The following is a 247,756-nucleotide window of genomic DNA, read 5'->3' as shown; positions in this document are numbered from 1 at the left end:
TCCTTTCGTTTTCATTTTCACACTAATCGGAAATTGAGAAAAACTAATTTGAATCGTCGAAATTTAAAAAGGATCGAGCAACAAAAATTACATTTTCACAGGCTCGATTTGCGTACTGTAACTGAATGAAAAAGTGCCTGAAACGAATCAGCAAATTGTACCTCAAATACCTATATACCAGGTTGTTCAATAAGTTTTGTCGTTCGATGAAACTTATTGAACGGTATTGTACTAGGTTGCTCGATAAGTTTTATCAAACGACAAAACTTATTGAACCAACTACTACGTTGGGGAATTACGGCTGCGAAACTTTAATCGCGGTAGGTAGGTAGATTCATTTCTCTCGTACGAGTTTCGGATAATTTGCAATGCTAACGGCATCCTTTACTTCAATGACTTTGGAGTACGTATGTTAAAGTTTCGCGAGTGTCTTCAGTTTGAAAAATAATGGTCGCCCGGTCCTACTTTTCGAGATACAATTGTTAGAAACTCGGGTTTTGTATTTCTTTTGTATATGTTTCCAATTACTTTGTCAAATAATCGTAAACCTGGTTCAACGATAATGATAATTATTTACAGTTTGGGGACGATTTCCTCGATTTTAATGGCTTAAAGTATGTTAAAGGGGAGAGGTTCACGAATGTTGCCGAACGAAAATTAATACAGTCAGGATTAAGTTTGGATTAAGTCTGACTTTCGTTTAGATTTTGTCTGTATCGGAAAATCATCCGAAGACAACGAATATTCGTTGCAAATGGTTCTAACTTTTGAATAAACGATCTATTATTTTCCTCTCATCTTCTGATGCCTCTAACCTCAAAATAAGAAGCAAACTAGCTATAATTGTGGGTAGAGGTGACCTCAATGACCTTTTATCTTCGTCATATACTTCAAGGTTATTTAAACCGATCAGATTGTTGGTATTGCAAATAATTACAAATTTTTGTACTTCTTTCTCAATTTTCTAAAGATTTACACTTTCTAGTTGCCAAACAAACGTACATACATATGTGTATGTCATACGTTAAAGTGGACGTTGCTTACTTTTATTTTATATAAAAGATAGACAAATAAACAAACGTATTGAGTAAAATCTTTAAAAATGAAAACAAAAAATATATTATTTACCGATTACATATTTTATACACATGAATGTGTATCGACGTCCTCAACGATTTTAACGAATACAAATTTGTGAAAACACTCAATGGTAGAAAAGCAGTTGAGTTTCAATATAATGGGAGAACGAATAGACATTATTTAAGTGGTTACATTTAATAGTAAAAGTTTATTGCGCTATAATATATTTCGTTGAAATGAATGGAAAGTTGTAATTGAATCGTATAGAAATAACAATTGTTATTGAAAGAGCTGAAGATTATCACGTTCGATAAATACAAGATACTAAATATTCTTTTCATTATACTCTTGTTATAAAAATTCACATAGTACTTGACTTAATTCGTACACATCATTTCAAAATTGAAAAGGCCAACAGTCTCGATGGTTGCTACTTTGCAAGGTTTTCTTTTGAGATTAGATAAAAGAAATACTTACTTTTGAATCATTATGCTTCTGTATGTAACCATTAACTGAATATTCTAAAATTTCTCAGAGAACACGAAGAACCAAACTCTGCGATAAATAATAAATCTAAAAGAAAAAGATCCTTATAATTCATAGTCAAACGTAATACGCAATTATTAAAAAAGATGTTAATGATACATATATGAACATTATTCTGTATTTTATGCCTCCATTAATTTATTCTTTTCATTAATAATTCAAGAGCTTTAATGATGTACCAAGACAAGCGTTGCAATTCTTTTGTAAATCATTGATCGTAAGACCTTTACCTTTAATATTTTAAGTTTGTTGAGCTGTCCATTGCAGTGTATCTGCTTTTTCATGAAAAACATTTTTCTATAATAGCTGAAATTATTTTTAATCGTATCGATTTTGCACGGAGCTTTCGGTGTACGTATTTACAGATAATAATGGTAACGAAGTGGAAATGTGAAATTTCAATTACAGAAATAAAATGTGACATAATTTAAAATTTGTAAAGCGATAAGAGTATCGTAAAATCGTTATGATCCGATACATGGTATCGGAACAACTACAATTGCAAACGTTTCTTTATTAAAATTCGTTAAAAATACACTCCCGGATAAAACAATACGACACCCATACTACGTTTCGATCTTTGATATTATGTTTAACATATCTACTTCTAATGAATGAAATGTAAATATTATTGAAGTGAAGGTGAAACTACAGCTACCTCCTGCCGAGAAATTCGTTTATTTAACAAGTTATCGACATTCCCAGTTGTAGACCGTGATCCGATAGAAAACCGTTACGGTCGTGTATTTTCACCGCTCTGTCAAAAACTGACGTCGAAGCGGAAATTTCTCCAAACCAGTAGGATTCGAGTTAGCTCCCTCTACGACATCTCCGAGTATAGGAGCTGGTGACGAAAATTGGTACAAAAGACTGGACAATTTCCAAATTACTGTCACAAGCAACGAACAAAACCTCCTGTTTCGAGCGACAGTAATCGTTGCGTTGCAATTGGCGACCTCGATGCGAGCGTAAGTGTAAGAAGAAGAAGAGCAGCCAACGGAGAGCAGCAAATTCCACCTTATCGACCACGAAGATTGAAACCAGTGTTGTGGTTCTGCCAGTTGGAAGAACACAGTTCGCGTTGAATAGCATCACGGTGAAACAACGCAACACTTCTCTACACCGGTCGACAAGCACGCGTAGAAGGTCGACGATACACTCGCCAATCCCTCGGAGATTGGAGAACACAAGAGGCTGGAAAGCGAGTTGATAAGACGACTATAAACGTCGCGAGAGTAGCGGATTCAGCAGCTGCTGGAACACGATGAAATTGGAGACGGGGCACCGTTTCAATTCCTACGGCATATTCGTAATCCAACAGGTCTTCGATGCGAGCTGTTCTGGTAACGCAAGTCGATACATTGTTGGACGAAATAATTCTCGTACAAGTTGCCACGAAACAATGAGTTTTTATCGAAACCAGAGATTACGTGCAAGTAGATTGTCTAACTTGATCTTGGAATTGATCTTAAACAACACGGCTTGAGAATAATATAAACGAAGGTAATTTTCATGAACAATTCGATGTAGTGGTTCACCCACGAGTAGAAGCATTAGAAAAGCTTTGAGCTGAAATTTGTTAAAATGTTACGGTTCGTTCGAACCGCCACCGCGTGACCCATGATGAACCACTCTAATCTAGTTTACATCAAATTCAGAAGACTTACCCCTGAGAGACTGAGAGCAGCACAGAAGGTATCTCAAAGACCATTGAAGAGTCCCTAATCGTCGTATCTTCGTTTGATGGCCAAAAAAGACTGGTAATATTTATCACGTTTTGAATCTATAGACAACATCGAACTGACCTTGCAGACGCGAGAGAAAAAAAAATGGCCCTAACAACTCCATTTGGACTTAGAAACACCCCTTAAACTGTCCAATGATTCGTCAACGAGACTTTGCGCCGATTGAATTCTTCGCTATCTCGAGGATGTTAAATTGCATTCAAAAACAAGAAAGAATATTGTGAACGCAATTAAACAAGTTTTTGAACGACTGTGATATATCGGTGTCGTAAGAAAACCGAGACAAGCGTGTTTCTCGAACTACGTCAAACGTAGACAAGATGGCCGTCGTTAGAAAATTTAAAAAATCATCGAACGTTGAAGAATTTCGTGAATGTTTAGGTATGGTCACTTTTTACTTCGTTTCCTTTCGAAAGCAAATTTACAAATCTCGTTGATAAATCCTGATTTGTTAAAATGGCTAACCCCACCTGAAAATTCGACTATAACTTGGACATTAGAGATCGATACTTTGTTTATGCGTGTAAAGCCACTAGCCAATGTTGCCAACGCTTCGGTCTCGATCGTGTAAAGGGGATTTTTATATCTTTCAGCTTCAATCGATCGTTTTAGCAGTGATTTGTACCATTCACGATAAATTGCTCTATTTTGCCGTGATGCACCGTTTCAGCCGGTGAAAATGCTCAAATTGTCTTCTATTTAAATACTTTGCTCGTAAAAGTTCTCTCCAACGATTTTGCTAGTGCATTTAAATTCGGAGAGTATTCAGATCACAGCACAAGGGGAACTTTTTGCCACGGGGAACACGATACGCCATGTGAATAGCAACGTTCTCTTAGAAAATAAATTTTGATCCAATAATACGATCTAAACACGATATACCATGTGAATAGTAACGTTGTCTTAGAAAATAAATTTTGATCCAATAATACGATCTAATTCCATAGAAAACCATTTCAGGAATCGGTTTGAAACGCTACATTTTCTTACTTAATCTATTAAATACTTAAAGGACAATTACAAAAAAAATTTAAAAATGTTTGCTCTAAAATTTCTTTTACTCCTTATCATCTCAATGTATTTGAAAATGTTTACTTTAAAATTTATTTCGCTCGTCATGTTAGTTCGAAAACATGATTTTATTTCATTATCCGGTTACTATGTTGCTCGAGCGATCAATACTTTCTTGCATCGAAATCAAGTAACATGTACTGTTCTTTCTACCTTGAATAACATTAATACTACTTTGTCATTGTAGTCGATTTCGATCCACAGAATCGTCCGTTCCGTGTAATCGTTACATTATTATCCCGCACTCCCTCATCACTTGTAGACATTCAATCAACGAAGTCATTGTGGCTAATCGGGCCATAAATTTACATAATACATAAATGGTTGCCTTTCCATATGTATCAGTTTCTCTCGAGTGCAATCACTGTTTTATAAATCAAACATGGATATTTTCGTCTTTAGAAGAAGGATGTTTCATGTTTCGAGGCATGAGAATTGTATTTTTAACATTTCATTTTCATTCCAAGTTAACGGAATCTGTAAAGTATCGTACTTATCAAATACACCAGTTGTACTTCTTACGAGTTGATGTTTATTCGGATTTTATTATACAATTTCTTTAAAGCATAGAATTAAATGGTTCATGTACGTATGTATTTTCAATTCTAGAAGCAATAAATATTACTCCTTCGAAACGAATAATTTTGTTCGAACTGAACAAGTATTCAAATTCGTTATTATTAGCCTTGCGATGATGTTGCGTTGTATCGCTGTGAAATTTAAATACGAATATCGATTCACCGTCTCTTTGGATAGTTCCAGCTTAGTGTATTTAAAATAACTTACATTTGCGTTAACCTTCTCGAAGATGTCGCGTGTAAACTTTTCTGTACGTAACAGTTCTTAGACTTCGTTGTTCGAAAAAAACTCGAAGACGAATTGTCGAAAATCTCGTGACTTAGAAGTGCCGCCGATTTCCGATAGAAGTACAACGGAAGTGATGAAATAATACGAAGGAAGGGGCGAAGGTCGCGTGACAAACCACCGACCAGTGTAAACGAATGCAACGACGATAACCGTGCGACAGGGCAGCGACTGGACAACGAGTGGTCCGAATCCGCACTAATTTGGTTTCACGTTACAGAGTGATTATACGTGCCTCCACGGCGTAACGCAATATGGATTTGGGCGGTTCCTTAATCCGAAACAAAGCGCCGGTTTCGATGGGCACACGTGGTGGGTGTGGGAGAGACCTCACACACCGTTTCGTTCCTATCCTCGTGTCGGGAGCGCGAAACGAAACCTCCTAGACGGAGGCCCCTTTCGAGAAACTGGATGGTACGGTATAATTACGTGCAGCCGCTTACGCGACCTCCTCTTCTCCACCTTGAATCAGAAATCGATTACTCTTCGAGGCCAAGTTTTTCCCCGAATTGCTTCGCCTCCCTGGAATTGACTTCGTAACAGGAACATCGCGATGCAACGCGTCATTTGCCTTACTTCTCGATCACTCGACCAATAGATGGACACGAGTCGATTAATTATTTTACCAGGTTGCTCCAGATTCGCGCAAGTATCTTTTCCCTCGTCCGTACGATCGCGAAAATTCAATCGTTTCATGCGCGTCGAAAGATTTTCTTCCCGTTAAATGATTCTTGGAGACTGCAACGTAGATGGTCTTTCCGCGATCGGTTAAACTCTTTGATTCGGTGGAGTGTTGCTTGGCCAATGTGGTCGTTTAACATTCTATTTTCATTCCAAGTTAATGGAATCTGTAGTTAAAGTATCGTACTTATCAAATACACCAGTTGTACTTCTTACGAGTTGATATTTATTTGGATTTTATTGTATAATTTCTTTAAAGCATAGAATCAGATGGTTCGTGTGTATTTAGATTTCAGAAGCAATAAATATTTCTCCTTCGAAAAGCTCGTGACAAAGAAAGATCAAATGCGATCAAATCTTAAACGTGCATTATCAAGGTGACACAAGTTTGGTTTCCTTGTGCCTGATGATGATCATACACATCAGGAGGCACGATGTACAATGAAACCATGAGCCTGAACTTCTGTTCGCTAACGTTGACGGTATTCTTCTATTAATTCTGCATACGACGTTACACGCTGGTCACGATATACTTCTGTATATGCGATTTGATTACGTTCCAGTAGGGAAAAATAAATAATAATACACTTCCCACGCCCCACTAAACGGATAAGAGTATCTTTTGCGCAAGCAAATCCTCTTTTACCGCTGGTTTCTTATCTGTATCTGCCCGCTTTCTTTTTCTTACAGTATCTAAGTTGCGTAAACTCTTGCGCATACGAGGATCATAGAGAGGCGAGGGTGTTTTTTCATTGTTGTCGATTGCCTTTCGATAATTCACGAGCCTGGGGTATCCACGTTTGTAACTCTGATTTCTTGATTACCGTAGGTGACGATGTACAGTGCCACGTGAAGAATTTAGCTTTCCGCTAATTTGCGATCTGTTCAACTGGATTCGGCTTCACCTTTCCATAACTATTTAGCCAAAGCGTTATCGTTAAGTACAACCGAACCTTCCAAATCATTTCCAACTAATTCTTACCAATGGTAGTGCGACTGAATGTCACTAATTGACATATGAATGTCATTAATTGTTTTTGTCACAATTATTGCATTTCTATGTATCATTTTATTTTCTGTTGGTTTTGGTTTATATTCGATACAAATAAACATCTAAAAGTTGAAAAACAAATAAGACAAACTCAAAATAAACATCTAATTCGTATTAGATAAAAATATCCGCAAATATATGGATCAACTTAACATCTTAAGGTATTTGCTTTTAAATATTAATTATTTTTGTTATTTCTTTCTGTACAGCAGTAATATTTAAGTTTTTTTTTTTTTATCAAAACTGGTTTCTTTATGGATAATTTTTACTTATATATACATGTATATACATAAATAAAAATGTATTCCTAATGGAGATTTTTAGAACGTACCAACTATATCGATTAATTTTTATTTGTCTATATCATAAGCAATTACGTTAGTGTTTTTAAAGATAAATTTAATATTTTGAAGTTGATCTTACTTAGAAATAGTCTCTTTAGCGTTACTTAATGTCATCGTAGTTGAAAGCTTTTTAAACAAGTTTGTTTCTATAAGAAAAATCTTACATTTTGTTTTTACCTATTCTTAAATTTCGAAAAAAAAATTGAATAAATACTCAAACGTTTACAAACTATTCAATTGCTTCTTGGATGTTATGAAAGCGATACGGATAAATAAAAAGAGAAAAGTAACGTTTCATACCAGTATGATCATCATTCTTCGTACGTATGTCTTGTTAAGAATATTTATGGATTCGTAAATAGTGCTTGAACCTGTCTTTTTGTAGTTGTCCACTTATTTACAACAGATTTCGACACGTGGTTTCTGTAAGTAGCTACGTTATTAATGACATTGCACATTCAAAGTATTTCATTTGATGCGAACCTACAGGAATGCTTGTTTTACAAGACATGTCTCATTGCTCATACCGCGTGGTTATTGATAAGGATTTTGTAGCCAGTTTTCATTCCTTAGTATTGCTTGCAACTTCACAACAGAGAGGTGCACCATACAGAAGCGCCGATATTAACAGCGAAAGGAAAAGAAAATTGCTATCAGACTAACGATTAAAAATACAAATGCAAGAAATAAATTTATAAAAACAGAGTAAGATTGAATCGGGAGGTAACAGGAAATAAAATAGCTAACTCAAGTGCAAAAGAAGTTACAATCAAACCATCGAACAGAAATTCTATCCTGATTCCACATGACAACATTATAAAATATAATACAAATTTTAACGATAAAGAATTTTACTAGGAAACAGAGAGTTTATTTACTCCCGGAACTAATCGAATAGAAGTACTATAAAGATACTTCTCTACATGCAACTTTAAACAGAATATTTTTCACGCAAGATTTGTAGAGATACTAGCAATATCTTCCAAGTAGTATCTTCGAACGTAATTAAGACATTGATTCGAATAAACCAAGGATGCTCTTCAATGGTATATAGGATAACAAATTCCTAGTTATTTTTTAATTATAGTATTTATTCGTTGAGTGCTCGGTTCGGCGTGCACGTTTGTCCTGCGAAGGCGAGAGCGAGTCAGATAGACCGAAAGCATCGAACTTGGTTTCTTCTTTCGGATGCTCGATACTTCTTTGCGTGCATTGTGTTTCATTTGTCTCGTGTCGTTCCTCGTTCGTTTTCAGTTCCTCTGACATACTTTCCTTCCGTCTCGCTCTTGCCTTCGGCTAGAAAGAAGCGAGAAACGACTGTTCGGTAAACGTGTCTCCTCTGCGCTAAGGAGCCTTCGAATCAACGTGAAATATTTACGGGGGCAGCGACAACGAAATATTCACAGTGACAGTGAAATTCGGGCGTGTCTTCGCACCATAGTGCGAATTTTTCGCTGCCGTTGCGAGTATTTTTTGTTGATCCGTGGAAACTAATTTCTTTCGCAAGGGTGGTAACAATATTACACATGATCGGACGAGAAACAGACATTTTCGTTGTTTACTTTAAAATAATAGCATTTCGCGTTGGTTTGGGGGCCTCTTAACACGAAACACGATAAATGTACTACACGACGTAGTTTCGATAAAAAATATTTGTAAATTGTTACATAGTAGGAACTACTATCGTACGAAAAAACAGTAAGTACATCTTTGAATTGCTTCGAAATACAAAACTAAATAAGCACTAATAAATGTGATCAAAGTTGCTTATAACTAGTTGACGCGACTATAAATATATGTATATGTATGTATATGTATAATACAAACAAAAGATTACTTAGTTTCACACAAATGTTACTTCGTTTTGTGGACACATCATTGCTTGAAGAACCGTAAAATAACCTAAAACATTGTCTCTTACATAATTTACCAGAAAGAACGGATCATCTGTCATAATTATTATTCAACATTTGTATTAAGAAAGTAATTGTATTTTTGAAATTTAATAATAATAGGTACGATTTTTCGTAACTACAAGCGATATTCGTGCATTTCTTACTGGAACTGCTAGTCATAGTCGTTTGTAAGACTTTCAGGTAGATCTTTTGAATTAATTTTTATCGGCGATTAATCGTTTGAATTGTTTTTAATGTTAAAATTCAGATCAAACTCGACGTTGAGAAAATGTTCTTAATCGTTCATCTAGCGAGAAAAATTTAAAACAAGGGAAAGAATGTTAGGATTTGCTTAAAGTTCAGTTAACGAAACAATCTGTAGAAAGAGAATATTTTGTAATCGATGCTGAAATGAATATAATTAAAAAATTTGTCTGCCCTTACAATCGGCTCATCGTTTAATAATAATAATAACGAATAAAATTGATGCCAGCAACGAGTAATATTACTTTAGTAATAGAGAAATTTGTTGAAAATCTGAGCATTCGGAATTATGGCACACAAAAAACAAGTAATCTTTGGGATTATTAAATTGCTGATAACTAAATCGTTGTTATTTTGATCACTGCGAGACTCTTTAACGCAGAAGAATGAAATAATATGTTCATTTGCCGTGCTTCGTCTCTTGCGATTAAATACCTTGACGATAAACATCACAATGTACACTTGATTTTACTCTTATCGTATACGATGTTTTTTAAACTAATCCTTTTGTTTACTTCTATTTATTAAGCGCTTAGATACATCGTTCGTAACAGATGCGAGATTTCTATATGCTTTCTATGTTCTATGCTTAAAAACATGGATCCTTTGAAATTCAATTGATCGAAAAATATTATTCTTAGTTTCTGCGTGACAATGAGTATACGAATATTGTCAACCTTCTATGTGGCTCAATAAATGCTAACGTTTTATGTAAGCGTTTTCTTATGCAATGATCTAACAAAATTGTACGCTTCGTATATATAATTTCGAGATATTTTGTTTTCAAATTTTAAATTAATCTCATATTCAAAACATAGAAATTCGAAACATAAGATCAATTTTTTCACTTCTGTATTGAATATAACATTACGAGGTATAGGTGCAAATTGCTCCATCTAAAACGGTTCACCTGGATAATTTTTTTCTTGGTTTTGAGAATATGAAAAAATATCAACATAAGTTGTATAATTTTCAAGGACAAATACAATGCAAAAAGGGTTCTTTCGACGGTACATTTAGACCTTTGAAGATCGACTTGCTTTTTTCATATTCGACACGTTTTCATTTCTTTCGTCGTGTAGCATTCACCCAGACAAATTTATTGGTGTAGTTCAATATAACCTTAAGATAATTGTGGATTTAAAGAACTGAATAAAACGGAAAATTAAAGTACCTTATTTAGACTTGAAAATCAAATGGTATTCGCGAATTGCAAGACATTATGAGAAACACACTACGGTAAATTGCAGTGATCTTTTATTATGTAGATTTACTTAAGCACTTCAGAAACTATAAGACAATGAATAAATAGAGCTTCTGCTGCGTTTGCAGCCGGAACGACCGAAACATTACAATCTATGGCTGTGCATTCGATAGAACGCATTGCTGTTAAAGAAACCCCATTTTGAACATTTACAAAATAAAATAGGGTAATTTAAAATTTCGTTCTGTTTTTTAAATCTACTCCTTTCGGTGCCGTATTGAACTATATCGAAAATTCATCTCGGTATCAATTACAGATAAAAAGATGCAAATATATTGTTTTGCATAGAACACGGAACTTGTCCTTTAAACCTTTGAATGTACAGAACTTGAAACAAAATTTCTTTCTGCCTTGTGTGTGCCGTTGAAAATTATGTAATTTCTTCATGATATTTCTCGTTTCTACAAAACGAAGAAAGTTATTTCGGTGGATGAACAAAGAAAGATATTCCATTTTAAGTAGACCGCCAACTTGTCTAATTTCATATTGCAGAGAACAGTATGTAAAAACGAAGTTTTCGAAATTTACACGATTTTATGCACAAGTCGTCAAAAAATGATAATTCTTCGTACGACTTGGAACAAAGCCAATTTTGACGTTCGGTGTACGTAAAGTGTAAATTAATGCATGTTCAACTTGTCTCCGAAGACAAAACTTTTCTGAATTTCTCTGGGAATAGTCAGCAGATCCCCGTGTAAACATGCTACAAAACACTTGTCGTCAGAGTAACAAATCGTAATTAGAAGCGTGACCAGTGTCGCCCATTCTTTTTCACTGTATATATACGCTGTAGTAGAATTTACAGTTCTAAGTTCAAGTGGCCAAGCAATGTTTTACGCGTGCCATCCAGCCGTGAATCTGCTCGTGAATATTACACGCAGCACGCGCATGTCTAATAGTATGTTCAAATACAACGGTAAATTAGCGCCGCCTTGAATTAGCTTCGACTTGAAACGCAGGTTTTCGTCGTAATTAGTACCGCAAACACTATATTGTACTCGGAATTGCTTAATTCTGATAAAAAATGGCATTGCAAAGCATATCTAATGAATCCTGTCACGTACGATATATCGTGGCGCTAAAATTGTACTGTTATAAAAAACGAATTATCGGAAAAGTGAATTATACGTACGTGATGTTTAACAAATTGTAGCGCGCTCGAGAAATCGGAACTCGTCGATTAAAACGTGTTACTATTACCGTGAGGTTTTATTTTCCAGTTATTAATGTTGATTTCCGTTTTTAATATTGCGATGTTGTTTCAGTAGCTACACTTGGAATTTGTCTCTTCGGCTCGACAAGATACCGTGTTACAATTTACATTTGTTTTCTAGAAACTTCAAAATATGTGTTGAGCACTTTGTGTGCGTTATAGAACATTCGTTGCTTGTAAACTTTAATTTTGTACTGTACTGAGAGATCCGTTTGACGATTCGAAATAACTCGTGAACCGTTCGTTTGATGAAATAATTATTCAGGATAATTTTTCACCGAATCGAAAAGTACGTATAATTCGATTAGTTTTCTTACTATCTTTCTTTTTTACTGTTATATAGAGGTCACCTTCGATATTTTGAACGGAACAAGCAACGTTTTACCGTGTGATATTTACAAAAGTACCGCTGAGAAGACGAATATTAACACGTTGTCCACCACGCCAGTTTTCCATATCTAAGGATGTCTTCGACATTTGTTTAAACTGTAGCGAGAAAATTAGGTGTATTCAATAATTTGTCGGTGTACTTGTTATTTTATAGCATTACCAACAACAGTAACTTTATTTAAAAGCTCGAAAGCATTGTTCATTGTAGGCGCTCTAGAGGAATGTTGTAAATTTGGAGCGCTAGTCACTCGTGACCACCATGCCCTTCAAAGTGTTAAGTATACGGAATCCATAGTTAACACATATCGTGGTATTTTCAAAGTAATCTCTACTTGAAACAATGCTCGAAGTATTGGCCCATAGAATCGATGCAAATTCAAGATCGTTGAGCAAGTACTTCTCACATCTTTTGTCGTGATTCATCATGATCGTCATCTTCTAGTTTCTCGTTATATAGTACAATGTACAAAGTGAACCTTCGTGATAGCACTGCATCGTTAAAAGTGTTTGGTAAGGTAGAATATGTAATTAAAGCGTTAGTATTTCAGATAAAAGATGCCATATGGTACTGTTGTCTTTTCAGTTTGTTTGCACTGTAACTATTGGAAACAAGAATCGAGAATAGTGTGAGCCAATGGGACAGAGTTAAGACGACGTGAGCAGAAAGTGGTCGAGGATAATTTTGTAATAATTTCTTACAAAAATATTGGTGACAACTTCCCAGAAAACACTACTGATAGGTGAATGAACCATTGCTAAAGCAATGGCTGAAGTCTACTGTTGCTAAGGGTGTTCAGGTTGCTAGATCAGGACGTATTCCGAAAATATTTTTGTTTCATACGACTATTCGATATCCCAAAAGGTTCGTGTATAGTAATGCGATTGAGAGTAATACTCAAGACTGTTCAAGATATTTACCAAAGGGACACTGTTCTACTTGTACCTGGACGACAACTTGGTCCAGGGATCTATCTATCTGTGTGTATCTAATTTGGTAGTTCTGTTTCCGAAACGACCCAAAGTAGACGCGTGTCTGTGAGACAAAAAGGTCATCGGCCAATAAGTGATACTGTCTATGATTATCATTCACTCACAGGTATAAGAAAGGCAATGTCAAATAGTCTGGTGGATAGACTCAACATAAAAGATCCGCCTAATAGAGACTACCCAGAAAACTTCTTTCTTCTACCGTGGTATACTAAAGATGTTGGATACAGTTTTGTTTAGATAACGAATAATATTTTATGTAGATAAACTTATATTCACGGACCAAGAACAAGGTTTTCACTGTAATGAATAAATTTGTAAGTTCGTAAATGTTTTATTAAATAGTTATAATAAAGATATGAATTGCGAAGAAAACAGTAACGGTTTTACTGTATTGGCGCGATACAGACATAGAATAGACGAACGATGTTTACGTTATCTCTTGATACTATGTTTATTGTTTTGGAACGATTCCGTTCGACCGCAAACTGTCATCATTTCCATCACGAAGCTTTAGTAATAATTTACCTTCGGTTGCGATTTTACTCGCGAAGTTACAGTTTATTATCTTTAAAATGTCAAGAGTGTTTTCGAATTTCGAATATGCAAACGTACACGACGCTTATGGATTTTTGCGCGCAAACTGCTCGAGCTGTCGTTAGAGAACGTTAACAAAGATTTTCTAGCATCTATTGTATCATATATTACCAGTGTTCAATTTTGTGTAGTTCTTCACTTTCGCCAAAGGATATACATTTTTGTTCGAAGGACACGAACTTATGTACAATGTTATACGTGTGTATTATATTTGCCGACAGTCTGAAAGAATCGTAAATTATTTCAACAGTGCAGTAAATTATTTCAACCTACAGGAAGTACTCGTCGTTCTTCGAATTCAGCTGCAAAGATACCGAAGTGTTTGGAAAACATTGGAAATCATTAATAAGCATCCGTGTTATTGCACTTTTGTATACAAACTATTATCAGATGACTTCACGAAGAGATTAGAATTTTGCGAATAATACACAAATGCAGTAGAAAGGGACGATCTTTTTTCATAAAAATTCTTGTGGATTGATCAGGATAAATTTACGCAAGGAGGCATATTTAATGTATCATATATGTATTACACGTATGATAATTATCTAAGGACCGAACAAAATTCACATTCCATGGCGCATTGGAGCATTTTAGTTTTGCTTCAAATGTAATATTTGAATAGTCCTCATGTTCTACCTAAACAATAGACCGATAACTCTTTTTAATGTTTTTAACCAGCGCGTTATCGACAATGCTAGAAGACCTACTCTTAAGGGTTAGTTGTAATGGTTGATTACAATTAGATGATTGCCCAGTATATTATGCACGAGAAGTAAATAAACGATTGGTTAAATAAACATTTTTCCAAAAGATGGATTGGTCGTGGAGGACCAGTTCTTTAGCCGTCTAGGTCACCTTACACCTTCAGATTTTATCTGTGGTGGACTGTAAAAGAGAAAGTTCATAGTGTCGAAATGAACACACGTGGCAAATTAAAAGAAAAAATTAATATTGCTTTTGCTAAGATTACACAAAATTCGTTCTGCGACCAATTCAATAGACTTGTTTCAAGAATGTCGGACGACATTTCGAAATAGCATAATAGCTAGAGCATTTCTTTCACACTTTATATTTTCAACGAAACTTACTAGTTTCCAATCTTTAAGGAAGGAAAATATTGTATTGGAGATTAATTTTAAAATCTTTTCATTATCGAAAGACATGTTTTAAAATCCTTTGAGTACGTTTTGTCCATTAAAAGTAAATGATTTTAAATCGTCGATTTTAAATTCGAAGACGAAATGTTTTTATTTATTTTGCTCTTTTGTTTTAAAGACACCATTTTGTAAAATATCGATTTCTCTTATTTATTTTTTGTCTTTACTCAATAAAATTTGTTTGTATTTTTGTTTCAATTTATAGCATTCAGTAGCAATTACTTCCGTAAAGGAGAGAAGTTGTTTTTACCCACTTTTTTGTACAATTATTTTCTAAAGAACTATTCATTTTATTAATGTTTAAAAATGTATACATATTCTTGGATAATTGGTAAATATCTATAACAAATCTGAAAATATTCCGTTAAATACTTTTCTCTTTACAAATTCCCAAAGATAGCATTTATTTTAAGATGTCCGAACGTAAAATCCCCCTTAAGGTCGTCAAGTTTGGCGAATTACTCGGTATTGATTTAAGTATTGTTATGAAAACGTATAATTTTACCTGATATATGTGCGAGGCGGAGTGCTCTGTGAACTTCGACGTAAACGTCACGAAACTGCCATGGTTTGATGACAGTTCTTCAATTGTCTAGCTTTGGGAAACTCCCAATGCATCGATTCTAGAATCTGTAGCTTTCACATCTTCGTAAAGACACAAAACATCTCCACCAATTCACTCTATACCTCAATGCCAAAATATCAATCAGGTAACCATATTTACATACGCGAATCGTAATGACCAATCACCGAGTGAGTTTATTTCGTCAATGCAAAATACAAAAGTTTTACGATTTTCGGTTTGTTACGGACGGAGAAATCCATTTCATTGTATATATCGGGTTGTTCGGAAAGTCGTTTCGTTTTTTTTTTTTTTGGTGAAAATGAAACAGGATTTTTTTAGAATGTATAAACATTTTATTAAATTATATATTCTCCATTTTGGAAAACGAAATGACTTTCCGAACGACCTAATATGTACCTTCGATTCACTGTTCGTCAGTTTTCGGTAGACCACATCGTAGTGCAAAGTTTCTCTTTTTGCGAGCATATTCCATATCTTCGCGTGGGTCCGCTACAATGTCAGGTGAGTTTACACCTGGCTCTCCGGTGTAAACAACGCTCGACATTTCTGTCTCGCGTGTTTTTTATTATCGTTAAATTAAGTAAATGTTTTCGAGTATTGGTAACTGAGAGAGACTCACTTGGATAATACTCAGAGTCATCTCAGAGAATAACCCAACAGCCGTACCACGGGCCCGATATCGAGTTGTTCCTCAACGGAACGTTTAACGGAGAAACTCACGAGGGTGGAAAACAAGGCATATCTCACGATCGGTAAGATCGTCACTAATGCAAAACAATATACCGGATGCCATTTGCCGTAAAATGACCCAATGCGATAAAGCACACGAGGAGAAGAGGGCTGTGTACGTATATATAGGTTCAAGATACAGCGCGGCCGCGTGGGAAGGTGGCGTCGCAGGTAGGACGATTCGGATTGGTACGTATCGATAGGACGAGATTCGAGACAAGATCGTGGCATCGATACGCCCGGATGTACCGTACGCAGAGCCCATTAATACGGTGCGATACCGTCTCATAAATACGGTAGTCGATACGAAAAATCACCGCCGACTAACGCAGAAATGCGAGCCGGTAAATCAATCCTCTTTTCAGCCTCCGGTCATTCGATACAAATAGACCGCATTTGTCAGGCTTGACAGAGAAAGAAATGCTCCGTTTTTATTGCCTGCCGCGGAAAACTGATTGCGGGCCTCAATGTTTTCAATTCCGTCGTCGAGTCACTTTCTCCGAGTTCTTGCGTACCAGGGACCGTTTGTGAACCATGAAAGCTTTGTTACTCCCGAGGAAAGCTAGACGACGATATTAATAACGAGACCGGATAGCAATTTCTTTTTTTTTACTGGTATTTCGACAAAGCTTCGGGGACCGATGAAGAACAAACAAATATTTGACCCCACGTTTGGCCGTTGGTGTGGACATTTAATAGGGTTCGAGATATTTAGTAGCAAAGATTGTACTCGTTCGTTGGCACGATAAGTATAATTAGTGATGGCGAGGTAGGTATTCGAGGAATTAAGCGATGATATCGATACACGGCTTGCTCATCTCCGAGTACGTTAGGAACAAAAGTGAGAAACAACAAGGACAAGCAAGGTACAATTAAGTAACGGGGTTAACTGTGGAACAGCTGACGAGGCAGACGTCACGACAGTTAGCGAGGTATTGCTGTATAGGTATATAAGTTTGATAAGATCTCGATGCTAGTGACTTTTGGAGAGTGGAGGAAAGAGTGGTGTCGTTGGAACCTGGTTGATGTGACTATCATCGAAGCCAGATTCCTCCTTCACGTACCATTGCCGAGAAACGAAGAAATCAACGAAATCCCATGGCCGATTCTGCGCTCAAAAGAACACTTTGCTCGTAAAACAAAAGGCAATATATACTACATTATTTTGCTTGGGAGACGTTCATGTTGGCCACGCATCGTGTAACGCAGTTGTGTTGTCACGGTAACGGTACAAACCTGGGAAAATTCTTAAGCCATGAAGTTTGGGCATGCTTGACTTAGGCCTATAACCTAGCTGTCCGGTGTCACCCGATACTCCTTGAAAAAAGTTAAATTATGGACAAATGTGTAATCCATGTATTCACCCGGTCGAAGAAGGAGCTGGGCCAGCATTTTCAATCCCAAAAGTTTCATTTAACTTGTATATCCGTACTTTGGGTTCTACTATTTTTAGAAATGGTAGTCTGTAGTTGGCGTCACATCTTTTGGCCAGTTGGAAACACTACCTGACCAGTGATGACGTTAAATGCAGAGAATTTTTTCCGTTACACGAGTGGGCGCATTAGACTCTTAGCAGTGTGATTCAATCTTCATTAGTCCCTTCACATCCAATCAAACCTACTTGTCCATTTCTCTCTCACTTTTATGTATAGTTTTCCATTCTTATTCAACCCGATTTACCTGATGACACGTGCACGTGGCCAGGTGAAACTGATCCTCCTGGTTGCTCTTGGGACCGTTCATGGGAATTTTTGGTACTTTTATGAGAGTATTACCAACGGATGGTGAAGTTCCTTTTTTTTAATGAAAATATACATTCGAATATGACTTCGCTTGGACTTTTATTAATTATGCTTATTACTTGAAGAATCGGCAAATACATTCTTCTTTTGAACGCAACCATATTTGAACGTATTGTTCAACGTCATTTGTAACGTCAATACTCTTATATGTTTTGAAAAATATAATAATTTCGATTTTGGATTAGTGGTCGACACATTGAAACGCGAGCGTATCGCTTTGATGTTTCACTCACAAGCATAGACAATGTGAAATTCGCCAGATGTAGTTCGGTTTCGCTCACTCTCGGTGTAACCCAATGCTTACGCTAGTTTCAAGTGAACTAGAACTGGGTATTACTGTAACCTGTAACTCGTGCTTCATACTTTTTCTTTACCTTCTTCAGAAATAATGTTCTTGGTACCTATTGCTATTAAAAACAGTTCTTGGTACTATCGATATTAGAATATAAGAAAACTTTTATAATAGATCTAGGGTGGTACGTTGTTGGTGATACAACTGGGAAGTGAATGATTCTTCGTGGAAAAATGAATGGTAAATGTGCCTTCGTTTTCAAGATCAACGACTTCAAAAGTCCCTAAAGTTCACGTGCATATGACTGACAATGAGAATTAGTGTATTAAATCACGTTACAGACTGTATCTCGCTTGTTTATGTCTACAAATAGCACCAGTATCGACGAACCTGTTTAGAATAGGTTTATCTACGAAGATAAGATATTTACTTTTGACGAAGATTCGTTAATGTAGAAATTGTTAAAAACATTAACAACGTTTCCCCGCATATATCGGTTCTTTACGAAGTTAATTATTCTGGACGTTTTGTACTGCATTTTGCATTTTTCAATTGAAAGTAAGAATGATTTTCGCCTTTAATTCTTCAGCACTTCAGTTACAGGTTCATAGTACTCTGATAGTGATACGGTTTGTAAATACAAATAAGCGAGATATGGTGTGTAACGAGATTCGCTACATTAACTCTCACAAGAGATAGTCTCGAAGTGACGATCGTCGATTTTGATGAATTTTTTATACGAAGTAAGTTTAACTAAAGTATTCAACGTGCACTTTTTTTAATCCGTAAACTTTTATATCGAAAGAATGAAAATAATCTTCAACTTTGACGTTGAAAAACCAATTTACTTGAATATCTCGAAAAGAATTACGTGCAAGAAAACAATTTTATCCGTTGAAAATGTTTACTTTTGAATGTCATATTCAGCTACGTAATTAACTTTCAGAAAAACCTATTTATTTATATAATAAATAGGAAATTAATACAATCACACTAATTCTTTGACTTACGTGGTTAAATCGTTCAAAAGTTTTCTGCATAAGTTCGAAATCATTTAATGGAATTGCACAAATACGATGTACTTCTAGGAGAAAGAAAGATCAACCAGTCCCGCGTTAAAAATAATGTCGAATAATTTTGAACAACTTTTACTTACAAAAATTGTTGGCTTTCAGTTCTTTGTAATCTCTTTTAGAATTGATTGTGTATTTGATATAAAATCTTAGTTTCGAAAGTTAATTAACGATGAACAGATTGATATAAACCTACTCTTTTATGACAAGAAAAAATAAAGAAAAGAAATTATTTAAATTATTTACATACACACAAAAAATGTTTAAGAGCCTGAGTAGGAGATACACAACTCTGTATTTACGAATCCGTGTAACTCGAAGACTTCTGCCGATTCATTTTTGAATTTTTGCAAGTATCTGCCTGTCATCGTTTTTAATTTGAACGCAAATCTGAAAATACACATTTTTAAACATATTTTATAAATTGAGTAATGAACAATGCCTTGAAAAGGTAATGCTATTATTAGAAATTTATTGATAATATTTCTGTATTCGTTGATAAAATGTATGAATGTTTCCAACGAGTGCGATTCAACGAATACTGGAAATTACATGTATTGAAGTATAATTTATTTACTTCCGAGAAAGAAATGCTACGAGGTCAAAACTCCTGCATTGCGAAAACATGGTGACTCTGATCATTGAGTATGAACGCATTTTTCTTTTACAGTTTTACAAAATCCAACATAACGTAAAAACGAAAAGCTCACATTTTCTAGCATGCATACGACAAAATACAAATAGATTTCTTTATTGAGATCGTTATCAAGATAATGTTTTAACAGATTATAAAAATACTCTACAATCGATTATGTGCGAGTCACTGATACTAATTTGTTACTTTCGAAAATGTCACTTTTACTCTGGATTTGAAAATAATTGTCTGCAATTTGCAAACATTTCGAATATTAATTACACAACAGATATCACTCGGAAAATGTAGATCTTTACAGACAGATCTTTTCTACGCATGATTAGATCAACTTGTGACAACTTTTTAAATCGTTTGAAAAGAATTGCCAGTTTGGAAATGTATGATTGCATCGTCAGAACATAACATTTTGATGTAATACTTTATAATATTGCAACTCTATATTTCAGAATAAGACATAAAATTATCATTCGAATGCAGACTTCTAAAGGTCTTATCGTAGACCTTATTCGTTAAAAAATATCAGGTATTGTTCGAATTCGCTAGCAACTCTCTTGAATACGCAGTCGAAGTACTTCAACGTTATCTACTGGTATGTTGTATACTTTCCACACGTATGTGTGGAAACATGGTGTTCTCACCAAGAGAATGCACTGAACTGATTCTTCAAGCATATTATAAAATAGTTTTTACATAATAGACAGCAAGGTCGTACACGAGATAAAAACGATACTTATAAACAGTCGAATAAAGAGCTCGGTTTATCATAATAATTATTGGAAAATAAAAACGGCTGTAAATGGGAAACAAGGTCATATTAGACATATATTTATACAAACCTTTTTCCTTATTTTAGCGAGATGAACTCGTCTCAGAAGTTATGCTCACATGTTTCAGAACACTCTATATAGCACGGAACGTAAAGGTCAAATAAAACTATAATTTCATTGCAATTCTTAAAAGTTTGCACGTGAATTTTGCGGATATATTTCAGATGATATTTATAAAAATTATATAGTTTTCTGGTGGAACAACTGTACAATATAAAAATAGATTTTATAAATTTTACATTCTAGTTCAGCGATGTTGGTGCAGTTGCTAAAGAGCATCTTTTGCAATGAGATACGATAAGGATTATGTAATGTTAATTGAAGTCGAAGATTCTTATACTCGAAGATTTATTTGAACGAGTATAAAGACAGACTGCGAATTTCATGAAAATAATATAAATTCTGTGCAAATAGTATGGTTAACTGGGCACGTGTTAATAACGAATTAGATAATTCTTATCTGGATAAAAATTTCGAATATTTCAATTTGATAAAAATCGCAGTTGTAATTTGATACGCAATTGTAAATGGGGCTGCTTTTTCCTATAATATGTAAAAAGAAAGTACACGTATGTAAAATTAGTGATTTTAAATAAATGGATTTTCCTAAAAATTGCGCTCTTCAGTTGTACCAGCACTAATGGATCACCGTGTACATAAATTTATAAATATGTACGCATACATACATATAATTCGCTTAAATTTATAATCAATAAATTGGTGAAACTTCCTTAATATTATTCTGACAAATTTTGTCAATAGAATGCAGTGTCTCTAGTTTTGAAAATCGATAAATCTCAACTTATAATAACAGATCATTACCGATTGTTAGATACACTTAATAATGTATATTTGGGACAATATGTACATGTAACTAATTTTCGTGTTCGATTCGAGTGTGTTTTCGCTCCTAATAAAGGCACTTGTGACACTGCGCACAAATTAACAGTTTTACAATACGGAATATGAAATACGACGCATCCTTATAAGGTGAGATTTGACGTATACGTAATTTATGACTTGGGACAAAGTGTGCCTCACCGAATCTCTATGGAACTTGGTGTCCAACGACTGGTAAACTTCCATCGTGTACAAATACGGTCGAATTGAAAGGTTAATAAAAAGTACAGTAGAACTTTCTTCGTTCGGATCTCCGTTACTTCTGCCATCGAAACAGTATTATTTGAATATAATATGTTCTTGTAAAATATCTCTCCTCTTATTGAACCGTTCTCTTATAACGATTGAAATTAATTCTGATCGTCACAATTTAACATGAAACTGAGCGTGTCTACGTTCATACGCAATGATACTACCGAGGCTGGATCGTGTTGAGCAAACTACAGAAGCAAGATACGAAATAATTCATAAATTGGCAAGCAGAAACGTTCTTACGAAAAATCTTTGAAACATTCATGTTCCAAAAATAAAAGAAGTTTAATTTCTGATGTAAAAAATCTAAAAAAGTCGTTCATTTCATCTGTATTATAGAATGGTCAGTCTCGAGAGAGTGCGTATTTTATTACACGAAAACTCTTATCTCCCTTTAATGAGGGTTTTACTGCACGGTAGAAAAATAACGTCAATTATTCGAATTAACATATAAAGAGGTAAATTCGTTCGGTTAATTAATTTTTCGAATAATCGGTCTAGGAAAATTGCATCTATGTAGACTAGACCTAGTGATGCATCTATTGCATCACTAGACATTAAACTGGAACACTTGAATCGTGGATATAGCGTGTAAAAGATAGAAGAAGCTAGTGAAATCATTTACGTACGGTGTTTTATAGGCCTCGTGATACTATAGACACGATTATACTGTGTTTCGCGATGTGTCCCACTAATCCAAGTTCCACAGTATCTGGAAAAGCATTGCACACGTTTCCTGCTTGTACAGAGACGCGTTATTGGTGAATGGTTGGAATCTTATGAAATATACTAATAACGAAACGTCGATACTAAAAATTTGAAGAGCGGTTCACAATTAACGCGATATAAACAGTCTTGTTATTAAAATTGCGGTAAGGATGTATTTAAGAAAACAGAATCGCGTTTTGTAATTCATTAAATAAATTTAATTTCCCTTTTTCTCGATTTCATAGGTAATGTTGGTCAGTGATTGGATCACGGGACAATTATCTTTCACGAGTAGAAGTTACTTAATTCCAGAATCTGGTGATAATTGTACAATAAACGCGATAGTTTCACATTTATCGTTTCTTTGCGATTGTCGCCACTTTTAGACGATGCAACTTACTAGCTTTCAGACGCGTTTATCCATTTTTTCCAGCGACGACCCTTCCTGCATAACATACATATCTTACCACTCTGAGGTTTATTACCCTGCGACCCATTACCGCCGACATTGCGTGCTCACGCCACGTGCAACGAAACAGCGTCTTTATTAAGCACATCGTGGCGCAAATTTACCATACTTATGCTGATAGTTTCGTTAAATGCTTTCGGATCGAATACGGTACATTACTGAAACGAATATCATTTTTCCGATTACTCAAAGTGAACGCGTTTAATTGGTTCAATTGTTCGTTTGTTGTCCGACGTTTCTTTTTATTTCTTTACAGAACGATATCTCGTGCGAAAAAATTCAAGGTACTAGGACTGGCGTTACTGAGATTATAAGAGACATCTTTGTGTTTCGTATTGACAATTCGAACGAAACCTGTCGTTAACACGCGTTTTCCAGAACGTTATATGGAATTTACGATCGCTTTTATTTTCGTGTTTTCGACGTGTCCGTTAAAATTTCGGATCAGACTGGCTAGCGTTTACAATCGGAAAATATTATTTATATTTAAAAATGTTTCAAAAGATATATGTTCGAAGAACGAGCGCTAAATATGTACCTGTGTAATTTTATTCCCGGTGTTTGTAAATTTATTTGCAAGTTTATTCGCGCGTGTTCGTTTACCGGTCTTTTAGCAGAGGAAACAAGCAATTCAAGACAGAAATAGTTGCCCATCAAAATTATAAAGTCAAATCTATTCGATGGCTGTATGGTTACGCTTTCCATGCTTGCGTAGCATGGAAAATATTGTTCTTACACGTGGTATGCACGACAAGATTATGGTCTTATTAGTTGTATTATTCTTAGGAAGCGAACCATGTAGTAGCTGGAATCTTTAAAATTTTGAAAATTAGAATCAAACGAATAGAAATATGTATTTTCTATGAATGTATACGAACATAGTACGGGAGTTAATTAATCGATTAATTGGCGTTACTGGTATTGTTTATTATCCGTCCAATGGAACATACAGGCCGATAAAAAATTGTTGCACAGGAAAACTTCTAATTTATTACTAATTTTCATTTCCCCTGGTCGTTAATTATTTTCAGTTAGCTGAAACATGAAATTATTTTACAGTTTATAATATAGAAGGAGGAACGAAGTCTGAATGTCTACTAAAAGTCCGAGTTGACGCCTCTTAGTCTTTAGAAATGTACATTGTAAATTATAAAAAACATAAATGACGCACACTTGAAATCAATGGCAAAAAATCGATCGTAACGTCGGTAAGTATTATAAATGCATATATGAAAAATAGAAACGAGACTTGTGACTAATCAAAGAAACTGGTACGATAAAAATTTATTTATACGAATTTAGCGTTTGATGGTATTCGTGTAGTTGAACCCAGAAGAATCATTGTAACGATCGAAATAAATGTCTCTCTAAAAAGTTACGCTCCTTATTAAATTGAACCGTAACGGTAGATATGTTTATCTATACATTTTGCAATTTACCAAAACACGCATAAATGGCAAGAATATAAATTCGCCGATCCCGTGACAAACATTTAGATACATCGAAACAAAGGAAATGTACTATATCCGAGTCGGTCGTGTTTCTAAATTGTAATTTTCTTCGATAATTTGTTATAAATCGTTAATGTCGGCGCATGTAATTTTGTCATTACGAAATATGATTCACAAGCTCGAGCGAAGAAATATGGAGCGAAACGAAAGTACGAGTAGAAATCGCCTTGACCGGACCGATGGACCGAAAAGATTGACTGGCCAGTTTCAGTTCCTTCGGTGATTTGTAATTATTTGTAATTACTACCGCTAATATGATACACTTGGCCGCAGTGACTGCCAGGCGAAAAAGTCGGTCTATTACACCCGAGACAAAGGCCGTAACCACTGTCGAACAACGCGGAGAGTCCTGTCCCATGGGAATAGGCCCATCACGAAACCCTCGAGCTTTACGATCTTCCACGGCGCCGTAGGTTAATCATTCGAGTCTTCCATTTTGGTCCTGGTGGACTCGGTATCCTCCCTCGCTTACTTTCTCCCTGCTTCCATTCGAAGAAAGATGCTTCTGTTTCGTACTGGATTCTGGCTCCTGCTGATAGCTACTGTCTCCGATGATTCAAGAGCTGAAACCCCGAGATCGATGGACGCGAGCGGCCTATGCCTTTCGCTCCGCAGACACCGTCCGAAATTCCAGGAGCCCCAGGACCAGCTGCATCCTCTTGAATCACCACCTACGGTCCCGACGTCGTTTTCTTAAATCACGTCCCTTGAAAGAAGCAATTATCACTCGTCATGGAATGGGTTCACCATTCACCGCACGGAACACAGTGGTATCGATGACTCGAACGACGACGTTAAGGCGCGTAATTTTATCGGTTTTCTTCAATATTTATAGCAGCGTCGTCTCGGTGTCGATGATCAACATCCTATCCAGCGAAACGAGAAAGAATCCCACGATACCGCTGGAAAAAGTAATACGGGGGAAAAGAGAAATTCTCAAACGGTTGCGTAATAACTTACCGAATTTGTAAATTGTTGTTTCAAAGACACTGAGTAACACATACGTATCGAAGCCTCTAATTTCCGATTCACTTTTTCATCTACCGTAGTGGATTTTTAGCCCGAAGAGAACCGATAAGATACGTCCGACGTATTGCAACGAGGAGTAACGTCGATGGGGTTCGAAATTACAACGAAATTGTACTCGAACGTGTGAATTTCGATTCGAATTTAAAATATCTTTCGTTGGAACACATTTGAAACGTCAAATTCGAAACAACGTTTTTCGATTTTAAAAATACGAAAATCGTAGGAGAAACATTCGATTCGTTACGGTATCGAAAATTTTATTCGTTTCGGAATCCTCATTTTTGCTCGAGGAATTTTCGAATTTGCGTGTTAATTTACGCTACGACGAGAACTTATTGTACACGTTTCCCTGTTCCGCGAGAGACAAGGCGCGTGCCACATTCGTCTTCGAATATCACTCTCTTCGATGACAACACTGCCAGCGTGGTTTCGTCTCGTAGTCGTCGATTTCAATCTTGCGAGGAAACGACGTGACGAGGCTTGGTGCGGTTGGAGGGGACGTGCAAATTGATTTGCGGTTCGTCGTGTGCCGATATACGGTTCTGGCGCCACAACGGCATTCCGGCATTTCCGGAATGGCATAGCTGCCTTCTCCTTCCCATTCGACTCGACATTAACGTGGGCCTGTTAACGAGAGAGGAGAATCGGGGGTACAGAGGCGCCGCGTTCAGTTTCGTGTCCATTTCTTTTTTCTTTTCTTTTCCTCTTTTCTTTTTTTTTTGTATTCTTTGGGACGATAAAACAGCGACATCGTAAAAGTGTACGTCGATTGAATTAAAATAGACCTAAACGGAGAATCGAAACGTAGTTTGTAGATTTTCGTTGTAGATTCGATCAATATCTACGTACACGTGTGTACGTACAGAACAAAATTATGGAACAGATGAAAATGGAGTTTTAAGAAAAGTTTTTCAAGTAGCAACCAATAAAATAATACGGTTGTGCTAAAAGACTGAAGATAATGTTAAGCTTGTATTATTCTTCTTCTTCTTCTTCTTATTATTATTATTCGATGGTACTTGAGTCAATTTTGTTTGTTTTTCTTCCTTATATTTTAGTCGCATTCTTCATTGTTTGGTTTACATCGCAACATGGGCGAAAGTGTTGTTACACACGGAGTTATGGACAATTTGAACGATTCAAAATTCGAATACATTTTTTATTTCCAACTACGTATAATTTTCGGGCACTTGGTTCGCACAGGGGTCGAGTTGATCCCTGTTGAAAGGAATTGATTTTTTCGAATCGCTGGAGATCCAAAGTTAGAGGATTTGCTAAAAAGTCGACTCCACCTGCGCGAAAGGATCGAGTTTTTGAAAAACCGATTCAAGATCGGCGTCCCTGGTAGGTACTGTTGCATCTCTGTTGCATACTACGAACAATACCACGAGTTATCGTCTTCCATTACATTTGCATAAACTTGTATAATTTCACGTCCAATTAGAGAATCGAAGAAGGTTATTTAAAACTAGGAAGAGTCGCTATTCCTCTACCAATATTTTGGTTACGAAACCGTGGTTCGGTTCCAAATATTCCGATGGAATTTCGTTTCCCAATCGGAAAATCCCAGCAGGGTATTCGGCCGGTTCGATTCAATCTACGATAAAGCGTACGATACCGTCGTAAAGCAACCTTTTCACAAATTGTCCACCGCGTGCGTATTAATTTCCTTCGTCTTTAAGCAACGCCCGTAACCGCACGGAAAACCAATGACGAGACATTTTTCACTCGTCGTAAAATTCCGCGACAATCTAACCAACTTCTGCGGGCACGTAAAACCGCGGGTGGTTGCGTTTCACCGTGAAGTTCCGTTTACACCCGAAACGCGAGTGGTCTTAAGCCGGGCTGAAATAATCTGTGGGAACCGGGATCGCGCGGCACAATGGCGGGCTTATTAAAATTCCTGACTGTATTTTATGCTCGCGAGATGGTGGGCAACGTCGCGAGAAGGTATGGAACACTGTGCGGTAGTAGGAATGAAACGGTGCAAGGGAAAGGGAAGAAAGGAGAGGGAGGAACGGTAGAGGAGGACCGCAACCGGTGAAACCGTGAAGACCACGAAAGAAAACGAAAACGAAGACGGAAGAAGAGACAGGGAAATGGAAGGAAGGAGAGAAATTGAGAGAAACCGTGCGGGTACCGAGAAATGAAAACCGTTACGAGAAAGGAGGAAAGGGATACTTGTCGGATTAAAAGGGAGGAGAAGGGAGAAGGCCACGCGACTCAGAGACCGGGCATAATCTCGCCACATCTACACCCACGCTTACTAACCGACTACTATACCGCTGGACTCCACCGGAGTATTTCGCCTTGACCACTTCGGGTTCCATCCTTTCTTCGACCTCATTCCTTTATCTTCGTCATTGTTTTTTTCTTGCTTTCTCTTATTTTTCTCGGTACGGGGAATTAGCGAGCGGCTTACAGTTCGTAGGAAACGTTCAAATTCTTCTTGCGTATTTGGTTAACGATATTTCCCATCTCTGCGTACAAAGGGGTAGTACGGTTCGTTGCTTGCAATCTGTGTTGTCCGTATCGTCTTGGTCGGCAGCAATTGTTCGCAGCTCGGAGGCGACGAATATGGAACTTTTCGTTTGAACCTTGATCGGTGTTGTTATTTTGTCGCGTATACGGGACTCCGTGTATTTGTTTAAATATTTCTAGTCATTTCTAAGAAAAGGATGTTGCGAATTACGCTGATTAATTTTTCGAGAAATCGAACGAATTCAATTTTTGGCAGTAAGAAAATTCGTTGTAGCCTATCAGACACCATCTTGTCAGGTACGTGTTAATTCGTTTCAACTCGAGGAGAGTCGAGAAAGACGAGTCACTGGTAACGAAAACGAACAAGTATTAGAAATTCTGATCGAACTAACGGAGATGTACAATAATCATTCTTCGGTCTCGAACAATAACAAATCGTGGTAGTGCTCTGGCGTCTCGTGTCTTAATAATGAAATTTCTTAAATATGAAAAAGTAATTCTCATCGGTGTCTTCGTTTCTCTACTCGAAGTGCATACATGCGTACGTATCGTACGTGGATGCATGTTAAAATTGATTCGCGATTACTCGTACTCGATTATCGATCATAGAGTTTTTGCTTTTCTTTGCTTTTCTTCAGCAAACCATTTTTTCCCGAGGATTACGGATCAGGTGACCCTCCAGCGATTTAAATTGAACAGGTTTCAAACGATGGAAAATTTTGCATAATCGTTGCTCGGTAACACCGATGGTAAACGAACGCACAAGACAATGTAGAAGACGATTCACCTTTGCGAGCGGATATCGAACGGATCGTGGAAATTCCCTCTCTACTTATCGCAGGTATATCCGGCGAGTGAAACATTATTGGACATTATATTCGCGAGAAAGTTTTCTATATGAAACGGCCTATAGCAAATATGCGAACCGAGTGCGTTACCCTCGTGTATCGTTCTCTCTTATCGCCCGACAACCGCTTATCAAGCGCCAGTCTGGCAGACTCCCTCCTCAGGTGAATACAGGTATACATCTACCTATAGTCGCACCTATCTCCAGTAGGGCTTAGAGAGAGAACGTTCTTTTTGTATCCTCTCTGTTATCGCGAATTCCGGAGCGTCGAGCTTCCATCCGCCACGTTAAGTCAACGGTAATTGAATTCTCGATGCCCCCTGATACGTTTGCACGTACTCGTGCCCACCTATCGCAGAAAAATAACACCCGGCTCCCTTAGATCGCCGTATTAGATCCAGAAAATTCTGCTTTCCGTATCGTGGCGTGGGTGCTAGAAAGAGACCCGAGTTTCTATCCCCGGTCGCGAGTATTCGTATCTCTGTTCGTATTTTCGAAAACAGCGCGAGACAAAATAGGAGGATACATGTCCCAATTGCTACCACTTTAAGCTTATATAATTATTGTACAGGTTACTTGAGCTGAAAATCGCTCCGTATTGGAGTATAACGTCGCTTAACGGCTCTTTTGTTTGTGAAATAATTTGTTATACGTAGAACACGGAGAATCGATTACTAATTAATTGAAAATGCACAACCGAGTCCAATTCTTCCTACCGCTGTCGCTTGAAAAAGTTGTCGCTCGAATGAAAATGATCCTTGCGATACTAACAATTCAGTTCGCGTAACACGTACAAGATGAAATTATTGTCTTTCCCACGTTACCACAATTTCTATATTTTCTACTTACATTGGTTGTGTTTTTTTTTATTTTTAAGCATCAAGCGTAAAGAAATATGCAATGTCTGTGCATTGTTACGTAGAAACGATGTCCAAAGTTAGTCATTGTTCCGTTATTAATAGAAAATAAATTAAGTTGCGGTGTGTAGGAGCACTGATAGTTATTGGGATCTAAGCTTACATCTAATCTACGGTTCGAAGTAAATTATTTTAAAATGGCTGTACAACGTTACCGTGAGCGTTATCGAAAACATAAAATCGTGATCAATAGATGGAAAGTGGTATAAAATTATAGTGTAGAATTCTGAGAAATAATGGGAAAAATTTGCCCACGCGTAATGTTCAGAGTCGCGTTACGTTTCGAACGGAGTATTTTTCATCTCGTTAGAATTCGACACACTTTTCATCTTGTTATAAATCATACTGCGTCGAGCAGCGCGTATTGGTAACATTGATAGATTTTATCAACAAGTAGAGGAATATTATCAATGTATCTTCTAATAATAGATACTCTCTCGCTTCGAGACATCGGGCAATTTATTAAATACACTCTGAATTACATTCAGAATTTCCGTAATTTCAGTAATTGATTCAATTATACAAATAACATTATTAATATACACGTGTAATAATAGGTTCTCGCTCGCACTGTGTAATTTTTATTTTTCATCGATACAATATTCTTGCGAAGTGTAATCTTTCTAATATCTAAGATAACACGACTTCCAACTCGATGTTCCATTGTTTAATAACGAGCAGGAAATCCACACTTATGACGTTAATTCCGATCACTAGTATCGAAATATTTTTAAATCGATATACACGTGTATATCTAATTATTGTTCTTGTTCTTTATTCTCCACTTTGAAAAATCGATCGCGCAAATTACACGCGACGTTAAAAAATGCGTAACTTTTAAACGAACGAATTTCTGTCGAGAGATGAACTTGATTTTGGATGCGATTTAAAATGAATAATAATCGTAAGAATATTTAAGAAGGAGAACACTACGACGATTCGGTTAAGAAGATTTACAGCGTAAAATATTTGCGTCGTTTTCGAGTTTGTCAATGATACGTCCTAGCAATTATTTTACACGATCGCGATACGTTCGAAAAATGTTACAAGTGTAATAAAAAATATTCGCGATACGATTTCGTCCTTTAATTGAATTACAACGCGAAAGGTTGATGCAATGCCGCGAGTAGAGGCGGAGAAAGCTTGCTGTCTTTAAAAAGAATAAGAGGTCAAGAACGCGGAATTGAATTCGTTTACTCGAAGGCAAGTTCTTAATTCAAGGACCTCCGAGGAATTTGTCGACAAGTTCCTGGAGGAGGATTCTCGTTCGGTTGGTCGCGTGCCAAAAGCAAATTACCTTAACGAGGAAAAGAGGGGCAGGTTTCATTGGAAATCACGCAGCAGAGAAACGAGAAGGGATAGGACATCGGCGAAAGAATTCGCTGCCAGAGGTGCACCTTCGAAGACCTCCCACCCACGAATAACACGGACAAGCTGGACCGTGGAAACCGACGGAGGATCGAATTCAATGGGACACCATTGTTATTTATTCTCCTAGGCGTGACTGGTTCCGGTCCAACGGCCCACGTGGCTGCGATTATTTATAAAATCGGTACCGAATAGGACGCCGTGCCGCGCGTTAACGAGGACCGTGTCACGTCGTTGGGCAATCCGGTATGGAGCATCGCTCTTCCATAAATAAAACAACAAATTAACATGGCGCCTCGCTAATGACACCGATACTCAATGCCCGTTTTTTAACGCGACAGCGGTTTTTCACGACGATCGGGTGTAGATTTCTACTGCTGTGTTACGCTTCGCGTAATTGGATGGTTCTTTGAGCTAACGCATTGGAAGACGTGCAGGGCTTAACGAGTACGTCATCGAAATAAATTTTAGATAGATTTACTACCGCTGCTCTTAAATTTTGATTTAGAGGCGTCGTTAAATTTAATAATCCCACGATAAACGTTCAATACGAAAGGTATGCGAGTCAAGCACGGGACAGTAAAGAAGGAAATGTAGTTAATTAAATACATAGCTTCATTTACCGCTTAGAGTTTGTCTACTCTTATCGAACAACGAGTCATCGTCGTGTAATGTCGCGCAGTGCAAATAAATTCGGGCACGTAAAATGAACCGAAAAAGCGAAACCTTCGATAGGTGCGGTTACTTGCTTCACTTTTCGTATTCATCAAAATAAATGAACATAAACGATGGTTACGTTTTCGTAGATTTATCGTTGTTTTCGAACGTGTAGTCACGCTCAACGTTCGGTACCAAGGAATAGGTTGTACATCAGCCGGCAGGATATTTATTCGACATTCGAAGCACGCATTATTTTTATCCGCGCGCGATCAAATTTATTCCCGAATTCTGCCACATTCCTTCTCATCCCCTTGCGTGTTTGTACCAATAAAAATGTAAACCGAAACCTTCCGTATACGAGAGGCTAGAAACAAAGCGAAAAACACGCTGCCAAGCTAACACGGTACAGTCGAAATGCAAGAGAGGGAACGAGAGGGAGAGGTAAAAGATATTTTCCACCGCGGAACGGAGGAGGTTAGAAAATAATGGAAGAGATGGGAGAAAGAATAAGATGGAACGAGACTGGAGTACTTGGACCGAGTGCTTGAATTATTCATAAAAAAATATACGCTTAAAAGGTAGGCCAGAGATAAGCAGTAGGCCTGGTTCGCGTTGTCCGCAAAAGTGCATTAAAACCACCAATAAACTTCGCGTTCACGTGGAATGCTAATAAATTATCCGGTGGCAATCCCCTTCCTACGGGATATTGCCGAACAAAAACGAATGCATCTGTGGTGACCGTGGACGCGGAACGTGGAAGAAACGACCACTCTCTGTGTGTATGCACGTAGGTACCGACTAACGAGTTTACGTCTTAATCACTTGATCGATCGATCTTAATCGATGTCTCTTCCTTTCCCATAAATCTCTGAGGATCGTCAGCCTCTTCCACGATCACGGAGGTCTCCCGCGGCATATGCCTGCTTCTGTGCATACTGTAGCTCCGTGATATGTTCACCGGCATTCCAGGCATTCCATCTTCTTGGCTCTCCACTTTGTGAGTAATTCTTTACGAATCAATGGTGTTTGGGTATAATAGTTCAGCGGTGTGATTTGAAAAAGATGACTTTGTAGTTTCAGGATATCGGTGAGCCAATACAAGGGCACGTGATCGCAAATGTTCGAATGGGAATTTTCCACTTGGAGAAAAATAAAATTAATTTAGTTAAGAACTGTGCATAATGTGTGTACATAGTTGTACACGGTAGAACTATCTACGGAAGAAAGTAGAAATAGGTCCAGTTTTCGAAAGATCGTATTAATCGTTCAGAAAATACATATACATAACCAAAGTTTAAATTCCTTTACAGTCATAAATGTTTAAATAGACACTAATTGTTTATATTTGAAAGATTGTTATTGATGCGAGCCACTTGTTAAACTTAGAATTTACTTTTCATTTACACTTTCTACTGTTGTTAATTCACATATGTACATTAGTATATTTGTATTTCATCTTTTACCGTGTTCATTTTTAATATTCTACCGTACGAGTATACGTGCATACACGATATTAAATGGCGAAACACGTTGATGGTAAAAATGAATGTACAAGTCTGCGAGAAGACTTCCGCGCTCATTGTGTATAAAGCTTGTATAGGTACGTGAACTGAACGCGAGGGGCTTGAAGTGAATTCCATAGGAATTTCTACGACAAGTACCTTCGCCGTGTATGTCTTTGACAGCGTTACACAACTCTCAAATAAGGTTTCCGTGGAATGTAACAGAGGGAAATCGTTCATTGCGCCTTATCGCTATTGTGTATTACTGTAAAATGACGAAAGGGTAAATATAACGAGGGAGATGAATATTTATGATACGGTTCTCAGTCAACACATAGAGGAAGGGAGTTTTTTATGCGTGCAACATGTCGATGCATCGTGATTCGATTGAAAATGTTTGCAGGGGGTGAATAATCAAAAGAACCCCTGTTCAAGGGTTTACATAGAGCACTTTAGAACCAACGTCAAAGATTTGCGCTTGTTTTGCAATCTCAATGTCCAATTATGAGCGATCACGATCAGTTTACTATTTCACGCCCTAATTCGTGTTCTTGTTGCTTCGTTGATTATCGTTTCTTTTATTCACAATTGACAATAAAATTATTATATTATAAATCGAATACGTAACCATATCGAGAAAGTTAACGTTTTAAACATTCGTCGCTCTTACTGGTTTTTTTTCGAACGCTGTTCTTCGAATTAGCGTCGTTACAATGTTTAAAGCAAGGGAAATTGAAAAGATTATTTTTATTTCGTCGATAAATAAAAGACGAACGAACGTTACGTTTGAAATTTATTAACAATTTCGTATCGTAGTCAAGCTTTGTGACTGTAATGGACTCTTAGAGAACCTTTCCCATCGCAGTCTTTCATCTTGATTTTACGACAAAGGAAATGAGATGATATTTTTCGAAGAACGTTATGGATATTTCTTGAAAGACGAGAACAAAAGAAACCGGCGGTCGAGATAAAAATCATAATATTGTGTCATTATTCGAATCGAAGAAAAATGTCTTCGAATAAGCCTTCTATCCTCGTTTCGGGTGACTGGCAAAAATATCCGAGAAATTGACCGAGGTTAGTAGGAAATTTCAGGGCACTCATTCACTCATAGACTGAATTTCTCAGTCTGTTTCGCCTTTGCGGCCACTAATCAAATTTAAATTCTATTTCTCTAAAATTAGATTTACTATTTAATTAACAGCACTCCGCCAGAGATAATCACAAGTGCTTTCCTCTATTTAAAAATCAAGAAGAACGGAATAAAACATTTGTTACCACAATTTTGGGTAGATATTAATATTCCTCTAATTAGTGTGCAGTAAATTTTGTTTCAGTGATAGTTCGTATCAATTATTATTTTTTCCTTTCTAACCTGTTATTTATCGTCTTCTGAGAAATATTAAGTCTCGTTTAATTTCATCACTATGACGATTATAAAAATCAGAATCAAAAATTAAGATTGTCGTGACAATACGATGAAATATCAAACGAAGGAAACGAATATTACGTTACGGGATGTCTCAATCGTTCGTGCTAGTTTTTAAAACGCTAAACCAATTGACCTGTAACTTGACATATGTCATCTAAACAAATGGGAAATTAATCTTGGGAAAATACACGGTGAAAGAACGCGTGAAAATTATTCACAAGTATTACGAAAATCGCGATCTTGAACGCTAACGATTCGAGAACTTCGTAATCATTTCCATCGAAATCATGTGCCGGCAAAAAACACTGTGCAAAATTTCGTCGCTAGATTTGTTGAAACTGGCTCAGTTGGAGAGCTGAAAATGTCACCGCATCCCTATGTCGCTCGTTCGAGTGTAAATGTTGCTAATATTGTTGACAGTGTCAGAGAAACCCAGGGAACATCGATTCGATATAGTTCTCAGGAACTGAACATTTCGAGGACCGGTTTGCAAAGAATTTTGACAAAAGATCTTCATTTGCACGTTTATAAGATTCAATTATGCCAAGAACTTAAACCATTGGACCATTTCCAACGTCGTACGTTCGTGGATTGGGCGCTGCAGAAGAAAGAAGATGATGATGAGTTTTTCGACAAAATTATCCTCAACGACGAGACGCGTTTTCATCTCAGTGGCTACGTGAATAAACAAAATTGTCGCATATGGGGCTCGGGAAATTCACGACAGGTTGAACAATTGCCAATGCAACCAAAGCGAGTCACTGTTTGGTGGGGTTCTTGGTCAAAAGACGGGATTGGACCATTTTTCTTCGAAAATGACGATGGCGAAGTGGTTACTGTGAATGGGAAACCATATCACTGGTATGATAACTAGTTATTTCTGACATCAATTGGCAGGTCTTGATTTGATTTATATTTGGTTTTATCAAGATGGTGCTACTTGTCACACAGCGAACAAAATAATGGTACTTCTGCAAACAAAATTTCCGCAACGTATAATTTCTCGAAGAGGTGATGTTATTGTGATTTGCCATCCTTGGCCTTTTTTCTTTGGGTTCGCGTCAAAGATAAGGTTTATGACGACAATTCCAGAGCTGAACGTGTCATTGGTGAAATTGATCCGAGTTTGTGCGGAAACGTCATGAAAAATTTTAGAAAAAGATCGTTGGTCTGCAAAAAAAGCCGAGGCGGCCATTCGCGAGATGTCTTGTTCTATTACTAACACCCAAGTTTGTACTTTTAAATTAAAAAAAAATTTAAATTAAATATTTGAATTTAAAATAAAAAAAATACTAATTAATTTAAGTATTTTTTACTTAAAAAGTAAAAAATCAAGATTATTTACGTCGTTTGAGTTTTATTCAAAAAATAAATCGACCGGTGATGATTGGGACAAAATATTTTCCACCTCCTTTAAAGTTCTACTTATAGAGGCACTTAAATCATTTTCGATTGCATGTCTCTTTTTATTAATGCCATTAATCGTTGACCTTTCAGGACTATACATATGTTTGCACTTTTTGTCGCATACCTATCATTATCTAGCTTCTGTAATATCTGTTATTTTAGTTTAACACTTAACAATTAGTACGATAATGTCGTTATACTCGAGTTGTTAATGGGTAGAATATTAACTTTATACTACAGTAATAGAAAAGATACTAGAATGTAGAAGGGATGAATGTATTTATTGTACTATCTCTCTATTCGGATAAAAGAACATTTGCACAGTGGAACGTTTGTATACTAGATTTTCGTATATCGGAAGTTTCACTGTACTTCTAGTATTTTAGGCCAACGTTCCTTAGAGTGTATTCTAAGAAGTCAAAGGTTTCAAAATTTTTTTTTACAAAGATACAGTATCGTTGGATTTTTCAAAGTTTGTGCCCGTAAAATAGTATTCAGGCTTAAATACGATAGTTTGAATGTAATTAAGAACCATTTTCACAATATAAATGTTTCAAATATTATAAAATATTTCGTAGGTTTTTGCAATATTTTCTTCTTCGCCGACGTTCTCTAATAACTAAGTTAAAATAGAAATAAAGTATTGCTGGACCATATTTCATGTTTCCGGTAACGAAGTTAACGCGAATGCAAACCGTGGAACAGAAATAACGTAAATGTTACGGTGCAACGGTAAACTCAGACCAGTAGTGGCAGTTCAAATTTCGAAGAATTGGGAATTTGTTTACGACACGTACCACGCGAAACTATGTATTTCCAATAACCAATAAAGGACACTGATCGTTGAAATTTCTCGATAAACACGAGAAATTTTTCGATCGCGCCAATCCGTGTGTTCTATTCCTGCAACACGCCCATTTCTACCTACACTGTGATGAACTTGATCGTGATGATGCTTACGTGTAAGCTTATCCTAAAATCAATGGTTAGTTGCAAGCAAAACCTCCAAGAATCAATACACAAAACAGTTTTAATTCGCATGTATGTATCAGTGGTTCCTTAAAGCTTCGTTCATTTTACTACTGCAAATAGAATACTTATGCTTATCGCATACTTTGATTACAACTAATACTCTTGTTCCATTTTAATTTGAACTAGTCGTGCAAAATTTATTTCTCATGGGAACTTACATTGTTCGATATGCATTTTGGTTCCTGAACATCTTCATTGTGGAAAGACATCCGTATAAATTGCTACATATCTGGCAATTTGTATATTTAAAAAAGAATTTAATCCGATTTTGAGTATATTCAAAGTTATGGGAGTAACCATGGATCAAGAGATTGGAAAGACAGTCTCGTTACTTTTGGAATGGAACACGTACGTATATATGTACGTACGTGTATTTTCGTAGTAATGGTAATTGAGTTAGATGGAATGAATATCATGACGGTTAAGTTCATTTCATATTATGTTTCCAATTAAATGCAATTAAATCCATACTGCTTATATTCTCCACACAGATGCTTCCATTGTACCATTATGTGGGACATACGATCCCTTACATGTTACCGTATTTATTCTCGTAGCAGTTTGTGAATGTGGATAAAATTGTTTGAGAAGATACACAAAGTTACAGCGCGTGACAGTTATTTACGGTCTGTAAACAAAAATGTGGTACTTCCGTTACCTCTTTTCATTTGGAAAAATAAGCTAAACTGTGCCCGTATTACCTTTGGTTCTTTTATCGATGACTGTTCGGTATCGTACGGTATTATTGCGTCGTTCGGAAAGTCGTTTCGTTTTCCAAAATGGAGAATATATAATTTGATAAAATGTTTATACACTCTAAAAAAAATCGTATTTCATTTCCGTTTCAAAAAAAAAGAAAAAAAACGAAATGACTTTCCGAACAACCCAAAGTACCTACTTGATATTCCGTAGTCGTTGATCCGTTACAAAAGTATCAGTATCGAGAGTTGACATCGAGTACCCGAGGTTACAATGTCTTTCAATATTTCTTAGTCGGTGCTCGGTATCGAATCTCTACGGGATCATTGATAAAGCTAATTACGTCAATCCAATCGCTATGGTACGTTCCGCGAGATGATGCGAATTCAAAGAACACCACGTGGTCGGTGTAGGGCCGCGTTGTTGAGAAAATCTACAGCACGAATGTGTAGTACGAACGGTGAAAGTTATTCGTTTTATTTTTTTCTTTGCGCATCTATGAATTTCCCACCTCCATTATGCACATTAACCGAAGCATACGGTACCGTACACGCACACGCTGCTCGCCTGTGTACAGCCGAGTACGTGGTAGCCAGAGGTGTAAAACGAGCGAATGCATATATCATGTAGCCATAATGCAATATCGGTTGGGCCCTGCTTGGCCCAGGGCCCCGACATCGTACCCATACGCGCGTGTAAGTATAAGTAATGCTTGTTATTTGCCGGGTATTAGTTTTTGCGCGGGGCTAACTTATCGTTCTCGTAAACTGGCGCACAATTACCTGTCTCTACTGTGCGAGCAGCAACGAAGAGGCTCCCAACGATTCCTCGTGTCACTTCCGAGAGTCTACCTCCGTGAAATTACATTTACGTTCTACTGACAATAAAACGACGATAAGACGAATGGCCGAATCGACAAAGGGAATTACATCAAGACGAAAAGAGTAATATGTTATCTAGAATACGAATTTATTCGTGTTGTTTACTCTCCGATGGTAATTCTATTGCACGTTCTATAAAAAGGTTTCGTGCATCTTTGGATGTAACATTGAAATTTTACTTTCACGAGGGAATCATCAATGCTATATTGTTACTAATCTTGTTTTATCGAGTCGTTCGAGAGGAATGCAGCTGACTCGAGAGTACGTGAATATGCCCAGTGGTAGCCTAGAATCAAGATAAAGGTCTATCGTTAAATCCTATGAATTATACTTATCATTTCAGCGAAGTAATTCGAGTAAAATTTTCGATCACTCAACTGGAAGGAAATTTCGAATTGTATTTGAACATTGTTTGAAATTCTTACGGATTAAAATAACACGTGACATTCGATCGACACACGGTATACATACTATTTACGCATGTTGATGTAAATTATTGATATACATTGATAATGTCGACGTGAATAATTGTGTTTAAAGTTGAACTTTCGTTATGTAATTTAACGATGACTTTATTTTTGGTTTGTAATAAACAGAATTCCTAGTTATCTTTCTAATATTTTTGATACAATAGAAATATAATATTATCGAGGGCAATGATACGAGGATTCTTTAAAAAAATGAAAATGTGTTTCGATATTGAAAACTTAGCGATTAAAAACTGACAATAAGGTTTGCTAAGGCGGTATCTTTTAAATGGAAAACAGGAATTTATAAAAGTTGCGATTAATTATGAATATCGTTCTTAGATACGTAGTATTATATTAAGTTCGTTATTGTTCTTCAAATTATTTTATCATATTTTGGATCAATTCTTTATGGATATACGTATATCTATCGCATCGTATGTATGGGTGTACGAAACACTTTCGAAAATCTTAGCAATAATAGTTTTGTCAATAACGACAATGTTTATGGAAAATGATGAAAGGAAGGTACGAATCTTATTTTTTATTAATTTTACAAAATATTAAAATATTTGAACTGTAACGAAGACACATAAGAATATAATGTTTCGATTAAATTACCATTCGTTGTGTCGCATAATAACGTTATCATTATATAGCGTTGAAATCTATATTGGATACGGTGTGCTTTACTCGAACCTATAAAACATCTTTCTTTGTAAGAGTTCGCACGCACGCGTTTTACGAATGCCGGGAATTACGCCACGCTAATACTCCTTGCTTAGATTAATGACGCGCGACTCGATGATTTACTGGTTTTCACATTATTGTCTCCTGTAAACGTCCATCGTGACAAATGTTGCCCTGTTAGATGCATTCCAAACAACTTCTGTGATAATAACGACGTCGTGCAAGGAGTAATGAATAATTTGTGTTATCGGAACTGAAAATATGTGTACTACGCGAAACGATCATAAATCTTTAACAGGATTGGCTATAAATCATTATCACCATTCACTTGAATGACAGATTACATACCAGTCTTTTCAGCTACAACGTTAAATGTTGTTTCGTGCGTTGTAATCAAGCAGATTTGAATTAGCTATTTGAAACGTTTAATCGAACTGAAATCGTAAATTGAAGCATAACAACGATTTTTCGTACGATCGAAAAATTATAATGCCTTGGCAATAATTAAAAGAATGTAAATTAAAATCCATCGCGATAAGCGAATATTTCTTTAGATAAATCTGCTCGCTTCACTCCTTTCTTTTTCGATGTAACAACGAACATCTTTTATGAAGTTTCTCTTCTTGAGAACCAAAGCTTAGCAATTTATCCTATTAGTTGACGTATCGCCATACTATACGAGTTATATTACCAATTTTCAAATTTTAATACCTTTACTTCTATTGCATTTCACGAAAAAAAAAGAAAAATGGAGACACTTAATTTGTCTTCTGTTTTGTAAACTAACGTCGGGCATGTGAAATTTGACGATAAATTCGAACCACTGGTTAAAATGGCTTAAAGTAAGAATTTCGATTGAATCGATTTATTTACGAATCGATAAAGTTAAATCAAGTGAATGCACTCGCCGGCCTCTATTGTGGTAACTTTTAGCCAGTTGTAGACACGATAGTGTTATCGAATTTAACGAATCAACGTTCTTGTCGGCCTGCTTCGTCCGAAATTATCAGATTTTCTCTCTCTCTCTCCTTCTCTTCTTTTATTTCCTTACCTTAATTCTTGTTTTACCTTTCTTTCTCTGCTCCTACGTTTCACCGTGTAACCATTTAGGATCGACGACATTTCCGGTTACGAAGTAGCAGCCGTTACGAATAACGGCCAGATAAGGACGATCGCCGAAAGAGCAGAGTTTATGTACGTGTATGTATACTCACGGTTGGTCCAATTAAGACAACCCGGTAGCACAAGATTCCGACGATTCTGGAAGATTTATCCAGTCCCGTTCGACGACCACACGCAAACCAATATGTGCTCTATAAGCTGTCCTTTTAGTAAGAAAGAACTGTTTCCATTTAAGGAGAATGGACGTATAAGAAACTGAGTGGTGTAATAATGGCATTAAAATATGGAGAATTGCCGTCAGATTATAATAAAATTCAAAGGAATGTAACGTGGATGCATACGATACGGTAAATAGATAATATCGTTCATCGTTTTGTAATTGTGTATCTGTTTATTATTCCGACTACAATGGTTTGGAAAGGATAATACAATATGGAATGTATCGGCATAATTTGATTCTATAAACGGTGGAAGGAATAATTAAAGCCAATTTTACTACTCCCAAAGTGCAAGAATTAAACATTTAAATGTAATAATATAATGTTGCTTAAATGTTTTTCCGTTTAAGTAAATCGCGTAATTTCACGAAAACATTTGCAGGATAATCTGTCGTGTACAACACGATTATTTACTTGTACGATTTTTGTTGTATTTCTAGATCAATTTATTGAATTTATTTATTCATACGCATCGATTGATTTATGTCTAAACATTGATGTAGCATTAATTTCAATACGTTCGAGTCGTTGAACTTTTCACTTTTAAAAAACTTAGTTTATATTTACCGTAGTCTGTTTAATGGATTCTTTTTTATTAACTTTAAAAACTACGAATTTTATTTTAAGTTTTCATTTAACCGTTTGAGACCCGACGGTAACATGTGTGCACAAAATATTTTAAAGTCAATCATTCTGCGTTGTATAATATATATATGTGTTCGTATATGTGAGTTGTACAAAGATCTTTCTTAAAACACTTTGCGCTTCTCCGATTTGAACGAGTAGGATTACGTTTACGTTTACTCGTTTCCTATCAAAAGTTTGCAGAGTTGAATGCACAAAGATATATGGAATAACTTAATACCTGCAACTGCGTCTTACGAAGTTGATCTTAAAAGGACACGTTTAAAAATTCAATTCAGTATTAAATGTCCGCGATGAAATATTCGACCGGGCAATCTCGTTCGGCTCGCAATTCAGGAATATATCTACGATCGTGAAAAATTCGAACGCTCCTTCGTATTAATGCCAATTTACTTCACGACGCGGAAAGCCTCGTTAACCAATTCGTTCGCGTGAAATATTCAACAACACGGAAGATTTATACGTCTTGGTAAAAAAAAAAGATTCAAGATTTCAGGAGCTTACAGTACTTACCGAAAGGAATAAAAAATCTCCGATGAACACAGGTCCTACGATCTATCCTTTCGGTGTAAAATTAATTTTTATTGTTTACGAACACTCGTAAACGATACGAACGATATTACGATGTCGTAAGTGAGTCCGTTCGCAAAGAAATTTAATCTAAACGGAGAAATTGGTTTCGAAGTATCGGTTCTAGATAGTAAACACGAGATCACTAATACCAGCAGTTATGATTACTTACTTTGTAGACGATACGCACGTTTCTTGTCTCTTCCTTCCATTTGAATACACATCTCGCGAATGAACTAAACGCGAACGAAACAAATTCCTATACACATTGATAAATATCGAAGTATCGATTCTTTTAAATAACGTAGAAGACGAAATTCGCTTAATAGGGTAACTTTCTGCGCACAAATAACTAGCTAAGAAACGATAATTGATACGATAAGTTTGCAAGCGATGCACGAAATGCACAATTGCCGGTTCCACGTTAGAATAATAGAGAGATTTGGTTAGATATTATTAATAACTCGAGAATATCACTAACCACAGTCAATACCAAACGGACACTAAAGATTTGTATTGTATTTGCGTCTATAAAGTAATCTTTCTCGATATTAGTGATCTCGTGTTGACAATCTTGAACCGATACTTCTAAACCAATTCAATTTGCCGCGAGGAGACCTACTTACGATATCGATTGTTCGTAAACAAGAAAAGTTAGTTTTACGTCGAAAGAAACGGCCTGCGTTGATTAGACATACTTTATTTCTTTCTTCTTACTCCAAGCTCCTGAAATTTTATATTCTTCTTTTCTTCTTCACCACTCTGTATATCGATGAAATCGGGGAAAAGTCTCACGCGCTTGTTTCTTTCTTCTTACTCCAAGCTCCTGAAATTTTATATCCTTTTTCTTTCTTCACCACCCTGTATATCGATGAAATTGGGAAAAAGTCTTACGCGCTTGTTTCTTTCTTCTTACTCCAAGCTCCTGAAATTTTAGATTCTTTTTTCTTTCTTCACCACCCTCTATATCGATGAAATTGAAGAAAAGTCTTACGCGCTTGTTTCTTTCTTCTTACTCCAAGCTCCTGAAACTTTAGATTCTTTTTTTTTTTCTTCACCACCCTGTATATCGATGAAATCAGGGAAAAGTCTTACACGTTTATTTCTTTCTTCTTACTCCAAGCTCCTGAAATTTTAGATTCTTTTTTCTTTCTTCACCACCCTCTATATCGATGAAATTGAAGAAAAGTCTTACGCGCTTGTTTCTTTCTTCTTACTCCAAGCTCCTGAAATTTTAGATTCTTTTCTTTTTCTTCACCACCCTGTATATCGATGAAATCAGGGAAAAGTCTTACACGTTTATTTTTTTCTTCTTACTCCAAGCTCCTGAAATTTTAGATTCTTTTTTTTTTTCTTCACCACCCTGTATATCGATGAAATCGTGGAAAAGTCTTACGCGCAGGAAACGACCGTTCCTCTGTATCTCGAAGAGAGTCGAAGGGCTGCTCGTTCGTGGAATAACGTTTCCAAGGGTGAAAACGCAGTGAAAGTGCGTACACCTGGCGCGCTTCCGTTATACGCAATACGCAGGGTTGTGTGGGGCGTGGTAACGCGCGAAAAATCTACACGAAATCCTCCACCAATGGGTGTTGCATCGTGTGGCCACCCAGAAAGTCCGCACATAAATTTATCCGTGACGGAATCCGTAACGATTAAAAAAAAGAAGAAGGCGGCACAATGCCGCGGGCTGTCCATTGGACGTTTACCGAGGTCAACTTCTTATTGTTGCGAAGGTACACCACATTGGTCGAACGAACCGTGCCGAGTTCTCGTCGTTACACGGATTTTAGGAAAAGCTGTGTCCAACTTCCTGTCGAATACACAGTCAGGACGTGTTACTGGGAATAACGTAAACGTGACTACATACTCAAACATGAATATGCACCGGTGCAAATGAATTCTATTTTGAAATAGTAAACAATGAAACGGAATGGAACTCGTTACCCACGAATAATGAACGAATAACCGCGGTAATTTAATATTCATCGTTTAATTTAGTAACAAGATGTTTTATGAAATGACATTAACTGTGTAGTACATTTTCTATTTTCTCTTCACGCTTATATATTTATGATTTGTGATTTCGAGCGATGTCTGTGGGCTTTATTTAGAGAGAAATTACGTTCAGTAGAATTTATACGTGTACGATACGTGTATAACTTGTATTTATCATTCTTTTTCTTCTTTTCGCATCTATCGTTCGTACATTCCCTCTCTTTCTTCCTTGTCTATCCGATCTTCTCGCTTGCACTTTTGGGTGCGAATCTTTCTTCAATCCGGTTTCGGGACCACATTGTTGTTGGCCAGAAAATTCCATGAATGGTCGCTAAACCGTATCCAATTCGACGACAAATGGTTTCATTGTGACTGTTTGCATTATGTCATAGAATGGCAATGAAAACTACATTTTAAAGATTTATAAATTGGGGACACTATACCTACCTGTCGAGGATGATTTACGTTGCGAGTCAAAAGACAGATACCTAATTTGAACATGTCTGTACGAACATTCAAATTAATCATTTCGCGGTGTAAGAGCGTGTCGATATTTTATTAGGTTGTTCGGAAAGTCATTTCGTTTTTTTTTTTTTTTTTTTGGTGAAAATGAAACACGATTTTTTTAGAGTGTACAAACATTTTATCAAATTATATATTCTCCATTCTGGAGAACGAAATGACTTTCCGAACAACCCGATATAAATTTCGGGCCTATTGTGCCAGAACTAGCAACATTTACGCGAGTAAATTAGAATGCGGCAATTTCTAATTTTATTCCGGTAAACTTCGTTTTCGATGTAACGTTTCATCGAATCAAATGAAAATCATGTCTGACATGATTTATACAGAGGGATATTCTATGATTATTGCTTTTTTATCTTGCTATTTTAACGTTGTTGCTTAAAATTCGTCATCGTTTGTCGAACTATCGATCAAAGCTTGAAATATTCGAAATTAAAGACGGGTTTCCACTTAGCTGATTCGTAGCATGCCACATATTGTACAATGTTGCTGTTTTTTTATACGATGTGCAATAAAAATAGTGTGCATCGTGTCTCAGTGGTGGCTGCACATTTGATATTAGCTTCGAGTATTGCGAGAAGAAAAAAAAAGCCAAGATGATGGAGAAGAGAACTATTCGTCAAATTAAAGGTTATTGCCTTCTGCTATACATTATCTAAATGTTGCTTAGATGAAAACACGCTTTAAGACACATTATATAATATATATATTCGCGATTAACTCTTTGTATACAAAGAGTTTCGACTTTCTTCACCAAGGGTGTCCTTAAAAGAACCCAAAGCTTGCTCATTGTTACACTAGTTGTTATTATAGTATTTTTACTGCAAAAAACCTACAAAACTACCATGGTGACCCACCTATACCACCATGACCCAAAAACTTGTCGTTCACGGCTTACTCCTATCGCTCAATGATTTGTATTCTTACTCGTCCAGACACACATACGCATTGTGCAGTCTATGCAACTGGTGTACTTCGATGCAATCTCAACGAATTTCTGATGCAACTTAGCCATCGAGAGAAGGAAAGAAAGCGATACTCGAGAACACGAATACAAGAAGATCGTATTTCTGTAGGTTTTCAATTTGATTGGAAAAATCATTTTAGTCGATTTCTTCCTTATTTGCTCTAACCAGTGGAGATCAGTGATAAACCACGCGCGAAAAAATTGCGAGCTATTTCCAACGGTTGTATCGTAGAATGCACGAAAAGAAACGTATATCGGTGTCACCGAGGGAACACCATCTTGGTAGGATAAGGGTTAATTTCGTAGTGTTCTCGCTAATGTTCCTTACGAAATGGTACGGTGTACGGCGAGCGAGGGTCAAGATCAAGACCGAATCTCTTCTAATGATCGTTGACTTAATATTCACTGGCCGTCGGTACTCGATTTAACGAGGGCGGGACCGCTGCGGGCCACAAAACACGGGCGTGCACGCAGGTGAAGCAACGGCCGAGAAATAGACCGGCCATTCTCGATTCGAGTTGGTCCTCGATCGAGAAACGTGCACCGGTGACGCCAGAGTGCCGCGGCCGCCACCAGAGAAACGCGCGGGAACCTGTCCCGGACAGGCCGGTAGATAAGCAACTGCGAGATAAGATACGCTAATTGAGAGATCTTAATTGGAGGCTGCACGGACCCTCTCGGGTCTTTTTCTCTGGCGGACATACCGCCGCCGTCATGGCCATTTCTTTCGGGTCTTCGTGAATCCTTCAAGTTCGTACAAAGACCGCACGAATCTGTTTATAATTCTTCCCGATCGTACCGATACTCGACCAGAATCGATCACAGATTTCTCTGGATAACGAATAACGAACGTTCCTCTTCGGTTAAGTGTTTCTTCGAATGAAAATTCAAATCGTGCGAATCTTATTTTTGTAGAATTTGTAACGATAACGAAATTTGTTAGGTAATAACCACGCGCCGCGTAAAAATAATTTTTTTCATTCTTCGAGCCTTTCGAGATCGAATAATGTGATTACGAACGGTTGAAAAATTGACGAACGTTATGGATAACGATTATGCGGGAAATGTATCGTATTTGGATGTGTATTAGAGATTTCTTTATTTTGTTGATTATCTAGAGAGATACACTGTATTTAAAAGTACCAAAATAACATTTAGTTAATAGAATTTGGTCTCTTCCGAAAATATTAATTCCGTGTAAATCGGAGCTAAGATTTGGATAGAAAGTAGGAAGATGGGCACAACATTTTCCAATGTAAATTTAATAACGATTAACTTTTATATTTATTACATACGATTTGTGTACATAAAATACTGTTTAAAGATTTCTGAAAACATATATTACGATATTAATTGTATTAGAGCGATGTTTAGCTTTCTCGTCAGCCAGTAACGTGAGTCTAATTATAAGAAAAATGGAAAAAGAAACTGAGCAAAAATGATATATCTGAGAATATATCTGTCCAAATTTGAAGTCAATATGTTCGTTGTATTTCCAGAAATTTTGACAACTATTTCAAGAAACGTGATTTCGAGGTAAACTCGTTCAAACTTGTTGGACAGTGAGCTTCAACGATCTGTTAAGCCCTCGAAAATATTATTTAACTTCGTTATTTTTCCAAACTTCAAATTGGATGATTACATTTTCGAAAGATGTGAAAAGAAATCTTCGATATTTGTAATCCTGCACTATAATTGTCTTCCTTAATTTGACGCGACACCTAATTGTGGAACTTACCGATCCATCCGAAGCTTACGTGTATATTTCGGAAGAGCAGCGGTATAATCATTATGGTCTCGACAATTTCGCGAGTCGTGAAATGACAGTCGCTATTAATCATCACTTCGATTCTATCCGTATCTGTGGTGATAGGCGATGTAGAACTTTCTTCTTCGAGTCTAGAGAAACATAGTAGTGTCGGTAAAAAGTAAAAAAAACGTAACGCAATGATAATCTTCTTTATTTTCTGATACCTTAATACTTTAATACCTAAATACTCGTATTCTTCAGTTCGATAAGAGTGCCAAGAAGACACTAGAGCACTGCAATCGCAACAAATCCTTTTTTAATGAAATAAAGCCTTGAACACGTGTGCGTGAAGTCGATAACTAGTCAACAAAGTAACTAACCGTCCTCAAATTCTGGAAATGGAACGAATGTACGTTACAAATATATTATTCGATATGTTCAATGTAAGATAACAGTGCTGTACGCGAGATAAATAATAGGTTGTTCGATAAGTTTTGTCGTTCGATAAAATATTGCTGTGAACATATATTATGATATTTAAACATTGCTCCTGAGAAAGATGCTCTTCTTAAGAAGAAGGGAGGAAGTTGATTCGGAAGGTGAATCGAAATGAAAAAAGTCTTGTAAACATTGCATCGAAAATGTAAAACTAACGAGATAAATGGTATTAAATATGTTACGAATGGTATCAATGTTTAACGTAATCTTGGTCGATATATTGATGAAAGACGATGTTCCGTGGTAGTTTCAAGTAACAATATAACTCTGCATATGTTACAAGAGATGAATAATAAATTGTTCAATTAGCGTCGAACGCTTTTGTGGCGAGTTGACTTTCGCGTACGTGAGAAAGGTCGTTTTGAAAATTTATTACAGCTTATTCGAGTTAGTAACGAAAGATGTCGATATTCTTTTAAATATCTTTGATAGTATTTATCTCGTTAGTTATATGTTCACTACGCATCATTTACAGGATTTTGTTTACTCCACTTCACTGTTCAAATCGTATTCTTTAATACTAGGTTTTACAGACATTTCTTATATAGCCATTTCTACACAAAAGTACAGTTTCTTTCAATAATTGATTTATTTAATGTAGAAACAACTTGGTCGTAATATTAAGAGACATTACATCGATTTAGTATATTCTATGCTAATTTACTTTTGCGTATACATTTCTCGCAAACACTCTGTTCATACTTAATACAAATATTATTGCTTCTATTGTTTTTACAATGACTAATTTGATAAAACTTACGTAATAAAGAGGCCGTCGGCGACACCTTGCTTTAAAATTATACTTTATTTGCACGCCATTCGTTCAACTACATCTATTCCAAATTTGATCTTATTGTAAAATGCAATTGTTTCCGGGACACGTTTGTAATTGTTTCCCAGTTCGATAAAAGTATCATTTGTGTCTAGTAGCAATACTTTTCTAGCTTAGCTATTGTCTGTAAATTTATTTCATGTTTCAGATATTATTAACACATCGTTCAAATTGTTTGTTATCAAATGTATAAATTGAAGAATTTTCATCTATTCTAGGCTCTCTGTTAGAAAAGATAGGAGTTCCCATTACTTCGACCATTAATAGGAAGCTTCTGAAGATTTTGCTTCGTGTGCTCCTCGAGTGTACAGGATTGCTATAAAAGCATGTAATTGCACAATTAAAATTGCACAATTTCTTACTCGATGTGCCTTCGCTTCGGTACAACTTTTACATTTTCTTGAACATAGTTCAGACAAACTATCTACTACTAGATTTACCTACTTGCAATTTATTCTAAATTGCCAACTGCAATTTCTGCTTCGCCTGTTACATATTGAGACATGAAAGGAATGATCGTCTCATTCTTAGGCTCAGAGTCTGATCTGAGGCTCTAATTGTTCCTGTTGTAACATACATTTTGGGAATTTTCTTCTTCATTATTTGAAGATTTCTCAATCTCTTCCTGGCTTTGATGCAATTCGATTTCGTTTTCTTCAATTCGGTCAAAAACTTTGAGAACCATATGTGATTCACTCTGGCAAAAGAAATTACCAACTTTAACAAACATCTTCTCCAACTCAATCAACGTGAAAATAGTCTTGTCACCAATCTGGAACAAGCTAACGACCATACACGCAGACTTGACAGAAAAAGACTCATTCCCTCAAACTGGTCAGAATAGATTTACCCAAGTGTTATGAGAAACTTTCGTATCCCGTACCATTTTTTGTAGAGCTACTATTATTATCATTTTACTTTTATTTACTACTTTTTTCCTTTTATATTTAACCACTCACAATCGCCGTCTAGTTTATTAGCATGTACAGATACTCAAAATATACTTACATTAGTCATGTTACAGATCAACGCCAACATATTTACTGAAAATTTCCTCGTGGAATTGATTGTAAATTTCATGGAACAAAATAAAAAAACGAATTCTATTTTTCGGAGCTTGTGCCAGAACAATTTACATCGGTGCTGATTATTTTTTTTAGTAAATCATCGTTTCTTGTAAATTTGCTAATAATGACGAAACAAGGATGAAAATAAAGTAAAAGTACTGTGATCAAATTTCATAATAAAGTAACTGGAACCTCTTCTAAACATGTGAATAATACACACAAAACCAACTCGGTATTGTTTTCGCCAGAAAGCTACAAGTTGTCCTCGCAAGACCGAGAATTGGACCTTCGAACTTATTTCATTTCTTCTTGCTAGAAAAAGAAAACGAACAAACCGGTGTGCACTAATTATTAATACCGATGTTACAACGTATCGTATCATCGCGTCATGCATGACACACCAACGAGGATGGAACTTGTATCGAACAAACGGACGTATAAAAGAAACCCTTAAGGACGAAGAGTCACGTTCCAACAAAGTAAACATTTTCAAGCGTATCGATTTATTAAATTGTATTCAATAATTTTGCAATTTCCACGAATGTAAATAGTGACCGTGGTTGCTGATGATCTTTCAAGGTTGAAGTAACCTTGAAAAATTCGATAAAAGAGAAAAACAATTGTTTCCATTGTTCCGCGCGTTTTGAATCTTCATTTTTGCGGTATTAGTACCGAATAAACGATTTCTCAATTGGCACGTATAATACGATCATTCGATAGAAATCCAAGGACACGGTGGCAAGTTCCGTGTGAGCAGACTCATCGCACAAATCTTGTATTTTTCTTCGTTGATACCATCTGGCTGAGTATACGTTTCACGCGGATCCGTTCCCTAAGAGACATTAGTTCCTCCAGATGAAAGACGATCGCAAAGCAGGTATTATCCCATAAGATAAAATTTCTGGCGGCGGGGCACGAAAACGGTCGACGAAGATAATCTTGGGATCTCGATGCGGGAACGTAGGGTACAAGGGGGGGACTACTTTCAATCCACTGGCGCGTGAATCCATACGGGGTTAGGGGGCATAGAAGAGAATCGAGATGGCCGACGGGAAGGGAAAAAGGGGTGGAAGAAGGAACGAAAAGAGGGTGAAACTTAACGGCTTCGGCGAGTCCCAGACTCGTGATTTCTAAATCAAACACTCGAGAGCGTTAAGAAGGAAGTTGGAAGGGGTGCTTATTTGAGTCGGTCGTTCCGTGCCAGAGAAAGAGGTGTCAACGAGCTGCTACGAGGGATCGAAATTGGAGGACCCACTATTTTTTTGGCTGCACCGTGTCTCATTCTTCCGCCCCTGGTCCCCGTATACCGATCTTTCTCCCCGGAATCCCCGAGGAACGCAGAAAAAAAAAGGAAGAAAAAGAAAAGGGGAAGAGGTGCAGGCAGGGGATCTTTTGACATTATTTAAGAAGCCCTCTAGGGTACGGGAGTGGGTACTACCGAAGAAATCAACGGTTGGAATTGGAGTACCGGACGGGAGTGAGCCTTCTATCTACACCTTCCGCCCTCTTTCATGCGTAGAAAAACGTAATACCTTCTGAACCGTCGCGGTAAACAGAGAACACACTGCTTCCCTCCAGATCTAATCGCTACTATTTGTTTGATTTTAGCTTTCGGCCTCGGGTAATTTCACCGGATTTGCGCATCGATGGACGCGTAAGTGATCGTAGAATACAGCGAATCCCTTCTCAGGAGAATTACCCGATCGAATCTTGTACTGGTTTAACTCGGAGAACGTTGTTCTTTGTTCGATTGTGACGTTATTTCTTACGGATTACGAAGGATCGAGAACTTCAATCGTCGGTATAATATATAAATGTCCGAATAGAAAATCTCTTTCGAGTACAAATTTTCGTTTCAGATTATCGTTTTTGCTAAGTACTTTTTTGCGAACTTGTGAATTTTTTACAAGTAAATTGTAAGCTTGGGTAATTTAAAATTTTAAGGAACATTGTAGAGTTACCTACTGTACGTTGACGTGTTTGATTGTTAAATGAACGACGACAGCCTGCTCGCAAGTTTGCTCGTATTCGATGATGTACGAGCAGAAAAAGAATATTTTTCGTTCACGGAAAAAATATTTCGTTCTACGGAAAGTAATTTTAAACAAATTTTTATTCGGTACTAGAATAATCATTGCGAGTGGAAAATTGTAAGGGGTGTTCTTTAACTTTCGGAATGCGGATGGTTTTGTGCATAAAATGTTAGGTATATTTTCAATTTTATATAGAATATTTATACATAAACTACATATATATATATATATATATATATATATATGTGTGTGTGTACAACTGTAGAAATAAATAAATAAGTAAATACATACGAGTATATAACTTGTTTTATTTAAATACATTTGACATATACAATAGATAAGACGTTTCTGTATCCCCTGCCTTTTTTGAGTAAACTTTGTATATTTTTGAACAAAGAATACGATGACAACACTGAGTCAAAATAACTCTGAAAAATCGAATTTTAATAAAATAGATGTCTGATTTTTGTTAATCAAAAAAAAGTATAGTATATTTTTTGTTTATGGTAAGTCTGGTTGCGGAGAAACGCGTGATTCTTAAGCTGTTAATGTGTCTGGTTAAAATTTTCATTATTTTGAGAGATATTAATTACACTCGGATATCTTTGTTTCGAGAAAATCGCGTTTAAAGTTTAAACAGTGTATTTTTCGTGCATTGAAAATAATTTTAATTACTTTTATTACAAGTATTGGTTTTCGACATTTTTCCTTATTTTCCAGGAACATTTACAAATAATCGTTGCATTATTAATTGTTCCGTTTGTTGTACAAATCAAATAAATCTTTTTGCAATTACTTCAATATTTATTACGCAAGTCGGAAGTATCATCGATTTCTTTAAACTTTAAGTAGAAAACAAGAATGGAAAATTAGTAAGAAACATACCGAAACCTAAGGCAAATAAAAGTTTCATAAGAGAATATGGTTACCCAGTTTTTATTTTCAATCGCAGATTATTTTTAATTACGACAAGCTTGTACTCTAGTTTTTATTTTAAACGTCGTTAAAATATAGAAGTCATTATAAATCATTTATGCTACCTTCCTCAGAGAGGGACGTTTAAGACCGAAGGGTTGCTTAATTGCCAGTATTAAATTACCAGAGAAATAAATCCCTCGCGAACATTATCTTGTAATAAATTTGTTCGCTTTGCATAACTCGTTGAAATAAATTAAGCGATAACAACTTTATCATTGTGGACTGGTTTTGCAGCGGTTCCATTCTGTTGCCGTTTTATTCGATCGTGTATGGGTGAATAAAACACATGTAATACGGCGTTAGAAATATCGATTCGTGTGAAATTGTTATTACACAGCTACGTTGATCGAAGTGGAAATATTGCGACATTTGCGTTGTGTTAAGAGTATTATGTTATTTCCGGAAGCATTTAAATAAATTTCATCCACTTGAAACAAAGGAGCATAGTTTTGAAATAAAACGGCGATAAATGAAAATGTTTGCAAGCTTTTTGCAAAATATAATAAATAAAAATTCACGTGTTTTATAAACAAAATAGTAATAACGCGTATAAACTTGAATATTAACCAAGTATATACAAATCTATATATTATTTTTCCAGTGTTTTCATCAAATTAACGATTAATTTAATTTATTATGAAAAACAAAATATATTCGAGAGAACTATCGATTATTCGACGACTATCGTAAGGGACAAGGATTAATGGAAATAAATATCACAAGATGTAGCAGTGTATGAGCGTGTATTTGACAGTGTTTTTCCTCTCTCGTACGGCGGCACACATTATTAGAATTCGCAGTACGTATGCGATTTAAGGTGGAATGTTATATTATTGCTAATTGCTGCCGGGTGTGCTGCACTCGATGCAACGGTCCGTTTGATAAGAAAATCAGTATTCTTGGTACGATCAACACAGAGAATCGCAAATAGACGAAAACGATTTTACTTATTTTGGATGCGGGAGGTCGTGAACTGTTCAAGTATAACCGGTTTCTTCGGTCTTTCCGATAGAAAAGTGTGAAATATAACTTATTTGCCGGCGACGAACTTCCGCTGTGCGTGAAAACTGAATTTCCGATTTTACTTGACACGTGTACGAGCGCAGCACGTCCGGGATACATCGACACATCGATTTAATGGGTAACGGGTGGGCCTCTATGTTACAACGCGAATTATAATGTAGAATATCATCCTCTTCATCACCATCATCATCATCATCATCATCCTCATCCTCATCATCCTCATCATCATCATTATAATCATCATCATCATCGTCATCGTCATCATCATCATTATCGTCATCAACATCACCATCATCATCATCATTACCACCACCACCACTACCACCACCATCGTCATCATCATCACCACCATCATCATCATCGTTATCATCTATCATCATCTATCATCATCATCGTTGTCGTCATCATCATCATCATTATCGTCGTCATCGTCATCACCATCGTCATCGTCATTGTCATCGTCATCATCATCATCATTATCATCATTATCATCATCACCACTGCCACCACTACCATCACGGCCACCATCATAATAATTATCATCATCATCTATCATCTATCATCATCGTTATCATTATCATCATCGTAATCATCATCATCGTCATTATTAACATCATCATCATCATCATCGTCGTCATCGTCGTCGTCGTCGTCGTCGTCATCACCACCATCACCACCATCCCCACCACCACCACCACCATCATCATCATCATCATCATCATTATCATCATCATCGTAACCATCATCGTCGCCATCATCGTCGTCGTCGTACCATTATACAACAATCATCGTAATAATTATTATTATCATCGTTTCATCGCGATCGATCATCGTGGTATGCCTAAGACAAGTCGGTATTAAATATCTTACAATACACATCATCTTCCATATATTTATTTATATATATAATATTTATACTTTACCATTTTTCTTTATTCATTATGTATACTATCTATTTATAGGGTAGTCAGATTCATCTCTTGTGTTCCATTCATTTCTTTCGCCGTTCTCATTTGTCGATAATGAGAAAGTAAAAAACAAAGGGGAGAGGTAATGGTCGTTTTGGTGCTCAATGTCAGGTCACGCGTCGATGACAGGAAATTTGTCTAACATTTTGTGCTCTTTTCGCGTTATAAAATACGATTCGCGTTTAAAAAATGTGGTCACTGAACGCTAAACACAACTAGAGATAGGTGCCGCATTGAAATATCGAACGATCGTAGAAAAAACGTGAATTGTCCGTAATATAAAAACTAAACGCAAAGTGACTTGACGTCGAGCAGACTGATGAGAGATATAGCGAGAAATTACGCTCGTCGGTAATCGCTACGCTTTTTCGCAATACTTGACAACACGGTGCTTGTCGCTTATCGACGAGGCTTGTGAACTCAACGAAAGATCCCTCTCGTTCGTTCCATTTCTATTACTACGAACGTCACCGTGGATTCTCGACGCATCATTACACGACGCTATGCTTACACATACAAAAACGAGTAGGTTAATTTTTAAAGATGGCGTTACAACATCATATTACGATACAATACATTACGCATTAGTTTGCGGTTAATTCGGTTACAAGCGTCGGAGTTTAGGTCTTTCTTTCCTCGATGGTCAGCTGCTGAGATTTTTATTTCAGTTTCACGCGCGACATTTATCGTACACTTGGTTTTGCGAACGCCACGTACCGATGGACGAAGCTACGAACGAAACCGTGAACCGTAAAACGGTCTACGAACCGTGTACCGTTCGAGATGAGACTAATGGACGAAATTGCAGCACGAATTTCTTCCAAACGATGGACATTTAAATAAGGAACGGTTGAACGAAAATTAAACGAGAATCATCCAACGGTACAATCCGTAACAGCATCCCCGATTCGTCGAACGGAACGTGGCTTCTCTACGAATAATTTACTGCCTACTTCTTCTTAGCGACACATACAAAACACCGTACAAGGTGGGAATAGGGCCTCTACGCACTGCCACTCGTACGAAAACGAAACTAACTAATCAGGTATTGAGTACTTTCGGATTTAAGGTTTAAGATCGAAAACGTGAGAATCGCGACGGAAAAACAATTGGGGGAACGATGTATGCGAACATGAGTTTCCGTATTCACGTAGATACGTCTGTTACAAAATAAACAATATTTCGTTCGGCCGGAGAATAAAATTTCGAACACGCAAAGGTTCCGGGAGAACGTGGAAACAAACGCGGTGAAGAGAAACGAAGGTGGGAAACGAGTAAAGAGTTTCGAATGAGATGAGTCGGGAATGAGTAAAATAAAAGAGAGCAGCGCACATTTCCATACACGTACGAGGAAAAAGGTATTTTTCTCGGGCGGTTTGGTTTTCGTAGTATCTAAATATGATTTCAATAAATAAGCTACCTAGGGAGCGATTTCTTTTTGGGAGGATAGGGGGTAGGCGCTCCGTATGTGGCGAGTCTGCGACTATGAACGGTTCAGGGGTGGCTCCGTACCGATTCTTCGTATTCGTGATGGAGCGCGCACGGTGTCACCGTAATCGCTAACAAATAATGAGAAATAAAGCTACACGAACGAGTTCTCTCGTACACCCCTGAAATCCATTCGTCGAGTCGCCACCGTGTCCTATATTCGTGTTCCTAACCTAGTAATACAGTCTGCGATAGCGTCCTAAGGATTAAATTCATTAACGATCGATCATGGTAATATATTACACACACTCACACGCGTTCCGAGGTAAATACATACGCACGCGAAGATGCACACAAATACTTAAGCTCGTATACGAACACGCAGTTTATAGCCAGTATTCTCAGAGTACTGTCTCACTCTCATTCCTATCAGAAAATAGACCTTTCGTGTAATTATAACGTTCGACGCAGCGAACCTGTGACAGAATGTAACCGTTGTTTCAAGAATATCTCTTATAAAATGTTCAGAGATCCGGTTATTCCTTCGTTTCTAGATTCTTTTGAACAGGTTTACTAAAAATATATATATATATATGCGCGTATACGACGCTATCGTATCTTGCTTTCCGTGAAAGTATATTACCGATTCTTCGTGAAAAAGATTCGTTCGTGTGTTTGTGTTTGTTTGTGTTTGTGTGTGTTTATGTTTATGTATATGCGTGTGCGTGTGTGTGCACGTTAGAGGTAATCGACAATGCGTTCTTTTACACAACGTTCGCACGCATCTTGTACTCTCTCTCTCTTTCTCTCTCTCTTTCTCGCGCGCGCGCGCACACACACACATACGCGCACATGTACATATATAAATAAGATTCGTTACAGGAGTAAAAAGTTATCCGTGAACAGTCGTTGATAAAATAGCAATTCGGAAACAACCGCGCTCCGAAATTCAACATCGTCGCGGCGGCGGTGAAAACTGCGTGTACGTTGCGAGCACATACGCAAGCACGCATGCACGCACGCACGCACGCACGCACACATTATTCACACACGCAGGCAGACAAGCAGGCATGCAAGCAGGCAGGCAAGCAGGCAGGCAGGCAGGCAGGCAGACAGGCTGGCAGGCAGACAGGCGGGCGGGTAGGCAGGCAGGCAGGCAGGCAGGCAGGCAGGCAGGCAGGCAGGCAGGCAGGCAGGCAAGCACGTATGCATGCACGCACACACGCTACATTAGGCGACGTAATTAGCACAGCGAGCGAGAGAGTTTTGCGCAGCACGAGCTCTACTGCGTTCGCGCACGGGAGAGTCGCGTTCTTTCAGCGGCCGCCTTCTCCAGAAATATTTCCATCTCGGACGAATCTCGTCGACGCGCAACGCTCGGGAACCGAGACGCGACGCTAAACTCGCGAGCTCGAAACGATTCGAGTTTATCGACAATTAATTTCATTGGCGTCCGTTGCGTACGGGATCACCGGATCGTTACGATTCGATCCCCGTTCCGGATAGAAGGTTTCTGTCGGGGCGCGCGCGCCTGCGCCGTACGCGCGTCTCCCCGCGCGTCTATTGCGGTTTGTGACAGCGTTTGAAGCACGACAGCTGTCCGATTGTGCAACGATTTAGGCCGATCGCGTGCAACGTATACTTCGTCCACCGCTAAACGATCAGACTAGTGCTACGTGGTATATCCGACGTATGGTTACATTCTCCCGCAACTCTGTCTGCTTTGTTTCCCGGCTTCGAATTCAACATCGAATCTAAAGAGACTACGAGAAAGATCGATGAACCCGTTAAAGTGAAAGAGAGAAATGATCGATGACAGACGCTGTCAATTAAAATGGCGTAAAAAATTTAGCAATGGAACGAAAGGGAAATTATGATATCGTTCGTACTTGCCTGAAAGGATTCAGTCGGGGCAAGTGTGAAATAGAATCTAACGACGCGTAACGAAAGCTATATCCGGTATGACCGTCTTCCTGCTGGTTCGTACACACTCCCGTACGCGAATGATTTTTCGTTGTTTTTAATTCTAGTGAATGTCGTCAATTTGGAAGAATGTACGCGAGCGAGCAGGAGAGACGCAAGGCGAGCCAGCTTTATTCGTTGCGATCAATCGAGGCGCGTGCTTCGAGCCGCGTTTCAGGTGATGCCGCGTTGTGGGTCCCTGACATCTCGACCGTACGTTCTACCAGCGTATTTGGTAGTCTGATCTCAGGTTCTCACAGGTATGGAGGAGGCAGTCTTCATCGGCGAGCCAATACTCGGCTCAATGATTGCTGGTCCCGACGACGAGACGGCTTTCGTGTCGTCTCTGCGGTACCGAGACCTTCTCGTTCTGGCGCATCTTCCAACGATTCGAGTGCCGATAACGATGCGTCGTATGGATGATCTCCCTTGTACTGTCGACCTGCAACAGGGAGTTCTTTGTGGCCCTCATCACGGGCGACGGCTTCTTGGATCCGAAATACGGACCACGTGGATCCATTCCGCCCATGTCCGCGTTCACCAGGTTGTTGTGGTGTTTAATGTCAGCATGCGGGTTGTACTTAATGAAATTGAAGCACTCTTGCCGACCGCGAAGATTCTTCATCGGCTTGCCGAACTTGTTGAAGCCTAAATACCGCGAACTATCTACTACGCTTCTGTACCTCAAATACGAACCGTTGTAGAGCTCGTAGAACTGGCACATAGGACCCTTTTGCTTCTTAGGCTAGAAACAATCGATGCGTTTTCTTTAGTCTTGGTCAAAGTTCTAGATTCATCATTTTACGTACAGCGATGTGAATAATCGCTCGGTCGAGGCCCGCTGTAGCCGATGCGCAAACAACCGTGTTACGAATCGTACGCAGGGTAGATGTCCCGATAACTGTCAGCATCCTTGTAACTGCCGTTTCAATTATTTTATTCAATAACGGAACAATGTACGATGAATCGCGAAGAAAACTATTTCAATACCAAATTTCGACTTTGTTTCTCGTGGTATTCCATATTCGTTTCTTTACAATGAATGCTTGAAAATAAATATTGAAAGGTGAATGTGTCGTTTAAAACGTGCATCTATTGTGAGAATAAAATATGGGAATTGTTGTAACGTGGCAGATGCAATAATTTTACTATTCGTCTTGTGTCTGTTACGTGATAATAATTGAATTGTTAATACGTGGGAATCGTTTCCATTCGAGCGACAATAATAGGAACAGAATAGTCGATTTCGTAGTACACTTTCGATTAATTGGTAATCGACGCGTCGTGTTCAAAGTATAGTAAGGTAATGTTACGTTACAATCTGGAACGACTTTTAGGTTAAACAATTTATAAAATAATTACCCGATAAGCTTAAAGGGGCAGTAATTGGGACATCTACTCTATCTGCTCGGAAAATTCAGATTTACTATTAATAGAACCAACCGTAGTGGCTACGAATAACTACAGGTACCTGAGTCTAGAAGGACATTGGCGTTGTGCATACTGTGTTACGATACTTGCGTTTTTTCCTCGATTTAATATTTACCCGTATTTATTCGGCTCTGCTACATTCCGTACATTTTAATTACACGATTAACGATACTTCGAAGCTAAAAGATCGTAATTGAACCCCTATTCGGAAGGGTTGCGAACAGAACATTGCGTGCAAGTTTCTGAGAAAGAGAATCGAAATCTGTGGGTAAGCGTGTGTGGATGTTTCGAGTTATTGCACACTAACGCGTGGAAATTATTTAATTTTATTCAAGTTACTCGCGAAATTTATACGCAAATTTCTAGACTTCTGTAGCGATCTCTATTCAAATCTTGTATTTTATTCGATCTATGAAAGAATCATCGATATATTTTACATAAATTGTTACATAGTTTCAAGCCACCTAATGCACGTTGGGTTTGCTTATACACATCGCGCTCGAGACACACGGCCATGAGTTTGAATCTGTTTTTCGTGGAAACGTTACGAAAGATTCTTTGAACCTACAATTACTCGCATCGCTGTACGTTATTGTGAAAAGATTTTTTATTTCGGAGCTCTCTATCTTATTAGCTTTTGTTAATTCTCGTTCTAGAAAACTGTTACACGAGGAATACTGTATTAAAAATTAAGCTAAAACATTGGAGAGTTGAATCACCACGTTTTGATAATCTCGTTTATAAATCATTGTTTTGCAAAGGTGACATTTCTCGACTATTTACTCGCTGGTAAAAGCGATAATGCAAGCGATCGATAGAATTGTCCGAACGGTGCAATTCGGTGCATTTTTCGTCGCGCATAAATCTATTCGCTCCCAACGATGAAACGTGTATACTAATTCGTAAGCCAGTAATTACCAGGCCGACAAGTTTCCACCGCTTGTTGAAGCAAATGTATCGTTGACTCTTTTCCGCGAAGATGTACAATTTTCCACTGAAATCTTCGGACTGCGTCGTCAGTTTTTCTGTAACATAAAGCGAAAAGAAATTCGATTAACTAATTGGACGGACAAAATGTTCGAATTGTACAACGATATCGGTACACAACGGAAGACTTTTTACTAGTTTCTCTTATCGAGGAAAGCGATCCTCGAATCCATAACCTTATTTAGACTAACGCAATAATTTCCCGAATTTACGATACCTGGCCATCGAGTTAGAACTATTCGAGTACTGCCAAAAAATGTTAAAATTCAAAGTAAAATGTCAAAGTTCGAAGAAAATTTTCCGTAACTTAAAAACTGTATCGAACATTAAGAAATTTGTGCAATTGACAACCTTCAAGGGAGAATCTCGTCCCTTGGTTACCGATCAAATTAAAACGGCCACGGATACAAAAAGATAGAAGGTTTAAGCTTCGATTTGCCTCCTGCTGCGATAGGTTTCGACGAATATTAAGAAAGTTATGAAATTTTGAATTTCAACTTATTTTTCAGCGATGCTCGAGTGATTCCAATGGCCAAGGGCTGTATTGTCACATACTGTCGTATCGTATAGTTCTTCGTGATTACTTTGAAGAACGTATAAGCGAACGAAACGTTCGGCTGGCTGAAAATTTTGCGTGAATAACGAATTTTGTGCAGACGTTGTAAGAATCTCTGTACACGTACTCGAGGTGTACACGTTCAATGCGGCGACGAGTTAACGAAAAACAGATAACGCGGTTTACAAAAGCATCCAGGGACATCAGTTGCCGGGGACAAAATGACAGGATGCAGTAGGCAAACCGTTTTGTGGTTCAGTATGCGAGTTGGCACATTTCCGAGAAGAGATCTCGTCGAGGTTTATGGCGCGAGTTGTACCTACATACGTCGATGCTCGGAGTCCCTCTTCCAGGCACTGTTCGGCACTGAGAAAGGAAGAAAAGGTTGACTAAGCCTACCGCCGTAGCTAGTTGGTGCTAATGAAGGCGGCACAGACCGAACGGTGTGTACTTTTCCACTTAGCGGATCCTGTCGTGCCTCGACCCCGAAGTGCACGTTGCGTTGTGTTCAATGCAACGGCGTGTCTCCCTTTTTCTTTCACACCCACTATTACGAAATTCTACCGACCGAGAAGCAGGCATCCTTTGTTCCGGATAACGAAAGAAAAAGAAAGGGCCGCTGGTACAGGTGCACCGCTCAAGTTTCCGTGCTTTCCATCGGAAAGGACGTAATGCTTATGAAACCTGCACGCGGCGAAGTACTTCTAACCGAATTATTACATTCGCGCGGCGATCTCAAATGCGAATCCACGCTGTACAATTTCACGTATCTGGTAAACGAACTCCCGGCTTACTACGTACGCTATAAGGTTAAGTTTTAATTGGTGGTTATTTTGTTGTATACACAGTACGACGAGGTATATTCGACTTTGTAGAATTGTTTAAATATTTGTAGACATTTTTAAGAGAAACGTATGACGATTACTCATTAATTTATTAAGGAACTGAATAAATTGGTAATTGATTTCTGATAGTAACGAAATTCCATGGAGTCCGTCCGACCCTACCTTACCAATTACGGGTTAACGTTTGAAATTGTACAGTACACTTATTTATCGATAAAGAACGATCAAGTATTCCGAGACGATAAGTTTATCGCACCACTTGGACGACAGAAGATTTTCCGTTTTGAAGTTAACCGAATTATGTATCGTGCGTGACGAACAAAATGATATGCGGCATAGCACAGAGGCAAGAAGCGATTCTTCGATCGCTCTACCTATTCCCTACTTTTGAACTCCTGTAATCACTATGTTTTGACTCTTGGCGGTCACTATTGACACAGTAGTAAGATCTCTATATTTATAGAGTTTTCGTTCGATTGCTTATATGATTATTTTCTTTATATTTCTATTTATTTATGTATTTAGTAAAAGTTTTCTTTGGTAACTTTTCCCTAAATCAGTTCGTTTTTCCTGTTTTTTTAAACAAATGCTATATTTTAGCAATAAAAGGAAATATGGATCGCTGGAACTTGAGAAACTGTGTTTTTCCTGGTTTTTGGTAAAAATCATTGAATTTATAAAAATTGCGAAATGAATAATTTTTATCTGAGCAATAATTGCCGCTTGGCCATAATTTTCGAAATAGCTGTAAAAATGTTTCGAGCGCGAAAGACGACAGTCGATGATGAATTCCGAGCAGAAATTAAATCATTATGATCATAAAATTGAATACCTCTTGAAACTTTGCTAAAAAAACACATTAGATTAATTTTAAATTGTTAGTACAATATAAGTAATTTCAATTCAAATTCCAAAGAATTCATATAGTTCCTTTAAACATTTTAAATAAAAGTTTTAATCTTGTATCGTGTTATATGTAATTAAAATTTCAATTTATATATATCTAAAATGTAAAATATTATGTTCATACATATTTATATTCTATTATTCTTTAAGCTCAAACTATTAATTGAAAATAATTTGTTCCCCGTCAAAAGAATTTTATAAAATGAATAAACACTCGTTTGATTTTCTACTATTGTACATGTAATAAAAAGTAAAGAAATTTTATCGTGCCTCGATAATAGTATTCCACTTAGATCCGAATCTACGCCAATGTTTAAAGATCCACCGCTCGTTTTGCACCGTTTCACTTGCCTCGACACATCTTATTTCTTTTCTTTGTCAACCCTCTTATTAGTATACGTGAGCACATTCGCCAATCCTAACGCTACGCCGGGAAATGCGTGCGAGACGATGCATTCCCGCTCTGCACTTCCGAATTCCTTCCGAATATCATCGAGTCAGTCATGCACGGTGACTTTGTACCCAATTCGCGTGAAAAATCTACCGAACGTTTTCCTAATCGTTCGGGGACAAATTCCTCGCGCAATTGAAAAGTTACAATTTCGTTTGCGGACGTCGAAGAGACAGCACGAAATAATTAATTTTCGTCCGCGTTACGAAACACGGTTTCTTAATTGATAGACGTTTAATGGTAGAGAAGGTACGATGTCACGATCGTGAGTTTTTCTTCCTTCGTTTGCGGGCCACATGAGCGTGGGTATAACCACCGTGCGTAGAGAAAAGGAAGGAGGTAAGTCTGCAGGGTGGCCCATTTGCTGGAGCCTCGTTAAATTCAAGTGGTTCTCGTCGGGTGCCTTCCCAACATCGAAATCAAGAATGTCCCCGAACTGCCTCGTAAAGTCTCTCTTTTTCCCTCTTAGTTCACCTCTCTTTTCCTCCTCCGTTTTTCTTTTACATTTCTTTTTCTGTCCCAGCCTCCTACCAGCATTCAGGTACGAGAAAAAGCAAGAGAGGACTTAATCTGAGACTGCTCACTGACAAACCTACCATAGTCTATACTCCGTGCCAATTAATTGCGGCACTTTCGTTAATTAATTGGATTCACCTTTCAGCGGATGTGTATCGTAATGGCATCACCCTACGGTCAGCGGAACAATTTATTCTTTTTTCCGATACTAAATTCATCTTATCCGAGTGGGTGAGAATCAATGGTTATACAATTGGGACCGATGCGTCTTGTTTCCAATGAATTTTTACGATGGACAATCGATCGATCGCTAACTCGACGAGAAAATGAAATTCATATTTTCGAAAATTGCATTCACGCGTCGACCACGAAGCCGATCTCATGGAACTTCTTCCGGATATCGCTGTAGATGTTCCACGATTTGTGCGTCGAACTCGTTAACTTGACTATGACCAATTCGGGTAAAAGTACATTCAATTACTACATAACATTGCTCGTATTCAAATGTCACACCTCAAAGATTACGCTAGAGTAATCGGAATAATTAGAGTTATATATAAAACTCAACAGGTCAATGCGTTAAAGGCAAGATAGTTATATTTGGCATAACTTGTAACGATATGAACGAATAACGCAAAGTTCATTTTTTTAGTCTCCAGATGTTTATCAGATGTGTGTACAATTTTTTTCTTCAAATTGCCGCAGATAATGAATCAGTTCCTCTTTATCTTACTTGTCTTATCAAGCGCATTTATCATGCATCATTTACCATTGTGGACAATTCTACGAAGAAATTTCTAAGAATGTCGGCAATAAATAAGTATAAACAAGTTGAGTTAGCATTCTCAATTTGTGCTACTGTCGCAAACATCTAGGTTAAACGAACAAAGAGGTACAATAACGCGCATAATTGAATCAATAATAATTTCATGGATTTTGCATTTGAAGAACGATTTATTTTAGATTTGACTTGATTTCAACCAAAAGTACGCCGATGAGATATAAACACGATCGTTTAAATCAATTTCATTGGTTCTAGATTGAATTACTAGATTTGAAATACTCTTTCAAAAGTGTATTTCATTCATCTCGTTGAATGTATCTCAGTTTTCAAAAATTCAAGTGACATTCGAGCCTCTGCAATTAATAATTTCGCAAACATGTCAATTCCAATTTAACGATTCAAATAACGAATTAAATAACTTTAATACACCTAATGTCTTCGTATTTCTAATAATGCGAAAAAAGAGAGCGAGCTGGTACAATATTCTTTGATAATTAGGTCCTCGGCGATTCAGTTATCCGCGGAAGGTTAAGTTTTCGTTCTAGGAATCGATCTCTTCGATAGTGGGTCGAGGTCAAGGCACACACTGTTCGATGAAACGAGTGAAATACACCGAGAGTGAGCGAGACAGAGCAACAGAGAACGAGCCTCGGATTATCTGCGTTCGGTGGCTCGCAATTAAATACGATGAGACACGTGCCAAGAATACGTAACGATACATGTAAATGTTACTTGTAGATTGGCAAGATTTCCCCTGTAAAAATGAGTCCAATGATTAAACTAAATTAGAAGTTTTTTTCAGAAGCGATTCGGATTATACATAATTGAATATACTTATATGATATTATTCCTCTCCTGAAGATACAGCTACAAACGACGATGACTAAACATAAATCGTGGAGGGGATAGTTTCGCTTCAGTTATCCAAGGAAGAATACTTTCAGTTATCCGGAGCTAACCGTATTATCGTGTATCGTTTCGCGACAAAATAGAGAAAAGAACGTATTGTATTAATTTACTAATGAAATCTTTTTATAAAAGGAGTAATTAACTGTAGCGTATAATTAATATTCTCGAAGTAGACGATAAGTGAATGATAAAAAAAATAAACAATTCAAAGGAAAATAAAGACAATTTTTTAAAGCTTTAGAGGATCAAGCTTTTATTGTTTCTGAAAGCAATTTTTCGTTCCACGGAGCGTATCCGTTCGTTGACATTTGTCGGCACGTGTCAATTTCTTTGCAAAACGAAACAATCTTTGCAAACGATTCAATCTGTTACTGGTACGGTAAACGTACCGACGTATTTTCATTAACGACTCTTAACGAAATCGAGTCAGTTGTTATTTTCTTCGAACCTGAGAGAATATTACGCCTATTAAGTAAGGTACCATTTTTGTCGTTATCGAGACGGAAATCGTGTTCGACTTAAAAATATCATAATTCGGTGAAAATTGCGCAGCGAATGAATACGAAAATATAATGGGTGTTGTCAACGACAAAGTTCCGTCACAAGTATAGCAAACAAGTTCGAAACTATCGTCAGGAATTTCCTTCTTCCGCTTCGCAACGTCCGCTTTCCAGTATGAAACACGATGTACCTGCGAAGTAGCGACGAAAGAAAGTACGACGATAACAACCCGAAACTAATACCACTGACTCGGAAAATGATACGTACACGCTGTTTGTTCGTTCCAGTTACCCATTACCGAACTCGTATACTTCCGATACCTAGTCGCCGTCGAAGCAATCGCGACGAAACTTCGACGGTTCCGTTTGAAACGATGGTTATCGTTATCAAATAAGGGAAGGGAGATCGTTCGGGCATAGCAGTCGGGACGATGACGAGTATACACGTTTGTTAGAACTTGCCAGACGTACACTGCCACGAGACAACCGACAACGGAGAACCGATAACTATGTTTCGTCTAACGAACGAGTATTACGATTTCGTCATTTGAAAAACCTCGCCGACAAAGTTGCGCGCTCGATTCAAACAGATTGCTACACTTTTAACAGAATCGTACCGATCGAAAGATCTAACGATTCTCTATAATTTCGAAATCAATTTTATTCGCATTTAAAAATTATTTGCGCTCGAATACGTAAGAAATGTTAACGTTCTCCATCTATGCTACTCATGACTCGTCGAATGCAATGAATGACACCAAATTTGGTGAAATAGTGAGATTAATATACATACGTAATGACATGTAAGTGTGTCACACTAAATGTTGTCCATGTATAAAATTTGGCGACTTTTCAAAGAAAAAAAAAATATTATTGAATTTTTCAAATTTCATTTTTGTTATACATCAAGTTACTTGATTTTATTATTTCTTTTCATAGCATATTTTAAACATTTTTTGTCAAACGGAATATGAAAAAAAGGAAACCACAACGGGGGGAAAAAAAATGAAAACTCTTGATTTTTTAGCCTACAAGAAGAAATCATAATTTTGCATAGTAGTCTTGTGAATAAAGAACACTTGAAATGAACGTCATCTACAGAATACGTGCAAATGTCCAACGACTGTACAGAAAATTCAGTGAAATTAAGTTGACTAGGAATAATAGAAAATATTAAGGAAAATTTTATAAAATATTAATTTTTCAGAAGCAAGACGGACGATTTCCATTTCGAGGATGTTTTCACGTAAAAGTGTCGCATCGTTCGAGTAATCGTAATAATACGAATAAAATCTAAATTTATCGGGAACGTGTCCCCTTCGTGCATTATTTAAAGTATTTTACGAAAACGTATCCATCATACGTGTACTGCATACATATTTATATCGTGACAATGTGCCGTAAGAAATAAGTAAATTTTTTTCGCGAGATAAATAAAATTTAAATACAACTTTGATCGGTTGGCTCCGAGTCAATTGATATCCTTCGTTAAAATGTGATGGCATTTATTTATGATATACTCTGGTAAACGGTGAATGCACAAGAGGACGAAGCAACGAGACGAAGAAGAAGCGACTATTTTTCGTTTCGGATCTCTGTTTTCTGTTCCCCGAGCAGCCCTCTTCCTTTGCTCTCGTTCCCTCTGATCGAAGCCGCCACGAGATTAGAGGCTGCCAAATGAATTAAAAGCCAATTTTAATCAAAAGCGGGCACCGGCTTTTAGGCACGATTACCCCCGATAATAACTGGTAGGATGGATCCGCGCGTAAGTAGGAAAGAGCAAGACAGAAGGAAAGAAGAATGGACCCCATATATTACTTCTACGTGCTGCTCGCGATACAGGAACCGATTCTTCCTTCGTTATAGGTTCGCAACTAATAGCTTTTTTCTCTAGCGGGCTAAGTGCTCCCGTGTTTTCTTCTCGCGAGATGTTTCGTTGCCTCGTTGCGAGGAAATCGCAGAAAACATCCACCGGCCAGTGTATCGCGACGAAACGGGATACCGTAGACGAGATCGAAGAGACATAGCGTTCGACGATCGCTTTAAAATAATCTCGATGCCCACGGTGTGCGACCAACGAATGCTTGAGAACCACTGGAGCGCCACAATTTCGCGACGTCGACGTTATGAAAGCTATAATATAACGCGAAAGCGAGCAGGCCGGTACCGACCGCGTAAGCAGAGGAACAAGGGAAAAGAGGGCAAAAGAAGAAGGAAAAGACGCGTATATAACCGCGACTCTTGTTATAAGCCAGGCACGTATAATAGCGATCCTGTCGTTAACACCTAAACGTACGATTGGTCGGTGCACGGGAACGTTCATCCGCCGTGAATGCACACGATTACAACGAAACGCAAATAAAAGAATATGACGGTTGTCCAAGTACGGATCAAAGCTATGACAGGTGCAGCCCTGATTTGCCCGACTGACACGATAATCATGGTTCTCCGAGACTAGAATAATTAAATTCCAGGGTGAACGAATAACCGACGTATGTATATATATATCTCCTCTCTCTTTCCTGGTCTCTTGGGTTTCTCTTCTTCGTATCGGTCGGGAAGGTGTCACATCGTGAAGTATATCGTGACTGCGCGTGATGCTGTTAGTCGTTGAATAAAAAACGGGAGGTTCCCCGTGGACCAATTAAGCCCGTTTAATGCGATAAGAATGCCACGACGATCTATGTAATTACTACCGTTATGAGCCGCAACGATTGGGACTGCGCTTTTTAATCGAATAACGAAACACCGGTAACTGCACACTATTTGTCTTCATCGTGGATGATAGTTATTATCGAGTTACACTCGACATGTACGGATTATCGTTTTCGATACGTTGTTACCTACGCGTTCTATCGGCGATTCACTGTAATCGTTTCAAGATTTAGTCGCGCCCAATTGCAGAGTCGCGCGATGGATTACGAGTTTCATTTGGAGCAATTTTGTTCTCGATTGGAAAACAAAAAATCGAGTTTCGTTCGATGAACTCGATCGACTCGATCCGATGAATCGACGAGATAAAAGGAAACGATATCACGTATAACACTTAAATGGCCCCTCTTGAAGGATCAAAAGTTTCCAACCGACGAGGAACCGGTAACTGGTGCAATATTGAATTTTATATTCAAAACTCGAGAAAACTTGGTGCAATGTACCGGATATTCGGTTACATAAATTACCGATTCTCGGTTTTGGACACGAGTAGGGTACTTTTCGTCAAACGATCAAAGCGATTTCGTTACTAAACGCGTGCAACGGTAGGTTAAATCGCGACAAAATAATTTCCAGACAGACGTTGTTCTTCTGCAACCAGCTCGTGCTCCAAAACGTTCGTCCCCCCGTTACGGGGTGAAACGTCAGCATCGCGAGTAAATAGGATCGATTTCTAACCCGTCTCTTAAATTAGAAAAGAAACACGATAAACGTGTTACCAAAATACTGTGCAACCGCTCCGGTTGTTTACAATTTAGAAAAATAGTGACCAGTTACTGTTCGGGGAAAAGTGTAATAGAATTTGGAAAGCAACGTCGATTCGATAACAAATACGTACCGTAGTACAGATGTCCGTTGGTTAATTAACCGTCCCGATTTTATAGCGTATAAACCAACACGAGTCTGCCGTCGTAAAACGGATTCATAAAGTCGAGGTGACTAATTAACGGTAAGTGTGCAAACAAACAATTTTCTATTCGCGGCTAATTATCTCTCGAGTCGGCCGACTCACGGGGGATCCACGAAGTCGGTTGGCCGCTCGGCAGTCAGAATTCAAAGTTTCAAGGACGCTCTCACGGTGTCTGAAACCCTCGTATAGAGCGAGTGGAGTCAAGACGGTCCGTTTCGCGAATGGGGCTTGAGTAATCGGCGGTCAGGAGAGGCTCGTCGTGCGGAGTAAAGTGCCGAGAGAGGTAGGAGATGCGAGTAACAGAAGGAAAAGGTGGAGGTAGAGCGGCGTGGTGCGGCGTGGTGCTGCGCGGTGCTGCGCGGTGCTGCGCGGTGCTGCGCGGTGCTGCGTGGTGCTGCGTGGCGCTGCGTGGTGCGGCGTGGTGCGGCGTGGTGCGGCTCGGTGCGGCCTGCTGCGGCGCGGCCGGCGTGGCGTGGCGTGGCATGGCGAGGCGAGGCGAGACGAGGCGCGGCGCGGCGCGGCGCGACGCGGCGGCAGTGGCAGCACCAGGAGACGAAGGAGGTGGAAAAGGAGGAAGAGGTGGACGAAAGTGATGGATCTCGGGGAGGTGCAGACGCGGCGCAGCGTGCGGCGCGAAAACTGGCTCCTCTGTTTGCACAAGCCTTCTTCCCTCCCTTCAAACCTTCCTTTTCCCTCCTTCCTCGCGAGCGAGAAATCAGAAGAGGAGCCGCCTTGTATCGCACGCGCGCCGCACATAGGGCGGACAGCTCGTTTGCTGACACCGACTTAGGACACGTTTGAAAATTCAACGTTACCGTGAAATCGTGCTGTTACCGGTGCTAATAATCGTGCCCGCTCCCGGAAGCCAAGGAACCCGCCGTTCAACGAATTCGAGAGTGTTGTTCGAATAGTTGTGAATCGCTTCGACCTTGCTGAAAATATACGTGACGCGGTAACACGCTGGTTAAAAGTATACACCACGATTTCTGTCGGTTAGCGAATTAACCGCACTTCACGCGCACGTGTATCGTTCGTATCGGTTCCTCGGTTTACTCGTTAGTTTCGCATACCCGTCGACGGTATTGCCTACGCGTACTCGTATTTACAGTGATCGAACAAGCGTATTCAAGAACGAACCTTCGACGATACGCCAACGAATATCCCGACCGAAACGGGCTTTCCGAGCTTCGTACGTTTTCGTCCGAGTAGCTTTACCTACCGCTTGTCGAAATTCATAAGACGATTGAACGGATGCTCGGGAGCGCAGTCCTCTTGCATTTTCATATGCAAATATCTATGTTGATTTACATAATGTACGATTATACTTCCGATGCCTGATACTCTTTCGCCAAGGACCGAGCACTGTTTATGCGATTAAATACATTTATTCAATCCTTGCGGCTCCTATCGCAGATATTTCAATGTCTCGCTTTTCAGATGCAACTGATAATATTCATGGGTAATTTGTCGTCGAATTACTCCTTTATACGTCTCGATAAGCGAACCATGATAAATCTTTCCATACAGAGAATCGTTAGACCGTTAAGAGTACGAAGCTTTCTCTGTAACTTCCATTAATATCTTGAACTCGATTTCTAGGAGAACGACCCTGAACTCGCCGCGGTGGAGGCGCGACGACGACGACGGTTCTAATAAATAAGCGCGAAAACGAGTACAAGCTCGTTCCGACACAGTCAAAGACGAGATAAACAGTGTCTAGTCGAAAACAATCGCGACGAAACGAGGCAACGGGACGCTGTAATTCATCCCCGAGTTCTCGATGGCCACTTTTTTCTTTTACTCCTTTCGTTCGTTTCTCTCCGTCCACGTTGATCGACTCCGCGAAAATAGAGCTCGGTTATTAGTTCGAAAAGATAAAACTCGAGCTCCGAAGGGGCTCACGGTGGCGCTTGGTAGCGAAAGCGAACGAGATAAGGCCCTGACCCTACCTCGATCGATAAGGATTGCTATAAATTTAGATCTTTAGTGCCGTAGCTCCGGACGTTTATTTCTCCGAGGAGTTTGCCACTCTTTTGTTCGGAATCCTTATTAGTCTACGAAACTATCGATCGGAGAAGATAACGTCACGGTCGAGTGGTCTGTGTCGGGCAACTGCCCGATTCGATTCAATTAACCGATCGACCTGTCCTGTACAATGACCCCACACGTTGCGCCGATGAATTTATTTGGAAGCTGTTTAAATGGCCGTGTCGCGTGGCTGGCTTTATTTCGAACTCACGGCTATAAATTCTACCCGAACAACCTATTAATAATGCCCCGTTTGACGTATGCACGATACTAATATTATTAGCCTCGTCTGTGATCATTGCTTCTCTTATTGCTGCACCGATTTCTACTAATTTATGAACACATTTTAACCGTTGTAAGAATAGTCACGAATATCGTTCGACGCGCAAATACCGAGCACACGACGCGGCGCTACGAATCCCTTGAAAATCGAAAACGTTCGGACGATATTTAACATCGACAGAACCGTTTATTCGTCTTTGTCTCGTCCGAGTGTTTGCGCCTTTTACCGTAATCGTGACATTTTTATCGTAGACCAGTTCGATCGATTCGAGAGCAACTATATTCTCGAATCTTTTCGGCCATTAGGTTCGTTGTATCACTTCCGAATAGAAAAAATAGTAATCAACGCGAAGAAGTACAACTCAATATCTGATATTACATTTACTCGACCAACACGAATAAATTGCTCTCAACCGATCCGCAATCGTACTCCTGCGGACGAATCATGTTCCACGTTATTTGTAGTCGCACCTTTGCATCGAGATGTTCAATCTTTATTTTAAATATCGCGAAACAATTCGTATTTTTAAGGTTCCATTCGGTTCGTTCGTCGGATCGGTGTAATTAATTGTAATCTTACTTACGGTAGGGTGCATTGTGATCATCGCGTCCTATGGCCTTGATCGTGCGGGCAATTACAGTAACATTGCCGCTGCTGCAAGTCGAGTAGAGACTCACGGAGCGCACCATTGCCGGCACCGCCCCGCACATCACCACCTGCAATCGCAAACATTTTTCCACTCTGTAATGTATTCGTCCAAGCTGAAATGTGTAACGAACATCCTAACGAAATCTCGATACTTTTCGTGAAAAATAATCTACACGAATGTAATTCACGAATGTATATTTCGCGCTCGAAGATTACGTTCAAACTGTATTGTACACAATAACGGATTCACCGATACGATTGTACATTGTGGGTTAAGAACCTACGATAACATCGTGTATTATTAAACCGAAAATTCCGTACAACTCAAAAGAACAGTAGTATTACTTTATGGGACAATTCCTCGGAGAGCTAACTCGAATAACTACGCCTGTAATATCTTAGAGTTCTTGGCGACCATTGAATAGACTATGTCCGATAAAACTTTTGCAACTTTAGCATTTTTACGAATTTTATCGCAATATTTCAAGGGCACGATTTATATTTCGGTAGTTTGATACGAAGCGAATCTACATGAGAAAATAAGTCGAAAATGTGGAGCGAGATTCTTTCGAGTTTTCGAATAAATCGGATGTTAAATATTCGTAAAGTACGTTTGCATGTGATCTCGCTCGTGTCTATGCCCGAAGGATATCACTCTGTTATTTGAAACGCTGTTTCGATTTCTTAATTTCGATACCAATAATTCAAATTTTATTTTAAATGTTACACGATACCCCACTTCCGAGACAAACGTTAAAATAAAATTACTTTTTGTATAAAGACTGCTCATAGAAGACAAAGTTAAAAGGTTCAAAAGAACCAAACTAAACGACTTGGCAAAAGATTCGTAGACATCGATAGAATGTCGAGTACGAAAGAATGTTACTCTATATTTTCAACTTATTTTTTCATACAGATTCGTGTCTCCTTTCAACTTGTGCCACCAGTTTCGTAACACCCTGTAGACAATGGTCGAATCGCAACAATCGACTGTATTGCGTTGTGAATGTTGATTCCATTTTTGTGTACAGTACCCAAGATCCATGAACTTAGAGGCAATCTGTTTTCTACGCATTCCCAAGAACCGATCATCGTTCACCGTTTGATAAACGATAAATGACGGCATCATCGCTAGAGAGAATTGGTAATTCTTGGAATTCTCAAAACGACGAAAAGATAAATAAACGAGCGCGAGACGTGTTTTCGGTTTGACGACCGAACGCGAAATCGTTAAAGACGTCATGACTCTTTCACGACCGCGAAAAAGAACATTTTTACGGCCGGTTCACATATCACGGCATCGAATCATTCGTTGAGTCGTTCGCGAGGTTCCTTTTTGCGGTTCGTTCGCGGGAGTAAAAATGCACGATATTGAACAAAGATGGAGAAACGTTGTTACAGTGAAGACTACGAAAGATGAATACCGACCGCAAGATTTGTTAACGAGCGAACACGAGCTGTCCATTAATGGTCGTAGAATGTAGCACATTTTTTATTTCAAAAGTGAGGCCGTAACAACATTACGACGGCTAGACGACCAGTCCCCTTTATAACATCGAATCGACTATATCACGTGTTTCTATACTGACGGTTAAACTGTCGTAAAACAATTATTTTCACTCGTTTTCCATCATTTCTTCCGACTGAACGCAAATGATGTATACCTAATTTTCAATTATGCTTCTGATTCGACGAGAGATTCTCATAAATGTTCCCGGAAGCGACACAAGATTTATTTAGAAATTTATCGTGCGTTTTCATCCACTATTTTAATTCTAGTATCGAAACACTTGCTGGTGGACTTTAACAAGACGACCAAAAATATTGTAACGTACTCGCGTTTTTTCCACCGATAGAAACAAAGCATCGTGTTTACCAAGTTGTACTAATTATCGATATAAACATTGTAATTATTACTGTCGTACTTTCTTCAATTATTTTTGCATTAACGGTTTTCCTATTGGTTTTTTATAATATATGTTTCGGTTTATTCTTAAATTTCTATTCTGAACGATTCAATATACAGTTTTGGAGTACTATTTCGATCATTCCGATCTTGGAATATATATTGCTACAATTTCTCTTGGAAATCTACCGAATCTGTCCCTTTCTTAACTTCTAAATTAGGGATGGTCAGCTGGTCTTGTGGTGGTTGAGGATGAACCGTAATTTATGTGTGAATGCACATGTATATAATAGGGAAGCAATGTATATTTCACACTAGCGACCGTTGTACACATTTGTGATTTCAATCGCAAGCTGTTATTCGCCATTTTTACACCATATTCGTAGATTCGTGCGATATATTTATATAAGTTTAGATCTTTTACTGTATTTCTATTGAAATTTCGTTACAAATAGTACTAATATTTGTAGATTCGTGCGATATATTTATATAAGTTTAGATATTTTACTGTATTTCTATTGAAATTTCGTTACAAATAGTACTAATATTAGTAGATTCGTGCGATATATTTATATAAGTTTAGATCTTTTACTGTATTTCTATTGAAATTTCGTTACAAATAGTACTAATATTTGTAAATTCGTGCGATATATTTATAAAAGTTTAGATCTTTTACTGTATTTCTATTGAAATTTCGTTACAAATGGTACTCCTAGCAACTTCGTATGCCTTACTTTGGTTTAAATCGTCACGTCAATCGGTCGAGAAGAGTGTCGAGTCCAAATATTAAATAAATATTAATAATAGAAGTATGCAGTAACGATAACAATGGTCATCAAAGTGTCGAAATTTGAGAGTCTTGTGAACCATTTTGTGCAAAATCGATAACTTCTGACTAATTCTTGATACTAAAGTAGAAAACAATATCTCTCGTAGTGAGAGAAATTCATTCGTTCGAATTCAATATATATAAAAATTAAATTCGTATAAAAGATAAGCGGTTACAGTTACTCGTAAGGTAAAATTAAAAGATTCGTACTGTTTATCGTAATACTTTTTGTGTAAATTGTTTATTTGTTTTTAGAATTTCCTCTGTCTTTAATTTCTGCATTACACTTGCGTTAGAAATATCATTGAGACATATTCGTATCTGCTTTGGACAAGACGAACGAACTTTACCGTATAATGGCATCCAGCCAGACTGTCTCTGATCGAAACGTATGCGAGTTAACAGGATAATGTCTCTAATTAATTCTTGTTACCATCGCGATGGTCGTGCTCACTTGCCATGGAAATCTATTTAGTAGAACACGAGGGAGTAAGTTAGATGACCAATGAAACGTTTTCGCTGGTCTACTATATGCGCTGGACGTTCGTTAAATTCTCGCCTCGCCATTGTATCGGATTCCCTTGGGAACAATATCAACGAGAAACATCGAAATTCATCGACAAGTATCATTAATGTGAAAAGTCAACTTCAGCCGTTTAATTATTTATCGATTTGGCAAATCGTTTACCGTTCCGCTTACAAACAGGATCGAGGATGCAATAAACTGCATTTAAATGCAATTCGAATGCAGGCTCGCGATAGCCTTATTGCAGCGATCGTCCTTTATCGTTCAGGATATATCGATCGTACTTAGTAATTAAGTACGTGTTATTAAAACGAAATACACGACGCTCGTGTTCCGCCTGGTGTTAAGTCATATCGAAATTCTAATTCCTTACACGAGTGTCTACTATGTTCTTATTGAATAGCGACATAAGTATCAATTTGAAAAAGACACGTCAGCTTTTGATATATATATAACGATGTTTAGAAAATATTTCAATACATTTTAATTAATTAGAATTCTTCATCTCCATAGTTGATTCGTGTAGGAAAGCTTAGATTTAATAGCTATACAGATACACGTACAAACGTAATAGGATGGAATCGCGAATGAAGGTTTTCAAGATATACAATTGTTTACATAATATTTCGAACGAAAGTGTGCTGCAACGATTTTCAACAGGTATTTTCAACACGTGTATATGAAAAACATTGTTTGAATAAATTTTTGAACAATAATTTTAGTTAATACGAATAATAATCAATGGCGTTTTAATGGCATCGATTGTTTCGATGCATTCGTAATTTCAAATTGTATCGAATTTGTACAAATTTATGAAATCTATCGTTCTAAGCTTGAAATTAAAAGTAATCGTTACGTTTCAAAATCATATTTATTCAAAGTTTGAATTCTCGATTAATTCTGTATTAATTTTAACTGCGTTAAGAAAGGGGACGAAGAATAACATAAGGGGAATGAAGCATAACCGTGTTGAAAAAGATTCGAAATCCGCATAAGAAGAAACATAACTTCTAAACTCCCATAAACGTGTACATAAAGTTTCTAATTACTATAGATCGATTACATCGATGATTGAAAGAGAAAAGAATTTTGTAAACTTGGTTAAACTTGAACTAGACCAAAAATATAAAAAATAAATGTAGCACCAATCGATCTCGATGCGATATTAATTCAAATTGATCACATCGTTACCAGCCATACTTATGTTTATTAACGGTTCTCGTAGTATATTGTTCGATAAAGAACATTGTTTCTAAAGAGGGTCCACGCCATGGGTCTAAATCAGTGGATTACGGGCCAGTGACTCTAAATATATACCCCTATCTATTAACATACATATAACAAACTGGATTCACAAATATACGTAACAAGAGTGTTCATATTACTTGTATACAATCTAAAATCGAAGATAACGTTAACAGTTACTACGTAAGAGTCGATTTTCAAAAGATACATTGGGTTGTTCGGAAAGTTATTTCCCTTTTTTTGGTGAAAATGAAACACGATTTTTTTCAGAGTGTACAAACATTTTATTAAATTACATATTCTCCATTTTGGAAAACGAAACGACTTTCCGAACAACCCAGTGCTACCAGTGTGCAAACTTTAATCTCTTACGAATCCTGGATCGAGTTCTGAAGATTTTCTTTTCTTATTTACCAGATTGGGGTAATCACGATCGAATAGATATCGCTCGATATATCTGTAACCACCAGAAGCTAAATGTAACGTAGAATTTTAAAGGACTTCGTAATATTTCGAGTCACGATGAGAGTATTGTTTAAAAATCGTGGTATTCCTAGTAGCTCTAGATGTTCAAGTCATTTCGCGCAGCCGACGAAAAGCGTGCGGTTGGCAATGTGTTAATTAATAATTGTGTCGAGCAAGGATGTAGCTAGTTCAGTATCGCGCAAAGCGTAGGGGACCTACGTAAACGAACATTTACGCGGCGCCGTTTGAAAAATATATGGACATCAAAGTGTGTAATTCATCGTGTATCGTACAAGGGCGGAGAGTTGAATATACACAACAAGATATCAAAGAGCTCGAAACCACCGAGGAGCATTGTCGGCTGTACAAACTGTTGGTCCTGTGAACGCGTAGGAGTGGAAGTACCGGTCATTAATCTATGGCAGGTAAGGTGCGCGCGACGTAATTGTCGATTTAGTCTTAGATTGACTTTCAGCACGCGATCCAACCGAAGCTCGACCTCTTCGTGCAACGGGTATCTTTGATCTGACCTAGTCACCGTTCGTACACAAAGATCTGGCACGTATCCGCTTACGTACGTATTTACGTATCCATCGAGTGAGTTAAGTATGTAAGTTTACGGATTCCGCACGAACGCGGCCAAAGCCCTCGTTCAAATTTTACACGGCTCGTTAAAGGCAACGTAACTGGGTCACCGGTATTTCCCTTAAACTATGGATACGACGCGAAAACACTCCGGGCGGCTGGAATTATTTTTTGAATGCAATTGTGGGGAAGTAGAACGATCGTATCTCTCCTCGATACACCCGATAACCGAGGGGTATATTTGGAATCCGTTTCCCAACGTGGAAATTTATATCCCGTGAACGTTCTTGGTCATGGCGATAGACGTTGTATCGAAAAATCGTCCGATACGTAACCTAGGAGAGGAAACGACCGTCTAAGATAAACGTGAAAATATCATTTTACAACGATGTAATTTCTGCCTCTTCGATCGAGGAGAATGCAAATAAATAAATCCCCCATGGGAATCTCATGCGGTGGAATCGATAAAACGGAATTGAATTCGAATTGGAAAACACGTGCTATCAACTTTGGCATACAAATCCCATTGCGTTAACATTTCCCCTTTCGAATCTTGTGCAATTGAATTAGGAATGTAACTGTACTCAATTCCACGGAACAGAAATTAAAATAAAGGGTTTTTTTTTTACGGTAATTCAATGCTATTTATTGGATCTTTTTCTTTAGGAATGTACGTATATGTGAAGGTTAGATGTTCCGATCACTGTCGCTTTGAGCTTCTCGCGTAATTTCGTTTAATTATTTTAGAAATAATTTAATCTAAAATCCTTCCTGATTGAGACACAACATTGCTGAACGTCTCTTTTATTTGCGAATTTTGTCCTTAGACATTGAATACGATGAATCGATTGCTAATTAATCGAAAATGTACAAGTTCAATGTCTCCACTCGAATGGAAATGATTCCTACTTATTAACAATCCAGTGTATGTGTTTTTGCAACACATACAAGACGAATAGTAAAATTACTAGCTATGCGACAATACGATAATTCCCATACACTTTCTACTCACATTAGGTGCGTTCTTTTTATTCTCAACTGTACATTTATCTCCCACCATTTATTTTCAAGTATCACGTGTAAACAAATATGCAATGTCTATGCATTGTTACGCAAAAACAAAGTCCAAATTTACTATTAAAATTGTTTTATTCGTGATTCTCCGTAGACTGTTCCGTTATTGAATCGAATATTTTAAACGACAGTTTACCCGTCTAATAAATCGCAAAAACACCATGTCTATTTGAAAAAAAAAATGCAATGCTCGCATCGCCACGAAATAATTCCTTACGCGTCGAGAAACTAATTTTGCCCAGTTGTAAAGTATCCGTGAAACGAACGAGAGCTATGATAATTTCAACGATTGTCCTTTCGAATTCGCAACTAAATATGTTTACGTGTGGTGTCACTTACCATCAGGAGGCACAAAATCTTCGCTAAAACGGCAAGCTGTGGTAACCTGCAACAATGAAGAATACGCGTGTTAAGCGCACATTTCGTAAACTCGGATCTAAATGAGATAAAAGCCGCTCGAACTGCGCGCGTCGCACGCAAGGTTATATGCACGAGGAAATGTGTCTCGGCTGGTATTTGCCATTGCACCTGCAAGATTTCAATTTATACCGTGCGCCCTAATCGTTCGCGATCTCCGCGTGATTAATGATATTCAAATAAATTTCGCACGATTACGGAGTACGGTCGCCGTACAGCGGACGTTACTATTAGCAGCGGTACAGATTGAAAGCACGGGATGCGGTGGATCGCTACTGACAGATAAGGAAAACATATACGAGATAATTAGCGGTGGAAACAAATTACGGCCGACAAATTGCAACGTGTAGCTAGTTCACGATTCTATCTTCATCCCGATGCGTTAATAATATTTCTGTGAGCAACGGAACGTTAAAATATTGCACGGTGAATCTTCATCTTTGAATTTATGCTCGTACGAAAATTATCGCGCGCGTTGCCGTAAGAATATTGGACACGTGGTTGCAACATACATTAACGTTAAAGTTTACGTTCTTCTAGACTTCGCATCGAACTCGAACGACTTTTGTATCGGTGAACGAACACGCTTCCGTTTATTCAAGATTCGTGCAATTAATATAAATTACTACCGACACGTGCCAATGGCGATTAATCGATCGAGACGCGGATTGTAATTGTTTCAATCGAATATTTATTCGACGATAATAAAGAGGGTAATAGTATTGAAAATAAAATAATCGATAAGTAGGATCAGAATAAATTGAGCTCGATTGCAATAAATGTATCGGAAGCATTTTTATGAAAAATATTCACGTAAATATAGAAATGAATCGATAATTCGAAGGGATACAACCAATCTTTAATATTAAAGAGAATATAATGAGAAATATACGGAGCCGACTTGAATAAATTGAAGTATATTTATTAGAAATAATTCGTTTAATAGATAATAAACGTCTACTAATTATAGAGATTAAAAAGTACATCGATCTAGAATTTTGATCGATTATTAAAATTATTGTTATCGTAATTAACTAATAATAATATCTTCGGAGCGATAATAATTAAATACAAAAATGTTAAGGTTCATTAATGGCGTTATAGGTATTATATATCGTTTACCGATCAATTTTTAATAAGCAATGTACGTATTCATCTACGAAAATTGACAAGAATCGTGTCTGTAACTAAAATAAAATTTATCGAATTTGCGAACCGAATTTTGATACAATTGCGAATGCATATACTTTCCGATAATATAACAAGGTTCGTGAATTGAAAAATAAAATAATTCGAATAATCGTTCGTGTAAATAACAAAGATCTGCGTCCAAACTTGGACAAGTGCGATTCGCATGAATTCTGAAATTATTTTGAATTACTCCCCGCGTATTGAATCCACATTCAACACGTTGAATTCTATGTGACTAGCATTCGGAACTTGCAATTTCTCTTTAAAGCGTTCACAAGAAACGAAGCTCGACACACGTAAACTTCTAAACAACGTTACCATTTTTCCCGATACTGTGAAATAAAAATTACACTAATGCATTTACGAGTATTTTTACTTCTCACGGTACAATTTGCAAAAATTTCGAGAACCTCCTCAAATTTGGAAAACTTTCGTGGCAGTGAATGCGTTGTGCGCGAACGAAACGTTAATTCGAAAAAGAATTTGAAAACATACGATCGCTCGAAGGTGGTGTTACTTTCCTCTTGTATGTAATTTTATATCAAAGGCAATGTTATCGGTCTAGCGAAGAATATTTCACTTTCTACGGTCTGTACACTTTCTTGGCGATCGGGGTTCCGAAAACGTTCGCATTTATCGCGAGTCGTTCGTTGATTCGCGTCCGGAATTCAACCATCGAATCGCGGTTGTTATTTCCCGCTATCGATGTCGCGTATTTACGACAACGAAAAGAGGAAATCGGAAAACGTAGAAATTAAGAGTAATGGGAACAGGGAACGCAGCGGGTTGTAAATAATAACCCAGTTGCGTACGAGCTGCGTGCGGTAAGCCGCTGCAACGACTTGCGTAATGTGAATATATCTCGTGTTACAGAACACAGGTGAACAGCAGCACCGATGCGACGGTACCAATGACGTCGTGAAACGTTCGTTACTCGTTCGGTTTAATTCGGCAGAGTTATTGGTTCGTTGGTGGACCAACCTGGTGAACCAAACGTTCCTTTCTTTCGCATCGTCCCGCCTACCTCGTTCGAACACATTTCGATGCGTTTGCAAGGAGTTCCGTTGGCACGTGAACGCTCTTGAAACGTTTACATTATTTTGCTCGCGTCAAGTGAATCTTCGTAGGAAACGATGGTAAACGATAGTAAACGATAGTAAACGATAGTAAACGATAGTAAACGATAGTAAACGATAGTAAACGATAGTAAACGATAGTAAACGATAGTAAACGATAGTAAACGATAGTAAACGATAGTAAACGATAGTAAACGATAGTAAACGATAGTAAACGATAGTAAACGATAGTAAACGATAGTAAACGATAGTAAACGATAGTAAACGATAGTAAACGATAGTAAACGATAGTAAACGATAGTAAACGATAGTAAACGATAGTAAACGATAGTAAACGATAGTAAACGATAGTAAACGATAGTAAACGATAATAAACGATAGTAAACTCCCTCATCGAATTTTCCGGAGCGTGTTACTTTCAGATACAGTGTAATTTCATTTTCTAATATACAATTACTACTATTCCAATGTTCTCGGATCGTAACTGACTCTGTACGTTAATCAGAGTTACAACTTTGCGACATGGAACACCACTGGCAACGGAAAAACCCATAACGTTGGATTTACTTATCGAATTATATGGAATTTAAGTGTTGGATTCGTACTACGTGAACATTTTCTAATTTTTCGTAAAAGATTTATCGAACTTTCCTGCTTCCCAAGAGCTCGTAAAGTAGCAAAATTGATAAAAGATATTTAATCCAAGCATCTCGAGTAATAGACGCGTTGTGATCAATTAAGAAATCGCGTATCGATTCGTTAACGGTCTTGTATTGTTTCCCTTTTTCGAATTCCCTTCGAAGGGAACACACGCTTCGATCGTAATATTAAATTCACGGCGAGGTGTGATTCCGTATATTTATCGTTTGGCATTCGGTACGCTGTACATCAAGCCGTAATGTACAATACGGCGGAGAAAATACAGTCGACTCGTGTCTCGTGGTTTAATTGCAGTGGTACGACCACCGCGGAAACTTCGAACGAGTACTTGACCGAGAACAGAATTCTCGACTTTGCGCGCACAAACATTTCTCGAAAATTAATTCACGTTACGTAAAATCACTACGACGCGTTGCGTCGCGTCGCGTCCCGTCGCGTCCCGTCGCGTCGCGTCGCAAGTGTTTCTGGAACACGATGAAACTGCGCCAACCGCGTAATGCCATTTGTGACGTCGCACGTGGATACTAAATTCCTCTGAAAATTAGATCGGTGAAAATGTTTACAAAGCGGTACGATTGGAACCGATACCGAGTGTTTTTAAGAGGCAGATTGCAAACATTTAACGTCGAATCTACGATACACGAATCGTTGCGAACGGTAATATCGATGAGAAAAATGTTAGCGAGATCTCTTTCGTAAAAGAGATTTTCTTCCCGAAAAATCCCACGTGTCGGCTTTACTCGTGTCCGGATCGTTCGATCGAAATATTCGTAGCGACGCTCGTAGTTTCCATTTTACGCAACGATTAATTTCTTGATTCCGTGGATACACGTAACGCCGGATTTTCTATTCGCCGCGGCGTCGGTTTGCATACTTGCAAAATGAACGGCGGTAACGTTTCGCTGACGACGCTTGCCAGACGTTTCGTTAACGATCGTGTATCAAATTGGCCGGTGAGAAATTGCTCGACCGTACTTCGATATGAAGGTATTCGTGTCATCGAAAGGCGTGGGATACGTTAAAATTGAAATTTCCCAATGGTCGTTGTACAACGAAGAAAATGTCGAAGCTTCGGTGCGGTGTAGCCTCGCCTGAAGGGGATCGGGCAGGGCAACGAGGAAAATTTCTAACGGCGCAGACTATGTGGCACCGGTCGTAATACACAACGGCACGCTCTCCGTGAAAAATCCAGTATTTCCAGTATTTCTAGTATCGACGAGAAGAGTCCTCCTCGAGGCCGAACGCGAAGGTGAGTCTACCGGGGCAACTTTGCCATTCCGAGGATTTCTATGACGTGTATCGCGGAATTCGAACCACGTGGAACGAATCCGTAGTGTTTTTATCGGGGAAAATTACGATAAGGCATTTCGAAGCGTATGCTCGCTCGATGTCAACGAAGATGTTTCTTTGCATTCGCGTGATCGCGATAGTGGGGGATTCCTCGTGTCGATCGACGTGAAATTTTATCCCATTAGATTACACCGTTTCACGAACGATATGCCAAATTGACTCGAACGCGTACAAAAGGCACTATCTTGTGAAAAGTTTTTCATATTTTATAACGAGATACGAGTATCGAAGTTACGAGAGTAAACGATACGAAGTTTGTTGCGAATTCAATAACACGTGTGCACGTGAGCGTAAGTAATGGTATCAGAATCGAGAGCCAAAGTCCTCGAAACTATTCGCGGTAATTATAATTAAAATGCATTTTATCAAACTGTTCTTTGAGTAACATTCGTCCTATGGCTACGGAAAATAAGTAAATGAAATATTCGTTCCGTATTGCGTGTTTCCTATAAAATATTGCAAATTGTAATTTTTCTCGATAAAACTGTTCAATTTATAAATACCTACTCGCTATCCGACTTTGTTCGACGATATTTGCGCTCGTAGGCCATTATTGATACTGTAATAGTGAAAATTATGATATTTACGTACCACGGTGTGTAACTAATTACGGTGTTATACGAGAAAATAAATTACCAACCGCGCGAATACCAACGATCCAATTAGAATAATTATTCGTTCGAAATTCGAGGATCTTTTACGTGCTACGCGAACGTGTCGTTAATTCTGCCATAACTCACCGAATCGCCGTAAACATATCTGCGTGTCACCACTTTGAAGCTTCATCTCAATCCGTGCATCGTAAGTCAAACGAATCGTGACGCTAATCCGGCTTAAAGTTTCAAGTGTTTTCTTCTATTCGTGTATTCGAGAGCTCGGGGATCGACTGATTCTTTTTTCGTTAAAACGACACAATTTACAGCTAATAAACGTCAGACGGTAGAGTGGACACGTTGGATCGATGGCGTTCCGAAACGATACACAATACAAACACTTCCGAACTCCATAAATGTATTTAGCGAAAATCTAAATCACACCGATGACAATGACATCGATCACTCGACAACTCTGTCTGGAATTGATTCCCGTCGTGCAAGTGCGTGTATATACAAATTAAATTCGACCGATGGACATGGAAAAAACTTACTGCCCGATCGATTCGGAAAGTTGGTCCGTATTCGACGGTACTCGAACGAATTCTTCTACGATTGCGCACGTGTATCGAAATCCCGTAAGAATTTGCTCGGATTAGGCCGGATTAGCCGTATCGATGTCAGTCGCTTCGTAATGCTGACGTAACGGACGAATTGAACACATACGGTGGATGAAACGTTTCGAATCTTTGCGTTCTTATGGTGCAACAATCGGGCCGTCGACCGGGTAATTGTTCTGCCTCGAGGATTCAACGATGACCCGACAGCGAAGTGCGTAACCGCGGATCCCGAAATCGCGAGGTAAATTTAGGGTCGCGGTAACGATCACTTGTCCGTTTAGCCGGTCGTCGCGAAAATTGTTGACCGGTTCGCGGATCAGGATCCGTAAAAAGGAACACGAGTCGCAAGCGCGGGTTTGTTGTCACCGGCGTGAGATCGACATGGTGAATGCTGCAGAGGATACAATCCGGCGTGACATCTCCGGCTACGTAGGGACTCATCTAAAGGGGATTTTAGTGGGGATATTTGTCGCCTGCCGCGTGAAAAACTGCCAACACTTGAATAGGCCCCGACACTCCGATGAAAAACGCGGCTACCGACCCGACGCCGATGGCTCTCAGCTGGACACCGCCTGTCGGCTAGATGCCCTGCGTGGATCTCGTGGACAACGATACCTTCCTCCGATCCGACGAGTAAAATCGTTTCGCGCTCGTTTACCGAGATACCGTGCTCCCTTCGTTCCGGTTACGAACGATACCTTACGGGACCACCGTAACCAGAAACGTAAGCCAAAATCTATGAGCGAGGACCGGGCCCGAGTAACGGCTGTTTCTATTCTATTACTTGTACTTGGATAGGTACACCTTTGTACTTTGTACTCGGTGTACCAATGCGGTAGGTACACTCGTTACTGTTCTCCTACTCCCTATACGTTCTTTATACCTGATACAAGCTATAGGTAGCTGATAGATAGGTAGCTGGTTACTTCTTCCATCTCTTTCACGCTGCCTTCCCCCATCCCTTACACACGGGATTTAACTTATTTTTCCGATCACACCTTGGTGGGACTAAATACACCGAACGCGATCGCGTAGGAATCGACCGTTCGAACTGCAACTATAGCTACCTTCTGGAATCGGTTTGTCACGGGTATGTAAAAGTTTCCAGCCCGTTTGGACCAATTTTCTTTATCAATGACGTTTCAACAGTGTCCACTTCTTTTGGGTAAAAAAGGCGAGTACCGCGATTCAAAAAGTTCTTAGTACGAAGTCATCGATGAACTTTCCGTTGTTACGCGAGGTAAATAATTCGAGAGTCTTTCAGTTCCGACGATTATAATTGAACGTTAAAAGAAAGAAGTTAAAAGAAACGGTACCGGTTTTTGGCCGGTCTTGGATCTCGAGGAGAAAGAGAGGGCGTATCGATCTCCATTTCTTCACTGTAAAAGCTTGCGTATTTAATCGGAGATACTTCAATATCTGTCGTTTATTGTATACGTACATAGGTTAAGAGAGAAAAATATCTCGCGATATCGGTCAGAAGTAACGCGCAATGACAGCTATGCGCAAACGATGGAAACTTTTGCATACGTCTAATCGTTTTTATTTCGCCCCCCACGAATACACCGAGTCGGTCTATGGAAAACGTATAAGGACAAGAATCGACCGGGATGATTTTATCGGGTATCGTTTCTGTATCTGTACACCGTTACAGTGCGCGCGCGCGCATAAATTTATCAATATTGTATCGCATAATCGACACGTGCAAGGTATTCAATAAAAATGTTGAAAACGTTTAATCTCGACGATCGAGGAAATATTTCGTTTCGTTTAGGGAATATTTCGTTTATCACGGTGACCGATAATCGGTCGCTTTCTTTATTCGTTAGACATTTATCTCGCATCTATCGAGAAAACATATTTCCCTGGTTGGTAAATCGCTCGGAGAGTCGCAACGCACCGTTATGGAACAGGAATGAAAAACATTGACGTTTCCATCGGCGAGACCACGAAATTTACTACCTTCCTAGTGGCGGGGGCACGAGCCGACTCGGGCGAGCATTCGACCTACGAAAAAGTCACCTGGCATCGCGTCGACAATGGCAAACTCCTAAACAAGCTCAACCAATCGCTACAAATCACCTGCGTCGATGAATCTCAGACGACAGTGGCAAATTGTCGTGTCCAATCGCCTGGCCGATGCATCGCATTGACAGCGCTGCGTTCAAGATTAACGAGCAACGCGCCCGATCAACCTTCTATAAATTCGACCACCAAAAGCCCACGACAAATCATGTTACGGACTCAATTTGCGATTCGATGGATGTCCCCGGTACGTAATAGGTCGATGCGGGTGGAAAACTTGACGACGGTGTGTCGTTACGAAACAACTTTCGGGACAACCGAAATTCGTTTTTTTTAACACGATTCTTTTCATTTCGAACACGTTCGCATCTTACAACGGAAAAATTGTATCTACGCGAAAACGTACCGTTGACCTTGTAACCGGTACATTTGTCGCGTTTCGAAGGAAATTTAATTCCCGTATCTCGATTTTATCGATTCATCTGAAAGATCTGTTACCGAAAAATTTCGCATTCTCATCGAGAGTTCACGATTCCCGTCGTGATTTTTCAAAAACCTTAAACGTGGTTTCACGTCAACAGAAAGACGCGTTATCGCGACATCTTGTCGCGGTAGTCGTAAAACTCTAATCTCTCGGCTTAATGGGGTCTTAATATCATCGAAGTTCGAATCTATCCCTCCCCCCCCTCTCCTTCCTATAAAGCATTCCGTTTCACGATTGATCGTGCATTTTATCGGTTAACGTTCGTGTACCGGAGAATCCGAAAAGATATAATTTCGGGTATCTCGACCTTCCGGTGGTAGGCTAATTGTACGCACGAGAAATATATTTCATTTTCATGGAAGCTGATCTCCGATTAGAGGGGACGATGATGTTTAAAAGCAACGGGCATTCCATCTCGTACAGATAATATCTAAATTTGGATCCACGCTGCTAAGCCACGTTTGATAATCGCTGTTTGAAAAGATAACCGAGTAAACACTCAACTTGGACGAATCCGAGATGCGTGCTGCATTCACGAAGGAGTCATCGTTATTTTTTCCACGAGAGAATCAAGCACCGTCCATGTTCGGTGACTGCTGTTCGGCCAGTGGGACCGTGTGCTCCATTTCCCGAAACGACGGAATCCTTTCCACGTATACGTCCACCGAGTCATCCAGTCGACACGTTTTCGTTCGGCGAAACTGCCAGGAACATCACCCACTTCGTCACCGAGTTCGTCACCGAGTTCGTCACCGAGTTCGTCACCGAGTTCGTCACCGCGCGGTGTATTTCACGGATCCACGATACGTCGGTAACGCGAGATGCCAGGTTGCGACGAACCGAGTCACTAAGCTTTTTCTCCGTTGCGTGTACACGCGGCATGCAAATTATCTCGTTGATTGAGCCGACCATTTTTTTCCGCGCGCGACGAGTACACTCGTGACTGCAGCCTGGTGGCAACGTGAAGTGGCAGATAGTAGTCGCCGCCGACGTCGCCCGCTTACGAGAAACGACTAAGGAGACCTCGCAACGATTGAACGCGTCCTGGAACGTTACATAGAGGACCGTCGTCGTGCGTCAAGTGTTCCACCGCCGAGAAGAGACAACCTGCGCCGGCTGCTAAGAAGAGCAAAAGACGAGGAGCAAGAGCTCGAATAAGAAAAGTAGACACGCGAGAAGAGATCGCGACGCGGTTTTTGCTACGAAGACGCGCGACGTTCCGCCGGCGTCGCATTTATTCCGACACGCTCCTCCTCGTCACCCTCCCGCAACACCAACTTTTTTTTTCCCCCCATTTTCTTGCCCTCTTCCAATGAAAAAAATTACCATCGAATATCTCCGACAGTGGAGAAACAACAACTCCCTTGGATCGAGTAGAACACCGATCAAGGTGTACACAGTCTAGGTGTTCCAATTACTGGCAAGCTTCTCGCCAGTAACTTCGTTTCGCGATTATTTTACGAGTTGTTCGACCTAACAATTCATCCAAATTGTGACGTAACGTTATTTAAGGACACTTTTATTTGCGAACATTTTTTTAGACTCGAATATGGTGAATCGATCGCTAATGGGTCGAAGATGTGCAACGAAGTTCAATGTCCCTACTGTTGTCGCTTGATAAATTCTCACCGAGTGGAAATTCATCGATTCTTGCATATCAGCGATCCAATTTTTGTCTTTTTTTGTTAATTCACGCTGCGAATTCTGTACGAAGTTATTAATGCGCAAAATGTATATTGCTGTTTATAGTGACGATATAAGTACATAGTGTAAACGAAAAGAGCTTAAATTTCTAATCAGAAATACTGTTACAGATACAATTGGGCTTGCAAGCACGGTTAAAGGAACAGATTATTATTCGTTTCAAGCAATTCAGTTTTTGCAACGGATATAAGACGAGTAGCAAAATTATCGCCTCTGTCGCATTATGACAATTTTCATATTTTCTACTTATATCGGTTGAGTTTCTTTATGCTCGAACGGCACATTTATCTCCTAAAATTTATTTTTAAGTATCATGTACAAAGGAATGTGCAATATCTATGCATTGTTAGGTAAGAATATAGTCCAAATTTAGCGTTAAATTTGTTTTATTTACGATTTCATCGTATATAATTCCATTACCGATTAAATTAATTTAAATGGCAGTTATCGGGACAGTAACAGTTATCGGAATATCTACCTTATGGTATTCGGATTCAAACGTAATTAACAATTACGATGTTTCGCTTTTCTTAACGCTTTACAGGGTAAATTCGAGTAAGACGTTAAAATGAAAGTGGTTTTGACAACTTTTTTATAACGTAAAACCTCGATAAAACTTCTCGTCACTTTCCATATGTGTGTGTGTGTTTTAACATTCCGAGATATTAATTTTCTCGGTACAATTTATCGGCTTTTTGCGTAGGAAGAAATATTATTCTCCATGGATCTTCCTATCGACAACGTTTGAGGATTTACGTTATAAAAGAATTGCTCAAGATCACTTTTATTTTAATGTTTAACTCGAGGCTCTTTTCTTAATGTGAGATCAAAGAGCGCATCAAAGAGTAATAGAAACACATGTATCGTCAATTTTTTGTAAATAGCTGCGAAGGAAGGCTTTGAAATATTGTTAAAAACGGTTATTAATTTATAGAATAAAACATTCTTTTTCTTTTTGATAATTATATCATTATTCGTCGATCCAACATTCTTAAAGGTTTTTACATTTTTGTATTCAGTGTGTCCCGTTCTACTTGTATGTGCCAGTTGTCGATATATGAGCGTTTGTCGTTTTGTATATCTTGTAATCAAAGTCCAAGATTGTAACAACGATAGGGGTCGATAGTCCAGTAAGTGTCTTACCATGATTCTTCTAGTTTCGAAAAGTCCTTCGAAGCATTTCAATATAGTAGGATTTAGGTATTATGGAATAAAATTCGTTTCAGTGTACATGGAAGCAAATTGTATATTTGAAAACGGTATTGTCGTTAAGTGTTCCTATGTTATTGACCGATATCGTGTTCGCGCTAGATATAAAACGTTTCGTAACCGAATAAAACGCCGAGACTTTCACCGAGATTGTTTTTAACACCTGCCGCATCGAAAATTGAAATATTTTCCAACCAATCTTCTAAAATTATTCAGAAGATTACCGTACATCGAATACCATAGTATCGAACAATTTTGTTATTTATCTCTATTATATAGAAATATTAAAAGCAAAAATAATACACATGTCCACGAGCCAATTGCAATTTGGAATTACGTCGACGAGAGAAACATTCCTCGAGTTTTGTAATGCAAATACCGAGCAAGGAACAACAATAATACGCGCCAATGTAATACCTTGTTCCATAAAACGATATTTTATTCAAAACAAATTGCACCGAAGTGGAAAAAATCAAAGAATCAAATCCGTATTTTGTAATTCGTACAAAAAGAAAGGTAAAAAGAAAGACTCGAGATACTGCTGTGAAAAGTCCATGAATGTGGAACCGTGTACGAACAACTGCTTCGAGATCAATCGCACGTTGCATTATTTTTGAGGTGAGCTATTTACGCCGTGGCTGGGTAGGACAGTTCTCGTTCCGCAGCTTCGATCGTCGAGGGGTTAAAAGTAAATTTTTTACGGTCCACGTGATTCTCGCGTTGCTTCTTTTAAGCTTCGCCGTATAGATTTTCATGCAACGGTGTCACCACAAATAGTCGACGATGAATCACCGTGAAACGGATCTTTTACCCCGCGTCGATCGAGTACCATTGAGCTGTTCCCTGCATTCCTGGCGTTTTACTTAGATCTACTTAAAAGGGTTGGATCACCCGAAGGCTCTTAAGGCGGATATCAGGTTCGAACGAGAGTCCTCGACGAAACTACTAAACAAGGCGCATCCTGCGGGACCATTCATTACACGACTCGCCTCGTTCGTTAAGCGAGCGTCAGTTAAGAAGGCCACGCTTAATTGAGTTTTAGGAATTCATTTCGTCGCACGATAACCCTTCGGTGGCCTCCATTTGTGTATGGACCGACGTAGGGAAATTTCAAACAAGTCGATAATTTCCCGAAAATACAGCGCGTGGAACTCTCTCACGTATCGTTCAATTCTCAATTTCGTCAAGCTTTTGGCTACCATTTTATTACGGCCGGTTCGTTATTGCCGTATTGCATACAAATCCTCACGAAACGCATACATTTCGGAATGTATGCGTCGATCGGTGTGTATTTGTAGAGTGAAACGACAAAGTGACCAAGTTCGACTCATTGTCGGAGCGAAGTTTACAACTGCAGAATTTTTGCGTTAAATTTTACTTTTCGCAAATTATTTGAACAGAATGAAAGAGGGAGAAGTTAATATATTTTATAGACAATATCTATTTTTATAGGCAATTTCTTATGCGTGTGATATTTTTCGAGAAACAAAGGTGAGCTTTAATTTTTTAAATGGAACGTTGTATATTCTTTTATGTCACACAGATACGTGTGTTGAGACTAATTCAGCTATATGTTATAATGATATTCAAGGTCGTACAAAGTCAGAAACAAAAGAAATATTGTAAATATTTTGTTCATCGAGTAATTATATTAATACAGAATTTTTACAAACCTCGTGCTATAAAATGCTCAAAATATTTCTTTCATTTTTGATCTTGTATGACCTTGAAGGTCACTTTATGGCACATGAAAGAATTCGTTTCAACGTACATATTTATACGGTATAAAAGAATGTAATAAAATTCGTATTCGGCATTGTATTGTGCAAAGAAGACATCAAAATTTTTCTATGTTATATTTTTTTTAAATACCGTTTACAAAAAAAAAATGCTGATCAAATTTAATGCGAACACACTGCATACTGCATCGTTGAAAAGTATTTTCTAGCTCGTTGTATTACTTATTTATTATTATATATTATTTATTACGTTTCTGTATTACTTTTTAAAGAGTTAACGGTACATGTCATTTTATTCTTCTCACGAAAACAAATATTTGTGATAAAAAATGTAAGTTCGAAGACACGATTACGTTCTTTTGGTAAATAAAAATTAATCTTTCTTGTATCAGACTTGTATATGTATATAGTAGATTCTAGATGATTATAGTAGACATTTACGTGACTGGATCTATGACCAAATAAACGATTGATTCAAAAATATAAATGATGACACAGAATCCAACACTTCAAAATTTAGAACGATAAAAAATTTAATTAATTAACTTCAATCGTTAGATCCGCTGTAACTGTGAACGATCAATTTCTATCCGATATTATGGGAGAAAGTTAATTAACTCGTTTAAAATAACGATTGAAAAATACTTAACTTTGATCGAACGTTACAGATAAACCTTGAAAACAATACGATCTACAAATAACGTAAGAAAGGAATAAACCTTTCAAAAGCTTGATAATTCTAATAAATTCGAAAGAGCGTGGTTCTAATTTTGTTTAAATCGAGAACGTTGTTATCTGTACACGAGCAACTCCGCGAAATTTACGCATCGATGATTGTTATTCGAATCGAATGGTTTTCAGTAAAAATAATTCGCAAGATGCACCGAAAGGTAGGTTTATTCGTATCGATGCGAATTAGATTATTCGAAATTCGAAAGGAGAGGATAACTCGTACCAATTCTGACAGTTACTTATATTTTCGAGACTACTTTTCCCTTTCGTTCGTTTCGATTCGACGATCTTTGTATTCACATAGAAAGATTCGAAATTATACGAAAATTTATAAGGGAATAATTGCAAGCGGTTCTTCGATTTATTCACGATGAAACGAAAAAGAGTAATATGTATATACATATGTATGTATATTCAAAGGCAAATGCGAATCGTGTCGTTCACCGACCTCGCTGTTTGTTCGAAAAGTCACGTAGGATGTTTTCAAAGTATTCGGTGGTACACTACTTTTTCTTACCTCAGCGAAGTTAGTCGTGTTCCCAACCGAATCGATTCGAGAAGATTGGGTCAAAAATAAATAGAGCCCGACCAATTACGTAGTTTGTAACCTTAATCCAATTACCGGGGTTGTTTCTCGATTATGAGCGCTTCCGTCTATTGGAAAATGAATAAAGACGATTTAACGCGCAATGCCTCGTTGCAAACGTAACGGTACAATTAAATATCGAAATCTTGTGAATCTAGACGAGTACAATTTTTATCATTTACAATAATTTACAATAATTTAATAACAGACGACCGATCCATGGTAATTCTTCCACTATATGCATCGTAAAAAAAAGATCGGAGCTCGGTTACTTTTTTTCTTAGAACTATTTTCAATAGCACGTGACACACGATTGCGCCCGAAAAGGCAATTCTCTGTTTCGTAGGAATCGTTTAATCGCAGATGAAAGATCGAGGAATAAAAATGGTAATTAACCGTTCTCGTAGGTGTTTGTTAAATTTGGCTACCTCGAAAACTTTCTTTCGTATGCACGATAGAAAATGATCGTTGCGAATATCTCTCGACGCGCGTGTATCTTTTCTTTTGTTACCGGTATGTTTAAACTCGCATGAAGCGTTCACGATCAACGTCTTTTTCGTCGTTTCTCGACGCGGTTGACAATTTCTTCGTTTGGTTCGGTTTGATTCGAAAATGATCCTCCGAGTCGTTCCTCCGTATAATATTTCGAATTCCGTTGTCAAGGAAAGTCACAATAAAATTGTTCACGGATCAAAGTGGAAGCCGTTCACGTTGCTCGAGGTAAGAAGAAACTTTTACTTTGAAAGGTGTCGCCGTTCGTTCGAGCTCATCCACGCGGACATTTGTTGTACGACCTGTAATCTCTAATGGATTCTATAGGCATTTAAATAACCATCTCGCCCACCCACCGTCACTTAACTCTCTCTGTCGTTTCTCCGAACCCTCGCACTATCTGGACGGTGTGTGCTGTGACGACAGGAAGACAACTGCTCTTCTCTCGGCCTTTCCATTTTTTTACCGTTACGTTTGACCGAACAGCACGGTTACCATTATTTGCCTTCGTCCTACGTGTCGTCACGAATCTTTCGCGCGACGTAACTGGGGTAAGAAAACCGTTCCTCCTCGAAAAACCTGCAAGTTAAGGGGATATTCTCCTCCGATGATATTGCTCTCGGTTGGTTTTTTTCGATCAAAAATTATCAGTTTCTAACAGATCGAGTAATTCAATAATAGTAGTGTGTAATCCTTTCGGACTACAATGGTACCTCTTTCCATTTACAAACGAGTAGTATTCTCTTATAAACTATTGTGTAAACTGTGTACAGCTATCTAACAACGATACAATGGAGAATCGTCTAAAAGCGACGTTTCCAAAGCCGAATAGCCTTAAATCGACAACGATGGGGAACTAATGGTTCGCGCCACGGTCGCGCCTAACGATGCGTGACTGTGCGATGCTGCGAAACGCACTTTGATAAAATGGTTGTTTGAAAAAGTCGCGATCCTTCTCATATGTAACGTTAACGATGAGTCAGCGGCGTTAGTCATACGAAACTGGTAGCCAACGAATCCGCACAAGAGCCGGTGCACTTTTAGGGAACTCTGCTGGCAACCCGAGCCAACGAACCGAACTTCGTCCGGCGATCGATTTGACCAATTGATCGCACCGATTATGTATACTTAACGAATCCTTTCAACGAGAGAAAGAACTCGATCGAACGATCGTTGAAAATACGAACATTTTACAATTTACGTTCGTAGAGCACGCGTCTCGATATTATACGATAATTGTTCTCGTATCTTGTCGCGATTAACGTATCGAGGAGTGCGCAACATGAATTTCTAAGGCGTTTATTCCTTTGAAATCGACGAACCTATTCCTATGACATCGCTCGATTACGATAACATTCTCAATACACTTGATTTCTATATTTAATGTAGGACTATGACCGATCTCGTACTTGTATACAAAGTATTATATTTCACTTGTCGACTACCCAGCGATTTTGGGACTCTTTGAATTTTCGATCTCTTTCGCGTCGTGGGAAACAAGTTTGTAATTGTTAATTTACATTCTCGTAAAATTTAATTACATCCTCGGTAAAAGAAGACGTCATTGAGAGTACCTGTTTTGTAAACCCTCCTCGTCTCGTTGAATACTTGTCACTCCTTTAAACTGTATTTCGACGATGAGAAATAATACAACGAATACCTCTACTTTGATACGTACCGGAATAAACACTAATCGAATTAGTAAAATTATCGTAACGCGACACTTAATACCGATATATTTTTGTTGATCCGTTTAATTTCATAACGCACAATTACTTTTCCTTCCCGTTCGTATTTTGATGAGCGAAGTGAAACCCTGTTTCGATGGAAAATGTCACGATACGTAATTATTTACGAGCTTCTGAAATTCGTAGCTTGAAATATTTACGGTTGAAATTCGTACGAAAGAAAAATTGAACGAAATCGTCGAACGAAACGCGTTTAACTACGAAACAACGATATTTCGTTAAAAATGGCCGCGACACGATAAGATGGTCCTTTTATAATAAATCGAGAGGATAAAGTTTAATTCGCGTTGTTAATATACGCGTGATAAATCTCGTGCTCCGGCGAATACTATTTTTGGTTCGCTTGCGTGTTAAGGAAAGTATTCATTCGAGGTAACGAGCATTTAAGAATTGTCGATAACAGAAGCGTGGGAGTATGCGACGATAAGCTCGCAAAGTGGACGGTGGAATTTGTGTAATCGTTCTTAGGAATTTCGTGAAATCAGTCGTGTGGAGCGGACCCAAAAAAGGAACATTACGTCAATGACTTAACGTGCATTGCCGACATACCTGATGCTGACATTGCTCAACGTGACCAGTAACGGCTAATCGAATGTTTACTTAACCCAGAAAAGTTATCGGCCACTTATCGATGGCATTCTCGGTAATTCTCGATCCACAATAACCGTTGTTAACAATTTTGTTCGCCATCGTTCGCGATTGTGACTCGAAACTGGCAGCCTCGATATCGATGATACATTTTCGTGCAAGTGTTACGAGTATTGTTTCAACGTTTTTCATTTAATCGAGATTCAAATGTCGCCGCGTACGGAAACGCCGACGATAATTGCGTTTCGTTTTATTCGTTCGATCGGGATCTCGATTATGGTAAAAATTTCCTGTTAATGGAATTTATCGTAGCTATTTGAACAGAACGTGTGATATTTTTCCTACGTGATTCTATATAATAAAAGTTCGTCCGAACTGCATCGAATAAAATTGCATAATTTCTTCCTTTTCTTCCAATATATGTATACATATATGCATCAGGATTCTCGATTGGAGAAATACTTGTGGAAAATAATCGGGTCAACCGGTCCAAGCGTATTTACCTATGTATTTATTTAAAAAAGAAACGTCCATCGATTTGGAGCAACGTACAAAGAAATACTCGAAACAATAGTAGCAATAAAACGATCGAGCTCGAAAAGAAGATTTACAGAGCGTCGGAACGGCCTGCGCGAACAGAGCTATAAATGAACACCAACGCGAAAGGTTAATTTGAAAGCACCATGAAATGAAAGAAGCCGAAGTTGCTCGCGTTTAATGACTTTTCCATCGCAAGAAGCCGCGCTGATCATTGTGAAATCGGTGGATCATTTATCGCGTCTTTTCCCTTTACTCTTACCTTTGGTTCTCGTTACTAATTAAAACGTTGTCGCGCAAGTTGAAATATACACGTTGCACGTGCCATTGAAGGTGTTCATTCGGTAACTAAACATTACACTTCGGCACAGTTAGCAACGAAATTAATCGTTGCGCCGTACCATGGTCATCAATATGCACTGTCGCGAAGACATTAGCTACGATCGACGCGAGGCATGGTACATAGTTAACGCATTTGCTATCGCGTAGATCATCGGTGAACGGCGTCGCCGATGTAGAATTTTCCAATAAGAGTGACAGAATTCTTAACCGTTATTTTTTCTCATCGAATTGTCGGTCGTGTGACATTTTCAAGATTCGTTATCGAAATTGTTCCACGTTTAAACGAAATTTCGTGCACGTGACTAGAAACGAAATTTTGTGCACGTGATCGAGAAACAGAACATACGATGCATCGTTTAGCGGAGAAGTTCGAAAACATTGGTCCGGTTGTCGATCAACGCGTTTCAACGTTGATCCATTAGGTGAACGAAGCTCAAGAAGAGAATATTTTTACAGTATCGTCGAGAATTGAACAATCCGTGGACTGTTGTGTCGCATTTGCTCCTCTAAATTCTATTAGAAGATTTTTTACACATCGAGCAAAATTTTATCATGTTCGCTTACATCCGCTGATAATAGAGAAATATATGGAAAGTATCGAACGATAATACGTAATTGGTAAGGTGAGGTCTATCTGACGGATCCCAGCGAATTTTGTTATTGTGAAATATTCAATTTATTCGAGTTCTCAATATATTAATAATTCTTTTTTTTTAAATGCCTACAAATATTTAAACAATTATACGGAGTACTACAAGCCCTGCCGTACACTTTACGGGTATATGTGACAAAATAACTGTCGTAACACTCAAGGGTTAATATGTTAAATGTATTGGGAAAGTCGGAAAGTCATTTCGTTTTTTTTTTTTTTTGGTGAAAATGAAACACGATTTTTTCAAAGTGTATAAACATTTGATCAAATTATACAGTCTCGATTTTGGAAAACGAAATGACTTTCCAAACGATCCAATAGTTTCGTTCGATGTAATATTACGATCGCGTTACGTAATCTGTTGCAGCTCGAATAAGAAGAACGAGCCACGACGAAGTAGGACGATCAAGTACAATATCCTTGGAGGTGAACCTGTTCTGTGCGAAGGTTTGTTACCGTCCTTCGGCTTCGACCGTTCCTTCTGCATCTATGCGAGCCGTCTTAGATGTAATTAGCGAGTGATTTGTACCGAGTAACGATGGTAGCGAGAACGGAGTGGGAAAAGGAGCGAGCGAGAGGGAGAAAGGAAAAGAGAGAAGGCGAAACCCTGCTCTTAGAGTAGAACCAGTTCAGAGGCGGATGTATATACGTGCATCGAATAAAACGATCGGTCCTCTCACGAAGCGGGAGGGACTTCGTCATGGTCGAGTGATATCCAATCAGGAATACAGACAACGAGAACGCGGTACCCAATTGGCGGTATGCACTGTTGCTAATTAGCTCCGATAGTCCTGATAGTTCAACGATGATCTAACTGCGTCTAGGTGGTCCGACAAGGTGTTGTTTCGTCGGTACGTGTAACGACTATGACTCCATCGAACAAGACCGTTTTCTTTCACCAGACGGTTGGCGCGAAACACGAAGCTCAAAACGAGACAAACTACTGTATCCGTGCTCGTTACGAAATCATCGTAACATTTAACATTGCGTTAAATCGTTAACTTTGCAAGCGCGTGTACGTAAATACGTCACACAAGTATAAATAGTAGTCGATCGCTAAACATTCTATTATAGGTCTTCCGTTCCGCGATAGAACGATTTACATTGAACGAAACTTATTGCGAGAAAATTATGTTGTTGCGATATTTTATGCTTTTATTTATGTACATGTTATAATCGAGCCAATGGCTATTATTAACGACTGTACAGTTATTACTGTTGGTTTCGTCTTTTCAGAGCTTGTTTATGCATGTGATTTTCGGTGTACTTCAGAACTACATATATTTTTTTTTTTGCGGTGTAGTTAAGAATTTTGTCACGGTTGGGCTCGGTTCGAAAGGTGTTTCTCGTTTTTCATACTTTCGACGTTCGATTACGTTGATCGTAACTTGGGCCCGCCGTTGTATTTCGTTTCCCGCATTTTATATTTTATTTAAACGTTGTACGAGTTAAATACTTTCACGAAGTTTCCCAATAGCGTGAACGAATTAATTAATAATAGAAATTGCTGAATTGAAAAATTATCGATTGCTTTATCGACGTATCTATCGCGCGAGGTGATAATGATTTCGGACGGTAAGCCGAATTTCGAGGAACACTTTAAATTTTAATCAATCGGTGTTTCAGATTTTCGGTATTATCGACACTTTGGGTACGAAATATTCCGAATATTTTCTACGTACGATAACAAAGACAGTGTCAACTACTTCATCGATGAACAATCGTTTAAATAATACTCTTATGTCAATTTGCAGCGTGTCATAAGATATGGACTGTGGATTGTTCGTTTTAATTTTTAATCTCGAAAAGCTACCAGCCTCGGGATACGTGTACCGACCGAACGAGAATACAATCTTTTCGTTTCTGTTCACAGATTCGCAAATATATTTTTATTCTCTAACAGGATTTCAACAAGTCTGCAAGAACAAGCGAGCGAAAAATTCACAGCATCGTATTATTTCCACGTATCCGTGGTTTGACAAGATTTTCTAATTCTGTAAATGGGTCCCACAATTTGAACTTTCATTTACCCTCGTTTCAAAAAGAAATGTGCTAAAAGACGATGCCTTTTATATCATAATATTGATTTTCCTCCAGTGTGCCAAAAATATTCACGAAGATTGCGTCTCTTGGAAGTATTCACAAAGAGACTCAAGTAGTTGCTAATTGAAACACATCGTCGTCATCGACCGTAGAAATTCCGTTTGAATAAAGAAACATTGGAAAGTAAACGATAGACGAAACATAGTTCGTTCCTCCGTCAGAAAGGTTTTGAATAGATTACTCTGTTATATCGAAGAATCTATTACTTTGAACTAAAATTTCTTGAAATTATTCAGATTTTCTGCTCCTCGAAATGTACACTTTACGTAAAATGGACAAATATTTCGTAGGTTACGGTCGAGGTTGCTACGAACACTGTTCGTAAATATTACTATTTGACATGCCTACGATGCATGCTTCAAGAACGAACACAAGTAGATAAGGTCCTCACTAGTCAGACGCGCTAGCCAGACGAGTGCACTTTCTCTCTTCGATCAGCCCTTGCAATTTCACAAAACATTGGTTAATTCGCAATTAGTAAGATTTTTCTCGATGCGTGTTCAATAAAACAGACGATTATCGGGATAATAATTATTCAAGGGAACACTTTCTTTTGTCTCCACAGCCATTTCCGTAATCCATTTTTACATTTGTACCCTCTTTGATATACCTCTTTGCTAAAATTCTTTCCATTTTGTCACAAAGAACACTTCGATCGATCATTTTGTTATTGTATCTTTGTTCTCGTCTCTTTCGTTTACTTTCGTGGATTTTAGAAAATGCGCAAGTTGAACGGGACGACGACAGATAAATATGGTGGGCGATGATCCGTAATCTCCAAGTAAATGTGTAATTTTTGCAGTTCTTCTCGCGCGACTTGTTATCTCGCGTTGTCCTGATGGAATAAAACGCAATGTCACGTGACAGAGCTCGATGTTTGTCTACTAATCGCGATTTTCAACGAACTAATTGCTGATAATACACGTCCTTAGTTACCGTATGGTTGCGAAACAACAGTTCGCGACGAATAAGTTCTTCCGCGTGTCGTTAAACAGACAATAAATTCTCTAGCGGGGATAGCCCTGATAGCGATTCTAATACCGGTACTTCCCCGTGAATAACCTTACAAATTATTTTCAATCTTCAACGTTATTGCACGTGTAGCATTTATTTTTCACCGTGTATAATAATTCGTTTAGAAAATGATTCATTTTTCAGCTTAGGAAAAGGAACCGAGCAAACGACCGTGTTAGCAGTTTATGGGATACAAACTATACGGAAAATTATAGAATAAGTTGCGTATAGTCTTTGAAATCATTTCATCGGTTATTAAGTTTGAATTTTACACAATAGTTGAAAAACTGTCGGAGACTTATAGACAGCATCCCGATTAAAATCTTTTACATTGTCTTTTTTTTTTTTTTGAAAGAAGGAAATTATTTTGGACGGTACGTCGTTAAAGAAAATGAACTACTCGCAATGATATTGACACAGTATGCAAAGTTGCACCGTGTTTTGAAATAAATCGATAATTTCTTTATTGGATAGATCACGTGAATACCACGACCTTACGGAATGATTCAATTTGCAGGAAACTTATTGTCTATTAATTATTACCTATTACCTAAGCCTTTCGAATAATCTATGTATACACTCTTAAGCAGGAAAACGTAATCAAAGAGTATGTTTCAATAGTTTTTGTATTACAAAAACTGACTTTGCTTTTAAAATATTTGTACAACTGTAAGACTCGCGAGTACAATCCGTGATCAGAATAGTATCTACGTGAATGCGATTTATATAAATATTTTGTTAAAATTTCAGGTAAATTTCTAGAAAATTGAAACGTACAAATGTACCGGAAAGAAATTTTAAACGAGTTTCGTAAACAAAACAAAGTAGAATTTATTTTTCGGTCTTTGGAATAAAGTCTGTTGTTAAGTCAGAGTTCAATCAACATAGCACATATGCCATTAAGGGTTCGTATAACAATAGCAAAGAGTAAATAGTACATAGAACATTAGTAGAATCTGATCTACCTTTGTAAAACTTCAAATTTAACGAATTATAGATACGAAGAATTAATAGGCTGAGATAACCACGATAAGTTAAAAAAATAGTTTGTATTCTGAAACAACGATACGGAAATGTCGATTGCACGCAGAAGGAAAGAGGAAAGTATGTTCTGCTAGAAGGAATAAAATTGGTTAAATTATGATACGTAGAAAGGAAACGTGTAAAATGTAAGGTAACGTTAAGCTAAAATGTAAGTGTGAAATGTAAGATAACGCGTAGTGAAATGTTGTTGGAAATAAACGATTCGTAATTATGAAATGCGCAGGTCGTAATAGTATAAGGGATAGCGTAATAGATGTCTGAAACGCGAAACTAACCACTAGATACTTCAAGTGTCGTCTGCTTCGTGCTTTGGACATAAATCGTGCTGTCCCTCGTATTATTACCACGTGTGAATTTCATAATTCTGAATCGTTTGTTCTGAACGACGATTCACTATACAAAGAAATAGTTTCATACTTTTTCTCGTGCATCGCAACTTTTATACGACAGACACTTAACTTTGATATCACAGTCTTTCCGTTCCTAAACTCGCGCTATCGATCTATTTTATACCTTCTCGTTGGTCATATTTTTCTCTTTATTTTTATCGTTTAAAAATATAAACGATTATTATAAATTATTGGGTAGCAGCATCTATTCACCCCGGTTGTACTTTTATAAAAACTCGAAACTCTCCGAAGGTAAATGAAATTGTACAATATTAAATTTACGTGCGTTAAACGTGTCGAAAACTAGCAAGCAACGACTGGAAGACCAACGTCGATGAACCGTCACCAACGTGCACGATTTTCATTCATTTCCAATATCTTGTCCGATCTCGCGAGACTTGTCTGAAAAGCGGTGGATTCGTAACTTCGTCGAGCGTGCAAGAAAGCTTTGCCGAATTATATCGCGAACCCTAATGGCTTAAGTTTTCTCGTGCGCCGTGGGAGCTTCCAAGGAAAAGAAATGAGAATCATAGGAGACGCCGGAGTGAGACTGCGCTCGCGAAGTTTGGGGATGACGATGAACCGCGTTTGGAATCCGGGTGCCGACCGTTGAACCTGAACAAACGGAGCAATCGGTGATACGGCTCGTAAAGTCATAAAAACAAAAGTATCTCGATCAAACAGCTCCCTGTATTTGTGCGGGTATCTACTTCGGACACCGTTGGTACACGTGGTGTACGGTACGAACGCCCTGCACACAGCTATGTCCAGAAAACATGAATAAAAGTCCACGTAAATGTAAGTTCTTCGCGGATTCGAGTGCAAAGAAAAAAAAGAAAAAAAAGAAGGAAGGAAGGAGAACTCGAACGTGGACCGTGCGAGCCAAAATATCTTCTCTATTTTACCCGAGTTTTATGTAACAAATTCACACCGTGAAAACGCGTTGACGGACGTCTCGGGTTACGTTCGTTTTATGGATAGATCTTGAATACTTTTTTTTTCATGGGCGAATCCCCGCTACGTCGCGACGATAATATTTAGTTTGCGTACAGTCAAGGAGAGTAACCGTTCCTTCGAACGAATATTTCTGTTACGCGTCGTAACGTTTGTTCATTCATTCACGGAAGCGTTTGAAGAGTCTAGGTACCTGTCACGTTTCCCTTATCGTTCTTTCTTCTCCTCTTTTCTCGCGAATAACAAAAATTATGCAGAGTCTTCTTCGTTCTTCTATTAGCCTTACGAACTAACTTAACTGTTATTATGTCACGGTTCAGCGAAACAGGTGACGTGATATTTCAACATTTCGATCAATGTACATACGTAGATGATTCTTTTGAGAAAAGGTATACAAGTACCTGTAAAACTAAGGCTCGGTGTAATAGTAACAAAGAATACGAATAAAAGAATTCGTATAAAAAGTTTCGCTGTATTTCGTGCCAACGCGTAATAGTATTCCAAAAATCGAAGAGAGAATGGTACTTACAACGACTTTCGTTTCTTTTCCGACTGTGCAGTTGTGCGAGATAGAGCAAAAATTTTCTCGCAGAGTCTTCAGTTTTTATTGCTTTACGCTCTACTATGAAAAAAATCCTCATGAAAAAAATTTAACGAAGATGCAGCTCACGGTTTCCGATTTTTTGAAAAACATCTCGTCCTCGTGGAAAGCTCACGGTTTCCGATTTTTTGAAAAACATCTCGTCCTCGTGGAAAGCTCACGGTTTCCGATTTTTTGAGAAACATCTCGTCCTCGTGGAAAGCTCACGGTTTCCGATTTTTTGAAAAACATCTCGTCCTCGTGGAAAGCTCACGGTTTCCGATTTTTTGAAAAACATCTCGTCCTCGTGGAAAACTCACGGTTTCCGATTTTTTGAAAAACATCTCGTCCTCGTGGAAAGCTCACGGATATCGGTCCCCGCTAAAGGATACCGTGCGTGCTATACCAGGGGATATTATCGGATCTGTAGACAAAGTTGCGAAAGCGTTCGTCGGAGCGGATTGATCCATACTCTGGTGCCCTAAACGTTCACCGATTTGGCGGATCTAGCTACACCGAATTCCCTGTCGAGTAAATCCGATTCGAAGATTCCCCCGTATCTGCGTTACAAATTTATACGTACACGGTTGAGCTTTGTCCGAGCTTTCTCGTGTTACGTTCCAAATACACGTGCGAGCGGTTGTATAAACGTATCGGTACACACCCGCCGGTAACCGCAAACATTGTGTCATTGTCACGAGAGCACGCGTAGTATCGCGTGTAGGCAGACGCCAGCCAGTCCGCACGATGAATTATACATCGTGAATGTTTTCGGTCTCGAATTTGCATCGCCCAAACGGCTACCGCCTGCTATTCTTAGCCACGCGGGACACCCTTTCTCCCTTCCCCGTGACTCTGTCGCACTCTCCTTCTCTGTTATTGAACGTCAAAAAAGGAAGAGCTTCGTTCCCTGCTCTCTTTCTCCGTTCGACCACGACGAAGAAAGAAGCACGATGCTCAACTTTAGGACCGTCCATCGTTTCTAACTATGTACACGGTATACGCGGCTTGGTGCTACGTAAGGTCCGATGCAATCTCCTCGGAACTAGAAATTAATTATCCTCGGTCGCGTGTCTACCAGCCCGAATTAACGAGCAAAATTTCCAGGGGGCCTAGCTCAAGGACAACCGGAATCCCTCACGTGTACCGACGCTGTAAAATTAGAACCGCTCCTAAACAATGCGACAACGGAAAACGTTCAGGGACGCACGTTTGTTTATTAGCGATACGAATAGGGTAAGGACGATGCAGACGCGTGACAACTTTTTCCGGTGAGATCCTATGTTCCGTGGAATTGATTTTCCTATATTCGGAGAATACGAAGAAGACGTATGAAGCGGTACGAAGCGGTATGAAGCGGTATGAGGGATGTGTGAGCACGTTTGACGGTATCACTGTACGATCGCGCGAGAGTCGATGAATGTAAGTGTTGTCTTTTGTTGAATGTTACACGCGTGCCAATCAGAAGGAAGAACGAGTATATAACAAGCACGAGGAAAACGTTTAGGGATGCACGTTTGTTTATTAGCGATACGAATAGGGTAAGGACGATGCTGATGTGTGACAACTTTTTCCGTTGAGATTGTATATTCCGTGGAATTGATTTTCCTATTTTCAGAGAGTATTTCCAGATTTTGTTCCAATTATCATTTACTTTCTTTTTAAGTCAGTTTGGTTTTTGCTGGTAGACTGTTATCGTAGCGATTGAGCTTAATTGAGTTTGCAGCTCTTCGACCAATCTGTCCATTCGTTCATTTTCTGCGATGTCGATGTTTCTAGTTTACCACGATGTGTTGTTTCGGTACGAGAATTGTTGTAACGCGTTATAGGCAATAATTTTATTATTCATCGTGTATCTGTTGCCCAAACTGAATTATTTCAATTCGAACGACAACCGTTCAAGTGACGGTACTACGAACCGATTGGGCTTTGTCGTACATTCTCGATCGCTTAGCGATCAATTTATCGTTAATAAAATGTGTAAACAAAATTTCACGAATAAAAGAAACAGTTGAGAACTGTTTTTACGCTCCTGTCTGAAACGACTTTCTCTTTTAGTCAAAACAACGTCCAAAGTAATTGAACGAAGTTACGCGATAAGCCGAAAGCGTCAGTAATTGGGACATCTAGCCTACTTGGTAGAATCCGTGTTTCGTCGTGTTGACATTTCGAATAGATCTGCGCGAACGACAACAACGTTTATGATATCGTACCGTGCGAGTTCTCGCGCGAAATCTGAATTATCCGAAGTGGCGAAGTATCTTGTGTATCTGCATAGACGCGAGAGCCCGTGTGTCTCGGGAACGGGTCTCCTCGTTCCGCTGTCCTGGCCAGGGAACAACGGATGGAGAAGAACTAGCATCAAGAGGGAACGCTTATCGCGAGACACGCGCGATAATAAACGTCTACTTTACGAGCGTGGAGAGTAGATACGTCGTATCAACTGTATCGAGTAAACGAAAGGACGAACGAGGAAAGAAAAACGGTGGAAAACAGGCCAGAGAGTGGAGCCAGGGGGAGAAAGAAACGGAACACAAGGGGCGGGTAGGAGCGGGTAGGGGCAGTGGTGAGGGGTTTGTGGATGCCACTCGTGTATAGCGAAACGTCGCCGTTTGTTTTGCACGCACCGCGCCGGCGGAAACGAAAGCTCCTCCGATAAAAGCCGGAGTTACGATCGAGTTTGAAGCAGAGCTGGAAAAGAGATTGCCAACGTAACGGCATCCGAGCTCACTGGCTGTGTAACACGATTCGGATCGGTATCGCATTAATTGCATGCCTTACCGATTGTGCACTCGTGGTTTCAGTGGGAGAGTCATTGATGACGACGCGGACTGCTTACCTGCGTTCTTTCCTTCTCATCGACGATCTTTCATCGCGACTCTACGCGCACTTCTAGAGCTTATCGATTCTCGATCGTCGTTCACTTTTTCAAGCGTGGAACGTGTCCCGATTTTGCGTCTCGATTGTCGAACGTGATTCATCGAATTAACAAACCGGCCATCTACCCGCCCAATGCGTTTCTCGTTGGCAGAAATCGTAGACGTGTAAATCGTTCGAGATTGCAATCGAATACGTAGCTGTATCTTTTATGCGATTATTTACAAATGTTTCAAACATATTGTACCGTGGCGGGACCTTCCATACTCGCCACCAGAGGGAAACCGACCGCTGACCGTTTCTCGCGAGTGCCTGTTATCAAATCCGATCGGTGTATATACGACCTTTACCGATCTCTCAATGTTCCGGCGTATAAGGTAGGGCTTGTTAGGATGAGTCTACTTAGCAGGTTAGGGATGAAACGTGTTCTCCCTTCCTTTTTCCTTGTTTCACACGCTCCTTTTCCTTCCTCCGTGACCTTAGAAGCCGCCATAGTATAATATGAACAATACAGTACGGTTTTGCATTCGTCTCGTCGCAAAACTCTGATTAAAAACAAATCAGATAGCCTTGAAATCTCGAAAACTGTGACTCGAGAACAGTTTTACGATTTTTATCGTGCGATTATTTACTATCACGGGAAACAAGATGCGTTTTAAATTGCAATTTTAAGTAATTCACTATGTACTACAATGGCTTCGAGTATTACATTAGAAATATACAGGAGATTAAACGGGGTTTGCCTTTATAGAGAAAGTGAACGCGATTTTGTAAATTTCTTTTTTTCTTAGCAATGTTAAATACCGATTAGTTTCAAACTTCGTTCATATATTTGTTATCGTATTTATCAATGAAAAAAATATCCATTCCGGGGTGAACCGTTACCAATCGAGCATGATCGGTTTTCAAATTCATAGATCGCTGAAGTTAGGAACGCAAAAACTAAAGAAATTTTTCATCCGTAGCGATTAATTGGATTTAATACAATTCAAGACGGTTTCTTTAATTCTTTGAACATTTCCACATATTTTGGTCGGGCAAAAAATTGTTTTATGATCGATTATCGATAATAGAGGTGTTTAATCCCAATGAATGTTGCGTATACACAGCAAGTAGCTGGTATTATTTTTGTAAGTTTGCGCGGGAAGACGAGAAATCGTAGAAACATTGGTAACCTTCACATTTCTAAACGTTGACCGATAATATCTCGAAAATTGTTCGAGATAGAATACAGATATTTTGCAGAGTTTCAACATCAACGGCAGAGTCTGTAACTTGGAGAATGAATAAAAAAAAGGAAGCGAGATGGTGGAATTCGAACTGGAATAGCACGAAAATGCCGCCATCGAGATACCGAAGGGGAAACTGGTCCACGCGGACATCTGATGGGGGAAGGGGCCGGGCGAACGTTTCCGCCATCAGGGATCTTATTTAAGTTGTCGAGCTATACATGTTGTATGTATTACTACTATCCTCCGCGGAAACATATCGCGTTTCTCTCAAATCGGTGGATCTACACACGGTAAAGCGTAGCGAAAGCGGGAGAATCATTTGGTAGATACAAAGCCATAAATACGTTCGCTAGGGTAGATATCCCTAGAACTGTCGTTTAAATTATTTTCCTCGATAACGGAACGATCTACGAAGAATCGTCGATGAACCAATTTTAATACCAAATTTGAACTTCGTTATTACGTAACGATGCACAGACATCGCACATTTCTGTACACTGAATATTTAAAAATAAATATTAGGAGGCGAACGTGCAGCTCGAGCACAGAAAAACGCAGCTAATTTAAGCAGAGGGAAGTGTATCGGAATTGCCGTAATGTGGCACAGGCAATAATTTCACTGTTCGTCTTATATCTGTTGCGCAAAGTGGATCGTTGATATTGTACATCGTTACCATTCGAGTGACAACTTTTCGAACGACAGTAGTGCGGACGTTGGACCTCGTTGTACGTTTCGTTCAATCGATCGTTGATTCATCGTGTCGAACGTATAAAAGAAATTGTCAAAAAGAAAGGAAACGTGCAATGTTGCGCTCCGATCTGGAACGAGCTACAGATGAAACAATTTGAAAAAATAATTGAGCCAGGTTACGCGAGAAGTTTGAAGTCGCGGTAATCGGGACATCTAGCCCAGGTAACGTAGTTGGTAACGATGAAATAAGTTTGTTATTGGACACGTTTCCGTGGCACCGGATACGCTCTCGAATATTAACGAAAACTACGCGCGAACAGCGCAAGCTTGAAAGAGAGTAAAAGGTTAACTGGCAAGGGTGGGGGATAAAAAGAGGAATGCGCGGCTGACACGCAATAGCGACGTCTCCGTCCTAAATTACCTTGCAGTAGGCGAGCGGGATACAGGTAACTCGTACGGCACGAACCGACCGGAGTAGAAAGGAAAGGGCTACGTGGTAAGAGAAACGAGCTCGAAAAAGGAAAACATCGAGGGAAGGAACCACGATCACCGGAGCTAAATGTAATTGTACGTGCGTCCTCTCGAGCGCTCGAGGGTCCTCCAACCCGGCTAATTAAGAGCTCGGGCTAATTTAATTATAATTTATACCCCGCGCGTTCGGTCCGCGCGATGGACCACCTCGTCTCGTTCGCTCCTAGGTACCAGCCGATCAATTATCCATTGTTAAACGCCACATGTCCACCGAGCAATAATTTACTACGTTTTCGACCTTTCAGCGAATTCTATCGGTGCACGAAGAACAGGTCATCCTTGCGGACGAGTTCCTAACGGCCGGGTGGAGGAGGTTCGGAAGAACGATCGCAACAGAGGGAGGAGACAACGTCTGCTACTCGACAAGATTGAGACGTCCTAGGTTATTTGTTTTGACTGAAACGCGCTCCGCCCAGCTCGTCTCGGAGTCTTCTTTCGCTGCGGCTCGCGTTTTCGTCTCCCGCTCTTCGGCTCCTCGCGTTCTTCTATACTTCCGACAGCACGTTTTTACCCTCGTCCCTATTTCCACGAGATACGACGAAACGGAACGGTGCGCGCTGGCTAGCCTCGTGTGGCCGATGCACTTAGGGTGACGCGTCCTTGGAATTCTCTCGGCTAGACGTTGTCAACGTGCTATCGATTGAAATACCTCGTTCCGAGTAGAACTCGGTGTCATTAGGAATCCGTCAATTTACCGATTCGATTCACTGATTCGCGAAACGAGCACGTCCCCGTCGATTCAAACGACAGAGGAAACTAGGCTACGGAGAAACTTTTTTTCTTTCAGATTCGGCCGACAACGAAACGGAAAATGAAACGAATCAATTTTCCGTGCGAGAGGTTCAACTGACGAATCTTCAACTATCGGAAAACGAGACTCAACGTCGATACGAATATTCAATGTACGGAAGAACTAAAATTTTGTTCAAGGACCGATGTATCGTTCTCGGAGAAATGACGAAGTAAAGTGGAATATATTTGTTTCATATCGTAAATGAATGTAAAATCTTTGTTTCTTTTCAGTGGAAATTCAAATTTATCTGTCATAGTAATATGGAAAATTAAAGAGCGATGAAAATTTGTACGAAATAATAATAACGCGAATAATAGGTGCAAGAAGAAATGTAGTAAGGAAAATAGTAAATTTAAATAAAATTTAGAGATAGATCACCAATCCTTGCAATTAACGCATTATATCCAGTTCTCATTGCGAAATGAGCATCGCTCCAAGAGGTGTTCTCAGATGTGTTTATATTTATATTTATATTTGACGGTGTTTGCTGTCTTTAAGAAAAACGTTTTGATTTTGTTTTACACGCAAGGTGGTTCCACTTTACTTTACGTAAAACGAATGTTTTCGAAATCGTTCTCCACACGAGACATTTTTACAAAATGTTTCACATTTTCATTTTGACTCAAGAGTTGTCGGTTCGGCTCGTAGAGTCCGTTGAAGCGACAAGTTATAGTACGAGAAGTATAAAATTCATTAATTTATTTACTGTAATGGTTTCTTAATAAACAAGTTGACGAAAAGAATTATCACACTACTTTATGTAACTTTATTCTGTTAATAAACGACCCAGGTTTTATTTATCTAACACATTGGTGTTCTACTTGACCCATCGGTTTCACTTTACCTTACATTCCCTTATAGGTGTCTCTAAGACGGTGAAATATGGTAATTTAAAGATCAATTACGAACCAATACCATTTATTTGGAATATTTAACCCTTTGCACTCGAAGCTTCTCTGCTACCAGAAACTAGCACCTCGATGAAATCCTTCAAATCGTGTAATCAATTTAAAATGGAACATTTTCATTTCACGTTTCGTATACGTATGTTTACATCTTACAAGAAAGGAGCAATTGAATTTTAATTTCAATTCCAAACCACGATGGTTTTCCAAATTGGAGAAAGTACACCGAATTAAGTGGCGATCGAGGATCGCCTCTCGAGGGAAAGGGATAAATTTAAAAGAAAAAATCGAGACATATTTGGTAACCGATACGTGTTAATTTTCGTGTTACAGGAGTGTTGTACAATTTCTTGTTTCTCTCTCGCGAACGATAGATTCGACGTGAATGTTTCAAGATCGATTACCTGTTTTCATCAATGTTCGCATCAAGTTCGAAAACAATACGTGCAGCCGTTCGCAGACGGCATCTTCATTGTCGCGTCGAAGAAAAAATTTCGAAACAAAGACCCGTTTAATGTTTCGTAGGTAATCCTTCAATCGATTACTCTTAGAACCATTTGAGCATTATTTTAAAAAACCTAAAATTTCCCAGTCGCGTGAAAGAAGTCGCGTGAAACGTTCTCGCGCGCGTTCGCAAGAAGCGGTGATTCGTGTATCGAAAAATTCGCGCAACGTTTGAAAAATGGAAGTTGTTGAAACAAAATACCGAGATCTTTCGCGTAAAATACCGTTTCGACGGTAAGTTTCGACTAGAATCTTGTAATCGAGAATCGAATACACATATTTGAAATTCGAAAGTTTATCGATTACGTTCGGATATTTTTATGTAAATTTCTACGAGGATGACTGAATTAAACAGACTCGAGTATTAAAAGAGCAATTCGGACAAACTAGCCGGACGAACTACCGTACTCGTCCAATAAACATTTTTCCAGAATTCCTCCGAAGGAGCCCGAGTCTTTCGTAATGATCGATTAAAATTCCACGGTAAAAGTGTCGTTATTTGAAAATTAATTTCGAACGACACCCGCGTACCAGCCCTGCCGCGTCTCGGTCCCTGCTGCTTTTTACGCCTTTACCCGCTAATCTAGCTACCAGCCGCGGCGCAACGACCCAATCAATGTTTTCCTCGAATGGCTCGAATACCTTCGTAAAGAGAAACAAGCAAACGATTGCCCGCGCTCTAATCGTCGGGGCAAATATCGGTGTGACCACCACCGCCAACGTCGCTGTCGCTGTCGCTGCCGCTGCGACCGTTGAAATGCAAATTAAGAGAAAGCTTTGCTCGTGCACGAAACAAGGATTTACCGAAATCCTCGCGTAACTCGCGTGCATCCATTGCCGATTCCGGCTTCCCTCGTTGAAGAGACACAAAATTATGTTTACATTTTGCCTCGAGATCGAAACCCTTTCGCGACGCGTACGATCGATATACGGTTCGAAACGTTACGAATCGGCTACGAGCATCTCCGTTGTTCGAAATAATTCTCCTGTCGGGAATCCGGACGAATCGTAAACGCGCAGCGCGTTGTTGTTAATCACTTGCGAAGACTCTTGATTGCAAATTTTTACTTGTGATTCATCGAATGTAATCCATAAAATTTCCATTAAATTGGCGCGTTAACGAACACGGTTATATGGAATTCGTTTCCAAAGTGGGCAAAAGGGAAGTTGGTATTTCGTTGGTTCGAGATACGTGTAACGTCGAAGCTGAATGTTTCAAACTGTAAAAAGGAAATGTTATTCTTTAAGTTTTAGAAAAGTTATCCGTACCGAATACCGAGGTACCGTTTTTGAATACCGAAAGTCGAATAGCGAACAACGTGGAAGAAACGATCGCTGTTGAAAACTAATCGAGGATAATTCGTGAGATATTCGATGCAAAAGGTAAAAAGTTTCTCCAACTGTATGTGTACGAATTTTTGAATTTACCGGAGCATTGAAAAAGCGTAATATTTCTCGTAGATAAATTGCCTCTGTATAGGAGCCGGAAGCAAAGTTTGCTCGAAAGCTTTGTTCGTACAAGTGAGATTTTCAAGTTTCTCAAAAACAAAAGTACATTACGAGGGAAAATGAACGATTGGTAACGTTACGATACGAACAGTACGATATTTTGCATCGTTTAATAAGAGTAACGCAATACGAAATGACCACACTTGGAAAAAAAAGTTAATTTCTCGGTATCTACACGTAAATGCATATATTTTTATCTAAAATTGTGCCCGTGTTTATGTTACAATTTGAGGACAATTTATCCAACGTAAATTTAACGATCGTTTTATTTTTAATCGTATCGGTAAATAAAACACTCTTTCATTTTTATGTTTTATATACTCTCTGACAATTTTTAATATCGTCCATAATCTTTTCTAGGAAATACTCTATACGGAAGAAATCTTACGAACGATAAATTCGATAAAAGATCGCGGCACTTGAATATCCTTTCTACCATAATTTTCTTTCTCCTTGGAAAAAGTGTTGTCCTTTCGTTATGTTTAACGTTAGATACCTACAATATTATTACAGATATCTGAACTGTTAGTTCAGAACTAGATACATTTCTCCCGAAAGTATACCGCAAGGCTGAAACGCAGCGAATCGTTGTTTCCGAACACAATATACTTCGAGTTTCCGTTAACAACGAGAAAATTATCAATTGGACGAAAATGGTGAAAGGTGGAAAAACAAACGGGCGCTTATTCGTCGTAATGTAAAGTAATCGCTGAAAATAGTCTTAATCGTTTCGTTTAAAAATAACGCGCGCTCGGACTTGTTTCGCGCAAAGGTGTTATATTCATCGTTGCAGTGAAAGTGGAAATGCGACGAAGAGGGTTACGGTCTTTTCGAGACAGTCAGTAAAAATGACAAAGATTCCGAACTTGGTGATCGCGAGTCTAGACGTTGACAAGAGGAGAAGCAAAGAAAACGGAAAAGATGTGCTTCGTGTTCCCTCTATAAATACATTTACCTTGTTTGCGGAGCACTTGTAGTTGGCGGCCTGTATTCGTGGAATGCGACTCTCCTCGTGTTTCGATCGGTTTTCTCTGAGGGACGTGTGGTAAAATTTCGTCGAGAAGAACGTCAGTGAAGGGTCCGGGGACAAGCGACGCTTACGACATATCGTTCACCGACGACCGTTCGAAAGTTATTAACCCAATTGAACGTTCCGTACGGGGAGAAACAAACGTAAACGCTTATTGCACCCCGCCGGCACTGAAAAATTTACGGGTTCTACGTGGATCGCGTAGGCACGTTACTCTTTATCTTTATCCCGCAACGAAGATAGATTAGAACGGCAACGAACATTATTGTTGTTTACGGTGCTTTAACGATAATTTCCGTCTACGATGCGCGAATCGATTATCTGTAAATATAAGATATCGATAATTATCTTTTTAATTATTAATATTATCTTACTCGACGTGCAGACGCTTCGATAACGCCACCTGATAAAGATTTCCCCTCTCGAGCCAAAGACAAGATGGTGCCATCGATTTCTGTTTCGAGTACCGCGATGGAAATTAGTAATACTCGATCGGAAAACAGTCGTGCAACGGTATTAATTATTACCCTCGATCGGCTGCACGGTGTGCAACGAATTTTATCGGTTCGCGTATCAAACTATATTTGTAGTACTTTGAGCCTTCTCCGTTTCTATCGGTATCTTTATGATCCATGACGGGCGTACGGGTCCACGTCCATGGTGAAACTTACGGGATTCTACGCGTTATTGAGTCGCTGAGCACGCATACGATTAAAGTTTCTATCGAGTTAAAGGTTCTTGTTCGGAGAATCGAGCAACGAGCAAACCTTTCTTTCGTTCGAACTCTTCGATGGCCAACGCTTAAATCGCGATAACCGATCATTTACTCCCAATCTGTCACTCTCTTATAAATACGACCTGCGAAGGTGTACAAGGTAAAATAGATAAAAGGTGTCGCGAGAGAAAACAGTCCGAGTATAATCGTGAAATTAAACGCGACAAGTTAAACAATTACACGTAACTGTTTGAAAAAAAAAACGTGTGCGTACCCCTTATAAAATCCCTTTTATTTTCTTTCGATACACTCTGATACATTTACTTAAAAAAAAAACCTCCTTTTGTTTCGAAGAAAGAGAGTTTTACGAACACGGTGTTACATTAGTTTGTTTTCAGCGCCGTCTGAAAAGAGGAAAAGCATAAGAACGCGTGAATCGTTTTGTAAAACTATAAAACGACTGCACAATGCGACGGTTCTGTTTTCTTTTTCTTTTTTTTTTTTCGCTTAACTCGTAAAGTAAGTTATTGCTAATATCGGTGCTGTCAAACCCTCTAAATAAGTATTGATATCCGCGTGGAGATTGTTGCGACGTTTCGTTAACAGCGTGCGATAAACATCGCTTCTACCTGCAGAATTAGAGACAGCTAACGCGACATTTCGCGTTGCAAATTGGAAAGAAACTGTTCGTTTCGGGGAAAATGTTCACGGACGACGGTGGAGGAAATATAACAACATTTTCAAAAATCGATCGATACGTAACCATAAAGGTTTCTTCTGGGATTCCACGACGAGTACGCGCGAAAAGAAACTCGCCTCTAACGTGTCACACTTATTTCTATACTTGAAATAATAACTCACAATTTCTATAGCATAGGGCAGTGACACTACTCAAGTCTTGTGTTTACTTTCACTGATAATGAAAAGAGACATCGAAACGATACGGCCGACGTTGCAATAAACGCCGGGTGGCATACAATATCGAAACATTTCGTCGATATCGAATACTTTCGATTGTACAACCAACACCGCAAACATTCGCGGAACGTCTACCGTTATGGAGTTATCGTTTGGAGGAATTGTTGTTTCGACATTTTTTTTCTTTCTTTTTGGCGCCATCTTTGAATCGTACCACGTTTCTCGTACATATCGTAACAAGGCCACGAAGTAACGCAACCGGTAGTTCTCGAATTTGTTCGATCGACGTCTTTGTATGTGTTTTCTTTCTTTGTGAAAATTCCACATTTTTCAGTCCCGTGTCTTTACTCGAGAGTTGTACATTTTTTTTTTTTGGCGCCATCCGTAAATCGTACCACCGTTTCTCGTCGACACCGTAACGAGGCCATAGAGTAACGTGGTCGGTAGTTTTCGAAATTTGTACGCTTGTCACCATTCCAAATACATATGTCTTTTTCAAAAGTAACACGAATAATTTATATTCGTGCGAGGCGTCCTCGTACTGCAACAACATATTATACGTTCTTCTGCCGATAATGCCTTTGGTCAATAGTCATCGAGCTCGAACGACACGCACGTAGACGCACTCAGGAGGGCATACGAGCTCGCAGCCTTCGCGCAATGCTAACAGGCCTTTGCGGAAAAAGTTGGCGCCAAAAATATTTACCGTCCGACGGCCACTATACACGAAAGTACTCCAACACGAATAGATATGCTAAGAGCCATCGAAATTGCGGTTATAACATACCCACTGAATATTAAAACGATCGTTTGAAATACGTTTTGTGAAATATCGACGCGTTTGTGAAAAGTCTCGACACAATATTCGTGCTTCCCTGTAAGATCGATACAATATTTTTATCGCGATATCTCCGAGCTGTGCATTTCAAAAGTTTAGAAATACCAACGGACGGGCTTTGATCGTAAGATTTCCGATTGTTTCGAGTCCTACGTACGAAACGAGACGACGACAACAACGATAAACGAGCAGAATGATACTATTTGCAATGTAATTGGAAGCGAAGAGATAAACGCGTACCGTGTACTTGAATTGAAATGCAGAAAGTATAGTCGATTCTGTCTTCTCGCTCGATCGTACGAATTTTTTTCATCGGTATTATCGATCCCGAGAACAATCTGGTCGTTGAAACGGTTGAAAGAAGGAACGACGAACAGGTTTTCCGCGAAATGCGAACGAAAAATTAGTTCGAAACAATCCTCCCGCGAAATCCTTAAAGGTCTCCGTTCAAGATAAACTCGATTCGCGCGTTTTCCGAAATTCGGTGTTTTCGCAGAAACGGACGATAAAATGGCTCCTACTTTGTACAGACCGAGATCTGTGTGTTATTTTCATTCTCTCCGACTTATAGACGCCATTGGACTCAGCGTCGATAATCTAATCTCGTGATAATACGTTGCCGTATGTTTCCATGTGGGAGTAAATTACACACGTAGTAGCGAGGAAATAAAGGAACAAAAAGGGTACAACGGCGAACGCTGCGAAGCTGTAAATCCAAAGGAAACGAAAAGATCGGCAAAAATGTATATTTGGTGTGGAACAACGGCGGTCCGTAAGAACGTGGTATAAAATTTGGTCGGACGACATCTTTGTGGAATCACGCGGTCATCGATCGCCGGTTATGTAAGCGCAATAAAATTCTACTTGCTATCCGTAGGAATGCTCGAAAACTCGATCGAGATGGTTATCGTAGCTATTGAAAACAAACGAACTTGTTTTCCGAAACGATCCACCGGGATCGATTATTGTGCTCCGCGTACGAAAAACCATCCTTTCGAAATTAACATCGACCGTTACAAATGTACGTATCGCAATTTTATCACCAATGTACCAGCGACCAGCAGTCGTTGCCGAAAGAACGCGTAAATTGTTAACGGAGAATGATCGGTAACTTCCGAAACGGAAAGGCAGGGGCGGGGGTCGGGGAAAAGACTTGGAACCCCGAAAAGACTTCGAGCCAAGACCTTTTGAACGATACCTGATTTGTCTACTTTAGGGCATGTACTTAGGGCGATATATCGTAGCTGCTGTGGAATTTTCCTCGGTCTCTTAAATACATAGATGTTTTATTCGACGTCACATTTTTATAGGAATTAAAGAAAGGGCTGGAGGAGAAGTAACGTTCTCGAATATCAATTTTTGTAATCCTGTCAACGGTCAAATTCTATTCCGATTAAAACGAATCCAGGCACGACATTCTTCGACGAACAGAGATTGACGAAGAATTATCAATTCGATGGATTAACAAGTCTGGTCTAAAACCTTATAGTATAATACTAAAATAGCTTGAACTGAAACTCTACCGAATTCTATCGATTTTTCGAAGGTACTACACGACTCTAAGAATCTTTCGTCAAGAGGAGTGTAAAATGAAGAAAATTAATCGTAGAGAACGAACAACAGTTGCTACAAGTTTTGCGATCTCGAAGCTCGATAGTACGTGTATATTGAATTCGAGTGACGTTTCGCTAACCGGGTAGTCGCTTTGCCTATCTATCAATCGCAAACTCTCGCCATCTTTGATCTTCCGGACTCCTTTTCTCCGTTGAGAGCAGCCTAGTGAAAATCAACCGAATCCTATATGTAACGAAATTGGTGTACCAATGCAATAGGTAGAATACATTCGTTACTGGTACGTATGTTCTTATTGTAGTCAGGTACACCGTTGTACGTTATACCTGGTGTACCGATACAATAAGCACACAGTATTATTAGTACAGATGTTTCTATTATAGCTAGGAATACCGTTATACCTTATATCTGATGTACAGATATAACAAGTACACCCGTTATTTCTTCCACTCCGTCGATGCCAGTTTCCCTCGCTCTTTACGCATGGAATTCGGCTTATTTTTCTGGCTCGTACTGGTCGAGAGGCCCAATCTCACATACATTACCGTCGTATCTCGAAGAGCAATTATTTTCGGTATCGATCGGTGTTTACCTCCTGATATTTCGATGTATTCGCTCGGGCAATATCGAGTACGAATTACGCGCGTATACGCAAAACTGCATGCACCAACGTATACACATAGTCGGTTATGCTGGCACGAATGTTATATCACCGAGGTTTATCGTAGCCATTAAGGAAACATTAAGTTGCTCTGCCAAGGGGACCAGTTTGATGGAAGGGGTAAAAATGGCTCGGTGGTTTCCACTCGGAGCAACCCTTGGTGCCTGTCCGTTACATCAATGATAGGTTTCGGTACGCGTGACAACCAAGAAGCGAATTTTTACGGTAGGTAGGCAAGATAGGTGTTATCGTTATCGCTATCCTATCGAGAATCGCATTAATGTCGTAAGACGTTCTCGTGTTTCCGCTGGTTTATTAATAACAACAATCGATCTCGAGTTAAGTTCAGAATGGCATCGGTTGCTCCTTTGTTTCACTGTACCCTAAAGTCGTCGTAATTGTGCTTCCTCCGTTCCTACAGATCCATTCGTAAGAGCAACGTAGCACGTGGCTATTCCACCGAATTACACGATTACACGAGCAAGACGCGTTCGATGGAAATCCGTTAAGCGCCGCTTAGCGCGAAATGCAACGACGATGCATACTGGTGACCATTCTATGAAAAAACTGTGCAACGGTACGGCATCGGTATTTTTCGTACGACTGCAGAAAAAGAAGAGAGTTGCGAGCAAAATTTCCATCCAATTGCTTTAAAAAAAGGCTGGAGCGATCCGAACACACCCCGCTTCAAAGAATTGACTGCAAAAATTGAGCGGTGAGAGTGCATCGAAAGAGAAGCCAAGCCAGAGCCGAGGGACGCATTAACATTCCGAGCATAATTCCGACATAAATATCGGCTCGTAAGATATGCAAAGTGTGATCAGCAGAAAATATCCGGCAATTACATTTATTTTGGATGCCGCCTGGCCGTGAAGTAGTTGATGTAGTGTATATCGATCCAAACCCTTCCGTTTAACGGATCGTTACCAACGTGTTACGAACACGTCATTTGCGAAACGCTCACCGTTCTATAGTATCGACATCGTCGTAAAAATAGTTGTGGGATGGATTTTACACGAGAACGCGACAGAAATGGACAATACTCTTTCGAGAAAGCACGACGACCTTTACTCTTGATACAGATACGATTCGCAGTTCCGTCATCGCTAAGTTTCATGCTCTTCGTTTCGTTCGCGTGATAACTCTAAAACCAGAGAGGAGCTTGCGTATCCTGCACGATAATCCGAGCTGGATTGATCCGGTAAACATAATATCGGCAATAGGTTAATTTCGCACGATTCGCAAGATTAAGCGCAAGTTTACGAAATGGCTCCCATCGATACCAATTTCGATCTCGTATCGGGTACAATGTTGAGTTTTCGTTGAATTCAAACGCGTAACACGTTTTAGTGTCAAATTTATTTACCTGCGTTGCTGCAGTCACATTTAGTATCGAATTTATTTACCTTGTTCTTCGAGATTGTCTACAACTGTATCGTCGAAAATGTACGATCGAATAATACGTAAAAATTAAGAAAGTAGGGTATAAATAACGTTTATAAAATTCTTCGTAAGTTTTTAAATATTTCCGAGGTCAGATTGAAAACATTCCCTTGATCGTTTCTAAGACTCATTTTACGCGTTGGATTGAAATTCCAGAAGTATTTATTTGCGAATGAATAATTTTTCACAAAATTTCATTTCAAAAGGTGTACTTTGGTGTAGGATGAATATTGTAATTTTAACGTTTGTCAAAGAAAGATTAATAACCCGAACGAGGTTTGTTTACGTGCAAGTTTATTTGTTCCAAAGAAGGAAAGAAACATTCTATAAAGTAATGCCAATTTAATTTATACGGTAGAAAATAGAATTCACTTGATATTGCATCAGTTCTTTGATACATCTTGCCATTCTAGGATTTGAATATTCATCGATTAATTGTTTTTTACGATCATGATACCGATAATATCGTAGAATTAAGTAGAATAATACGCGCTTTATGAAACATAGACAACTGTTTTGAAAATGTGCTGCTAAGAGACCAATATTCTTACTGCATCGGTACCTAGAATACAAATAAGGGTGTCACGCATAAATGAAAGGGTTATTCAGTAATCAGGAACAAAGTCTTGGTATTTGACCCAGATTTAAGCTATAAACAACCGAGCCATAACATCGTGTAGTACACCCATACTGTATCAAAGGTTTATGCCGTGTACACACTGCTTAAGTTGGACACAAAGTTTTGTAGTTGAACCGATGAAACGAAAATTCTCTGAAGGTAGAAATTATGGTACAACGCACTAAATTCAACCGTAAAACTATAACACGTAATCATTATACGGTGTTATTAATATTATTCAATCATCGTCTAGTTGTAAGAATGTCGTTCCTTTTATTATCTACACCAGGGGCTCCGAAAAATATGTCGTGCGGGATACATAAAAAATTTTCGAAAGAAAACACAAATATAGCGACACCTATTGAAAATTTTCCTTAAATACTTTCACGATTTCTCTTTTTTATTCAACGGTAAATACTTATTGAGTATTCGATCGCTTAGATTTAACTACCGAATAAACGGAACTGTTGGATATTTATTTGAGTTAGAAGCAATACGATCGGAAAAAGTTTGCAAACTTGCGATTTGGACTATCAACGAATAAATTATCCAGTAATAATAATATTACTATATCAGCAACTATTTAAGAAATTATATCACTGCTGGAAGTAATATTTTATACAAATACGTAGATACGTGTGTATCGTATCCGTGCTGCGTATTTGTTCATCTTGGGTGTCTCGAATGTCATTCGACAGTTCGAAACAATTTCAACGGTCGATTTTCGTTGCCACGTTTCAGAAACGAAAAAGAAAGTAGAGCCGGCAACATGGAAGATAAATGAAGAAGCGTGATACAGAAGAAGAAAACCTGCATCGGGTGCATAAATAACGAGCGTGGAACGTCACGTGTGGCAATTCCTGTGGATGTTGCATCGCTGTGGACGGTGGTCGGTGCAACAATTTTCACCGTCGATACAACTCTGTGATTATCAGTTACGGTACTGATATATCGCTGCGGGAGTTATTATTCTCTGATTGAATATGTAATTGCAACCTGGACGGGACGAAATAACAGCCCATTAAGGCTGATCTCGCGCAAGAGACTGCGCGCTCCTGGACGGGATGTGAAATATTCCTTGTCGACTCTTCGATCGATAGGATTATTAGATTAGACAAACATCAAGCTACAGAAATTCTTTCACTTACGATTTTTTTCCAAGATTCGACGTATCTTAAAATAAACTTTCTCCGGTACGTTAAACATATTGGAAATTTAAAGACATTAAAAAGCATGAAATTGAACTGTATCGGTAATTGATCACCATATTTTACATTTTTAAGCGACATTTATTACATTTATATTTATATATATTAAGACAAGTTTGTCGTAACCGCAAAAAGTTATTTAAGAAATTGCATTCCGGTCGTACGGTAAAATAATTTAAAAACGTTTCTTACTGTAGTTATAGGTATCATTTGTTCGACAGCATAGCATAATTCTCTTTTGAATTTTTGCAAATATTTTTGTTCAATCTTTGATGTAGTATTTAAGGACAAGTGTTTGTACATTGTTGTACTTATAAATGTTTATTCAAAATAATGCTTCAAATGGTGTTTCAGAATCTGGATTATTTAAATGGTTAGAGTTTCTTAATTCAATATTACCGAAAAGATAATATTGTTAAGAGGAGTTTTTTAATTATGTTATGTGTATACACTACACTTATTGCAATAGAGGAGTTCTTTCAGTGTTAGATACTTAAGGTTCTTATAAAAAAAAAGATAAGACAATTACATAACTATAAAGCCTGTATTAATATCGATCAACGGTTTGTAAGCACAGCTATGAACATATGTAAAATAAAAGACAGTTATATTAATTGTCAGATAAATAATTTTAGAAAATCTGTAAAATTTAAGATTAATTATTTCTTCGTTATCTTCTTCCAGCAATTTTAATTTATCGAAGAAAATGCTTTCCGATATATCATATCGTAAGGAAGCTCACTCTAACGATCATTTTTATAGCGATTGCTTCGACAAGTACAATTTTCACATTCCTGTTTCTCTAAAGGTTTCTCCTCTGAAGTTGCATTCTGTTTTTGTTATTAAGGTTAGTATACAGTATAATCGATCATTAAACATTACAAAACGGTGTGTCCAGTTATAAGGAAATAAACGTTCGATTGTAACAAATTACCTAGGTAATTTAATTTTGTAAAGTACAGAACAAATGCAAAAATGTTATTATTTTAACATAATATAGAATTCAAAGATTATTCAACGATGAAAGATGTCAATCATATTTAATATATACATGTTATTTATACAGAAAAACAGATTGATTGTTTTTTAAAATGTAGATATTCATATTTTATATGATTTCGAGTATATCAAGATATTATGTAAGATAATTCTTCATTTGTCGTATACATCGTCTTCATTGTTGTATACATTACAACAAGAATAAATTATAACAAAAATTAACAGCGTTTTGCAGGTCTTCGCAACGTTAAAATATTTCGATACAACTTGCAAATTTTATCTATAAAGTTAAAATATTAAAAATCATGTACATTGAAATATATTGAAATATTTTCTTATTAAATATTAAAATAGATACCTTACAAGAAGGTATCTAAGAAAAGACACGAAAGTATCTTACAAGTAGATTATCAAACAAAATATTCTTTACGATATACGAATTAGGATCACGTTACCTCGTGAAACAAACTCGTGAAACAATCAATTTTGAACAACTATTGTATTACAATCATTAGAACTCATAAAATGAATTTATGAAAATGTTTCTCATCGTCTTAAATCTTTTACAATAATTTGTAGCACAAGTTAAAATATTTTGAGACAGTTGCTAAAATGACTTTTGTCCAGATAAACTGCCCTAAAACATTTCCCTGTTAAAATATGTATTATGAACATAAACTATGCACAGGAATAATGCAGAGTAACTTCGAATTAATTCTTGTATTTTTCTTTTAAAGATATGATAAAACATGGTTATATTTCAATATAACGGATGAAAACTAGTTACCTAGGTTATTCTCCGAACTACGCATAGCGACAAGTTTCTTGGCTTAAAGTTACATGTCAAGTATGATATGCGATCGAAAAATATTAGTAAAATTTGCTATTTTTTAAGATATTTACGTTTAAAGTGGCAATCGGCACTTATCTGTCCTTCATGAACGCAATTAAAGATACCGCTCATTTATTATAGATAACTATAGTCAATAGTTTTTAATGAATTTTTTCAAGTCTCTATTATCAAGAATCGAAAGAAACCGATCTATTGAGCGTAAAAAAACACATTTGCGGTCTGGCAAATAACAAAAAGTTATTAAATGAACCAAAAATTGAAAAGAGTGGTTCATTTTCACAACTTTGAGTAATTTGCAAATTAAGTATTAATCGTATTTAAATGATTACTTGATATTGAATATTGAAACCGAGAGATATGCGCGAGGTTGGAGGGAAAAAGTTTATATTAGAGTATATCAATTGAAAGTAAGAAACCATTGGAAAAATATACATAAACATTTTGTGGTAGTGACGCGCTCGTGTATAGGTGTGTGTGTGTAAAATGTGTTATTAAGTGAGAGAAAAAATTGAAAAGAAGAGAGAATGTTATATGTGTATCTATCAATAAAGCAAACACGAGGCAATTGACAGAAAGCCAGTTAACAGAAAGCGTTAAAGAATATTTTCGCGATAACTAATCACAAAACGTTTCGAAACTGAGGTCACATATTAAATTCATCATTTTGAATATTTAATTTTAAACGAACATCAGAAGATTAGTAATTCTCGCAGAAAATAATATCAAGACAATGTTTGTACCGTTGAAAATAGATCCTTCGTTTTAAATTTTTTATTATTGATAGTATATTTGAATTTTGTGCCCTGATATGATATTTCCTTTACGCATCTGTCCGCCATTAAGTTTCTTGCAATTTCGATTTATAACCAATGACACCTTTACATCGAGAACACCTTTACACCAATTGTCATAGAAATCAACAGACGCATTGGCATTTTGGCTAGCGTTTCGATAAAATTCCACTAACGCGTCTAATTCTCCAAAAAGCGTTAACGTACGAAATATTGATTTATGTTTGGAAAGCTTTTGTTTCGTCAAATAGAATATCGATACATCGTCGTAGCGATTATTACTCTCCGATTGAACGTGCAGGTGCCTGGTGGCTAATTCGAAATAATGGACCATTAAGGCTGATCGCGCGCGAAATCTTGTTCTCAGGTTTAATCGATCAGGCTATTAAACCTTCTGAACAACAGGTTCGTGAACATCCTCGAAACGTAACCTCGAATATACGCAGCATCATGGTGTGAAAGTGCGAATTCAAGACATCGTCATAGGTGATCTTCGTAACGATACGTGGATAATTGTAAATAGACATTTTAAGGGCTTCTACGATCAATAACGCCACTAATTACTAATTTTTAGTTCTATTTATCTCTGAGAGCCATTTATACCATTGTTTATTTACTAAATGGTTACTCGATTGAAGGGAACCACTTTTCTACGTTACTGACAACGTGGTCGTTGAGCGATACGATATTAGAGTGAGTGATTAAATTATCACGAACATTTAGAAAAATTACACACTTTACGCTTCCGGTATTTTATCTTCGATAACCACCGTTTCATACGTTCGTAAGAAGCATTTCTTTAGTTAGTATGCAGCAAGGCGCCTGATTTCTTTTCTTTTCTCAGTATCTTGATATTTCATTCGTTAGTTTGTTTGCTTAATTATTATTTATTCTACAATTGTTTAATATAAATAGAAAGCATACCGAGGCTTGTTCAAGCAATTATAGTTGTGAAGTTGACAAAAACAAAACTAAATAAATAAATAAATAAATAAATACATACATATATATATATATATATATATATATATATATATTTGGTTATTTGAAGTTTGATGAAACTTCAAATAATCACTACTGTTCGTAATAATTTGATCACCCACTTTAATATGACACTAAAATACATATATATTTCAATAGACGATCGAATAAATTACAAAACAATAAATTTACGATTCATCCGAATAAAGTATCGCGTCTATAACCTTTTAAATACAAAATTTCACTAATCACGGATATAAATAATTCTTTATCCAACTGATCTCTATAAATTTAATCGAAATAACTTTGATACGTCGAAAACATTTGATAGATTTGCGTAAAAGAAAATATTGATATCGTGCGCGATATCGTTTTGCTAAAAACAATCGAACGTTCTATTAGCCGGGCTTTTCGCGATCGATTGATATCCATTGGTATATATGGATATAACGGATGATATACCGTAAATACTTGAGAAGGCATTCTGTAACTACAAGCCGAGGCCGCCCGCGTCGTGAACTCAAGATGTTTATTTGGTTTTCCCACGAAGAATGTCGTGAAGAACACTCGAAACTCAGACAACCGTGCACGTCAAGCATCCAAGAGTTTCCGAGACCCGATGCTGTGATCGTCGTCGTTGTCATTGTTAGCGTTTGGAGCGAAGGTGCAACGAACAAGGTGTGGAACCAAGTACCGTAAGCAAGTTTTCAATTTCGATAAGGGAAGGTAGGGTATACATCGTTTACGAGCGCGCGACCGACCGACCGACCGAGCGATTTGCTTACGTTTTATTTCATCTATTTCAAGCACACCGCTCGATATTTTGTTGTTCGTAAACACGTGTGTGGCGGTCGCCACGAGTTCGCGTTTCAATTTTTGCGTCGAACTTCAGCTCCGATACTGTAAAAATCTTTTCTCGAGCTGCGTTCGCGCTAAAACAACTCTCGTTGCTACGTGTTTGCAAAATGTTTCCTAGATACGACGTATCACAGAAACATTCCTTCCACACCGAAGTAACACAATTCGAAGAACATTTCGAGTTTCGTTTCGATGTCGCGGCTACATTTATTGCTAACAACCAGTCGCCCACACTCGTGTCGATTTGTTCCGAGCTATGAACTGAAGAAAACCGAAAACGAACGAAGAGGACTCGCGCAAAGACTTACATTTATTTCAATCAATGACGAAAAGAAGGAGAAACGAATAGTATGGGATCGAGTCTCAGGGATTCAGAAACATACACATCACGAACGCATCGAAATATCATAATTTTACTAACGGATGAGAGTTTTCAAAATTTCGTTCTCCCAGTCACGGTTTCTTATTTTTTTACGTACACTTCTATCCAGATTGACGTCGATGGCGATAATGCGTTTCTAAACTGGACAACTGTCCACACTGGACGAGCATTTGTTTCCGTAGCCGCGTGTTTCCTGATTTTTCTCCGATCTTCATCTATTCAAGTGAAAACAGACAGCAGCGACAGAAACACGAGAAAACCCGGATCAACATTCGACAAGAAGCGGCGAGTTTTTCAAGAAACACGGAACATCGACAAAATGTTTTTGCTGTATCGGTGCAGACGCGGCTTTGTGTTCGACGTAAACTTATATTCGTTGAAAAATTAAAGCACTCCCACTGTGCGAGGAAACGCCTCTTTTTTTTAAGAAGAAAGTTTAAAATTGCAAGTATTCAATTTTTCGAAGAATTACGATAGAACTGTTCGGTAATAGGCGTTATTTATTTACCCATTCCGAACGATAACCGATACACTACTCTGTATAAAATAGTAAAACGTTGAACGTACACGAAAAATCGTAAAATATAGAAAAGTAGCAAACGTAACATTGAAACGTACATCGAACGCGGTTAAATTCCAAGTATTGTTGTGGTCGTTTCACAATCGATAAAGGATCGTTGGCAGAAACTAATCCAATAGACGCAAACTCGTGCATTTTTTAAGACCTTGTAGGGGGTCGACGTCACCGTAAGTCGATATCCGTAGCTCAAATATCATGGTTTGGTCTGTGCTTCGAACTAGCTCTACTTCGAGGTGCCTGCCTTCGATTTCTCATTGCGACAGTTTGCAAACGATCTTTTCTCGCGGAATGTATACTTCGTTCGTGTATTAAAATCCTAGGAAACGAAATATTCTCCACCGAGTGTACATTTAACGCGTACTAAAAACAATTACTGTAAATCGTAACAGTTCAATGCATTTATAATATGCACGTTTCTGAACTACTTCCTTTTATAAAAATCTCAAGAATACATAAAATATTCTCCACCGAATATACAATCAACGTCGATTGCATATTAAAATAAATTTTAATCGAATAAAATGTCAAACGTTCTCGACTTTGTATATCGAAAACAACGAGAAGAAACATATGGAATAAATGTAGAACAGTTTAGAAATGATCGAACAGACGACTGTATAATAATTCTCCCGACGAGATAATCGAAGACAGGTCAATCGTCTCTCTGCCAATGAGACGCACGATTCTCGATAATACCGATAGGAACAAATTCCGACATCGATCTCGCTTTAAATATTTAGCTTCTCGATCACTGACCCGTCTCAATAAGAACGTCGTTGTGAACGCAACATTCTGATCACGTGGTGTAGCTACAGCAACAGCAGCACCACCACCAACAGCAGCAGCAGCAGCAGCAGCAGTTCGCTGTAGCTGACTATTGCTATATTCGCCTTTACCACCGAAAGAGTACGATAAGGCGTGAAACGTGTTATCGCATCGGTATCGTGTTTCCAATCGAGACGATTCGTGATACCAGTGTGCGTCTATGTTACGAAATCTTAACACCCTCGCTGCTTTATTTTATCTCTCTATTCGTCGTATAAAGTTGGCACTTCGTGCACATATAGATTTCCATATTCCGGCTGCACATTGTTTCGAAAACGGTGGAAATACCCGATTCACATTTCAATGAGAATTATGTTATCCCGAGAAGCGTTGTATTCCGAATTTTAAAGTCGACGATACCCCGTTAAAATTTCACTACGGAGGGAATCGTAGAAAACGCAATACCGAACGAAACTGCTGGAAATCGTTGGCGTCAAATTGTACGAGAGATTGCCTTGTGGACGAATGTTGGTCGTTAATCGATCGTTTCTCTCTTGGCGAAGTAAACAAGGTGGATAAACGAGTTGAACGACCTTACAGACCTACTGGATCTACTACAGATGTAAAGGAAATGCTTTTTCATTTTTTTCAAGCGGGACTGCTCGCAACGATAAGTCAGTTTTACATAACTGTCCGGATAACGAAGGATAAATAAACACATGACAGAATCGTCACGCTCGGGAAGGATAACGATCGTTGTTTGGCAATCGTGAGCAGGTATTGTAATTCGTTGTATGGACAATCGGGATAAAAATGTATCGTAAGATGTGCAATAGATGAAAATTAATTTTGTTTCACGATAACAAGAGACTCCGTGCATCGAGAATAATAATGGAAAATAGAATTCGAAATTGCAGATTTCAAATCGAGATTTCTTTACAGATTTTTTACTGTTCGAAATTTCGAAGCGAAGAAATAACAAAAACAGCGTTTGAAAAATGTTCAATCTCGAGAATATCTAGGGTAAATATCCCGATAATTGTCGTTTGAATTATTTTATTTAATAACGGAATAATGTACGACGAATCAAACGTTACGGTGGATAAAACAATTTTAATACTAAATTTGGACTTTGTTTCTATGTAACAATGCATAGACATTGTATATTTCTTTGTACTTGATACTAGCAAATAAATATTAGAAGGTAAATTTAATTGCGAACTAGTGTGAGTAGAAAGTATAGGAAGTGTCGCAATGTGAGACAAACTGGATCGCTAATATGTAAGAATAATTTCCATTCGAACGTCAACTTTTCGAGCGACAGTAGTAAGGACATTGAACTCTGCTTTATTGTCCATTCTCGATTAACTGGCGATCGATTGATCGTATTTAACGTCTAGAAAGAATTGATCGAATATTCTGCTCTAATCCGGAAGAATTTTTCGGTGAAACAACATCTACAATAATTGAACAAAGTAAAATGAAACGAAGCAACGCGACGAGCTCAAAGTGGCAATGATTGAGACATCTACCCTCTCGTTCGTATGGGAATTCGAACGAAGGAACACGAGGAGTTTACGCGCCCCGAATTATTTAAATATTCGCGCAATTGAACGCTGAAACAAAGATTGAAAAAGTCGCGCGTATTTGTACCGTTTCCCCGGAAACGCAATTTGTCATTTGCATTCACGTGCATGCGCGACGGATAACATAAGTTTCGATTCCCTCGGTAGTTGGCGAAAGTCGGGGAACACCGACAAACGTAAAACAGAAAGCACGGCGGAGCTTTCCCCGCGAGGGCGATGCTTGGTGAAATGCGCATTTACATGCGCGGTTAAAACCGTTCGAGCGAAAAATTCGTTTCGCCGCATTTTTCGTTTGCATTTTCGTCGCAACCGTGGAAGCGAAAGCAACAGTAACAACAACCACCGACAACTCGAATCCGTACCCAGTAGCACCGTTCTTCGGGCAGTTACGTGACGGAATTCTGGGTTCGACGCCCGGCTTCGAGCTGAGGAGGCAGGAGGCGAAACTGGGGATGGAAACGCGGACAAAACAAGACGCGAGGAACTCGCGACAAGTCAGCGGGATAAAGTTTTCCCGGTAGCGGCGGTGGTGATAGTGGTGGTGGCGATGGTGGTGGTGGTGGAGCTGGTGGTGGTGGAGATGGTGGCGGCGGTGGTGGTGGTGGCGCCCGAAAACTTGCGGAAACTGGAAGTGTCCCCTGGACTCAGGTTGAGGGGGTTACCAGAGACAGACCGAAAGGGGGCAAGGGATGGAACTCGGCGAAGGCAATACTCTAAACTAAAGTCGATGGCCGCTGTTGCAGTGGATGGGGGAATTCGAAGGAGGAGAAATGGTACGGGCCGCGATCGACTCGGTAAGTTCAATTTGTAAACAGGACTCTCAATAATGGAAAATTGTTACACCCGAAAGAGTGACTCCTACTACTTTTGTCAGAAGCGGGACGGGGATAGGTGAAATGAGAACAATGGATGTACGAAGTTTAGTGTCGCGAGATTCTGGTAAGTAGATATGTACCTGACTGGAAACTCTAACGGAAGAACAGTTACTGGAACGCTTACGCGGTATTATTCCGTTCGTAAAGGATGTTTGTTACGTGTATACGCAATTGTAGGAATCGAAGAGAGTTCGAGGTTTACGTACGAGACCACGAGAAATATATCAGCGACGACAACGTTTCTTCCGTTTAATTTTAATTTCAAGGACCTCGTACGTCCGTTCGACGTATCGCAATCGGCATAACGTCGATATAGATTTCAAAGTGCCACGCGTACTTTATGGTGAAACGTCGACGCTGTTATTATTATTATTATTACAATTTCGTGCAAATGTCGGGGATTTTAATCGGCTTGTAACGATTTTAAAATGTGTTTTACGTAATGGAATATTAAAAGGGAAAAAGACGAAAATCAGCGTCGAACGTAGAGAGGTTTACGACGCGATATATTACTAAATTAATCGCTAATCTCGGCTTACTCGACCTTCTTATTTCATCTTCGACGTGCCTGTCATCACTCTCGGCATCCCATTAAACTTCCACAACATAAAAATTAATTGCCACCAGGGCACTTTCTGCGGAAGACACTCGTTAGAGGGTCTTGAGATCCCAGTAACGTCAAGCATAGTAACGAGGACACGGGGACCGACTCTCGTGTCCTGTTCTCTACCCTTATAGAACATTGGCATGCATGGTGGTAGTCGATTCATCGAGTGGATCCATGGCTTCCCCTCCCGTTCGTGTTACTTGGCCGTTCGTTGTGATTTACACGATCATTAACGATTGCGGCCCGAGAAAGAGAGATTTACACCGTTTCGGGGGAAACAGCTGTCTCAACGAGGATTGTACCAGGCCGTCTTGAAGGACAGGCCACATACGAATATTCTCGGACAAAACCTTTTACGAGTGGTCTAGCTCGTTATTCTCCGGACCGAAACTTGGAACTCGAGCTCATCGTCGACGTTTTTCTCTATATTATCATTTTTTTCTTTCTCTCCTATACCTATAAACGATTCATACCTGACCCTACAAATTTTATTTCCAGATATAAATCTACCTTTATAGCGGTCCACGGTGCATCGTTAATTGAGATATTCTTACGAGGTATTGGTATCGGGACAGATTCGTAAACCGTCGATAGTTTCTACGGTTCAATCTATCGAGAAAAACGTTCGCCTCGATCGGACGGATTTAACCCGTTGCTTCGAAAACGTAATTAAGGATGTTCCCGGCTCGCAGGGAAAATATCATTTCCCTAATAGGAGGAATAATAACTGTAAAGCACGAAGATCAGAAATCAAGCCCAAGAGTGCCGACGAAAGGCATAGCGTGTCACCGAGGTGTACTCTCTTCTCTTTTTCCACTCTTCCGGCTCCTCTTTCTACCAGTCTCCCTCTCAGCGGATCGTTTTCTCCGTGGAACGGGCTGATTGACTTTTTAATTGAACTACTGCGCCTGGCAATTACTTGCCGCCCCTCTATCCCTCGTTCACGTGTTTTACATGCACGAATATCGTCCGAGGGCGTCTTCTCTTCTTGGCGTACACAACAGTCCGCCACAATCGACAAACTTCGCGCGCCCATTTTTTTTTTCATCGACCGCACAATTTTCGCAAGATCTGTTACTTCAGTAGACAAACAGTCGAACGGTCGCGCGAGAACGAATAGAATTTTCAAAGTACTACGCTTTTATACGGATGTAGTGATTTTTACCAAAAATTACCGACACTAATCGACCCCGAAACGATCTTTGGATAGGTTCGGTTGATATTCGATCTCGATGTATCGTTAACGAAGTAACTCGCTAGATTCTACACGAGTTAAGATAAATATTGTAAAATAAGATGCTCAGAATATATATTAATTTTCTCTACGAATAGATTATAATTGTGTTAACCTGTGTCCTGGTATTAAAATGATTTCTTGTTAAGAATTTTGTTTCTTTATCGGAATCTGTTCTTTAGATCGATATTTTATGCGATCTTGAAAAATATTTCGCTATCATAATTTTTTACTTTTATTGTAATTTTGCTTTTTACCGGCCACATAAGGAAGTTATATTTTCTCTGAGTTCAATGTTTTGTAAAGAATTTTTCCTAAAATATTATTGCTTCGACGGGTATATATATCGAACTTTTATTATATAAAATAGTAACGAAAATTTAAATGTATTAATTTGGACCTTTATACCGAAACAGTTTTATTACTTTCTTAACAATTTAGTACTAACTTATAGATTTAAAAAAGCAAATGTATCGCGTACACTAAAAGTGCGGGCGAAACATTATGTGTTTTTCTGAAAATGATATTTTTCAAATTGTTCTCCACAATATCCCTGAAATAAACTCGCCCGTCGACTATAAATTTTACACGCGTTTAAAGTACACGTCACAATTTTATTACGGTCTCTAGAAGTCGAACAATTTATCCTTTACAGAATCGTCACTTTGTTCAATTCCGTTATTTATATATTATTTTGAGTCACGCTTTAAAGTAAGAAGCTTTAAAAAACAGTAAATCTTTTTTAAAAAACGGTAGATTTTTCATCTTTTCGATTTTCTCTTTTTATTATCACTTTTTCCTGTAGTTCGTTAATTTCATTTTTTATCACTTTGTTTTACGACTTCAACAGGGCCATTCCACACGATGGTGTAATTTATACATACATATGTGTATATATAACTATTTACATATACACTTCTTCGCACGAGAAAATGTAATCCAAATATGATTACCTTCAACTGAATTATTTTTTCCTCGCATTTATCGTTTTCCTGCAAGATTCGTTCTATTTTAAAGCATGTTGTATACAAAAAAAAAAAAACGACGTGGACGTAAGCCAATTTAAGACCAAAAGTCGAAACAGTATCGCGTTTATCTTTGTACAATATTGTCGACAAAGGAAAAAGTCGCTACTGGAAACTTGATTTTTCTTCTTTTTCTTTGCCGTTAATGACAACCGTAACACTACCACTACTACGCTACTCTTTCGAAGTCTTCTGAGAGAAAACAAAAATTAATTATACAAAAAGTACGGTGAGCACTTTCTTGAAGCAAAAATAAACGTGTGGGAAAAAAAAAGTTTAATTTCCTCGGTCTTACGCTTGTTTTATTATAAATCCTAAATATCTCTCAATGAGAATATATAACCGCTGAACGCGTTGACTCTCGTGTCGTGTACCGTATATATGTAAATACGACGCTAATGTTCGGTTACTGTAGCGTCCTTAAAGCATGCCACTCGAATACGAATAACGGTATCGTAGCTGTGGCCTCTGCGGAAACTTTCGATCAAATTGATCGAAATAAAGGTGCTACGTTAAAACTATTGACTCGCCAAATTCACTCGATGGAAAGATATTCCGAAATCGCAGAGCTTCGTCGTATTGGATAAATCGAAAACGTTACCGCGAGTAAATGCTTCTGCGAAAGAACGCTTTCTCAAGAAGAAATAATTACCCAAGTTTCTCTAACGATGTAAAATTTCGTATCGACATCGTTGGAATACGCTCGTTTTTATAACTCGGTCACGATTCGCATAATTATAAAAAGAATTGGAAACGTGCATTAAAATTCAATACCCGGACAACTTCTCGACCGCTTGATCAATTTATTTCACTCGCCGAGGAATCAATTTATTAGCAGGACGAAAGTGATTCTCGTTATCGATCGAGTACCCGTCTTCCCGGAAACATAGATTTATGAAATATTTTCTCTATTTGGTCGCGTCAAACTTTCCACAGCTTCGATATCCGCGTGTTTGCGACTATTTACATGTGTATCTGCTGTTTGCACGATAATTTTAGCGAGTCGGCACGTTAACCAAGAATGTGTATACGATTACTTCGATTTTAGCGAGACGAATACCCAACCTGAGAACATCGAAATAATATTCGCTGTACGATAATCGAACGATAGAAAGATCCAGTTCCCGTGAATCTTTGATACGAACAACGAATCGCGGCCATGTTGCCGCGTCGAAGATACTTAATCGATAACAAAGTACGAAAAACATCTCGGAACGATCGTTCGTTGTTTATTCGATACCGGAATCGTCCGTAAGTAAAAGATGAAAATATCGACACGATATTCGTTACACTCGATCCCGTGATACGTAGAAAAAGGGGGCGCTGCATAATCGATCGCTGGAAGAGCTTTACGTATTACCCTGTCGTCTATCGGAGAACAATGAGTCCCGCCACGCGAGCGCGTGAGCAAAAAAGGCGAACGAACGATCCCCATTATTTCGCGAGGGTGGGAACCACACATGGGCGTGCGTGCAAACCTAAGCGGCTGTATTCCCGCTACGTAGATCCTTTATACTTTATACGAACGTACGTCGTCTCAGATTCTCCATATGCTTCTTTGCGGCCAAATCTTGGATATTTCCCAGGGAGGCGACATTAAAAGTGCAATAGCCCGATCTCAATGCGGCCTGGTTGTTCGGTTAACGACCGTCAGAAATGGCCACGTCTTGGCTCGCCTCCGCCGACTCGGGCTAATAATAAAAAAAAAAAGGAGAAAAAAAAGGAACGATACGAAATGGACGCGGCAATCGTGCACGTGTCGTTTGTCGATGATTCCTCTGTTCCCGGAGCGTGCCGTTCGAGATCCATCAACATGGATCCCCAACGTCGTCGTTACCGTGAAACCGTGTCCCACCGTATCTCACCGTATTGTGCGATTTGTGTGCCGAGGGTTGGCTACTTTACTCAACGTTTTTTTTTTCTGCCTACTGGCGATCCCGCCGAATGGGTCGATCGTTCTACGACTATGTGGCTTTCGTTCGTTCAAATTTATTCCCTTCGATAACGTACTTTGCTCGATGTTGCAGGACATCGTTCCTCGAACTGTGTTACGTTTCATAATCCATCGTACGACACACGACCTCCCGATTCGGATACGTCGAATCATTCTTGTAACAATTCCGTTGAGATCCCTGATCGATCGCGACACGTTCAATTTGATTTCGTTTAACGTTACGGTGAAAAGCGCGAAACGTTCGAACGAGTTGTTACAAACTCGGTAAAAAAAAAAATGCAGGGACTGGGAGACTAAACAATCCGTATTTTGCGATTCAATAAATTTTTTAAACATTTTCCAGTCGAAAGAAAAAAGACGAAACGAATATTGTTATTTACGCGAAGGCAACTGTATCGATTTACCCGTGAATGGTTGAGTAACGTTGAATAAATTCCAGCCTCTTCCAAGAAGTCTATTATTATTTTACAACGTAGGAAGAAAAACTGCTTACTTTTCAACGTGCGAGTTCCACGCGCTCCTTAAGGAGTCTATAAATAACGAATATAATTAAACACGGTGTGACACAGTGTAAACAATAACTACGGGTATTATATAACAGCGCAAACAACGGAAGGAAAAGTAAATGTCGCATAGCGTTGAACAAAGTCTAGGGGAAGTCCGAGAGTCGACGAGATTCGGTCATTAACTCGCAAATCGATCATTTGACACGGAAGTAAACCGTAAAGCAGCGGTGAATACCTCGTACCGCTTTAAAGTGTGCGACGATTGTTATAAATCGCGCATTGTTGTTCGAAACACATTCAGCGACACAAGACCCGGTACAAGGTTACGAACAAGGTGTACGATATTTGGAGATGGAATCGTAGAAATTTGAACGCAGACCTCGCGGCATGAAAACATACGCCCAGGTGAGAAAGGCTGGACGAGTAATGGCGAGTTTTCACGTAACAGTAACCGTCGCGACGGTATAACGGTTTTTCGACTGTTCCGATGGAAATAATTCATTTTCGTTATTTTTTCTAATGCCTAACGGTAAATTAATTTTAGCATGTTGTTCGTCTCGAAACGATAAAGTTCGTTGCGAGAAAATTAAAATTTTTGTATTATTAATAGCGCGACAGTGACAAAGTCGCAACAAATTTCCAACGTAAAAACAAAAAAGTGTCACGACGTTGGATTCACTGTCACAACACCGACCGCTGTACCGTCGTACGACACCATGATGGTTAAAGTCATGATTTACCGTCACGTGAAAACGTACCTTAACGCCCGAAGAATTCGCGCGGTAAAAAGTCGAGCAACCCGACTCTAACCGCTCGACAAATGGTCCTTCGCTATCTAAATTGTTAGCCGTGCTTCCTCCCGTGGAAAAAGCAGCGTTTCGAGGAGCACCGAGTGCAATTCCAACGGATTAGTCCGCGTCTTGCACCGATTCGACTTATGACTCGTAATGAACACCGGATGTAAATATACCCTGAGCCGGCACATTACTTTATACACCGCTACCTGATAGCACCGGTAGCATTCAGCCGCAAGCACACACGTTTGCCTCGAGGTCAAAACTCAATCTGACTACTCGAGGGAGCCAACTGCCACGCACTAACGCGAATAACTTAACTACCGTGAACGCTCGATTTCTCGCTCACGTATTTCACTTCGAGTATTAACGCTAGAACTGATATCGCTCGCTAAATTCTCAGATAATATTATCAAGGTAACGCGAAGATGTTATCCCTTCAATTGAACGTACGTGAGACGAACGTACGCACGATAATTACATTTTTACACAACAATTACATTCAACGAAACAATCCTCATGTAAAATACGTATCTCGTCTACAAAGTATTTACAAGTATACGCATTGCGTATACACGTGTGTATCCTTTCGCGTAATGTGTAATCAAGACACTCGATACGAAAACAACAACAATCGCATTTTCTCTTACGAATGATACAACTGTAAAAAACTTTTCTCTCTACTAATTTAAATAGCGAAAATATTATTACGATTGCCTGTTTTCACGTAAACGTTAAAATAATCTTTAACAGTGGTGTATTTGTAAGCTACACGGTGACAGTTGCTTCGTAATTACGTAGTTACAAGTTCTTGAAATCTTTGTAATACACGGTGCATGGGCATTTTCATAAGAACAATCTCTTAGATGTATTATTCGAGAGGAATAATGGGCTATTTAAAATTGTCCGAAAGTTGTTAATTTTGATTAATCGTTTCGCGTTAAACACGTACCTGCATAGATTAGCACATTTTTCGTTCAGAGTGTTGTTCACGGTACGATTAATCCATTTTATTCACAGATGGGTGTCGTTTAACCGAACTCTTAATCGACGGTTGCATTGAAATCTATAACCTGAACCTACGCGTTCGGTCGTGTCACTGTTTTAAACGCTCCCCTATGCAGTCTGGAAACGGGTGTTTATGTGCACGAAGGGAGAATGAGTATACGCGATACGCAAGCGTTAAGTTACTTCCATGCCGTGTTTGTTATACGCTCGTATTCTTTCAGGCAGTCCAGGCTTATAGGAAATTTCTACGACGTTAAGTCGTTGTTGGAACTTCTGTTATTGCGGCCTGATTCTCAGAACGGTAAATAAATAACGAAACACGCAAAACATGTAACGATGTTAAACGATTCGAATAATATCGAAGCCGAGAAAAAGAACGCCCTCTTGAACCATAGAAGTTTCAGAGGGAAGACACGAGTGAAACGTTAAGATAAAAGTGATTTTTGGTAATTATTTTATAACTTGAAACCTCGACGAAACCTTTTCCTCACTTTCCATACACAAGGTGCACTAATTAACTTTATCGTTCGAAATATCTCGCTTGTTTCCGACGATATTAAAAAATGTTTCAGACGTACATTAAATTGTTTCGAGAGGAACGTAAGATAGCGAAAACAGCTTTTTTTATTGGTGAACGCCTAGAAGATATTTGAAGGTCGACTTTATTTTTTGAATGAAAATATATATCTTTTGATACACTAGTCGATCCACTTGGTCATTCTCTGTGAAAAAGTATTTATTTATTTATACCGTAAAACTATTACTTTAGAAGGTTTAAAACACTAATTATTATTTTTCATATTCATTATTATTTTCATCATGAAAATTCAACCTATGCGTGATTATTCAATTGCATATAATTATTTTCAATACTAGTAGTTGGCCCTATCGAAAAAAAAACGTACATATTAACCGGTTAATACTATTCTAACCTCAAGAACCTTTCATTTAAATATTACTAATTGCGTATGCAAAATATTAGTATTTAAAACATGCGTTTATTAACGATAGACACTATTTTAGATCCCTACTTCTGTCATTAAATTCATTGAAATTTCGCAACGTAATATCAGTTAGCCAATCACCGTCGGAACAAGAATTTTTGTATTTCACAGTATTGTTATTAGGGACATGCAACTATATATACCGAAGGTGGAGGTATAGATTGACCACTGGTTTCTTTATTCTTTAATTTTTTCTAATATTTCGAAAAGTACAAACGAATAGTTTTATTTCTATTCGGAAGTTTTTCGGAATATAAGCGTTTTGTTTGTACTGCATTTTTATGACATTCTGCATAAATACAAACAATATCAAACTTTTCTTTATCACTGTATTTTATTTTTATTACGATTCTGCGATTCGCATACACGGTTATACTTGAAATTAACGACTTATTCTTGCAACGCATGAAATGACGAGGATATCGCAGCTTGTGCACAATTGTCACGTTCTGAACACTGTTACTAATTCGATGATTAACCGATTTTTTGAATATAGCGAAATTAATGGCGAATATTTTAAACAACCTCTTTAAATCTTTTAAAGTAATGGTTTTTCAGATTAAATAGGTAAATACCTTATATAAAGAATGGCCAACTGAATCGTTTAGTGTATTAAGAAATATATATTTTCATTTAAAATAACAAAATTGACCTTTAGATATCCTTTACGCGTGCAATTATATAAAAGCTGTTTCCATTATTTTATGCTCTTCTCGAGACCATTCAATTTATGTTGAAACATTTTTTTAATATTATAAAAAATAAGCGAGATGTTCCAAAGTATTAATTTGTTTTTGTCACAATTTGTCGGCTTTTTGCGAAGTAAGAAATTTCTCTGGAAATTTAAGAGAGATTCCAGAACCGTTATATTATCGTTAATTATATTTTAAATAGAATTTAGGTTTCTCCGATGCTTAGTTCTATTACGAAAAGATCTTCGTGTAACTTTTTATTTCAGATCGATACAAAAGAATGCTGGCCTACATGACGTTGTCAGGAAGGTCTATGGAGAATAATATTTACTATTTCGGAGAAATATTTCGCCGATAAATTGTAACAAAAAAGAATTTTACATCTTGGAGCGTTAAAGAATGTATGTGGAAAGTGACGAAAAGTTTCATCGAGGTTTTGTGTTATAAAACAATTACCGAAAATCAAGAACGCATAAAACGATTACCCTTAAGTCGCTTCGCATCCGCCCAATAGGAATGCGTAGCTTTAAACGTTTCGGTTAAAACATCGGATATCTGAAATTGTAGGATACCGGAGGAAGAATAGAATCAGGGAAGCTTCTATCGGGCAATAGACCGATCGGATGACCGCTTCTACACGTTTAATGTCCCCAACTAGATAATTCGAGTGAAGGCGGTCGTTCAAACACCTGCCACGGACAGAGAAAGAAACTAACGCTGGCAAACGAGAGCCTTTACTTAGCACGTTATGGACCCAAGTAATTGACCAAATTACTGATAAGAAATTGCCGGTCGATTTCTAGGAAAATCACTCCTGTACTCTGTACCTTACCTAACCGAGAAGGGAGTGACAAAGTGCTCGACTCGAAGTCGAAGCTTGAAACGACGATAAAGGTAATGGATCTTCTATTAGAACACCAAATATGTCGGAGAATCTTCTACTCAACACTTTCGGTTCTAATCGGAAATCAAAGGACAGTACTCTCCAATATTTCGAGTTAAGTGACACCTAAGTGAATTAGGAACTTATTAAATTAAGGAGATACGGATTTCGAAAGAACATTTATGGATATTTTCGTGTCCCGAGTTCGGATAATAAACGACACACCGAAACCAAACGAACGCTATATAAATCTCCATAAAAGTTAAATTATGACGAGCGCCTCGCAATATTTTTAATAGTATATTGCTCGTATCGATGAACGTTTACATTGAAAAAACTTATTATCAAATTTGTAACATCGAACGAAAACATCTTTTCTTAATAACGAAACGCGAACAAACGCTTCGTCCGTGGTATCGAGTACTCGACAGTTTACAAATAATACACGATACGCGAGACAACGCGAACAAGTAGATACAATTGTTCGAAGATGTATCTGGAAATATATCTGGCGACAATCGTTTCGTTAACTGTAGCCAATCGCTGGTGACTTGAAACGTCGATGTGACTTTACATCCAAGGATATAAATAATATACCAATGTTAATATACTTTTTGATATTAATGCTCTTGAGAAAGCAATACTGAGATTCTGCCGATTCAGAAGATTCGAAAAGCACGTTTGGACGCTGTGTGTTCACAATGGTCAAAGCTATTTGACGAAGCCTTACCGTCATAGTATTCGATATCAATCCGTGACACGAGGCGGATAATATTATTACTGCGACCTTGTTTTCCCTGATTGGATTACACTCGTACTTATATCGATACTGCCTACGATTCGATATACCCTATCGAAAAGAGGAAAACGAGTATCACGTATAATACACATTTTGATATTTATCAGTTGCATTTTAGAGTTAACATTCCAACGAAATTATAATTAAAATTTATTCATTCGTTGAAACTATTAACATTGTTCGTTTGAATTATGGAACTTTGTTCGTCAAAAGTTTCTGTATATTTTTTATTAATTTGCAATTTTGTTCAGAGCTTATTCAAATAAGTAGTATAAAACCATATATTCATTTTATTTGCACAAACTTTCATTCACTTGGTGTGGTACAATAAAATTATTATTATAAATTGCGTTTAACTTTTATACTTTTATATATTAATATCGATGTTACATTTTTCGACGATAATGTGTTTACGATCTGAGAACAATTTTTCTTCTAATTTTTAAGAATTCTTTCAATTTTGTTGATATTTGAATTAAACGATTTGGAAAGTAGAAAAATTCACTTACAAAAATGACCGACGAAAATCATATTTCAACTAGTATGATTAATTCGTTTCTATGAAGTAGAATTTATTACGGAATTTCAGTAACTGAAATATTTAGGATTAGGTCAAAACGTATCGATGTCTCTACAAGAGAGTTGCTATCGATTTGATAATAGAAAAAGATTGTCTTTGGACGAACATAATTCTCCTCATACTCCTCACTTCCCTAAAGCAAGAAAATGTTTACAAACGTTTGTTAATTCCAAATCGGAGATACTATTACCATTTTCTGATGAGATGCTACTGTACATTTGAATACTTGTAGCCAGTGAACGTACAAAAATTGATGTGCGTTTATCGAAATTCAGCATCGACAAGTTTCGTATAATATGTAAGTTGGGACCACTAAAAATTTCTTTCCTGAACCGGTCTTCCTCCCGTCTTTGCTTAATAGCAATAATTACACTCGTTTTTTTGAAAATACGAGGTTTACCTTAACGCTATTCTTCCTACGAATATTTATATTATTTTATTAAACACCACTAAAGCAGCTAACATTGCTAAAATTTAAGGTCTTTCCCAGACTTTTCTTCAAATTTGACGAGAAGATATCTCACAGTATATACTGTGTAATATCGATCCAATTGATCAAAATATAAAATGTAAAAGATATTTTTATAAGTGAATAATCAAGAACAATCGTAAAGTCAGAAGTTACGAAAATAATACGTGCGACGAACGATACCGAGACAGGTTGATCTAATTTCGATTAATCTCGAACAAACAAGTGTGCGGAAAGATGAATAAAAACTTGAATCGAAATTGAATAAAACGTAGGTACATTAAATAAGCGTATCGATTGTAGAAAATATACTAGGTCGTTCAATAAGTGTTGTCGTTTCTTTCATTCCGTAAAAAAATTCTATGACACTTCAACGTTTGAACAACTGTAAATATACGAATGAGTCGACAGATCTATATGAAATTTCACATATGTTCATCAAACGGTAACACCATCTTTAGAAAAATAAAACGACGAACCTAATAGCGCCATTTCTTATCAAACGACGAAACTTATCGAGCAACCTATTATTAGTAGAGAATTTTTCGAGAAGTATCTAAAAAGACCTCGCGTATTTAGTAGGTTACGTTAATCGAAACATTGTTACACACTACGGGTCTATTTCCATCTTTCGTCGAATTGTTTTTAAAATAAAATACCAATGCTGCGAACACTCACTCGATATTAAAACGACAATCCTTTAACACGACATTCGTTTTCTATTACACTGTGTCGCTTTTATATAAAACCCAAGAATACTGTTCGAACCAAAGGTTATCTGTCTGCAAACATAAGCCTATTTGCTGTTAGAACGAACATCATGAAACACGCAACGAGCAACGAGGAAGTCTGACGTTTGGGAATCACCGCTGATGTATTCTACCACGATATATATTATTACTATGTATATGTTTATACAGTACTGTTGTATAAACCGTACACGAATATCATTGTACGCGTTTGAAAACATAACGAGACAACGTGCTGGACAAATATAAGTAAATCGAGCGAACAAGTGTGTACGATCGTTTCGATTTAGGGTCATCCGCTATAAATGCTGTCAATCTTTGTTAATTATCTCGCGAGAAGGAACTATAATCGATTCTTCGTCGATTCTTTTATCAGAACGTACGAATTCGAACATCGTTCGTCGCGACGAACGAAAAAAAAAAAAAAAAAAAAACGAATTCGTCAAGAAGTAGATTTATCGAGGTTCCAAGTATGCTGCGCTTTGCGCATTCTTACGATGTGTGTCAATAGTGAATCGAAGTGCATCATCGATCGGTATAACCGGACTTATATCCGCTAAAATCTTTCTTGTGTTCGCTTGTTATTCATATTAGCACGTGTGCCGCCAGGATTTAAAATATTTACGCGTTCGCAGCGTAGGTCGAGCTTCATCGAGTTCATCGCGTCGTATTCAAGGAACCCTCGGCATCCAGACCATCGCGTACAGGAAATTTTGTAAGAATTCCCGGGAAACGATGCGACTTCTTCATATCGATTGCGATATGCGGAACACTTGCTAGCTGCGTTCGATTAGACCCGAAAGCGTTGAATGCTCGCGCGAGAAATATAATTTATCGAGAAAAATCGTTAAAAACAACGTAGAATAATTAGAGGCAGACCCAATTATTGTCCAGCTTGATATTATCGACAAGTACGAGGTGAAGACTGATTACGTTATCGAAACATGTGTTCGGTATGTGTAAAAATAACATTTGACCACTCATTACTAGAAACTATGGCGAAAGCCTTCTGGGCGCGAAATACAAGTATATACGTTATTTTACCGTGGACGATGTTATCGCGAAAGCTGAACACTTTTCAAGTCGTGTGAAAGGTCGTGAGAAATTTTTGGAAGAGACGATCGGCCGCTGTGCGTGCAATAATATTTCGATGTTCGTAATATCGAAGAGAGGCGTGTAATTCTTTTTCGATAATTCACGGCGTTCGTAAGATTATCGGTAAGTAGGTACGCGTTATCGAGTAAAAAATACCGTTTCGTGGACGTAATGGAAACAAATGACAAAAGTGTAGCGAAACTTCGCAGCTCGTTTACACCAATTCGTCGAGTAACTGTGATCGAATTGATCGCGAGCGATCGGGAAATCTATGCCAAATTGCACAGAGCAGAGTGCAGAATCGTACCAGGCGAAAGACACCAGTTCCGGCGTCTTTGATTTATCATCGATGGAAAAGAAAAAGGTGGGGAAAAAATAAGCTGGAAACACTTTGTACCGATCGATTAAACGCTGATTCGAGTAAACGGGAAAGGACGAATACGAAGCAGGAGATGGAAAAAAAATGACGAGAGAAGAAAGTAGAACGGAGACGAGTGTGGGAGCGAGACCGTCTATGCGATCGTTGCTTAATCGAACGGGGCTCATCCAGAAAGCATTTTAATTGCGCGTTTCACTTATCTAAAATATGTCGGCTTATCGTCGACGTATCGTCTGATTTTCCAGCTGACAATCCATCGCTTTCGATAACCGTCAAAGTGACGGAATTCTATCAACGAGTGTTCGCATCCATCCGAGGATCGAACGATCTCGCAACGTTATCCGTCGGTCACGTGAAAGCGAACCTACGCTCGCCCTTCGTAGCAAGAACCGTAACTTCTGTATAAGAGAGTGTCGCAAGGTGTTCCTCCACATGCCAATTTGGAATCAGATAATTTACAAGTAAATATCCTATTCGAGTGGTTTCTTGTATCGGGGATTCCGGTCTTTAGATATACGTATGTACTATATTCGTACTGTCGCGAGAAAATATAAACAAACGAATATTTCGCAATTACGAACCGTAAGCTCTTCTACGTTTACTCGCTCGATGCAACGCGTATCATCCACGCATACGGTGTATTTCGCTTATTCGATCAACGATCGAATTATTAACATCTCGGACGAGATTCGAAGAAGCAAAAAATATCCACGTTCAACGTGCGAAAGGAGAAACGGAGAACTAAGAGTTTCGTGGATCTGCCATCTACGTGGCGTTTCGGAGATTATTTCGTTCGACGTTCCACGAGGAGTGATTTTCAACGAACGTACGTTAAAGTCGGAAAGTATCTCGGTTACGCGCAAGTTATTCGGTTGTCCGAATTTAAGTGGTCGTAGAAACGACGCGATGGTAACAAACGCGAGAAAATTCGATTATTTACAAGGGCGAGAACGAAACGCGTTCCGATTATTCTCCGACCGTAAATACGATCGTCGCAAGTAGGATTCGACGAAAGTTTGTTCGTTGGTTTTAACGAACGAGATCACTGTAACGATGTTCGAGTTCTCGCCCGGGTAGAAGGTTGCATCACGAAATACGAATCGCTCGTAAAATGTTCAACGCAACACCAATTCCAGTTTTACGTAATGCGATTTTGCAGCAGACGTTTCGTAGCACGATTCGTGGAAGCTCACTGTGGTTCACGACACAACCCTTAGCTCGAGTACCGTTATCGAGGTACAGTTCGACAAGTTTCGTCGCGTTGTAACTTTCCGTGCGAACGTTTCGGGACACAAGAACCCCGTTTCACGGACGAAGTAACCCCTCGCACGTCCACCGCGACTACGAAACATATCGATAACCGTTCCCCGTGGTATGCTTGCTATACATGCGTGCTATAACACTTACATTTGGTTCCGCGTTAGACGATGTAGATTGAGGAGATCGTGAAGGGAGCGCGTAATCCGAAGCGGACGTCATCCCAGTATTCGTATACGAAAACCTTTGTCAGCCCGGAGTCAGGATCATTCACCACCAGTCGTCGCGTGCGCACTCGCGACCACTACCACCAACAGCAACACCGCTACCACACCACGTCTACCACCAACCGTGCACAGGAGGTGATTGACAGTGGATTTTTGAGCGAACGAAGAACTAAACGCGCACGTGCGGACCACGAGCCACAAGAAGGAACATTCAAGTGTCCGAATATCGTGGCGGAGATGCCGAGATTGTGCTCTTACCCGATCCCCTTCGAATCATTTTAATTCGATCGCTAAAACGGTTCGACCGAGAAACGAAACCCCTCGAACGATCCTGCGCGGATCGTTTCGAGGCAAAACTGAACGTTCACTGAAACTTTCGATTATCTCTCGAATTCGTTCGGAATTAAGTGAGAATTAACACTCACGTGCTTAAAGTGAGACGCATCCAGGCGCGTTGCGTCAGCAGCGTCGACGCATTGCGTCGGGCTGGCCTTCTGGAGCTACTTTTAAAATCCTTGCGTCTAGCGACTCCTCTCTTCCGTATTTGTGTAATTTCCCTTGGTCGGAGTTACTTTTATTCACCCACTGGTAATTTTCACACCGATCCCACCGATCGATTTCTCTATCGCACTGTTTCGCGTATACGGAGAACAATGTTAATTCCTTGTTTCCTTGTATACGTTAAATCGATCGTGATCGAAGATACGTACGCGTCACATTACCCAGCCGCGCAACCGATTCGATTGTACGACGGGTACGCGCGAACGGTATACGGTGATTCTCACGAAAACGAGAATCGAAGGGCAAACGTTCGTGCACCTTCGACCACTTCGCGCACTGCTATAAACGTAAACACTGTATCACGGGCACATTCAATTCCCTCGTGAAACTACCACCGATCCGGTACACGGCCACGCGATAAAACAGACTCCAGGCTCGCATCGGGCACTCAAACGAAATTACGAACACGGTCGTTCATCCCCTGATACTTTTACCCCGTCGACGCACTTTCTCACTCGTTGCGCGCGATCGAATCGTAAACGGCAACAGTAAGAACATCGGGGCGGCGCAGGTAGTACGAAACCACTGGGTGCACTTGGATTTGCGCCAACATTGTCGTGACGAGGTACCCGTTGCGTTGCCGAGGATCGTTGGCACCCATCCAAAGTGACGTGTCACGATGCTACCGAGGGTGAGTGTAAAAGAAGGAAAGAAGGAAAAAGAAGAACCAAGAAAGAAGACAGACAGATAGACAGACAGAGAGAGAGAGATAAAGAGAGAGAGAGAGAGATAAAGAGGGAGAGAGAGCGAGAGAGAAACTCCCTTGGGCGAGGTGAGGTACCCTCGAGTACTCGGCCAACCTGTGCCCGCGAACTTCTTCCTCCTCTTCCACTCGACGTAACGAAAACAAAAGAGCGAAAGGGTCGGTCGTCGATGCGACCGTATTTTTTTTGTCGCTGGAATTTGTTGCCAATGCGTTGGCGTTACACTGATGACAATCAACACGTACGAGCGCCACGGCGTTGTCACTGCACGAGCACAACTACAGCGTAGCGGCGACGGCGGCAGCACAACAACACGACCGTAGCACGCGCAGCACGACGATATACAACCGCTGCTTATGAGAGTCTGGAGGCTCGGAGGCGCGCGAGTCAGTCCCACTAGTGTTCGCTCCTCGCTTACCTGGCCGCTGCCCTGCTGCCGTTGCTTGCCTAGACCGTACCCCCACCCCTCTCCTGCCACCCCTCCACTCGCTGCGTACACGAGCCTGCCCCTCCATCGCCGTTACTTTACCCCCCTCCCTTACTACCCCTTCCCTTTCGCTTCTTTCTATCTCCTACCCCTTTTTCTAACGTTTTCTCACTTATGCTTTAAATCTTTACTACCTCACCCTCGAACCCCCGCCCGCGAACACCGTTCCGATCCTACCGATCCTCTTTCATCCTCGAGGGTGCACGGTACCGAAAGATACCGAACACGTTTCGCGGACGAAAGTAGTTTGGTACAATCGCTCCGTGACTCGTGAAAGCCATAGCAAGGGGTAAGCGAGAACTCGTTCCTCGTTTAACAGTTTCCTCGAGGTTTAATCGATCGATCGTCGTCGTCGTCGTTCACCGTAACGAACGTCTTTCGTTTCGCGGTAGAGAAAAGAAACGTGACACTTTTCGCTGGTTTCTTCGCAACGTGGCTCCGATATTGTCCCCAGCGGTGAGTCGAGTTTTCCTCTTTCGTTGCAATCGATAAGTTAGAAACGGAACACTCGGTGAAACGAGTCGCGCACAGATGTTGTTTCCCGATAATTCGCAGCTCGTACGGAGTATACGTCGAGACTAGTGTTCGTTTACGATTCTATGCTAATTCTCGACGGTCTTAATTGTTCGTGTCGATATCGCGGCGTTAATTCGATTCCCGCGTCACTTATCGCTGTGTCCTGTATCGTCGTGCATTTCCCTCTTTTCGTTTTATCTTCGCGTACGAACACGCGACCAATTGCACACTTCCTTCGGTGTTTGCTCAACCAGACCATTTGCCACATTTGTTTCAAAACGTTCCGATCTACCGATCTCACGGAACAAACATTGATGCACGGCCGCGCATTCCGTGTCCCAACGTTCGGTTCTCTCCTTTTCTTTTCGTTCCATCGATGTTTATCGTTCCTTTTTGTCCTCTTCTCGTTTTATTTTGCAGCGAGGATGACGGTTACGCGATATAAATTACGATACACACCTATAGACCGTCTTCTTTTCCGTATTCACTCGGCTGCGGATGACGCGACGTTGTTACGCAATTCCCGCCAGTCGAGGTTTATTTTCTCAACAGAGTCAACGGCACGCGGTTATTTTTAATATATTTCGATAAATGTTAAAGTTGCACCGTTCCGATGACGGAAGTCCGGTTCGGTCGTCCAACGAGCGAAAACGCAAAAGAAACGCGAGGTGTGCGTGCGTGCATACGACGAGAGTTGGCTCATCTCGCACGGCCGAAAATGAGAAACCGACTGACAAAACTTACCATCGACGCGAACGATTGCCGACCCAACAACGAGATAATTAATTATCAATCGAACCGCGATTATGAGTGACGCCCGCGCGATCGCCAGAATGTCCCCCAGAATGTTGTCGGGTTACGCTCGTTCCGTGCAGTCTGTCACTGCGTCGCCAGTGGTGGAGAATTACATTGCGCGAGCCTTTCGCATACGCTTGCCTCGGAATATCGTGCATAGGGTAAATGTACCAATTACTGCCGCTTCGAGCTTATCGCGTAACTTCGTTCAATCGTTTCCCAAGTTGTTTAATCTTAAAAATCGTTCCACATTGAAGCACCGCATTGCTCAACGTCTCTTTTATTTGCGAAACGTTTCTCTCGGACGTCGAATACGATGAATCGATTACCGATTAATCGAAAATGTACCGTACAAAGTCCAAGTCCGTTCGATTCCTCGATATTGGTATTTAAGTTTCTTCAATAGACACAAGACGAATCTAGACCCGACAATTAGTTGGGTTTTTTATACTCGAACGATACGTTCACCTTCTGGTATTTATTTTTAAGGAATAAGTGTAAACAAATGTGGAACGTTTGTCCACCGTTGCGTAGAGGTAACGTCCAAATTTGATACCGAAACTGTTTTGCTCGCGACTCGTCGCACGTTTCTTCGTTATTAGATGAAATAATTTAAATGGCGGTTATAGAAAGGTGACCCCATAACTTGGCCAATCTACCCTAGGCTGCGCGTAATCCGTGCCTAACGAACACGCGTTTCATTTTTCTACCGTTTATCAAGTTTACGGCCAGTTGTGCTTTGCTTATGCCCAAGAAACGTGATAGCCGGTATTCTAGATAGTACCGATACGCAAACTTTACGTACGATTTTCACTCACGTGCTCCATCGTGTTTTTCGTACGATCGTTCGCTCGCGATTACAATCGTACCGAAATCAATTTTCCGTTAATTATCGAATCGATGAAATTTAACGATCCATAAGTTTACGTGTGCGAGAACAGAGTCGGCGCGAAATAGAATTAAATCCATAGTTCTCGGTAGTTTTACCCGATAACTGTTTCCAACCATTCGTGCAGGAATATGCTTTGCATCGATCCCTCTCGAAGAACGAAGAACGATTGTATTTTTGGAAAAGCTGTACGTTTGCCAACCTTAATTAATTTTCGTCCATGCTTGGAATCAGTTGGAAAAAAGATCGTCGGTATAGATTTATGGAAGGTAGTCGAGTCGAGGTTTTCTCATTTCGGTCTTGTTAAAATTCCAACCGGTTGCCGCCAAATCTCGCTCCAAATGGTCTAATTTTTCCTTCGACGGGAGCAAGGCGGTTGTGTGAGAAAATTTGACACCTCGCAGGATCGTAACTTATTGACATAATTCTCTCGATATTTGCGCGTTCGTCTTCGTGTAAATGCTACGTGAAATCTTCAGCTCCTGGCACGTAGGTACACCGATTACGCAATCCTAAACAGTTTATCGATTGTACTAATTAGGAAATTAAATAACATTTTTGTTGTTTTCAAATAACTTTGGTAAATCTTGCGAGTGTTTCTAAGTACGTCCCTGAAGATCGGCACGTTTGATCATTACGAGACATGATTTTTTTATCTCGACTATCTGACCCATTGGTGTCGAGCTACCTAACGACGCGTTACACCGTTTCCGAGTTGCCCCGGAAAGAGCAGAACAAGCAGTTAGGTACTGCCGAAGACGAGAAGTCGGTACGAAAGAGAAACGGGTAGACCTTAGCTGAGTGGAGAATAAGAGCGAATTGGGGTGCACACTTAATTCCCAAAGGTGACAAGTACCGATACCGTGGTATGGGTCGAGTTTACGAAAATACCTGACTGGAGTACCTGAAACCTACAGCGGTATAAATCATCGAACAATGCAACAGGACCTTTGTCTTACTTATCAGTTAGAGGCGAAAACGTTCGGCAGTCTGGAAATCTTCGTTTTCATCCTCGCTTCACAAAGACGAAGCAACTGAATTGCACCGTAGTTTCGGTTTTACGACCCAAGACTGTAATACGTATTCGGCCACTTGTACGGATCTAGTCGTATATTTTCCTTCGATGCAATAAAATTCAAATTTTATTTCTTACGATAGAAAATTAAACAGGGCGACGAAGTTTTACGCGTTAATCTTCTATCGGTCAAATTTTAAACGTATTGAAACTCATCTATACGCAAGTGTATTTCATTTAACTGTAAGGTAACGTAACAATTGTGACACAATCACGAAATACTTGAACAGATTTTTCACCATTGTGTTACACGCGTATTAAACAATTACGCGATCGCTGGCATTTCAACGATTCCGTTAAGAATTATTATTACTTAAAAGTTTTGCATTTGGTACACGCACTGCTGAATGTTGGTCTCCATTCGTTTTTCATTTTAACGATAAGTTTTCATCGAGAGTAATTTGTATCGCTGATATTTATTTATTGCAGTAAATGTTAACATTTTAACCACACTTTTGATTCGCTATGTCGATTCTAATAATATTACTAGATATTAACGTTACGAATAGGATTTGTCGAGTAGCGTTTTGTCAATACGTGTTATTACATCGGTAACGTGTATTATCTTCGATAGATTTTGATCGCTCGGATGGCCTTCGATGAGAAGAATTCGAATCGAGAAAATAGACAATGGTCGATTCATGATTACTGATAAAGATTAAGGTAAAATCTAATAAAATTTGCTGTGAATTAATAGTCACGGATATAGTGTAAACTGATTGAACGATGAACCGTTAATTATCGAATCTTCGCTTTTCCACGTTAAATAGTCGACGACATTTTTTTTATTCTTGGATTTAAAATACCTAAATTCTCTATTTCAGATCTATAATCCATTTGCGTACTGTACTTTCCTAAAATTGCACATATCGTAAACTTTACTAAATGGAATTCGATCGAAAGTTATTTTATCATCTCGATGTCTAAAGAAATTAATATTAATTCGAACATCGTTTGAAATATTCCATTATCAGTTTTATACAATTATACGTACAGATATGACGTGATCAATAAATAGAAGATCTGGAATATCCAATAAATTTCGAAGAATATTTCGGACAGTTTAACATTAAATTTGACGTTAAACGATTTTATAACGATACATTTTTATAATCAAGAACGATGTCATATTTGAAAAAGAGATCGTTAGTTTATAAAATGTTGACATAAATTCGTTAATATAGACATGGAATAATTTTGAACAAATATTTATTTAATTAGCGAAATAAAAAATAATTTGTTCCGATAACAATTATTCGTCGTTCGTAGTTAATTATTCTATTCGTATTCGAATAATATTATTAATATTATAGTATTCGAATAATTGATAGTAAAATTTGATAATAATAATATTAAGTTCGAGAAAGGGAATACTATTTTATAATCATTCTTTACTGTGATGCAAAATTGTACATTTTGCAGATTTTGATTACGTTGACCGTTGTATAATATTTTGTGCGTTGATTCGGTAATGATTACAAACAATTTTTTATTCCTCGACAACAAATTTTATTCGAATGAACTTTCATCGGAACAAAAGTTTAATCGTGACGGAAGAATAAAAATTTATTTATTACGATCGATACAATTGCATCCAACACCGATCGTTTCTACAAAGTAAATTCTATTTACATTTTCTGCATTGATTTCCGTAATCCCATTGATGCGATTCCATTAAAATGACCTTCCTGAAGAACCTTGAAGAGTGATTAAAATATTTGCATGCACGAAAAAGTAGACTGTATAATTATGTATATTCCATATCTTTGAATATTCCGAGGTAAAATATACGATCATCGATTACACTCTGCCATATTAATTAAATAATTTACGCGCAACTTTCTTGTAGGGAACACGATTTTTATTGGACGAGTAAAGTGGAACAAGTGTTAAATTCGTGAACGTCGGTTATAAAGGCGAATTGTCGTATCTGAATTATTTTTTAATTGTACATTATCGTTCGGAATCGCAAATATTAAAATATATGTTACCGTCTTATTATTTTAAGCGATCGAACGAAAATACGTTTATATTTATTTTCTTCTTTTAAATTGCCTCAATTATGCAACTATCAAATTATGTCATGATTTGTACAACAGACCGAATTCAAGATATGTACGTACGATGTTAATAATGCGACTGAGCAGCTGTTATTGACATTTCTGTTACGCCGTGAAGAGGAGACGGTAATTGAAAGAGGAACGGCAATTGCTTTGGTCGTATAAAATACAAGGTGTTTCAAAATACGTGAGACAACCCACCGGTAGAGCACTTCTTTCGAGGAAATAACATTTTCTTACGTGAGCTTTCGTTTTTGAAACAATCGAATCTGATAATCGAAAATACGCCGGGTTCGCGTACACTTTGACGATTTATAACGATAAAGTCAATATTTTAAAATATAAAGTAACGAACTTGTTTCGTTTCTCTGTTAACTAACGCTCGATAATGTGTAAGTTATATTTATTTTGTTTAGACTTTCCAGAGCGAAGTTACGAGTAATTTTCGTATAAATTTTTGACCGTTAATTTGGACCCTTGTCACGAAGTTTTGTTCAAATAATATTCTGCGTGTAAAAATGTTGAAATCTATGATAATCGGAAAATAACTTCAAATTCATTAGCACAGGAACATAAATTTACAGACAATTATACACGTTATGCAAACTATATACAGATGTTCATGTATGTTCATGTTCCAAGAATGACCTTATACCTAATATACAGTTGTACGATTAAATATTTTCAATAATATATACGTCGACATCCTAAATGTATGAAAATATAATTTTTTTTTTCATTTTCCCTCATTGCGGTTTGAGTTAAATCGAACTTTATCGTCTTTAATTTAATATTCTAACATGAAAAATGAATCGAGTTCGAAAGTTGGTAAAGCTGATCTTTGCATACGTAGATAAGAACCAATTATTATAAAAGTAGTTTGGAGATGCAAAAGAGGCTATTAAAAGGGATGAATATAAAGTACAGCATGTGTATCTGCAAAGAATACTTTACATTGTAAATGTATATCCATACATCATACGGGTTCTCCTTCAACTTGTGTACGTAACCCTTGTATAATACGGGTATTCCGTTCCATAGAAATGCTGGGTTATATAAATCGCGTTATGCGAGACTCGGATTTAATAGAAAAAACGAGGCTGTGTTCCATATCTTTTTTTCAATTGTTTAGAGTTACTTTTAATTTTATAAACGATACAACACGACACGACAAACAGGAATACACTTTTATTTAATTTGTGCAAGTGTAGCATTCAAATCGCGAAATGAACGATGATGCATACACAGGCACGAGATTACGTATTAAAAATGACAAATAAAATCTACAATTGAATTGGACACGATACACGAAAGTAGAAATTTGAAGTTCACGTTGTTCAAGTACCGTGTTATACGAGGGTTACCTGTAGCTTACACGAGACCGATACTTGTGAGCCCTGTGGCGCAGCGGCATAGCCCGGCAGACCGCATTTAATCAGTTTGCGGTTGCGGCCCGCTCTCTTACATATATTCTTTTAATGTTTTCTCCTTTCTTCTCTTCCTTTGCTTTCGCGCGACACCGCGACGTGACTCAACTCCCGCACATAAGCTCGCTGTGCAATATCTAAGCATTCTAATCGTCCCTTTCCTTCTCTAAAATCGAGGATAGGTGGCAAAGTTACCGTAAACTTGTGTCTTCTACAATGACATCGGTATATTTTTCAAGTTGAACATTATCGCTAGACATGGCCAATGTCTTTCGATTAATGATTTATTCTTTCCGGTAACAGTTGTTTACATTGAACGAAACTGCAGATATATAATATACGGCAAATTGAACTCAAAATCGCCCGCTATATTTGTGTTTTTATACTCGTTTATAAACTGTAACAAACAAGTAGGATACTTTCCTTAATAATTCGTAAGCAGTGACGCGAAATTTGGTAAAATTCTAACGAAAAGTTGCTATACCTACGTAAATAAGATTTATGGAAAACTCTGTCGCAGCGAAAGTTCGTTTAATTAAACTATGCGTGAAGAATTATTTTTTGAAAGTCTTAAATTGTAACTAAAACTGTAAATATTGATTAAATACTCGAAACATTAGTTTCCTTTTGTAGGTGAGAAAAAAAGAAATTGTATCTGTAAATCTACTCAACTGTCCACCCTTTGTGTAAATATACCGCGATAGGGAGAACACATTGTCACAAGTGTTGGTAATTTTGAAATGAAATATAAAGGAATGCACTGATTACCTATTCAGGCGTTTCGATAAATTAATAGAACGGTGATTGTTACTGCTGAAAAACGAATAGGACATTTCTTACGTTATTCGTTTGGCTGTGTCAGTTTTTTCGTAGAATTCGGGAGTAAGAAAGTCCCGCGGCGATTTTTAAGACGTTTTACGCCTGTTTCAGGGGCCGGGTGGCAATTTAGTGGAATTAAATAATAGTCCGTCCCATTAACGTAACGACGCGGCTGAGAATGTCCCGTAGGATCCACGAGAGGATATCGAAAGCGGATGGAGGCATACCAGGTACGTTCACGTTTTATTTCATCGTAACGTGCCACGAGGTATATGTATACCTTCATCTCAGAAGTCAGGACCCTCCAAGGTTATATCCTCGATCCTGTGTGGTCCTGAATGGTTCGTCGAATTATTACCAACGATTTCGGAGATTCTTACGTCAATCTTAAAATTTGTCAAGAATCCATACTTTGCGATCACCTATTCTCGTTGGCATACATACTCTGGAACGAATCGTCGAGAAAACCTACAAATTTTCACAGCAAACAACACCGCCAGTCCGAATTTCTCTCCCTTCGCAGTATTCGTACCAGACAATCGCTTTCTATTTCACGTTTCGACATCTGGATACCGAAACGAAGAAATATACGAAAAGTATTTCCAAAAGTGTAAACTGATCACAAGTGTACAACGCAAATGAAATTTCGATCGTTTACGAAATCAACCGAGACCTGTCGAGTCAATTTTTTTAAACGTTCACTCCCTCGTTTCTCGTATATTTTCGTTAAAAAATATTTTTACTCGTGTATTTAAAATTGTTAGCAAGTTTACGTTGTCATTTACGTGGCAATTATTCCATTTTGCAATTTAAATATCCTGCAACTACAGACGAAATAAAATATTAAAATGTACGAGACAACACAGTTGGGTTATATAGATTCTTCCGATCTAGTATTCATACCGTATGATATTAAAAGCACGACCGGTACTAAAAGTGTCGTCAGTGCACACTGTATATTCGTTTATGATACAAATGACTACAGCGATGCAAGAAAATTGTGTATTTTATTTTTATGCAATGTCTGGAAACTGAGACGTTCAAATTCACGTTATGGTATCTATATCATATTTTATCCAATTTCGCGCTGTCTGGTCTATTATGCGTGTATCCAAACAGGTAACGAAATAATCGCTGAATGAAAAGTGTGTATACGTGTGTGTGTATGTATGTACGAATGTGTCTAAAAAGATTTGGATCGATACCTTATACTACGTTTTACCGAGCTAAAATATACGAAAAAGTTCATGTAAACTTGTGTTCAAAAATTCTTTATTGAAAAAATAGAAGCTTTTAAAGATATTTGTGATTTATTGCAATCGTTGTAAGACGCGTACGAAAATTCTTCCTTTTACAAAAATGTAGGATTTCGTTCGTCGAATTCGTCAAACTCTTTCAAATATTCCAACTGCATCGTAAATGATAGTAAACGGACGTTGAATACAATCCCGTTGTTGATCTTCCGTTTCCATCGTATTTTTACAAACCAACTCTTTCACGTGACACCGTAAGTGGAAGTCCAGAGGTATTAGGTCAGATGATCCAGGAGGCTATGCAAACGATAATTATTATCGAGAATTTATAATACGTATACGTATTGTGCGTAAAAAATTGTAAAACTTTAAGTACTTGAATGCTTGTACGATTCATTCGTTCGATCTCGGTAACACGTAGTAGAAATTTGGTCCCAATTTCTCCGAACACCCTGTATATACGTCTTCGTAACGCATGAAATTATACTATAAACGAAACGTAAAAGTTTCTCCGAATAAAAGCCAAGAAAGTTACTTCCTGATTCGAACATCGTGTAGAGTACGTTTCGTACGATGACAAAAGTTGTTTCGACTTCCATGACCGTTGTTAAATTCATCGAAATGCGTGAGTAAATTTTCCAAAGTCGAGTCAGTATCTTCCAAGAAGCGTACGGACACGATAAAGGCGCAGCATGATCGTTGTTAGTCGGTGTTGAGGAAAAATGAAGACGTACGTGCACGCTTAAAAGGACATTGAAACTGATAAACAACGCGAGTTTCGATCCACGGTAATAATATCTTTTAGGAGGCTGCCCGTGAAACTCGAGCTCCTATAACCGCAAGAATGTGTGTCGAATGTTGCAAGTTGTCACGGTTACGGGGCTCTCCCACGGCAAATTTACAGACGGATTGTTAGCGATTTTTCACAACCGTGAGGAAGACCTATTTGCCAGTGACGATATCTTTAGGTGATCCGCACAACAGCCGGAATGCCGCGAGACCCACCGCAGCTTTGTGACACCACAACTTTCCGCTGCAATAACATTCGCGCCTTTACAACAACAGCTCGTCTTCTGAGACGAGAGACCCACTCTGCAACAATAATACTGCATGTGTGGCCATCGCAGCGGTTCTCAAACTTTTCGCGTCGTTGACCACTGCCGTGGATACCGAATTGTCCACGGATCGCGTATTTTTCAACATTTGGCCGGCTCGAATCACATTTACATCTTACGCGCGTGGATAAATATTTCGTTCGCGTTTTCATTTTTCACGCGTCGCGCGTCCATTCGCGCGTACGTACGTTGCCACGTTTAATCGGTAAGGACGGAAATTCGAACGTTTGCATCGCGATGACGTGGACCGACGTATAAAAATGAATTTCTTTAACGGTGAAGAGAAACCAGTTACCGACGCGGCTTCGAAGCTTTCCACGAGTGAAACGTTCGACGATGGAGTACCTCTATAAAGTTTTATAAAGAAGCTATAATCCGGCGGGAATGCAAGCCAAACGCGAGTCGGACGAAACGATGCAGGAACGTCGTCAAGAAAATGTTCTAAACTACGAAGATAATATTTGCAAACAAGTAATAGACGCGTTAGGACGGCGCCTCGATAAGTGACAGACTGCCCCCTTGTTGTTCAAATGGACGCAAACGTGTGAATGGATTTTCTGTTCGCAGAAAGTGTGGAGAGTCTCACAAGATTTCCATTGACGATGACTGTCCCGATGCTCTTTCGATTCCTTCGCCGTCAATCACTGAACCGTGGAATGAAAAGTACGCGCGTATAGGGAAATAATGTGAAACCCTTCAAGTCGGTCGAGACGATGGTAATGTAAGTCTGGATTTCGGTTCCATTAAATTCTATTTAATTCTCTTTACGTCTCGTTACAAATTAAACGAAACGTGCACCGTGAAAAGTGCTCCAACTCGAAGATTCTATATGAAACGATATTAAACATTTGATACACACTTTCACGATACATTCGAATATCGTTGAAATCCATGAAATCCAAGTTTAGATGCAATTGTTTCATTGCACAAATCGCGCGAAATTTAACGTTTCCTTTTCCCCTCAAATGTCTCATTTCCTTTATTCGGTGTTCGGTTCGAATTGCAAAAAATTCAACCGTGGAGAAATCGACAAAATAAAAGATCGACGTACCGGTGTAAAAATATCGATATTCTTCTTGAAAAATCGACTCGATATCGGCATTCTCGGGCAATTTCATTTGTACACACCGTATCGGATTGCTTTACACGTGCCTCGGTACGTAAAGAAAAATTGTTAAAGAAAACTTTTGCGCGTTAAAGAAAAGCAATTGTATCGTCTTCGTAACCGATTCGATTTTGCCACGAAGAAATCGATTCGCGATAAAAAATCGACCAGCGAAAGATCGACACGAAGAATACCGGTGTAAAATAGAACGATCTTTTGAAAAATCGGTTAAGTCGGTATACCTAGTACAATGTGTATTTATAACGGCTACGAATTAAACTTGTACGACTTTGTGTAGTAGGTTTATGCGGTGCGTATTTGAATCGTCGCGTCGATGATCCGTACATCCCCGTGATTCGTTCTTTCGTATTAAATTAACGAAAAGTATTGATGTCCGAGCGGTGAAATATATATGCGAATGTGCGCACACGCGAACATCTCCGTGAACGTGCACGTCTATATGTAAGCGGTAATCGTACGTATAATGGAAACACTGACGCTGATTGGAAAATAAATTCGAGACATCGGCGTGCCTTCGATAAGATTGCACTTCGTTCGTTGTCGTTACTCCCTCGTTATCGCGCCTTATTTATTGTTTGCAGATACACCTATACCGGTACCGAACCGCGATTAGACGAATGCGTGCTCCATTTTCATCGAATATGCCGCTAATATCGATTCGCGCGACCATTTCTACGATCACAATGGGAGGTCCCGCTCTTTTTCTCGGTTTCCAGGTGCTGTCTCGTGTCCATGATACGAATCGTATCGCGCGAGCCGGCTTTGCGCGAGAATTCGAACGTTAAAAATAAATATCGTTCGAGGAATTCGATGGCTGGAAATGCAAGACAGATTATTGACCAATTGTGAGTTCGAGCGAGTTAAAACTGCAAACAATACTCGCCGACTGATAGTCGAAGCAAAACAATCTCTCGAACACAAAAATGTATTCCACCGAAAGGAAAAATACCGGCGGTATATTTATTCGATTTGTATTTAACAACAACGATCGAATTTAATACCGAATTCGCACTGACTGGCATTCTCCGTGGTATAAACGTTGAATCCGATCGACAAAATGTAAGATTTTTCCATTTCGTTCGACCGTGCGATTGTAACTACGAGAATCGAAAGATACAACTTCACGCGTGAAAGGAGAAACGCGAAAATTCGATCTTCTCGCGCGGACAAATTCTATAAATACGAGAAAGGACAGTTGTAAAAATTCGCGTCGTTTCGTTACTCGAGAACGGATCTCTGATTAGAAACTATGATTTGCTTTGGCGATATCCTATTACCACGCGACTCGTATTTAACGCGTGCGAAAGAAACGTAACGAGCAACCGTCGTAGCAACGAGACGAGACGAGGTGAACGTAATCGACGACGAATACGGGAAATACTTGTAACGAAAAAGTGTCCGGTTGAAAGTGTCCGTTACCGAAGCTAGCGGAATAACAATGATTCATTCGCGGGAAATACGTACTGTACCAAGAACGAACGTGCGCCGGAGATGAACAAAAGATCAGGCTCCTTTTGAAAAGCGGGCAGCCGTTCACAAAGCGGAGGAGGAGGAGGAGGAGGAGGTGGAGGAGGTTCAACCACGTGGTTCACCGTACGAAGGTTACGTAGTCCACGTGTCGACGTGGTATTGCCCACGTGTCGATGAGACTGGCCCACGCGAATGCGTGCGCGGTTAATCGGAGGACTTAACACGGCTCTTTACGCAAGCGCCAAGTACCCGTCGTACCGGCGCAAAGCCGTCTTATCGAGTTGCCTCGCATAAGCCGTGCCTAAGAATCATTTAATCGAGGATCAGCCTGATCTTACTGCCCATAAAACCGAGCGCTCGAGTACGCCGGCTAAATGGAAGAGGCTGTTGGTTGACTTCCGACTCTGCTCGGAAATCCATTCCCCGTGTGCGTTATTCTTTTATTCTTTTCAACGGTGAGGTCCCGTGGACGTCTCGAACGAGAACGGAACTCGAAAATTCATCCGGTTTGCAACGTTCGTCGAAAATCGTCACTCGTTTTGCATCTCGCGTCCGTCATCGTATTACTCGCTCAGCGTGTAACAGATTCTCCCGTAACGGGTACGAAGTATCGATTTGTAGTTTTTCTTCGCGAATCGAAAGTACATTTTACGGATACGCTCTTGAAACTTTAAGGTCCTATTGCCAACGATAACGGACCGATTGCTTGTTTTGTGAGACGCGCGAAACAATTAGCGATCAGCGGAAGCAGAAGCGATCGAAAAAGTAGAAGAATTGAAACATCAGTGTTGCTTCACCGAACGTATTCAAAATCGTTTGTCGACGATTCGTGAAGACTTTTCTGAAGATAATTTGTCAGAGCGATGCTTAAAACGAAGCTTCAATACTACCGTTTCACATGTACCTCCAAAGAATCTCCATTGTGGGCCAAAGACTATTGGAATTACCTCTTCTGTTCTATTTTGAAAATAGGCGAACCAATGAACATTGTAATTGGGCAGCATTGTATAATATTTGATTCTCGTATTGAAAAATGCTCAGACGGTACAAAGGAACCTCGTACGGTTCGTAAAATGGCGAAAATCACTCAACAAGACCTTTTTGGGGAAGAGAGAAGTTAGTTTACTTTATGGTGCCAGTATAGTCGACTAACTCTTTAGATCGATTTTTTAATTGTAAGTATCTTGAAACTTCGCTAAAAGCTTTAAACGCGTTTTCCTTAAAAGCACATTTTTCAAACTAGCGTTCAAGATAATTTGAAAATTAATCGATCGATCACTTTCAAACTTCTCGTTTTATTCGTTGTACAATTCTCCAGGGACTGAATCTAAAATTTTAATTTTATTCTTTCATTCACAATCTAAGGAAAAAGTTCATTTTCTTTTCAAATGCTACAAATTCTCCGAGTTATTATTTTTTTTTACTTTAAATCAGGTTCAATGTCAGCATGCACTAACTTTGAGAAATTTCTTTTTATTTCGCTATCAGATGAATACGACAGATGCTACACGGTACGCCAACAGAGATTACATCGTCGAAAATGTTAACAAGTTCTACACTGATTAATAAATAATGGAAAGAATCTACGTAACGAAATTTTTGGTACAATTTAAAAGTACCTCCTTGTATCCTCCAAAAAATATAATCAAATGTTGACAGTAGTTCTTAAAAAAAATTCATAAATATCAATTACTTTTAGAGTTGTCGCTCGAGAATTTTCCCTCAATTTTTCGTAACGTTTCCCGATTTTACCGGGAAAAATCCGATCTCTTTCTTCTTCGACTGAAATTTCGACATCCAAGTGTACGATAGTATCGTCCTCTTTGTGTCAGAAGCGCTAGTACACAAATTTGTAACGTTCCAGTTAAAAATGATACATCGAATGTTTTTCTTTCTGTGCTGAATTTCTGTTAAAACGATAAGTGACAACGGTGTTATACTCAAAGCTCGATTATGTCAGCGTCTGGTTATGCCAGAACCACGAATCCGACACATTCACGAGTTTCGTACGAAAAACGATCGCTTAACGAATACATTCGAGCGAGAAGTTTTATAAATTCCAACAATGCAATTACATTAATTTGCTCTTTTAGTATAGGCTAATTTATCGGTTTGTCTCTTGTGGCGGTCGTATTCGAGACGTTGAGAAATTGAGTTCCATAATTTATCGGTTTTTTTCGTTTGTGGATTCTTTTAGAACAGGAGATAAATGTTCTCGATCGGTTTTGTTTTTGGTCGCAACTGAAAATAGTAGACATTACTACTTCTATCGAATACCACGTTTAAGAACTTGATTCGCCTGTTGGTATAATGCCATTTATAATAGGTGTGAAAAAAGTCTGGTACAAGCATGTGGAGAAAGAATGTAAGAAAAGTTTAAAAAATTGAAAATCAAGCATACATAGGAGAAGGTGAACGATCTAGCCGATCGCTTCGACCGTTCCTGACTGAAACTGTTTTTCTGTATAATACATATTTTATATATAGGAACATGAACGCAAATAAAGTAACAATAATCACAATAATAAGAAGAAAAACAAGAAGAAGAAGAAGAAGAAATTTACGAGATCAACGGTTCGAGAAATGATTTAACAACAAAAGCTAACTCTGCAACAGGCAGTTCATTCTCCTTCTAAACGTCGCTGCCGATAAACAAAAAACTCAACGAAGTCACGTGTTTTGAGATATCTCCTAGATATTTTGTTGATAAAATTAATTGTACGATACACTAATTTTCGTAGAGAACGTTCTTATTGGATGTGCATCGTATATCGCAGCGTCAGGCATCACGTGCTATGAAACTTGATTTAAACATGCTCGTTCAATACGAACAATCTTTAAATTTATTATCGTTTATTTATCGTCACGTACTGGGCACTGTGGAAGGTTAGAGCATACAGTCTACTATACTTGTTCCATGATACCATATACGAGTATATTGTTTAGGTCAACGAGTGGAGCAACCAAATCATTATTTAGTACAAAATCGTGTCAATTTGAACAATCAATTTTTGTACAGTTTTTTTTGTAATTTAGTATCTTCGAAATACGTTCCCGAATAATTTAATTAAAATTGGCAAAAATAACGGGGCTACAAGTATCTTACCGTGTCGAATATACTACGTGTATATTGGAGACAACGATAGTAACAATCAAAGTATTTTATGTTTGTTCCGACAGATATCGTTACGATAATTCAGTCTTATTCACGGACGAAGTCTCTGATAGAAGATCGTTGGGAATCAATTTTTTTCAAAGCATGGATCCAGCTCAGCCGGTTTACCAGCTATTAAATTCCGAATAATGAAATTTTACCTATATTTTCACTCTATTACAAAATAATACATTATTCTTATTGTCGTTTGAAATCGTGATTTACATACACACGAGCTTGATTCTATATCCTTACGTAAACTGTCGAATGTTTCAACATGCATATGTTAAAAGTCTGATCGATCGTTTCATTGTTCTATAATTTATTTTTGCCGCTATTTATCGATAAACTCGCTTATCGAACGACTGAATTATTTTTATCATTTGGTACTTCAGCGATTCGAGTGATTACTTGCACGCCACCAAATATTTCAGATTGTTCATAAACCGGCGCAACACTCAGATAATATCGACCGTGGTTAAGATTAATCATCTTATCGTGGATGTTATTTCGAATCGATATCGACGTTTTTTTCCACAATACAATATCATCTTTATGCAGACATTGTATAAACAATGCAACTATCGATTATGAAACAATATTTTTACTTTCCGTTGTTGTTACGTAACAATATTTTTGTCGATGCGAGCTATTATTTTGAATAGTACAATTAAATACAACTTAGAAGTTGAGAAAAAGAAAGGAATGCAGTTGAACTCTTATTCAGATAACTTTGTAAATAAATTTTGGTAAGTAACATTTCCATTTATTTTTAACGTTAGTTCAATTTCCCAGGAATTCATTTGAACTTTAAACGGTATTTAGACGCGTCTTTGATCAAAATTCTCAGATTATTTTGTATACACTTCGCGAAATAAAATAGGAGTGATAGGATTATTGGAGAATTATTTTAAAATGGGTCAAACACCTGTACAAAGGTTATTCGAACAATGTCAGATGGTTTGTAAAATTGAATGGTTAAACAAGTGTGTCATTTATACGTTTTGTCACCGATCGCTCGTACGCAAAGTTTGAAAATCGAAGATCAATTCGTCTTGTGAATATTATAACGGTTAATCGAATCGACAACAAATCTTACAACACTTTTTCATATCTCGCCTTCGCGCGATGTTTCAATTTTTTCATATTTGTCGCTCACATATATTTTCGTTGAGAGTGTAATCGATTGCCTCGTTGATTATTTATTTCCGGCAAATCGTACGAATTAGTCAACTTGTGGAAGTCTATAACCAGATAATAATAATTGAAGAGAAAATGAATCGAATGATACTTTCGTAGAACAACGTTATAATTTTGTAACACGTAACACGATTATGTGCGTACAAACGAAACGTTTCGATTATTTTGTCGTACAATGTTCGAAGACAATTTTACAACACCGTTTTTATAAATATACGGTCCTATCGTGTCACGTGCCAGCATAAATATTCTCTTTGACACAATTTCGTCCATAAGGTGAATCGCAAGCTCGATAAGAGGTTTTATCGCATATTGAAACTTAACGGAAATTGTAATAAGAAAGTCTTACTCACTGTACTTCCCCGGTTGCATAAAACACGATCGATGATTGGTATCATTGAGGAATGATGCTGACTTTCCCGGAAGACTTCTTTTACGGTTCGAATTCTAAGAAGTCGAGTACTTTTCGATTTACTTGCTCGAGATAAAGGAAGTATGTAGGCGTTACTTGTAACGAAAAACAGGCAACATGTTGTTTCACAGTATCGGAAATAGTGTGGCATTTTAGAAAAGTACCTTCGCGGCATTCTTATCTACAAACACGTCATCGATACTCGATCGCATTTCTTCGAGATGTAGGTTTTGTAAAGAACATTCCGTTTTGGAGTGGGCACGAAGAAATGGAGTGTACAGCAAAGAAGTTTCCTAATCGAATGAATTTTCTTTCACTCGTTCGATTTCTTCAAATGGAAAATCTACGCTCGAGAGGATCGAAGATTACCATATTTAATTAAATCGTGTCAATTCTATGAGAGTTGCGTAACGTCTGTTTGTACGTTTCCCAAATTGATCGTTTCTCGATCGAATAAAATTTGAAAAAAAATCTCACGAATTTTCTATCGTTTCGCTCGTCACCGGAATCTTGGATCCAAAATACGGACTAGCAACGATCGGTCGTCAACAGCGAACTGTACCATTGGAGAAACTGTTACGACCATCTGTATTTTCACGTATTATCACCTATTTCTCAAGAAACGACGAAGAAATTTATCCGAAGTTAATAGTAATACTCGAAACGTGGAATTTCGCTTTTCCAACTTACTAACTACGCCGTGCCACACCGGTGCGATTCGAGCGATAGTGGAATGTGTCGGACAAATAAAAGCGTAGACAAACACAAAGAGGTTACAACGAAGAGCTCAAGAGAAATGTTCTCCGCAGAGATACAGCCCGACTGGTCCCAGAATGTCCGGTTAAAAGTGTTTGCATAAGGGTCTCGTCCGACTTCTACGCCGTTCTTTGGTACCAAAAGTCATCACGAGATCTATCCTCAACAATTACCATCGATGTAGTTACCATCGAAACGATACGTGGAAAACACTTCGGTCGATCGACAGTTAAAAATATTCAAGGATATCCCGAACGTATAATATTGTGCAAATTCGGTGATAGTGATTAACTTCTTTCGTATCGGAACAGCGTTCGATACAAACGAGGAGAAGATCGTACGAAACGTGAAAAAGACACAAGCAGACATGGTTTTAAACATTTTATACATTAAGCAGAATGTACAGTGCAATGTTAATTCGTGCTTAGTATCATTCAAATCGGTATTCAGATTGTTTTACTTGTAAAAGAAGTGTGTAAAAGAAACTTTTGTGTAATTGCACGCGGAATAATAATTGGGATGCGTTTAAAGATAAGCGATTCAAGCATTGTAACAGTTAGATTTTTAAGTCATTTTAAACTGACGCTGATCTTTCGGGTACAAATAAAAAATTGTATCGTATCTTTCTAATTTGTTCTGTTTTATTAATTCTTATCGTTTGAATGTGACGTAACAAATCTATTATCATGGCATATATGGTGCTTGCGCGAATATTCATTGATCTGACCTAAAAACTATGACGTATTTCGTTGTTACTCTTTGACTTGGAAGAGAAACCACCCCTTGTATCTCACTCATCCATTTTATTCACGGCCATCTTACTCTTACTCTTAAATTACAAAAAAAAGAATACAAATGTTTCGATTAAAGTGTACTGCTTCTGTCGGTTTGTAAATATTAGTTGGAGAAAATATTCGAAAAAAAAACAAACATACATACGTACCAAAACAATTTGTTAATTACTTTTGTAATTCGAGTGTGAGATATTCATAAATAAAACGGATAGCTCCGTAACAAGGGATAGTGTCTCCGCTTAAAGTAGAAAATCAACAGCTACGAAGTACGACAGTACCAATTAATTTGTGCAAAGTTTCAACAATACCATCGTCCAGGAGTACACGATGTTCCCTTGTTACCTCGCTACGATACTCGTATTAATTACGAGTTCTTTTCATTGAAATATTAAATATTAAAGGTCTCGTTGCCAATGGCAATTCGTCGCGTGAAATGCTCGTAGAGATAAACAGCGATGACGGCGAATTATGAAATAAAAACGGTGCACCCATATTTCTTCCGTTGCAAATAACTTCCACCTCATACTTTCGCGAGCGTAATGGCAGTGAATAATCACAAACATGTAAACGGAAAATTGCGAGAAACACAGAACAGTCATCGTCCACAGTCGGCTTCCGGTGGTGTGGCATCCATCGGTATTCCATTCTCTTGTTTTCACGGAAAAGAAGTGCGCATTCCTATTTGCCCATTAAAGATAACTATTGCAATCATCGTACCAATAAAACATTAATCCCTCGGCTATTTGTTAAACTCACTCGGCTCTTGTTTTCCCTCTCCGATATTCTTTCTTTCGATGCAACCTTACGCCACCATCGATAAAGATTGTATGCACCGAGATACGCGATCTCCGCGTCATTATTGAAATAATTCGACTATTCGGATATTGTTGAGATTTTACGCGTCAACTTTACGAATATCGGTATCGTTTAGCGATGATCCGTTGGTGTCCATTCCCTTCTTAGCTTTCAAACAACGAATTAGAAGATCTCCAATGAACGACTGTAAACCACGATAACGACAAACTTACCGGGTATATTTTACTCATTTGGCATTATTGTTTTCATTAATACGTCCAACGATTCTTTAAATATTTTTTTTCTATTATTGTTACACGTCTCTGAAATACTGTACCAGCCAAATCACGGTTAATACTATACAGTATAGTACCGGATAAATGCGTGTGTTATGACAATAAGATTTGTTGTTTCGTTGCCGTTAAATCGATATAATAACGTATTAGATTGGAACGATAAATTAATCGTCGTAACAGATTTAATGGATTGTAATAAAAATATACTTTGTAATAATAAACGAAAATAAAAATATTCCGCTTAAAACTGTTCGTTGGAATACATATCTCCGGTATTGTACAAGTGTGAATGAAAACCATCTTTAGTGGGGTTTAATTTTATATAAAGTTTTTTCAATTGAAAAAACCCAAGCCAGTTTCGAGAGATCCCGCTATACATATATTTACACTTCGACGATTCATTTGTTTCTCAAGATCGTTATTTAATTCTATTTATCTTAAGAAGCAAAACCTAAATCGGATTAAACTATATTTAATAACTTTATCGTGGACTATCGATCGATTGTTCACATTCTGAAATTCTAATGGCTCTTAATTTCATACGATATATTAAACAAACTTTTTCTTCCTTTCGTTCGTATACACTACAAATTTGAGGGAATTTGAGACGACTGCGATCGGACTATTTTTAATTACACGTGACAAAAAGTTCTTCAAAAATAACTCGTTACGCATCGGTATACAATATTATATAACGGATATTTTATATCCGTTAAGTATAATTCGAATATAGTCGTGTTTGGTCTCATTTTCATCGGTAGAATCTTCACGATCTAACGATACTATTCTTTCGAAGATACAACGAGAAATATACAATTCTTCATATTTGATTGGTGTAGAACATATAGTATGCACCGATACGCGTGCACCGTCGCTTTGAAGCTCGACGACCGAGTGCCTATAATGTAAGACGCGGTCGCAGTTGCGTTCACTCTTGGTGTATCTCCTTGACTCTTCTTGTCAGGCGGTTCACACGTGGTTGGGTCTCAACCCGAGATACGAAAGTTCCATTCTAGGAACAAATTCGCTGGCTTCTCGAAACGTTTCGGGCAAATCCGACAGTGTAGATTTTAACGAAAGGTTACTGCATTTGATTATATCGAACAAACAGTGTAGAACGAATTTAACATTTTATTCGCAAGCATAAGGTTGTACGATCCTCTTCGTTAATTCTACAGTGTTTCCACAGTAAAATAGTATTCCATAAAACATAGTTTCAAATGTGTCCAATATAAAGACTCTTGGTCGCGTTCGAAATAAACTATACATAATTATGTACAACGATAATACTTTACTACTAGAATGTATCTGAATATTCGTAGCATTCGAACAGTGAAAAGTGGACCACTGTATATCAAGTTTATCATTCCTTTTCAAAATTTATTTTCATTTAAGGTATTGCGCAAAATTTGTACTCTATCGTTTTTCTTTAATCTTTATTTTTATTTAGGGGGCATTATGAAACATTTGCAGTTTGGTAAGATAGGAACGTGCTACTGAATATAACACGTTCACGTACAACTGTCTCGATGTAGGTTTATATTATACAATGCGACTTATTAAACGCCTGCCAAGTAACAGATTTTTGTCACAATAACGGTTTATCCGTATGCGACGCGAATCAGTCGATGACAAATACATTACCAAATGTACGAGTACTCTCTTACAATAATATTCGAATATTAATATTCGAACGATAATGTTCGAGCAATAACATTTGAACAGCAGTATTAAAATAATGACATTTGAATAGCAATAGTCGAATATTATTGTAAGAGAGTACTGATATTCGTACAGTAATGTTCGAGCAATAACATTTGAACAGCAGTATTAAAATAATGACATTTGAATGGCAATATTCGAATATTATTGTAAGAGAAAAATCTGTTACTTAGCAGGTGTTTAATAAGTCGCATTGTACAATCTCTTACAATAATACTCGAATATTGATATTCGAACGATAATGTTCGAGCAATAACATTTGAACAGCGGTATTAAACATTTGAATAGCGATATTCGAGTAACGATATTCGAATGCTTAAATATTGAAATAATAACATTCGAATGGACGAATAATTCGTCAAGTTTACTCGTAGTATTCCACCGGTCTGGGATTTGTTTGTCGTCGCGCATCTGGCAGCGATTACGCCCCAATGTTCTAGGATTTACCATCCAAGTACAACACGTATACGAAAACAGATCGAGATTCGCCGATCAGGCGGCGATAACGATTGTCCCGTGCCGATGATCCAACCTACCAAGGTAGTAAGAAAGTGAAAAACAAGCAGCGAAGAAAAAAAGACGAGATCGATCAATCGGTCGCTCGGATGTGTTCGCTTCCAAAGGTGGCCGCATTTCTCGAAGCTTGGCGCCGCATGGCCGTCGCACCGAGTTCGGTAAACACGGAGCAGAGTCAATAAGTCATCAAATCCAACGCCTAGGCATCGGCCATTCGTGTATCTACAATCCAGCGTGAGTCTCGTTCCGATCGATTCTAGTTGTACGTATGAAAATACGTGTTCGTCTCGCTGCTTATCGGCCGCGTATTGTTTCTCTTGCGCGTAGAAATCATTTTGCACGACCGAGAATCGAATTGAATTTTTATACGGCACGGGTTGGAAACGTCCGAAATGGACATTGTTAGAGATTCGAAAGGTTCGATTGAAATTCTACATTAAAATGGAACTCGAAAATTTTACAGGAATCGTGTTCGAAGAAATTCCATTTATCTTGTCTGCAGATTTGAGGTTAACGATTTCGCAAGAAAACTCACGGGGGATTTTTCATGCGAATGAATAGAGATTGTTGAATAACGTTGAATAAGTTTTTACCTGGACAACTACTTCGCTAGAAATGGTTTACTCGAATAATTTCTACGCGTAATCGTATTCCCAGTGTTCTTTTGTAACGAAGGAAGATGTACGATTTATCCTTCCGATAAAAGTATTGGCGCTTGGTTGCGCGGGTATGCGTTAATGGTGTGCCTTTGCGTGTGCTGTGTATTATATCGCACATAGCGGATGGCGTGTATTTCTTTTCACATCGGAGGAATTCTCCGTAGATTCGACCTACACGCTGCAAAAATACTGCATACGTATATGTGTACACAATGTAGGAAGAATAAAAACTGTTCTATTCTCTAGAGTATCAAACGATGTCATAACGTTTGCCTAGCGACAACTATAAACAGTATCAGCAATCGAACGATCGGTATACCGTCTTACCTTTTAAATATACGCACCTACTTCGACTTATCCTTGAAACAGAATTACAGTAGATCTCACTTTCGAGCAACGAAATCGGAACCGCCAATTTACTCGAAAACGAGGTAGACGATGAATTTCACCTCGAGTCGAGATTCAGACGACCGTTTTACGAGTCTTGCATTAGGTATATACGTATATAACAAAATTTTGTATATTTTTCATTATATTTTAACGAGGATATTGTTTAAATTATGAATAAATCGGTCGAGTTTTCTGGGTGAGAAATCAGTCGAAACTGAATATTATTCGAAAATACGCGTATTCGTGAAATTTCGAAGCAATTCGTTTTATCCGCGATTCAAAATAATTAGAATAATTCCACGTTTGGAAGCATTTTCATCGAGTCGATGGTTCACTCGCACTACGCGAACATAAACGGTGAGTAACTCCGTTACTTTAATCCGGTGTAAAAATTATTACTCGACAGCAGGAATTATTGTACCGAGCCGGATACGCGACTGGGCGGAGTCGAGAAGCGTTTCCCTTACGCCGCGATACGCTTCGAGAAAGTACACTTATTCTCCGCGGAATACCACACGAATACGTGCCGCAAATACGCGCGTAAAGATAGTTTTATCGTTTATTCGATAAGTAACTACTTATTCACTCGTCCGAATAAACTTTTTTATACGGAGAAAAATTGATTCACCATCCCCGAAAGATTATTCGTTATTCGGATAAGAAAATGCCCAACATCGCATTAAACTTCTAACAAATTGAAACAGTTTGAAGCGTAGAGACGATTGCGGAAAATTTGATCGAAGAAACAACTTTTACGATCGTATAAATTTATTTTGTATTTTGAATTCGATGTTAATATCGACGAGACGAACAAAATAAAGATAAATCGAAAATAAATTTCGAACGGTTCTGAAAACGTGTTTCGCTACTATATAGAACGGATCGTGTCAGAACAGGCAGAAGTTAGTGAATAAAATTTTAACGAGAGAAATGACCGGTCACGGTATTTAATTTTTGAGAAGGAAGCGATTCTTCGTTATACCGCAGACCACACACAAAACGAACCCACGAAATTGGCTGATATCTTGCTGCGGGGAAACATTTAGCTTTCTTTTCATTCTGTATATTATTTCAGTTAGATCCTCTCATAAGAGCGATCCTTGAGGCAGAAAAAAAGCAAACTCATTTTTCACCTGGCATTTTGTCTATTTCTTCAGGAACTCTTGAAAATTTTGTAAAAATTCAAATGGGAAATAAATGGCGCCACAGTACCGGTGTAATAAATCACGAAAGTGTCGCTGCAACGTGGTATAGGTCTCAAAATCAAGACAATCTGATACGATGTAAACGAAAACACAATGATAACAGTGTACGGTATTTCGTTATGTATCTATTAACTTTTCATCGATGATACGACGTTGCAGTGAATTTCGTAGAATTTATTCTGCTCTTTTACTTTTCCTACGAAAGAAGATGCAACACGTTTGAACTGTGTGTTTTTTTTAAGTAAAACCTATCATGGATAAATCGATAAACGTCACCTGATATCCGTTTCAATTTTTAGAAGTTTCTCTTTTTTACAAACACCATAAAATTACACTATTATATTCAAATTTACTTCTCAACGTTCTAAGCGTTTCGATTGTTTCGGTAAAAACAAAAAAAAAAAAAAAAAACTGACTCGTACGATAATTCCAACGACCGTATAGCAAAGTTGTTTTCACTCGAACCATCGAAGCTATCGCAAAAATAATCGTTATAAAATTCGTCGAATCTAGAGTACATGAGCCGTGTTGGAGGATGAACAACACATTAGTCAAAAGCAGTGCACGTGGTCGACGAGTACGCGCTGGTATTTGTGAGCTGTCTACCAATTTGTTTCACCGTTTGACAAATGCATTCGGGGCCAGGATGGGCAAGTAGTTCGGCAAACTCGTTTGATGGAACGAAACGGCGGAGGGAAAAGTGGGGAAAAATAAAATGATACGAGTACCCGGTGTCAGAGACGATAGTGGTAGTGACGGTGGTTGTGGTGGTGGTGGTAGTGGTGGTAGCGATGGTGATTCCGTATTATTGCACGGTTCTGGATACCAGGATTGACGTTAGCATTTGCGTTACCGTGGGTGTTGGTCTTGCCTCGAATGTCGGTGTCCCTGTCTGTGACATTGGTGAGCTGCGTCGATGTTGGTACCGTTGATGACGATGGAGGACAAGAAGTATTCGTGTTGGTTGGAGACGACGACACCGGTGATCGGTGTGGCAGGAGGAAAACGGTGCACGCGAAAGGGGAAAAGGATAGTAGAGGGTGGTGAGCCGCCGCTCTGATTTGGGTTACTAAACTGTAAACAAATTCGAACTTTTTGTTCCATCGATTATCGATTGGCGCCAAGTGCACAGACCTCCGCGTACACTGGCACGGTATGTGCGCTAGGTATACGCGCCGCTTCCATGAATAATATGAGCGTGGATAATAGCGAGTGTCCCTAAGAGTCGTATTCTTTGATAATAGTCGACAGCCCTTGCGAACAGATAGGTAGAGAGACAGAGAGAGTTACGAGCCACGTTTCGATATTTCAAATTACCATGGAACGAACCTGTGCAGATTGTGCGCAAAAATTTCTTGCAAAATTTACAAAATACAGCGAGCGATAAAAAAAATTATTACGAACATTTTCAAACCGCTATTTATACGAAATACGGTCACAATGAAATTGAAAATACCCTTACTACGATATTTTGGTTTTTCAAAAAAAGGTATCGTTATTCGTAACAAAATCTTCCAATTGCTTTAAGCTTTTGAAATAAAAAAGAAATGTCATGCATATGGCGTCACGACTCAGAAATGTAACAAAACTGTTATAAAAGTATTAAATGCATGCACGGTCGTGTTTAGCAACTGTCCGACAAATTGATTTTTTCCTGCCTTTTAATAACCAGTAGGTGATCCTTGTAGAGCCATACTCTTCGAACAAGAATCTGGAAGTCAAATATCAACCCCAGTTTTCGAAAACTACGAGTTTTTGTAAAAATTCCGAATTCTCAAACATAGTGAAATATGGTCGAATGTTTACCTGTAACGTAAAAACGTTAGAAAGTTCTGATTGGTCATTAAAAATAGTTTTCTTTTTTTCTAATGGAAATTTTCTTTTAATAATGATTTAATTTTGAATAAGTTTCGGTAAATCCTGTACTTGGGACACTGTAGAAGTAAGAGATCGATCGTTACTATTATTTTCCATTTCAGATTTTACGAGTAGCAATAAACTTGAAATATCTTTATTTTTTACTTTGAACAATTTAAGAATTTAAAAATAACAATTTCTAACGAATATTTCTGTTAATTGAAATTGATTAATAAGTACGTCATAGTTTGGTGATCGGTATCCACCGAAATATGTGAGAAAAAGACCGAATACCGATTTATTAAAAAAAAGTCAAACATTATTTACACAAAGTGAATACCCCATTGAACCCCTCCATCGCCGTTGGTAACGCATAGCAACGACCCTATCGAATCGAGACAAGCGAACAGCAGATCACATGGCGGCAAAACGCTCTATACGTTACCGATGAATATTTTCTCGGCCAGTTCGAAATATAAATCGTGTCGATACTTTTGCCGGGAAATTTCTTCTTCAGAAATGTCTATAGATCCGATCCTGGGTAGAGTTCTCGTCTTAAGTAAAGAACTTTTCGTGAAAATACAAAAATAGTGCAGAGAATCTACGTACACCGGCACTTTTTCAAACTTTGACGATAATTTATAACCATTTAGGATCATAAACAATTAATAAATTATATACCATTATATTCGAAGAACTCTCCTTTATTTTTAAAGACCAATTGGAACTTTCTATCGATTTCAGTTTACAAGGATCACCCACTGGTTATTGGAAGGCAAAAATCGTCTCAGACATTGTTGTAGACGAGAAAAGTGGGCTGACCAAATATCCTTTTTATTGTAAAAGCTTTATAGTTGCAAGACGTTGCTGCGAATCAAGTGTATTTTCAATTCCGTTCTTGATCAAAATTTGAAGAAGTAATAGTTTCAAAGTGTTCACAATAATTTTATCATCGACTGTACATACTAGTAGTACAATTTACCGAAACGAACGAAAATGGATCATTAAACGCGGACCAAGATTCGTTTCCAAACATAACAATTTTGCGAATATGCGATATGTCCACCGATATGGTATATATAATTTTCGAAAGATCGTCGTCTCTTCTTTATTTTTTGCCAACGATTTCAAATTTCTCGGGCAATTTTTATAACGTGTCAACCGATCCATTGTAGACTGTACGTAAAAGAAAATTTAGGAACAGGTGCATCTTTTTTGTAACGATAAAGTGACAGAGATTTATAACGATACATTTTCTGTATCGAGTCGTGCAGTTGCATTTTAACGAACCTGCACGTTTGTACCTGCACGTTAACCTTACGCAAATAATTATACAGAATCGCAAGAACACCTCGTACGTGTTAGATCCATTTTAAAATATCTCTCTTGTCGATAACTAATTATGCAGGTGTGGCTCTCACCTTCCTCAATAATGAATTATTTACTTGAAAATAATAAAATAAGACCATATAATCGTATGTCTTATTTGACCTCGCTTTCAAGTTGCAATGAATTTTGTGTTACACTAAATCGTTTGTCAAAGATACCAAAGATAGATACTATTTTCTGTAAATATTACTTCTAGACTAGAATCTATTGAATTTTACTTGTGAGAACGTTTGAGATACATTTTCGACGAACCTTATGTAATATTGATCAGTGTCCATTCTCAATATAGAAATAGCATAACACGAACAAGGTTTCTAGTAATCAAAGCTACACACTCGTGTGTCGCAAGGATACGAAGATCAACGATAAGGTGACTATAAACGATTGGCCTGCATTGAGATAGGTACTAGGTAGTCATTTTGAGCGCCTCTTGCGAAGATAAGCAGATATAACATAAAACTCAATGCAACTCAAACGCAAGACTAAACAGATCGGATTATTTCTTGTATGTTTGTAGGAATTTATTCTATCGGTTTTAAACGTCAAAATTATCCTTGAAACGAGTTCTATGTAATATTATGGAGTATAGCCATTGTAATGTGCAAATCGAATAATTTTTCTGTCGCTATCCATCGTATACTTCTTTATTATTGAGTTTATAATGTTACTTGTGATATAGAATATTTTGAACTGGAAAATTTGAAAACGGCCTTTGTTATAAATTACTCGCGTTTACGCAAGTGTTGCATATGTTTTGAAATATTGTATGCAGTATAAATAAATATTTTTGACATAAATACTATTTCTTATATGAACATATTTTTCTTAACAGACGGATAATGCAGAAAACTATATAATGAAATTCAATATAAGGAACTGAAGTTTATTCACGAGATACGAATTATGTGTAATTGTTTATGATCATAATTCGTGTATATTTGCCGAACTTATAACGCTCGAATGACAACTTTTAAAGCAAATCAAGCTCTATTTTTCACCGTTGAATTGTTACCTCTTTGTAAAGCATTTGCTGATAAAACTTGATCACGATATTGATTCTAATTTTAAAAACACTTCATGAGATTGTACGCATTTCATTAAATCTAAATGCAATCGAAGTACAATATTTTTTAAATAAAATAGTACCGCGTTTCGTCGAACATTCACCGAAAAGCTATCTCTTGGCGAAAATTTCAATATCGTTTTAAAGGGTCGTACAATTTCACGTTATACCAATTTTTCTAAATACTTTATCGATCGGTTTTTCCTCTTTCTCGTGAAAATATTGTCTCGTGACAAGTAGGTACAATATTTTTCGGATATTTCGCCAGCGATTCTTTCCTCTCCGAATGCAAAAATATTCCAAACATATTTCGAACGATTTTAAGCGATAAATGTGGCGCCTAGAAACTTTCCGAGTAACCGTTATTTCTCCAAATGGAAAAACATATTTTTAACTCCAGTATGGTGAGACGAGTTGCCTAATGTGTTCTTGAAATTACCTCGAGTTTGAAAATTCTAGTTTCTCCTGTTGTTGGGTTTCCTCGCGAATCCAACGATACATTACCGATGTATCTATTGTTCCAGTGGCGAGGAACAGTGTCGATATGGCAATTGTAAAATTTAGGTAGAAATTAAAGAATTCCAGAAGAGCACGCCCATACCATTTGCAACTGTACTTACTATTCGTCCACAAAAAGAAGGCACAATCCCCAATCCTGTCGTAGTCTATTGCCACTTCTACGATCGCAAATAAGAATCGCCGTTGGCCGAAGACAGCAATGAAGATCGACGACGACTCGTAGCGAGACCAAGTGAGAGAGAATATTGCAGCATTGGCGTAGTCTTCTGTTCAAAATGTTAGCTATTAAGAAACAAAATGATTTCGTTCCTGTTTCGATACCGTCACTGATTTGATAAGTTTCTCGTAATGAAGAAACGAATACAATTCAATACGCGTAATAATCATTAATATTTTGAAAATTATTTCTAGCGAAAAGAATTAATTTTTGTTTATTAAAAATAATATAACTCGGCTTATACACATTTATATCTGGATAAATTCTCTATAATTACAATTTACACAAAAACAAGTCACACTCAAATGAAAACAGAACTTTTATATTTTTTTACATTACGATGGCTATATAAATTCTCCTAGGATCTATGGAAAATCGGTTGAATCATAGAAATTCGATCCAGCTGACTGTGCCAGTGTCGGTGTCGCTTCCTCGATTAAGTGTTAAATTCGTTATAAAACAAGTTCCAATAATTGAGAAGATCGCAGAAAATGCACCTGAGATAGCTCCTCGAAAAATTTGTAATGTAAGAAAGTATAATTGTTATACTTGTTTCGATACTAACCTGACTTGTTTTCGTGTAAATTGTAACTGTACAGTATTGGGAGTTGTTAAAAGAAATAACTGTAGCGTACTGTATTTCGCTTTATATTTTACTTCTTGGAAAGGTATATCGTTCTTGCTAGAACCTTACGTAGGACGAGACAGAACTCAAGTGTAGAAGAGGGTATTGGATGCAGTTTTCCCGAGTCCCTTAATTCTTTTCTACAGCGTGAAGTAAACGCTTTAAGTGTTCCCAGAACCTCTTCGACGCATAGATCGACCTCGTGTATATTTCTCCCGAGAGATGAATTTTAGTACATAAATACGTTTAGACGTATTTTATTATCAACATATAGAATTTCTCTAAACAAAGATAACTATAAGTGCGAATGTATATATTATTTTTAATAAATACAAATTAGTTCTTTTCCCTATAAATAATTTTCAAAATATTAATATATTGTTATTATTACGTAATATTTTTACGTATATTAAATTAAATTCATTTTGTCATTACTTGTCGAATCAACGGTAGTGCCTAAACCGTACAAAAATTATTCTGTTTATGGATACTTGATACTTGTATTGGGAGCCTACGCCAATGTACCTTATTTACGAATTCGTTCTCACTCGAACTTGAGATCACCGCTGTGGGTATTCGTCGTCGTTCTGGGCCAATAGTCTGTGATGGTAGGGGATTCAGTGGACTAGAACCAGAGTGAGGATGTCAACACACTGTGCCTTCTTTTCGTAGACGAATAATAACAACTGCAGTAGGTATATCTATACGCGGATCTGAGTTAGGTGATATCCATCGACAATAGCACATTATTTGAACCTAAAAACAAGCCATGTTGCTCTTTCGAAGAAATACTAAGAAACTGTGTCTTTGTCTACTTGTTTCGTATAACGGTCGATGGTATTCGTCTTTCGGTTGTTCTTTTTTCGCAAAAAAAAATTCGGTGGTGTTAAATCTTCAAACTGAACATAGTGTCCATCCATCGTTACCGATATAGCAATTTGAGCAAATATCATAAATAGTACGCGTTTCGAAGCGTTTTTCAGTAATTACTATTATTTAGCGTGTCGTTCGTAAAATAACGATCAACGATTGTCAATGATCGTGCATCGATTATTAATAGATCACGATTCTCAATTATCCAATAACGCGTATTTTAAGAAATGTTGCGTATTCTGCGATATATACGTTACAATCGTATGAATATTAATAATTACGTTCAGGATATTAATCACATCCTTCGAGTAACGCATTATGAAATCTTTATCGATAAACTTAGATAATAAACTGATTACAGACAGACCTTGTAGGAAGTGTTGATAGTAAACTGATAAATACATCCAGCCGTGTTTACAAACACGAATCGAATTGCATCGTTACGGAAATCTAAAATCTCGAGAGAAGCATCTTTCTTCTCGAATGTGTTCGTGATCGTTGAGTTTTTCAGTTTGCAACCGTATCGTGACAAATCGTAGTACGTAACTGAACTCGCCACATCGTAACGTGAATGTCGAAAATATGTTTTTCTACTTGAAAAAACGATAACCTTAGAAAAGTATTTTTCCTCATTATTCAATTTTCTGGAGCATTTTCAAGTATCTGGAACATTTTTTATCCTCTTCGAAACCAAAGACAGTTGCACATTCACTTTCGTTTCTACGATGGACCAAGAGACCAAACCCTGAAATGCATTTGCATTTCGTGCAACGTTTTCAATGTTTCTAAACCTCTTTCCACGCAATTCGAGACACGTGATTGCTTGTTCGTAGCTCATTGCACAAAGCTTCGTGTACAAGCATTGCTGACCGTAAATCATTGAACACTTGGAAAATGCAAATTACGATACAGATACGATTTTCTTAAACGATCTCAGCCTCTTATTTCGTTCGAGATTCTTTTATCGTAAAATGTGTAACGCATATACAGTTCGCACAAGTAAATGTCCAAAAGAAAATGAGTTTACAATTACGTAATTATTCGTGTGGAAATTAATAACTCGACGAAATGCCACGATTAATTTAAACGATCGTTTCCAAACGAAGCTGATACATGCACCGAAAGAAACTTCAAAATTATTCGCTCCCAGTTTCGATACGTATTACGAAAAAAAGGAGAAAAAAGAAATAGACGAAGAGATTCGTTTGAAAATTCGCACAATTTCGTAACGCGAATTGGTTCTTATTTCCGCGTGTACCGAGTACCCGGTGACTTATGGACAGGAGTGTACATACATATGCATAAGTTTGAGATTTTTAACGGCATTCATCGTTCGCTTCTCGTGCTGTGCACGTTCTAATGAAATTATTACCGATTTATCGACGTCATTACTTTACCAATTATCGTAGCTCGTTCGTTAGCTTTTGTTTTTATCATTAGTACGGTTACTCTTATCGGCGGGTATATCGTCGTTGAACAATTTTACAGTTTATCGTCGAGTGCAAAACTAACGCACACACGGAAATACCTATCCGCGTGGTCCCCTCGGTGTTGCGTTCGAACGTTCGTTCGAAATTATTTCTCTTTTTTTTCTTTTCACGGGCAAAACTCGCTCACGGTACGGAACCACCGCGAAATAATGTGTAACGTCATCGAAGAAGAATTTTTATCGAAATACAAGACCTACGACGATTCGTCGATGACAATCGAGGGCGAGGAAGACCGCGACTTACCGCTCATTCGCGACAAATATAAAAATGCAAATGCGAGTGGAAAAGGCGAGGTGGAGCGCGAAGGAAGATGCCCGTGATCGTAAACCGGTGCGATGCCAGGGGAGACGTGCGAGAATTGCAACTCAAACATAATACGACTCGAAGAAGGACGAAGAACTGCTGCTTGCTTCGGTGGAATACTTCGGGCTACCGCGTAATCGGAGTTGAAACCGGATTGAGGGTGCAAAGCGCGTCGCTACTGGACGACCCCACGTCGAGAAAACACTCTCTACCGAGAAACTACAGTTGTCGGAGCAACATTTACGCAATTAAAATATTATTATTGAAGAACCAGCGAGCTCTTCCGGATTTTACAAGAACGATGCATAAGGGGTGTTTCCAGACTGGTCGTAGAACCCGGAAAGGGGTAAATCTATAGTCTGTTTATCGAGAACGTCAACGCGGTAAGTCTGAAAGAAATAATTTTAATCGTGGAAAATTGTATGCAACTCGGAAGTATATTTAACAATTTCACAAGGGTTTAATTATGGGTTTAATCTACCTCCGTTAGCGATTATTGCTTTTCAATGTTTCAGTATATTTTTGTAGCAACTTTTCTGTACACATTGTGGGCAAAGATCTTTATGTCTTACAAATCTTTCTATTGTATTTAACACAACGATGAGTATGCAAAAGTCCAGTGTGCGCGAACTCTACGAATCTTTAACATCGATTTATTCGAACATGAAACCTCGAATGAAAAAATGTTACAATCATCTTTATAAATTTCATCTTTCCAAAGATATTACTTCGTTATTCCCAAGGTAATTTAACCTGCATTTCATTTATTACAATTTCTTTGAAATATCAAATAAGATTATTGAATTGAATGTTTAAAATTTACTAAATTGAAATATCCTCTCAGCGAAATAATAAATAATTATAAATTATATTTAATTAATATTTACATGTTTATAATTAACTTTGTATAAAATTATATAAGATCTTCTCGTTCCTTAATTTAATTTAAAAATTTTTACTTAAAATAAAATTTCAATTAATATATATTTGAGATATCAACTCTTTTTTACAAGTCCTCGATTAAAAGACCACCGATTATGCTACTTTTGAACAGTCGATAGACTGCAACATTTAAAAATATTCATTCATATAACAACACAGAGTTTACATACCGTTAAAAAAGAAAAGTACAATGAAACGCTGTACTTGTAACAACGTTTGCCAGTGAGCAGATAGCTGCACAACATAAAACTCAAATTAAAGGATAATAGTAATAAAATAGACTATATAAAATGTCACTCTAAAGGACTACAAATCGATTCAAAACCACCTACGGTACCTAAAGCATACCAAACTGTTTAACCAGCTGCAAACTTCTACCTTTGGTTGCTAATGACCCTCTTAGGGGTGGATGCGACTATGAATAATAACAAAAAAAATGTTTACAAAAACATTGGAGTAGAAACTCGTTCGCTCGTAACTTGCGTACAATTGTTGTTTGAATGATCGAACGACTCGTAGTATACGAAAACAATGAAAAGTTGAGAAATTCTAACTGATCTCACGAAACGAGTGCACACCGATATACAGGATGAGCCACTCGACTCGAGCAACGTCTCCGTTTCTTTCGATGCTACGAAAAGATATCGCAGTAGGAAAATGTTTCGTTCGATGAGCAAATTTTACGATCGGTAAAACCGTTTTCCAAAAACTACCTCTCCCGTGATTCCAAAGCCATCGACGTTCCTCTCGACGGGATTGTCCATTTTTATCGCCGCGGTATTGCAGCTTGCATCGAAACGAATAGAGTCGCGTAGACAATACGGTCTTTGAACGGACACGAAGACGAGAAATCGAAAAATTACTCGAATCTGGAGACGTATCGGTGTAACGCGTATCGGCCAATTTCGATATCAATCGTTGGCAAGCGTTTCTTAACGCATTTGAATCGCGAACGCTCGTTACCTCGTAGCTTCGTTTACTTACCAGTTCGATTCAGAAACTCGTTGCGATCGATTCGACGATCGTTAAAGAATTCTAGAAACAGAGAACGTAAACACGATTCGAATTTACAGCCAAGTCGGGCGAGATCCAGGGCAGGGGTCCCCGAATTGTACATGGAAAAGTATTATCTCGAGAGGAATCATTCTTTTCGACGAGCTTTGGAATGGCTCGATTATTTCGCAACACGGACAGTTTCACCCGCTCGAAAGGAAGCAACCTACCGAAGAACACTCGCGCAATGCAGCGGCAAACGATGTCCAGATAAGTTGTCGACAAATTGAATGGCATTCTGGTATTCCTTAGACAAGTGCTTGGCGAATACTTCGACGTCGTAAATTACATCCGTTCCTCTCTATTGAGAATTTCACGGAAGCAACATCTGGAATCTCATCACCGTATCAATTATAAAGAAACAAAGAGCAATTAAATATGCTCAATATCGATTCCATCGATAACGGTGTATTATTTTTGAAGATCGCGTTATCCTATCATTTTTCATTCGGTGTTTAGTTACGATACCTTGTACAGGAAAATATATACAACTGTTTTATGCGCTGAGTTTCTATGGATATTGGAAGATGCTTTGGTATGTTTTATCGCGAGTATTCGATAAAATGAATGTTTCTGTTGCGATCGAATCACGATTCTGAATGGTTCGAATAACCACGTTCAATTAACGAATAATATGTTACGAAAACAAGGGAATAACATAGGACAAAGTGAACAGATCTCTAAATACGTGTACTAGGGAGTACACATAATTCTAAGGAGATTACATAACATTATATTCGTTATATCCCACATCCGTTTCCGTAACTTTGGTCTTCATTCGTCAGTTGAATGTATTTTACGCAGAAAAAAGTCACTCACTTTTACACGAAAATTTTCACACATTTCTGAATTTTCTGTACTAAGGGTCGTTTCATATATTATTTCATTCACCTTGAAATGGGCCATAGCACAGTAGTGATAAAAATATTACGCAAAATTCTGCGATTATTCGTCGAAGAATTATTCGTGAAAATAATTTTCTTCATTACTTAGAATATCTTGCTTTATTTCGGCAAAGATGTATACAGTTCGCGCCCGAGTCGAATTTATTTCTCGATCGTAATAATTAATTAATAATAAAATTAACTTCTTCCAGCGTTCTTTCAACGTTGGTATTTCCCAATCGTGATGGACCGAAATTTATAAAAAAAAAAATCAAGAGTACGCGAACAGGGAACGATAATAAAGCATAATTTGTATTGTCCATTTCTGGGTTTGGATTAGAATAACAGAACGGTTGAAATCATCTTTCAGCAATTACGCTATCAGATATGATAAAGAACACGGTGGCCTCAAACCTTTTTATCGACAATATACGTATAATTTTATCAAAGAAAATCTAGACGATCTTGAAAAGGATAACTCGAAGAAAAATATATTTCACTGATAGTAAAATTTATTCCCTCGAACTATTTCCCTTCTCGGACATTTGTTCGTATTTTCAAAGACAACGAATATATTTAAGATGCTCCAGTTCAGTGATCCCGATTCGAGATAAATTTAACAATATAGCATTCGATATCGTTAATCCCATCTTCTTTAAACTTTCTCAAAATAAACAATTTCGAGAATTTGTAATCATATTTTTCTAAAATTCATCGTTTCCTCGACGCTTCGAGGCATACGCATCAAAATGGATTTTATTGTGGGTAATTTAGTTTCATTCGTAAAGAACACGAAGAATGAATAATACTTGTAGCTCGATACTTTCCTTGGGAGTTGGTTGCAAGTTGATCGATCGTAGCGAAATTCTTAATAGGCGCGTATTTGTCGTATGTTGCGCGATCGATAAACGGCCAAGGGATACTTTATTAGAGCCACTCGATGATACTACATCTTACGCTACAGGGATACGGTGGCGGTAAAGGATCGTTTCCTATATAGTTGTGGCATCCTTTGGCTCAGCATGAGGTACATTGTGATGCATTCGAGGTTCCATCGCTCACTTTTGCTCTCTTTGAGGGCTGATCCATTCTCACGGACCGGAGGAGTCTGATTCTCTCTCTTAGTGAATACAGCAATGTATAAATGACCATTGAAACGAAGCTCACGATCGCGCGGCCCTGACGTTTGTTTTCTATCCGGCTTAGATTCGAATGGCAGCTCGAGTCGAGTAAGGAGGATTAACGACTGCCTCTTTTTCCAAACGGACCGCAAGGAGGCGAAAAGAGAGGACGAAATGTCGTCAGCCTTTTCGCTTTTTCGCTTTGCATTGTGCCCCTTGTATGAAAATCCTTTTCAATGCAGAGCCAATAGTCCGAAGACACACGCCTGTCATCACGAATACACCGCTCGGACTTCTATTAACGTTCTAAGGAATATTTTTCTCCACCTCTGCGCTTCACGATCGGAATCGTTTCGTAAGTGTTGCATTTAACGAAACAATTAATTCGTTGGCGGGTGTTCAACAGAAAACGCAACATCGCGATGAAAAATCCGTTGGATAAGTGTATCGATTGCGTCCACTTTGAGCTTGCCGCGTTCCATTTTCTTTCGTTTCATTTTTATTCCGTTCGATTACTTTGGAAAACGATTTTCACTCAACGATCATCCCAGATCGGAGCATAACGTAGCTCAACGTCTCGTGTATTTAATAAAATTTGCCTAAACGTTAAACATCGACGAATCGATGACCAATTAATCGAAAATGTATCAGGAAGTCCAATAATCGAAAAGTTGTCACCCGAATGGAAATGATTCCTGGATATTAGCAATTCAGTTTGCGGGATAGATACAAGATAGATCAAGTGAAAACAAGTGTGCAATGTCTAGCCATTATTGCGTAGAAACGAAGTTGAAATTTACTATGTAATGTTGTTTAATTCGCGACTCATCGTACGTTATTCGGTTGTTAAACGTCGTACGTTATCAAGTACATCTACCTACTTTGTAAGTTCGATTATTTTGTAACCGGTCTAACCGCGCGAATAAATACAAAATTTCTATAGGTACGTATGTATTTCGACACCGAAAATCGTTAATAAAATTAGAGAATTATTACGTCGCGAGTCGTACGAATCGAATTATCCGCGAAGAATTCCTTTACGAATGTGCAAGAAAGAAAATTCGATCCGCGACTTTAACCGACGATTGTCCCATTATTGCTAAATCCTTGACAAACGGGCATTGTCGGGAGTGTCAACGGTTTTCTGAGCGTATAATCGAGCCACGATGAACTGCACCGAGCACGAAAGAAGAGGGAAGAGATTTCGTCGACCTAAGCTGATTAACTCGACCGCCGTTTAGCAACCGGTGATTGAGACTCGTTCTGGATATCTGCGCTAACATAAAAGATCCTTTCCGTCCGGTTTACTCAGCTGTGAACGGACCTGCAAACCCTAACCGTTTTGCTAGATTGCATTTTGATGCGTTACATTTCTACCGTACAAGAGGCCGTTGGTGACACACAAAAGTGACACTAAATGGTACGTCGTTGTCGAGTACCTGTGCCAACGAAACGTCGAAAGTGTAGCGATGCAAAAATTATCAATAATTTTAACCAATTTAACTTCTTTTTATCGTAGCTTGGATTAAAGTCGTTAAAAGACATCTTCGAAAGAAAAATGATCAGTAACGCAAATGGTACTTAACGAAAGGTAGAAAATTTGTTTCTGAAAATTTAATAATAAGAATTAATAATTCGGAAAAATGAGAATGTTCTCGTTCGTAGCGAATGAAAAATTATCCTTCAGCAGTGACCAGTTATTTGGTCAATAGACTTTTGCACATTAGATAGCATTAAGGTGTCGATAATAATAGGAAGTAACGTTACTGAAGAAACATTTATTCGTTAATATAGAATAATATAATTTGTAATTTAATTTTACAAACATCGCAAATAAAATAACCAATATTTTCCTGATTCGCCAAAAGAACGATAAAATGATTTACATCGTAATTTTTACATTAGTTAGAAACTGCAATCGATCGAATACAGTATAATGAAATTGTTACAAACAGTTAAGCTTTGAAAAATTTCACGATTCGTCATCGATCGCACGATAATTCTGGTCAGCGAGTAATCGGAGAGTAAACGAAATGTTTGACAGCTTAATTGCGAAAAAAATGGAATTCGAGGGAGGCAAACTTCTCGATAGAGTGGGCACTCGTTGGTAACGACCGATGCCCGAAAACAATTCGAACGATGGAAAGTTCGCGGTGGTTGCTGCAGTTCTACCGCGATTAATTGCGAGCGGACTAACGAGATGTTACGCGTCGTTTTGTTCCTTCTATAGTTTCGCACACGGTTACGGTACATAGGACGCGTGGTCGGTTTCGTACGCCGGCCAACAAACGAGACTCGAAAGCGAAGAAAGAAAGAAAAAAAGTCCAATACGTCGTACGTAATCGAAGAACGAGAAATCTCGGAACGAAATTTGCATCGCGTTACGATCGGGCAACGATTGTACTCGAGCCGCTAAATTGAAAATAAATACCGTGTCGGGGAATTATAATTACTCCTTAAAAATCTTTCAACGCCCCCGTCGCCGCGAGCAGAAAAATATTTTTCTCGAGTTGAGAGGGGCGTCGAAAGATATTAGCGAACCATACGCCGCCCTTTTCTGCGTGCCTAATATACGAAGAGCTGCGAAGCGACGAATATAAAACCTGCCGCCTGCGGTCGTTTCTTCTTTCGGCCAGCACGACTAATGGCCGGCATGGTTTTGCAACTGAAAGGAACAGCGACGCTGTTGAATCCACCAGCGTCAGTCCGCGTAAATTGCCTAATTTAGACGCGAGGCCAGACGGGTCACCGTTTCTTAGCGAGGGCAATCAAGAGGTATGCCAAGGGGTTGCGTAGCTCATTAGACTACCGCGCGCCGCCGATAATACGGCTTCTGCGTTACAACTTTCGGTTCCTTTTCAATTAAACTGGCCGATCTTCGCGTTAGAAGTACACATCGGACGGTGGTGAGGAAACCGAGACGAAGGAAACGTCCGTATAAAATAGCGAGAAATCACCGTGAAGCATTGTCAGAGGGCGATACATCACGGCGTTCGCACCCGGAATACTGGCATCCCGCGAAATGGGAAACAACTACAATAGTTACTTTGATCTATCGCTTCGCGAAACGTAGACACCTGTTATACGGTGCGAGGCACACGAAATAGGCCAACCGAGTCGCTTCTTTATATTTAGAGAGAGACAGCGAACGATGTTCGGGGGCATCTTGCGGTGTCGTATATTACCTTCGAAACGGAAACGCCAAGCACCCTTTGACATCATCGTTGTTTTTCTTTCTTTTTTTTTTTCTATCTTTCTTTTTATTTGAATTCTCATGGACGCTTTTAGAGCGAGTACAATGACTTGTCGTCGAAGGTCGGTTAAGAAGAATGTATTTCGATTCAATAGTTTCGATAAAGATATCGAACACAATCTTTACACTCTTAGATTTTTAATCACGGTTTAGAGTCTTGAACGTATGTCCTCGAGGTAAGTGGTAGGTTTGACAATACCAGAGCAGCGACTGGTGGAACCCCGTATAATTGTTTAAATATTTCTAGGCATTTTTAAGCTCTTATTAATTTGTTGAGAAACTATATAAATTGAATTTTTAACGATAAGGGAGTTCGCTAGAGCTTTTAGAGGAAATATATACAAGGAAAATATATTTAATTCTACAGTTGTTATACTCCTGTGATCCATGTATCAACGAAACAACATTTTTTATGTCACCCGTGAAAAATTTCCTTTCGCATCTTTCTTGGATTGTCGGACGCCTCCTCTAAGAATCGTTTCCCGTGCATTTCACACTTTCGAAAACATCGACCTCAGTAAAGTATTATGGCGAAATTCATAAAATTGTCAAAGTTACAAAGGCTCGTACGTTTAATACCTGTAACGTTCGTAGAGATCTATTGTTAACTTTTTCTATTTTCTCGGTTACCGGAGCTCCTGCTCGAAACAGCTGACAAAAAGATATTCGTTCACGCGAACATTCATTACACATCCGTGAATTAGGCACAACGTATCAAGAGTTAAGGGTAGTAACATAGATCGATCGTTTTCACGAAAAAAGAATGTTTTCGCAGTCTCGGAAACTACTGATTTGTGGATATTGAAAAAACAGTCGCTAGACAAAACAACACGAATGAGACGGTACGATCACTCGAAGATGCTTTCACGTGAAAATATATTTAAGAACAACCATTTAACTGATACGTATTATCGATTTAGTAACCAGTTGCTAATGACCGAAAGTGTCGATGCAATTTTAAATTCCAATTGTAATAAAAATTTCACACCTAGACGTTCATTCTTTGAAATAACGAATTTTCGTTTCTTCATGATATTATGTTTAATACCTATACGAGAGTTGATTCGTATTATTGTATAATACTAACAAGTTTGAATTGTACCGATTCTTTTTTGGTGTATTTTTTTCTATTTTTTTTTTCTTCGTTTTGGACAATCGATTTTTATCCCGTTTTTGCCCAATTTCCACTAATGTCACTAATTTAAGAAATCTATTATCATTTTCGTATACATTTTCTTTTTTACACTTATCGGTAGCTTCTGCAACCGCAGCTTCGATAAAGTGCTTCGACGAGGAAATATATTTTTATGTCGAATCAGACATTGGTAAAATCAAGGAATTTTTCTTTGGTAGGTGTATCAATTTTTCCATTACCATTATTCTCTTATGGTAGCACACTTGCATACTTGTTACAGCGTATAAGACAGGATTCTTAATAGGAGTTTACCAGTATACGACAGACTAGCCGACAAAAAGATACTTTGTCGTTGCGATGTATTATACAAAATGCAAATGGTAATTCGCGCAATATGATTTTACACCACAAAATATTTTCCCGCTGAAGCGTTTTATTGAAGCTGGAGTCGCAGAAGTCGTTAATGAAATGCACGAAACGATAAACGATTCGTTGAAAGCCTCCGAAATGGCAAATGTGAAACCAGTATAAAATTGACAAACGTGCTAAAGAAGTAATACAAACAACACAGATACGAAAAATATAAGCATGCATGTAAAAGGCCCAACGTAATACGACACAGGTATTTCTTTAAATAACATGTAATTCGTTAAAAATATAATTATTCGATATCTAGTATTGTAAGCCTTCTTATTCGCACTTTAAAGCTATTTTTCCTCGCAAATTATGAATGCTTACTTAGCGCAAGTAGATATCTTGGAAAAATTAAAATTCGTGTTTTGGAAACAGGTCCAGTAAAAATGAAGCTTTTGAGCATAAACTTTGTACGCATATTACTTTAAGGAAAGTAAGCGTATGGATTTTTTCATCCGATTATTTATTTTCAAAATGCTTCCAAAATGAATTTCTTTCCATCTCGTCCAATATTTTTCAAAATTGTGTCTTACAAACCACCGTGATCGAATTTTCCACGAATGCTCTTCTTTGAAAGAGCGTATTAACAAATGTGGACGAACTTTGAAAAAAGTTAAAATTTTTTAAAGCTGTCAGTTTCGCATTTATTTCCACTCGCTGCGAGACTGTGTAATAAAGCTGTAGGGATAATACGAATATTCTTTTTATATTCCTGGACACATTGATTTCCTAAATTGAGTTATAAAGGAACGTGGTAATAACGCTGAAAGACAAACGGTAGGTAACAAAGATGTTACTTCCTGTCAAGAAAATAGCTGCACGTACAGAAACGGAGGAAAGAAACGTTGGGGGAAACGGATCGTAGGCAGTAAATTTTCTCTAAAGGAATACGCGTTTCTGTTGGTACATCGAGGCTGCGAGTAACAGGAGCTCACCGGTAGTGGTGTACGGTGTAAAGTCGATGTATTACTACGTTCCAAAGCGAGCAAGTAAATAAGTAAGCGTGCGAATGGTTCGGTGTACCTACTGAACCTCGACAAGCTAAAGTAATTTGTGACACGCGAGGCTTGCACCGTGTCTCGAGCCCTCGCCACGCGCCGCTCGTTTTCTATATGGAGCAGTTTCGTCATTTGAATCGCAAAATTATTTACCATTATTTTCCCATCGCGACATAGACCAACGATTATGCATCGTTTTGATAACATCTCTCCGTAGACATCTTTACGACCTCAATTCTCATCCTTGTTAAAGGATAATATATGTCATTTCGAACTCTACTTATCAAGCCTCGCTGCAAACTCATTGAAATAGTTACTCCTTGCTAGTGACAACAATAATTCAATAATAAATGCTTGTAAAATATAAATCCACATGTAGGAATAATTTAGCCCGAAACGAGCCTGAGTTTAAATATATTTTATACGTTTCGATTCTATGTCGCTATATGAAATTGTAAATTAAAAATTCAATTAGAATAAAATTACGTACAATGTCCGAGAGATGAAAAACTAGAAAATTTAAACTTATTGCGGCCATTGTCGACTAATCGTCCACGTAAAAGTAGTACAATATTTTAGAATAATATGAAAATATTATTCGTATTTAAATATGGACAATATTGAAATATGGAAAAGCAAAAAATGCTGCGGTCTAAAAAGTGACAGTTTACTTTAAATTATAAATCTTAGACGAACGACTTTCAATAGTACCTATAATTAAACGTTAGTTTCTTTAAATACTAACCGATTAAATAAAAAATGTTTATATTCTCTCAGTCAATATCATTCGTTGTTTGAACAAAACGCTTAATATATTTTCATCCTACTCTATATATAATGCTACTTTTAAAATATTTTATTATTTTCTCGTGGACATTAAGTCAACACTGTCCGTAACAATTTTATGTACAAATATTTATCAATTCTCCATACAGATTATTTACGTAGAGTTCGCTTTATTAATTTTATTCAGCAATGGGATCCAATGTCCGATTATTTATTAAACGTACGAATAGTATACTTCGAATGCTGTTTCGACGTGTAAGCGCAACAATGTTTCGAGCCTCACAATTTCATTCCTTCGAGAATGGTTCCCAATGATTTTTCATTGCACGTTGAAGGGGTTGACGAGCTTAAGCGGACTCTAATCTGCGTCGAAGTGTCAATGGAGACCGGGATCGGTAAGGCGTTGATACTTGAGGCTTCTGCGAGTAAATACTGTGACAGGCTATAATGGTATTTCTATGAGAATCCCTATGCAGCCGAACACTGCTGGCTATTCGGCCATCTTATAAATATTTACCAACACCACGTGCACGTATATCAAACGGGATGGGTTGAATGTCTGTTGGTTTCTTCGAAGCAACCGCGGCAAGCCATATATCGATCAATATAGCTCGTAAATACGACTTTACTCGTATCTATTTATTGGCTCGGTATATAAATAGCTGTTTCTTTTGTGCTTTTATTGCCAGTATAACTGAAAAACAAATTTCTAATATCATAGTGTGGTTATTAGAAGTGTAGTTCGTACAAAGTATTTACATAAGGGATGCAGACGTGGATAATGTAAAACAAACCGGTGACATAATTGTAGATACGTTAGTTGCGATACTATTTTCTTTAAAATTAGAATATTAAAGTGAACAGGTATTCGATATACATCTTACTTCCAAATTAGCTATTATATAATATATGGATTGAGATAAATATTTAGAGAAATTGATTCTTTGTGTCTAGTATCGAGGAAAAGTAATTTCGAATAAAAGTGTAATTAAAAATATCGAAATACAAGCACTACCTGATTTTAATATATCGTGTACGATACGAGAATAAAATAATAATAACCGTTCTTATGTTTATACAACGATGCCACAAATTTGTAAATATATGTACTGTGATTAATTTTTCTTTGTAAAAAAATTACGCGAAATTGTTCGTTTCCTTCTTCTTCTATACGCAAAGTTAAAACTGACAAACCAGCAATCCTATTAAATTAGCAAATGGATGTAATCGAAAAGTATCTTTAAAAGTAACTGACAGTAAAGTGACAGAAAAAGTGTGCCAATATACAAGTACTTGCGATCTTAGCACGTTTAGAAATATAGTTTAGCATTTTTAGAAATTTAATGCTGCTGAAATTTCTATCGGAGGAATGTACGAGTCACCCGTATTTACGTTCTTTGTTTAAACTACTGTTAAATCGGGCATATTCGTTTATCCATTAGAAAATTACAGTGAACGGTACACTTCGGGGAACGTGACTTGAATTTTACGTAAAAAAATCGTCCAGGAGATCCCGAACTAGGAAATTAATTTACCGTTCACCGTTTGACAACATTCGTGGCGGCTGTTGTAGAACACGTGCTAAAGTCTTACAAGGCATCGAAAATATCACAATACGGGGGATAAATGAGAACCACTGTGCTCGGACGAGCCGCGTGGCCGCGGAAGATAACCAAGAGCTTAATTGTTTCTGGTCTGGCAACTCTCTATGCAGTCTGCAATACGTAGCAGGCGAAGGTGCGCCTTTGTTCATCGAATCGAACGCAAAATTTGCATGCACGGCCGAACGTAAACCGCCCTCTGAACTTTGAACCATTTCAGACACAAAAAACAATGACCACACCTTTCTCCAAATGCGATTCATTTATGCAACATGTTGATCCGCAGTTGTTGTCCAAGTATTGAAATTGAAGCTCGTCTCAAGCCGAGTGTATGTTTCCGATTTAAAATCCGTTTTATCGGTCTTGATATCTCAATAGGTTGTTGGAATCCTAGCACATTCTTTGGCCGTATTTCAAGATGCAGACGAAGCTTGGAAATAGGGAAACCGTTTTACGAGATCCCATCCCGTGAAGATACAGCTAACGTTCAACTTGTACGAGGTTGATAATTAATTACACGATTTTGTAACATATTTGTTGCTTGTTCTTTTTACAATCTCACTGGTACACAAATGTACTTTGACCACTCTCGTTGTTGCAGTCCTGATTCGAGATTTGTCCGTTTAAAGAAGATCGGTAAGGAGTGTTGTGATTTTGATGGTTAGAAGGTCTATTGGAGACAGAAATTCGTTAAAGATGACTCGATTTGGGAAGAATGTTCAGATGTAGGAGAAGTTCAACAGTTCAGAGATGGGAGTGATGTGATTTTGATGGTTAGAAGGTCTATTGGAGACAGAAATTCGTTAAAGATGACTCGATTTGGGGAGAATGTTCAGATGTAGAAGTTCAACAGTTCAGAGATGGGAGTGATGTGATTTTGATGGTTAGAAGTTCTATTAGAGATAGAAATTCGTTAAAGATGACTCGATTTGGGAAGAATGTTCAGATATAGGAGAAGTTCAACAGTTCAGAGATGGAAGAAGTTCAACAATTTTAATCAGGAAAAAAAGCTTCCACGCGTTTACTCTCGATAACAACATTCAGCGAGCTCATAACGTGGTTCAGCGGAACAACCAGAAAGTAGGTATCGATGAACTGAAAAATTATATTACACACAGGAACATCGAGAACATGGTGATGACTTTCTACCTAGATCGCTCGATTTGACAAACTTTCTTAGAGTTGCGTAAAAAACGAATAATTGACATATTTTTAAATTGTATACCTTGTATTTATAGTCTCATTAACTATCACTGATTGTTCAACTTCTGCCTTTTATATATTTTGCATTCAATCGGTATATGTTCAACTATGATTTGGGTTAACGTATTTTTCACAATTTGGTGTACTCGGCCTATTCTAAGTCTTGCTAATTTAGTTTCTATCTTCCCTACTAAAATTTGTTCACTATATTTCGAGGTTGAAATTCTTTACGATTTCGTCTACAATTGTTGCTTTTATGGTTTTTAAACTGCTTTTTCATTCTTTCTCGATGACTTTGATATTTTATATTTTCATGCGGAAACGGTATAGAACTTCTATTCGGTGAGTCGATTGTAACTTCTGGTCAGTTATCGCTTGCTACTATTCCTTGATGCGATTGAATCCATTTACCTAAAGTTACTCTTGTCCCATTTAGCGTACAGTTGTTGAATTGTTTTTATACGTTAAGTTTTGATAAGTCTTTTCAGTTTCTCCATTTCTATTAACTTCGAAGCTTCTAAAATGGCACAAGTCTCTACAATAAAGATACAGGCAATACTAGGGAACGAAAACACATTTCGGTGTTTCCTTATACCAGTGCAAATCCCTTATCAGTGTTTATTTTAAAGCCATCTGTGAATATATGGGCATAATTTTTATATTTTTCGAATTCTATTTGAGCGTTTAGTTCGTATATTATAATAGAATTGATCAAACTTTTGAGAAATTTAATATTTTTCTATTTTTAGTATTTTATTGTTTAAAAATCTAAGAAACACATTTTGATATCACTCGTTTTCACATACAACGTTTCACTCGTACAGTATTGAACCATGTTACAATTGGAAAATAATAGCACCTATATCGACTAATTCTAGTAGTTATTTACTTAACAAGAGTTAACGTTTGTAAGTATAAGTTCTTTAAAAATGTTTCACTTTTAAGTAAGCAATTGAATTTAAACTGTAGCATAGTAACAAGCTTTCTAAGGATCGTAAATGATTACAAAATAATTTAATTACACCCTTCGATTTCTAAATTCGGAACAATTTCTTTGTTCAGAAATTTTTACTAGAATTTTCGTCAACATAAAAATCATACGAGTGTCCAGTTTATTTCGTACGAAAGAAAAGTGGCTGTAAAAGTTTTAATCAAACTCGGCGTTTATATTTATTCCGGATGAACACTTTACGAGTTTTTTTTTACAAGTAATAATAAACTTTCGTCCGAATAAACCAAAGGACCGATCGCTAAAGTCGAATGATCGTACATACGGAATGGATCGAGCGCTGGAGGGGTAAAGGACGAAAGTAAGTGTATCGTTGCGAAGGACTCGATGGAAACAGAGCCCATTGCGAATAAATCTGTAGCAGTTTCGAACCGAATATTATGATTACCTCGCGTTGATACGTGAGATAATAACGACATTAGATGGCACGTGACTCGACCCAATGATCCGCGAATCGTGCTTTAATTACTACATAAAGTGCTGAAATACGATTGTTACGACGGTATGACAAAAAGAGCACCAACGAAACTGGCCGAACGTTTTAGCGTCTATTATGACCACCCGTATCCTTTTATGTTCCATCGTCCAGCTTTCCACTGTGCTGTCGAGGCCGCCGATATACCGGCGACGTGTGCATTGAATTAAAAAAAAAAAAAAAAAATTTTCGGAATACCGATATCTCGCTGTATTTATCAATCGACTTTAGTTTTACAGCGTCGATCTATCGATGCTTCGAGTTTATCTTTGACATTTTATTATCGTAAAAAAATGACGGTATAAGAAAGTACGGGCTCCATAAACATAGGTGTAACGTAATATACGATGCATCGCTTTACGATTTTTTACGCACGTATGTATTTGTTTACGCGCGTGTCCGCGAGAAAGAGACGGAACGCGTGTATGTGTTGGCAACGTATGTACGCGGCGCTTATTTAGTGGCGCGTCGGCGCCTTTTTTCCCCTGAGGGCCTTAAGGTCGTGGGGTCAGTTGGGCGGGGATGGAAGTCCACCTCTTCTTTGCCCTTCTAAAACCCTGCCCAGATCGCGTGTCTTTAGAAGGAATGAATACGTAAGTGTGGACTCTTCGAAGTGAACCGACGTGCGCGTCGGCCCACTGCGTTTGCGATTCAAAGTGACCGGTAATCTCACGCGTCGAACTACATCACGAAAAGTGACAAGAGTGTTGGATGTGCAGGTGATTCTCTTCGAAAGGTCGATGAAATGGAAGAATTTCTTTCGTAATCGTTGATCCTTGATATAATATATGTCGTTGGAGATTTTGGACTGACCTCTCGATCTTTGTAGCAATGGAACTTTTCTATAAGTACTACAAGTACAACGAGTACTACGAGTACCGTAAGCTTTTCTATAAATATTGTATTACAAGTATTTTTCTATAAATATGGTATTACAAGTACTTTTCTATAAATATTGTATTACAAGTAGTACAAGTACTTTTCCATAAGTTTCTATGTATAAAAGAATAGGTTTTAAGTATACGTATGTGTTTTCTCTTTATAATTTTACTCTTTCGTTTTAAATGTACGATAGAAGATAAGAATTGCATATCGATGAAACGAAATCAAACATAAATACTCTTGTGGACACGCAAATCGTGATGATTTTCACTTGAATTCCGTTTCAGGCCAAAGTATGAAAAATATATGTCACAGCACCTGTATTGTTTACCAAATATCGGTAACAAGGCACAGTTATTTAGTAAGAGAAAGAATGTAACTCGAATATGATACTCAAGTAAACGAAAAACGCGATACTTTGACGATAAGAATTTCTCTGAAGCTGGCACAAGAAAACTTGAAAATATACGTGTATATATTATATTTACATATCTAGCGAACTTAAAGAATTTCATTGTTTTGTTGCTTCGCAAGCGTGAAAGTTGCTCGGCACTCAAAGTTTATAGGAAAAACGAAGGAAGGGTACTTACAGTGGGCGAGGTGGACGATAACGTACAAGTGAATTAACGACGTTTTGCAAAAAATTGAAATAGTGTTTCCTTTCGCCATCTGGTAATACAAAAATGATAAAACAATCCTCAGAATACCACAGAGTTTCGCTGAAAGATCATAAATTGGTACTTTGTTCAGCGAAATGGGACGGTTGGTAGCCAAGCAAATCCGACAATAATGTCGCAAATTTACAATCGGTAAAATCGAAAGGGTTGCGAGAATGTGAAGACGATCGACAATGCATAAGTGCTAAAGACCGATGCGAAAAGGAATACGTTACTATTGCTTATAAACAGAGAACGAGCAAGATAATCATAAATCTGTCAACGTGGTTTTTCTCGAGGAGGTGCTCTCCTTTATTGTTAGCGAGGTATCTTGTTCTTCTCTTTGTTCCTCCTGTTTTCTTCTCGTTGCTCTCTTTCCTCTTCCAGTTTATTCCACAATACGACCGAGTTCTAAGGTATTTTATATCCATCCTCGATCTTTCGTTTTCCTTTCTTGGCTGCTTCTTAACGTTCTTTACTTCTTTCCTGTTTTCTTCGTTCGTCTTAGTATTTCTTTCTAGATTTCCATCTACCACCAGATTCGAACTAGATTTACGTTCATATATTTTATCGATCGATACGAAGGATACACGTTGCAATGTAATTCATCAATTTCAATTATTTCACTGAACAACAGTATTTTTCTAACAATATTTTTTCCTCGTTACGTAAATCACGTTACAAGAGAAATCTCTGGTTTTGGTAAAATATTTGGATCGTTGTAACTTGTTATGTAAATTATTATATTCTTGATTGTGGAATTGCGAATATATGGAAAGAAATACTCGAAAAATTGTCAGACAGACACGAAATTAAAAATGATTATTTACACGGAAAGCTCTCTCTTTCGTACGAGGTCGATCCGCCAACTTAATTTTGCACGACTTATCGTCAAATAAATATTGAACAATTTCATCGTAATAGTTTCTATCGACATAAACAACACTTGGTTCAATTAATTTACGTACCGGGCGCAAGAAATGTGAGTCGAAATGACAATCGTCTATCAAATTCAATACTCGAGGTCGTACGAAGATTGTAATATTAATAAGTCAGTGGACGCATTGAAAAAAAAAGAACGTTGAGAAAATGTTGTATTTTTCATAATATTTGTTACTTGATTGTGTACTTTCGAACTAAATGATATTTCCTTCGTCATTGGTTCCCTTTCGTAAAAAAATAAAACAGATATTGTTAAGTATTTAGAGAAGCGGTCTCACCGATTTCGATGATTTTTGAATATGTTGTAGAAATTAACATTGCGAACAACTTTTTCCCGTACATATAATCGCCGCTCGACCTCAGCTTTTCAGATTTTTCCTCAAAAATATCTGCTATATACATTGAATTTGGTCTAAGTATACCGAAAACACATAGACTGTGTCTCTGTATGAGTCAATTCATGCTACTCGTTATCTTTTGTATATGTAACTACGTCATGGCGACCAACGATAAAACAGGTGTAGCTAATAACTCGGCCAAGTAGCCGGTTGGAATAAAAAAAAACTAACCCCAACCTTACTTAAATCTAACCATTCTACCTAGTAACTAATTTAATGAATTAGGTTCGGGTCAGGTTTTTCTGTCGACTACTCGATCGAGTTTTTAAGTACACCTTATACTTATTATACTTATCCATTACCGGCCGGCTTGACGTATCTATAGAAACCATAAACAATCGGCGACTCAACGCATACGTTGTCACAATTACAGTAGTTATAGACAATATTCATTTTAGTAGTAGCGATCAATTTTATGTAAATATCTCGGAAACTAGGGCAGTGAGGCAGTTACATGTATAGAAAAGAATTGTTCAAAATGTGGATTTCTAAATTGTTCGAAAATCGTCGAAATCGGTGTGACTCGAAATATGTACTTGGAGATGTGTTTCTGACGTGAAAGGCAACGGTCACTGTATTTAATTGGCTAAATCCTTTTCCAGTGGGCATCCTCAGGTATCTAGAAAACCGCTCTTCCAAGTAACGAGCGGGAAACATCTGAAGATTTGCTGCAATTATTGTACAAATTCTAAACGCAAAGGCACATGAATTTGAAAAATATAATACAAAGCACTGTATAACGAATCGTTTTCACGACATTGAACTGTAACGAAAATTCGAATTTCTAGATCCCTAGTTAAAAAGAAACCTAAATATTAATAAGATAATATTTTTCCTATTGTTAGTATACGGTAATCGACATTTATTTAACCTTCGTGAATCAATTTAACTCGAATCGGGATTCAGTTAACACCATTTTTATAAAATATTTCAATTTCCACGAAACGATATTATATTATTTAATATATATTTCGTGATGTTTTGCGACAAAAATATTCCCACATCTTTTTATACAATTGAACGAAATACTATTCAGGCTGCTAAACTGAATCGTCAATTGTAATGTAAATAGTTCATTTATTTCTGTATATTCGAAAGCTTGCTATTTGTAAACTTGCTGTTTTTAAAATTAAAAACTTGAAATTTGTAAACGGAGGTAAATAAAAAAGTAGATAAAAGTAAAATGAGATGTACTTATTGTCGGCAGAAGTGGAATGCCAGATACTTTGCAAAAAGTGGAATAGTAATTCAGAGCGTCTCGGTTTTGTTGGAGCAAGTAGATACGAGTACATGCATACATTGTTTGGGAACTTTGGCAATAATTTTGATTACTGAAAAAGCATTGTAATATCGTATGCTGTAACGTGAAAATTTGTAACAACTAGTCTTCCAAGACATACACGAAAAAATGATAAAAGCGATCCTATCTTTTTCCGAGGATTATTCTTTTATACACAGTTTTTCCTTTAATCGCGATATATTTTCTTTTTCAACGACCTTCCCTCTTGTTCATAAATTCGTACAGTGTCCAATACTAATATTCTCATATGTTTACATCTTAATGTTTATTTAAAGAAATACTGTCCTATTTCGATAAGCTTATTCGGTAATATACACGGTTCATTTGCGAGCTGAAATACTTTCGAGATTTCGTCATTTCGGTATGAAAAGATATTTTTTTCTAAATATATACCCTGTGTAATAACAAAAGGAAGTACGAAAGATTTATTTAAACTTGACCACCGAATACTTATAACTCTACACGAATCAGTTTCTCGAGACTGTTGATAAACACTGCGAGTATTAAAATGATACTGGTGTCGCTCGACTTTTTCAAACTTCAACATCGAATAGAGTAGATTCCAATAACGAATCTATAAGGGAACCAATGCCGAAGGAAATATTATTTAGTTCGAAAGAACACAATCGAAGTAACAAATATTATGAAAAATACCAAATTTTCTCAACGTTCTTTTTTTTCAACGCATCCACTGACTTATAATATTACATTTAAATTATCCTTCTCAATCACGGAACAATGTACGATGAATCGCGGATTAAATTTACTTTAATACTAAATTTCAACTTCGTTTTTACGCAACAATGAATAGACATTGCACATTTGCTTACACTTAATACTTAAAAATAAATATCAGAAGGTGAATGTAACTGTGAACTAATTTAAATGGAAAGTACGAGAATTGTCGTAATGTTCAAAGGTAATAATTTTACCAATCATCTTATACCTGTTACGCAAAATTGCGTAAGAATCGTTTCCATTCGAGTGACAACATTTCGAGCGTCAATAGTAGAAACGTCGATCGTATTCATTTGTATAAACAAATTTTTACAAAATAAGAATCGTTGAACAGTACTGTGCTTCGATTTGAGACGACTTTTCGGTCAAAGAGCGTTTCAAAATAATGAAAAAAAGTAACGCGATGAGCGTTAAAGTATCGTTACTTGGAACATCCGTCCTATTTATAGTTCTACGAAGATTGAGTTCCCCGTGACTACGAACAAACGCTGCGAAATGTAAAAAGAATCGATAAGAGTGGTGTCGAAGCCAGTGCGATTTTAGACGAAACGATTCCCGTTCGGCGATCTCGAACAGGCTCGATACAAGGGTAAACAGAAACGATAGCACCGTATCTCACGAGCGAATCACGTATGTATACGTATCTTAACCGGTGAATATAAATTCGCAAATGAGAACTACCGAGCTCCGTATTTCGCGAGTACGAAAATTCTCGGTTTCCGTATGCGTGCTGTAACAGTATATTAAGCCCTGTCCGTTTGTCTCTTCTTTCCGCGCGTCTCGTTCTGGCTCGTTGGTACGCGTACCTTCCGCGCGCAAAGGCTGTAAACATTTTGGCACCGCAATACAAGAACAATAATTTAGTGTTCGCAAGGGGTCCGGCGCAGAATGCGGCGGGCCTTTTTTGTCGGTACGCTCGGCTCTGGATGTACGCGCGAGTGCTTGTAACCCGGCACGAACGCGCGCCGCACGACGTCGAGTTGTCGATTTTTGCGAAACGACGCGTATCCATCTTCTCCGTTCCGTTCCGAGTCGTTCACTGTGCCGATTCTCACTACGAAGGTATAAGCGGATTCACACGGACCGATAATTAGCAGTAAATCACGGAAGCCAATATACAGAGCTCGGTTCGGTACTCCGTAAAACACGGGGCTGGTGAAATTATAATAATCGCGCCGTGCGCAGAGAGAAAAATTACGAAACAACGTATTTAAATCTTAAGGGGAGCGGAGAGGGGGATCGCGAACCTTTGAAAACTTTTTTGCAACTACCTACCGACGATCCTCGTCCACCCATCGAGGGACTTTCGGAAATAACTCTTCGGAATCGTTATACGAAGGATCGTCGTGAAATGATTACAAGCGGAGATAATCTCGGTAAGTAATTTCAATTACGGTTCTAATCTCAATTTTCTTTTTTCAAGGCGCAATCTGCTCGTGCGTTAGGTAAATTATTTCCGAAACAACTAAGCTTTTTTAATTATCTATTATTATCGCGCTCCACTGTTCATTGCTCGGAGAACGAAATCGTACGTTTATGATAATTGGATGGTTATTTAGAAAAAGTGGAATCGTTTATTATTTCGAATACGTTGATTCCTACAATCTAGGAATAATTGTTATTTTCGACAGTCGTGCGAGCTAAAGACTACTGGAAACGATACACAAATTTGCGTCGATAAGCGAAACGAATTATTATTAAAAATAAACATAATACACTATGTAGAACATCTCATATGTGCGACGTTTTAAATTGTAAAGTCTGTGCAAATATTATTGTTAAGTAGTTCTCGGATATTTCTTCGGTTTCGTATCATTTAAATAGCTCGAAAGCAACACGGTGGATATTAATTGCACTTTTCTACGGTTACTCGCATTAATATTCGAGCGCTACCGTATCAACTTTTACGCTTATCGATTTATATTCGCCCACGTTAATGAAATGTTTGTTCAGTTGCCTCGCATTATGTTGAGTCGTTCACACGACAGAAACGCAAACAGTTCTTTTTACAACTAGTATTTTATTTTATAGTAAATTATAAATTCTGTTCTAACGTTACAAAAATATCCAAACACTCAAAGTAGGTACTTTATAACACAAAATTTCAAAATGTACTCTTGCGCAACATTATAAAGAATAGAGTTTTCTATGTAAATATATCGATAGTATGTAATTTTATGAACAGTGACGAAAAATAAACGATTACTCTTCGTTGTGTCAAGCACAGGAAAATATAGAAGCGTTAACAACCGTCATTTACAACAGAGAAAAAAGAAAATCGATTCATACAATTACGAACTCGATCAATATGAAAAAATGTATGTAAATGTGAAAAATCGCGTCGATTTTAAGACCTAACGCGGTTATTTATATGCAGTTAATGTTAGAGAAAAAAGAAAAATCAGAAAGTGGACAAAAATGAAAAATAAATGAATGTACAAACATTACGTCAAACATTAAAAGAATATGTGAAAGTTATTTTTAAACGAAGCAAGGAAAAAGAGAATATTAAACTTTGCAACGGAGTTTATTTAAAAAATGAAGAGCGATGGATGGATGTGATTTTCGTAGATGATAACAATCGTAGATGAAAAATTGATCGACAATTTAAACCAACAAATTGAAGACTCAGCGTGAAACGTAGCGCAATAAATGTATCGATGCGGGGGTGTACCTTCGCCTAACATTTTGAACAAAAATAAGTATCTGAAAATATTAAAATGCAATTTGTTAAAAAGTGTTGACAGGATAAATTAAAAGTTAATCGGGACAACGATACTAAATATAAATCGCATATTGTACAAGAATATTTACCATATAACGTTCACCAGCACAATAGGTTAATATTAACCCAATAGAAAATTCCTTAATTAATGGAACGAATTAGAACGTCAAATCCATGAAACATCGATCGGTTCGAAAAAAGATTTAGAAGATTAAAAAAAGGAATGGTTAAATATTCCATTATATCTGAGTATTTGATGAAAATCATTTCGTACATATTTCGTCGTTTACGAGACGTTATTAAGCAATATGATTGTTCAACGAAGTATTAAAAAATGTTTATTCAACACACTTGAAAAGATATACGCACGCGTTAAAAATATACGTTCAATTTCTCTGGTTTGTCCGAATAATTTCTTAACGCGAAAACGGCTGGTCGTTTATGCTTTTCTCGTCCTTGATAAATAATTTACCGCAACGCGAAGCAACTGAACAAATATTTAAATAATTCGCCTAGATACACGTAAATCGAGAAACGCAAAGGTACTGTGGTGTCCGAATATTAAAGTGAGTAACTGTAGATTGAAATGCATTTGTTGACCGCAAACGATGGCAAGGAAGAAGAGGAAGTAACCTAAGCCAAAACCTAACCGCAGGCCGGTATAGCCAGGTATACATATACACGTGCAAACATGTGGATGCAAGTTACAGGATGCCATATAGGCTAGCGCCACATTATTATTTTTAAGACTGGTTGTATTGAATTTTTATAGGTTTGTTGGCATACTCTTAGCGGCTCAGTGACGCTCAAACGGGAGGATGAATTCCAATTTTTATGGTATCGTTAACGAGGCACGCCGATGCTTGAACACCATCGGTACGGTAACAAGGCCCACGGACAACCCCATGAGTCGCGTTAGCATATGAATGCCAGGATGGTGGAGCTACAAGGAACGAAATACAGCTAATAAAAGGAAGAAGTTTTAAAAGGGGCGCCGCGTTGGATCGGTTTCGTATAATAAGGCCCTTTCTCTGTACCGAAGGGTGTTACGGTCCACGCCAAAAAGGGTTGAATCCACCCTTTGAACCCTGCTACCATTGTTGAGAATACAAACGACTTTGAAACTCATAATTTTCGATCGATCGTCGACCGAGGAAATATTAGATGCCCTCGAAGAAATCCTTGCGTTTATGCGACTGCCTCGTGGCTAATCGTAAACGAAACTTCCAAAGTGATACGTCAGTTCTTTATGAACTTGTTGGAAATAATATCGTAAATATTCCTCTCATCTTTAAACTCGTTCCTCTTGGTTAAAAAAAATGATACAAGTTGGCGATAAAATAACGTTTGGTAACTCGAGCAATTGCTCAGCGACAGTATCATCGGTGACACGATACACGAATAATACAAAATGGTGTATCACCGAAGTGAAAATTCTCGTTGATCGTTCGGAACGAGTATATTCATTTTCATGGTTAGAGAGTAAACTTCTCCTATCGGTGAAGAATGTTATTCGTAACGTCGCAGCGAATTCGTGGCTCGGTAAAGAAAGACCGTATTCGGTCTCCGACAAGAATCATCGTTTCGCGACGAGAGATCATAATAAAATAAATTATGGGGTGATCGCGCGTCAATGAGATCTTCCTCAATTTTTTATCGTTTTACACCGTCATAAATTGTACGCGCTAGCAGCTGTTACGAAACACGTCGTTCCTCGTGCACGGAGAACGGCCGAGATGTTTCTCAGGAATCCCTGATTGATTTAAACCGTCGAAAGGCTTAGCAACTCGGCGGGCTCAGCAGTCCGAAAAATAGGTAGGAAGGAAATGAGAAAGGGTAGCTCCTCGTACCCGATCCCGGAATGGTAGATACGTAGCGCACCCGGGGGAAAAAAAAAAAAGAAAGGGAGTCCGGTGCTGTCCGGACACGAAATATACACCAGGTACCGAGTCACGTTCTAGGACGAAAACAAAGGGGAAGAAAACGAAACGAAGCAACTGGAAGAAAGAGAACAAAAATTATGGAGAGCGAGCCCCGGTAGTAATAACATCAGCGCGTCTTAATGGAGGCATCAGCCAATACTTGTGGCACAATTTCATGGGGTTTACGATGGCGTATATCAGGGGTCCCGCGGAGTGGATCAGCCCCCGGGGTACCTACGTATGTCCCACTGAGATATTCGTACCTTTGCTCTTCGTCTCACGCTTTCACCCTTTCCCTCGTCCATCCTTCTCGTACTCGCGTTCCGTTGACTGTTTTCGATCATCCCGGCTCCGATACAAAAAACGGCAGTAAAGGTGTTTTTGATATCGCCGTAAAAATACGTTTATGACGTTCCTGCGATTTCGGGAACATTACGCGAGCAGTGAATTCGTACAAATTGAACGGGGGTCCACCAATCGATACGACGTCGAATCTTTTTGTCAGGTATGGCCAAATTTTCTTCAATGCATTCTTCGTCGTCGCTCTTTTGCACCGTTTCGTTGGATTCGACGGATAATTTATCATTTTACATGGCAAACGTCGCAAAATCGATATTTCGTTGTAAGAATAAAGTATGTTGAGAATGTGAAAGAGCTACGTAAATGTATATATATATATATATATTAGAAAATAGAAATAAATAGTTTTCGAATATTACAATGCGTTAGAAATTGTGCATCGTCTACATCGATGTCCATTTTTCGAACACAGTTTTAATAGAGAGTTACAGTATTTGTATATACCTTCGTTGTTTTGTATAAGGAAGAATATCGAATCGTATTGAAACACAACGATGCTCGGTCGAACCATCTTTCAAAAGTTTCGGTGCGACGTTCGGTTAAAGTCTACTTTTTACGACCGAACTGGCGAATATTTTACACTTGTGTCCGATGACCTCCTTCCTTCGGCCTCTAACTGTATCCTCAAGATGGTGAATCGAGCGTCATTTGGAACCATCTATTCAAAGCCACTCAACCTTACACCTTTCTCTCGCAAATTTCACTCCGACCGAGAGTGGTTACGATAAATGTTCATGCTTCAAGAAGGATAAGCGATAGGATTACACGTACATGTACCACGGACGAAATCGTATCGGAGTTTCATAACTTTCTTATAAATCGACTATTTGAAATTTAAACGTTCGATATTATTTCCAAATGGTATGAAATTTATAAACGAAATCTCCCCTGCATCGGTGTATGCGATAGTGGTGGTATTGATAAAGCGATCAAACGCGATAAAGAATTAAAATATACACGAGAAAATATATAAAAAAAGAAAAAAAATATGCAAGATTGCCAAATTTGGTACTACTGTTGCGTACAATAATATTAAGGTCGATGCGCTCGGAAGAAGATTAATTATACCGTGGCGAGTGTTTCGATGGTTAAGTGTATCCGTACGAAAATAAATCCCGACGATAGAGGAGACTTGACTGACAGGGCGGCATATTGAAACATATTAAGTCAACACCAATCAATTAAGGAGAGCCCATCGAAGTTGATACGAGAGATACGATCCGGTGAGTGGTAGGGCGTATTCTCGAAGCGAGCAGGTGATGGGCACTATTGTCTCAAGTCATTCTGGCTCCAGCAGAGGCCTATAATTTCTTCGAGATGCTCGATAACGTCGGCGTAGCGCCGATTGAGATCGATATATGCCCACGAGGACACGGGCGCTGACAGCTTGACCCGAGTTCGGTAGAGTCGAATTGAGAGAGGTCAAGATCTTTCGAACCAATGCTACGGACTTTCCTGTCGTTGGAATCGAGGATATTCGGATTTTAAACGTCATTATCGGGACACGCTCGTCGCGAAGTCAAGTTCACCGAGAACCGATATACGTACACGTACGATACACGTACGAGTGGGCACTGTTTCGTATATCTTTAGAGTGAACGTCGAAAACGTTGGTCGTTCGATGCGTCGTTCTCTTCGAAGAAGAACATTTATTTACTTTTATTCAATTTTTCAATTCTTCAACAATGCTCTCGTACGCGTTCAAGTTCGTTTGATTAAAAATTGCCAAACAATTCTTAACGCTTGTAATATTCGAGTAGCTTCGAGTATAATTTTCTTCTCAATTTATACAATAGTTGTGCAGCATTCATAGTAATAATTTTTAACAGTAAGAATGCTTCACACTGTCAATCTTTAAATTAATCGTGTATATTTCATTCATAGAAAGAAAGAACGATAAAGAAGTAATAAAAATAATTTCAAAAGTACAATTATTATAAAAATCGTTAAACATTTTTTTAACATAAAGTAGTAATAAAGGAAGTACTTGCCAATAAATGAAATAATTCTTTCTTTCTTTCCTTCGTCCAATCCAGAGTCGTAAAATCATTTTGTAGGATGTTTATCCAAGTCGTAAAATATTCTTACGAAGAAGCAATATTGATTGAAAATTGTTCAGAATAAAATGTATACCCAAAAAATGATATCAGTAACGATTTCTTGTGTTGTCGCTGGCTTGTCGTCGCCTGTATCGAAGAGAGTACTATACAGGCAAAAAGAAAGGATTCAAGACTTTAAGGACTCGTAATACTCATCGAGAGAGACAAAAATGTCTGTTCAATATAGATTCTACGCTCGAAACTTTCAGTGTAAAATTAACTTTTGTTATTTACGAAAATTCGATATCGTAAGTGTCTCTTCGTAACGAATTGAATATAAGCAGAAGAATTCTTAGAAGTAGCGTTTCAAGGTTGTCAACACGGAACTACTAATATCGATAAAGATTATTTCATAGACGCAAACATAATACAAATCTTTAGTATTCGTTTAGTATTGACTGTAACAAGTGATGTTCTTATTAATTTGAGAAGTTATTAATAATGTCTATCCTAACATGGAAATATTAAATATGCATTTTGTGTATGGTTTTGCCAATGGGAACGCTTCTTTAGCTCGCTGTTTGTATACAAAGAAGTACCCTAATCGGTGAATCCCGTCTCCTATATAATTCAAAAAGATTCATCAATGTTTATACAAATTTGTATCTTTCGCGTTTGGTGCGACATATCGAACATCTACCGTGACAAGAAACGTTTACATCATTTACGAAGTAAGTAATTCTTCGCTGATTGTAATGATCTCGTGTTGATCATTAGAGGAACTTTGAACAGATATTTCTAGACCAATTCCTTCATTTACATTCAATTTGCCGCAAAGAGACCCCCTCACGATATCGAATGTTTCTAAGCGGCAAAAGTTAGTTTAGTTAGAATTGATTGTACGATCTACATATATCGATCTACATATTGATTAGGCATTTTTCATTCCTTTCGACGAGTACTATAAACTCCCTGAAATCTTAGACCCTTTTTCAACCACTTTGTATATATAACAGCGGTCGATACTAAACGTATACCGAAGATTTGCATTATATTTGCGTTTCTAATCTTTGTCGATATCAGTGGTCTCGTGTCGACAACCTTGAACCGATACTTACATCGAATGTCCGTAAATAAGAAAAATTAATCGTTCGCGAAAAAAAATCGATCGTAGAGTATCGTGTACCTTAAGCCCTTTAAGTCTTCGACCTTTCTTTTGCCATTCTGTACAGCTAAACAGTATTGTTCGCGGTATTTGTTTTCGGGTACGGTTCGGATGTATCGGATAATTTTGACTCGATCCAAGACCTATATAGATACGTTCGAGCATCGAATGGACTCCGATCGAGCGTGCCTGACATATTTTCGATGATCGATGTCTCGCGATCCAACGATTCTGGGGGAGGTTCGAGATGTCAGGTGCTTATGGGACACCATGTATGTTCACGAGACAGTAGAGAAGCAAGAATGAAGGAATCTTGTTTTTAAGGACAGTGAACGCTATCGCGCTGCCCTCTATTAATCATCGCCCGATGACGGGTACTCGCTCGGTTTCTCACGCATTCGATTCATCGAACTTATATTTCGTGGCGAGTCAACAGCTCCCCTATCTGTTATCGAAAGCTGAAGCTACCTTAAGCCTCCTTTGATCCGATGGCGCTACCGCTGTCGTCGGACTTCTCACGAACAGTTGGGATAAGATTGCGCGTTGGTGCCATAATTGGATGGATTATTACATAAAAATGTATATACTTTTAACGTCATCGGCGACATTTACGATTACGGATTATTAATTATGCGCGTATGTATGGCGCATATACCTACTTTTACCGTCGATGTCGTAATCAAGCGGATTTTTCATGATCGAGCGGCACACCGCACTCTCAAACGGTATACTATCAATTATGTTTTTAACTTTCTTAATTTTCACTTTCCGAACTACACGGAAGAAAAGTATTGTAATCGAGACGAATTTTGGGAACATTTCTTTTTTAACGAAAAAACACGTTCTCAGACTCCCCGATCACGTTCCGATTATTAAAACGCACCAAAATTGTTGTCCAAACGTGCGTATGCGTGCGAGTATGTCTGTTAAGATTATTACGTGTAAACGATCGATTGAATTTCAATGAAACTTTATAGTTACGTTTTGTATTCTCATCTTAAGATTCGATTCAATTTTGAGCAACGTCGGTTCACAGACAATGATGACTATCTCTCGTAGCTCTTTGATTTTTCCCCCAATGTGTATATTTCTATATTTGTTATTCGTAACAATGTTTGAAAATGTTTTCCATAGATCCTAAAGAGGATTACATTTTACGTAAGAAAATTAATGTCTTCCTCGATAAAGGGAAAGATTAAATAAAATCTTATTCGTTGCGTACTTAATTCGCACATTTTTCGTCGGAAAGTGCTACAACGTAACTTTATTTTTTATTCAAATATCAAAAATTAATTTACGAAGAGCAAATGATATTTTACAGTTATTAACTGTCGATTGAATTATTTATTACTATCGTATACATTTCTGAATAATTATAAAAGGTAAAATTGTTCCTTGTTTTAAAGAAACCTTTTTTATTCTTCTTTATAGTTTTAAATTAATTTCATTCTCGAAGATGCGGAGAAAATATTTTTTACTTCGTTTGTAAGATCCTTTCTCGTACTTTAATCATTAATAATCGGTTGTCGCGTGTACCGTGCCGTTACATATATTAATAACAATGTCGAGCTCAGAGTTCGCTCACCTCGTCTTGAATCGCTGATACATCGAACGTCCCACGAACGTTTTATCTCGTTCCGTCGCAATGAGGAAAATAATAAGGAAAGAAAAAGCAACGAGAGCCTCGCGAAGGCGAGACCCACGAAAGTATAAAGATGAAATTTAATTTATAATTTCGGAAGTGCTGTAAGAAGAACCGGCTGTCGGGACGTAGCTGTAGGGTCCAGCCTGTCACCCCTCTGAACGAGCAACCCCCATGAAACACGCGACCTATACGATAAAACTATGCGCCACGTGTACGTACACGCGTATATATCCCTAAGCTAACCCATGTTCCATAGACTGGCAGCCATGGGAGTCTTCCAAGGGATCTGAATTCAATTTCACAGCTCGTGAACGAACGTCAGCTTTGTCCGACGAACTAGACGCCGCCAACGTCTTCCTCTCTATGCTCGTTATGCGAATGTATAGTATATTCGCCGGTCTTCTTTCGACTGACGGCCAAGTATATTAATTACGAGGCAGGCCATCAAACGCCTAATCTTGTGTCGACATTTGTACGAATATTTTTCAGATTCTTGCACACCGAAAATTGATTTCCCTTTCTTTTCAAGGTATAAGGTAAGTGTATTACTGTACTCGTAATATTGCGCTTATTTAAAAATAGTAACTTTTTTTTTACTAAATATACGAGACAAAATATGAATTAACGTAATTACCGAAGTCTTCGGTTTTGCGAGTAATTTAACTTCGAAGAGTTATTTAACCATTTATACGAAAATTATAGCAAAGATTGTATTTGCTACGACCTATTTGTACCTATATTGTTTATCGACCACATTTCGTTCCTGTTACTTTTTTTCTTTGTTCTGCTTGTTCGATTTGCATATCTTTTTCTTTAATTTATACGTAGTAGATTACAGCCTAATATTTCCAAGTCAAATTTATCATTTTAAGCTTCGAGTTAAATTTATTATTTGTACCTGCCTACTCTTATATCAATGAAAATGCCTATCTTTGTGTATTGATATTACTTATAAGTACATCGTTTATTCTGCAATAGAATAATAGCCATTATATAATACTTTTAATCGTAATATTCCAACTTTTCGATACTAATCGCTACACTGTACAATTCCGAAATCTCGAAACAAATGAATAGGTCTGTAATTCAGATGCTTTCGATAAATGGGACGTTTACATTACCTACTCATTACTTTGTAAGTCTAGTTTCATTTAGTATTATCGAACCTTTAATAAAAGACATTATTTTCGTTTACACGTATTAACACTATGACAACTGTATCTGAGTCTTCTTCGACTCATGTTTTGAAGAACTTTGCTAATCTTCTCGGCTCACGATGATCAATTATCGCAAATTAGTTTATGTATGTATCGTACAAAGTAAATACAGTTTATTTGTACCTTGTCTACATATTTTATTTATATCTTGTTACAAGTATTATTGAAGAAAGTATCTTTATATTCCTAAATATCAATTATCGTAAGAAAGGAATCGAGGTGATTGCAGGTAAAACGAGTCCGAGAGTTAAAGTTAATTTATTGTATCGAAAAATATGCAAGTATGTGCGTCAAATTTCTGTTTTCCACACTTTTAACGGACAATTACTTTTTCGATATAAACTTCCGATAAGACCGTGTCTTGTGGCAACGTTTGAAAATTTTCATCGGAAATTACTTATCTTCTTTTATAGAATTCTAAAGTTCCAAGTTTCTTAATTATTTCGCAATAAATATAAAATACACACATTGAAAATGTTTAGAGCAAATATTATAATTTTAACGTTGCTCTTTGTGAATTTCTTACTTCACGAGCAATATTTTATTTTCATGAAGGTAAATATTATACGCATATATACTTTCCGATGGAAAACACTTAATAAATTGTAATCATTTACTTATACGAATACCATACCTCTTTAAAACAACAGCTCGCGTAAATGTATAGAACTGGAATTAAACTTTTTAGACAACACCGGATAACAAATATCGCATCGATTTCGAATATACCGAATAGAGACGAAGAAGCTTGAAAAAAGCTTCAAGAAATCACTGCAACAAACGAGAGAATTATCGACAAGTTCTCTATGAAAAATTGATTCTTACTTATTTTCTAACCACCGAACCTGCTCTGTTTGTACCTTATTTTTATAAATGATCGTCGACGAAGAAAAGTACGCATATTCTCACGCATGTTCGTATCTCGTAAACGACAGTATCGATATCGCGTACTCGCGAATAGCATTTAACGTATAATATTTTCGGTGAAAGCGTATTTTGGATGAAATCGAGCGAATTACTTCCGTAAGCGGAGAAAACGAGTGACCCCTGGTGAACCCAAAAGATCTCGGCAACCTTTTCGGCAAGTGACCAGCTCATTACATTGTCTTAAGTTTCAAGTCCTACGAGAACCTTTCGGACAGGAGGTGGGACCGCGGTTGAATATGACGAGGGTAAGGGTACGTACGATACCAGAAGAAGCTGATGTAAGAAGGCGAGGAGGCAACCAAAGGGAGGGAATACGGAAAAAGTGGAAGGGGACGATCTCGGAACGAAAGGTCCCGGAGTTGAGTGTCGTATTATTTCAGGTTTGCATACGTTTCGTGTTTCAGTCCATTATGCTCGCGAGAGATTCTCTCACAATCAGCGCCGACACGCTCCAAAAAAGTACCGATCGTACCGCCTAAAAGGGAAGCAAAAAAAAAAGAAAAGAAAAGAAAAGGAACTCCGAAGCGAAAATGAAAAGGAACGGGGATAAGGCGAGGAGAATTTCACGGATATCTATCTGGAATCGTAATATCCTGTTATTATCGCACACCGAGTATCAACTCGAAATATGCTACGACAGTTACCGATAAAGTTGTCGTCGCGATGAAAAATCAACGAACATCGTCGTTGCACGCGTGCGGGCCCACATCGAAACGAATCTCTCTCGTTTTCCTCGAAGGGGATTAAAAGCGAACGATCGAAAGGATTGCGAAATACGAAACGCTTATCGTTGAAGCGAGCGACCAGTATGGCTGCCTATCGTGCATTCCAGTCGACAGAGAACCCAACGGTGAAATACGCGAGACAATTTCGTAAATGTTTCTTTCTCTTATTTGACACAGTTACTCTTCCATCGTTTACCATTATTATTTTCTTCTTCCGATGTTTTTGTTTTCTTGTACGATCCTCCCACCCCACCGACCGGTTAACGAGCAATATTCGATTCTTTAGCACGACGAGTCGCTCGACGATAAATATTCTCGCGATTTGTTCGCAAGGATAACGGGCCAGATGGAGTTGTACCGGCACAAGTAGGAGACAAGCAGAAGTTTTACGAGCGTGCTTTAAATAGTAACGAAGGTCGATAAAATGTTTCCAGAATAGTTTCTGGAAATATCCTGCGGTATCGCTACGGTAATGGATGTACAAAATGGTACAAAGAGTGTTTAAGATTTCAGAGACTTGTAATGCACACCGAAAGGTATACAAAATGCCTAATCGACTTTTCACGTGACATTAACTTTACGAACGTTCAATATCGTGTCCAATACGAGCCTCTTCGCTGAAAATTTAATTTAAACAGAGGAATCGATTTAGAAGTATCGGTTCAAAATTATCAACACGATTATTTACTTCGTAGATGATACAAATGTTTCTTGTCGCAATAGATGTTTAATGTGTCTTTCTTTCGTTCGAGTGCAGATCTCGCGAACGAATCGAACGCGAAGGATTTAAATTCGTATGAACGTTGACGAATCATTTCGAATATTACGGAAAACGAAATTCGCTGATTAAGATACTTTTCTATATACAAATGGTGAGCCAAAGTGGTGTTTCTAGTGGAAAGATCGTATAAAAAACTAAAAAAAAATAATAAACATTATTAATATTTCGAGAATGTTGCTTGTTACAACCAATAAAAAATGGAGTAATCTTTGTCGATATTAGTGATCTCGTCTTGCCAATCTAGAATCGATACTTCGAAACCAATTTACATTCAATTTGCGACAGTTGCAAAGAGATTCGCTTACGGTATCGAATGTTCGTAAATAACGAAAGTTAGTTTTACTAGTTTTATCAAAAGGATCGACCGTAGGATCTGTATATCGGTTAGACATTTTTTATTCCTTTCGTTGATAGAATTTTATAAATTCCTGAAGTCCGAGATCCTTTTTCTCGACCATCCTGTGTGTATCGCGTTCGACAAAATTCGGTGGTTCGACCGATTAGAAAATCTCGTTTAACAGAAAACGTTTCGATGATCGGTAGCGGTAAACCGATCAAGGTATACGCGGCTTTAACAGAGGGGATGACGATAGAAGGGATGAGAACGGGGGTGGCACCGTTACATGCTAACACGATTACCGGACACCAAACGTTTCCGAGGCTTTGCTTCTCTACAACACGCTGCTCTACAAGCCCCTGTCCGAGGCTCAGAATGACATAGGGTTATTGCCATACCGCAGGCTACTATCTGCTCTCAGAGATCAGCTCGTAATTGTTACAAATCGTTTCATATCCTCGCAAACATTGATCCATTCGACAAACTCGGTGATAGTTAACCGTAAAGGAACAAGGTATTACCACAAAGCAAATCGGCGCATCTTGATCAACTGTTGATATTTCTCTTTTTCATATTTTTTTAGGTTCAGACGCAACACTCGAAACGTTTCATAACCGTTATTCCTGTTTTTTCTCCAAGGACAATTCAGTCAAACGTGGTACTCGAACGCTCAACAATTCCGAACGATTGTACGTAATTAAAGGTATCTTTGTATTACATTGTTTGCATAAATGCATTTACAAATGCAACGGTTCATTCTACGTGCAAATAATACAAACCATGAAACTCCTGCTGCTTCATTTCGAGGAGATTGTATTCGTTGACTAAAATTAAATCGAAACACGATTATTGTTCATTTCGATTATTATTGGTTTACTGACCGAAAAAATTCAATTTTCACGATTTCAGAGTTCCATTCTTCACCGTTCGAAAATAAGAATTCTATTAGAGGCTATTTACGAGTTATTCCGCATTTGGTGCTATGAAAAACTTGACGAACGAATCCGTAAACGAATCTCGACAGAACTATAAGTCCATCCAAGGGGACGAGATGGACTTATTAATGTTTACATTAATGATTGCGTGATCGGTTAAATGGTCTACAGCTATTGGTCTCTTTTCTTCAGCTCCAGAAACGACTTTTATTCGGTTATAGAGGGCTCGTTGAACGGTTTGAAAGAACGTTCGGAATTTACATTGTACGTCTTCCTTCGAGCCACTTGGCTCAATTCGAATCGTTCGATATCTCACAACTTGCCCGATTTATTCGAACGGTTCGATCACTTTTAAAGGAACCTAACATTATTCGGTTCGTGGTGATGGTGATTGTAGTAGCAGTAGTAGTAACGGTAGTAATAGTAATTCAAACAGCGATTCAGAGTGAACTTATTTCATTAATCCCGTTATTATCCTGTATTCGTTATATTATTTTACGAAGTAAAATAATTGTTCGAAAAAGGAGTTTCTTTTTTATACGTGCCGTTAATTTAACAAGTAATTTAATTGTAAATCGAATAATTTAAATTACAAAAAAATAAAAATGAAGTTTAGAAAAAGTGTTCTATGTCAATGATCGAGTCTGAGTATTGTGAAGTCGGCCCTGATCTCATTACGCGCTCATCACGTGTACTCGTCGCATTCGGTATCTCGTCTCGTCGAACGAACTATGGAGTAAATTAATTACAAATTGTCCGATACTTTGCTCCACAGATAGTGAAATTGTGCTAAACTTTAGATTAGCCAAAGAGCAACGTCGTTTTAATAATACCAATGTATCGATGCCGTTTCGATATTACCAATGTATAAGAATTATTTTCTTAATACAAATAATATCGATGTATCGGTGCCATTTCGATATTACCAATGTATAAGAATTATTTTCTTAATACCAATAATACCGATGTATCGGTGCCATTTCGATAATACCAATGTATAAGAATTATTTTCTTAATACTAATGTATCGGTATCATACATCAACAGCTTTCGTGTATCGGAGTAAAAAACGAACCTCGTTGATTATTTCCCACAGCTCTTGAAAACTTTCCGCAATTACATTCGTTTGTTCGTACAACGCTACCTCCTCTTTCATTCTGTGAAGTCGACTCACCCTGCGCGTCGTAACCAAAATCAAATTGCTTCTTATTTAAATATACATTGTCGTCGACACCATGGAAAATTCTGTTTAAAATTCTTCTTCGGTAGGGTGTAATAATTATTTCCTTTATAATCCGCGTAACTGTAAAGTTCGGTAACTCGAAACTTCAAGCGCCGAAAGAAGCGTCATAAATGGAAAAACACTTGCGTGTGTGTGTCTAGATGTGTGTTTCGAATATAAATACAAATAACCCGAGTCACGGAGTCCGGTTGCTAAGTCGCGTAATCGGTATCGCGGGTGATTATGTCAAACTTATTAAAATGACCGGGAGAAGAGAAACGAAGGGGGTTCCGAAGCTATTACCGTGGCGTTATAATACAGAGGTGTCGCGACGCCGTTACAGTTATTACTTGGTAACACGTAGGAGCCGGCGATTCCACGTGCAAAGGAGACGAAACGTGGAACACGAAAGAGTGCTGAGATGATCGAGCGAGCCTGGAAACCAACGTGGACCTAATTCCATTACGCGCGACGGTTATAAAGATACGTTACTCTTATTATAATAAACATTATCGGTGAACGGTAATAAACAGGCATTATTGTTATTATCGTCGACTCGCTCGTCTCAAGTCTCTACCTGAGTCACGTTTATGCGTGTACAATTGTACATAATATTGTCCGCAGTTTCCAGCGCGTTAACTTTATTGCTCCTCACGGACGTAACGTATTCTATGCGTGTAATTGGGAACCAGACTACATCTAATGTTAATTCGATTTTGACGAGTACCTACGTGCCAACGAATTCGTCGAAGCAACGAACAAAATTAGATCGCGATAAAACTCACGAAGGAAGTATACTTTCGAGGAGGAAAATTTTATCTATGCTTGCTTTGAATCGCACATTTCAACTATTGGTGTAGAGGGATCTTATACACGTATCTATAATATTTGGAATGATATTTGACGTTGTTGGAAAATGTGCACTGCCGTCCAAAAGTTTGGAATCGCTACGTGAATTAGAAGAAAGAGAATCTTTTTAAGAGAAACGACTACCTTTGAAGTGACTGAAATAGTTTTATTCATTGGAAAACTGATACGTAGCATATTTTATATTTTCCACTATTTTTATTTACAGACAATGTTTTTACCAGTTTAAAATACCAAAGAACTACCGATCTCACTTTAATGTATCGCAAGAATGAAAACAATATAAGGCCAATTCTCAATTTATGTTTTTTTGGTTACAAAAACGCGAGCTATTATATAAGACGGAAATGAAATATTTTCTAAAGAGACGAACATTTCAGACGTTGCTTTCGACTGAATGTACAACTTATATTGGAGTATTATGGATATGAATAAATGCTAAAATCTCAAAAACTACAATTGTCCTTGTTAACGCGTGGCACGTAAATAACGAATAAGTACAAAATTTATCAGAACGTACAATTTTGGTAAAAATTGTCAAATAATTTCAAACTTTTAAATGGCAGTATTTGTTAAAAGCAGACTTCTATTACCCAGACTGACTGCACAAAATTTCACAAAACGTTACATTTGGTTCAAATACAAACAATGAAACAACGATAACATTAAGAATATTTCAGCGATCTGAATTAAAATCGATTCGTTCGTATTGCTATAATTGCATCGCACCTTGTACATGTGAGAATAAATTATGACGTCCTTTTTATTTTTCAATTTTATGCGAAATACTTTGCAGAGCGATCTTTAATCGTGGCCAGTATTTTACACGAAAGACTCCGTACCACACGTATTTACTTTAAAAGTAACATTACTTTTACAACCGAAAGTCTACCGTACGGTGATATAATTTTTCGAAGGATGTCTTAAAGACCCCCATTTCGATACGATACGTTAACCACATTTTCTTTTACAGGAGAAATTGCAAGAGTTTGTGCTCGCGGTACCGGTTTCCGTCTTACAGATGTTATCGGGCGCCACTGCGACGCACGCCACGTCTACCTTTACGATTGTAAAACAGATGCTTCTAGTTGTACCCCGATCCTGTTAGGCTTTCGGAACTATTCGATACATTTTTTCAGTCATCCCTTAAGAGAGTAGTACAGTTGTGAATCTTCAAAAAAAAAGACACGTTTTTGAGTGTTTTACATAATCCATAGCTACGAGTTAAATTTTTTAAATTCAATGGAATTTCAAATTCATTTATTACGCATTTAGATAATTGGCCATCTTTCTCTCGAAACTTCTTTATTCCTATTTGAGACTGTCATCTTCCAAAGACAAAACCAAAATTAAATCGACGGTTTTTATATGAAGAATGTGATTCATTTTATATGAATAAACAATAAGGCATCGAATATTGAAAACTGCTCCAATAGTTTTCTTCAAAATTTTTGTGCATGGACTTGAAAAAATTATCTAAGATATTCCGAAAATAGAATTTTTAAAATTTTAAAGGAAGAAAGAAGAAGGAAAATATTTCGATTTTTCTTAATCGAACGAAGATAACCATTTTTTATATATATTCTATTTCCAACACACGGAAGATAAACTTGTTCTTAATTATAAATTTGTTAATAAATTTTGTTTTTTTGTTTTTAGGTCTCCTATAAGTTTAGAATCGTGTTTACCATCAAAAAACTACACATTTATGTAATTAAATGTAGCTCCTGTCATTATTAGTACGTTTTAATAAAATTTTGACACAATGCTCACCGAATAACGAACAATAACGACTGCATCAATTTCAAACGATTTTGTTATTAATTCCATAGAAATGTAAGGTTATAGAAAAGTCACTTTTTTAAATTCTGTAAGTTGATTACCCCTTTAAAGGGTTACTGTACCTTAGCGACGACAAAGTAGGTTATCTTCATGAATATTTATAACATTGTACGCCTGATCGAAATTAATTTTTTTACTACGAATAAAACATATAATAAACAATATTTTAGAATACAAACTCGCGCAATATTACTTCTGAAATAAAATTATTAAAAGAGAAGAGCCTCTTTCCATCGAACAAATTTTTTTCATGTTACGAAAACGAATTGGAATAAATCGGTTTAAGGGTATTAGTTAAGTTTACCAGACCACCAACGCAAATAACGGAGTTTTGAAAAAAATTTTTTATACTCACTTTTTTTACAATACCTTCGAAATATTTATCCTACCTTCTATCATCTATTGCAGTACTGACTCTTAATACGATCCTTAGATATCGAAGCATCATTTTTATAATTAGTTCGTATAATTTTGTTCATCTTTTAGCAATTCTGGCCTCCTCTGTTAATTCCTGAACTCTGTTTTTGCCCATTGACTTAGTGTCATAACCAAATGACAAACTGCAGAACATCCGTTATCCGTAGAATCGATTATTTTGTTTCTTTTCCATGCACGGTTGTTTATTAACAGACGAGAATTGATAAGTTTTGATTCACAGTTTATGCACGAGATTGTACGATTGAAACCGAGACTACTTTCCTTTCAAGTAAGTGTTAGTATTTCCTTGATACGTTTTACATTTTACATACTTACTAAGAGCAATGGAAACTTAAGAAATCCAATACTACAACCATGCGCAGAATCACTGAATCATATTGGTCGAATTATTTCTCAGTTATGTACCTCGCTGATGCGGTTATACTTGGAATACCTTTTTCTTATTTCAAATCGATTACGTGGTCGTTTTTGCTTGTTACCACGATCTACTCTACCCGTGGTACATTTTGTACTTTTTCCATCTACGCTTAATCGTCCGATATTAAAATATTTACACAATTTTAACGAAAATCAAAGCCAACACGATTTCATCTGTACCGAATAATATTCAATGAATATTATATTTTTCAGTTTTATAATATTCAATGAATGATATGCGATTAGGAAATTTCAAACTTCGCGAAACAATTTCTCTGGGACTTATTAAGATGACGTGTTTAAAACAAAGTATATTTTTCAAATAAGACCTATTCTATATTATTTTTAAGGGACATTACGGAAATGTCAGTTTTACATTTTTGCAATTATAACTGTTTAAAAATATATGTTCAAAGTTTCGTTTTAAAGAAACTCGTTAATGATTTCAAGCTAAAAGAAAAGTAATTACCGGTTTTTCACAGACTGGTCAAAAGTCGTTTTCACGAATAATTCCAAGTTTAGCAAATTGGATTCTTACGAATCGTATTAAGAATTTATGTTTAACGGGATGTTAGCGAAGATATTTCTTTCAAACGTGTACCTATTTGTAGGATTAATTGAATCATGCATGTTAATATATATGCTAATCGAGAGTCTGTTTCAATCTACAAATGAAACGTCAGAGAACTAAGTTCTACAAGTAGATAACGATCTTGAGCACACAACTTGTAAGATGAAACAATGTTTAAATTAACGAGATAGAAGAATTTTTATCATGAACCTCTCGATCTCCATAATAGATTATATCTCTTAATATAATGTATTAAATATAGGAATTCCAAAAATTTCAAGGAATAATTAGGGTTGAAAGTATAAGAAGAATGGAATAATACTTCGGTCAAACCTTGTCATTTAATCGACGTCATTTAATTCCACGCGAGAAAATTATTCGTCGAGAAGGCAAAGCAACGCATTACCAATGACTTCCTAATTTCTACTTTGTCTAGATTGTATTATTTATTGCATCGAAAATATTAATTCAATACAATCTTCAAAGATTGTCCACCGCTACAATGACACGATATTACAATAAGTTGTTACGTACGAGTTTAACGTACAAAAAATCAAATTTATGAAATATAAGTTACGCATATAGTATAAGTATGTATATCCTAAATTATGCGAGGGACTTATGTAGCTGGCTACAACTCTATGTGCAAACACTAACCCACAGCTCAAATGCTACTATATTCCTTCTTGTTCCAAATTAGATTACGAATAAAATTCCATGTAAAAATACATAAAGACATCTTTATTAATAATATCTCGATAAGAAAGTTATAATCTCGTCGTTCGTTTGTTTTGGAAAATAAACTCAACTATATCTAATTATCTAGAATTTTGACGATGAATATCTTCGCAATTCGTATTACTTAATCCTTAAATTTGAGATACACACTCATAATAGAAATATTTTTCAGTACCTAACGCGATAATAATTTTGTTTACCCCAGTTGAAAGAAAGCTGAAATAATAGAAATTTTCAATTCCTTTCCGGATGAAAAAGAATTCGCGTGGGCGTATATTGTTTACGATTAACAATTGGTAATCGAACACGAGATATTTCAATATTTTCCGTTGGCTCGATGTCAAAAATAGTAACGAACGATTAAGAGTGGCTCGCGATCTTTTTTCGTGGAAAAACGAAGAAAATTGATCGATTGCTACTCAGCGGGTGAACATGGTTGAGCGAAACCAAAAGCTGAAGAACGTTAACCCAGCGAGTATCCAATGTGTCACGAAAAAAGCGGTCATTTATTTTCCCAGGCAGGAAGTTACTTGCAAATCACGATTTTCCGTGCTACACCGTACATGTAAATCGAGAACACGCTGCCGAGAGAGATCCCAACTAAGATGTTGCCCGTGATCACAGGCCAGACTCCGAAGAGGTCGCAATCTCTTCGTCGTCGCGAGGAAGGAGAGCCCCGACGAGAACGAGAGATCACGACGATAATGATGATGACGGCGATTACGAGATGACGAGAGAACGATGAGGGCGCGAAATATGGCAAAATGGCTCGTAAAACAAATCGACGAGACTCGTTCGATGTTGGTCAAGTTACAAAGGTGCGTCTTGGCCGTTTACGACCCTCGGCCACGATCGTATCTCGACAGCTCGTTGACAGACAGGCTTAATACCGTTAGACCATTTCATTTGAGATTCGTTTAAGCCCGGTTACATGTGTTGCCGCACAAACGGCCGATGCAAATAACGTCGTCTTTGGCTTAGGTAAACTGGACGATGATTACTCGGCGCAAGAGGAAACGGTGGCCGCTCGCTTTTCATCTTTCCTGTACTACAACACGGCTCACCGAAATTACACTTGGATTTCTAGATCTTTCGTGCAATCCAGGTTCTTTAATACTCGCCGCGACTGAGCTCGATTTCTTTCTTACCAATTTGGAGTAGACGTTTAACTACTTATCGTGCTAAGTTGAAGCTTCCGAGGAACTTTAATAAACTTTCTTTCGATACTGTTCTATTGATGGCTTCTAATGGTGTTGGAGGAAGGACGAAAATAGAAAAAGTAAGGGAGGAGAGAGTTTCATCTCGAGTTTGTTAGCGGACTCATTAATAAGGAGTGGACTCGTGCAAGGTATCCTAGCACGATCTGCCTTATATCGGTAAAGGATCGTATATGATCGGAGCTGGTCAGAGGTTGGTTTCCCTCTAATGGTAAATATAGAGATATGTCGTTACAGTATAATTGTTGGAAACATGTAGCCTGCAATTTTTATATGTGCTTTATTGCTAATTTCAACGAGTATGGGCAAGAAAGGAGAAGATCGACTAAAATGATTTTTGCGATCCAATTGAAAACCTACGGAAAAATCTGTACGATCTTTGTGTATCGTATTCTCGCGTGTCAGTTTCGTTTACTTTTCTCGGTAAGTTGTATCGAAAGAGGATTGTACAATGCGTATCTGTGCCCAAATGAGCGGGAGTGAGTCATTTGATGCTGTGATCGCGCCTGTCTTGCATAGTTGTAAATAGAGTACGAAGTGATAAGAGTGAGCCGTTATAAATTGTAAATGACAAGTGTTTGGGTCGTGTTGAAATAGGTGGGACACCATGGTAGTTTTAATAAGTTTATCACGATTAACAGGATCGATGTCACAGTAGAACAAATATAACGATGAAACAATGATTCCTTTGATATAGAACCTAACGCGATAATAATCATCGACCGTTCCACGTTTGTGTGTTAAGGGTTAAGGTGAATTAGTAGCGAGACTGCATCGTCCATTTTTAATATTAGGACGATACGAGTGAAATATCGATTTCTTCGATCGTACTTCAAAGGTACGTTTGTGAACCTTTTCAAGCTCTATACTATATCAATGATCGGATAGATTCAAGATTGTAACTCCGGAAGTGACTTTCTCCAAGTGGCGATTTAAATGTTGTACAAAATGAGAATTTATCCGCAAAAAATGAAAGAAAGTATAGAATAAAATCTGGTATTATGCGCCAAGATTTTCCACAGTTGCCCTTCAAGTCAGGTGTTATTCTTTTCATTTCACCGCCAAATTGAACGCATTTCTTTCGTTTGTTTGCGGTATACTCAAGATAAGTATTAATCTTCACGGCGTGTGTTCTTCTATTTCTCTTTATCTACACTTAATCATCTCAATCGTTTTTTATTATCGTACAAATGACAATTATTCGAAAAATACATTTGTTTCTGAAGTAACCAATTGGCTATTATTCGTCTAACCAAACATCCAACTCTATCCATCTCCTTTATTTTGTCAGACGACCAAATCGTATAGACACGGGACTGAAAACACTTTCTTTTTCATGTCATAACCACATTTCTTTTATGACACTGTTTTGTTAGAATACTCGTTAAAGAAGGTTCTCGAAATGCGTAGCTCACTTCGGCGTTCCAGTGGAACTTTGTCACACGAAGCGGCAATATAATATCGGATACGATGTCTATTACCACGATAGCAACAGTAGTATCATAAAGAAGAGTCTCGAAATGTCCCCATAAAGGAAAATCTAAAAGACCAAAATCGGGGCAACGTGCAGTTGATCTTTCGCTGTCGAACCACAGATCAATGTTGTTCATGAATTTCAGCCCGATCATTAAATTCTCGAAACAATACGATCGAACTGTGATGGACTTCTATTGCTACACCTACTACACTTCCATCAGATGTGTGGAACGTACAACATATGCCGATACTAACAAAAGATTTTATACCAAATTCGTACAATCAGAATTACCATTATTATTTATTTCTAATTAAATGAGAGTGACAACTACAATTTGATACAAATTTTTGTCAAAGTTTGTAGCAATGAAAAAGTGGTTATAACTCGGAATGAAAACATTTCAGGGAAGATGTTCTCAGAGGACCAACGTGGCCAGAAATATAAGCTTAATCCCATATGTATAGAACAGTAACCGAAACTGAAAATGAGTCAGAACCGATATGCTCATAACGATTGTAACTATATTATTTTTATTTTACTAAAAAATAAAAACTAACTCCGGAAAACGTAATTACATCACGTTTACATTTTGCAAACAGAATTCACAAAACATTTCACTACGTTGTCATATCCCAAACAAAATAAACAAAATATCTAGGTTTACACCTAAATACAAAACTCACATGAAAATAACACATTAAATCTGTAATAAAAAGTATAAAAATAAAAAGGAGGCAGATGTATCCACTATCACCCACGTGTTTAATCGAAGCACTTTTTATGACTAAACAATCAACAATAAATGTTTTATAAATATTCATTTAGAGAAATTAAACTTTGTATATTTTTCATTATGACTTCATGAGTTCATTAACAATAAATTGGAGAGATTTCCCAACGAAAATGTTTCCAAACACTATTGTGGTCAAACTATTTTTAATTCTAAATAAATTATTCGAGTCATTTTCGAAGAACAACGACGTCGATTGGTAATGCTCTCGTAAAGTTCCAATGACAGCTATATGTAAAAGTTAATTTTCATTAGTAGATGACATTCGATCCAGTGTGCGTATTTTATCGCTTTCGCCTGGGATCGTTGACTGCTCGAGTCGAAATGGAATAAATATAAACAATAATGGAGATTTCAATTATGAGGAAAATATTTTATTATGCATAATTTTGAAGGAACGAATGAAGTAAATTTCGGAAAAGATTCTGTCAGAAATTCTGCATCGTTCATAGTTTGTCCGTGACAGTGCTTTGTTTCATTTTAGTCGCCAAAAAACAATTTTTAAAAGATCCTTTTTGAAATATAATAATAGATAATGTTGAATTACTCCGAGTATGATTCAATGCTATTATATAGCATTATATGATTCAATGCTATTATATAGCATTATATGATTCAATGCTATGCAAGTTATTTATACACATTTAATTGATTAATTACAATCAAGCTAATAGTAATTTACAGCGTAGCTTATGTATTTTTCAAATTTAGTTGTACCATCAGACCGAATCTTTGATTGATCTAAAAATTATATAGTTGTATCTTGCTGATATTGTTAAATATTGAACAATAATGTTATCTGTTCATAAATTGAATATGATTAACGACTGAACTTTTTAGGAATTGACGATAATACATACAACAAAGGTTTATTTGTATTGCATTCCATTAATGGAGAACCACTGAGAAAGTGTTGCAAGCAACGCCCACCTCTCTTCGATGCACTTTTTTCTCTTCCTTTTTTCTTTCAGTTTGACACATTTATAAATGTGATCATCATTTGGTGCTAAATTTTGTTTTACTCGATCGAAAAATTGTAGTCTAAAGTATTGTATAAATGTGCAATACAATTGTTAATTACCCACAGGAAAGAATATTGCGTATGGCTTTTATAAATTTACGTTTGTTAATGTAAAAAGAATTATCTACAACATCCACGATAATTATCGTCGTTCTTCACTTGTAACAATTCAATAATAATACTTTGTTACTAATAATTGTCACAGTATCTCCAAGTACTGATCCTGTATAACTTAGATATACATTTAATAGCGTAGAAGATTAAAACTCAAATTTCTACAAATAATTAATGGAGGTATCTATTGTAAAATGTTGCAAATGTTAAACAATGTATTCAAAAATCATTTTTTAGAATGTAGTATCAACGAATCATCAAAAAGGTGACAAAAAGTTTGAAATCGTGTTCAAGAAAAACCTCAAATTTTCTATAATATACAATGTACACTTATGTAAACTTTTTGTGGCGTAACAGAGTTCTCATAAATTTTTAAACGATTCTTACTTCCTACTGAAACTGTTCGAACTGTTTAGTCAAAGAACTATCTATCCGTACACGAAGCAAACGAAACGATGAGTTTATGTTAAATTTCATGTACCAGAATCTTATCAACGCGATCCATGTGTATAATATACTGATCAGTTAATCAGTACAACATATTAAATCTACATACTATACCATTTTTGACCTTCCTTTGTCATTCATTCTCGATGAAAGTCGAGATAATTTTCCTCTTCCATCGAGTCAGATTATTGTTTTCGCTAAAATCTTGAAAAAAACCGGTTCTACCTTTTAAGTAAAAATCAAAACATTCGATGTACCAGAGTTTCTCTAGCAAGGTATATCGATAGCAATTGCCCTATGTAAAGTTTTTAACGATATCGAGTAGAATCTCACCTCCCGTATTATTTCTATTCACTAGTCCTATAGGTTTATTAAACTACCCTCTGGAACGAAACTAATTCGATGCACTTGAGCTCAATCGACTACCATTTCGACCAATCGAGTTTGTAAGATATTTAGATTCGAAATTGGTGCGACAATAACATTTGGAACATTCAAGTTGAAACTCGTTCACTTGAATTTAGAATTGGTCACAATGCACTTCCAATGTAACGTAACACTATTTCAAAATCCAACCTGTAAATGTGTATTGAAACATATCGATCTTGAGTTTAGATGAAAAAGATACATTTTAGAATCCTCCTTCGTTATCACTAATTATAGGTGGTATGATCCGAGCAGCGCTCAGCCGGTGACTACAAAAAGAACAAGACCAGGTGTACAAGTCCTTCGTCTCTGATATTCGCGGTCCATTTTGTTCGTACACGCGTGTACTCGTATCGCGGCGTTGAAGACACGAGTTAGCCCGTGTGTTGCTGCCTATATGATAAAAGAAAGAATGTAATGGGTTGGATCTGCTTCGAAAAGTTTCGAAACGCGTGTACGTGTAATGGCACGCGTAAAGGGCGAGGAAAGGTGAGAATGGAATGCGAGGACGTTGCTCATTAGCCATCGAGCAACTTCAATCAGATTATGGAAGTTGCTTTGGCAAGGCTGGTGGTAGCTTGTTCCGTTCTGGCTGGTCTGATTGGCCGGCGTCGATATTCTTCGCGAGACGTGGACCTCTCCTAAGTGTTTCACCGAGGTACCGTGTTCACCGAGTGGTATTCGGATGATTTTATTATTTGGCGCCTTGAGCATCGGTGAGTCGTTATGCAACGGTTCTTGAGTGTAAACCCTTTGTCTGTCGCGCACCGACTATTTTCCCTCGAATCCGAAGCAATTGTTCCTACGCCTATCGGTTGTTCGCTGCAATCGTTGTAATCGTCAAATTGATCAGTGTTCGTAAGTGCGAAAATTGAACAATTTTGTTCTTTCCCTTAAAATATTCTACACCTTTCTCAGTATCGTTCTTTGTAAATGATTGTAAGTAATGCTGACAGATTGCGTTACAGATACGTCAGGCGTGGTTTTGATGAAAACAATGCGAGCGCTCGGGCAAATGTAAACTTGCGTGTACATTGTGTGCTGCGATAATAAAATTTCTCATACCTTCGAGTGTCGTTGATATTTTCACGTCGTTATTTTACAAATGCCCCCAATAGAGATATCACAAAGGCGTCAAATTCAAAGAACACAAATTTTACATTCGCGAATGTGTATCATTGTTCATCGAAGCATAATATTTCGGTAAATATTAGTTTTTGGATCCATATACCCTAATTTCTTTTTACTCAGTTTTTCATACTCTGTTCAATAGCAGAGCCAAATTTTATACATTGTAATTGAAAAATTCAAGATGACCTTCTTCGTACCTTAATAAAAGAAACTATATGAAAAGAAACTAGTCGTAGCAGTGTACGATCCATTTCGTACCCCATAATTTTCGTTAGAAACATTTCTCCGCGTAATAAACGATTTTCAAGTAATTCAGCTGGCAGATCTTGGTGAATCACCCTGTCGCACATCTATATGTGCGACACCAATGTTTTACTTACTTATCTCTTTTAAGGTGTTAGCTCAATAATTGACTCAAAGTATAAACTCGGAACGTTGAGCACGGGAACTTTAACGATGTTAAAGTCGACGGTCAACGCGTTAAACGAGTAACACGAGAAACATCCCGTATGCATATTTATTATATGTACGATATGTGGAACAGTCGGTTCGTTGGTCATCGATGACAACGAAAAAAAAAAAAAAAAAAGAACTCGCGAAAGGACGAACTTATAAATTTGTTTCGATATCTGTGCGTTGACTCGGTTTAAAATTTTTACGACAAGTTAATAGACTTCCAGCTTTTGCTCATCGAAGATTATTACACCGAGGCTTCCAAGTTGTTGGATAAATTTAAGAGCGTCTTAACGTAGCAACATCCCGATGCGGAGCGTGATCATGGGGCATTATCTTGCCGCTGGTTGCCCTCGGGCTCCGCAATAAAGTGAATCTCTTCGTCGCGACTTTACGGTCCTCTCACGGTGTTAACATACCATAATACCCGATAATCTGGACGCGTTGTCGCACCTACGCTCCTACGCATTGCTAGCACGTACATACGATAGGAAGCATCGTGCACAGGTGCGCCGCCGGTACGAACCCGATCATCGTTTTCGCGATGAAACGACACTACGCTTAAGCTCATTACGGAATCAATGTTATTGTACACACTGATTAAATTGGATATAACGGTTGTTTATGGACCGATAAATCCGAGCTTACGTCGTTCAGCGAGGGAACAAGCTTTTGTGAAATAATGATGTACACTCGTGGCAAATGGTAAAGCATTTGTCATGGACCTTGTTAAGGGATACTCTATTACAAATGTTTCGGAGTACGAAAAAATAGGAACGATTTTATCGACGAACGCGCGTCGAATTCCCGTTGATTGTTGTCGCAATTAGCGCAAGTGCACTTCAATGGAAAATATCATTAAAAGTTTGTCGAAATAGATATTACTTTCGTCTTTTTCATCGTATCCACGTAACGCTACTAAACGTTTCGAGACGCGAAAGAAGCAACGATTCTAAATCAAATTTCTACTCTTTTCTGTTCTCGAAACAACAATTCACATCGGGCGGTAAACGATCGTATTTCGACGGTTTTTTCTAACAAATTGGATATCGGAAACGTAAATACAACGTTCGGGGTGAATATCGGTAACCGTCGCATCGTTTCTCAAACATCTTTGCCAGGATTACTTTCCATCGCGCGAATATTCGAATTTTGTAATCGGTTCGGGTATTAGTAAGATTCGACTCACGTTTGGACAGTTTCACGACTATGTAAATACGTCGCGTTCGGTCTTTCGTCCGATACAACCAGTACGCTGTTTTTCTTTTTTTTTTCGTCCGCGTGTCTCAATGTTAACCGATAAATCTTACGATCTGGACGCAGAGATGTTCCCCGAGAAACATACAACTAGACGGTATAATTAAAACATCGTGACACTTTCTATGTGTTACGGCGCGGTGGAACCGTTACGGTTACATCCACTGTTACACTGTTCTCTGAAAGGTATAATTATATTGTTGAAGTGAAATTGATCGTTCCGAAGTTAGGTTGCTTTTCGTATATCAAATTAGTGAATCGATGGGCGCGTCGGGTGCGAGAAGCATACGCGTGTAAGCGAAATGACGATAAAGGGAACAAGCGCGATGAAGACGAGGAGAATGGTTTCTTACGAAAGACGGACCGTCGGAAGAGCGAGACGGACAGAAGGAGAAACAAAAGGGAGAAGGAGGAGAGATCGAGACGCAAAGCGAAGACCGATCAATCGAGGCCGAGTGACAGGCGGCCGGTGGTATCGCAAGCATCGACACGACGACAAGTGCCTTGCACACCGTTCTAAGTTACCTACGGGCCTTGAAACGTATCTTCGTTTCGTTGACGTAGGTATACCCGTAACAGTAAGACCGACCGAACGTGTTGGATAAACGCAACGATCTCGTAGCTCTTTATTCGGCGCTACGAACATCTTGGAAATACTTTCGGTCGGGACTTTTAACGGATCGTACCGAGAAACGTTCTTCGAACGATCCGTCTTGAACGCAGCAGTCGAAACTTTGGAAACACGATGTATGCGTATTTTGAAATCTGAACGTGTTGGATAAACGCAACGATCTCGTAGCTCTTTATTCGGCGCTACGAACATCTTGGAAATACTTTCGTTCGGGACTTTTAACGGATCGTACCGAGAAACGTTCTTCGAACGATCCGTCTTGAACGCAAGCAGTCGAAACTTTGGAAACACGATGTATGTGTATTTTGAAATGTTCGAATCTACGGAGAAATCAATTTGAAAAAGTTCATCGAATGGACGAACAAGCCTGAGATTTACCGATCTTGGTGATTCTTTACATCGCTACGGTTCAGTTTCGATTCGATGACTTTCGGTTCTAATTTCGGAAGATGGAGCGAATCGATCGATTACGCGTACACGAGGATACGCGTACTCGGTGTCGAGAAAACGAACAAGAGTATACGTTCGAGATAAATATTCCCACGAACCGTTTAAAACGTAGTATGACTCTACGGATAACTGGGAATAAACCTGGACCCACGGATTTTTCGTCTGGAGATTCGCCCCTTTTTATCTCGGAACGAGGCTTCGCCGTGCACACACGATTCGAGAAGAAGAGGGAACAAGACGCGCCAAGAGAGCGAGCGAGATAGAGCAATGGCCGAACGAATCTCGGATTATCCGCGTTCAGCGACTCGCAACCGAGAGCGATAAGGCACGCGCCCGGTACCGGCTCATACGGTATAGCAAAATTAAAATTTCTCTACTTTTCGTTCCAATTTAACTCAATACACATCTATTACTGTCGTGCAACGGATATCGAAAATTACAACGCGGAGACAATATTTGCAACAGTTCGAAATATTATATATTCGAGTAGCCGGTATATAATTTATTTTTCGCACTGTTCAATGATAATACAATTGTACATAGTGGGTTGTTAGGAGAGTCATTTTGTTTTCCAAATTGGAGAATATATAATTTGATAAAATGTTTACACACTTTATAGAAAATCGTGTTTCATTTTCACCAGAAAAAAAAACGAAATGACTTTCCGAACAACCCAATAGGTTGTTCGATGAGTTTTATCGAACGATAAAACATATCGAAGAAACTAGTGTATCGCTGCGAATACTTTTGCATCGATATAGCACATTTCACGTTTAATCGTTTAAACTTGATTTCTTCCAACTCTTCGCTAATATCGTTATCCAGTGAATCTGGTATAGCGAGCCACGGTTTAGCTAACAAAACTGCTTACTTTAACGGATTGCTAAGTAAATACTTGACCGGAATGCTATCGATCTGTTAAGCTATTTCGATGAAAGTAATGCGCGACGAGAGCCACGATACTCAGTTCACGCAAGGACCCGATGCAGAGTTTTCTTATCCCCTTTTGTGAATCATCGAACGCTGACCCTTCGGGTAGCGGATACTCGCAATCGGTTGTTTTCCTCGAGATATTCTCTCCGAGGTTGCGAACTGTACGTGTTCCATTGTTATTTGAATATATACCTGCGACAACTATCGTTTAAATATAGAGTATTGTTAAAGGCAACTAGATATTGTTGTAAATGCAACGCGATGCTTGCGTGTTGGAAACGAGAAGCGTAAGTTTGGCAACGACATAACGTGTAAACCGGAAAAGACCATGTGCCTAGTTACTCTTTTTCCGGTGCGTTCGCCCGTAAAAATCGAAAGATTGCATTCTATCCGACATTGCGGCGAAAGATGTGATAAAACGTTTAAACACACGATATTAAAATAAAGCGTTCGAGTTGTTTCAGAATATAGTAAATCCTCGACTTTCGCGGTTAATTCGTTTCGAAGCTGTCCGTGTATAAACACGACGAAGAGATAGAAAGATCAGTTCAAGGGTTGAGACGAATTCGAATGGATTAATTTTTACTCCATCCTAGGTACATATATAATACTCGAAGGCCGAAAAGCTCTAATCCGATACGATTTGCAATTTCTTCCAGAACATTTTCTCTCCGCGACATTGTATTCGGTGCACGATCCTAGTTTCTTCTTTACGAAAAGAAAAATCGAAGATGGAAGCGCTTTATTTAACATCTAATCACGAATGTACATCACAGGTAATATTATTTAGGAATTCTCGACCACTCAGATTCGTGTCGCATGGTGTCCAAGTTATTTTATTTGCGAAAATTACAGCTAATCGAAGTTGAGCAAATCCATTCGCAGTCTTTTATGAAAAGCAAATAGAAGACAGGAGCGCTTATTTAATAACTAACTACGGGTGCAAACTGCTTATAAGGAGACAATCGCGTATTTACGAATGTACGCTATTATTCGAGAATCCTTGTCCGCTGTTAAACATCCGATTTGTGTTGCACGGTGTTCGAGATCAGGTTCGTTGAAATATTACAGGTAGCTTCGTGAACGGACGATCCAACGCTACGAAAAATTCGAAACGATACTCTCCCTCGATAAGAGTGCACCTACCCGTACGTACCAACTTAACGGGTACGATCTGTAACGTTAAACGCAACTACTTCCACAAGTACTTTTGGAAAGTTCGTTCGGTGCGCAATATTCGGCGCGTAACTTCGAAACGAGGAAGAAGATGAATATTTTACGGAGCGATGCGCAATCGCGTGAAAGGAGCGCGTATTAAAATGGTATCGCGTCACGATGTAACCGCGAGGTTCCATAAAATCGAGGAAAGAAGTCGCGGAAAGGCAAAGAGCGGAATAGATGTTACCGCGGCTAAATTGAGACGGCAATTTTTCGCTGGTGAGTGCGACGCCGCAAAGGACCCTGTCGTCGTGTTCATGTGCAAAAGAGGCGGTTACAAGAAAGACTGCGAGCAGATGGATTAATGTAAAGGCGTACGACCCTAACAAGCGAATTATCTCCGAGATATATTGTGCCGCTTCATGGGTGGTTAACTCCGCGCGAGCAGCTCCCAAGAGAAGGAGAGGGAGAGGGACAAGTCCCAAGAGGAGTACTGGTAAAGAGCGGCGCGGTAGGAGGAGGAAAAATAAAGCGAAAGAGGAAGCGGCGGATACAACGAAGAGGAAGGGGCAAGAAGAAAAAGGACGAAGCGAGGTCAGCCAGCTTCCAAGTTGAGACGACTCTGTGTAGTCTGCCTCCTTCCGCCTCGCCTCATCGTAATGCCTTGTAAGCTCTACTAATCTCCTTACCGGGCTTCTCTCCTGATTTACCGAGATGTTTTCATTGTCTTTGCTGACTTTAGCGACCGACCGTAAAAAGTCGCTGGGAGCGCTCTTTTCGGCAAACGTTATTCGTATCTACGTGCCATCGACGTAACGTTTCCCCCGGAGAAGCTAGAACGATTCTCGAGCACGCTCCGATTATACGCTCCGTTCGAATTTTTCCGTATCTTCGAACCGTAAGGGGTTCGAGACCGTCTCGCGGATTTTACATCGAAACGGTTTCAAGGCCGGCTACGATACCGTATAACCGTCCTAATACCGAGTTATTAGGTCGCGCGGGAATTTAAATTCGCATCCGCGGAACCGATGCCCGAGTTTCGAGTTCGAATCGAGCATTTTTTCAACGATCGTAATTTTTGCTACCGTTAACGGCGACGCGACTCGACTCGACTCGATTCGAAGAAATTGTCAACGACCGTCGAATGGGATCGCAATTGGAAAGTTCTCGACGGAGGAACATCGATGTCCCTCGAACCGGCGGATACTTGGCGATAAAAGTAAAGCACGCGTCGCGGCAATTGACACCGATCGCGTACCCGGTTCTAATTATCCGTCAAAGCGTTTGATACGCAAGAGTTTAGCGACCCCTTCGTTTGCAGAAAATCTACTCGGATGCCGTCTGCCGGTCCACGCGGGAGCCTGGAATCTTTCGTTCGCGGAGCACCGACTTTTTCTCGGAAGAATAATATTTTCTTATGACGAGCGGGGAAAGGAAACAACTCTCTCTTCGTGTCCCAACCTACCGTGCCGATCAATGGGGAAACCGAATCCGCCTCTACGTCTCCACGATGAATTTTTCCACGGCACGCACCGACGAGCACAGAATATAATGGCGGTACATTGCACCCCGGACATAAATTCTGCGATCAAAGTGCATCGCGTCGCACTAGGGCGAACTTTAAGGATTTTATGCGATTAAGTTCTTCCACGACTCGGTCCCTTCCCTCTCCCTTTATCTTTCCTCTGTCTCTTTCCTCGATTCCTCTTTCGTCCGTCTTCTTCCACGGATACAGCCTGTCCTTCTTTCTTTCCCTCTTCTTCGCTCTTTTTCGCTCTATGCACGACCATCGGTCTCGTCCACCGTGACCGGAAAAATAAACCGAATCCCGTGTGTACAAGGAGCGGGGGAGCACCTCCGTGAAACGGAGTGGGAGAAGTAACGGGTGTTTCTATTTTATTTTAATTAGGCTCACAGGCCTAATACCTTACAGCTGGTACATCGATACGACAAGGTACAACATTCGTTGGTCTTCCCATTCGTTAGAGAGATTGGATTCGGCTTAGTTTTCGAGCCACGATCTTTTTCTTCGACAGTGTTCGATGGCACCGTGATCGGGTCTCCGCATCGATCCATCGCTCGTTTCCGTTCACTGTCGTTCCTCCTCTAAGTCGGTAACACGACGCGATGGATTCTAGCGCTTTATCGAGTTCGACTCGAATACGGACGACAAATCGCCGAAGTTTTAAGTATTTTCAAAAAGAATCCATCCTGCGAAAATATCCCGGGTGCGGTGTGCGCGACGCTCGGATGTGCTCCTACTATTCCCGATAACGGTGGCAGAAGAGGGGGCTGAAATCGCGAAAACTGGAGAGGAAGAGAGAATCGGGGAGAGATAAAAGAGAACAAGACGGAAAGCCGAGAAAGCTGGCCATAAAATACGTGTGCATGGATGCATTTACGAACTCCCAGGCCCGTGGCAACCGGGCTGAGTTTCGGAGGATGAGGGATGAGGATGCGACGGGAGAATGGGGGGTGGCGGTTGCTTTCACGTAGCAGAGTTGTTGCCAGTTGTTTTCCCGGGGGACAAATTTATAACTTCGTCTCGCTCGAGAAGTTCACGGAGAACAAACCAAAAATCGCCGCACCACGGGATCTGCTATTGGTTTTTCGTAGACGGATCGACGTGGAATACGTATATCCCGACTGGGTTAGGTTTCATCGGGTTCGTTCAATTAACGCGGGCACCGGTGCTTCCTCGTTATTTGTCCCGACCCACTTTTCACGAAAATTTTCACCAAGTTTCGCCCGTCGCTACCCGTGTCTCGAGACGCTTCGGAATCGTTAAGGGAAACCTATGGGCGTGTTGTTGCGAATCTACGCTCCGGATTGCATATTTTTCGTATTCACGGGCCAAAGTGTTCGTATATCCGCGAATTGCAAAGAGCAATCGTAATAACGGTAACGTTAGGACCGCTATAAAGTAAAAACTTGCCCGCGTTAAGGGAAAATGTACACCGAGAGCTTAACTTTTGCGATTTTCTATACGGAATATTCGATATTGGTGCGCCGTTTCTCGCGAAACGTTGTAAAATCAACCCGCGTAGTTTTAACGGCACCGTGGACCAACACCGTCGATAAACTTCCAAATCGATCTCTCTCGCGATTCCCGCCAACGATTACGGGTCGTTTCGATCCGGCACGATCGATCGATTTAAGCCCGCGAGAGTATAAATTGAGCGTAAGGACCGTGGCAAAAGATTCGTGTAAACGGTATACAAATCAGCAGGATATAATTTAAAGCGTTGTCCGATACTAAATATTCAACGCTGTCACCTACTTTCGTTCCCGGCGATGTTATGCAAATAGAAGTGACGGCGGAAAGCAATTTACTTTGGCCGCTTCGTACATCGATCTTTTCGATACGGCGATCCGACGAAATACCACGATAGACTTTTAGAAAAACCGACTAGAAGTTTCCGTTTTGTACTCGAGGGACGAGAATCGGTACGACCGTATCCAAGATTTTCTCGAAACGTGGTCCAGCCAGGCCTGTAATTTTCTCACGTTGGAACCATGACGCGTCTTAATTTTCACTCGGCGTCCGGAATCCGAGTCGAAAATTGTGCTAATCCCTTTAAAGTGACCCGTGTTCCGAATGATCGGCCGCTCAGGCATAAGTAACACAACAGGTAGGTAGAAGCAGAGGGCCACCACCGGGATACCAGAGACGAAGAGAAGGAGAAAGACAGAGGCTGGAAGAACAAAAGCAACGCCCAAGCTCCACAGGTGCTCTCGTGAGTGGCTTTCCGTTCGTTTGGATAACTGTGGACGAGTCGCCAAGGCGTTAAAGCAAACAACGACCGAGATGAACTTTCTAACGCTACGCTGATGCCACACCGTGACGGTTGGCCCCCTTCCTCTTACTTCGGTCCCTTCGAGGCCTCTGACAACTTAAATTACCTGTGCATTTCCTAATGCAAAACTCCCATCCCCCGACGAACGCGCATTTTTCTTTCGAGAAAAGTTCACTTTCGTTATACGTTATACGTTACACGTTATACATTACACGTTACACGTTATACGTTATACGTTATACGTTATACGTTATACGTTATACGTTATACGTTGTACGTTATACGTTATACGTTATACGTTATGCGTTATTCGTTATACGTTATGCGTTATTCGTTATACGTTATACGTTATGCGTTATTCGTTATACGTTATGCGTTATTCGTTATACGTTATACGTTATATGTTATTGGTTATTCGATATACGTTATTCGTTATACATTATACGTTATATGTTATTGGTTATTCGATATACGTTACACGTTATATGTTATACGATATACGTTATGGGTTATACGTTATACGGAACCGTTCGTATCGATATTTTTTCCAGTGTTTCCTCAATCTGCTCACACGTTCATATTTACCTTCGAATTTACAGCCAGCTTTGTAAAAAAATTGTTTGTCGAAAAAATATCCTTAAACGCATCGATGTTATGGAACACTGTAGTCGTTCTGAACAAGAATATTTAAGTCCAATATTTTCTTCGATACAAAACACACTCAAATTGTACAATGAATATTTGGATCTTCATCCTTAGATACGTCTAGACTAGATTAGGGAGAATATTTAAGTCCAATATACTCTTCGATGCAGAACGACTCAAATTGTACAATTAATATTTAGATTTTCATCCTTAGATACGTCTAGACTAGACTAAAGTATTCTTGAAAGCTAACAAGGGTTTACTTAAACAAGATTTTGAAACATCGTGCGTTGTAAACAAGCGTATGATATTTACGTTAATGCATTGTATTCTACCGCAAAAAAGTAAAACATTGATTACACGTATGAAAAGAAGTTATATATTTTTATATATTTACAACGTAAAAAATCCCGACTACAAGTGTTTGTGGCGGATATAACTTGAAAAACACGGATTTATCGATAACTATAAATACACAATTTATCGAACTACAAAACTTATCGAACAACCTATTATATGAAAAAGATACAATTTCTGTTTAAACTTCTTTTTACGAGTGTCACCATTTTGTAGTTATTCCGCGAAGAAGAAAAATCTACACCTTTTCAAGAGACAATTTTACTTTCTTCCAAACCGTATTACAACATCGACGAGAAATGCTACTTCCACGCAATGTTTTAAAATTTTTTACATTTCCGGGTTCCTTAACCTTCCTTGCTATACTCGATCTAAAAACACTATAGTAAGTTAGAAAAGTCGATGTACCATTGAGGGAAAAATGAAAAACGAAATTTTCAAGCGTTGATCGCTTCAACATTCGCCTGCACAATTGTATGATATATCTGCTGTGCGGAAAACATTGTATTTATGTAAAAAGTAAATAAAATTATCAGATATAATTACGTATTTTTATTAAATAAAGATTATTATTTTAATTCGATTAATAAATGCATCAGAATTCGTTGCAGTAAATTACGTAAATAGTAGGTGCCATAACAATAATCATTGGAATAGTTATACTCTGGTAACAATTCAGTTCTCGCTGGTAATTTTCAAAAGAACCGATATATTATCTATAAACCGTAATTATTCTTTAAATAAATTTTTAAAATTATCTTCAAAATGAAAACAAGAATAGAGAATTATATATTGATAAAAATTTCTTTCTGTCTCTGTATTTATTCTGTTTCAATGATTAAATAAACAATTTGATGTATAAATTAGGAAATTTTGTAACACAAGATTTATTTCTGTTTCTTTTAGGTATTTCTTTTGTATCTAGAACTGTTCTCAAAATCGATTTAACTATAAATTACTGTCAAGCTTACTATAATCCATAGGAAAGAGGAAGATTATTTTCATTATAATTTCTGAGACACATACCGAGAATGCTCTTTATACATAGAAGTGTAGTACAATCATTACGTAATTCTAGTTTTTTTTAAATAAACATCATGGAATTGAGAACGTTCGATACATACCTGCTTCCATCGACAATTAAGTTCTTTAATTGTATTATATTCTATAAATATCGATCCAAGTCTCATTGTCCTGGACAAAGCCTGGTAGACTTTGGCAACCGAGTTATAATTTGCGATAGTCTGGATAAAACGTGATTTTTTATAAATTTATTAATTCGACGGAAGGATGCGAAACTAAGAAAACGATCACGAGCTCCTACGTGAAATGTTTAAAAAATTCTACGAGGTAAACGCGCGAGAAGAAACGTTGAAAATATTTGGCCAACATTCGATTCGTATGGGCCTTCGGAAGAAAAATCATAACTTCTAAACTAATCAATTTTCAACCCAAGTACTCTAATACTTTCTCAAAAAGAATACAACGATGTATCGATCGATGTATAAAAAGAGTAAACAGTTTTGTTTAAAATACTTCAGGTAATCTGGACCTTTCATCGAAGAAAAAGTTTTTTAGCAATTTTCATAATTGCAATTTGTCGCTAGCTAAATACCGACGAAATTTTGTTCCAAACATGTTTCAGCAGTTCAACGGAAATTAATAACAAATCCCCTGAAATATCACAGGTACGCTTGGACGTCTAGATGGTAAACGTGTCAATAACAATTTCGATGATTAATTCTATTGTAAGCAAATTCGAGCAGCTGAACTCAATATTAATGTAAAGTTTATACGCGTGTGTCCTGAATACGTGTACACAAAATCACCGAGTTACTATTCGGTAGATGTTTTAATAATCGATTCAAACTTTAAGATCAAATTAAACAGACGAATCTACCATTAACATCATATGTTTGAAGATTCGATAAATGTGCGCGGTAAATTTTTCCGTTCAATTTTAATAACCGGGTCGATATATTTGATAAAAATTGACATAGTATTAAAAACTAAATTTATTCATCGACACGTTAACATGGAAGAAGATCAAATTAAACAGACGAATCTACCATTAACATCGTATGTTTGAAGATTCGATAAATGTGCGCGGTAAATTTTTCCGTTCAATTTTAATAACCGGATCGATATATTTGATAAAAATTGACATAGTATTAAAAACTAAGTTTATTCATCGACACGTTAACATGGAAGAATCTGTAGTTCGTAGACGTCGAATACATTTTTCTCTCTTGGACGAAAGACTGTGCGCGAGTATCATCGAGGACCGTTTTACAATGGGCGATGAACAACACGGATCAAGAATCGGGAGGTGATACCAGTTTCAATGAACCGCAGTAAAGTGAGTTTATTGTGGGATCTAAAGCGCGGAATATCTAACCTGCTCGAGGAAGTGCGAACGAGTCTCGTAACGGCACCTGCTCCGCTCCTACTGGATGCAGTTTAAATACTGGTATCGAACAATGCCCGGACCGCGCGACGCCGGAATTTGATTTACAGCGGAATTCCTACGACGCAGGACGTAAACAGGTACACTGCGCGCCCACTGCTCGATGTCGATATATAAATCGTGAGATGTCGCAAGTTTCGGAACGAAAATGGTAATGGTAGTTGCGCAACCAGCCCGTCAATGTGTACGCGAATACTATAACGCTCTGTTAGTTACCACGCCTTTGTAACCACTCTACATGTTTTATGGGCTTAACCGTCCAATGAAAGCGGCGGATTCTGTACCCTATCCATGTACCGTCTAAAGAGAACTCTTTAATGGAACGAATACAAGGAACTAAAAGGGGTTAATAGTACGAAGCATCGAATGCTTCGATGGAGCATTTACCCTTGGTTGTTCGGATACATAATTCCAGTACTTCGGGGTATATTTTCTGGATGTCGGTCAACGACCATCTGGAATACTATTGGGTTCGACGATAATAATCCCCGAGTTCGCTGTTTATTATATTTCCGATATCTATTATTAGATCCCTTCGTCGTTTCAGTAGTGGAACCGAGGTGGAAGAAATATTTTTAATTCGAATAATTTCATTCGTTATGTAAAAACGAAGCACTACTCCGTTTCGTGTAATGTAAAATTGAGAGTACATCGTACGTACTCGTATAAATATTGAAGATATATTTTTAATTCGAATAATTTCATTCGTTATGTAATAACAAAGCACTACTCCGTTTCGTATAATGTAAAATTGGGAGTATATCGTACATACTCGTATAAATATTGAAGATATATTTTTAATTCGAATAATTTCATTCGTTATGTAATAACGAAGCACTACTCCGTTTCGTGTAATGTAAAATTGAGAGTATATCGTAGATACTCGTATAAATATTGCTTCGTAAACAACGAACGATAAATACTTTGTAGAATATTTCGTTCGAATATCTAAATTCTGTTCAATCGAAACGATTAGATACATAGAAAGGGACGCGGTCAACAGATATAGTAATTGGTAGCATTATCGAAAGATGTTCTTCCACGAGATTTAGAAGCTGGTGATTAATTGGAAATCATTCTTTTAGACAAGTATTACGAGATATGTTTCACTACTTGCTCGTGTCATCCGAATGTATTGTTACTCTACATATCGAAGAATGTTACTCGTAATTTCAATTTTAGACCTCCTAATTGGCTCACAAAGCCATTTGCAAATTAACTATCGATTACAAATTCCTCGTAGTATTTTAGATTGCAGAAACGGGGAAATTCGTATAAAAGATGACGAACGACACGAACGTACAGAGTTTTTACACACGGATTGGACTGTTAAATTTATTTATTCGTTGTGAGATATATCGCAACGAATTATAATTTTCATTCCTCGAGCATCAAATATAAAATTGATTTATCGGAAATTTTTATCTTTGCTACAATGTATCATAATCACCTGAAAATAGTTAATACGTACTTCGAAATTTAATATCGTCAATTCTTATCATTATTCGTCTCGAACCGATCGAGAGATTATTATTTATTTATTGTCCGTATTGTGCAAATAAGATGGTACGGATAAATATAAAAACGAATGAAATAAGTAGTATAGAAACGCGTAAGAGTCCTAGTGCAGTATTCTTATCGAATCCTAATTTATCGGTTAGTTGTTAAATATTAATAACGGATCACAGGAACAAGAAACATTTAGTTCCCCAACGGTAAAACTTGAAATATTTTCTCTGTATCGAGGCCTATACGCGTACATAAATAACTGGCCGACGCGATTCTTCTTGCATTTGTTTTACATGGACAGACATCAAATTGCGAGCCTTAAATTTGGCGAACTTACTACCGTCAATGACGCGTGCGATACACGATCGGGCATAAAGGGCGAATGTCACGTTAGTTTACATTCTCTGACGAATTTTACGACGTGGTTGCGCGCTGTAAAAATCATCGAAGGGAGTTTATACATAGCAGGGAACTACACGTATTGGAGCAACTGGATTCACCGACACAAAATTTCACTTCGGGAAAGAAACGAGGCATTATTTTTTTATCACTATTTTCCGATAACCATTGTCGGTAGAATTTCGACGCCACCGATAACTTCGCGTTTGAAATATTTACAATTTTACGGTAAATCTCGCCAGAATCGCTAAATAAATAAACAAATACCGTGTATTCGAATTTGCTTCCAAACTGTCGATTTCTCTAATATTTCCGTTGTTTCGATTGAAACAAAATTGATTTTGATTTTCCATCAAAATTGAATATTGCTGTTCGGAGCATTTAGAACAGAATTTCTAAATGATTTTTATAAATGTTAGTTGCATTTAGAAACGTTTGTACGCACAAGGGTTAAAGAAAGGGTTAAAACTTTCAAATGGAAAGGGCAAATACTCTGCAACGTTTAATAAACGTACGACTATAATACAAAACTTGCTTTTGCATATTGTTCGTTACGTATCGTATTGTGATACATTGAATAAAGTTCTTATGCGAAAAACTGAAACGGTAAAGATATTCGCGAAAATATTATCGACTCGTTGATTCTTTCGTGCAATATCTAATCTTCCACTTTGTGATTCTATATCATAAATTTTTCTATCGAAAACCCGCGGACAATGTAGAGCGTTTTATTTTTCACGATTCTAAACGTTACGAAGATTTTTATCAAAAGCGTGCGAGATAGCGAAAATTTTAAAACTATGGCAACCTACGAAGCAAATAGATACCGATATAGATTAAGCGATCGAAGTAAACAAATTTCATTCTAAGCAAAACTAACTACGAAAAAATACGTCAAAAGCGTTGAAAGTATTTCGTTAATTCGACGATTGGAACCACTTTGAAATCGTTTAGTCGATTTAGACAAAACTGCCATAAATTTTAATCGATTTGAACCCGTAAACACGACCTGTCGCAATAATAAGAATCGATATTTCATCATCCACGATCGCGTAGAATTTAGCAATCGTCACCTTCGAATTGCGTTAAGTTAAACGGATTTCCAGTGATTCCGTCGAGCTCTGTTCCTCTCTACGTGCCTTAAAATGCCAAGAAACGCTTTTGACAAAACTACAGATAAATAACCTCGTCGTGTAAACGTCAATCGACGTAAAAAATACAACCTGTTGTGGCAGGTCCTATACGCGTAGGAGGCATATTTTGGCGGGTTCCTCCGCCGAGCATTCCACGTAACGTTGGACGTATGGATTATTGCCCGATTATTTATGACCAACTGCAAAAGTCAGCGGACTACGGGCGTCGATAACGGCGACATTGCAACCTGACTTGGTGTGTAAATAATCGCACAGCTTAGCTCCGTACCGTGTCCACGATTACAATGAACCAGTCGCGTAACCACGTATCGACGTATCAACCCTGGAAAGGACTTCTAGAGTTCCTATCGACGCCGTGCATTCTCACAATAGCTTATTTCGCTTCCTTCGATGATTTCGAGAATTTCAAATCGAAACGAACCAAAGAAATATTTAATTTCAAAATGTCAGATTCACAAGTAAAGAAAAAGTTGACCGAAATGGATAATTTTAACGATTCTATACAAGCATGATCTTTCTTCTTTTCTAGACAAACTTCTTCGATCACGTTCGACGGTATATAATTGAAGAAATTTTCATATGGAGAAGAAACTTGAGAATAGAGCTATTTCTCTTTTCTAGAATTATACTTTAAAGTATAGGATAACGGTATCTTATTCTTCGTTGAAAAAATTACAGAACCTCTCGTGACACGAAACGATCGAAATTGTAATCCATACTGTCCTATAAATCCATATAGATACACATTGGATATAAGTTTTTTCAAACGAATCGGGAGATAAATCTTTGGATCGAAGATCAGAGAAACAAGTGTAAATATTGTAGCGTACCCCGAGGAGTTATCGTTTACGGATAATAATTCGCAGAAATGAATTTAAAGTTAATTTTATCGTTGTTCGCCCGCCTTTGGGTAAGACGTTCATTCTCTACGCGTAGCGTTACTCGGCCAAAGCGATCTATTACTCGCATGGTTTCGTTTCTTTTAATACGATTACGCGCCGTGACTGTAAACGTACCGATACTTTTCACAAAGATCGCTACTTCTCTTCCCTGAGTGGGAGAAATCCGATAAAATTGAAGCTCGGCGAGAGGGTCTCGAACGACCCGTAAAGCCGCGTCCGGGAAAAATTATTCCAGAGTTAAGAAGCGCGTCTTATGTAAAGTAACGGTTGTTGGTAACACCGAAAGCTCGAGGGTGACCGAGTCAAGACACCTGGCACTTCTGCGTTGCCCTTTTCTTCTATGTTCACGTTGCCTTGCGGCTTCCAACGACCCACTTTTGCTCGGCCCCGATATACGACATGATTACGAGCACGAATATAAAGAGGAAGAGAAAAAGAAAGAGAGAGGTTGGAGGTGGTGGGAGGGGGAGGAGAGGGAGGCGAAAAAACGGACGAGGAAGATCCAGGAAACAGAGGGAGTGCAAGCAGGTAAGCGTGGAATCGTGATTGGATCGGTGCCAATTCCTCCCGGGAGATACGACGATTTGAAATTCAATGCGATGAAAGGTTTGCCTCCTCTTCTCTTCCTTTCAACCCTGCCGCCCTCTTCGCCTACGTCTTCGAGCGCGCGTTTTCGGCCGCGTCCTACTCGCTAAACTATATAGTTCGATTCTGTAATATACGCTGGCTCTAAAGTATATATCCCAATTCGCTAACCCAGAGACCGGAAGCACTGGCAACCTTTCAAGTTTCCCAGGTTCGGAATCCTTTTAATTCGGATTGCACTTTTAATCGGGAGGAGCATTCTTTTCTTTTTTTTCTTCTTTCCTTTTTTTTTTTTTCCTCCTAATTTCATTAACCCCGGCAACGGTGAGAGCGATCCGCGTACACGGTGCGCGTGTTGCCTCGCTCGGTCTCGCGTGGGCGTAAACGTTACTTGGAACCGGGAACACCGAAGATTCATGCGCGCCGACGTGGAATTTCATTTGGTTGCGAAAACATCGCTTTTTGGATCGTCGTTCGAACGCCTCGCGATGATGTAAGAAATCGATCCTATCGCGAAACTACCGCTTCTCGATGAAATTGAGTCACGTACGAACGAGTTCTCGACTACGTCGACCCGAGAGGTCGCGTCCTCACTTCGTAAAAATCTAGTCGCGAAGCGCGGAGAAAGGCGGAGTATCGTTTATGCACGATGGTTACGGTTGTTTACAATTTTCGAGACGAAATACACCGCGAGGGGGAAATCTCCGAGCGCGGAAAGTTCCGACGGTTAATGTCCAGAGGTCAAAAGACGGAAGCCGATTAATTAGAAACGCGTCGTTGAACCACGGAATCTTTTGGAAATTCCTCCCCTCGGATGTCGCACGGTACGTGGCACTTGGTGCGGTCGGAGAACGACAAAATGAGGGGCAGGCGAGAACGTCGTTCACTCGGAAATATCGCCGGGGGTCTCGCTTTTCACGAATCTTCGCGCAGCGTAAGAGCGATTATCGCGGACACGAGTATGCGTCACATGGGTTTCGGATGATTTTCCACGAACGAAATACTCCGTTCGGATAATATCTCCCGATGGCTGAACGGAATCCTAAAATGTTCGCGTCTCGGTGAAAACAAGCCGAGAGTTTGTCACGTCGAGCGGGTGTAACGCCTCGGAGACTCTCCGGCAGTTACGAATCGAGGCGAATACACGCTCGTCGTTGACCGAAAGACGAAACGTGCGATATTTTTGAAATTCAATCTGCCGTGCGCTCGACGGGAAATTCGGAACGATAAGAGGCAGCTAGTAGCGCGGGAAATAAAAACGTTAACCGAACGCCGGAGAGAATATACGAGAGAAATCCACGAGAAACGGAACGTCTCTCGAAAATTCCTCGTTCTTCTCTCGTTTCGTCGAAAGAAAATCACGAGCGTCGCTCCGATCGGAAAAATTCTCCCGAAAAAAAAGAAAAAAGGAAAAAAAAACCGTCGCGAACCGGATCTTCGGTGACTCGTCCACCAAAGGGTAGATACCGTTTATCGCGTATCGGTCGTGCGATAAAATTATAGATTTACGAGACGCAAAAATAAAAGGAAAGAAGCGCAGCAGTAACCGTTCACGCGCGATACTCGCTGCGAGCCGACCGGCTTCGTTTATAATAAAAGTCGACCGCAAGAAGCGCGTGTATCTAAAAAATGATTTCCGTTGAAATGTTCGCGGATGAACTAGCAAAACACGATCCACATTCAAAGCGTGAAATTGAAATCCGTTACCGTCTAACAGCAACGTCGAATATCGTCGGTTGCGTCCACATTACGACCGCAAGTTTGTTTCTTCCGTCTTGGCCGGTAGTGCGTCGTGCGAGAAATCAAGTAGCAAACTAAAGGATGCTACGGCTTATCGACGTAACTACGAAGACACCGAAGTACACATATTTCGTGCACTGACCTTATAACGAACATGTGTCTCCCGTGGTCCCTGGATGGACAGTCATTGGGTCTCAGACGGGGTGGCTCGTAGTATTTAGACGACGGTGATTCAAATATATACTCGTGCACAGACGCACCGTGCCGGCACGACCTTGACGCGGCGGGTACCCGGCGATGGACACGCGTGCGAAAGACACGCGTGCACGCGACGCGGCGCCGTGTGATCCTCGTGGCGAGTCCGAACGGATTCACGGACGATCGAGTACGATAATATCCTCCCGAGGACCACCGTTTCTCACCGTTTACTTTCGTTTCTCCGGCGAACGTTTTAACTCGTCCCGTTCTCGTTTTCCTTTTCGTTTTCGTTTTCGTTTTCGTTTTCGTTTTCGTTTTCGTATCGTATCGTAACGTATCGTATCGTATCGTATCGTTTCGTTTCGTTTCGTTTCGCTGGAACTTGCCTCTTCGGAATCCACCGATCGCGGGCCGCGAGCACGCGAAAACACCGCCAGGCAAGGATAGCGTGG

The 247,756-nt window shown here is 38.3% G+C and overlaps 1 protein-coding gene across 3 annotated transcripts; it reads right to left on the bottom strand.

Moving 5' to 3' along the window:
- Window positions 1-59,237: 59,237 nt before the first annotated feature.
- On the bottom strand, window positions 59,238-247,533 carry LOC143155090 (fibroblast growth factor 18). Of its 3 annotated transcripts, none has more exons than XM_076327401.1 (5): window positions 247,249-247,533; window positions 80,385-80,430; window positions 73,351-73,483; window positions 61,299-61,405; window positions 59,238-59,694 (listed from the first exon to the last, which is right to left on the bottom strand). In XM_076327401.1, the coding sequence occupies exons 1-5, from the start codon at window positions 247,260-247,262 to the stop codon at window positions 59,251-59,253; spliced, it is 744 nt and encodes a 247-aa protein (XP_076183516.1). In that variant the 5' UTR covers window positions 247,263-247,533; the 3' UTR covers window positions 59,238-59,250. The 3 variants fall into 3 exon arrangements, with proteins under 3 accessions (XP_076183516.1, XP_076183514.1, XP_076183517.1); XM_076327399.1 differs by lacking the exon at window positions 247,249-247,533 and adding an exon at window positions 147,278-147,622; XM_076327402.1 differs by lacking the exon at window positions 247,249-247,533 and adding an exon at window positions 146,776-146,891.
- Between the last annotated feature and the right edge of the window lie 223 nt (window positions 247,534-247,756).

This window comes from Ptiloglossa arizonensis, chromosome 2 (assembly GCF_051014685.1).
Source record: "Ptiloglossa arizonensis isolate GNS036 chromosome 2, iyPtiAriz1_principal, whole genome shotgun sequence".
Classification (NCBI taxonomy): Eukaryota; Metazoa; Arthropoda; class Insecta; order Hymenoptera; family Colletidae; genus Ptiloglossa; species Ptiloglossa arizonensis.
Note: the sequence above shows the minus strand (reverse complement) of the source record. Positions and strands in the feature narration are given on the sequence as shown.

Bases quoted from the DNA above. Each gene is read 5' to 3' on its own strand.
- LOC143155090 (XM_076327399.1), bottom strand. From the start codon at position 147,297: ATGCGTCTCACTTTAAGCAC. The intron at 73,484-80,384 runs GTAAGTGACACC...TTGCGATTGCAG, and splicing joins AGATTTTGTGCCTCCTGATG to GTGGTGATGTGCGGGGCGGT. The intron at 59,695-61,298 runs GTAATTACTGGC...GATTGTTTCTAG, and splicing joins GGTGGAAACTTGTCGGCCTG to CCTAAGAAGCAAAAGGGTCC.